We start from the raw sequence: 244,427 nt of genomic DNA on the forward strand, positions 1-244,427 counted from the left end.
GAGAATTGTTTACGATGCCTACCGATGATAAAATCCAATTCGAAACCTATCCCCCGGGAAAGAGTCAAGGATTCGATTATCAATTTATAGCGTGTTTTGTTGCCGAAACCGTGCAACGAATTGGAATCGATACAAATAAAATCACATCCCTAACGAACCAAGCACCAACGTAAACAATGCCCAAACAATTCTGGCCAAATCTAACTGAGACTAATGTTTTTCACTACCCGTTTCCTTCCTAAACCAACCCCTTCTGCAGGAGCTGCTTTGAGTGGGAATCTCCGATACGGTCGTTTATAGCGCTGGTTTTATGGGTTTGTGGATGCATCTGGTTCGATATCTCCACCATACCGGCGGTCGCCCTGCTGTATTTGCTGAAGTAAGTAAACCATTATACAGGTGTGGGTTGTTTCATGTTTGTTGTAGCTTGCAAATAGGAGGATGCAGGTGCGCGGAAATCCCAAGCGAAGGTCATCTTGCGCTGTATATGCAGCAGCGGCCCACGCAAGCACCCAAGCATGAAACATTAATTATACATTGCGATGGTGCATCTAACCCCGCTCTTTCTCCTCGCGCTACTTAGGAACTGGTTAATTCGATGGCTTACAGGAAGCTCGTCCCAATCGACGGCGGACGAGTATGACGTGGCGAGCGATGATGAAGATGAAGAGGACAAGGAAAAGGTAGGACAACATCGGTATCATTATTTATAATTAATGTGGTGCACAGCCGATTGCTTTATTATTTTACCTAACTTCTGTTACAGGAGGAGAAGAAAACAATCAAGGAACGGCTGCAGGCCATACAGGAGGTGTCGCAGAGCGTACAGAATACGATCGGATTCCTGGCATCGCTGGGAGAGAGTGTTAAAAAGTACCTAACTATTTAAAGTTTAGTCATGTTTGGACCCACAATGTCATCGTACATCATCTTTCTCTTTCAGCACATTCAACTTTTCCGTGCCAGAGCTCAGTTGGTTGACAGCTCTGTTGCTACTGGCTGCCTGCCTCGTACTGCACTACGTCCCCATCAGAGTGCTGCTACTACTGTGGGGCCTGGTTAAGTTCAGCCGAAGAATCATTCGACCACACAGTGTTCCCAACAACGAGGTGCTAGACCTTCTATCGCGCGTTCCCGACGACGAGGAAATTGTAAGTTGCCAAACTACCTGGCTACCTTCAGTACGGCTTGAAACGAATGCAATGTCTTTACCTTTGCAGATCATGTGGCGTGAATTACCCCTACATTCGACGCCCGAACTGGCCCGGCGGGATCCGCGAAAGAAGCATAAAGTGTCGTAATGTTACCAAACTACCCTGAAGCGCTACTTTAGGGATAATCTCAAAAAGGCCCTGCACGTCAGCAGGGTCAAACCAAATGCAAAGGATGTATAAAATGCAACAACAGAGAACGAATCTCGTCGCAATCTCGTTTCGCTCATTACTTGTTACCGCTAACGGAACCAGTGGCATCTTCACCTAGCCGAGACGCATTCTAGGCTAGCCCCAATTACTTCCATTTCCATTGCTAGCGTTAATGAAACACTTATCAAACAAACTTATCAAACATATGCTTACTAACCGGAACCCCCGATGATCGTAGACACTAGAAGAGCATTCATTGCATTTATCTCACTCTCTCTCTCAACTTTATCTCCTTCTCTCTCTCTCTCTCTCTTCCTCTTTCTCTTGCTCTCTCATAGCTAGGAAGTTTTAAAATCCCACTCTTAATAGTTAACTTGCAGGCTTTTATACTTTCTTCCAGTGAAGACGACTAGAATACCAAACCTTAGCTATAAAGATACTCACATACAACCAACAAAGAAAACGATGCAATCGACGACATTAAAAATAGTTAAAAATGAGGAAGAAGGAGCGGAGGAGAGTACATATACAAGAATACAAACTCCAAAACTAAAACGAGAAATCACAAACAATAGGCTGTATGGTTTGTACAGGATTTAATAGGAAACAGTTAGGCATCTCTTGTCTTAATCAAAACTAGGAACTGCGAGCCGGTCGAACATAAATCCTTAAAGTGACATTGTCTCCGATAACATTGCTCCTTGACATTGCTTCCAACAACAAAAAATATCAATCCTACACAGTTCAGCTTCAAGCAAACTTGCATTGTGGTTCTTGGTTTAGCGTAGACTTCAAAACGTTCGAATTTTGCTCTCTCGACATCACATTTCACTGTTCATCGGCCAGATCGATGGGAAGCATTTTCGTCGATAAATTCCGTCCAACGTAGAATGAGGCAAGGAAAATTAACTAAACAGCGCGCAGATTAACATCTACCTTAACAGATCAACAACGAGCACTGGTTCATTTATTAAGTTCAGTTGCGTGTGGGGATCGGATTGAAACAAGTGGAAACAAATGAGCTAGACTTAAGGAAAGAAGGTGCAAGAGAATGTAACACAGGTGAAGCTAGCTAGGCAATGAGCTTTGATGAGTTTCGTTCTAGATGTAGACACGGAGTCATTATAGTTATGTAATATTTATGATTCAGAGAAGAAATATGGCGATGGAACGATATGGAAGAATGGTTCATCCGTTACTGGAAGACACGTTGCTTATTAGAGTAGGTAGTTCAGCAACAACTCCAACAGCTACTACCGTGTCGTATGGCAGATATTGGCATCTGTATCTGTAGATTAGGCAAAGCAGCTTAAAAAATATAGCAGGGTGTTATATATTTTTCTCACAATTTAAGCCATCACAACTCATTCGATCAGCTTGCACCAAGCGCAACACATTCAAGGAGTACACACTTTTAACAACACTTATTGCACACTCTCATCAATTAATGATCTTAGTGCAATTATACCATACGATCAAATCGGTTTTTATGCATGTTTTTCGCTTTCTGCGTGTGTCGTCTTAAGTAAAATGCACTGGTGATAAACACAATAATAAGCACAAGAAAAAAGGTTAAAAGTCTACTTCCAAGGGCTAGGTCACACCGGCGCGATGCCTTTTCCTCATAGTTTAGCGACATTTTGTTATGCAGAGTAAGCATCACTGCAACGCGAACGAATTATTCTTGTTATCGATTAACGAAGCAACACCAAGCCCCGACCGTACGTTTAGCATCCAACACACGCTTGATGGAGGTATGATTGTGATTGAATCTTGCGAGAGGAACCCATATGAGGACGTGATCACTACTTACGACAAATGAATTCTTGCTGAAGAGCACCCTCTCTTTGCTGTTAATTAGCTAGAGTCAAATTATTTAGGCCAAACGTTTACGTAACTTTATTAGCGTAATACAAACACCACTAACAATCAAATTGCGTCAAAAGCAGAAAGGTAAAGGAATGGTAAGGAAAGAGGATAAGTAGCTCTGTTTGACAACACATGTCTTGGTCTTTGTTTTCCTTCACATTGCATGTTCAAGAGAAGTTGATGAACGTTCTTATATTTACTGTTGTTTGTTAGCATAGGCGTGAGAAAACGATGGAAATCGTATCGTTTTTAGTTATCGTTCTATCGTGTTACCAACCGAAAGCTTAGTTTAAGCCCGAATATCGTTATCAACAGCTCCAAAATCCTCCTGTACTTCTCTTCCCACTCATGTGATCTCAAGCTTACTTACCGATGCCACCAAATGCATGGCGGAGCAAAGGTTTAAAATACAATTAACTTAAGCAAACAAATTAGCAAAAGAACCCAGCGTAGTTAGGCGATATAAACAAATTCATACGCGTTAAAAAAAAACCACACTCGGGAAGGAGCTCGGGTGGTTTCAAGTGCAAACAAATTGACCAAACCGGATAATAGTACGAAAAAACAAGAATACTTACACTATCTTCTAATCATCACTACAAAGTCTTCTCTTGTTTCAGCTGGTGGTAACTTAGAGAGGATAAAGATAATATCGCACTCAAACAGTAACGCCACAATTGTACTTTCATTCGTAAAATCATTGTGATATCGAGTTAACTATGTTTCATAATTCACTCATGCCTGTACTGTACTGCTCCGAGGGTATGTTAGAGTAGAAAAAGAGCATATTTCTTTTCATATTCTAATATTGTTCAAATGCGTTACAAAAGTCCCTGGGAAAGCATGTTTAGGGGTAAGATTGGTTGAATTCTATATTTTAAGCACATAACTTTGAATTGCTCGTAGCGTTGAATTTAAACTAACCTTTTTATTTTACTGTGATTGAGCTTACTGCAAAGAAAAAAAACAGTTTATCAAGCTTTCCCTATACTAATCTCCAGTAAAACGCTGAAATAGAATGTTATTAGCCGCCAAACACATAAAAAACCATCCAACGCCATGGAATGCACGTTGACTAAGTACGATGTATCAAAGGACTTACATTTAGATATCAACATAAATCTAATGCTCGTTCTTCTCGATCCCAATCCCAATCATTTCTCTGCAGAAAAGACATCAAAACTAAAACTTAGAGCTAAGCTAAAAATTTACACAGAAAACCATTTACCACTCTGTTTTCTCACATCTCACCATCGCGCAAAAGCTTTAACACACGAAACTCATTCTCACCGCACATCAGAGTACATTTGTTCATCAAATTGCATAAATAAAAGTAACATTAGTATTACTCTCGCCTCACAACTATTCATCCTAAACGAAGCCGCATTGTATAAAACAAGACCCAGAACAACCCAGTCACGTCAGACATCCACATTCTACCATTAGAAACAAGCAGAACAAGATGATCATAAGGTACATCACAAAAAAAAAGATTGTTATACTGAGTTGTTGTAACGAGGAGCATCAAACAACGATTTCGCTTGGGAATACACAAAAAAAAAATCGAACAACACAATACAGTTAACCCAATCCCACAGACAACTGGAGCAATAGAGTATGGCAACAGCCGTGCCAGGAAACGAGTTTGATTTGTCCTCCCCAACCCCATGATGTTTGGCGTTGTGTTATGCGTTCGTCCGTTGAATATACAACTTACATTTATACACCGATACGATTATAATAAGCAGAGAGTTTTTTCAATTTTTTAACACTTTTTTGAGGTAATAAAACAAGAACGAACTAACGAAAAACCCCCTTACGAATGACACCGAGCGGGCAATACATGTCCAAAGCAAAACAAAACGGGAATGTTTTATTTTTGTTGAAAGAACATTTAAAAAATGTCTTAATGTAGGATTAACAGATTGGCAGACGAATGCGCTCCACCGTGAGCGGTTTAGTAGCGCCCGGATAAGAAGTAAGTAAACAAGTTAACAGAATTAACAGTTTAACAAAATGGCTTGATTGAGCTAATCAGAGAGCGTCTTTCTGTTTTACTTTTCTCCCTTTTTCCATCATAATGACGTAATGATTGGCAGTTTCCGATTTTCTCCTTATTAGACCCAACCCACCTGTCGGCTTCCACACATCGAAAGCGTCATTCCGTCTGCATGTGTTATCTAAGCACTCTCGAACCGCTTACCGCTTTGTTGAACACGCCAAAAATTAATTTGTATTTACGACAGACATATCTCCCGTTCCGGGAAAGGCAATCTTGACAATTAGCGTCTCACTTACGCGCAACAAAGGAAGAAAACACGGCACAGAATCCGATAAAGGCCTAGCGATGGGCCGTTGGGATTTCGTTCGTATCACAATTTGTCATTTGTTGCACACAAAAGGCGAAGGCACTAATGTTACTGTGAGGATTAAATTGCACACCAATTGGCACATCATCGCATCCGACATCCTCCGTTTGGGGCGTGTGGATCTCTTCGGCGCCAGATCAATTACCGAACACTGGCACCGCAACGGAAATGGCAATGGGATCCGATGACATAACGTCCCTGGCCCTAATTGATCGGCATGCGACTGGTGAGTTGCGATGGAGCAGTGGAGGAGGACCTTTCCTTTTCATTGAACCTTCAGTGAATATTAGCTGCAGTCGGTATACTTTCCGGTCTCTATCTCTATTTCTCTGCACGTGATTGATTAATTATCTACCTTCTGTCTTTCGGTCTCAAAATTCGGTTTCCGTTTTGATGAGTTGATGAATTCCTCGCCAGTTCCCCGATGCATGGCCTGAGATATAGTTGTAATTAAACACGGATAGAGCAGTTACACCAACGTGGAAGACCAAACCTTTACAAGTCCCTCATGTCGGAGTGATCGATTTTCAAATTCAATCAACACCAATCAATCAGTAAATAGCATTCATACAGTCTTTCTTCCCTTTTCCTGTGCTTATTTTTACATCCGACTAATCGATCCTTCAATGGAACATGAGAAGCAAAACACTCGACACCATCCAACGCCACAGCCCTTTCGCGTAACTCGAAACCGACCTGCCTCGTTTGGGAACAGATTGCAGGCGATGCAGATGAAATAGGCAACGCGAAATAAAATAAATAGCCAATGTTCCGCATTTCTGGATGCACCTGGCCTGGAATAGTCAAACGAAACGATCCGGCCTGGCTGCATGTTGGTCTGATGGATGATCTAATAATAAATTGTTTTCGCTTTCAATTGTGTGCCGGCAGCGCGGACGCATCTGTAAACATAACGATAACGAACCAATATGATTAAACATCCATTTGTTTGTGTGCCACGGGCTATTATAAGCACCGCCGGCCCAACCCGTTTTGTCTGAAGCAACACACACTCGAAGGCACGCATTTTAATCCAATCAAAAATCAATCGAAACGGGCCAAACGATTTGATATGCAAAAGAAATGTAATAAAGCACTCTCATTTCAGAGAAAAAACAGGGTTACTCCTTTACTGCAGGGGTATTTGTTTCTGTTTGTTTGTTTTTGCAGGGGTAGAGTTGATATTTTATGTTGTGAATTTTTTGACGCTAACTATTTGGACTAAAAATCAGTGAGAAGATGTGTTATTACATGAAATCAGGATACTGAGTAACCCTGCAGTATTGAGCAAAAACGCAAACACGCAGCAGCATTTATCATTATCTGCCAACACGTGTTACGTGGGCAGTATGTAAACAAATTACCAGCATCATACCAACACACCTGCCCTCCCAACGCCACACACCATTGATAATAATGATAATAATGATGTTGAAATTGTTCCCAATTCTTCCAATCGGATCGATTGAGCCCGTTAGTAGAGCACACATTTCACCATCATCAGTTTTGGGTCACTTTTGGGGTTGAACTTTATTCGCACGCTTGTTCGCACTGTTCGGGGTTTGTTTTGTATTTTCTTTTATTTAAATTCCCAATCGACTCGCTCCCAACAGCTGTTTTTAACGTGCCTGCACACACGTGCACACGAACAGTGGATCAAATTGTTTCAAGTCGATCTGAAGCTATTTTGGAAACTGCTGCTTTTCCGTTGCGAAATTTCCCAACCCAAGCATCTTAAATCGATTAAATGGACGTTTTTAATTTGGAAGTTGCGAGAAGCTTCATGTAGATGATACCGAATGTTCCGTAACATTCACATGCAGGATTGCAATGAGAAGATTTTCTCATGCGTTGTAACGTCTTTGCCTAACCATGCAACGGGAACGAACTATTCACCTGCTATGGGTACGTTTGTCGTCTATGTTTCCTCATCGCCGCGGCAAATTTTGAATATGTGTTGGATTCGGTTCTGTAAATGCGAAAAACGGTAAGCTTTACACATAACTGCATCGGTCCACTTTGCTTCAAAGTCCAACCTGAGCGTGATGCAATGATGCGCATTAAATTTAACCACTGCGCTTAGAGTGCAGTGCTGGAGCGAGATGGATCGATCAAACATGCAACAGCAGCAGCCTGCAATGTGTGCCTCCGAAAACCGGTACACGAATGGCGGTTAAATCCGGAATAGTGACCCGCAAACTCTCTGCGGGTACTCTCAGCCGGTCCTAGCGGGATTTCACGTAGGGCACCCGCGGGAATGGTATCAGTAACGTATAGACCCCGAGGTACCGCCGGCAGTCCTTCTTGGGTCAATGTGCGTAACAAGTTTGGCAACTGAGTGTCTTCAATAGCCATTTTATTAATGTTGTCAAATTAGCTTATAAACGTGAGCTACGTTTTCCGCGTCCCACAAGCTATTTGGAGCCATTATGTGGGACTCAACGGTTGTACTCTTTTTTTAATCAAGAAAATAAAAGGCGACTCTTCGACCTCGTGGTGTGCCTTCAGCAACACTTTCACGTGCATAACTCTATTATTCAATTATCGCACGCTGCAAGCTACCATTCTCAAACAAAACAAACCAATACGCAATATTACGATGATGATTTATGTTTGTCCACATCGTCATTTTCCCTGCATATGCCCAGCAATCTCTCACTTTCTCTCACTCATCTTAGGAACAGCACGGAGAAATTCATCAGCCAGAAACGAAAACCGGGGGAGCGATGGTAGAAAAACCTTCACCCCGTCGTCAGCTCTGCATATCGCTGACCCTCCGGTTGGGCTTTGTTTTTGCTACGGGTCCGAAACGATTTGGGAAGAAATTCAATCATGAAAAATGACACCCATATCTGTCGCGCTCTTGTATTTGCCAGGAGAAATTCCGTTCCCTTTCTTTCATCGTTTTTCTCTCCTAAAAAAGGCTTACCGCCCCACAGATCCCGCACTTTCTTTGCGTTCCCGCCCAACGCGGACTACTTCCACGGCACATTTACGTAACACCGGAGAGGTCGCCGGTTCAGCGCCACGGTCGCATGTCACGCGGGTTCACCGATGGGAACACCATCGTTCGCATCGTTTCCGGTCCGGCCCGAGGCGGTAACAGCATTCAAGTGTTGACGAAAGTAAGTTTGAAATAAATAAATCGAATATTGACATAAGGTACACGCAGAAAAATGATTTACTAACCAGTAAGAGGCACACCAGGAAGCAACGGAACCGGTGGTGAGGTGAAAAGGTCACACGGGAAGTAAATGCCAATCCGAATTGCGTTCCACACTTTCGAAAATAATTACTTGCAGTTCGGTATGTTTATCGAGACAACGATGAGTAACGCGCAAATAAATTGTGATGCTGTGAACTCGATCCTTCCTTTTCAAAGGTGATCTTCAACGAACACACTCCATAGTCTACATGAATTCCTTTTTCATCCAGAGGAAGAATTTCGGAAGTTGCAGCCAACAGAGAGAAGCAACCCATTTTTGTTTTGCAAGCTTCAACCCTACTGGAGCTATTTCCAATTTGTCGATCACTCGAGATCGAGATCGTGCGCAAAATTGGTAACTTGGGTGTCGTTCGCAGTGACGTTCCCTCAAAAGAAGAGTGAAAGTGTTTCGAAAGATACACTCCGGAACCGTCACCTTCTTCTCGACCCATTACCCACTTTGCGCACTGTCCAAATATTGCGCCACCAGTCTCTCTGGACATTATTGCGTTATTATTTGGACACGAACGACACGGACGACGGACATTAATTCAATAATAAAGAGAAAACAAAAAATACGCATGTAAAACAACACGCAAAGAGATGTTCGGTGTGGAAATAAATGTGTTATTAAAGCAACCGCGATGCTCTCGCTAACTGATATTTTCATAATACTATTTTCATCCCTTTCGAATGCTTTTCCCGCGAAATGGCTTGGGGAAATTTTACTCGCACTCTCTCTCTCTCTCTCTCTCTCTCTCCTTCGCATCTTCTCGCTGGAAAAGTATTTCTTTCTTTCTATCATAATTAAAGCCCAGAGCACGCGATGCAATGGAAAATGCATTTTTTGTTTGCTCAACCTTCAATTTTGCTTTGTTGTCGATGGGCAAAATAATAGCGATCGCGCTACGTAACGATGCGACAAGAAAAATCAATTAATTGGCGCTTTTGATACCACACACGACAAGGGTTATTAATCCATTGTGTGTGTGGTGTTGCTTGCTTCTCAAACACCTTTTAATTCCATCCCTGCACGCCAGCCAGAATATCTGCATAATGATGTTTAATCACATGATAAACAAGGGCAGCAAATATCTGCACCACTCGGGCATTTGTTTCTTTGCCATTTGCCATTTGTTTAGCGCTTCGAAACGCGATAAGGATAAACACTGTGGGATTACCCACCGCGCGGTTTATGTGAGACCCATTACTCCACCTTTCCGATGCCATGTTAGAGCGTGCCAAATTCATTGATCTCGCAATGGCAGCCGCGCGGGAGCTCTGCCGAAGAAAAGTGTACCCATTTTCCAGGCTAGTAAAATTAACGAATGGAAATTTATTTTACTCGCTCGCTCACGTACCGCGGCATCAAGCGCCCGTTCATTGACTTCTGTGTAACAGAGGTACGGGCACGGTTGGAACCCGGGCGATGTGTACCGGGGGGAAAAGCACAAGTCTGGCCATAAAATCTGTCAACATAAGCCGTGGCTCGGGCCGTGGTTCAGGCAGCGAATGAGGAAATATGGCTAATGAATTGACCATTGGCTTCGTTACCAGCGGAACGAAACAATCCCTTTCGCGTGGGATCCAATTTTATGACAACCGATTTTATTTTCCGTCTTATCATAATTGAGCTCGTAAAATTATTTCCAAACTCGCGTAATAATTTCCATCCACGGACGGAAAGCGCCACACTTGACTTGTGACTTCTCTTCCCAACGTTGCTATTTTTTTCTTTTTACTTATCACACGACCCATGTCAGCGCGGTGTGAAACGATCCGGATTCGTTGCTGACAATTGACCGTTGTATGTCTTTGCGGCGTTTCGTTTCATTTTCTTTTAATGTCTTTATGAACTGGCGCAAGTTGCATCCCAGCAAAAAGATAGAATTTTAATGCGACTCAAATGAAAACATTCCAGTGCATCACACCCTGGTTGGAGACACTTTTGATTACGTTTGTTGTCGCCTTTTTGTAATGCATCTTGAAATTAAGCGTAAAACCATGCCTCCGATAGATTAACGTTTTCGCATTTATTATTTCAAGAGCCGGCTTTGTGAGAACCACGGCAATAAGATCGCTGAGAAAAACATTTCCCATTATACATGTGTTCGTACAAAATATCCATTCCTTTAATAGAAACTATAGTATCAGCATTGGATCGACTCTTCTCGATTGACCTCTTTACGCGTCGGCTGTTTTAACGCGTTCGTGTCCAAGAAGAAACTCTTTGCTTCCGTGCCGACAGCTGAGCAAAGCGACGGAAAAGAGGTAAATGTATATAATCTACAATCGACTACCAATGCACCGGACCCGCGCAAAGACATTGCGCAGGTGGTGATGTAATGTAGCAGAGCCCGAGCTCACCTACAGGAAGTGGCGCAGCGGTGCAGGTCGCAGGGCAACTAAGGCAACTTTACGACACCGAGCGCGATCGGATGGCATGCGATTGGATCGGTTTCACGCACAGCCCCCAAGCCTCTCCAATGTCTTACACGGAAGGAACTCACCAGCTCACCTACAGCTACATGTACCAAAATAATATCACCAAACCTGTCAGGATATTTCGACTGTCGAATACTTTTACTTTCTTTCGCCCAGGCCTCGGGAATAACGAAAGCAAAAGAAACAGAAGGAACATATTTTGAAGCAAGTAGGGAAGCAGAAAAAAGACAATATTCCGGAACATTGGGGTATTCGGTTGAAGGAGAAAGCAATCGGTTTAACAAAAAAAAACCTTGGCTGCCATGCACAAGCACCGGAAAATGGTTGGGGTTGTGATCGTCGTTGTTACACGGTGACTGTTGACCGTGTCACCAACACCGCCTTGAACGACAGGCCGGTAACAATATCTATTTCCTTTCCAGTGCTTCATTCAACCGTCCGCCCACCGGAAGCAATTGTTTTCTAATCGACCGATCGGAGATAGAGGATGATGGGGTGGGTGGGAAACAGAGGGCGGATGGCAACCTCGAGATGGTTCAATAAAACGTGGCCTGTGTGTTTCCCTACATGCAGAAGAGATGTTTATAAGTCAGCGCCTCGAACTCGCTCGGTTCTTTCACATTGATCATTGCTTGTTGATATTCGTCGTAGTACAAAAAATCTGATGTTCTACCTATTAAAATATTACGATCGAACTAGATCTACGAATTTCAACCTTAAACGTCGCTTTCCTTCTCGTGTACTTTACACTTCAATCGATCCATCGCTGGAAAGGGTATTGTTTAGTCGTTTTCCAATAGACAACAATTGACCCCTTTGGCGCTCCTTGCATCGTCACCCGGTTCGTTGTCTGCAGCAGAACCATCAGAACCTTGAGCGTAAGTAAAGAAGATAAATAGCTCATGACAATCCTCGTCTCCACCGGGACAAGCGAGACAGGCAAGAAGAATGGAAGGAAGATCGCACGTTTTGGATCGTACTCTCCCTTTTTTCCGTCCGATTGACCGAACGCGCACCGAAACTAAATCACAACGCGAGCCAGCGAACCAGCGAACAAAAGACTTCAATGTCAAGCGCATCGCTGCAATCAAACGACGAACCCCCTCCCAACGTACCTCCAGGGGAGCCACCATCGACACTGTTAGAGCACGCGCGTTCATCTTTAAACTGTGCCACCTCCCAGGCGAAACTTATAGCGGGGTCCTCTTGCCGGCTAAGCGCAAGGGCAAATGCATTACCGCTTGGGAAACCTTCGATATTCATCACAGGGGGGCCACATTCTCCAAACGAAAAAACGATAATTTGAACTTGACCCTTAACCTCCGGGCACGAGATGCCACCGTAATCCATCAGGCTTAGGATTAATTGTGGGGTTTATAGACGACTATAGGCCACCATCAGCAAACGATTTGCTGATTGAAGAGTAATAGCCGTCGCTCATCGGTAATAAATTAAGAGCACTATGAAGTATTTCCCTCCTTGAGTGCCCCCGTCGCTGCTGAAAGTGAATTTTCACTCAAACTAATAGCAGGTTAATAGCAAACGATTTGCAAACAGTTGACTATGGTTGGTCGAAATCCGGTTGGAGGAAAGTTTGAGTCGGAACGATAACATCAACAACAACAACAACAGCGAAAATGGCACAACATTGTACACAGCTGAGGAACAATCAAACAGGCATCGGGTGCGATTTCTATGGGCATTTTATAATAGAACTGTTAATTGAGTGATAAAATTGCCCCTAAGCTTTCCACAATCAGTCTGCAACATCATGCCCACCCGATCGTGCCGTTGTCATCGTTGCAGTGGTACTGTTTGATTGAGTTACGTTTGTGGAGTTGTCCGTACGAGCTCACACATCGTGAGCCTGTTAAAGCTGGAATCCGATGGTTGATCAATCGAAATTCGCTGAAATTGGAATCAGAGCATTCACAATATTTACACACCACGTTGCTATGGACGATCAATGTGTACTCGGAAAGGCTTTTCGACAGGATCATACAGAAGAGGAAATCATATATTTTTACGTTTTAACATTGCAAGGGGTCAACGTACAAAACACCTAAAGATGTCTGACGAAAGTTATCTATTTGTAATGGTAATTACTTAGTTTTCATCGCCAAAGCGCCAAACAGAACTTCTCATCGCCTGCAGACGCATACGCATTTCGAAACGAAACCGTTCTACGGCAAGAAGTCCCTGCTAACCTTCGAGTTCCAGCGGTGATGCTGCAAATGGAAGTACACCAGCATCAGAATGGTGATAATTGGTGAGCTTACTGACAGCTGCCCGGCAGGTATTAGGGTCGTCATTAGACGTGTGTGCGCGTCACGCTCAAAATGACCATATTACATCACGCCGCTTTAATATCCGCGTGCAGACAGACGACAACCAACCCGACGTCGTATCGCCATCAACCTGTGCGACACAATCCGGTTTAACACTCCGAACCGCTCTACTCTCCCGCGTCCCGCGCTCCCCCAATCGATTAGACCTCCGACGTCTTGATGGCGTCGCTGGCGTCTTAGAAACCGGGTCTCCCCAGCGTATTGTCCACATTCCTCACGATGCGATAAGCGTGTTTTGCGAGCACAACTTTATCCTCGGGATACACACATTCTCCACTCCCTCTCACCCTGTTTAGCACAAGGATCATACGCTACACACGCGGCTTACGCAACGTGCGTGTGTGCGGTTTTTGTGCCACAAACTTCCTGGAATGCGTGCGCAAACACTCCCTTACGAAGCAAGCGCAGCAGTCGCGTAATCTCGATACCGAACGGCGTCAAACCACTCAGTTTCGCCACATTGCGCATCCATCCATGTACAACCGCCCGTCGATACTCTGTCTTCTCTCTAGCATGGCAGAATATCCTTCCCTTGGTGGAATTTCGCTTCGCCGGTGCATCTGTGGTCAGTCAAATCGCTGATACAGTGCACCCTTCACATCCCAACGTAAAGAAAGCCTTAATCATCTCCCATTTTCGTATCACAGTGGTGTGATGATTTCGTAATGCTTGCAGTCCACAACCTACCAGCACACCACCGCCAATGGGTGTGGCGTGCCCCAATAGCCTACAACAACGAAGAGGAAAAAGGGCGGCCCATTGCGCCCTGCAGGATTGCGGGCCCACGAACTTTCTCTCTCCACCAACGCTGTCCAAGCGCTGCAACGCCCTCGAGAACAGGTTTTTCGGAAGTGAAGTGAAACGCCCGTTACCCAAAAGCAGAAGTGTGAGCCACCTTTAGCCAAGACAACAACCTCTTTTTCGTACTTTCATCACTTCCTCCATAAGGATGCTGCGCAGTAGGCTGCACTCGGTCATTAGTGTATTTTATCACGCTGTACCACAGACGGCGAAAGGGAAGGTTTTACTGCAAAACCGTATCCATGGGTTGCCATGATGCTGGAAGGCCTCATTCACCGTACGTCACTTTCTGCAGAGCAGCGCAAAGAAAGAGGAGATCAGCGAGCAATTTTGCATGAAGGCAGGAAAGAACTGAAACACAAACAAAAACACGCCACCGGAGATGGCAAGATAACAAATTGCAATTGTAAAAACAAAGAAAGTTGAGGTGACCAAAACAGACCAAAAGTAGTAGCGCTAGAAGAAGCTAAACATGCACAGGCAAATGCATGACTCCTAAACGATCATCTCCTCCCTCACATGCCATCATAGCGTTACCCTCACACGACGACCGAGTTTAAGGCATGTGCTTTTACCGGTTGCGTTTGCGACCAACCGCTCCAAGCGCTCGGACGATCCCGATCTAGTAGCGCAGTGCATGCAGGAGTACTCCGCAACTCAACGATAATAGTATAGATCGCAAACGATTGCAGATCATCGGTTCGGCTTCACTGCGTCGGACGCAAGCACGCAACAGCAGCAGTGGGCGCTGTCCACTAGGTAGAAGGGCCGTCCTGCAGTACCATCGCAAAGCACCTGCATCAGGCAGCATAGAAATACGGTTCCACCGTAGAAGCATAAATCATATGTAATTTTTCACCGCGGGAAATCTCTCTCCCGTGGGGTGATGCAGAGGCCCTTTGGTTGCCCCAGTGCAGGTTAATTTGCGGCTTTTGCGCGGCTTTCGTTACAGTTCGTTCCGGTTTTCTTTTGTCTTTCCGTTTTCGCTGCGCGTTCTTTCTCCGTCGAACACGCGCGCGCGCGTGATGTGTGCGAGCGCAGGCGGTCGATTACAAAGATTATGAGTGCGGTTCCCAATTTCCTGCCGGTTCCGTCGCTAGCTGCATGCTTGGTGCTTTCGAATTTTTACCCGCGTGGGATGCTGAATGCTCTTTAGTTGTGCGGTAAGTGTTTGCCTAGTTTGCAGCGTAAAGCGAGATGCAATATCGCATCCGCAAATGGGTGGATTTCATTTCGAATGGTTTAAATGTCTGTGGAAAAAGCTGTGTGAAACAACAGCTCCGGTTATGGGTGACGCTGGCAAGTAGTATAATTAAGAGACTCCACCTTCAGTAATGTTTGTCATAATGATAGGACACTGATAATGAGTCAAACGATGTTATATAATACTTGAAATAGTATTCTAGTTATTGTTATGTTTATGTTGTTATTTACTTAAGTGTGTTGCATTTGTAGCTAATTTTATTTAGTAATTTACACCCTTGCCCTCTTCAGACGGTTACCGCAACGACCACGAGTACGAGGTGATGCCCAGCTGACATAAAACAAGCTAAAACATTGCGCCACCACACATCGTTCCGTTTCCGACAGTTAGACCATTTCGCCTGTCTGTCCGGCTGTGTTTTGTTATGTTACTTCGCCGTTACACTTTCTGGCCAATTTTTTTAACACCTTGTGTAATGTCTGAGCATTTGTGTCCGAACAATATCGTTAGATGTTTGCTGGCATGCTGACGTCACGAGACTACAGACATGGGGTGTACTTTTATTACAAAAAACAAACCCCTCGAGGGTGCATAATAGAACATATTGATTATGTTTCATGTTGGAGACTGTATGGAAAAGGTTTCTTATGTAAAATAGCAATCAAAAAAATGTGCTTCCACTTTGCATAAACGCATATGCTTGTTATCGCACGGCACCGACGGAAGATACTAAGCTCAAGCACGCGATCATATTTTCGATCTGACAGTTGCATTAAAGACTTCACATCAGCTTCACAAAAACCTCTTCCTTATGTTCTGCTTGTTGACATGAGAAGTGTGCTCGCGTTTCGAAGCGTTCTATTGTGTAGTAGCTGCCGACACACAGAGCAGCCACCGATGACATAACTGTGCCCGAATCACAAAGATCCACCCCCGAAACACACAACGAAATGCAAAATCAAACACACACCCAACCAAACCACAAATATATTGAACCTTGTTTCGCGTGGCTTAGTACCGTCATCTCGTCGTCACACGGTAGCGCACAGGGTTGGCCGAGTAATGGCGTGAAACGGAGGTGGAGTTGAAATTGAGCTGCTTTTTACACCTCCCCGCTGTGGGCAGGGGTGCCCAAGGGATGCGCTGCTAGCTCTATTGCTTCATGTAGGCAGAAGGCAACGGTATCACAGCAAGACCTCCCACAAAACGCCTCCCCAAGGTATGCGGTTGATCGAAAGATCGGAAAACACACGCTGCCAAAAGATAGACCATCAACAATGATGCCCCCGAATTACCCTTCCCGAACCGTTGGCCCACCACTCTGCGCAATCGAATTATGTGGTTTCGGTGATGGAAAACAGGTGAAAAACCGATAGACGGCGTGGAACCTCTGGTGCGGTGCGGTTGCGAAATGTGAGTACGCGCGGTATGAATGGGATGGGATATTTGCATGTTCGCTTTTTGGAATTATCTCAACCGGCCGTCTATCGTCGGTGTCGGTGCAGAGATGCATCGTTTCAAAATGTCGCAATACATTACCGATCATCTGTCGATCGATCAGATTGGCTTTAGATTGTCGATCTCAATCTGCTCGGTTATCTATTGCGGTTTGCCGACAATCCAGCTTACTGCAGGAGGGAGAACAAGAAAACAAACCCACGATCTGCATTGATAAACTAGTTTCGTTACAAAGAGTGGTAGGTCGTACAATTTATGTGACGTCTGCCGCACAGAGGCCTTGCCAATGAAGGAGAGAAATATGTTGCAATTTCGCACATGGCTGTCAATTCTTCAGACCTCAATATTGTCGGCAATAATGATAATAATTAAACAGCTACATTTGGAAGAAAAATAACTCGCGAGCAATAATGTACGCGTATAATTTATGTTTGCTTTGAGGCACACGGACAATTTCGACGCCCAAAATAGGGAACAGTGGGTCAGGTTTTTTCTGTCACCTCGATCTTATATACGCGAACCATTACGCCACACATGTTGATCTTGCTTTTCTCCCAACAACTTTTTTCGATTACTTGGAGGTATTCAATGGCGGTACTAAAGTTTACGGAAAAACAATTTTAAGTACAATGCGATGTACTGCGTTCGTGACGAGCAAACGAACGCTAGTACACATACGGCTATGATGATGTGTCTTAAAATCTCTCTTTTACATCATTCCTCAACTACACCCAGGCATCATCATCATCCTGAGATGACGACACCCACCCGGTTTGAATAAAGTCTCATAATCGAACTTTAAAAGCTAATCCCAGTTACATCGCCGCGGGAGAAAGTTTCAATATATGTACGGAGCCGGCGTATTGCTGTTCCGTGTGGCCACCAACAAATTGAATGCTGCAAGCTGAAGAAAATGGCTGTCGAGCAGTTGAACACGATGAGATAAATCTTTACCGACGTTTTAAAGCGCCTGTTTAATGACATTTCAATTAACTTCTGGTGACCTCCCAGAGGTCCCATCATTACTCAAAACAAAATCAATCCTATCTACATAAGTGTGATGCACACGATAAGACGATGTGTAATACGGCATTCTTGAACATGCAACCTTTAATATTCTGCGTAACGTTCCATTCAGCTAATCCAACAGCTCTAATGCCTTGCGCATATAGAACCAAACTCCTGGCTGTCCGTTGGTACAGCCCCTTTTCACAAACATTCCAGCGCCAGCGTACCTTAAATCGAATGGAAAAATGTCGTCGGCCTTGAGAGACGTTCGGTTTGCCGATCTTACACCGACTTCCCTTCTCACAGCACGGTTTGTTTAAGCCTTTCGTGCAGATCCAGCATGTGTCATGCGTTATATCATTTCAGTTTACGATTTGAACGATACACGCTACCGATCCTGACGCATGCCTGACACCTCGCCTTGCGGGTATCTCCCGGAGGGTCCAAATTATGAAGACTTGTTGCTTTCTCTTGGAGATTAGCTCTATTAATAATGAAGTATCACAGGAGTGTCGATCACTCAAACACCCAAAACATTGTGACTTCTTTTTAAAACGTCCTAATTTAAGACTACATTTACGGTTAACATGGAATGCTCTCATAAATCAAAGAAAGGGTCATACTAGGACCTCACAAATTCCACCATCCAAGAGATGCCTTAATAACCTCTTTACGATGCTCGTAAATATCCACCAAAGACTTCCAATAAGATGCGGATCAGCCTGTAAGACGTTTGATCCCTAGCCCGCAACACGCAACATATGCGCGCCAACCAATGCTCCGGGAGTCCCCCAAACAGCTCCAAACCAAATCCATACGTGTTTCACGCGCTTCCCCACTCGAGGTGCACCGTAACCGAAGCACTGCGAGCGACTCCGGTCCGGGTGGGTCTACCTGGAGCTGCAGGCAGACTCGGCGAAGGTCTGCGCGAATGCCTTTCTATCTACCGGCGTCGATCGGAGTCAGTCTGCGCTTGGACACGCTGGAAGCAACACACGCAACGCCATCGACACCACTGCGAGGCGTACGATTTCGCTATTGATCGTTGTTGCTCTCGATCAAGCGCAACGATCTTGGCGAGCGTTTTACTTTCAAACGGTTGCCTTTATTTGGAGGCAAGCTACGTTTTAGAATTTCTGCCTCACCTTTGAGCACCGCCAGAAACTACTGTGACATTTTTACTAATTTTGTGAGAAGCTATCTCAAGTGATAACCAGTGCTAACCAGTGACTGAACTGGAGAGATATCTGAAGTGGAGAGATTGCAACAAAAGCGAAAGTTGCAGACTCCTCGTCATATTCGTGAACGTACGGCTCGTGGTCTGAAGAAAAATCGGCTAGTGAAGTGCGAACAGTTGGTTCTCTTTCTGTTTTTGTTTGTAGCGTCGATCATTACTCCAAATGAAAGTGCAAGTGTTTGACAGCTGCGGTGTATGCTGGTAGAAGAGTAGTGTGAAGTGCTTTTTTGCCATAACGACACTCTCAGAAGTTTGCAACTACGACGCCTCACAGAACAAATTCACACCAAATTAGCGCTAGTAGAGTAGAGTGTTGGATTAGTGGAACAGTGCGCTCAGTGCAAAGTAAAACAACCTGAAAACATTCACCTCTCCGAAAACAAGTGGGAAACTCTTTCAAATTGAAACCCAAAAGAGGTAAGTATCGCTTAGACATGGATCATGGTTTTATTGTCTATGCTTTTCCTCCCCAACAATCTAACTGGAACCCTTTTTTTGTGCCACCAAAAATGTGAACGGAACCGGATGGAAAACTCTGGTTCCGAAAGTACCAGCGAAAGTGCAAGAAAGCATGGCATTCGCTTGACATTTTTTATGATGGAAAATGAAACAAGCAGCAAACACCGAAAACGGCCAAAATTTACAGACGTTACTGCTACGTGCTTCCCCCATTCTCAGGGACTGTCGGAGGTCTTCTCCATTTCACTCTGCACAAGCCATTGTTGCGACATTGGTGTGACATTTTAATTATTTCTTAACTGCAGCCAATGGTTATACACCTGCCTGTTTCTGATGCCTAAAAATGCCTCAAGCCGGGCGAAAGGGGCTTCGACTTTTCACTAAAACGCACGGGACACGCTGGAATTAGGAGAACCGTTTCCCTCATCATGCTAAACGCTACGATGACAAACACGGCATCGCTATTGGGAAACGGCCAACAGTATACACGCAGTGAAATGCGAAAATGTGGCGTTTTTTTTGCGTGAAATCATTTCCATTTTCTCCTCCGTGCGTTTCCAACGGAAAGCGGCGAAGGAGCCCGTGGAAAATTCCTGTGGTCAGTGCAGCGTAAAATCCCGCCAGAGTTCGGTGGATGCGTTTTTTTGTTTTTTGCTTCTCTACAACCACTCTCACACTTTATGCTTTAGCGGTGGCGCCATCGTTAAAACGCTTATGGACGCATTTAATGATTGATTAGCTTTCTAAAGGGTGGCTGGGCAAAAGATGGACACAACCGAAACATACATAGCTTCGCCTGCCTTCTTCACGCAGATCGCGCGAAGAAAAACTGCAATATGCGAATTAACTTCCATCGATGATGGGGGCTGCAAGACGAACTTCATTAAGGCACGTGTGGATGCGAAAAACAGTTTTCGCGAGTTAGCTATAGCTAGCGAGTATATTGCTTTTGGAATTGAACACATAAAGCACGCTTCATGTATCATTCTTACGATCGACGATTTAACGTGAGTAACGGCACCATTAAGATGCGCATATGCTTAAAACATGTGCTTAGATTTATGTGTTTCGTAATTAATTTTCTGATGAAAGGAGATCTTGAATATGTTTTCCGGGTTATCATCTTATCATCAGCATCCCCCCAATTTCCTCAGTCTCAGAACTGAAGGTTGGTGAACAAAAAGAGAGCATTAAAATTTGACGATGATCAACTTGAGATGCTGAATGTCTGCAAAAGGTACCACACCGATGTTTAATTCTTGAAAAGCATCATACTTCAACCTTGGGAAGTTTTCCTTAAATGCACTCTTCATTACTTAAAGTAATCACCGTGAAGACGATAAACAGCTTCGTTTTTTTTTCTTCGCTCCATCTTCTCCATCAGCACCAAGGTGAGAGTGAGTTGTACTTAAGCATCTTGCAGCACTGTTAGGCGTTGCTAAAAATGCCATACCTTTTTGCCATCCACCTTTTTGTCAAGTGCGCAACGCATCTGAGCAAGGGCTGTAATGTGCTTCACACATTCTTTTTTTCGCTACTGTGCGTCTCTGCCACCTTAATAGAGTGAAACTCAGCGCAAACAAAAGCGTCGAGTTTGGTTCGTATGGTGGCAGCATCCTTCCAAAATCCTTTCGCCGTCTTCTCGCGCATGAGCTACCACAATCATCTTCGCATACTCGGTGCGCAAGTAAAATGGCAGAGAACGCAGCTCAACGTCGGCTCCAGCAACCCCTAGCAGCAACGGTAGTAGCAACAGCATCAATCACGCTCGAGAGCACTCCAGGGCAATCTGTAGCAAGCAAACAAGCGACATCGCGCGTTGATGAAACCTTAACAAACGGCTGACATGGCGCAACAATGGCGCGATTCAAACAGCTAAGAAAGAACCATTCGGAATGTGGCGAACATAAAAAAAACCTAGGCGCGTTTTGCGGTCTCGTGCACCGACTGAAACATTAAGGCTGCCTCGTTGTCGTTTGCCGATGCACAATTGCCTGTCAGGAGGTTCCGTTTTTTTGTGTGTGTGCAGATGTTGTTGCATGGTTTTACAGTAATTGCTTCATCTTTTAATCTCCTCCCTGCGGTTATGTTGTGTTGATCGATGTCACCGATGGTCCGAGGGCAAACGTGTGCCGTGAACGATCATGTCCGCAGATGGTAATCTGCAGCATCATAAAGATGTCCAACTGTACCATTGTCCACATGGTGGTGGTAAAGACTACAAGGAATTGGCAGACGTGGACCAGATTTGTGCGCGCAGATAGACAAAGGAGTAATGAAGTATCTTTCCCTTTTCTTTATCGCTCTGAAATAGTTCGGAATGGATCACGAAATTAATGAACCATTAAAGTTTTTACACCATGCTGTCACGTACCAGAAGAAACAAAAAAAACACCAAACCACATCGACTGTGTTGCGTTCGAATGTGATCTCAATGGGCCGAACGTGGGATTTCACATGATCACCATACCCATTACATCACGATCCCGCGCGCACACCAGCCGCAGCAGCACGATTGAGCACCGAACGAGAATGCGACACTTTCTCCCACCGGAACCGGATTTCTCTTTCTACTACTCCAATGCTCCCCACTGCCACACTGGCTCCTTTCATGCTGTTCAAAATCGTGCATATTCCCAAAAGCGATACGCATCGCATCAAACCGTGGCTCTTGCGCAATACGCACGACTCGAATCAACGGTTCGATCATGTTGTCCGTCGTCAGTCTTTCAAGGACGCACCCAATTCCGGGGAAGTTTAGGATGTTGAATAACCCCCGGGTGCTCCCGTTGTCTGCAATTGTCATCTGCAATGGAATGCGACTATGCGACACAAGTTGGACACAATGCCGGCAACCTGACAGCCTCCAGGCAATTGGAAGCAGCTGGAAATTTGGAACACATGACACAACACACGTCAAACCTCTATTATGCAAATCTCGGGCTCCATTTATGGGACTCAAATTGCACGGAGTTATTGTTTGTTTCGCCTTCGTTCGATGACTATCATTGATATTGGAAGTGGTTTTGACAACATAACAGGCAACATAAGTCCCCTTCCGAACCTGAATCATAACTATTCAAAGCTGGTAGTTGGATATGTTGGCTACCAACAAAACAAACGCTCTTCGTTTTCCTTCCATCACGAAAATTCTACGGTGAAAATTGCGTTCAATTACATTATTAACGGGCAAGCATTTGCCAGATCGCAACATCTCATGTCCATAACCTTCACAGTAACATTGAAAATCATTCTTCCATTGTTTTTCCATGCTTCTGTGTACAGTTGTTTCGCTTGATTGAATGGCAGAGCACACGTTGTGAGGGTGGTCACATTTTCCTGTGATCGCGGAAACAGAATTACTTCCCTATCAATGGCTTCAAATTATCGAAATTTAATTATTACGCCAGCAAATGAATTGCCAAGCCGCTAAGCCATTTATCAAACGGTCACAAGAAAAAACAGAATAATTCCTCATCTTTATTCGTAAATCTAATAGCGTGTAGACGACCGGAACCGTTTAATTTACAAAACCATAAATTGCCACCTGTGTTCGCTGAATTTGCTGTTTTGTAATTTCAAACAATACACCACCAAATAATGCTGTACAAAAGTCATCACTCGCCCCAAAAAAGAGGAAGATCGTCGCCCACCGTGAAGCGTAAAATTTTAAACATTACACCAAACACTTTCATTCACAGCTGGCTGTGAAGTATGCAGTGTGCATCTGTGTGTGAAACATTACGCTACCTTTTCGCATCATACCCCATCAATCATCAGCCTCGTATGATATTAAATTTGTTTTCTTCTTAATGTTTAAAACATTTTTGACACTTCCCAAACGATGGTACAGCCGGATCGGAGGGAACCCGCTGTAATTTAACCGATCATGCCAATCTTGTTCGCGAATGTGCAATTTTCCATCGTCCATCTCTCCATCCATCCGGTGGCTACCATCCTGGGGCGGTTGAGTCTTTTTTTATCGTTTTATTAAAATCGAAATCGAATTTAAACCTCTTTCTCTCGCCGGTTCCCAAACGTTCGTCAACAGAACCGAAAGAGATACATTCCGCAACACAAATTCGAGTGGTAAACATATTTCATAATCGAAGGTGAAAGTGCTGCTTGCTGCGAGATATTTACATCCAAACCCGAGAACCAATCCCCAAGGGGCAGTAAGCGATCGGGGGTCCTACTACCATTGCTGTGTAGCAGTCCCACACTCTAAAACCGCAGCAAGAAAAGTTTTATTCGCTGGTCGCTCGTGTGCTGGTCAGCTTTCGCTTCTGCTTCGATTTTCATCGAAGCAAAAAAGGATCTTGTGGTTAAAGCCAGAAAAGCCTAATAAATAATCCATGTGATGCCAATCGTTGGCAAACCTGGTTGCCGTGGGTCGGTCCATTGTGAACCATTTCGATTGTTTCTCCTTCTTACAGGACAACAAGAGCGAGTCCCATTTGTCAAGTTCAAGCTCGATCGTGACCACCGTATAAACGTCTGATCACGCTCGATGCTGCCATGATAGAAGTTAACCTTTAAGTGCCAAAAATTCAGGGGTTCACAAATGTAAATAAAGAAACGTCCAATTTAGTAATAATTGAGACATAAGATAAATGCATCATTCATAAATAGTGTTTCCAAACACTGCATGATTCATGGAATCAGATCCAATGCTAATAGAAAACAGTTGATGTTGAATGATGCATATTTTACGTCATGCCTCAATGAATTTCTCAATTGTTGTTTGGCCGCAATACACCCTACTCTCGCAAGCGAATGTTTACTTGAATGGGTGTACACAATACAGTGCAGTTAGTAACACAAACGAGAATAAATACTCCTACACTAGTCACCAACGCAAAGCAAAGCAGCTGACTTCACCGGCGAAACCCTCCTGAGTACGGTTTCACTTTCATCCCAAGTACAGCATTCCAGCATCCGGTGCGGGGTTTCCCTTCCCACAGCTGCCAAGGCTGTCTGGCGTTCACAAGTTAGTTTTTGTGACGGTGTCAGATTAATGTGATCAATATGGGTGCATGATTTTGAATTATTTCGTGCCTGCCTCGTCGCGTCGATGACTCATGCAGGCGGCGGTAGCAGTCCACGATCGAGTGCATTCGGCATGGGAAATCGATCACAGTGAGTCATTCGAGGAGCATTGATTTACGTGATCCGGTCAAGGTCATGTGGTTTCCACTCCTTCATCATGTTAGATTTCTCTCAATGATATGTAATCTGTTAATCTTTTGCTTACGAGTTCTGTAAGCGCTTTTATCAACAATTTAGTCTTTTTTTATTTACCCAGTAGCAAAAAGAGGTGATTAACGTATGAGAAACTATCAAAAATCATCATCTTAATTTGACTGTAACTCAACACACACGGTGGTGGTAATAAGGGTTTGAAATTTATTCATATCATGCTGGATCTACCATTCCAATTTCCCACCCGTGAAAGGTCTTTGATCGATTGCATCGATCATGGTTTAAGCAGCTCTAAATTAACCCCCAATCGGCTCAGGCAGCATCTACTCTCGGTTTTGCTCTAAATGGTATCTGCTACACCAGTGAACCAACTCACTAAAGCTCCCACTGCTACAGTGAAGTTTAAATATTTACACCCCCAATCCTTACACCCGCATCTCATCGGAATGATGAATCTCATCGGACGATTTAATTATTCCAGCTTCTTTCCTTCCATCGCCCACTATGGAACTGGGAAAACGAGCAGGAAGTAAAGTTTCACACCCCCCAAAGCTGACCATAATCGATTGAATAAATTTCAGCATCCTCCAAATCTTCATCGCCCTCTTTAACAGGGTGTGTGAATTATGCCGGTCTTTGGGCGAGTGATCATTTACCAACCTGTGCACACACCGCCGCCATCGCCACCGTCACCATTCCAAATTAAGTCAGACAAATGTGAGCTCCACCGGAGTTCGTTTTCTAAAGCGCATTTCAATCTTCTCCGATGCAAAACGTTCGACAGGGCGCTTGCGCGGGGGATGAAAGCTGACGATGAAGTGACGTGTATTATCGTCGATCGCGCTCTCGAGCGCATGTGACGCCGAAGGAAAGTTCACTTTCTATCGATACTTTCCAGGTGTGCGCATATGTGTGTGTGTGTGTGTGTGTGTGTTTCGGTGGAAACAATGATTAGCATTGGTGTGAGGTTTAGCACAGGAAAAGTATATTTTTTTACACAGCCAAGCGAGTAGCAATATAGTAGATCCGACCGGGTGTAAGATGCGAATGATCTTTTATGATCATTAAAATTGAGCAACCGATTTTAAACCGCATCAAAAGAACCGATAACGTCTGTAACGGTAGCAGCTCAGAGGTAAAAAGAATACACAAACGGGAAGAACGTAACGATCATCTCCAAAATAATCGGCTTCCAGCGTGCAGGGTTCCATAAAAGAGCGATACAGTGAGCATTTAAAAACGCATCCAAACAAACAGCGCCCATCAGACGTCGGATTAACACGATCAACAACCCGGCGAGATCTTGCGTGTACAACCGAAAGCGAAAGCTCGCTCCCATTCGGATGACATAAACGATGGTGGCATTCTGAAGGAAACCCTGATGATGATGATTTCCACTTAACAGCTGGAACTCCGAGCTTCAATTTATCTTGACCATGCACACCCGGCTAGGCTAACGTCGAGTGAACGAGGAAGCCATTAACGTGACCAGCTGACGACGACCAACCGGTGGGAGATTTCTTAACGACTTCTAATCATCAGCTACAGCGCTGATGGAAATCCCTTTTCTTCCTGCTTGTAAGTGGTTTGTTTTGCCGTGCAGTAGTTTCCTCAATCAGAACGTAGAAGATCAGCCTGTCGAGGTGGAACACAAACGATTTGGAAACGTTGTAATCATTTGTTCTCGCATTCAATGCACGGGTACCATGAAAAGTTACACAACGGAGATCTTTATGTGAACATCTAGCAAGAAAAAGCAAGATTGGTTGGGATACTGGGGTCGATAAAATAAAGTACCCGGGATCTAAAGCGGGAACGATGTGCCCAAGAGTTTGCTTGCGGTTAAGAAATTAGCCTTCCAGAGCCCTTACGAGAGCTGTTGTAATGTTCCGATCCGTACAACGTCAGCAACAGATTCCAAGAAAAAAAAACTCCCAAAAGAACGCGATAATGTGTAAGCTCTTTCGGCAGCGAAGAAGGCAGCTTATTTCCCACGGATTATTATGACACTTGTGGCGTCTTGCAGCTTAAACCCATCTCCGGGTCTATGGCACGATGACGCCCCGTTGAGGCGGACTTTGCTCCCTTGCGCCTTTTTACACCAATTGTTTAGGTCTTTTTCCCTCCCCAAAGCTGCCCCCAAAGGGAGATAGAGACCAGGGTAAACACAATGCAATTGCCTCGGCTTTTACTTTCGTTTGCAAAGTCATCTAGTTTCCCACTACGACGGCAACCAAAACCACCTAGGATTACAATTTCATTCATCCGCAAAACGCACACAACGGCTCTGCTTGTTTGCATGTGAGTAAACAATAGCATGCGGGGACAGGGACCGGAAAATTGGGTGCAAATAGGTGCATTCCAGCAGGCCCATTTTTTGCTATTTTTCTTGTGCAAGTGCAAATGGCAAGTGCTGTATTTCTCCTGGGTTTCCACACTTTCGCTTACGTGGAAGTCAAAGACATTGGGCACTCGTTGGCTTTTAGCAATAACCTTCAGTAATCCTGCCGTCTATACCGCATCCTTGATTGTTCGCAGTGAAGGGATACGACCTTCAAGGATCAATTAACATGTTATTCTGGTTCTGATACAATAAAGAATTAATGAACGTTTTCAGTAGAAGTCAAACTTATAGGCCAAGATACTGCGAAAGAAACGTTCACACTCACTAGCGAACAGTACGAATACCTTTCCGACGGGGCGATTCGATTATTACTACCAACCGACCTGCTACCAATCACTTTCACCTTCCATGGGGCACGATCGGGAGCGGGCACGATGACGACATGTTTCCCGACTGTGAAGGGTACTTTGGGGCTGATTGTTGTTGAATGGAACCGGATTTCTGCCAGCTTTGCCTCCCAGCAGCCCGAAAGCTCCCAAGTGCGCCGGTGAACTGGAGGCGACATTAAAATCAGATGCCTTCTTGTTCCGCTCTATCGCTTTGCTTACGTCCGACATTTTGTCACTAGTGCCCTGGCCAGCTAGGGGGAAATTCATCACACATGCCACACAGGGAGGCCGGATCTGCGCTTGCAAAAGCAAATAAATAGTTAAGCAATCTGGAAGTCGTTTTGCCATGCTACCATGCTATACACGGAGGCTGCTTCTGGTCGATAAACAAACAAACTCGGTTGGCTTGGATGCAGATCAATTTCTCATCTCCCAGCAGGATGTTACGCCGAACCGCAATTCCATACGCAAATGTAGTCCAATGAGATACTTATGAGTACCGGTCTTAGTTCCGGTTGCTTGCCCATAAGCGGTGGCTGCTGGACGTAACTGGTGATACGATAAGTCAATCGATAAGCAAAGTACTTTGCGACAGATTGCTTAAAAGCTGTATCCTGTAGCAAAGATTCAAGACGACAGCCAACTGAAGAGATTATTTTTTGCGTATACAGCTCATTTTCCTAAACATACTTCTTCCCAACCCCAACCATCATTGCATCGTATTTATCTCCTCCGATACTAATATTATGGAGATTTAGTGAAAACAAGCTGCAAAAGTGAAACGCCCGCCTATAGGCTCTTTACCGTTTGAGAACGGCAAATCGAACCAAAACTTGCCATAGACTTTTCCCCCATACAATCACCAACCAATGCTCAAACTAATGCAACGTACACTTGCAACGCTTTCGAGCATAACCAACACCCCCGGGACAGGTGGCGCATTTTACGATCTACTTACCGCTGGGATATTTTTTCCACACTCCCGTTACTCTGCACACGCTTTCTTGCCGCACTGGTATCCCGCATTTAGCCAAATCTGAAATCATAGGAAAAATGCACGTTTAAACACATACACATCCGCTGCCCGTGTTCCATCAACTTACCGTGAAAAGAAAAGCGAAAACACCCACACACGGCCACGGTCACTGTGATTACTGGCTCCTCACCACTTCATCCAATATTGAAAGACAATACGAATATGACACGCTTCGTCGAACGCGTAACAACATCTTCACGAAAGCGGCACTATGACGAGAGTTTATCATGCACAACAACAGCAGCGCGCTGCTTACGAGAAGCACGCCATACTTGGATCAACATTAATTAGCATTGTAGCAATTAGTATAGCACTGATATAACGCGCGTTTTTCTCCGTTGTCTTTCTCTCGTTTCATCCCGAACGTAGATCCCAGCACAGAAGCTGCACAACTGCGACGATGAGAGAAAAACGACGAACCTTAGGCCTGACCTTGGGTACGTGGGAGACAATCACGCTGATGGTGGCGCTAGTCGCCATCGCGTTATGTCCCCTCGTATCGGCTGGTGAGAGATGGTCTCGCCAGTTGACAGAATTCACCGGTGGTCCAGCGACCGGTAACGACTGGATTCCACTATCTCGACCCGGTTCAGAGCGTCAGGCGGGTGCTCGCGTGCTGAACTATTTCGCCGCCCCACAGCCGACATTCCTCGGTCCGGACAATGCGGCACAGGCACAGCAGCATCATTTCACCTTCCTAAACCACCAGTTTCCGCAATCGAACCGCTTCTTGCTGCAGCAACCTCCGCCCCCGCAGCATCAGTCGGCCCAAGAGCTCCTGGAGCAACCGTTTCACTTGACCAGCTTCCAACGAACATCGCCATTTGTGGGACAAACGATACAACATCCGCCACCTCCACCGCCACTCCCTCAACAATCGATCTCCTCAACGAACCCCTTCGAGCAGCAGTTCCTCTCCAAGTCGCCCGTATCGGAGGCGCTAATTCAGGAAGACAAGCAACAGCCTCTACAACAGCAGCAGCAACAACCATCGATCCTCGATCAACCGTTCTCGTACCAACACATACGCCAGCCAGAACTGGACGCACAGCCGGCCGGTCCACAATCCGGTCCGAGTGGTGGCGCCGTTTCGCAAGAAGAAGTGCAGCTACTCTACGTGCCTGTAGAGACACTGTACAACCAGAAGCAATCGCAACCACCGACCGAGAACAATCGCTTCAATGCGCTTCCGCAACCGGTGAGCCCATCGTTGATAAACGATTTCTACACTGCCGGTACGACCACCACGACGCCGAAGCCTCCGCGAACGAGTGCGGCTACCTTTGCACCACGCTACACCAGTGCTCCCGAAACGCCTGCTCCAGCATTGTCCCGCTCGTCCACATCCACCTTCGGTGGTACCTCATCAAAGCCGAAACCGAATCAACCGCCACTGGCGCTGTTCCTCTACAACGATGGCCGACAGAGCAAGCTTTCCACCGGTGACGCACTCGGAGGGCTGAAGAACATCAACGAGATCGCGGTGCTGGACGCGTTTGGTAAGAACTCACCGAAAGTCTTCATCGGACCGTCCGGTTTGGCACCGTCCAAGAGCTACTCCCGATTCGATTTGCCGTATCTGTCCAGTGTGGATCTTTCGTCAAACCGCGCCAACCGCAAGATCGAAGACCTGCCATTCTTCGTGGCCCCATTGAGCTACAAAACTCCCAGTGGATACTCCAAGATTGCTCTTCCCCCGCCACATGTCGGCTCGATAATCGTACGACAAAGCAGCTCCAGCAGTGGAAATTCCTTGGAGCACAACACCTTCTACACGAGACCAACGGTGCCCAGCAATGTCCAGTATTATACGCCTTCGACCCTGAACTTCGGCGATGATGCCAGTCCAACGAAAGCCTCCGTCACGTTGGGTGCCACAGGAAAGCCAATCTACGACGCAGATCATTATACCTCGCCTACGGGTAAGCCCGTCTCGTCTTCGTCTTCGAATGATCGTGGAGGTGGACAGTACAGCTCTTTCAACGGCCCGAGCGCAAGTCGCCATCCTAGCGTAAACGAGGAGTACTTCAACCTCGCCAAAACAAAGAAGCCTACGACGAGCGCAACTCCAGCTCCGACCACTGCCAACTATCCGTTCCGATCATACGGCAGTACTCGTCAGTTCGATTTCAAGCCCATGCCAGATCAAAAGATCCCGCCATCGTTCTACCCACAAGAGGAGGAAGATTCTACAACGACTCTGTTGGCGACAACTACGACGACCGAGCGTCCCACCACAGCTCAGTTGCAGTTTGAGGCGGAGCGCATGAGAACGCATTTCCGAGAGGAGAACTTCCGAAGTCGCCGTCCGCATCATCATCAACCGACCACTCCGGCACCACTGGCAGAAAGCAAGCCACAGGAACAACAGCAGCAGTTTGTGCACAAATTCAAGCTAGTTGACTCGGTTCGACCGAATAATGTCAAATCCTCAGTAGTCGATCACGGTTTCCTAGACTTCTTCAATCCTCCCTCGCAGCAGCACACGGATGAGATGATCAAGACTACGATCACCACAAGCCTTCCGGGTAGCGGTGGTGTCGATCGGCAGGTCATCCGAAACAACTACTTCACAGCGTCAGCCGCCATCAACGAGGACAGTGGAGCGAACAGACACAGCAAATATGTCAGCACGTACTACAACCCATCTTCTACCGCTGCCGGAACTACAGCTGGAACGACCACTCCGTCGACGTTCACAACTCAGGACGCATTCTTCCGCGATTTCGACCACCGCAGCAAATTTTACGAGCGTGAACCGAAGTACGAAACCAGCTTCCCGACCACCGTTGGTACCACCGGAACAAGCTACATCAACAAGTACAAGTACGAGACGGATTCGTTCAACGATGCGCCACGCTACTCGGTGGAAGTTATTACTACCAGCGAACCAACTACTGTCACGGCTGAGCCAACGCAGGGCACCACTGATCAGCAGCACTACAGCATTCCCTCGGAGCTGCCACCGATCAGCGCCAATCTCCCCGGACTCGTGAATGCACTCATGGACGATCAGTGGTCTCCGAAGACTCCGGACTCTGCGTTAACGACTGGAAACACGCGTGGACCTCATTTCCGCAAACAATTGCATCGTGTAACGACGGCTACTTCCGCCAGTGACTCTTACGCCGCAGAACCAGCGACCACAACTACCAGAAGGCCTCTTCAGCGCCAACGTCGCCCACATCCTTCCCGAACCACTCCGGCACCAACTTTCACCGGCGAAACAAATGATAACTCGGGTCCTAGCACGCGAACCCCAATCTCCCGATCACGCTCGCGCTACGTACCGAACAACGAGGAACGCCCGGCATCGCGCGGCCGTAGCCGCAGCCGTACGACAACTCCGCGTGGCCCACGAAAGGAGGAAGAGAACCTTGACTACCAGCGCGATGTGCTCAAACAAAACTACCCTGTCATTCGTCCACAGGGACAAGGTGCCCCCGCGCCAACTACGACACCTCCTTCGACAACGATCGCTACGACGCCTTCGACCACTCTTAGCTACCAGGAAACGTACGAAGATCCGTCAGAGCGCCTTATCTCCACGACCCTGGCCAATGAGGTCTCGCAAGATTCGGTAGACCCTCAGCAACAGGTGACACGGAAATACTCTACGTATTATAGTGATCCGACCTACGAGCAGGAAACGACCGCAACGACGGTTCTGCCACCACAAACATCGAGCTACTTCGTACCCCCGTACAGCACTCGCTCTCAAATCGTGGGCGATGAAGAAGAATATGTTCGACCTCAGGAAGTGATTCCTCTGAACCGTGATCCGGAACCGATCCATTCGGTAATTCCACTGCGATCGCAAACCCCCGCTACAGAGGCCACCCCACAAACGGCTCCACCAGCCATCCAATATCAGCCAGTGACAGATAGCGAGGAAAAACTCACCACCGCGTATGGTCAACCTATGGAGGAGGCGATGGAAATCAAAAAGGTGGAGATTACTCCTCGACCCCGTCGACCGGGGCTTGTCTCACGCCAACGAGACTCCCAACTGAACTACGCATCACGTACCACCACGGAACGAACGACAACTGTCCGCACTACAACCCCCGAACCGGCCACATCTGGAGCGGGTTCACGCACGGCATCCGGACGCAGACCGGCCTTCGTGCGACGACCATCAAGACTCTACGCCACTACGACCGTCAGCCCTACCACAACCGCAGGATACAGCAACGAACAACAACAACAGTCCACGCAAGGATCAAACACCGTACGCAAACATCCGCACCACGCGCAACCGCAGCTAATCATGCGCCATAACTAATTGTTTCACTTTTTCCCCATTGCAGGTGCGCACGAAGAATCGTCAAGATATCCTGCGAGGACGTACACGCCGACCGACGACAACGACCGAACCGGCGGCAGCAGCAACAACCGCCTCTCCGGAGGCTCCGGTGACGCGAGCTTTTGGAAGGGGCAGCAATTTGCGTCGCGTATCACCAACGTTACGCTCCCGACAGGAGGTAAATATAACCGTACCGTATTGAGTGGAACAATTCCAACATATGGATCTGTTGTGCCCTGTAGCAAACGGCCGCAGCTACCACGCAGCAACCGAGCACGGCAGCATCATCCAGCAGCGGGCCACGATTCCGCATTCGGGAACGCACTCGCTTCAATCTGCAGCCACAGGAATCGCAGTGGTCCACGAAGCTGAATCAAAACTCGTTCCAGCCGGTGCTGAAAACCGAATCGCGTGCCAACGATCTTGAGGAAAACGTTTCAACCGAACCAGAGCCGGAAATCGTAACTGCCGCCCGGGAAAGCGAAATGTACTTGGTAAATGTATCGTCTAATTACGGTCAAAAGGATAGCAGCAACCCGGGAGCAAATGCCGAGGATAGCACAGAAAACAGGTAACTAAAGATGGTCGATCATGGGGAACACATTCACTAATCTCCCATCCTCTAATGCGATAACTTCTTAGTGTTCCCTCATTTGCGGACTTGCTGAACGATGTTATGAAGGATTTCATCGACGATAACAGCCAGAAGAAACCGGAACGCGACAGTGACGAGAAGGATCAGGTCAGCAGCGAGGAACCGCGACGGCCCGTTGCCAACTTCCGTAACAATTTCCTTCGTAAGCGTAGCCGATCGAAGGTGGTTGATTCGTTTGAAACGGCCGAATCGCAGCACATTAATCAAGCGGCACAGGTCTACAATGGACCATCGCACTTAGGTGAATCGCTCAAAAGCATCGACCATGTTGGACTTTCGGGCAAGAATGTACCGCAGGTTAACGCAAAATATGCCGCCCAGCAGCAGGAGTTTGATGAACGGGAAAATACGGCCCAAGAACAAGCTACCGTAGCACCCGAGGAGGAACCCAAGGAAACCGAAACGGAAGAAGCTTCGGTGGAGATCGTAACAAGGTTCGCGGATGTCGGTATAAGCACGGCAGCGACTCCAGCTACAACAACAACCACAGTCAAGCCAGCGGAGGATGCGCCCACTCTGGCTAGTTTGGAGCAAACCTCCACAAACCTTCCACAACAACAAGATCGCGCCGAAGTGACTACCGAAACACCGGCTACAGGTGAACCCGTCTACGATGACGAAACGGCGTCCTATCTACTCTCGGATGATGAAGAAACGAAAAAGAAGGTATCGGACGGCATTTTCGCAGATGTCAAGAAAACGATTTCCGATCTGTACGAAATGGCGGAGCACGATTCCGAAACGGAAGAGATGGTTGATGGTGGCGAGCCGGCAGGCGATGATGAGATTGAGCAGGAAGATTTCCAAGCAACGGAAGATACACTAGCGCTTGGCGGTACCAATGATGAGCCGGTTGCGTCCACTACCGATATTAGTCCGAGCGAAACACAATTCATTCAGGTTACCGCGGAACCGCCGTCGTTCGTCAACGCGATGGGATCACTCGTTATACCGACGTCTGTTTCGAACGGTATCACACACGAAACGGAAATCTGTTACCGGGGTCGTTGTATAAAAACAGAAGACGACAAACGGAAGCGAAAGTTCAAACTAAACTAAACACGGACGCGGACGCCGATCTGTCAGTGGACAGTTCTAATAACAGTGTGTGTTTGTGCGTGTGTCGATAGTCTGTACTAAGTGTAGAGTCTTATTTATTTTAGAACTTAGCTCAATAAAGAATGATCGAATCGAATTCTCCGACAGCCGATGTCGGAATCTGTTTCAAAATTTTCGCTTCTCAATGATTTTTTGTGCTTGTGCTAGAAAATATCTTAAAGGCTTGATTCACTTGGGGTATATTTTAATTCACTTTATTTGTACGGTATAACCACGTCTACTCATCATTCTCGTCCTCATCGTCATCCTGTTCCATCACATCATCATCTTCCTCATCATCCTCCTCTTCATCGTCGTCCTCATCCTCGCTCATAGCATCTTCCGATTTCTTTTTACCCTTGGAAGCCGAAACTTTCACTGGCTTTTTCGTCTTTTTCGTCACCGCAATGTCCCTTTTGGTGATCACCTCGAAACCATCCTGCTTCGTGTAACAGCTGTTAATAATCACCTTAAACGTTGCCATCGGTTTGCTAAGCAGCTTCAGTATTCTGGCCTGTTCCGGCGTGAGCAGCTTACCCTTCTCACACACTGTGTATTCTTTGTACAGCGTCACAATTCCACGGTCTAGCTTCGTAGGCATTCCTAGCGATCGCAGGTGAGGTTCTATCGCATGCGAAAAGTCCTCCAGTGGACCCGGCTTCAGCTTAACCGTTTTTGTTGCCCGAAACCCGCCACGAGCGAACTCTTCGGCCTGGTACGAGTCGAACCATTCCAGTACCGTTTTCTTGCTCTCCGATGTGAACAGCAACCCGCACTGTCCGATCATCTGTCCGCGCAGCTGCTCCATACCCTTCTCCAGCTTTGTGGGCTCATCGTTCTCATCGTCGTTGATCAACTTCAAGCCCAACTGCATCACACGATTCTTGCCGAAGAAGAACCGTGAGTTCTTCCACTCTGTTCGTACATCCTTCAGCTTACTGTTGCGCATATTTTGCACCGAAAACAGAAATATGTTATCGTACTTCTCCCGGCATTGTTGTATATCTTCGATGATCTGCTGTTTGTTGGACAGACCTTTACGGTCGGTCTTCGTGAGAGACACTACGGGGAAAGAACGGCTAAAGCATTAACAAGGGTTTTGGTGTGGGTCACCTTAAGGATACGAACCTTTCTTATCTCGCTTTGATTTTGGCATTGCAACTAGAAAATAATAACTTTACACAACAATATGCTCAAAAACGTGGTATTCAGGGCTTTGATGTTTACAGTGCGTTTGAAAACATGTGAGCTTTGACAGATCAAGCGCCTGGAACAAGGTTCATAGACATTTCCGAAACGAAATATCCGACAAACAGACCAACTAAATCTGCTTCTTTTAACGACATTTTTAATATCAGTTGAGCACTAAAAATCATATCAGTAGCAAAACTATTAACACATCAACAAAATGATTTCTCTGGTACCCAAAAACATGTTTGTTCTGAATAGTTCACACAGCGGTCTATACACCTTGTGCAGCACACTTGGAATTTCAACCCTTTTCCCAGTCAACTTTTTCACCATCCACTGATTTTTTACCGTTGAGACTATTTCAACTGAACACGGTTTTTAATCGTTTTCGTATTCTAAATGGAAAATAGTGAATATGAGCTACAAAAAAATTGAATAAAGTTCAACCAAGTACATTCGTAGGCATTGCACAGTTCTGGAAAAATAACCCATTTTTGATCGCTTTCATCGATATTATTTAGACTGTTTACACATATTGAGAGACATTTCGTTCTGTCCTTAAGTTGTAAGCATTACCATTTAAGAAAATGGCACTGTTTCAAGATAATGTGCATCTATGCGTTCCATTTCGTTGTTGCATTTTGCAACCCGTTTTGAAAGCCGAATTTGAAACGGGAAGCGTTTGTTGAAGCGTTTCCTCAGCTGTCAACTTTTCCATTGCGCTGCTAATTCTTCTGCGAGCCGTGTAAAAAAGTCGTGTGTGCCATCATAATTTTGTACGTTTAACTATTGCCTCTTCTTACCAAAAGTAAGTAAAACTGTGAAAGTTCATTCCCATCTTCCCTGGGCAGCTGAAGTTACGGTCCGGGCACGACGATTGCGGGGGGTTTTCGAGGCCCAAAGTCTGACCATAAAATCCGGGGTGGAAAATTTTTTCTCCCGGTGTGACGCATACAACACACACCCCGTATCCGTTTCGGTGTGTATGTCAGGTCAGCCATTTTGAGAGAGAGAGTCTTTGGGCGACGACAGCGAATACCAGTCGTTACGGTCATAGGAAGTGCGTTCGAACGCCGGTTGCTGCAATTTCCCTCTGGTTCCCGGTACTCTGGGGTAGGTTTTTTTTCTAGCCACCGGCAAAGGTAATTTCTGTGCACATTCAGCCATCAGTTTTGTAACGGAGGAGATCTCAAAGCGATTGGTCCCAAACGTTTTACTTGAACGAAGTAATCAGAGCACACGCTCCGGAACGGAAGTTGCCCATTCGACCCTCGCGTGAGTTTGACACGGGGATGAATGATTTAAAAGTAATTTCGCCGCTCGCCCCCAACATTTTCCGCTGCTTTCTTCGTCGCTTCATGCATTTGTCACATCCCTCCGGGTTTCTGGTCCTGTTGGTATGGTGTGTCGCCCATAAGTCAAGGAATTCGCGTGATCTTCGTGACAATGTGTGCGTGTAAGGAGGCGCATTTTTTTTCTCTACGCCATGGTGGGTCATCACCTTTCGTCGTGCGTTTCGTGCGTGTAGAAATGAAGTGTATGTATGTGTGTAAAGTTGTGTGTGAGACTGTTGAGGAGACGTCATTCGACCGAACGGGCGGTGTGAAGTATAGGATGAAGAAGCAGTACAGCATACGCGAGAGGTGTGCAACCAATACGCCGGGGGAGAAGTGAGCATAGAATTCAACCCCGAATCGTCACCAACACTAGCACGCAGTTCGAGCAGCGTACTGCGGTTGGAAAGCTATACGCAATTTATGGTTCTTTTTGTGAGCTAACATAAAATAGAATTTGATTTGATAATCGATAGATGATCAAGATGAGAGTGTGTGAGTGTGTGCGACCAAGAGAGAAAGAAGGGCGAGCGAGCGTGAATGAAAAAGAACAGAAAATAGAAAGATGATGTGATGGTTGTGTAGGTAGAGCTACTATCTGGACCGGGTAGGGGTAGTGGGATGGTGGTCGTCATCTTCTCCTGATGGACGGTCCCCATTTTCCGCCTTGCTGTCATGGGCTGGCCACATCCGGCAAGCAAAATAAAATGTACGCATGTTTCTCGGAATGTCGGCTGTCCCGCTTCACCCCATAGTGTGTTTCGCGCGGCGGATATGCGCTCGACGCGATGAGGATTTTCTAGAATTTTCTCGCCTACTGAAATCCGTCTCTTTTGTCGGAACGTGAAAGAGAGAAAAGCAACCATAACTTGCAATGTGACGGGGAGCACCGCCATCACCGTCAGCTAATAAAATGGTTACACCTGTGCCATGAGAACGAGGAGATGGTGGCAAGAGAAAGTTGCGGGAAGTGGCCGACACAGCAATGAAAAGAGAGCACAAGCAACTCTTTGGGTGAAACCTTTCGCGTTGCAGTTTCCGGCCACGGGCCACACCTGTATCCCCCTGATGGTGGTGGCGATGTTGGAGAACATCATCTAGTCGCGCGCCGGAAATGCTCCATCGGTGTTAGGAGTGTGACGCCGCACGTTGACACCCGCTCAGAGTTGGCACGCGCGGACACACCGTTAACGATGCCAGAATGGAATGGAATTTTTCTTCAATGGAATCCTGGTGTCTCGCTCTGTCGTACATACCCCGAACTCGCGCCTATCTCTTGTAGATGGCGACATGCAGAGCAACCTGAGATGCAGTAGATGCTTTTCCTTCGCTTGATTCTCGTTTTTTGCTGTCGTCAGATGCCTTTTTTAATAGCTCTATTTCCTTTGTTCCGCTACTAAGTGTTTCCCATTCGGTCGCATGCGCACTTCGGATGCGGATCATACCTTCTCGCTCAGAAGAAGAAGGGGTGTAAAGGGTAGTATAATGGCTGATTAGTTAGCGGCGGCGACATGCGTCCAAAAGGGGTTAGAGTGGAGTGCGTTGTAGCCCGAACGATGTGTGAGTGAGATGCAGCAAACGCAAAAGGGAAAGAAAGCGCGAGAGGGAGACTGAGAATGCTGATCAAAGTATGCGCGCACGTCGGCATAGCTGTGTTCGTTAACGTGCATATGTATATGAGTAATGGGTAGAACGTTTTCAAGGCTAATTCGATTCCGAAGGTGGACAAGACGCACGCGAAAAAAGGGAAACAGCAGGCGCATGCTACTACTGCGCCGCTATAATCACGATGGTTTTGTATCGCTTCCAATTGAGGACAGCGATTTGAACGCTCTAAATGTCGGAAAGGGATGCACACCTGGCTCGTTTGTTGGAGAGCGTGGAACGTGGAAGGGTCGTAGAAAGGTACACCCGGCGGGTGGTGGTTGGCTAATTGGCCCCGGCCTGTTTGGAAGGACACTGCGAACACGGCGCTGGAACGGCACAACACAGGGAGGAGAGAGGAGAATTTGGATGGTGGAATAGTGCAGGTGGCACTGTCGGAGTCTCTATTACGACACGATTGCCGGAATGGGTTTCCAGCCGGTTGCGCGAAGTTGGTTACGGTGCACACACGAATGGCCTTGAGCAGTTGCGACAACACGCTCCAGAACAATGTGTGGTCTCGCGTGAGGACGCTCGAGGAGATGATGGTAGACATCGAGAACACAAGGCGCGAGATATCAGCGAACCAACTAAGACCACCACTACCCCCCACTCGCTTCGTCGTCCTATAGCCTAACAGAAGCGAATGTTTCGACGACACTCTGTAGCGAAGTATTCTCAATCCGGTTTGAAGCTGTAGAAGCGGCTGCTCTACGTCGCCAGATGGACGTGTGAGCCGTATCTTCTTCATTGCATGTTTTCCTTCTTCTCGACAGCCCCAAGAAGGGTGTGGTTTGTGGAGAAAGTATAAGCGCCCATTCCCTCCCAGGAGGGGTGCGACATGGTGCGCAAAAACGCATGCCTTGATAATGGAAGCGAAAGCAACCGTCCCGGAGAGAGGCGTAGGCGACGACGCGCCAAGCATGACGCCGCCGATCGAAGGTCTAGCCCCCTGCAGCATTTCGTTCGTATGGAAATGAATTTGACAGCATCGGACATCTGCACATCTCGACTTCGTCGGATGGATCGGTGGATCGCAGAGACCGTCTTCAATTCCAAACGTGGGACTATAATTCCACATCACATCATCATTTTTATGATGGCGACAATGATTTACGGAGCACAACGTTACGGAAACAACGACGGAATGGAAGGAAGGAAAACACGCGGACGTACGCGCGTATCCAATTGCGCGAGCGCGCTTCAACGCAAAGACGCCATCGTTGACGTTTTTCGGTCATATATTAATAAACCTTCACGCCAAACTTATGCCGGGTGTGTATGTGTGGATTGGTTCAATCGCGTCTCTAAAACAAACACCCGAGATACATACGAGCGAGGTCATCTCTATCGATAGCTTTGAGTCTGAATGGCTAAACGTGCTTTACTTCAGTTGGGGACGCGAGCTACTTCCTCTTAGGCGGAGAAGACGTATGTACTCAAGATAAGAACCCGTGCGCACGAAGTTGTGTTGCGAGTCGGATTGGCTCCTACCTGGTCTCTATTGCTCTCCACTGTACACTGATAAGATATACGAATGCCTCTTCACCAGCGAAGGTACCTACATACACAAGCCAGCAAATTGGAATTCTACTCTGGAAGACGAAAAACAATCCTTAGCCGGACACGGGCAAAGTGGAAGAAGTAGCTAGCATCTTTCGGTGCTGGATCGCTAATGTCGTGCCCTCTTGCTCCATCCCCCTTCACGGTATCAATTAGGGCTACAATTGCGTATCTATATTTCTTGTCCACTATTAACGGTCGATGTGGCATCCGTAAGTTAGACCGAAAAGGGTCTTCCGATCTCTACCGTGCCGTTCTCACCACCTTGATAGCTCTCTAAAGAAACAGTCCCCAATTCCTCTACGTGGCGATTGCATAATTCTTGCTGACGACAAAAACATTATCACAGATAAGTAATGAACGAGCGGAGAACTAGCGTTATTTGCGGGAAACGATTGTGTCAAATTGCGCCTCGGTGAATATGCTTGCATTTAGTGGGGCACCGTTGAACCGATCCGATGCGAGTTGAGAATGATGGATACTTTTTTCTGTCCATCCACTGTGACACATTTCTCCTACCATCCTGCTATGTGCTGGCTTAAACAGTAAAGGACACAACACACTCCATTATAACCCTCCTGGCACTTCATTAGGGATGAAATTTTAAATTGCTTTCGTTTCCAGCCTGCGAAATGTACGAGCCTCTTTGCCACTTCTTGTCTTTTGCCAGAAAAACTCTAACTAAAGGATGCTTATCATGCTTTCGGTACAAGACGACGAACGTAGAAGGAATTGTGGTGCCGTACCACAAACCGCCTTTGCTCTACATATTTCTTGCGCACTCATTACCTTCGGAGAGGACGAAATAAAAAAGGACTCGCAACATCCGTAGTGTAGAGTGCCAAAGAAAAAAGCACCCACTTCCCACCCTCAGGTGCATCTCAGTAACTCTTTGCCATGCGGGAATTTGTTACGTTTTTGGGCTGTTGTGGATGTTGATGCTGTTCTTTCAGGTATTGTTTTCACAAAGCACGAAGGCCGCACAGGGAAGAAAAGGATGAACCCCTTTCCGTGTGCCTCACAGTGTGGCCAATGTTATTCGCAAAAGTTATTGCAAACTGAATGGCCATTGAATTTTAATGAAGCTTTCGTTCACCTATAAATAGAGGAAGAACGCCTCTCGGGGGATGTGTTTTTTTTCTCTTTTTATTGCTGATGTGCTGTAAGAAAAAGACCTCGCCTCGGTGTGTCATGGGGGGCATGATGGGGTGGGAGGAAACGACCGACTAGTAGAGTCGGTCACAGCGAAAAAGCAACATATTGTATAACTTTTGCACAAACTACTGATGATGATGCGATGGGGCGAAACTTGGTGGAGCGTCGTGAATAACGTGAGAGCGGAAGATGTCTTTTGTCATTTATTTGTGTCATCTTAAATGCGCAAGGCTCTCCATGCAGCGAAATAATGAAGATGACACTGAAGAGGAAAACCTGGTACTTAGACATGAGGACACGTGCTCACAAGCTCGTGAACAGTCACTACAACTCTAGCAGTTATGTCCGCTCTTGGGAAAAGAACTAACCATGGAGAACAGGATTGAGGAGCTCCCCATCATTTGCACCAAATGCAAACCATGTTGACTTAGGTCTTAACCTTCGCCCACATCCTTCCAACATCCTACAAAGACCCATATTGTGTGGCATGTTTCTTCGCACCTAAGGGGACATGAAAATTCTTTATAGCACAGCGGTCCGATGGCTTTCTAAGGACTGTCTAACGAAATCGTTGGAAAAAAAATGTACAATACGCACCTTGAAAGTAGTGAGTTCCGTAAAGGTGGCACATGGAGGGTAATAGCTGCGCCGTCGCAGTTCAACCTTAAGCGCGTTATCCTGGTACTCTTGCCTCCCAGTGCTATCTGGTTTTCCTATTGGTTCATACCGTTATTGCATAGAGAGAGCCAGGAGCGCAAATGATTATGCTTTGGTCACATTCTCCACTGTTGTGTGTACCCTTATTAAAAAGGATGTATGAGTTTCCATCCGTCCGTCCGCGAATCGATCGGTGATGGAAGAAAAACAGATTGCTTTGATCATTAAAGTAGCGATGGGCCGTTTGCACGACGTAGCACAAGGAGCTCTCATGAAGGTATAACAAACCAACTTCAATCTAAGCGTGCGTTGTTCAGGTAGTTTCCAAGGAGATGTGCTGGAAGGAAGAATCTTGCATTCATCAAGGATTTTTTTTTTGTACATCCTTATTTGGTGTATGTCCACACTCCAGATGGGGGTATACGCATTCGAAATATGGAAATCCGTTTCCGTCCAGCCGGAAGCTCCTTCGCCTATGTTCTGTCCGGCTTCATTTCAGAAGGTGTTAGGGGTGTGAGGAGTTTCTGTATCTTCTTCACATGGCTGGCGTGCTACATTCTCATGAGGCCAAAGTTTTCCTTTATGCGCACGCGCATCCAATAAAAAGCAGCATTCTCACTATCGTCACCTCCACAATACCACGATATGATGATGCGTTCAACATTGGTATCTCTTTTTCTCTCGCACTTGATGTTTGGGGAGCAATTCGAGGGATACTGATTGTTCCTCCAACGATGTGAGCAAGAAGCTGAATGTGGAAATAAAGGGGACAAAAAGAGAGTGCCCAGCGGTGTGCCCACAGGTTCAAGATGGATCGGTAAACGAAATCGCGAAAAGCCCCAAAGAGCTCCAATGTTCCAACCCCAATTGAGTGAGGGTTGGAGAGAGAGAGAGTGTGAGCAATCCTCACGCGCTTGCCAGAGCGCCACGCCAGTGTCGGTATTTTTGAACGAAACCAAGCGGGGGACGACGTTCGGGACCAACCATCTCGGCAACCCAGTGCCAGAGTCTCAGTCCCGGAGTTCGTGCGAGCTTTTCACGACGCGTTCGGTTTTTCTGCGTGCTGCTGCCTTCTGCTCACTGTGTGCGGTCTGTGTCTATAGTGCGTAGTTAGAGAGTTGGCTGGTTTTCGCGTCGTCCGGTGGTGGAATAGCGGCTCACCGAAAACGTAGGTTTTCCGTACCTGGGAAGAGGTTATTTCCACAACCCGTGGGATGGGACGGGAGGCCAGGGAAATGGCAAGAATGGCGTGAAAAGAGACTGCGTGAAAATGTTACCACCACGGCTACCACGTCTCGTCTGTAAGGAATTCGCTCGATGCCATTACCGCCTTCTTTTCCCTATCATCATTTTCTTTCCCCCTCCCTCCCTGAGTGTGTGGCAAATAAATGGAGAGGGGATCTTTAGGGAACAAACAAAACCTGGCGATCTTTCCGCAGTTTCCTTCCAACGCGATCATGACCGTCGCGTACCTCCTTCGGCGTAGATAAATTTAATAGGGCGAAATTTATCTGCTGGTTCATACTTTTTTATAGACGGAAAATGGTATCCCGGTCGGAAAATCAAACGGAGGTGCATGCACAAAGATGGCGACGCGTGTGTTGTGAGAAGGAATAAAATTCCGACACCTACCACGACGCACTTCCTCCTTAGCAACAGATATCTCGGGCTCGAAGGGAAACAGAAGAAAGTACTCTTGCGTATATGCGCCCGTGCGTGCGTGACTGTTGTTTGGTGAAATTTTTCCTCGATTCCACTATGTCATTATGTGGGACCTTCGATGACGGGCAGACTTTCCTGGGGGGAGAGGTGGTCGGTATTGGTCATTCAAGATACTGTGCGCTCTAAGGATTTGTGAGTGGGTATGTGTTTATGTGTGGCGCGTGTGCAAAAGGGTCGTCCCATCTGTTCCAAGACACTAACGAACGATTTCGCCTGTGACTACTGAGCTATAAAAAATATTTCAACGAATAATTCGAAGACTACATGCATATACGATAGAAAATAGATCTAGTTGCCCAAATGCTCAACCCCGTGGGAATAGATCTGAAATATTCCAATTCTTCGTTTGATGTTGTCTTCAGTGTGTATGTGTATGTGTAAATACCCATGTTGTCTAAAGAGAGTGCAGTTGTAGAAAGAGCTTCCTTTAGTTATGCTGCGAGTCAATTATGCTAAATAATTAAAAAGGACTCTTTAAACGTGATTCCAAACAGTATCCTGTTCAGCCATGAGCATAGAATGAATTTTGTGAGCTTACGCCTGATATCGATTTTTCGTCTCATTTTCCCAACATCATCATCATCATTATCGTTGTCGTCGTCGTCGTCTCCTCTCTGTTGGCTCGGCTGGTCTAGATAAGATCTGGAGCTGTAGAGCACCACATCGAGTGGAGTTACTCCAGCTGAGTTAAAGGAGATGATTACAGAAGAAAACATGGAATGTGCATTTGGGAGACGAAAATCTATTAGAGAGAGACACTAAGAGACAAAGGACGAGAGCAAACCACCAGAATCAATCAGAAGAATCCGTTGGTCACGATCGAGTTCGATTGAAGGAGGTGGGTGGTAGGGGATGGAGTCGGGATAGGGTAATAAGGTAATCTATTTCTACCTTGCTGTGTTTTCATTGCCCTGCTTCTGAAGCCGAAAAGGAAATTCGAGATCTTGTAAAATGTATGGCAAAAGGGGACAAAGTATTGTTGGCGCTTTGTCTTGGAGGCGAAAAATGTGCCTACTACGATGGAAACCCCAATCAATGATGGCGAATAGATCAAGCGGACGTGTGTGGCGCACACTTGACGTCGGCTCCTTAGCAACACGTACACACGAACCAACTGTGGCCAGATTTCTCAGTCACAGTTATCAGAGAATAGAGGAAAAGCAACCATCTCACGAATTCCACCCAATTCCGACAGGGGTGACTAACGCCGGTAAAACTTTTCTTTTTATTATTTGTGCGATAAAAGAAACTCCATACACACTAATACCCAGATGGAGGAGTTGTGTGGGGCCACCGCAAGCCGGTGAGCATGGGTGCGGAGTACACCAGCTTCATGATCATCATTGGCATCAGTTTTCTTTTCTATTGCTCCAATTGGATTTCCACCTCCTCCATCCAAGATTTCCACCTAGTAGCGCCGTTGTGTGCATCTTCTGATTCCTCCGATGTTAGTGTGTTGGTACGGCGATTGTGGATGAAAGCAGAAGCATCGAAAAAACGAATTGCGGAATGTGAACGAAATGCACAGACATACACATGGATAAAGCTGGCCGCCACAGCAAGATAGCACGTTAACGGGACAGTTCCATACGGGAATAAAAGAAGAGATGTTGAAGCAAACGATCTCCTCCAACGGCACGCAAAGGAACGGCAACACGGAGACCCTCTAGTGTGTTATGTTGCAGTCAAACGCAGCGTATTGTGTTCGGAATTGAATGCAGCAGCAGTCATCATCACCGGAGAGCAATTGGTTGAAATCGTTTCTACGTTCTTGGAGAGCACCTCCAGTATCCGCAACTTGTCATGCAATATTCTGGTGGTATTCTTCATCACATATTGCTCGTGCTGAAATGAAACATCCGTCGTTCTGATAATTACATTCCACATTCCCGGCTGCTATTCATCCACCGGATTGTTCTCTCCCACTGGCGAGACTCTGTCTCTCGAATAATGATATTCGGTGCAGTCGGATTTCCGATGCAGATTGTTTTTTTTTCCCGCGCAGCTGGCTGACTGCCCTTTAGGGCTTTTTCAGGGCCATCTCACCGCACACACACACAGTAAAACGGCACCGAGTGTTGTGCACAGGGCGGATGTGGAGTAAGAGGGTGTATTTATGAAATTATTTTTTATTGATTTTCCCATTCGGTTCCACGCACGCGACGACAGTGACGATTGAGGCGCACTAACTCCCGCATGGGGAGTTCCGCTTCCGCCTTTATGCTTGCCTATTTGTTGTTGTTGCCAGGGGTTGCATTTCTAAACGAGCAACTCGATGATATCGAGATATCTCATTAAAAGTTTTAAGAGCTTCTTGTATGCCACCATGGTCGGGCCCCGGAGAATAATCTACCTCCTCCATGAGACTACCTCCTTCGTCGCGCGATAAACTGGCCATCAGCGACTGGTGTGATGTGGCATTGAATGGTTGATGCCTTTTTGGTGCGCATAAAACTCGCGCTTAACATGGTGCTCGATTCTGGCCGGTTTCCTTTGGCAGAAAGGGTGGAGAATTGATGAAGGTGGTCGCGTAATTGACTATAGAGAGCCGTGTACGCTCGGTAAGGTGATGGAGCAGCATGGTTGTTAATAGCAACACATCACCAGACCACGCACATATATGCAAACGCATGACGATGACTCACGCACATGGGGTCCGGGTGTCGCGACGTCGTTTCAAGCAGTGTCACATAGAGGGAGCCGCACAAAAAAGAAAAGGGCCCCCAGCAGTACAACCAACCGTTCCTTTGGTGCAGATTGAGAAAGAGAGCGTGAGCGAGAAGGAGCAAAAAGAAAAGAGAATATTAGTGGGTAGTCTTTCGGTTCCGCCGCGTGTCATTCGATTAGTTAGATTAGAAACGTTGCAACGGCCGGAAGACGGCGTTGTACGGTCATAAAAAGGTACTGGAAAGAGGAGGCCCCCAGAGAACGAAAAAAGCAGCTGGGAAGTTCATCGTCGATTCCGGGCAACGCACACTCCATACCCGGTCGAGAGGTGAATAACACTGTTTTGCTGGCTGGATCAACTAAACCGCCCGCCTCCTCGGACTCCCGGCTCCTATCCCAATATCTGCCGGCGCTGCTGCTCTCGTGTGGTGTACTGTGTAAAGTAGGAAGAGGAAAATGTTATTTTAGATATTTTCATTTTCCTCGTATAATAAGCCATGACGCAATCTTGCGCCCCCGGATCCGATTCGATGATCCAGTCACCCAGTAGCAGCATGTGCGGTGTTTATGGACCTTCTTTGAAATATTTAACTGATACGTATAGAGACTTCGGCATGGAAAGGGATTATGTGTGAGGTTTTCAGTGAGCAAAGGAAGGTTGTGAAGTTGTAGTGGTCACTGCAGTTTTTTGTTGAATTATTATTTGTTTTTTGTGCAATCAAAGCATACATTGGTACAGCATAGCGAAATTGTCAGACGCTTTCTGTGTGTCCTGCATGGTGTATGTGCGTAGACTCTCATTCTCTTCTCTGTCCTGTGTGAGTTGTGTGGACGTTCCCCACCCTATACGTCCTCCACGGTTTGTGTCACATCTTCCCCGTGTCGTATTACGTCATCACAGCGAGCGCCGCCAGAAGAATCACGTTTCTTGCTAATGCGCTGGGTACTAGCAAGGCGCGCGCGTTACCATGATAGTGTGTGATATTAGTGTCGGTATGCGTATTGGTGTGCGTAGCAAAAGGGACCTTGGGTTTGGCTAAATGAGTGAAATGGTTTGGCACTTTATATGTACGCGTAAAGACTAATAAGCCAAGAATGTATAATGTTTATGTGTGGGATTTAGTCATCGAGGTGGGGAAATAATTTGTTCTGCACGAGTCACTGTCATCACCGTTGAAAATGGGGTGTTGCTTCTGCAAATACCGTTCGATGAAGCATCATCGCTGAGTAATGGATAAAGCCAAACCCTGCTCATACTTTCCCTACATTACAACAGCTCGTAAATAATCTACAGAAGCTGTGTTTGCTTGCAGTCGATGAATTTAAAAATACTCTTTGCAGTGCAGCTCTTCAATCTTGTGCGGTCTCTATCGAACGAGATTCCGACAAATGTGTGCAATGTAATGTGCCTTATGTGGTGTTCCTTTTTTTCACCTTCTGGAAGCGTCTATAATTTCTACGGTTCGCAAATCCTTTTTCACACGCCCGACATACTCTGGTGCAACAACAGAGTAGAAGCGGTAAAATATCGATCAGCAGAACACACACATACTGCTGCTGCTGCATCCCGACACACCTCTCCCTTTTGTTGGACTCTGGTGGGGAAACCTCCGACGTTGGTGAGAGCGCAGGCGAGATTTTGTCGTTCTTTTTCCTTGTGTGTTCGCTACCCAATCGATACCCGGCCCGGATCGACTATTTCCAGTCTTGGCAGGAGGCAGTCTTGGTGTGGTCAGTGTCCTGATTCCACTGCGGCACAAATATTCATCTTGCAGCAACCGTGTACTTATTATAACCTGAAGGCGAGCGAATGTGTGTGCATTATGCGTATTGGTAGTGTGGTGTGGTAGTCATCATAGTAGCAGTCTCTCTGCACCTAGCCGAAAGCAACAAAGTTACCGGGTTTGACAGCCTTCGATCGAAGTAGGAATTGCAAGAAGATTCCTTTACCAGCAGGCTGATAGTGAAAATTATGTTTCAGTTCATTACCTGATGGAAGTCGAGTATTGTGAACATATTCTACTGTTGTGGTTATTAATGAACTGAAAGGAGCATTTTTATCTGCAAATTTACGTGCGTGGTTAGGTTTTGCTATGGAAGAGAAGGACATCTTATTTTCTACAACTAATATAAACTCTTCACGTATTTCACTTCCTACGTTCCATGTAATGGCTAACAAATGTTCGTTTGCATCTTTTTCTCCACAGGAAGTTTCTCTCGTTTTAAGCTAGTGAAAAGAAGCTAATTCAGAACACTCAACATGTCTACCGTTGACAAGGAAGAGCTAGTTCAGAAGGCAAAATTAGCCGAACAATCTGAACGGTAAGTGTGTGTTGGATTGTTTCCCCATGGAAATATTTGTGCGTTCAATGCTGTAGCTCTTTACATTTGCTTTTCTTCAGGTACGATGATATGGCACAGGCAATGAAATCAGTTACAGAAACCGGTGTGGAACTGTCAAATGAGGAAAGGAACCTACTGTCCGTTGCTTACAAGAACGTTGTCGGTGCCCGAAGGTATGTGCAAAGGAAATGATAACGCGCTGATTTAAAGTGATTCATAACATCCGTTTGTTGTACTCCTAAATGACCCATCATGCACACAGATCATCATGGCGAGTGATATCGTCGATTGAACAGAAAACTGAATCCTCTGCCCGCAAACAGCAACTGGCACGAGAGTACCGGGAACGAGTTGAGAAGGAACTGAGGGAAATCTGCTACGAAGTCCTGGTAAGTGGACGGTCTGTTGGCGAGGTGGAATAAATCGGCAAATTTAAACTCATCTCAACTTTGATGGTGTTTCCATCTCTACACAGGGCCTGCTGGACAAATTCTTAATTCCCAAAGCCAGTAATCCAGAGAGCAAGGTGTTTTACCTCAAAATGAAGGGAGACTACTACAGATACCTAGCTGAAGTAGCCACCGGCGAAACCCGCCACAGTAAGTCCATTCTGTTTATCCAATCGTTTAACGTGACGCAAAGAATAGAATTTGTGCTCACTGTTTACAGTACGTTGTGTACCAACAAACACATTCTGTCCCGATTTCCTTTAGTACTGAAGCTTCCTCTATTACCACGTTCCTTTCCAGAAGAAATATCCTCCCTTTGCTCCAATCTTCCCGATCTCGTATCGTTATCACACACAGTGGAAAAATACTAATTATATTCGCACATCTTTATCTCTTCTATATTCATTTTCCATTCGCTCACATTCCGACGTCGCCGTGTTTACGTAATGCCCCGACCGACCTGGTGCGGTGTTTGGTGTATGTACGTAATATGCACGGTGTTGTGTACTTGCATATGAACACCCCGCTCAAACAATCTCACAGCCGTAGTTGACGATTCCCAAGCCGCGTACCAGGATGCCTTTGAAATTAGTAAAGGCAAAATGCAGCCAACACATCCTATCCGATTGGGTCTCGCGCTCAATTTCTCAGTCTTCTATTACGAGATCCTAAACTCTCCCGACAAAGCCTGCCAGCTGGCTAAACAGGTCAATTATTATGCTTTCAATTCAAATGCTGTAAATTTAACTGTTTTGTTTCTTTTCGCTCCCGTCCCGGCGACTTACGCAGGACCAATAAGCACTTTCAGCTCAATCAAAATAAGTAGAATACACACTCGCAGAACGCGCTTTTGACATATGTTTGGTGGTGGTTGTAATTGGTGGAAAGAGGGCATTTGTAATGTGATGTTTGTTCCGATCTGGCGTTGATGATGGTGATGATGAATGGGTTTTTTCGTTGTTTGAAATCTGTCCTTATTGCCAAAAACACACTCTATGGTGAGAGAGCACACGTTCAGGTTTGCATATTTTTTCATGTTTACTTAACAAAATTTATGTTTGAAGCACTCGGGCACCCTGATGGTCTTTGGCAAGCTGCTATAAAGGTGCGCGGAATGTTTAATTGCTCTGCGTTTTTGTCTCTTCCATCTGTCATTTTGCCTTTTGCCATACCTCCACAGTCTCATAGTTAAAGCATCTGTTGTCTCACTGAATAATTGATACGTTAATGTTCCACTCGGTTCTGGTGGGATCCCATTATCCCTAAGCTCAACCTCCTACATTATTAACCCCGAGAAACTATTGCTAATATCCTTGCAAAGAAGAGAGTACCGTTCACCACAGGCAGCAGAGATATGCCGGGCACATTGAAACGTTCTGACTCCTCCAGTCTCTCTCTCTCTTCTTCCCTTTCTCTTTAGCTGTGGTTGAGGATTCGCAGAAATCGTATCAGGAAGCGTTCGACATTGCAAAGTCGAAAATGCAACCCACGCACCCGATTCGGTTAGGTCTAGCGCTGAATTTTTCCGTCTTTTACTATGAAATCATAAACTCTCCAGCACGGGCTTGCCATCTGGCGAAGCAGGTTAATGATTCGTATTTTTTTTCCTTTTTCTATTAATTTTGTCGTGTGTTTTTCTTTTCTTTGTCAAACTCAGTTTTGATTTGTGGTTAGGAGCGCATATGTATGTTCTATTTATTTTTAACAAATATTTGAAGCTTTTTAGTTTGCCGTTGGGGGGAAGTCGCTATTATTTTATTGATTCAATTCATTTAAATGTTTTATTTTTTCTACAAAACAATCCTTCATCCGTCGTAATGTGAACGACTTTTCTGTGCTGCTCTAATGAATGTCTTTACTATTACGATCTTTCGTTATTTGTCGAAGCTGTAACACTTCCGGAAGGAAGCAATTAATTGAATTTATTGAAATTTGTTCTGTTTTTACTAAGTTCTCATCCCATAAAGTGTGTTACTAATCCAGAAATAATCAATTGTCTGATGTTGCCCGATCTAATAACACGCTTGTATACCTTTTATGTGTGCCGCCCTGCTGATCATTTCATCATTTGTGGAATACCCTGATTTCTTTGTGAAGATCCTAGAGACGAAAGCATATCATAAACAACGCATACTTAACAGATGACTTTGTTGCCCGTGTGTTTCTATAGTATCCGCAGTTTATGTACTAACTCGATGTAATCCATCATACGCAAACCCACCGAGACCCGGAATTCGATTGCGGGTCATATTCATGCACCCGGCATGTATTCGCGCAGCTGTGATTGTTGTGTATTTTATTTTATTTTGATCGATTGAAACAGGGCTCAGGGAAGCTTGTTCGTTTATTTTTTGTAGCCTTGTCGCAAAGAAGATTATTTGTTCTTTCTTTGAAGATAAGCGAACATACAATGAAAATTCGTATATAAAGGAGAATTGAATTTAACGCAAACTTATTTATATTTCACGATACCGCCGCTCCTCATAATCAACGGTGTTTCCCTTATTTGGCGATAAAATGGATTGGTTAACTGATGTGTGCTGGAATGTCGTGTAATGATATCAATCCCCCGGAAACAGGCATTCGATGACGCGATTGCTGAGCTGGATACGTTGAACGAGGACTCCTATAAAGACTCGACACTCATCATGCAGCTGCTGCGAGACAACCTGACGCTGTGGACGTCCGATACCCAGGGTGACGGCGATGAACCACAGGAGGGTGGCGATAATTAACCAAACTAAAATTAAAGCGATACAAAAACACATACGCAAACACTACCAACAAACCAACATAGACACACAGACACGAACATACACACATACACAACTACACTGCTACACAACACAAACACACACTTAAACCATAATAGAAATTCCTTTTGACTATTGATTAATACGAGAACAAAAGCGGAACAGCAGATGAAACTAACTGCAATTGCGTTGGTAGTAGAAGAAGCGAGCGCAGAAAAGAGAGCAGCTTCCGCGAAATAGCAAAAAAAACGTGCAAACACAAGCATCGGAAGAAGGACGTAACTAAACAAAAGGGCAGCAACAACCGACCACAGCGAATAGTGTCTCACAGCATCAGCAGGCAGCCAAATGGTAGAGGTGTTGAGAGTGCGTAGTACAGGACATCATGGCAGGATAGAGGGAGAGACACATTCCGCTTTATCGCAGGCACACGCAATCTTGGTCTGTTTGTAGTGGCGAAAAAGATGCATTAGTTCAATTTCTTTTTGAACGGACAAAGTCGAAACCACTTCAGGCCGGAGAAAACTGATGACCATGGTAGCGAAGCCCGGAAAGCGGAAGTAGGCACGCAAGAAGGAAAACTCGCTGATCGTCGTCATCTGTTCAGTCGTCACAAAGAGCCAGAGAAAGATAGAGAGTGTGTGTGTGTGTGTGTTTATGTCAACGAGGAAAATTCAAGGAATTTACCTAATTTTGTTGCTTTTCAAAGAGCACGAAATAAAGGATTGGTGTCACAATAACAACAAACAAACAAACCAATTTGAAGAAAGAGAGAGAAAAGAATGTACAAGAGCCTCGCCTCGCCTACGCATGTTTAACAAAATAGAAACGTGAAAGAAATAATTGTTGATTGTTCTCTTTGCACTACAATTGTAGGTAGTGCAAAGGAAACATAGAATGAAGCAAACAGACACACACACGCACATATCTTACACGGTTCATAGTTCATGTAAACGGTTCATGTTTATGGAAAAATGGAGAAATTGACATGTTACTGAGGCAGAACGGGCGTCGTGGTAAGATCAAACGATCGCGAAAAGAAAGCAAATTGTAGAGAGAGGAAGCAAAGCGGAAGAGCACAAGCGGAAAAGTCTGATCTGAGCTGATATGAACGATATAAGTGGCAAGCAAACAAACAAAACTCAACAACTACATGTTTATAATGTATGTTCTATTGCTATAGTCCCTTCTCCCGATCCTGAGAAAATCGTCCCATTCGGTGGATATATGTGTGTGTGTGTGTGTGGAGATGTTTCCCGATCCCTTTGGAACTTTTGTCGATTAATGAATGTGTGTGTGTAATTTGTAGGGAGCTGGGGGAAGCGTATTGACAACACAGTAAATGGGGGCATTTCTGGGGGATGTTCATGAAGTCGTTATCTGGATGGAAACACCTGCTCAATATAGTGTTGTGCACGTGGTTTTAACACACCGTGTATGATGAGTATTGAATGTTCGTAGTTGTAACAAGGACATGCGATTAATGTGGATCAGATTTTGGATGCGCGGACATGCGATTCCTCGAATTGCATGAAGCAATGCAATATATGCAAACAGCAGTCTGGATGCCTGCCCTTTCATTACTTGTGTCGTTGTTGCCCTATTTTAACGCGATGGATAACCCCACTCCCGACCGATATCTGATCTGTACCAAGCTCTTCTATAAATGTCTACTTTCAAAGCAAACACATATAATGCCCAAACCTTCACAAATCCCAATATTCGTTTTCCAAAGTACTGACCACTTTCAGTATTTATTGCACACACTCGTTGTCGGTCGTGTTCCTCCTTTTTGGATCTTCTATCTTTGGCCACAGTAGAAGGAACAGTTGGTTGTGTGTCGTCCCTATGTGTGTGTGTATATTTTAATTTACCGGCGAGCGTGTTCCCAGTTATTGGGCCAGGTGTAGGTTGTCCTGTACTAGCCGTTAGCGCAACACAAAGACAATCAACAAGCGGCCAAACGGAGCTCGCCGGTACAATTTGTCTGGGGAAAAGGCTCTGCCTTTCCGTTATCGATGCACACTACTAAAAGAAACGATAGGATGTGGCCGGGTGAAAAGATGATGATCATTATGTGGCGTGCTAAAGTTTCGTGTTTTCGTATATGCGCAGAACAAAGTATCTGGTTCCATACTTTTTTCAACAAAGAAAGAAGGAGCACCCAAACAGATATGTTAAAATGCAATGGGATATGAAGGAGATAGCTAAGTCTTTTTAAACTGTAAGAATGTGGCCAAGGTACATGTTGTTTCTCGTATAAAGGTTGCAAGGCATGATTTTTGATGGGAGGTAGATGTTTTTTTTTTCATTTTTGTTTGTTGTGCGAGCTGAACGTTTGTGGCAGCAGCTCAGTGAGCTACCTGGGATTAGCATGGAGGGAGAACCTAGTTTAATATAAAATATGAAGCAAAACTGTCGTCTTACATCATTATACAGCAACATCAAACCCGAAGCATAGCGCAGGAAAAGCCTCCTCCCTCACACCCCCACCATCACGTCCCAAATTGGGGCCGGAATAATGGATTGTGAACTTTGCCATCTTCGAATCGTTCGCGAAGACCACCATCGCACCTGTGCGGTATTCGAACCAGGAGGACTATTACTGCGATAGTAGGATTTGTATGTGTTGTAACTCGAGGAATTAGACAGAGAGAAAGAAGCAAAAGCAAACAGGAATCATGTTCAAGAACAGCAGAACAACAAATGGAAATTATTACTCTTGTAAAACCAACATCAAACAAGTCGTCGTCGTCGCCGTCGTTTAATCAAATAAAAGAGCAGTAAAACAAACATGTCACAAAAATCGAGAAGTTTTACAAATCTAAACCAAAAGGAAAAGGGAGAACTTGGGGAGCTGCTGCTTCCCTCGATGTAGGAGAGGATACACACGAACAGAGAGAGGGTAGAAAACACCCTTACCATCCCAACTACACACACGACATACAAAATGAATGTGCACACACTCTCTCACGAACATGTACACGCATACACTGAAAGAAAGCGGAAAAGCCTAGTGTGCGAGTGTTGCCAGCCAGCTGCATTAAGAAAAGTCAAAGCCAACCCAATTTTCCCTGCAGAAGAAAATTCGTTCGCTCGGTGCCACACTACTACAATACACTATTAATGCTACTACTACTACTACTACTACAGGCAAACATCAGCAAAACTATTTGTTGATTCCGTGATACAAGGATATTTTGTTTTTGCTCTATTCGTGAAACAATAAAAGGAATACGTTGTCAAAACAAAAACCCTAATGGACACAATGGAGCTTTCCTCTGTACATGTGTTTGTGTCCGATAACAAATGTAGCAACATGGGGCTATGAAATTATGTTGTAAACTTCGCACGATCAAGTTTTGGTCGCTACTAGCGTGATGCGAAAACTGCAGCACTGTGTGTTGCTATAAAACCAGAGACATTTAGCCCTTGATAGTGAATGAAACTACGGCACCAGTTTGCAAGGAAAAGGGTACTCACATATACAGAGAATAACTGGTGAAAGGGTTGTGAAAAGCAAAGCCCGGAAAAAACCAACAATACAAACTACAGCATGAGCAGTAAACGTGAAAGCTTACACAGTCACGAGGGAGACCTATCTCGCCTACCCAAGAGGTAACTTCCCTACACAAAGCCATAGACACTTTCATGTAGCAACGTGATAAAACATGGAATAGAAAACAACTTTAAGCTGAAACAGCCAACTGGAACCAATGTCCCGCGGAACAAAATACATTCCGATACTGTGTCTCCCTTCTGCTTGGCTTCTCATCTTCATCTTCGTGTACCGTCGAAAGCCTCTGCATTCTAAATTTTAGGATGCATCGAATGTGGTTCCAAGTTAGACCGAAAAAACGTATTTCTCATTCTTCATATTGCTCCGAAATCTGTACTCTGCACATTGGACAACTTTTGGAAATTGGGATCATTTATTGTATGGATATCCAACTTCTACAGCTAGTGGTTCTTCGCGTTTTTGATAGTCAATGCGGAAGGAAGTCCTTCCTAGTAGATAGGAATACTACTACCAATACTACAGTAGAAGCTACTGCTTCGTCCTTATCCCATTCGAAAACCCTTCATTCCTTTTTTTCGTCCACTGCTACATATTCTCTACTCAAACAAAAACCTGATTAAAATAGCCAATGTCTGCAGTCGGGGTATAGTGCCGAACCCAGAAGTAGCAAGCCAGAGCGCTCTTTGATAGTGACGAATCTTTAACACAATACTATTAAAACAAACATGGTGATCGATAGAGTTTCCAAGTTTTTGAGAATTGTTCACGGTGTTATCTTTGGGTTTTCTTGTTCCTTTGCTGTGTCTCAGCGATAGCGCGAAGAAGTACTCCAAACACGTACGTAAGTGACATAAGCAGAATAGTACACTTTTTCAGATGCATTCTATATTGTTAAACCAGCTTACAGAGCAATGAAAAATGGATTTAAAAACTAATAGAACTGTAGAAACAACAGAGCACATCCAAACACAGACTTAAAACATTGACAAACAAAAAAAAAACTCAAAAACACACAGAACACAGTAAAGGCAGCAGCAACAGCTACAAACCCGTTCTTGTTGTAATCCTATGGCTCACAGAGCAGCAAATTAAGGCTATTAAATTTACAGGAAATTGGAAAAGTACGAATTAACCTTTCAGCAGGTTTGTGCAAACCATTGATGTAGAGATAAAGAACTTTTCGAACTTAGGTGTAAGATGACCGGAAGTTTTGAGAATGCTTACAAAATGGCTGAACAGGTACGGTTAAACCGAACAGGGGAGACAAAACAATTCTAAAGCAGGTAAAAACCCAAACTCTCACACACGTGCTAGTATTCCACAGTTAAGGCAGCGTCAGGCAATTATGCAATTCAAATTCCGCTTAACAAAACTAAACCACACACAAACATTAGGAGCTTGGTAAGCAGAAATCCGATCCTAATCATTGGGGAGCGCTGGACCTTGTAAGGCAAAAACCAATGGAGAAAGATCATAAACAAAAAGCGAGGACGACGAGGTAAGGAAGTAAGCAAAGTAATTCAAACTTTGTATGGTGCTTACTGGACAAACAGAACATAAAACAGCAAACAAATAAGATAACAAAACCAGCAGCAGCCGCAGCAGCAAACAAGCGTGCGCGCGCCTCAGTGCATGAATATACTCATCTTCGTTTTTCGGTATTATCGCTGTTTCACATTCTCTATATTGGTTGTATCATATGTGGAAGATAAGAAAATGGAGAAAACAATAAAAAAATATATAAAATAAGCATAACACGAGGGAGAGACATTTAAGGACTATCCCTTGCTTTGAGAAGTAGTAGTAGCTGTTATAGAACATTTTTATTCGAGCCTCGCAGCAGAATATTATCGCAATTAATATTTTTTGTAGACATCACCGTAGAGGTCTATTTCCTTTGGAAAACTTGGTTTATTGATTTCCAAATGACTGATAAACCAACTCAATGTATTAGCCAAAATCGCATCTCTGTATTCGCTAACTTTGAAAAGTATATTATCGTGAGTATATTCCTCAAATTCCTTGGGATGTGTGGTTGTACAGTTATGTTGACTTCATTATTAATATTGAGCTGAATCATGAAAATTAACACACATTCTTCACCCGTCTATTTCATTCGCTTTGTGTTAATGTTTCGTCATGCTTGTAAAAGCATTACTCGAGGAGAGCGAAATGAATCACAAGTTCAATAACCGCCACTTTTGAACTTGTTTTTTCTTCTCTGGACAAACCGCACGTGTCATGATGCACGTTGCATGGAAGAAGAATATCTCATGCAATTTTATAACCGGTTTTCACAGATTGTTCCATTCATCAGGTGATGATGAAATTTCGTCAGATCGTTGAGAATTTGTGTGAGAGTTCAGTTATTTTTTTCCTTTACATCCTGAAACCCACGTTCCAACAGATTAAAATTTTAAAATAATTATCACATGATGATGAAACACAGCCTCCATGTGAAGAAATTTCGTATGTATAATATTGAACAACGATCAATAGATGAAAAAGGGAAACACGAATAATATCAAAACGAATATGAAGCAGCTTAAATAACACAAAAAAAGTTTAAAAAGATAAAATAAAATCAACCATTTGTATTTTTGTTTTCCTCGAATGCCGGCATCTGATAGCTGTCAATTGGCGCGTACAGGCTGTCCCATAAAGTGCGATTGACAGATGACAGCTAAAAGCAAACGAAAACGACTAGAGAACTACAATTCCTCTCAAATAATTATCTGAAGTGCGTTTGTGTATCTATTTTAGCATATTTGGAACAAAGTTGACATATATCTTTGGTTTTATCAAACATTTTTTCCAGAATGGCGCGAAAATGATTCCTGGAAAGAAGGCCCCAACGAAAACTGTGCTGCGCTGAGCTGTCAAATCGTGTTTGATGGTAGTGGTGAGTAGCAGTGCTTCGAGCCAACCTGCCGCACGGCAATTGCATAAACATTGAATTTGCCTATAAAGTCACCTTGAAATGTCACCGATCACCTTTGGGAAGCTAGGCTACTAAAAAAAGGAGCTGCCGTTTGTGTTCGCTTCTTGCAGTTGCGTTTTTCACACAACAGACCCAGGCGGACAACTCGCAACCGAGAACTCACAAATCGGTTCACCGATCCGGCCCAGTGTGTGGTATATTTCGCAGTTCAACGGTGAGTGTAGAGCGGTGGAATTCGAGCCCTGTAGCCGTGCGGGTAGGACGAATTTGATGCGCCTCTTGGGTTGATTAGTTTTCCTACAAAAAAAAGTGACTCCCGCGCTACGTTGAGATTGGTGCAAATTATTACAATGTAGAAACGAAAGCAAGCAACCTGCAGAAGGATTGCAGCATGAGGTGCACACCGGTGCATTGTGATATAACTTTGCGAAACTGTGCAATATCCTTGTGTTGGTGATCCTTTTTGTCCGCGCTTAATAACCAAGTGGTTGTGATAATCCCAATTCAATCCATGATGAAAGTCTCAACCATTTTACTGCTTGCTGGGTTGTGCAATCTAAGCAAGTTTCTTCTTCGTGCTACTGTTGCCATAGAAATGATTAAATACCATGTGTGCGCGTTGGTGTATGTGTGCGTGGGTGTGATTACTAAATATGAAAGTTGTTCCTCTTTTTTCTTCCTTCTTCTTCGGGCACGGTCGGTGTGTGCGCCGTGTGTAGCAGTAGAAGAGGTGTGTTTTGTAGTGCACGTTTGAAAAAAAGATCTATACCCGTGAAGCAGAATGTCGAGCCAACCGGTACAACGGTTTATTCAATTCGGAGCCCACAAAGGCAAGGGCATCGCCGTCTTCACTAGCGGTGGTGACTCTCAGGGCATGAATGCAGCCGTCCGTGCCGTGGTGCGCATGGGAATTTATGTTGGATGCAAGGTAAGTCAAAGGAATCATTATGAACCGGTTTATCATGCCATCATCATTGACCAATGCTTACACTTTTCATCGAAGGAAAACGTACGCGACAGGTCAATTCAGATCGCTCGAGCGCAAGATAGCGCCATAGCCTCATCACAAGCAGCTAAATATATCTTGCCGTCGTAGTCGGTCGTTTTAAACCACACGCATGATCGTCATCAGGCACAGAAGCGCAGAAGGCACCGTGCGGTGGTCAAGTTTGAAAGTTCAGTGCTATCAATTGAACTAGCAGTTCGTCCATATAGGAATGTGTCCTGCCGGCAAGGATATGTGTTCGCGACATCCGTCCTAAAATATCGCAAACATCAGTCGCATCATGAATGAGCGAAAGCCAATCGTTTGACCGTGACCGTGCCAAAACATGACGGCTAATCTCGCAGTGACAACATTTGCTGCTTGTTGATGTTGTAAGAGCAATGTTATCAGCATGCCGAGAACTGGCAAGTCTTCCGCTTGATGCCCGGCTGTCGCTTTCATTTAATGGCAGGGCGCTGGTTGTTATCGATAAGCTGTGAAGCAGTGAAAGAGTGTTTTATGACATTTTATGAGTCTAGTTTTCACTTTCATTTCAACAAAATGTTTACTTTTCGTCTCGCGGACATCGCGATGATGCGGGGACATCTTGGAATTTCTGTCCGGAGTTGTTTTTCCAGACAATTCCCATCTCGACCTATACTGACCAACAAACCAACAGTTCAATTGACCCACATTGGCATCGAAGAGAACTCAAATGACCTTCAGACGGTCATAATATTTTTATGCTCCGATACTCAATGGATCAGCAGCAGAATACACCCACTGACTGAGAAGTTGTATTTGTTGGCAATGCTACAGGAAGCAAGGTCATTCCAAAGGTGAAACCGTTCAATTTGGAACAATTGTGGGGTGACCAAGAGCTGGCCGGATTACTTATTGCCTAACGGAGTTTTGTATAGCCAGTTGGGATGGATTTTCTTGTTTTGTGATGAAGAGTGCTATTTATAAGCACAAATCTCAAAAGAGAGATTTCAATACGATGAATACGGATGGAGACGCCAGGTTGCTCGTATCACATTAAAGCACTTGCCAGAAAGTTGATTTGTTTTTGCGTTTCATTCACGTTCCAGAGCCATTACTAAAATTGTTTTTTTTTTCAACGCACACATCAGAACAGAAGCGATCAAAATGTAGAAAAATTTAACTTAATGTTGTCAAATTGGAATGTGTAATGATGAAATTAATATTGTTTCCTGCCAGTTTTCTCTATTTAGTAGTTGATTGGTGTTCCTATGATCAACATAATTAAAGGAAATGATTCCATTTCCACTTTATTCTGAGACATACTTCCACTGTATATGCCGTAACTCTTAACTAATGTTGACCCTCCACCTTCAACAGGTTTACTTCATCCGCGAAGGTTACCAGGGCATGGTGGACGGTGAGGAAAATATCGTCGAGGCCAACTGGTCGTCGGTGTCGAGCATTATCCACCGGGGTGGCACCGTAATCGGTTCGGCCCGCTGCAAGGACTTCCGCGAACGTGCCGGTCGTCTACAGGCCGCCTACAATCTCATTTCCCGCGGCATCACCAACCTGGTCGTGATCGGTGGCGATGGTTCGCTCACCGGTGCCAACCTGTTCCGGCAGGAGTGGGGCAGCCTGCTGGACGAGCTGCTGGCCAGCAATCGGATCACGCAGGACCAGCGCATCAAGTATAAGAGCCTGCACATCGCCGGTATGGTCGGATCGATCGACAATGATTTCTGCGGTACCGACATGACGATCGGTACGGATTCGGCACTGCATCGCATTATCGAAGCGATTGATGCGATCGTCAGCACGGCTTACTCCCATCAACGTACCTTCATCATGGAGGTTATGGGACGTCACTGTGGGTAAGTGTGGGCCAATGATATTGCACAGTTGCACTTTTTCAAAGGTGTATTACCTCCAGGCGAAAGTAATCACGCTGATCTGCTAATTGTTTATTCTTTTAAAAATTTCCTCCCCGTTTTTTGTCGACGATTCGGTTACTCGTTATCTGTCGAACGTTTGAAATATATCGTTTTGCCCTAAAGTTATCTGGCTGTCGTCGCCGGCGTTATATCCGAGGCCGACTACGTCTTCATTCCCGAGTCTCCGCCGCCACGCGACTGGGAGACCAAAATCTGCGATAAACTCGAACAGGCAAGCGCTTCCACACCCTTCCAGTCTCGCAGCCAACACTGCAGTTGGTTGTGCAGCTCCTTCCTGGACACCCTTCATTCTTGCATTCTTGTAGTACTCACATTCTATTGCTACCCAAAGCTGAAATCGGAACCACTTCATTGTTGGCGAGTTCTTGAAACTCACGGTGCAACTGCCACGGGAATGAATCATTCTCCAGCGGTTTATCTCAATACAATTCCTTCATTCTTCTCTTACGGAATGAAGTAGAACGATCCTCGCACGCTATAATTGAAACTAATGATCACTTGTCACTAAATGCACCCATTCGAGTTTGTTTCCCTGTTATCTTGTCCAGAATGGATCCGTCTCTTGTTATCGGTGTTGCTGTCTCTTCCGTTGTGCTCATTGAAATGTCTTCCATATTAACTGCGAGATATTCCCCCGAATGGCGTGTGTCCTGAACTGTTTCCCTCCAATATGTGCATGCAGAGTATGATCCTTAACATTCTTCCAGTTGACTTGTAGGTGATGATTAAGACAACCGAAGAAGACTGTCAATCTTTATTGTTCTTTGTCCTTTTTCTTCTTGATTTGTTTTTATGTTTTCGATAACGATTCGTTTTCCACCAGGAACCACAAACACATATCTGCTAATGATACACCATCTTACATTTAATTGGTCTTTCGATTACGTTTTAAATCCATCAATGTTGCGTAGGGCAATAAATCAACTCCCGTACACTGCAAAGAAAGCGAAAGTTCACCATCAGCGATAAGATAAGCGCGCCATTCACCAAAATTGCTCCACTCCATATCGTATGCATTATTCATGTTCTTCACAGCTATCTGGCGGTAGTGGCCGGTCTGTGCGTCGAGGCCGACTACATTTTCATTCCCGAAGATCCACCGAAACCCGATTGGCCGGAACGTCTCTGCAAACAATTGACACAGGCAAGCAAACTGGGGACAGCAAACGGAAGCGTACATCATTTCCCCATTCACAATTATGCTCCAAATTCTAAATTATCGCTTAAAGAAAACAAAACAACTGCTTCGATGTTTTACGCGCTGTTCAGGATTGCCACAGCTAGTTCCAAAGATCATTCATTGCACGAACCTCACACGATCATGACCGCGTGGTGATCATACAGATTGGCGGAACTCATCGAAACTCTGAACTGGTTGTTCGGTTGTGCAAATGCATGAACATTTTTCATTACCCACACTCTACGCGCTGTTCAACATTGTACATTGCTGTGTTTTCTTTGTAATTTTGTCGTTTTCATATCACTTAACCAACTTTCTATTGAAGCATTCTAGAATTCAGTCACATTAAGAACGTTCATTCAATAGTGTTCACGTATCAAGATTATATCTTCAATACCCATCCATCCGTACACTAGAACTGATTGGTCGATTGGACAAAACGATATGAAAATATCTGTTGACTAAAATATAATATAAGCACACCCAAACTATCCCGTACAACGCATCGGATTTACAAATGTAAGAAGAAAAAGGGTATCGAAGTCATGTTTAAAAACAGATTGGCGTGTGTTGTTCCTTACGTTGTTTTTGTTAACTTAACAGCGAGCGTGTTCAAATTCTTGATGGAGTCGATCGGAACGAGCTAAACAGGCGACAGGCGAAATCGTGGAATCGAATCTGATCTGAACTAATTTTCCCCAGGTTTAGACACATATGTAGATCGCCTGTTCGAAATTTTCCCCAAAAAAAGTGATTGAAGGGTCACATATCTAACTAAATGTAGTACACATTTCTTTCCCTTTAATTCCGATCGTTACCAAAACCATACATGTAACGTATTTCTCTTCATCTTGATCACTACTACCGTCATTATTATTGTGTGCATTGTAGTTACCTGGCCATAATGGCTGCTTTAGCTAGCGAGGCGGACTTTGTGTTCATACCGGAAGATCCCGTTGTCCATAATTGGCCAGAAAAGCTATGTAAGAAGATCCTGCAGGTACGCAAAAAACAACCACTACTACTACTATTATCGTCTCTTCTCCCCCAGAGACTCTCTCCTCGCCTCCGAAACCTTCCTCAGGGGATTGAACAAAATCCGCTCATCGATGAGAACTAATACCTGATATCTGATGTGTAAACTTACCTCCAAACGGAAACCCTTTTTCCCTTTCCAAACCCAATCCCAGTCCCTGGTCTACTAACGTTTGAAAGGATTTAAAATGCGGTTTTATATGCGAAAGCTATCTTTCTCATTCACGAATAGACGGTACTGCTGGAATGGGACGGGACGAAGTACACGAAGCTAGAATCGTTATTATTTATTTTATAGTTATTTTTTGCTTTTAAAATTTCATGAGACTCTCCTAGCGAATGTAGCACGTAATAAGAGAGAAGCTATACAATTTAAATCCTGTATTTGTCCTAAATCATTCTTCTGTAAGTCCGTTATCACTGCAGAACAACTACAAAAGCGTAGACGCATCATCAAGTTCACGTTATTATTTTCTCATTGAAGGTTCGCATGCTCGTTAGCAATGTGTTTTCTTACTGTGGTGTATTAAGCCAGCTTATGTTTCGCTTTGTAATGATGATAGACTTCTTATTTGTAAGAGCTTTAATTTGGTTGTGTTTTGGTTCAATTGATGTTTAGAAGATGCAGTAAGCATTACTCCAAATTATTCGTGATCTTGAAGAAGTCTATTGTCCGTCTCAAGCAATGATGCATAATTTTTTCTATAGAATCCTTAAGGAATTATAAAATCTGCCTTCTATCTTAAAATCTTTCTTTGGTTGCACCATTGTTCTGCCAATGCTTAGTTTAGTACTGTGCCAGCTATTTGTGTGTTGCTATGATGTGCTTTATTCCTTACTTTTACTAGCATAATTGACGATCTTCGATCAGTGATTGGATCCAAAAATGATTTGGTTATTCAGATAGCGAAGAATTTACTGCAAAATCCAACCTTATCCGATCCTCCCATCACATCCGTCACTGAAAGATTCTTTTCTTTTTGTGTGAATTTTTGCCTTCATTTGGGCATGTATTTCCCGTTTCTACCTTTCTTGCTAACCCCTTCATCCACATTCCTATATCAGAGTCACATCATACCTACATTTCATCACTTCTTCCACACTCACCGTTTATTAATTTAGCGACGATACCACAATCGAGATCGTTTAATGATATATTGTAATTCTATACAACACACACACTCATCATACCACGACAACAGGAGCGTTCTGCTGGGCAGCGTTTGAACATCATCATCGTGTCGGAGGGCGCAATCGATCGGGACGGCAATCCGATTACGGCGGAGAAGGTGAAGCAGGTGGTCGTTGATCGACTGCAGCAAGACACGCGCATTACCGTGCTGGGTCATGTGCAGCGTGGTGGCAATCCGAGTGCGTTCGATCGTGTGCTGGTAAGTAACTCATTTCATGTCCTTTCGGCAACATAAACACTAAACTACTTCCGTTCGCTTTGTAGGGTTGCCGGATGGGTGCGGAAGCGGTACTGGCACTGATGGAAGCGGACGACAAGACGGAACCGTGCGTTGTATCGCTGGACGGTAACCAGGCCGTGCGTGTCCCACTGATGGAATGCGTCGAGCGTACGAAGGCGGTGGCGAAAGCAATGGAGGATAAGAACTGGGAGCTGGCAGTGCAACTGCGTGGTCGTTCGTTCGCACGCAACCTCGAGACATACAAGATGCTGACGCGCCTGAAGCCACCGAAGAGTGCTTTCGATGAGCAGGGCCGTGGTGTGGGTGGCTATACGATGGCGGTAATGCATATCGGTGCACCGGCCTGTGGCATGAATGCGGCGGTACGCTCGTTTGTCCGCAACTGCATCTACCGTGGCGATACGGTGATGGGCATTCACGATGGCATTGAGGGTCTGGTGGCGGGTCACATCAAGAAGATGGAATGGTCCGATGTGACTGGATGGGTGGGACAGGGTGGTGCCTTCCTCGGCACGAAGCGCACTCTGCCGGAGGGCCAGTTTAAGGAGATTGCCGCACGGCTCAAGGAGTTTGGCATCCAGGCACTGCTAATCGTGGGCGGGTTCGAGGCGTACCATGCTGCCGGCCAAATTACGGATCAGCGCTCAAAGTACAAGGAGTTCTGCATCCCGATCGTCGTCATTCCGTCCACCATCTCGAACAACATGCCCGGCACAGAGTTTTCGCTCGGTGCCGACACCGGGCTGAACGAGATCACGGAGATCTGCGATCGCATCCGCCAGTCGGCGCAAGGTACGAAGCGGCGCGTGTTTGTCATCGAGACGATGGGTGGATACTGCGGATATTTGGCCACGTTGGCAGGATTGGCCGGTGGTGCCGATGCGGCCTACATCTACGAGGAGAAATTTACGATCAAGGATCTGCAGCAAGACGTGTATCATATGGCATCGAAGATGAGCGACGGTGTCCAGCGTGGTCTCATTCTGCGCAATGAAAAAGCGTCCGAAAACTACAACACCGAGTTCATCCATCGGTTGTACTCAGAGGAAGGCAAGGGTTTGTTCTCCACGCGCATGAACGTTCTCGGCCACATGCAGCAGGGTGGTTCGCCGACTCCCTTCGATCGTAATATGGGCACCAAGATGGCGGCCAAGTGCGTTGAGTGGCTGGTGGAGCAGCTCAAAGCCAATACGCAGCCGGACGGTTCGATTAACGCCACGTCCGCTGAAACGGCCTGTCTGCTTGGGCTCGTGCGTCGTCAGTACAAATTTACCCCACTGAAGGAGCTGATCGGTGAAACAAACTTTTTGTAAGTATAAACCTAGTCTCCTTAAGCCAAGTGGAAGGTGGTCTCTATTAATTTCAAACTGCACCATTCCGTTTCAGGCAGCGCATCCCGAAGCACCAATGGTGGCTGAAGTTGCGTCCGCTTCTAAGAATTCTGGCGAAACACGACTCCACCTATGAGGAGGAAGGCATGTACATCACGGTCGAGGAAGAAATGTCGACCGATTCACCGTGCGCCTAAGTGAAAACCCAGGAACTTCTCCGGAAATTCCCCAAAGATCCTTTTTCCTCCCACACCCTCCCCCAAAAGAAGGAAAACATTACCTCTGCAGGTTCTGCTCGAGCCATTTGGAACATCCGACGAGTAGTCGAACAATCTTTCGTTGTGCTTTCGGAAGCTTTAAAATTAGTTGTTACAATCGAGTTCGTAACAAATGAGCGAAACATGGGGCCATATTGCGGGAATATGTCCCGGTCCTTCTTTTTTGTGAACCGGTTTGTTTAAGTACTATTTATCATTTATCTTGTTATTCGTTTTTGTTTCGTGCTTCCATCTTTCATGTGTTGTTTTCGTTCCTGTGCTAGTGAAAAGTATTATTACAAAATGGTTTTCAACACCGCAGTATAGAAGATTGTAAAAGTCACTGTTTGAAAGACTATCTGATACCAAAAAACCGGCCAGTGAAAATATCCGGCAATAGTGCATTATTGTTCTGTGGATATGTGCAGTGCAGATCATCTCTCCCCTTTCGCTCAACTCAAAGTAAATCGAGCGGTGAAGTGTGATGAGGTGATGGTAGTCTAGACAGAAGCTAGATAAACTCGTAACCAATAGTTCTGATCACAAACAACAAACGCCCAATGATCCCCCACATAAACCCGCCACACAAACACAGTTAAAAAGGCAAAAACCTAATGTTAATGTACTGCTAGCAACAGCGGTTTATTATGAGACGTACGTGTATAATTGAGATATAATAAAAAGATTTATTGTTGTGAGATCTGATAGGCTGTAGGAGCTAGGGTGGTAAAGGAGGTGATAGTACGTACACAATGTTCTTGCCCAATTTGATAAATGAGGGCCACAAGGTAACAAAAACACAACACAACTAGCACAATGAGAACGGGGAGATGCTTTAACATTCCTCTCTAATTCTTTCGAGAGTTGTCGATCGGTGTCGGCGTAGCAGCTGCTGACTGGAGACAACTTTCGGCGTTAGTGGTGCGATCGTAATGTTCGATTGTTCACCGAACGGTATCCGTGCCCGACTACCCTGGACACTGGGGCCAGGGCGAGCACAATACCAGTGTTCAACCTCAGCCGTCACTATTAGCGATACGGCATCGTAATGCTGATCCTCGATTCGGAACGCATCTCTGTTGGAGGTTTCGATGTACCAATGGAAAGCCTGCAGCAAAGGACGCGATTGTCCTTTGCCGATCGTTCGTAGCTCCTCTGCCAGCACCGCATTGTACTGCGAAACGAAGGGAATCGGATAACGTTAGCACTTGCGTTCCTAACTTTCAAAAGGGTTTAAGTTCCTAATTTTGTTTACCCATTTGTAGTGTTTGTACGCCGCCACACCCATACTGTTCCGTTCAGCACGCTTCGTCTGAAGATGTCGCTGCAACTCGTACAAACTAACCGTGCAAATGCTATCCAGCGTAACCGACGGGGCCTTCCCGGCAACCGGGCTGTACGCCAGGAAAACAATATCGACTCGTGGTATTTGAGAGGCCATCGAGAAGTTTTCGTAGCAGGGACACCGATACACAACACCACTTTCGATCGTAAAACCAGAAATGACTCGGGCTAACAACACCAGCCGGAGATCGAAAGTGGGAAAGAGAGCTGTGTATCTCCCAGGCAAGCTGCTCTTATCTTATCGTTAGAGTCAGAGGTGTCAAACTACGATCATCGTTCAAAATCGAATACCAACTTCAATTGAAGAAATTCAAAACATCCGAGTTAAGACATGATGACAGCATTGTAAGCTTGTTTTCTGAGCGCCGTAAAGCTATAAATTGATGCAAGTAAGTATTTTCCGCGAAAGAACATAACATCGACCCACCTGTTCTCCATGGCCCTTCTCAATGTTTGGCAATTTAATAAATAAAATAAAATAATAAAATATTTCCAATCTATCACTGTGTTTGACACACCTGACAAAAAAGAAAGTTGAATGTGTGATACTGCGAGAGCAGAACAGCTGTGTGCACGCTGGAGGGGAATTGATGTTATCTCCTGTTTTGGATGCTCTCTTGGTGGTGCAAATCTGAAAACGGCTTGTTTTTATGGGATTTCGTATGACGCTCAATAATAAAATGCGCGAACGGATCAGCTGTGTGCACGCTGGAGGGGAAATGATGTTATCTCCTATTTTGGATGCTCTCTTGGTGGAGCAAATCTGAGAACGGCTTGTTTGTAAGGGATTTCGTATGACGCTCAATAATAAAATGCGCAAACGGATCAGCTGTGTGCACGCTGGAGGGGAATTGATGTTATCTCCTGTTTTGTATGCTCTCTTGGTGGTGCAAATCTGAAAACGGCTTGTTTGTATGGGATTTCGAATGACGCTCCATGATACAAGCGCGAACGGATCAGCTGTGTGCACGCTGGAGGGGAAATGATGTTATCTCCTATTTTGGATGCTCTCTTGGTGGAGCAAATCTGAGAACGGCTTGTTTGTAAGGGATTTCGTATGACGCTCAATAATAAAATGCGCGAACGGATCAGCTGTGTGCACGCTGGAGGGGAATTGATGTTATCTCCTGTTTTGGATGCTCTCTTGGTGGTGCAAATCTGAAAACGGCTTGTTTGTATGGGATTTCGAATGACGCTCCATGATACAAGCGCGAACGGATCAGCTGTGTGCACGCTGGAGGGGAAATTAAGTTATCTCCTGTTTTGGATGCTCTCTTGGTGGTGCAAATCTGAAAACGCAAGATTCCTGTGATTTACCATGTGATTTTATTTCTTCGTTTCTCAATTTCTCTAGAACAACGCAAAGCAACAACGATTTCCTTCCGTTTCGTATATTCTCTTTATGTTCTTTCCACAGCGAGTGTTTTGTTGTATATATCATTTAAATCGACTTACACAATAGAAAGGGGGTTTAGCTGATAGGATGTTTAAATCGTTACACCACTTGTGTTTTTCTTTACAAAATATATATATGTATATAATGTTACCTCATGTTACGCACGCCTGTGTGTATGTTTATCATAAATAGGCGGTGTATATATGTTTTGCTTACGAGGTTGTGTTTAGCAGTTTTCCCAACCCGCGACAGGACCCAATTCGCTTCATGTTGCATATATTTTAAATCAATCCATTCATCTTCTCTCGGTGTGTTATCTCTCAGGTGGTTTGTCTGTTTGTTTTTCTGTAGAGTGGTTGTTAAACTGGCATCTGATTTGCGATACATGTACTATACGCTCTGCTAGGAAGATACAAAGTAATGTTTGCTGCACTCGGAATCAATCTATCTGTCGGCTCGCTTTTGTCTGTTCCAGCATTATTGATTCTTTTCGTCCTTAAACTACCATGTATATGACTGTACGTATGTTATCATCATGCTACGCGCGTGTGTGAGTTTGTATGTAAAAATCAATTAGTACATCCTCTTCTTAGTCTATCTTGTTCTTATCCCCTATATATATATATCATTTTGTTCCATTCATTTCCACAGTTTGACACGTTTTTGTTATACGTTTATCGCTTGTTTTCTAGCATTTCGCATTCCTAGATTGCTCTAGACTGGGGTTGCGTTACACTATTTGCTTATCGCTTAACTAATGAAACAGGTTTGATATTACGTTTAGCATTAATATGGCGTGTGTAGCAATAATCCCGATATACCCAAGAAGCAGACGACCAACTAGATTAAACCCAACAGCACAGCACAGCACCGGGCACTTGAAAGCGCACAGCTCTAAAGGAAAGGGAAATCCAATTCAAACATCTCAGTATCCTTCGCTTTTCCTGTCAAAAAACGAGGGTAAACAAACAAGTAACCATGAATTGCACAACGTGCGTGGAAGACAAATAAGACGAAGAATTGGAAGAAGCTCCCGTAATTGCCGGCACTCTAAACGGAAAAGCGCGCGTAAAATATAACAGCTGATCGTTTGTATTTTCTTTGTTGTTTTGTTGCCTGGTCATTCAATGGTTTGATATGCAATACGAGACGTGTCCACCCGGTGGATTGGCCTGAAATTGTTGGTGGTGGTGATGGATGTGTTTTCCTCACGCTTGACGGCGTGTGAAAAGGGAACTACAAAACTACAAGCAAACTGTCGTAAGTTTGGTCTTCATCAACCGGTAGTACAAAAATTAAAATCGCTCATCACAGCGTGAGTGAGCGGCACGCAAAAAACAGTATGCCCATATAAAAATAGATGTATATAATTGATACATACAATTTGTGTATAAAGTTTAGGTAATACGTAGACGTTGTTATATGCGTATATAGTACTGGTTATCGCTTCATTTACGGGAACAGTCATCCAGAACCTCAATAATGCTCTATGGCTATTCGTGTGATCAAATGATTCAAGAAAATATACGTCTTGGTCTGCAATTTCTGTGGTGATTTGTGAGCTCTTCACAGCTTTTCTGTCCTACACGTGAATACTCTTTTGTCAGGTTCGTTTAGGTTCATAAGTTAAAAACGGACGCTCATTAACCGGTACTCTATTATCTCCCTCTCTCGTACTACACCGAAAAGAGTTCCGCTTTCAATTCTACCTTAACCAATCCTAGAAACGATATGCTTCACTTTATCTTCATTTTTCATTCGGCATGGACCACTCACGCTGCGGACTTCCTCAACATCCAAACCAGGCCCTGAACAGCGACGCTAGATTCAATTCACTGTATCGTTTGAGTACGATATTGGTTCTTTCTTCTACGTATGTTTGCTTGAATGTTTCTTATGCAATGAGCTTACGACACGCACTGTCCCATCCTCTCGGAACATGGAACGCACGTACGTACTACTAACGGTATATCTTCTATCACACCTCGTTCTCTTTTGGAACCGATCTTTGTTTGGCTGTGGTAGTATTATTCTGTTATTGTTATACTTCTTTAAATCTATTCGACAACGGGTTGATCAAATCAAGGTGTCCGATCCGATAAAGAACGTTAAATTATTGTAAATTAGCAAATAAAATCCACTTCATGGCTTGCTTGGCACAACGCTACGCTAATCGAACTAAAACTCCATCACGGTTCACCATCACCAAACATCATCTTGTCGTGCTGGTGGTGCGGGTATTAGTAGTAATATTAACTGCTATTCATCGCCTTCTTGGATAATGGATGTATTAGCAGTTGCTGCTCGCAGCCCCTTCTACCGATAGGCAATGTTTCGAAGCTGCAGGTGGTGCGGATTGGTTAGGATTCACTGAAGTTCCTTCCAATTCGGCCACATACCGGGCACGCTTTGCTTCGGTATCATCCGAACCCGTTGCATCATCAGATTTTCGCTTCACGTTGTTATTAATGTTCCGCTGTTGATCTTCATCGCGATCAACTTCAGCATTTATCCCATTCACTATTATCGGCGGTTGGGAAGCGTCCTCTTCGTTGTCCTCGCAGCTATCGGTTTCGTTGCCACTAGTTCCACCGGCAGTGCCGGCACCGCCACTACTACTAGAAGAACTGCTGCTACTGCTGCTGCTGCTACTACTACTGTGGGTACCGTTGCCTCCACCAGGCAGTACTTTTGCAGGATCTTTGACATTGAGGCGCGTTGCAAGCCGCTTTAAGCTGGACAGCGAATTCTCACAATCTGACGTATCGATCTCGGTGAGATTTGTACCGGATCGTTCAATCTCGGTGTATGTTCCAAACGGCAGCTTCCCCAGACACTCCAGCTTTAGAACGTGCATCTTGGAGCGCAAATGTTTCGCCAGATGGCCGTGAATACGGAAGCCTACCTCACAGTCACGGCAATAGAACGGACGGGGATTGCTGTCCGTCGCTACACCAAACGTCGTCGTCATCGAGACTTTGTTACGGTGCGTTGCCGAGCGTTCGTGCTTTAGGTAGAGCCCTTGTGATCGAAAACTGGTACCACACGGTTCACACCGATACTTTCGCTCCATGTAATGTATGTTCATGTGAATGCTGAGCTGCGACTGTTTGTGGAACTTTTTGTTGCACACCTCACAAACTGGCCGTCCTCCGTCTTCCTGGTGCATTGACGTGAAGGCACTCGGGGGTGTACCGACAAACTCAGCCGCGTTCCCACGTACACCGGTCGTTTTGAAGCCTTCCTCACCAACCACGACTACTTTTCGAGCAGGAGCCACAATGTTGCCAGCAGTACCGACCTCTGAGCCAGCTTGTGGTGCCGCTACAGCGGATGCAACCGGAGCCAGAAGATTTCCGCCCGAAGAGGACTGCTGTTGTTGAGAGGTCGACGAAACTACAGCGGGTACCTGGGCCGCAGACCCTTCCGATCCTCCCACAAGTATCTCTGGCTCAGTTGATACGGCAGCAGGTCCGAGTGTTCCCAATGCACTCTCGCTTTCCGTACGCTTGCGAACGTTCGTTACCGCTTGTGCCAGCTTAAGGTACTCAGAGGCCAACGATTTGGCGCTTTCCGGCACGGAAGAAACGACTGCTTTCGCCGCGTGGGAAGAATTCGTACTGTTGCATCGAGGACGGGAAGTTACCACAGCTTCCGATTCGACAACCGGTTGTGCGCGAGACACATCGAGCTTCAGTGATCCTGCGGCAATTTCGGCCAGCGTGTCCATTGGTGACGCGTTTTCCGATACCAGCGGACAATCGTTGCTCACTATTCGCACAGAACCCATCTTAGAGGGCGCGCTGATCGGAACAATTTCGTTAACTGATTTGTCTTTCTCCAGTTCCACTCCTACAGAAGGACTTTTCGACTCGCGTTTTACGACGGGTTCCACTGCTTGAGGTGAAGACCGGTGTCGTTCGTTCTTTCCGCTAAAGATTCGATAAACACGTTCGGTAGATGTTGTTGCTATTGCAGTGGCTGTTGCACAGGTAGTGTTGCAGGATGCATTAGTTGGTATTGTCGTGGGGCAAGTGGGTGGCATGGTAGCTCCCAAGCTCGGTGGTGGAATAACTGCTGGCGGAGGTATTGCCTTAGCGGCTATGATTGGAACTGCCACGCGTGAAGCAACACTGTACGGTTCTTCTTCGCGACGCTGCGATACAACTTCGCGAACAACAGGATTACAAAGCGGATCCGGAATCTGACTCTCTCTCATCGCAATGCTGCTGCTGGTGTTGGGTTTCATCTGACTTTGCTTGATTCGCGTGTCCTGTAGAGCGCGCTCCTTCAGGTATTCGTGGAAGTATGCATTTTCATCAACACCAGCACCACCGGGTGTAGCGCCGCCGGTCGGTTCGAACGGACCGGTCACTAGCGGAATTTTGTCCGTGTTTGAGACAAGTGTCGTTAGCAAGTTAGCCGCACCGGTTATCGGAGCCAGCACATCCGATACACGTACAATTACCTGCTGGTGCTGTTGATGTAGATGATGTAAGTTGCTCTCGTGATGTGATTGCAGTAGCTGTTCACGATCGTACCGAACATGCGCCGGTGGATGATGCCAACTGTTTGGAGTTGACTGCGATTGTAACGGCGTCACCATGGCGAGTGGTTGCTGAGGTGCACGGTCATACGGACCGTGTTGTACCGAAACGTTTGGTTGCACCGACTGTGGGCGCGTTTTCTTAGTCAGATCAATTGGTCGCGCTGTGTCGTCCTCATCATCCGCATCTCCGGCTTGTGCCGCCGCTTCATCGCTGGCCGATGGAAACGGCCGGTCACCGTCACGACGTCGTTTGCCTACATTCGGATCGGAATAGTATTGCTCGTGTTTCAGCAGGTTAAACTCCAACTTTGGTCCACCACCGTAGGTTATGATGCGCCTCGGTGGATCTGTCTTCGTTGTACTCGATGGTGATTGGGGATGAAGTTTTGGAGAACTAGTAGTGTTGTAACCATGCCTCTGTTGTTGTTCCGGTGTGAGATAAGAATTTATATGTTGCGTTATGTATTCAGCGGCAGCTTCCGGCTCTCCGCCACTACCCGGTGCCCCATGTTGCTGCCCTGTGCTGCTGCATGCCGACGTTGGACGCGTCATCGAAAGGGATAATAATCCTTCGGCAGCCTCGTGCTCCGGTAAACGACTTTTAAGTTCTTCTGAGAAAACGAAAACAACACCGTTAGAAATGATAACGTTCAGGGAGGGCAAGTTTTTGGAGACCTTTTAAAGATACATACCACTGTCATCAGTGTCATCACCATCGGTGTCAGTAGCTGTATCCGAGTCGCCCGGGATTGTTGAAGTTCGCTCGCTTGAAATCGACTGTTGGTCTCCTTCGATGTCGATATCAACGCCATCATCGTCCACATGCACCGGTACCGGATTCAGTCCCAATTCCTTACACTTCTTAAAGTGGCTCTTCGACTTCATGTGTTTCGTCAAGTTTCCTTTCGTTTTAAAGCTAGCAAATAAAAGAGATATGTTAGACTGAATCAAACGAAATACCAGATTGGCTGTGGATTATTGCTTCTACTTACTGGAAGCTGCAGTACTGGCACGAGTACGGTCGAACGTCAGTATGCGTGCGGATATGCTTCTTTAGCATCGAAGGTTTCTTGCACCGTATACCACATTCGTTGCATACGTACTTTCCACGACCTCGTCCTCGCACGTACGTGTACTCTTCGGTGCTCTCGAAACCTCCGGAGAGCGCTCTCTCTGCTGAAGCACTGCGTGACGGATGCCGGGACAGTGATCCTCCCATTCCGGCAGTATCACCACCGATGAGGAATTCCGACTGTTTCGACTTTTCACTGTACGGCGACAGAGAGCGGCGCTGATGATCGAAAGTACCGATGCTAGACACCGTCGTAGGAGGCATAGAGTTGGTCGGTTGTTGCGATGCTAGCGATGCCAGCACATAGGCCGGTGGACAGGGTACGTTTGATTTCACCTCAACCGGACTAACACGAACTTTGAACTCGCAAGACGACGATGACGGAGACGCGGAGGAGGTGGATTCTTCCCTATATCTTCCACTACCGGTACTACTACTACTGTTGACGACAGTCAGAGGGATTGTCTTAGAGCCGGCAATGGCGTACCGTCGATCACGATGTTGGTTTGAGTCATACAGTGACAGTACAGTAACTTGCTTTAGCCCAAGTGGATGTGGATCATTCTCCGGATGCACCTGCCAATTGCTGTACATGGAGAGTTGCTTCGACGTCTGGCAATAGAATGGCTGAGTCTTATTGACAGTACAGTAAAACGGTTTCGTACTCGATTTCAATCCGATGTTCGTGTACGCGTGCCCGTTAAAGTAAAGCTCACGACAACTCTTTGATGGACGCGGTGTTTCGGGAGAGATCAGTGGCATCGTGTTGTTTGTAGGTGTAATACCGTGATGGCGTTTCGGCGTGAACGTCCCTGGCTTTAGTGGCAGCGTATTGGGTCGCAGAAATCGATTCGGTTTTGAAGGTGGAGCTGCTAAATTATCTTGCGCCGAGGACAAATTTGTATCTTGAGAAGCCGACACGGCCGGTGGTGGAGGCGGGGGTGGTGGTTTAATCAAAATATCCGACTTGGCAATCACTGTTTCGAAGTGGAAATGGCGCACTTCGTCCGGTTTCGAAACAAGCGTCATTTCTCGCTTTCGGGGACTTATATTATCTGCCATACGAGTGAAGTTGAAGCTTTTCTTGGGGGCTGGAGGCGAAGGACTGCTGAAATCGAGTGACTGCTGTTTCGCCGGTGACCAAATTTCCGACCGGTTGAGCCCATTCTTGGGAGTTACCGTTTTCTTGGACGGTTCCACGACCACGGGTGGCATTTGTTCACCAGGTGCTACAGTATAAGGGCCTCGAGACCCAACTGTAGCCAGCAAAGAAGAACTAGCTATTTGGTGTGGTTTATAGTGTGGCATCGAGCTAGCGTCAATGTTCAGACCAGTGGCATTGACGCTTGGCCCGGTAGTTCCAGGTACAACGATGGTAAGAAGTGATTGCGTATTCGTACCAGTTTGGCTAGTTCGTGTTGGAGGTATCACATCCATCTGTGGACTGGCGGAGGAAAGTGTATTCGGTCCGGGAATACCTTGAACGAACGGAATCAGCTTACCACCGTGCACTATCTGGGATGCTTGGCCTGGAGCTGGAGCAGCTGGCAACGTTAGCGGATTGTACGCCGTAATGGAATTGATTGGAGGAAAATGGAAGTGTGTTGGGGGAGCTACTACCGGTTTCGGTGCAACGGTTACGATCGTGTTTGATCTTGGACGAACGTTTGGAGGCGATTCTGCGGGTTTTGCAATCTCCATTAACGTTCCACCGGAATGTAGTGTACGACGGAAATGAAGCTCTCGTTGATGAGACTCGTCGTCCTCAACATCCACGCTGCTGTTGTACTGCATGTACGTTCCACCCGAGCCATAACGATGTACATTCATCGGTCCCGTTGCGATGTCAGTTGCCTTCAATTCCCCCTCCCGCGAGCGTTCAACTACTTCCACTTCACCACCAAACAACTGTAGATTGTTACTGGCACAAGAGCCGGAAGCAATCGCCTCGGATGTGGGCGGTTCAGTCATACCCACCCGTGCCCTCTTTGAAGATCCTTCATTCGAATCAGGATTAGAGTTGCTCTTACGCGGCGACTTTCCACTTTCCACTAACCGTGTGTTACCAAGCAATGGTCCTGGAGAGGGCAACGGATTTTGAACCGTGTCGATAACACCGGATGTTTTCGATCCTGATGCGTTAACGACAGTTTGCGATGAAGATGATGACGAAGACGGTGAATCAGCAGCGGTCGGAAGAGAAATATTTTCCGGTTTCACCTTCGGTCGCGTAAGCTGTGATTTGGCAAGCTTCGATAATGAGGATGGATTGCGTCCTGCCGGTGGATTCAGCGAAGAACGGGCTAGATTTTTCAAACTGCTTACGGACCTCGAACGAATGTAGGATGCCGCTGCAGCCGACGGTGAGCCAACGGGGCTGATCGGTGCACTAGAGGAAGCCGATGGACTGTTTAGTGAACTACCGCTGCCCTGACAGTAACAGATCATGTGATACTTAAGCGAATCCACGTCGCGGAACGATACGTTGCACATTTTGCACGTGTACAGATTTTCACCATTCTCACCATCGGGATTCTGTACTACACCGAAACCACGTGAGTTCAACAGTAGATCCTTGATGATGGAGCGTTCCGGATTTTGTGGATGGTTAGCAACGGTTAATGGAGGAGTTGGTGTAGGTGTCGGTCGGTGTGGTCGATCAGCTGAGGTGATCTGATTAGATGGTATTGTGGATACTTGAATGTGCAGTGGCACATGGGGTGGTTGGGATGCAACTGTGCCTACAGCGGCTATTGAAGTCGTGGTAGTACTGCAAGCGGTGGTTAACGGCAGCAGTGCTGCAGAGGTTGAAGAACTGCTCGCAACAACCCCGACTGGTGATGGCTCACGTGTGCGTTTTCGGTATGGAGGCAAGGGATGTTGTTGTTGGATCCCTTCTTGCGATTCTTCCGTTGGTGTAGGTGCCGGGACTGCTACTAGCAAAGACGAAGTAATAGCGGGAGTAGGTGTTGGAATCGAAGCTCTAGCGATGACCTGCACAGATTCAGCTGTGTTTGCTTTGGTAAGATTCAACGGTAGAAAATGAATTGCTCCGTCTCCCATTGAGGAACTATTACTACCGCTTGGCACAACAACGCTTTCTGGCCCATTCGATAGACGGTGAGATTGCTGTAGATGACTTCCCATCACTGGAGGAATGCCACCCAGGGCAATCATTGACCCGGGTGCCGGAACCAATTGCTGTTGCTGTAAGGCAACCAGCGACTTGGGCGTTACTACCGGTTTACTGGTTAAATTTATCACATTTGACTGTGCCTGCTGCTGATGCACGTAATTTATGTATTGATGCTGTTGATGTTGCTGCTGCTGAATATGTAATAAGTGCGGCTGCTGTTGTTGATGAAGCTGTTGTTGCTGTTGCTGGAATTGCAATTGCTGCATCTCTTCGGTTTGCCGCTTGTGGAGCAGAGCATTTGCTAAGCGAGAAGGCGCACTGTCCGGACTAACAGTCGTATGCTGTACACCACCAGCACCACCGACACTGGTATTGAAGTTCGCTGAAACGGAGGCACTCGTTGTTGCAGCTGTGCTTGAACCACTCACTGAAATGCCGCGACTGATTCCTGTTATTTTGTGGTACTTTTTCTGTAGCGGCGCCTCCACCACCTCGACGATGGCTTCATTTTGAGAGATCAGCTTCGAGATGTGCTGCTCAAGTGATTCCACATTTTGACCGTTCTGGAAACGAAAAATGCTCTCTGTTATTTACACCATACTTTACACCTAAATATACTAATGACACTCACCAAATAGTGAGGTACCGTAGGAGTTACGCTGTTAGACGATCCTCCAATAGCCGATGATCCCGCGGGCTGCTGAGCTCCAGCAGTGCTTCCTCCGATCAATCCTGCATGAGGTTTGTTTTCAAAACGGGTATACAATGCAGCATTATGGAATTTGGGTTTATAGGGTTTCTCCATCAGCAACTGCTGGGGTGAGTTTACGCGATCATCCATCGGTGATCCTCGATAGTTCATCTGAAACGTACAATCCACATTATTCCAGATTCCTGTGTGAGGATTGTGAATTAGTGAACTTACTATTTCCGATCCACTGTTACTAAGCTCCTTATCGTCTATATCGGAACCTCCAAGAGAACCGCCGTCCTCGTCCAGCAGGGACAACCCGGAGGTATCTTCTCCTTGGCTTTTGGATGCGTGCGCACGGGAGCTGCAAAACCAAAAGAAGTATAGATTCATATATAGAAATAAATAACAAAAGTTCTATGTTGTCTGGTAAATAAAATAAAATAAATAAAAATTCTATGATGATGATGATTAAACAGTATACGAAACAGAAAAGTATACATGCCGAAGCAAATAATTTTGTCACGAGTTTTTGGATCCCTTGCACCGTCGGTACATATTTCCGACACGAAGTTAAACTCAGCTCAGTTCTCACAGCTGCTGGTACTGCGCTAAACAACACACAACGCTCCACTGATAAGGAAGGAAATGCGTCACGAGAAACGCAATCAAACCGCAAGCCTATGTTAGATCACTCGATGCGAATGGTCTGAGAAGTACACAAGTGTAAGTACCAGCAGTGTACGCCGCCTTTTAACGCTAGGTGCCCGCGCACTACTCCGTACGCTAGATTAACATTTATGCTCGAAAATAAAACCCAACTTTCTAGAAAGGACTTTTGAAATCTTTTCTAGCCCAACGCTACATACCGACGATGTTTGTAGAGATTGCTCTTGGTCTTGAAGGCGATCTCGCACAGGTCGCACTTGAACGGTCGTTCGTTCGTGTGGCGTCGGATGTGTTTCTCCAGCACCGACGGTTTGCTGCAGTTCATCTGACAGTACGGACAGACGTACCGGCCCGTAGGTGTCACGGTGACGGCTGACGGTCCACTGCTGTTCGCAGGCACTGTCGCCGATACGTGGTTGGTACTGATAATGGTCGTGTTGCTGTTGTTGGTGATGGTATTGGTGCTCAGATTGGCATTGGGCACCCCCGTTGGTGGGGACGGAGAACCCGAAGAACCACCGGAAGACGAAGATAGGCCGGGGTGTTGCGATCGAACCGCTGTTGGGACACCACCGTTAGCGTACAGCAGCGCAGAAGGATGCGGATGGTGCTGGGACGCGGCATAGCTCACAACGTACTGGACCGCGGCAGGTTTGTCGACGGCACGATTCGTCAGCGCAGCTATCGATGCGACACCAAAATCACAGTTATCGTCTATTTGGGACGTCGTCGACCCGGACGATGGTACGCGTGCCACCGGCGGAAACAACACGGCACCGTTAGCACTAATGTTACTACCACTCTGGATGCTAAGGTTACTGCTAACACTATTACTATTACTACTGCTGTTTCTGATGTTGTCGTTTGCACTGTTTGCACTGGTAGGAGGATGTCGGAGTTGTTGTTGCTGCGCCGAGGGTGGCCCCTGAGAATGATGGCCAAAGAGCAGCTGATGGTGCGGATGCACGAGCAGCGATTGGGGAGGGAACGAAGCAATGGCAGCCACTCCAGGATGCAGCGATGGATGGAGCTGCTGCTGATATTGCTGCTGTTGTTGCTGGTGATAATCGAAGGTGGCAGTGATACCGATAAGAGCCGCCCCCCTATCAGCCGTCGGTGGTGGCGGTGGACCGAATTTGTCCGAAGGTACACTGGACGAGCCGGGGCGCCCCGGGTGGTGCACAGAGAGCACACGATCACTGCCCTCCGTCGTTACGCCGCTTCGGCTACTGCCCGTCGTCACGGCAGTCACAATTTGCGACGATTCATCACCGACGCAGTCCGCAGCGATTCGCTCCGCTGCTAATGTTACGCTCGCCTCGACGGTACCCAACTCGTACGATCGTACCGACGTCGGCCCGGCTGGGGGAAACGAGTTTGCTGAGCATGTGGACCCCACCAACGGTTGATCTGCTGACGCAACGACATCTACTATTTCGGGCCCCGGACGCCCGTTCGCTGTGATCGTTGCTGTTGTCGTCGGCGTCGATGTGGTCGTGGACGATGTGATTGTAGCCGCCGTCACCGCTTGTTGTTGCTGCTGCTGCTCTTCCTCTTCCGCGAGCGTGGCGCTGGCGATACGCTTGAACTTCTTGTGCAGGTACTTTAGGTTCGTGCTGGAAGCGTTGGTCGTGGAAGTCGGTACTGCCGTTACCCCTACTCCGGCTCCCGTCAGCTGACCCTGCCGTTCTCCGCCACCATCACCATTGGTGCTCAGAGTTGCGTTGGGCAAATACTGCTGCTGTTGGGGCTGCTGTTGCCGCTGACTCACTGACGTCGCTTTGCCTTCGTTGCGGTGGTTTGCTATTTCCATAGCGGGTTTAACGCCACCATTCCCTCCACCTCCTCCACGTCCACCACCACCTGGATCATCTAGAATGATAACATGATAGAGAGAAAACAAAGATCAGTATAATCAGAGCAAGTGCAACTGTTGCAATAGAATCGAAGCAAAAGGAAGATCGCCTCGCCATGCGATCACGAAAGGGCGTCTCTTCAAAGTTGTAGTGCTACTGCGACTACATACAAACAAAAAAGCAGTCGCACGTGTCTCTTTGCGACTTTTAACTATAAGGTGGCATGCAGGTCAGAAACGAGATGCTAATGCTAACCTTTGTCCATACGGTCGCCATACGTACTCGCGTACGGTACCGTTCCAATCCCGAATTCATTGATTAGTGTTTGAGCTTTTACAACGCCCAGTGTGCAGAAGGTTCACTAGTGACCTTTTGTGATTCCGACCTTGCGAACGGAATATGCTGAATAAATGAATTGGAGGCACAGCTAATTTCAACCTATTTAGAAGCATCAGTTTTGTAAACAAAGCAATAATGGATGTGCAGCAGCTTACGGCTCACGGTGTCGCGGTGTAACGCAGTAACGATGGCTTTAAAAGGAGCAAACCACCATCAATCTACGCCAATTGACACCCACCCACCATCCACCAGCAGTGACGCAGCGCATTGCAGGCAGAACTCGGCTTGATTCGTGCACAAGATGCATCCCGATGCGGCACTAGAGCGGAAGGGATTTCTTTCGCACCATGATTTGAATCCATAATGCTTGCCGCAAACAACGCATTTTCAACAGCGGCACAGGGGCCAACACACAGTTCCCCAGTTGTGTTGTTGGTCTCGAAGGGCTGCCACACGAGACGAGGTGGTGATGCATGGTGTGTGAGTGCACTAGAAACTGGTTTAAACGAAACGGGTGGGCTGCCGGGTGTTGCCTCCTGCAGCTGCAGAGGAGCGCCACAAAATATTTGCATGTGTGAGGGTGAGGTCCGGGCATTAGCCCGTTAGACTGGGCGGCTCTTGGTATGTGGCGGCACGAGCAAACTCGTTCTTCTCGTCCAATGTACGTTCTTGCAACCTCTTGAGCCTTAGATCCTACCGAAAAAGTTGGCGAATGTGCAAACGCCTCAAGAAAATCCTTTGCACACTCCGCTTAAACCAGTTCGAATTGGTAATCTCCTGGGCAACCTGCACAAGACTAAACAATGTTGCCCTCACAGTGGCCAGTCGAGAGAGCGAATGAGATAAGAAAACAAATGCGGGACAAAAGTAAAAGTCCACTGTCGATCGTTGTCGTCTTCGGTTTCGTTATCAGCAGTTATCGGATCGGTCCACCGTACATTTCCGCGATCGCGAACGTTCGAACCAAATATCGGGGTGGCTTATGCTTTCGACCTGTTTATTGTTTTACTCTTTTTAAGTCGTGGGATTTCCCTTACGACAACACATTGTGTTTCGAAAAGCTGTGGACTACACGATGTACACGGCAAACGCGACTTCGAGGGGTGTGGAAGATAAGTGACATAGAAAATCCATTTAATCACCGCCGTACCGCGGAATGTTTGACGCGGTACGATTGCATTTCGTGCGTTGATAACACACCAAAACCGTCATTGCCCCCGGTGGCTATCACCCCGGTGTGTTTACATCCCGATCACTCCACCTCCATTCTACCGCATACCGCGATTTTATCTTGGCAAGTCAGGCAAGTGGTCGTGATTCACCATCGCGAAAATCATTGGTTGGATGGAACTCCGTGTGACCGGAACGTTTCCGTTCAATAAACAAAACAAAAAATGCTGGGCGATGTGTCTCGCAATACACCCAACAACACATGCACACTCACACACTTCGGATTCTGTTCTCCGACATCAGCTGCGCAAAATGCAAATCAAGGGAATTACCTCATCCCAAGCTTCTCCACACCATATTGCGCTGACGTCATTCGCACTTGGAACTCGTATTGTGCTCCGATGCTCAGAACATCCGGATGCAAAGGAGGTGTGTATGTGTGTGTGTGCGCAGAGGTGTTCAGAGGTTCAGAGGGGGTCGAGATGACAAGGGACGGTGTGAGCCATCATTGCGTCCGTCTCACTGAGCCGATCAGGTTTAGGTATAACACTTATGCAAGCAATGCAAGACCAGACTTAGACGAACGATCGGCACGGGATCGCAATACGGTACAGGTAATTATTGCTTAACAATTGTTTAGTAGCGACTGCAGCGATGCTGTGATGCGATTAGTTTGAACCAAAACGATCTTTGTCAATGTCACGTTGCATTATACGTTTCATAACTACTTACAATATATCTACGCTTACATAACGCATGCGAGGGTGTACAAACACAATTCCATTTTATTAAAGTGCATCCCAGATAGCTAGAGGAATCGGATGGCTTCCGATGTTTTCTAAGGGTTGATGATGTCAAAAGACAGGGGCGAGTGTTTCGTGCAAGAACGACGGACGGCGTAAAATTCTATTTGCTTCGTTAAACTTCCATTCCTCGTACATGTCGCGGATCGGGCAACGGATCAATTACCGAACCCGCGGCTTCGCTCGATCACCAATTCCACCGACAGGCGACACCAGAAAACATCTGCCTCGGTGTCGCACACACACGCTTGGTGTATGTGTGTAACACATCGCGTGTGCCCGCGCGTCTGATCTGTGTCATGCGTGCAATGGAAAGAGACGCGAAACGGAGAGATTAGGGGATGACCGTCATTTACGGACTCGCGATCGAAACAGTAATTCCAGTCCACCCTCACTCCCACCCCACCTCGTCGGACGTCAGCGTTCCATTATCGACCGATCGAATCGGAGAGCTCACACAGAAGCGTAGTTTCTCGAATAAACAACCCCAAACGCACACATATTAAAACCAACAAAAAAAACACCCTTATACACGTACGTTGGTCAATAGTCAGCACGCGCGATTTCAACCCCGACCTCTCTCGCCACTCTCAACCACTGTCTCTTCTATACATCACGCGAAGGTTGAAGCCGGGCGGGTTGGTCAGGGAAGGTGAACACGCGCTGGGTGGGGAGGGGTGGGTGGATGGTGGTGGTTGTTCTGGTTGACGCAAGCGTTGTGTGTCTCCCACGTCACGTCATCGACGCAAAACAAGCGCGAAATTCACCGCGACAACACACACCGTGCGCCATCCGCTACGGGAACCACTCATCATACACACAAATGCATGCGCCGAGGGTGGAGGGTGGTTTCGTAAAATCGCCAAACGAAACGAACGAACTCAACGCCGTACACAACCCCAAGGCACCCTACAGCTACCCCATGGGTGGCAGGATCGGGTGTTGGGATGCAGGGGAACCAAGGCGAAACGAATTGCCAACAGTGTGCGCCATTCATCGAAAGGCACAAAAGTGGCAAAAAACCGGTGCACACGACGATCATCCGATCGAGCACGGGGTAAAGAGAGAAGACAAAAAAACTTCATCCAACCGTACCGTACCGTAGCGCCAAAGGTTTACCTGTCGTATGAAGTCGGCGACTGGTGGGGCTTGCGTGGGGTGAGAGCCCAACCCTCAAACCCCATCCGATATGTCAGAGCACTGTTATCGCTCGCAAAGCTCGCGGACGGCCGGGTGCTATTTCGAACGCGAAGTCTTCCAACGAAACTGACCAACACTCGAAGGCGCGCGCCGTTGGTTGGGAGAATGACAGGAGTGCGACGTTGCTCCGCGACCCATGCAAAAATTCATACATCACCTAACCACACACAGAGACACTTCAACCCAACCCCCCCCCCAACAAGCTTCCACCGCTCGCAGTGGCCCGTCACTGGGGGGTGAGTTCGTCAAAATATTACCCGCCATTAAAAACAGGGGGAACCCGATAATGGACAGGCGTCTGATTCTTCCCCTCACACGACCGAGTGCGCGGTGGCAGGCGTTAGAGAGCGCAAGAATTACTCGGGCTCCCGCGCATTCGTCCTCTATCTAATACGTGGCCGTGTGTGCGCCCCAGTTGTACTGGTTATGCTGCTTTGTGTGTGTGTGGACCCGCCGATGCCGATCATACGAAAATGAAACCATCCGCAAAATGATGGAAGGGGAGGCCCAAGACGATGTGTTTAAAATTCTTTTGGATGACATTAAGTGGATAATTTTGGGGAGAGAATTCAAAAAGGAAACTCTGACCACAAGACTCCGCGATCACTGAAGGACGCATAAAATTCCCTTCCTAGAGCTAATGCTTGATTCATCACCTTCAGGAGGTTGTGTTTTGCGCTAGTTCCTTGTTGAACTTCGCAGAAATCTACTCTCTATTCGATGGAAACGCGAACCGCGCGCGAACAAGGAACGATCCCTCCCCTCTTGTCTGATCCAACGATCACCCCCCCCCCCCCCTCCTCCCCCCACTCCCCCTCTTTCATACCCTACACTAACCACTGCAGCTTATTTCGCATTTTTACCGCGAGTAGGCGCACATTTGCCATTCGTGTTAATATTTTTTTGTTTTATTGGCCATTTTTTGCATCGCAGGCTACTACAATCCCCGCGTCAGCGCGTTTCCTTTCAATTTACAGACCCATTCGCTCTCTGCAACCATGTACACCCCCCCCTCCACCAGAATGCAACAGAATGTTGTCCACTTGTTGCCAATAACACTCTCCTCAATCCCGCACGACTCTCCGAACTCTCGTTCATGCGTCACCCCAAAAACGGCATAGCAGCGGGGGTCTCCTCAACTTCAGGCGAGCCAATTCGAACACGCAAGCAAACGGCAAACCACCGCCAGACGCGCGGATTCCCCGACCGAGAGCATGATTGCTTGCCCCGCGTGTGTGTGTGTGATCGTTTCGGATCTCTGCTCCTTCTTTACGATCGATTCTTCTGCGGTCGGACGCTCGATCTTGGGGGTAGCAGCAGTAAAGAAACAAACAGCAAAAAAAAAAAGGTACGTGGGTGGCTCCTCTTTGCACCATTCGGCGACCACCAGAAGAAGTGAACGCGTGCTGACTCGCGCGCTGGCTGTCATTCGAGTTCTGGGAAGGGAGGCCGCGCACCGCTCAGACTGAATGACGGGGGTGGTGGGAGTTGGTCGCCCGTTGAGAAGGTTGAGAAGGTGGCCGAATGCCAAACGCACGAGAAGGGTGAATCAGGGTAGCGCAGGGTATTGCTCGGGGTTTTGGGATCGGTTGGACGGCTATTTCCATCCGCAGTAGCGCACACTCGCCCAAACTCGCCAAATGACCATCTGTCCAATGACCGATGCAACCGAACAACTTCTTCTGGCTCCGTGTGTGAGTGTGTGCAAGGGACTGCAACGGCAAACGGAAACAAAGTGACACCTTCCTTAGGACGCAGCTGGACGAGATGTCCGAAACGTCACACTGTGTGCACTGTGCGAAGATGAGTTAATTTGCTGCAACTCATAATGCAGAAGGAAAGCGGCAACTAATCGCATACCGGAGAAGGGGTAGAACATCTCAATCGGAATTGAGAGCAAAGTCCAAGGACAGCGAAACAACAAAATTGACCGCCCATCGTCAGCGAAGGCGTTGTACAGACTGAATGTGAATTGTTTACAGACACTCGAGCGGGTGACGACTACGACAAAACAGAACATTTTTCTCGCCGAGCGAGAATCGCCGTATGAATAATAGTTTAAGATGTAAACAAATTAATCTTGGCTTTTGTTTACGTGGCGAGCAAAGGTGGAATGTTTTCATCGGTTGGCAATGGGACATACGTCCGACTTGGCATCCATTGGGATATTGCTCCTCACCGAATAATGCATACTACCTCCATAGATTTGCGAAGCAAGTGATCACGTACCCCCTCCTGTGCGCTCGTATCTTTCACGATCGGTTGTAAAACCGAAGCAAACTGATCATCATTTAGGATGAGTCCGTGCAAGCCAAAATATTTGCTAGCGTGTTGGCGGCGAAACACGCCCACAATCTTCCCATTTCCCTCGTCCGGTTGTGTTTGTTTTTTTTTTTTGTCCGCTCGAAACGCTCGATCGGTTGCCAAAAATTCAACTCATTCTGATCAACGGGAAAATCCAAACTCTTGTGCCAAAAACTGTCAAAACCGTTGCGCTTAAACGCTTTCAACAAGACGTGGAATATGTGCCGGAGCATAGCTTGAGCCAAGATACCTCCCCTAGAGAGCACGGTGTTGTTGCTCGTTGTATAAATCAACAAACAGCAAACTAGTCGCATTACAGTAAGGTAATTTTTAATGCGACTCCAAGAAGATCGTGAACATATTTAAAGTTTAACCGAACCCTTAACTTTAGGTGCGAATTGGTAAATAGGTTGGAAGAATGTTCCGAATTTCAGTTGACATTTAACAAGAAATTACTGACGACGAATTTCTTCTTTACGTCATTCATGCAACACCGATCGATCGATCATCCCCTTCCCAAACGAACAGCTGCTTCCGTTTGGCAAGGGGGTGGATAATTTGGCCGTCGAAAAATGCGCGAACCCTTCGCCAAATACAGCTGACAGTTGGAAAGGGGTTGTCACTATCGCACCTCGTGAGACGCACTCGTCCTTATCTTGGACGTCGCCGCTCGAGAGATAAAGCGCACGTCAATGTTGTCTGAGTCAATAGGTATTGAATAACTGAAGACATTCTAGTGGCAGGCAACTGGAACGCAATGTGTGTGTGTCTAACCTCATATCAGGAAAAAAGGTGTTCCTACTGTGGATCGAGAAACCGTTTTTAGGTCGATGAGTAATAACACCATCCAAGACGTTAGAACATTCGACTTGCTCGGTGTGTGGACTTTGCTAAAACCAAGTTCCACTGTCCAGAGGTTCTGGTGGTGCTTTCAATTGAAATTTATTCCACCATTGTATCAAGGTCGCGTGTGACCCAAAAGGGCAACACATACACACATAGTGGACACCGCTTCCAAGTCACGCAACAAATACACGCCTGGTGCCGGTGCTTGTAAATCGAAATCATACAATCGATACACACCTTGGAGCGAAGAGAAGCAAGTTGGTCAGCAAATGTTACGCTTCTGGTCGCCTCCACGGTGTATTGATTAACGAAGCGTTCGCGGTTCGCGTTAGCATTGACTCGGTTAAAAATACCTCCGGCCATTGGCGTCGGGGAGAGGAGGTGTGTGTGTGCGTTCTTCGCGAAGTGGGGAAGGACGTGCAAAAGTTCGACAACACTCTGCCCACGCGGAACGGATTCGACGGAGTTCAAGGAAAGTCCTGCCAGCTGTGTTGCTGATCAGTGGCGGCGTTATGTTATGGAGCGTGTTCCTTTCCGATCGCCGACAGCGATGACCAGGAGATGGATGATGAAAAGCGTAAAATACACGTTTCTCCTCTTACTTTCCTTGACCCACCCGGCTAGAATACCACCACATTTTCCACTTTTCGGGTGTCTTTGCGCAGTGTGACATGACAATTTAAACAACGCTCATAAACATCCAACCCCCCCCCCCTCCCCCCTCCCCCCACGCTTTAGGGTGAGATGATCGTGACAGGCCAATTCATTCACTCGGCGTCTCGGCGTCGAAGCTGGCCCCGTGTCCGTGCGCCTATGTCAATAGAACATTTTCCCCATGTGAAGGTTGCTTCATTGTCGCACACGTCGAGAGGCGCTTAGGGGGTGCCAGGGTACATGATCGTAAAAATCGAAAACCGCGATCGTGTTGTTATTTTTGCGAGCCTTCAAGCCGCGTTCCTGTCAAGCGCACACACCAACTCGCGCTCAAACGCGTGCTGTTATGTCACGTTATAACTGTCCCCGACCCCTGGTGCATGAAATTATTTTTGATTTTCCTAGAAATCTCACTCGGCGACAGTGCGGCGACCCCACCCTGGCAGAAGATTGTCCCCATATTCGTTGCAGGAAAAACAAACACCAAATGAAACAGCAGCAGAGATCTTACTAGCACGTAACGCTTCGCAGATTAAGGATCATTTGCTTTGCAGTTTAATGATCAATTATACCGCGCGTTTGATATCCATCGGTTTCCGCTGGAAATTCTACCCTCGATACGCCACATTACGGCACACATATGCTGCAACGACCTTAAACGGAGGTGTTAAATGGGCGGGCAAAAAAAGCGCAAATATCTCACACCGCTTGCACCAGTAGTCAGCAACACCGTCGGACACGTTCGAAACCGTATCCGTCGGGAGTGGCAAAAATTCGCCCGATTCGCATCTCTTTGCAAATGTCGTAGTCCACACCGTCCACCGGTACTATGGGTGAGGAAAGGGAAAGATGAACCCTCCGCTTTGTTGACGCATTGGGACAGGGACGGACGGACGGTGTCTAGCAGTGCGAAATAGGAAGCGCGACGAAAACCGCTGATAACAGGCACTTTTGACCACCACCCAGCGGAGTGCCGGTGAACAACGAAGGAAGCAAAGAGGTGAACCCGACGTCAAAGTCCACGCAAATCAACTGGACCAACGGACTGCGCTGTGATCGGCGCGGTGGGAAAGAGAAAACAGTACGCCATTTCGCCTTCCATGCAATCCGACTAGACAGCATAAGGGGGTAGTAGTTCGATAGGCTCCCCTTTTTGCAGTGATCTTGCAAATCTCCACTAGTAAAAGTTCAGCTAAATGGAACGTGTTTGTAAGCTGTCCTCGGAACAGGTTTCTTACCTATGTATTCACTCAAAATTTGACTACTTTTCTTCAGCGTCTAAGTCTTCAACACTCCACTGGTATGTTGGCTTACGGACAATACTCAATAACAATAGATTCACACCATTCAAAAACTGAACCAATTCACTACTATCTTATCAATCCATTTTTCGAACTCCCAGCCAGGCAGTACGGTCACAAATTAAGCCACGGATGAGCCCCCTCGTCACACAACCGATAACAACATGTTCCGAAACGCGATCTTGACCGATACAGCACCGAACAACGGCTCCGACACAAAAAAAAAACATCAATCAACCAGAGCCGCAGAGCACGCGAGAATCCACCGAACTAGCTACGCTGCCAAAGTAGCAGAGAGTCGTTGCAAAACGGCGTGGGGGTTGGCCTAAAGGGGTTGATGAAACCACCACCACAACAAACGAGCTGGGGCCAGCCGCTTGCTCATCCGCTCGGACTCGAAAAGACTGAAAAACCGTTGGTACTGCCGCGGACTGCTCCTTCGCGATTCGACTATCAAGCCGATACGGACAGAGACAGAAACGCATAGAAGGGGAGCGAAAAGACAGTGTGTGAGACAGAGAAGGAGAGAGATAACGGACACACTCAAACACAACATCAACAATAACAATCAGCATGTCAACGCGCCCTGTGACAGCTGATCGCACAAATATATGTATACACGCGGCGCGAGTGGACTCGCGGCGCCCGATAACAACGCGGAGCACAAACGCATTTCTCACGCGGGAACTTCGAACCCCCCTCGCGGGGATCCTCTTACATCTTGCACAGTTTCTTATGGTCCCCTTGTGTGAGACGATCGGTGTTCTTTTCCTCTGTTGAACGTACTTAAGTCCAATTGATAACAGCATTGAACGAAAAAAAGAAATACTAGAGGTAGAACGTTCCATTTGTAGATTGAATTCCACGATGAATTAAAATTGTAACTCCCACTTGACATTAGCGTCGTCGGTGAAATTGACTATCTTACTTGCCAGTAGTTGTATAAAAATATAGTTTGGCAGTTGGTATACTGGTACTGAACATCTACGCACGGTGCAAAGTATAATGCTGTTTAAATCATGCTTCAATTATGCAAATACGCTAGACCTTCCTTCAAACCCTGCAAATATCCGGAACGACACTATCAGCTCACTTTACATAGACGCCGGAATTTCTATCACACCTTCCCCCTCCCTTCCGCCCCTTTAGCATAAGCTGCTCTAACACAGGATCCCCACAGTTTGCCACAATCGCATGCATTCTCTGGCTGTAAAATAAATAGATCAATGTGTCTGCACACTGCTAGAAAGCCGAGCGCCTCCCTCCACGCACCGTTACACGACCAAAACCCCGGAGTGTCCTCGACGGATTTTTGCACGATGTCTACGCAAGAATACGTGGAAGAAATGTCCGCCCTGACACTAGCGCTAGATGGAGGACTGACTGACGGAACCGTCGGGTCTGCTCTTTATTTATTTTTTTTTCTCACACACACCCCCTACGTGCTCCTCGCTGTTTGTGCCAAGGCATGACTTGGGTACGATGGAGTACAGTGGCGTTATCGCTAATTTAATTTACGCGCCTACTGAGGGCAAACGTCGTCTATTTCTCGCTCTCTCTCTCTCTCTCTCTCTCTCTCTCTCTCTCTCTCTCTCTCTCTCTCTCTCTCTCTCTCTCTCAGCAGTCGCAAACAGGGTACGTCGGACCGTCACGGCCTCGTCGATTAAACGTGCCTGATTCAACAGGCAAACTTTGATAAGGGCATATACACCGCACATGATCGAGCAGAACGCGCAACAGAAGAGATTATTTAACCGGCATTCTGTGGCTACTGACCAGACAGTTCTGAAAGCCTTTCTACAAGTATATGAATGACGTTGGATGTGGATTACAGTGGTAAACATGTAATATTTGCTTCGGACTTTGGGATGAAACCCGTGGTCTGATCATCGTTCATTCAGCAGCTCTCAAAACTATCTAACTCTGCCTCGCGATCGTGATCTCATCATCAGCAGGGACGGAATGAAGACGAATCCCCGCCGTGCTTTACTACTACTGTTTACTTTATTATGCATGCTCACACCAAATATCTTGCGCTACATAGTCCAGCCCCTGGACACAACACTGTGCCAGAGCCCATCCCCTCATCCGCCTTCGTAATGTTGATCAAACTTAGAAAAAAAGACCTGCATCATAGACACGTCGTTTCGTCATCCCCCTTCCCAGAGGACCCCCAAAACAAACACGCGCGGACACACCAACAATAAATATAGCGCCTTCGAAACGGGCTAAATAATGCTTTGTGACTAGCTGACGTCGCCACGATCGATTCCGATGCGATGGGTATTTAAAAAAATAAACTGTCAACTCTCTGTGGTGTCACCACTGCTCGGGTGAACCTCTTTTTAACAAAAAAAAAATACACAACGTCCTCGCAGACGGAGTGCGCATGTTTTGCTGCCTCTGCTCCATCGAAGTCTTCTAAGTGCGAAACAAAGCGATAAGTGTTTCCTGCTTGAAAAGTGAGCCGGCTGTGTACATTAGAATAGACCGACATTAGCAGCAAAAGAAAAGATGACGAATAGGCCAATCTTGCTTTCTTCACAGAAGGAATTGCTCAGTAAAGGGGGTTGTTTTTGTAGAACCTTGTTACTGTTGCTTAGGGAAGCAGAAAATGGCTGTCTATCACAATCGAGCAGCATCACAAACAAGCCGGACGACTCTATCACGCTGCTGCGATTGTGAACGAAAGGTCATAATTTTGACCAGAGTGATTTAGGTTCAACGGCCCGATTAGCATAAACTGCATAAAACCACAACAGAGCGGTTATATACTCGGGGAACCAAGGTCAGTGACAAACAAACTGTAATTTACGTCTTTTGATTTACCTTTTATTTTTACATCCTTTTTCTCTGTTTGCTTGATGTCCGGACTGTTCTTTCTGCCGGCAGATTCTGTAAAGACAAGAAAACATAACAAAGTTATTAAGTAACCAACTTTAGTAGATGCACTGCTACTTTGCTGTGTGCTTTACTCCACACAGGACGTCTTTAGCCATCAAGGTTTCATTCATAACTCTCTTCGCTTGATTATAGACTGACTGAAATATTCGAACTGACCTAGTACATCGGATAAAACACAAAAAAAAAAACAATACTTATCGTACTTATCACATCACCAAGGGAGGTTGGCCACAAAAAACCCGGTTGACCCCTCCCGGCATTCTAATCAATCACGCGGGTTGGTGCAAATTCCATCAATTTTAAACCAAAATAAAGTTAAATCAGGTAGGGTGTCGAGACATGAAATAATTCCACCACATCGATCATGATTATTTCTTCATAAAACAAAAACTTTGCCACCAGGACCATTATTACATCCCAACCAGTATGTTTTGGGCGGATTTCGGGAAAACCCCTCGCCGATAAAAAAGAAACTTTTATCCCTTGGTATAGCAGCGGCAACACGTCATTTAGATTCCGCCACTGCGCCTCCACTCCATGCAACAGATGAGAGATGAATACGCTGGGGCTCTGGTAGCAACCTTCTCGCTGCGGCGGGTGAGATTAGATGAGATGCGAACCGGTGAGCACGCGCGTGACAAAAAACTCTCCGGTTCGTGGGGCCGGGAATTGCGCGGTACTAGAACGTGTTTGGGATAGCCCTCTGACAGACGTACACATACATACATACATACATACATACTCCCAGCCCCAACATGTTCAATCTGCTTCCCTTCTTGCTTTTCCGATGCTTATCCTCCCTCCCTCCCGTCTCACATGCCAACTCACATTGATGTTGGTGGGCGATCATCATCGTGATCAGAAGCACTCCTCATAGCACACATTCAAAATCGAGTGATTAATGGGTGAGTACAGGGGAGGTATTGCGGTGCGAAGCCCCTCAAAACTTCAACCCCTTAACACCTCCCTCTTCACTAGCCCAGCCGGTTCAATCGAGATCACCCTTCGTCGTCGCTCTGCCCATCATCCCACCCCCAACGCGCTCGGTTCTGTTGATTCTGTGTGTTGTTTTATATCATTTTTGCGCTCATTTCAAGCCCCCGTGTTCTGTCTCCCTCTCTCGCTTCTTGTTTCGCTCTTGCCACATCGAAACGTCCCGAAGGAATCCCGATGCCGACAAACCACCCCATCCCCATCTCCCTTTCCCTTCCACACCCAACTAAGGGCGATGATGATGATGATGATGATGGCGACTGTTTGGCGGCGACCGTTCCGACTACGACGGTTGGCGACTGCGAGACGACGACGGCCCAAAGAGAATGTGTGTGATCATTTCAGGCCGACCCGGCATCCGTTTCGCCCCGTTGGTTGCTCGACCCACCGTACACCAGCTCACCCGGCTTCATACCCACAACCTGACCCAACAACGATCACTTGGCGGGTGTATGTTGCGTTGTTGTTGTTTTTTTTGCAGCTCAATTTCTTTCCCTACCGCTTGTCGCCTGTCTCACGAACTGTTTGGACGGGCCGAACGGGTGTGTTGGTTGTTGCACAGCCTGGACCAAAACCCCGGCTGACCAGCATCCCATGCTACAGGTTTCGCTCTCGCTCTGTCTCAGTTAAAGTTCTTCTTGCCGGAATCCCGTTTCATTGCCGTTCTCGGCAATTGGCGGCTTCTTCCTAGTGGTGGCCGCTTTTTATCATGATCCACACGGTGATTCTGTCCTTTTGATCTGGTCTCCGTCCCAAGCGAAGGTTATTATTATTATTATTATTATTATCATTATTGCTATTATTATGGTTTACCTTCTCTAAACGGTTTCATGAATCGGAAGCGGTACGCGCGCTGCAACTGAGCAGGGCTTTTAATTTAATTCACTCTTTCTTGCACACAACCAACAGCTGCACCAGCGAGCAGTTGGTACGTACGAAAGCCATTTTACTTCCAATTAAATATTTCAAAAGAATATTTACATTCCGGGTTATCATATGTGCAAACTTTGCAACGAACATTTACTGAAAAACCTGTGCCGTATTTCACACGAACGTTTCTCCTCAGTTGTACGGATTCATCATGAAGTCACTCGGGGGATTAAAGTTCAGAGAATCATTACGCCTTCGACGGCCCTATCCAATCTTCAAACTGCATGTGCAACAGGTAACAGAGTTTCGCACAACTTCAACGTGCTCGTTTGTTTCTGTTCCTTCAGATACACACCTTTTGCGTTCCTAATCAGAGAAAAGTGATCTTACGCCAAGGAGTCCTTCGAAAAGAAGACCTTCAAAGTGATCGTGCTCTTTCACACATACTTTACCAGGTCTCCTTGCCTGGTGGAGATGCACCATTTTTCTTTACCTGTACCCGAAGCAAAAATAAAACGAGCAAGAGCACTGTAATTCTGAGCTGTTACGAGCACATTGACATTGACTTTCAGGATTTCTTACTCAAATCCCTCTACTTATCGCACTCGGCAATTCGATATGGCCGTGAAAGGGATTTTCTGGGTTATTCGTCTAATACATGAAGAAAAATTTTAAACTTGTTAACCGTGACAAAATCCTTTTTAAAACGTATGGATCCTTTCGAAAATTTCACTGCGAAATGAATTCGTAAAGATTTGTACCAAACATTAAAACCCTTCCCTTGCGCCAAACCGAAACAAAATCCTTACGTTTGAGTTGACAAAGCCCAAGCTACGAAAAATAACAATTTTGGATGTTTTTGCTACACCGAGCCATAATTACACAACATCATACATAATCCTGTCTCATTCAGTTTGGTGCTACCTGCATGGACAACTTTTCTTTTCTGTGTTCGCTTCAAAATTTCACGCAGGAATAAGTCGCTCGTGAACTTATTCGTGGGAATAAAGGAATCGAAAAAGATGCAAAAACACATCCCGGCAAGTGACCAGTTTGCAAAAATTGGGTACCATGCAAGGCGCACCACAGCACCAACAGTACTCGCTGGACTGAGATGTATTGTGACGGGAAAAAGGCTCAAGGATAATCAATTCATGACAAAGAAGGGCACTATCGCGCTCATAATTCACAATGTAATACGGTAAGATTCATCTTCTCACGTGCAGGTTTTTAAAAAGCAATCATATATCCCACTCCACCACATCGTCCGAACGCCTGGGTCATCACATATGCGTAATATGTTGCTGCTTGTATCAGGCAATCCTCAACATTCACCCGAACATGAGGAAGCGTGCTGAACGCGTTTGAGGTTGTTGTTTTTAGCCGCGTTTTCTTGCGCCTTTGTTGGTATTTTCTTTTACCCACAAGTAAGGCATTCCCCCAACAGACGCAACAGCCGGACAAAAACATAACCGGTAGGAGATTTGGTCGGAGAGTGTCTCCCATTTCCAGCTCCACTCTCACAACTCACCATTACGCATCCCTTTCTTACATTTCGAACAACAAAGTCCCCCACAACAGTATCAATTAGATCACACGACACACCATGAGACAAATACGGGGGGTTGCTGGGTTAGTGGAATTCCACCCCTGGGGAGCATCCTGGCCCTTCCTGCGTCTGTTGTTGTCTTGCTCTTGCATCAACAGACAAGGGATGAGACAAGCGATAAGAAATGTGTTAAGGTGAGTGAGGAGTAGATTTCCTTCTCACTGCCGGGTCATGCGAGCTGTGCAAATGAGGGAAACATCGGTGGAAAGAAGGAGAGTTGTTTGTAGAGGGAAGCGAGGGAAGAGCCGGTCCGAATCTCAAGCAGCACACCCTCCCAAACCGCGTGCCCAATGCCGATCATCAGCGAGCATAAGCAACAAGCGGTAACAGCATTGGTGAAACTGCCTCGCCGCAGTGATACAGACGGACGAACTGATAGAAAAGCGTGAAAATAAACCAGTCGGGGGTGATCGAGCAGTAAAACCACGCCAACAGAGCAACAGAAGAGACAGAGAGAGAGCGAGAGAGTGAAAGAGAGAAACACGCACTCAAAAAAGTCAGCCCTGGGGTCTCCTCCGGATGGACCGTCTGGTTTCCGAGCACGGGCCCGGCACGGCACGGCAGGTTGGCGCCAAAGCAACACAGCGAACGCGCGTATCGATGGCCGTGTATCGCTTGCTTGGCTTTGGGTGAGATACACGCAACGCTAGGTAGAGAGATGGAGGAGAGCCCACAGCCCGAATGTGACCAGTTCCACACTCACCAGCGCACAGCACAGCACACAACACCACACAACATCCATCAGCAACCTTCTTCAAAGGTACAAAAGCCGCACCGAACATGTTGATCCCGTGAGTCAAAGGGTTCGACGACGCACAAGTTAAATGGCCCTCGGTAGAACTCCAACAAACTCCCGCTGGTTGCGGGAGGACGACGCGAGGACCAAGACCAAAAGGTACTCGGGACACCTTTTTTTACGTTGATTTTCCTTTACACCGAAATTTCGTCCCATAATCGGACGTGGACGTGGACCGCATCTTTTCCCCGGGGCCCACAGCAGACCCAAACCGGGAACCGAGAAGAGTTCTTGTTTGTGAATGCACTCGTCGGGTGCTTCGATTTACTGTTCTTTTTATCCCATTTTCGCACCATTCTTGAGGTCGCTGGTTCTACTTCGACCGACGTGTGGTGTTTCCTTTCCCATGAACCTGTTTCGTACCATCCAACCCATATCGCATATATGTGAACGGTTTGTGTCCACATCTACCCAATGTCCTTTTTCGTTTGCGTTTTTTATCGAATGGTTCATGCCTTTATTTTTGTCGTCATACTTCTTTTTCATCGAACGCTTCAACCAGCAAAAAAACAACAAATTTTAAACTCTTTTTGGATAAGTTTACGCATCGAGCACTGCGTTTGTGCGAAGGTACGAAAGATTGTGATGGAAGGTAGAAAAAAAAGGGAGAAAAGAGAATGGAAAGGGTGGACGATCATTTCGGACCGATTGTCGAATGGGACGCGATCAGCGCTTGGGAAAGAAAAATACATTAGAACAAGTGCATATTAAGTTTTGTGCTTTTTTTATTAAGCGTTTCCTTCGCTGCGAGGCAACAGGGTCGGTACCATAAAAGTAAAACATAAATAATGGCTCACATAACCACAGACGAACGCACTGCAAACGTTAAAACGATCCAAAATCCAACAGAACGTGAGAACAAATTCGGGATTTTTGGTTGGTAATTTTCGGGCTTTTGTGAAACATTCGAACATGCTTGACAGTCTGAATGAGGTTTGGTGGTTTAAACGAGTTTTCACCTGCTGGTTGTGGTGATGTGGACAAGGAAAATACCGTTAGTCATTAGTGAAAGGATATCAAATTGAAAAGAACAGGTTGTTAACTAAAGTAAATTCGCAATTTGACATCAACATCAACTTCATTGTCGAATACGGGAGCTTCTGTGTATGTTTGTTACTTCTTCGGGTAGATCAATTCTCGAAGGAAGCGATACAAAAAAAAAACAACGAAACAAGAGAATAACTCTCAGCTACTATTTGGAGATACGCAAGATACATCCTCCGACGGGAATTGTGATAGGAACTGGAAAGATATTTTAATCGTTCCAGGCTTCCGTATGGTGCGTCTTCATAGCCGTGGCGAGACGTATGCAGCTATTGGAGATACAGGAGGACTGGGAAGCGACTGTTGATTACGTGGGCTACCCCTCAATAAACTTCCAGAGACTCGGCACCATCAACACCAGCAGCTGGCCGTAACAAATGAAGATAGAAATAAAACTTTAAAAAAATACACTCTTCTGCGGTGGGCAATCGCATGAATCAGACCGAACGAGGAAACCACGGGTAGGAAGAGAAAAGAGTGCGCACCCCACCAAAGAGACGTTCAAAACAAACGGAAACAAATACACCCGGTGAAAAGTGTCTCCCGAATGCGTCATGAGACCTTCAAAGATCGGCTCCTCCCGTGGTCATCGCCATTGCGCGCTGCTTATCTTCGACCAGTGTGGAGGCCATTTTTTGCCTTCACCCGGCGGGGACAACCCTGGGCCGTGAATATAAACCGGCATTCAAGTCCGGCGTCTCGTTGGCGGTGACGGCGTAACGCAAACGCGAACGAGCGATGACGAGGAAGTGAGGAAAGCCACGCGCGGGCGCGATCGTACGCGATCGAGTTGTTGTTCGAAAGCAACAGCAGCAACAAAGAAAAAGGAAAAAAGCTAAAGCCAACAACAGACAACTTCAACAAGAACCCACCGAACTGGTTTCCCCATGCCGTGGCTCGACGACGGCTAGGATCTTCGGCCACACCAACCACAGAGAACCAAACAACACACCTTCCCAGCAGAATCGTCGAGATAAGGAGAGGGCTACAAGAGCAGAAACGCGGCCCGAACGGAAATGGTGGTGGTCGGCCGATTATTTGGTATCTCGCTTCGTATTGTATCCACCCTCCCCCTCCATCAGAGCGAGACCCGCGAGTCGCTGCTGGGTTTATGGAGTAGAAAACATCCAACGGTTTTTTTTATGTGAGACAGGTGTGGCGAGACGCGAACGCACAACCAAAACAAGCGAAGCGAGTAGTGCCAAAAAAAAGGGTTCCATTAGTGGACTTGACGTATGCGGTCTGGAGAGGGTAAAACATGGAAGACGTACAGCCAATGAAGCGTTGATCCTTTTAATAAAGTTCCCTTTGGGTTTTGGGCAATTTTAAACCGTACGTCCTTGAGCAAAATACTTCCCGTACCTAGGAAATGGTACCTTTAAACTTCTATTCCCCTTCAATGACCTTGAAACACTTTGAAGGGTGTATCTTTCGAGGTGTATGTTATTAAACCAATAAAGTGTAAATGGGGTTTGTGATTACTTTTAAGGCAAGTCCATCATGAGAAACGAAAAAAAAAACAGAATGTCTTTGGGATACGATTTCTACGTTTACTTCATTCATTTATCAATCAAAAGTCCCACTTCCCGGGAGACCGTGTGCTAAAATTTGTCAACCACAATATTATCAACGCTTTCGTCCAAGAGGACTTTGCAATAATCCATATGTCTCCAGTGCGGAATGACAACATCAATGGCATATTGGGGAATACACAGACACGAACACGGTAGAGCAAATGGCAAATCATCGTCTAACGCACATCGACCGTATCATCATCGCTGGTCATCTCATGTAAGCAGCGAGTATAGCTTGAGGGTAGTAGCAGCGCATGTCTCATTATTTGGCCCCATCCCTTCGTAAACTGCACACTGACTCACCAATACTGTGCGGCACCCCAGACGCGCCAGAGTTGGTGGAGTACGCTTTTTCACTGTCACTGTCACCGTCACCATCCCATGAGCTATAAGGGATGATGATGATAAACTTTATCGCTTCGACCACAACCGGGCTCCGTGTGCCCCACAGCAGAGGCTCTCCGTTGTTTGACAACCCTCTGGGAAGGCGATTCCTATTCGGTTTATCGCCAGCTCACTCTCCACCGAAACATTCCAGAGATCTTAGAATACTTCCGCCCTCACATCAACTGACCAAACGCACATACAGAGAGTCGAAATTTGTTTCAACAAAATATTATTTGTTCTTGTAAAAAAAGGAAATTTAAAACCAATCGTATCATATTCTTCACGATTCTCTGAAAGTGAAGGCAGATTTTCTTTCAATTTCGTTAATATATTTAGTCCAATTATTTAGAAATGAAGGTGCCCTTACAGACAATTGGAACACCCTGCAACGTGCAAGCCTTCGTATCGCTCATCGCAGTATCATCATCATCATCATCAACATGAGACCATTCCGTGAGTTGTGGAGCTCATGAAGGAACGGAACGGAAGCAACAAAAAAACAACCATCCGTGCGTACGTATGTATATGCATAATGTATATTGGTTCGTGGACGGCTTCCGCAATTGCTTACACAGCTTTTGATACGATCCCGGGCGAACTCACCCCGAGACAGGCGTTGGGGAGCCTCGCCCCAAAGGGTAGAAAAGAATGTACGGAGAATCATCAGCAACATCGAACGCGTTCTTCTCTCCGGCAGAATATCAACAGGTTTAACTCTCGACGTTATTCCAACCAAAAAAATGCTCTCTATCTCGTTCGCTTGTCCTCTAGCTAAGGGAGGTTGTGTGTTTTTTTATGCCACCGAAGGCTTTTTTGGAGCAGATTACGAACCCTATCTGTTGCTTGAGATGTGTATGATATTTCCGTAATGAAATACCAGGAAATAAACTAATAACTCTAAAAATGCCACCCCCGGGCGAAAAGCACTTCTTCGAAACGAGTAATACTTCCAACATCCTCGTTAAAAAACGACATTTGAAGTATGAAGTGAGTGCGTCTTTTTGGCAAGTGGTTTGAAAAAAGGGTAAAAAGTTCAACTGACGGTGAGCCACCAAGTGAGGAAATGTGATTGAAATCACGGTTTGATGCTAATTCTAGCACTCTTTCGGTAGACATAGTACCGATTTTAGCGGTAATATACACTACTGAAGTTGCTCGTTCGATAAACAGGTTGATGAAGTACCAAAAAAAACACGCAAACACAAACACAGCGGGAATGGAGATGTCTCTCGATTTGTTACACCAGAAGGAAGCCATTATCACAAATTAATTTCAATTTAATGCGTTCGACAAAACGAACCTTACTCTGCTCCACTAGGAAAAGGGAGTTTGGAAAGGGGTTAAAGTTGAGCATACAGTGTGGAAAATGGACAGACGCACACACGTGCACACACATCGATATTATAAAAAACGAACATTGGACATAGCCGTTCGTTCCCGATTTCCAAAACGCCACAAAACCAACTTTACCAACTGGCGCTTTTTGACCGGTTCTGGGGGATACGGTTGCAAAGGCCCATACGCGTGGCGGCGGTAGGCGGAAGATTCTTTGGCGACATGGTGGCGGGCAACCGAAAACGAAGCCGTGCTGAAACCAAAGCAGACACAACAAACACACACGCTCCGATGCCGAGCAAGCAGCGAATGCCTTGCCTGATGGCGGTGCCGGGAAGCGGCTCCATGATTTCCGAACACACAAATTGTTTCCTAAAGTGGCAACGGACCGGAGTATCGGTGGATGCTGTAAAGCATCGGCATCCCCATCATGGAAGACGGTTGAGAAATTATGAAACACGTGTACACTAGCTAGTGGAACACCGATGGGGGAAGTCTTAAAGACGAACATACAAAGCATCTATTGCCGCCTGTTTCGTGGAGCGAAGGACGTAGCGAGGACGAGGTATGCATGGGAGAAGAAAGATACTGAGAGTATGAGATGTGGAAAACCTGGACCCACAGCACACCGCAACTCAACAAAAACAACGACGGAAAAGGTCATCCCCCGATTCATGCCCGCAAAGAACGCCGATCTCTTGCATGCGGCATGAAGAAAGAAGAACGATCTCGTGTGGTGATCTCTGGTGGTGGTGCGACGACAAGCCACTTACAGCACACGTAAGAGGGAAAGGAGACCATCCGCAAGGGTAGTTCTGAGAGCGGAAAAACAGACCGGATAAACGGTGTACGATCTCACGCAAATGATCGCGGGCGCGAGATCGTGCGAAGAAACGCCGTGCAAGTATCACGCCGCCATCCAGTCGCCAAGCACACAATATAGAGAAAGAGGGAGCAAGAGAACATGCCCCGTTTCATACGACGGGATGGAATGAATGTCGTCGCGCGTCACGAGGAAACTCCCCGTTGGGTGCGTGGAATAAGAAAAAGGAAACCCCCGAACGTACGAACGAACTGAACCACACACATATACACACTCGCACGCAGTCACGCATCAACACTCGACCGGTTTTATGTTAAACGACTGGTGTAAGAGAACGACCCGTGAAGGGACCAGAAGGGGCGGGAGGAAGGAGGGAGTCCGCCGATTTCACGCAACACGCCAGAGCAACGGCAACGGCAACGGTGGCAAACCCAACCCAACGCAACATGTTTCAAATTCTCCTTCAAGCAATGCTTTATACCGATGTGAAAATGCGCACACACCTACCGCAGCATCTATTTGCTCGCGAATGGTCGAATAAAGAGGAAAGACACAGGCAGAGCCAAGTGCCAAAAACGTGATCTTGAGGATGCCGCGCACAGGCAAAGGAGTGATAATGGTGATAATAATAATGATAATAAGGGCGAATAGAACAGTCCGAGCATGAAAAGATAGCAATAGAAAATGGGTAAATCATTTGTAAATGTACCCCCTTTGGCCATTAGCCGGCATTGGGTGTGTGTGTGTGTCGAATGAAGGAAGCTAGAAGAATCTGCAGAATAGCAATGAAATTATTTCCGAATTCATTTCAACATGCGAATCCCCAATAAACTCAGGCGAGGGCATGGAGCGCCATCTGAATCGTCTGAGTCATAGCGCACTGAAGTCATCTTCCCCAAAGTGATCCCGGTCTGCGACCAAGGCGGAGGGAACAAAACATCGGAACCGGTTGCTACAGCAGGCGGGCGGCTTCTTGCCTGCTTCCGGTCTGTTGAATCGTTTCACCTGTTACTACCACCTGCCACCGCAAACGCCATCGAGCCATTGCCAGGGTGCTTGTGCCTGGCCGGAACAACCGGAGCAACATTCAAGAAGACCGTAAACTACGTGCTCCACCGCCGCCGGTTTCTGCCCGCAGTTTTACTCTGCCTGACACACGGTATTGAAGGATAAATAAATAAATATGATTCATCATCACACGCGGCACGGTCTTTTACCTTTTCGTTCGAGTTGCGTTTCGTTTTGTTTTCGTTGTTTTTTCAAGTGATTCATTTAGGTGAGGCTATGCGAGCGGGTGGTTACGTGCGGCTTATTGCACTTTTTGTTGCATATTTTCACGCGATCACTCAGCAGTGTGTTTGTCCAATGCATTCACACATGAGTTGAATTTTGTGACGAGTGTTATTTGTTCGAAGCAGGCAAAATTGAGCAAATAAAATAAATATAATGATAAACGATAAATCTATCATTGGGTTGTTATGTTACTTGACAACTAAAGAGGAGTCCAGCAGTTCGTGTTTCGTGAACATCCTCTTTGGGGTTTTCGTAAAACTACGAATAGAAGGAATAATTGCAATCGAGCTCAAGTAACAATGAGATAACTGTGCTTCGATAAATGCAACATTTTAATTCAGTTTCACACATATTGCGAAAGTTGCAAAATGTATGCTGAATTGCTTCCGAAATGGGTCAAGACGAGTAACAAAGTGTGAAGTATACAAGGGTGTCTTGATGTTGAGTAGTGCCCATGTTGTTGGAGTGTTTGACATGTTGTATCTGACTGGTGTTTGGCCCTAAAACATCACCAACGTTAATGCACATCTTGCAGTAACATCCAAGATTTCATTCCTCTTCGAAAAAAAAACAGTGAAATAAAAGGTGAATATGTAAGCCAAGTTCTACACAGCCTCTTCTCTTTCAGTCGCGCTCTCTATCCGAAATTTCTTTCCATCCCCGTCATGAAATGAGTTTCGAAGAAAACTCTTGCGACATAAGCGAGATTTCCTTTTCTCGTCCTCAACGGAAAATGGTTTAGGCAAGCGGCGAAGGATAAACAAACAAAGAAACATCATCCTCCTCATCGTATTCTGGGTCGGGAATCGCTCGAAGGTAGGCAAAACGGTTGTTGCTTCCGTCCTGCTGTGCGTCCTTCTTTGAACGGCCACCGGATTCCACAAAAGCCGCCAAAGCGCCGAAAGTTTCTTGGGTTTGGGGCCACCTTTGCGCAATCGCTGATGCCATCGAAAGGAAGGAAAACCAAAAAAAAGGAAACGTGGGGACAAGAACCCGACAAACACACAGAGCATCGTTTAGCGATGGAAAATCCCACCATCGTCTTCAGAGAAAAGCCTCCGATGATGTTTTCTTTCGATGACGGTTTCGTGTGTTCCGGGCGCATATCCGATGGTGCGGTGCCACAGTAACGAGAGGGATTTCCCTCGTCTACGTTCAAGCTCATGCAGCACTGTCCCTGGTGGGCGTTAAAAAAAATCCTACCCAATACTGCGTTGGGAGTTGTGTTTCATTTTTAAAAGAAAGAAGTCCTCCCGCAAATCCCCTCAAACACACACACACACACGCTTTGGGGGTGAACGGAGTCAGCGCTCACGCAAGAAAACAGAATGCGACCAAAACGAGTCCCAAGAGGAGATGGAGCTGTATTTCAACGGTTTTGTGCTGTGAAATCCTCTCATTTTGTGTTTATTAACACGCACAGCTTTCGAAATTGAAACATACTACGTTGAATGTTCATAAAACAACAATAGGATATTTGTTTCACGTTGTTTCGTTTTATGTAGGGCTTGAGATACATTTTCATTTAACACACATAAGTTTATATGAAGTTTCGATATCAAACAGTATATTTTTAAAATAGTTTTGTGCAACTTTTAGTAATTGTCAAAAAGTATCATGTGGTGTACCAAAAACTAACTAAAGTATCAATAGCAAGCAAGAAGCACCAAATTTTAGGACTTTTCTCTGCCATCAGCATTAGAATGCCACACCCATTTTATGATTCTGCCACATTTTCATTGCAAAGCATTTTTTTTATATTCTCAAGAAACAACGTGCACTTTCCTCGTTGGTATATTATTGAACACTTTTGTAATGGTGTTCACTAATTTTGTAATGATCAAAAAATATGTACCAATGTTCAAAATTTCCCAAATTTCAGACCCGGAACTTCTGTCCCGAGAGAGGAAAAAAAACATTTTTCGGAAGCACTACCTTGAAACCTCTCGGCACACACGCATACCCTGCGGTGAAGGCGGCCAGATAGGATGCACAGGCAAAACGAGGGAATCCACTTCGTTGGCAACATTCTCCGTTACACCACCCTGTTGCTCATCGTATCCCCCCATACATCCTTCTCCATGTTTCCTCCTGCCACCCCTAGCGTTTGTCTGAGTGTATGTGTTGTAGATAGCTCCCCGTAATCGCAAAATGTTGACGTCTTCGTTCGCTCGGTTCGCCGCATGGTCGGCCATCGTTGAGACTCCCTGGTGTCATGATTTATTTTTGTCCGAGGCTCGAGCACGTCCGCGAGAATAGGCATACCGACGGAACGTGGGAGAAGAGGGGGAAAGGGGGTGGGGGTGAGTGGGTGAAGGAAAAGCGGGAAGAAGGCAAACGAACGCATCGAAAACTCGTCGCGAAGACAACGACAACGTGTGCGTTTTGTTCGCTGTAAGTAGACACGAAGCAGGCTGTGAGCCTGTGATGCCAACGAGTACAAGTTGAAGCGAGAGAGAAAACGAAAAAGAACGAGCCTAAGGACGCACTCATACACCCACGTGTACACACAGCAGCAAACCATTGTTGCAACGTAACTGACCCGGCACGCCAGGCGCGGAAAACGGCAAAGACTGGTGTCCTTTTTTCCCATCGTGCGACACTTTCTTTGGCTTCGCTTCGGCAAACATACACACAGACATACACATACAAACACACCGAAACACAGCAGGAAAACATGCCAGCATACTTATCAGAGGGCAAATGCAGGGTGCACACCCCTTGCGGGAAGGGTGTCTCATCCTACTCACCCTTGTAAAATCGACCATAAACAACGGAGCAAGTGAACGCGGTACAATATTCCGATTCACTTGCTCATTCGCATCCCTTCTCATAGCGCCGTCAACAACGGCTTCCCCCGTACCAGACATCTAGTACTCGGGTGAATACATGTTTGTGTGTGTGTGTGCGCGTATGCTGTGTGATGTTATGACGCTTCACTCTTTCCCTCGGCATTACGTAAGGGGGATTCCCATACTATGAAAATAACGGCATACCCGGCAAAACGCGGCAAGGGCTCGACGACGACGACGCCGTCTCAGATCTCCCTCTTGTTGCTTCCTTTTTTATTGTTGCGGATGTTTGCTAATGAGGGTGATGAGGGTATGCGAGGTTATGGAGTAGAAGGGCAGAAAGGGGCGGGGGATCACCACAAGGTTCGCTTTCCGTTTAGGTTGGATTCTCGCCAGGGTAAGCAATCGTTTGGACGTGCACACACACACACAAAAGCACTGTGTGGAAAATACAATATTCAACACCATAATAACAGAAAAACAGCGCCAAAAATGTACCGCACGATGAGAAGCGCTTTTTCCAAGGGAATTCATCTACATCTCATCGAATGTAGCTGGTGGATGCAAAGGATTACACTTTGTTCTAATGGCAAAATGGGAAAGTTAGTGAGATTGAACAGGGACTTGCAAGCATGCTCTCTCGCTTTCGCTCTCCCTATCTCTCTCTCTCTCTCTCTCTCTCTTTCTATAGTCCCTAAAAATTATTCTAAATTTGTTGACAATTTCTGCACAACTTTTCGGGCCCCTTCAAAACCTTCTGCTGGATGGACGTGCTGAGTTGCCCAATGGCAATTGGCAACAAGAACCCAAAATGTCTGGGTCGGTCTGTTCTCTCTTGAGCCACAGTCCCAAGAAAACCCATCCCGCACGCTTGTCACGGCCCACATCCCAAAGCCCATTTTCATACCTCCCCCCGTGGTGCGTCACCGCCTAGGGTTTATGTCCTCCTTCGCTGAACCGAAAGAGTCATCGTTCATGGCACTCACATATGCGGAGACTACTCATCGTCACGCATCCTTATTTAGACTCGATCTCTCGTGAAACAGGTCGGCACGTACGAGAGGGCCGTACGGACAAATTTCCTACTCGGGGTGTACCATTTTTCGACATATGATATTTGGCGCCAACGCCAGCGAGACACAATGTAACCAAAACGGAGATGGATGGTGGGTAAGCCCCTTCGAACGCCGATTCCACTTGAAACAGCAGGGATTCCCCCGGTTATCCTTGGTTCCGCTTCGGTTCTGTTTTTCTTCTACCCCGGCGCCTAATGCATTTCCACCCACTCGGCGTGGGACGAAGAGTGTCCTTTAGTACGATCGGGAACCAAGGACTCGTGGAATTCGCCTTTTTTACCTAACGCCAAACTCCTCGCCAGTGCACTGAGGACGCAACAGACCTTCCTACGGAGAAGCGGGTGATGATGGGTGGCCTCACCGTGCATAGCTGCTGCTGATCGATAGGACATTATTTCCTGTGCACCCCAAAAAACCTGGGCAACTCGTTGGGGGTTAAAATGTTTTAACAAAAAAATACTTTTCATAGGAGCTAGGGCAAGCGCAACAAACCAACCAGTTCTTATGTTTTGTTTCTCTTCTTCTGATCAATGCAATGCTCGTGCAGCTCGAGACTCGTGCACCTGCAAGCGCATACAGATAAATACACATTCACACAGATTCAGATGCATAGACCGTCGTTTTAGCAAACATTCCGCAGTACGAGAATCACGATGAGGTCGATGGTTTGCGGACGGTGCTTGGTTGCATACCGAGTCCCCGTGTGTGTGCTTGTACACATTTCCGCCACTCGTCCTTTTCTACCCTCACCCATCACCTCAAGCTTCGTTTTGGGCAAATTTTCTTTAAATAGACATCTAATACAAGCGCTGCTTATGGTCGAAGAGTATGGGTTCGATTTTCCTTCCACTTTAGGTCCGGGCGGCTGGGGGTGGAGGTGTGTTTGGTGGTACAACCGATGCCCTTCACTCCCACTCACATCGCACATTGCAAAGCCATTTCAAGTCGACGCAACACCAACCAACTCCCCTCTTCAAACTACATGTTTCCAAGACGACAACATTGCTGTGGGCCAAAATGCTCCATCTTCTGCGTGGCGAGATATTCAAGTGGAAAGGAGACGACTCCGCGCGCGCGGAATTATATTTCCGCCCAACTGTGTCTGAGCGTATCCCGCTTTTACTCATCAGTGGGAACCATCAAGGGGTCGCGGTTGGTCCGCGAAAATAGATTTGTAAATGTACGAATTTGCTTCCAAACCTTCCTCGCCCAGTCGTCACACCCTCACACTACGTTCGGAGGATTTCCCCGTTCAACTATAGGTGCGGAGTCCATCGGTATTCTGCGCTGTCTCTGTTGGCGTGCATACCAACGGCTACTGCGATCAGTTGAATCGACGACAAATTGGCCAACACAGATTGTATTTTAAACCGCGAACTGCGAAACTATTCAAGTATGTATCGAAGGAGGCGATGGTCACCTGATTGGAATGTGAGTTTCTCGCAGCGTCACAATTGAATTTGAAACAGTCAACATCACACAGTAAGATTGAATGTCTGATTGCTGTACGCGGATCATAGTAAGGCATGCCTTGTAGTCAACGATGTTTGTTTGATTCGACAACTCTTATCAGTAAACTTTTCGCTATAAGCGTAAAGTTACTTGACATGGTGTGTGTTCTATGCTGGTTGGTGATGCTGCTGCGAATGGTGGAATTTTCCATCCACCTATAGCGCGATGGAGAGAGTGAAACGAAACGTACAAGTGTGTCAGGTCGAAAGTGGCGCTTGGCCAAGGATTCTCCCCGTTCGTTTTGTACCTGTATCTTCTTGGGCATATTTTTGTCCACTTTCACAGGGCTGTCCATTTCGTAAGGCTGGATTAAAGTTGAAAATGTCCCCGTTTACCTGTTAATGATGTACCTTTTGATAATGTACCTGATGCTACACAAAATGTGAACTCCGTTAGGGGCAAATGAAATATGTTCCAATAAACAGGTGCAATGATGTTTAGCAATATGTACCCTATTTTCCCATCATAAAGGTCACCCATGCTGTTCAAACAAGCAGCTGTTTCTAATCACATCACCACCAGGCACCGTCAATGGATGAAATGGCCAAGAATACGGGGAATTCCCCAATAGATACTTACTTGCTTTGCCCGATCCTTTCTTGCGTCCCATGCTGATGATGGTGGCAGCGTCCGCTTGCACCGCTGTGTCCTCTCCACTGTTGCACTTGTTCGTTCCTTACACATGCACTTCTTGCCTTGGCCACAGAACAGGACCAAAACCCGACCGGGCTGACAAACACTCTTTACACACAGCTCCGTTTGCACTTGCTGCCCATCCGAAATGAACCCAACGCGAACGCGCGTTTTCTTCTCACTTGGCACGGCGTCGCAACTGCACACCTTCTTGTAGGAACTTGAGATTAGGCGCTATGTATATCTCGTATTTTCCGTACTTTTTCTCCCAAAATCAACCAAAGCACATAAGAAATCACTTCTGCTTCTTCAGCACATTCTTAACTATTTGGCACGGTCGCACTGAAGGCGAATCACTTCCGGCTGTAGTTATCAAAAACTACAAAGCTTGCAGCAAAAAAAGCAAAAAAGCTTGCATATTTCAAACACTGGAGACTGCTTATACTCACTCACATTGTACACCCCCCCACAACTATCTCGCTCGATCTCTCTATCTCTCTCACGCACACGGCCTACCACGCGATATGTCGGATACACGGATGTTTTGTTTTTTTGTTTCTACCGATCAAGAAGAACGTCGATTTCATTAGGTGATTCTTTTCCTATTGTTTGTAACGGCAACTATTCACCCTTTTGCAATTGCCGGAATCGCCCGTTTTCCACGCGGAATAGTTTCCCAAAAACAACAGCGCAGCACACAGAGATACCCGGATGAAGGAAAACTGATACCTAGCTCCAGCTCTGAAAGTTTGTGGAGCTAGAGACACACACGGAACGGGTCGTCCGCAAACGGCTCCGTCCCACAAGTAAGTGCGCCATCTTTTTTGTGAGAGAGCTGCTCAAGCGTCTTTCCCAGTTTCACTGCGCTTCACACCGACAGAACACACACAAACCGAACGGATCTCTTTCTCTCTCTCTGAGTACTTCCCATCCCTGTCGTACATTGCACTGCTTTTGTTGCCTTCTCGCTCGGCATGAACATCCCAGTTAGCAATTTTTACCCTGCAACTCCCCGTTTCACACCGGCAGACCACACATACTCAACGGCTCACGAAAAGCCATCATTCCATCTCTTTCATTGCACACATTGTACATTGCACTGCTTCTTGTGCTTTCCTGCTTTTCTGAGACTTGAACTATTGAGCTATATCAAAAGTGCATAAATTAGGAAAGTGGTGCAAAATGTTGCTACTGTCAGGACGTTTACAGAGCAATGCGCTTCACCCGGATGCAACGCCAATTTTTGCTTTCAATCACGAATGTAACGCTCAAATTGGTTCAACTCAACCATGTTCCCAGAACTCTACGCACATGGCATAAACACAGCCTCGTTCTATCCGCACGAATCTCAATTCGCTGCGTCGAATTCGTTGTGTTGTCATGTTTTCGCTCGAAGCGCTGTCATTTTAGCAACAAGAAGAAGAGCAAGAGCAACAAAATCTCCGATTTTCGTCTGACGTGGTCCGTGTACATCGGCTATCGGTAATTTCATTTCAATTTCTGCGTTGGCTGCGATTTTCTGTACGTAGGAACGTCCTGTTTGCAGTTTCCGCATCGTCAATCACCACCGGCTGTATCATGAATCCCTTGGGTAAGTGGAAAGACAGATCAGTAGAACCGACCGGCTTGCATAGAGGCTGGTCTACCGGGCGTGTACGTGTGCGTGTGTGTTTACGATAAATCTCTAATCTACTATGGTTGTTATTTTGGTAGGATTGCTAACGCTGGTTGCCTTGCTAGGGGTCGGGTTTGCCGCTTCACCAACCACACAACGCACTGTGTCCAGTCATCTTACAGCATTGGACCAAGAACGTTTTGCGAAGGTTTTCAGCGAGGGACTGAAATCGAATGATCTCCAATCGTTGTACTACTCGTCCGCGAATGTGGCTCTTCCGGCCGGTGATGTTACCAGCACCTGCAAACGCTTATTCACGCTACACAGTGAATCGAAATTGAATGTATGTAACATCCACTATTCGGAATGTCTTCCAATTCACAATCCTCTCTAACAATGTTCTTTTTGCCGCAGGATTTCGAGAAAAACTTTTATCTTATTGGTGCTCGCAAGAACTTTGGATGTAAGGAAGCACTTCCGGCAAAGGTCGAGTCTGCCGTGAAGGCGGCTCTAACGAAGGATGCTTCGACCGCTCAAGAGGTCTACTACAACTTCCACTCGGCCAAGCAGGCTGGCCTCACCGTCGATGAGAAAGTACGCACCACACTCGGTAAAAACTTGCAAACGGTGTTGAAGAAGGACGATTCACTAAACTCCCTCGGACATGCGTTCACTGTGGCTGCCGAGTTGGGTTCAGCTGGCTCATTTGCGTACGACCGCATCGAGGAAGCCTTTGTGCAGGCCGATGAAGTCGATGGAAGAATGCTGCAGTTTGAAGGAGGTCTAAGCATTACGGCACTTATTGTTAACGGTGGATTCAAGCTGGCTAGCAGCCTCTCCAAACCAGCCCCAATTACAGCGGAACAAGCGGTGAAATTCGCTACCTACTTCCTGTCGCGTGCCTCTGTCCAAACGCCGAAAGGTGTTAACGTGCTGCTGGAGGCATTGAAGCTGCTTGCGTCGCAGAAAACTATCGCCCCGGTCTGTATTCGTCTGGCTGACAATGGCCAACTGCTTCCAGAGGCACCGATGCTCAGTGTGCGTGTGTGTGACTTGCTCGGAAAACCCCTGTCACCTGCTCTGGCCGCGCTGTCCACCACGATCGTGTCCCGGACTAGCAGCGATGCGCTCGTTTCCAAAGTGAATCTCGTCCCCAGTAAGGACGATTCGACGCTATTCACGTACAGCCTAAAATCGGCATCTCCTACGCGCGGTTTGTACCGAGTGGACATTGAAGCCGCTCCTTCTTACCGACAGCAATTGCAGGTGAGCGTTCTGGGCAAGGTTCGCGTAAGCTCTCTAGAGGTCGGAGTAGGTGATACCGATAGCGCGGCCTCGAGCGTAAAACGTCACTCGGTAGCACACCCTTCGAAACTGGCCACCGTTCTGAATGCTGACTCGCAGCAGAAGGTCGTCCTGAAGACAGCACTTGTCGATGATGTTACTGGCAAACCGATCACCGTTCACCAGGCATTCGTGTTACTGCGCCAACAAGAAACTCGCCAGGAAATTATCTTCGTGGCCGAAATGGATTCGAGCAAGGCGTACAAGTTCGAGATGGATGTTGGTGCGCGGGCTTCCGACTTTGGCCACAAGAGCGGACTCTACGAAGTGCGTTTAATCGTAGGCGATGCGCTTCTCTCCAATTCTTTCCAATGGCATTTGGCCGATCTCGAGCTCAAGTTTGCCGTGGTTGAAGGACAGCAGGTGAGCGCATCAGTCGATGCTGCCAGCTCGCGAAAACCTCTCCCTGAAATCGTTCACCAATTCCGCGCACCGGAAAAACGTCCGCCACGTTTTGTATCCGACCTGTTCACCGCTCTTTGTATCGCTCCCCTCGTAATCCTGTTCGGTCTGTGGGCCAAACTGGGTGTTAACGTGAAAAACTTCCCACTATCGCTCGGTGCGCTCGGATTCCATCTCGGTTTGGGTGCCATCCTGGCACTGTTTGGTGTTTTCTGGCTTCGGCTGAACATGTTTGAGACGATTCGTTACCTGATCCCACTGGCACTCTTCACGTTCTTTTGTGGCAATCGAATGTTGCGTAAGATCGCGCGTGGTGGTAGCGACAAGTAATGCCGAGTCTCAGAAGCTCTCCTCGAGAAGCCTAACAGTCCTTTAAACGAACAAAGGCTTAACACTAAGCAAACTAGCATGACGGAAGAATCAATTGCAGAGGAGAGAACGCATTTACGATAGGAGAATTAACCAAATCATTCCCTTTTCCCTGCCGAAGATCACAACTTAGGGAAACCAGAACCAGGAAGAACTCGAGTTTTAAGTCACAACGAACTCCATCTCGATGCAGGGCTTGAATGAATGGCGTGCAGAGTTGTCAATCTGTTGCACCAGTCTTTCTTTACTTTGTAAGAATTACCGTGAAGAGCCAAGAGCAATAGGAGGAAAAACAAACAAACTAGGGTTTAAATAACAAAGGCGCATAGAACTGAGCAAGATACAAATGAGCATCATATTGAGGGTCTCTTTACAGAGAACGCCTGTTTGTAGTGTGAGAAATTAAAACTGGAAAAACCGGACATCAGCGTGTTAAATCATAAAACATCCGATCAATTAATTCAATATTGAAAAAAGGATTTCTCATCTGAAGAAAACAATGGATATGGAAATTTGACAATGTATATAATCTACAATGGAAGTAATGCTTACTTTTAGTTCCGTTGCTGCTTAAAACGACTCACTTTCCTCTTTTGCTGTTGCTGCTTTTGCACCGGTTGAACATCAGCTTCAGTTGCCACGTCAGCGTTGGTATGCTCAACGACCTCCCCCAACAAATCCGGCAATGGTGATGTCACGGGTGTATTCTTCCGAGGCGCTTGTTTCGTTGGACGTTCCGAAAGGGGGCGGTTTTGATTATAGTTTTTAAGGATTGGTTTCAGGTTCGAAAATTGCAACTGTTTGAGGGATTCTTCTTCCGCGAGAAATTTCCGGTATATATCGGCCGGTGAGACAATCTCCTCTTTTGAATCCGAACTGTAACACTCCGGTGAATGTACGATTGGAAGGAACAGTGTCGGTTTCGAATGATGTAGTAATTCCTCCTCGCCCGTTTGCTCTTGATGTATGTTGGTAATGAGTTTGATGTGTTCCTGTTCATCAAATTTAACCTTCTTACTTTTATCACTTCCGTGTTGCTCGGACGGTTCCTCTTCGGGTTCTTTCGACGGAAGCAAAAAGTCTAATGCTTCCTCCAATTCATCGTGCAGCTGATACAGATCTATCTTTTGCACTATGTCCATCGAGTTTTGATACAGCCGTTGCCGAACGTCCTTCAGCTTCGCCTGGAATACTTTGATTTTTTCCTTTTTCGGGCGGTTTTTTGTTTCGTTTAGAAGCTGCGAAAACTCGGCCGAGACATCAGCTTCCTCATTTTCATCTTCTTCATCGTCCGTTGTTTCGATTTGTTCTTCTGGTTCTTCCTCTTCGACGGTTCTTGGTTCATTTGTTGTTCTTTGCTGTTGAATCGCCGTCCAAGAAGAACCACTCTTTGTATCGATAACAGACTCTGGTACAGTTTGTTTGTGTGCAGTCCGTAGTCGTTCATGTATCCGGAGTTCACCTCGCATCAGGCGTCCCAGCTGATCATCATCATCATCCCCGGTCGGAAGTTCCAGCTGATCCATTTCTTGTTCCAACTCCTCGAGCAGCTCCATTTCCTCCAGCTTGGTAAACAGCTCATTGTCGCTTATGTCTAGCGCCGCATTCTTATTTGCTGCTCGTTCTTTTGCTTCCTTTTGCTTATTTTGGCGCACACGGTACCGATGCTCTTCGCGCCATCGTTTTTCCGCTTCCTCATCGTAAGCTTCAACGATTTCTTGTACATTGCCACCGGCAAATGCTTCGCCTGCCAGTGGAACTTCAAGCTTGTCGTTGTACAACGAACGCTCACGTTCGTACTTTTGTAGAAGTTCCTCTGCCAACTTAATACGTCGGTCGGCGATCAATTGCGCTTGTTCTGAGGAACAGTCGGAAAAATAACCACATCCATGACTTACCATAACCTCACCCGTATGGTAAAGCTGTCCAGGAAGGAAGGCTTTCGTTCCTATCGGGATCATGATGTCCGCTTTAGGAGCTTTTTGGTACATTCGTAGATTCTCCTTCAGCTCCATATGTTCTTGCCGGTAGGCTGTCCATCGCGCCGTTTCCGCCTCGTTTGTACGTAACGCCTGTAGATCATACACATCATGCAAGGGACATTTAAGGTAGAAGCTTGTAGTATATGATTCAGATTATACTTACATCGGAATATGTTTTATTATACAAATGATTCGCTTGGATTACCGGTTCCATTCCGGCGGAAGATGGCGTGTTACCGCGTCGTGAAAACAACAACACATACACGCAGGCCCGCTCCTTTTGACATTGGAGAACAACTGTCATCGTCGCTGGTATGTTTTCAAATTGGCCGTTACCACTGTATCCCTCCAAAAAATTGCAAAATTGCCTCCATTTGAAATTTCAATAACGAACCCTTATAAAGTGATGCAGTGTATTACGATGGTTATGATTTATTTGCATTTGCAGCCAGTTCTACACATTTTCACGCTAAAGCAACTATCTCGCACTATTTCGTTTTGCTTTGTCAACACACTCACGGCAATAGCAATGTTTGCTACATTGATAACCTATCAGATAAAATAAATCCATCTTGTACCGGATTCGCAATTAAACGAACCGATGGCATTATATTTTAATACTAAAGAAAGGGTAACCAAAACTTTGATACAATCAAATAAATCCACGAACCAAATGGTCGGGTACACGGGGGATGAGCAAACCTGTAGCTTGGGCCCGCGAGACACTGATGTGCTCTCTTTAGCATGATAATGCAACTAAATACCGATTGTTCTACTCATTTTGTTTGCAACTCTATCCGTGTGTCTTTTATCGCTTCCTTCCGATCCCGTAAGCGTACGCACATTTCTCTAATGCTGTGCCCAATTCAACACTTCCCCCTTTTATCATTACAGCATTAATTAGACACTATTCAGAATTTAAAACTAAACAAACTTGCTAGGAAATGCTAAAAACGAACAAACCAAATAAATAGAAAAAAATTATCACATACTTTTGTTTGCTTTGACATCCTTACCTCCTTACACCACAGCCAGGACTGAACCACCAGAATGATAGTTTCATGTTTGCTGAATCAAGAAGCTCTTACATTGCGTTCTTTTTTGCTTAGCTTCCTAGGGTCGGTCCTTCTGTAGTTCGTTACCGGTGCAACCGGAGACGATGAGTACAATCATGGTACGATCTTTGCTAAACTAAATTCCTGCTTTTATATTTTTAGCACACACACACCCGGTAGGACACTGCCGTTCAGTTCTGTCACTGCCTTCAATCACAGCTAGCTCTCAGTAGCTTGTTCGTTTGCTAGGAGCACCATTCTTTAACTTGCTACCTCTTTTCTTGTCTCTTTTCTGATGCCTTGCATACTAATTCCCTACTTTTCCCACATCTTTTTACATACTAAACATTCACTGGCAGGTGTCACATCTTCATTTCGTCAAGCTCATTTGCTAAAGCCTCTGCTTTGTATGTGGTCTTCTTTTAAACTATGCTTACACAATTCCTTTGGACCATTGCTGTTTGTCAAACATAAACAATCCAACCTAAAGCGAAATGGAAGCAACGCGATCAGAATGGAGAACAGCATCCTCACCATTCCAAAGCACTTGTTCAAGCTTACAATATATAGTATGAATAATATTATTATTATTATTGTACCGAACATTGGTTTCTTAGCTTAGCTTGTTCTTTTCTCTTCCTAACATCTTCTTTTTTGCTGTTAAGAAATGTGAAGTTGTTTTTTGTTGCCTATCTTTACCAGTACAATTTGAGCCGATTAAATGATTTGGTTTTAAGATTTGTTCGTGCTCTGGTGGTGCTGGCATCTCTTAAAATGGAGATGATCGTCCCATCATCTTCGGTTTGTTTCAGTTCTCGGGAATGGTTGGCAAGGCCTGCTGAATTAGAGTTGCCGTGGGAGTGATTTTACCAGATGTAGCTAACGTGGCTGGGTACGACGCAGAGCCGGTTGATGGCAAGGAGAGTCCGGGTATGTCAAAAGCATTGAAATCAATCTCAGCTACCGGCTCACGCCAGTAGTTGAAGCTGGTATATTCGTTATCTTCCTCCTCGATGTGTTTGATCGGCGGGTACAGCTGATCGACGATGTAAGCCATGTTTGCATAACTGCATAAAACAGGGATGATACAAGAAAAAAACATTTTTATTAACAACTCGCCTGATGTATCATCGACATGAATGCCAAGAGTGATTGTCGGTCAGCATTGTTAATCTCTATGATCTCATTGTAAATTATGTCACATACAAAACAACCAACACACATTGCAAAGCACGGAAAAGCACCAACAAAATTTACAGTTTTTATATATATATTACAGGAAGGGGAACGATGTTTTGACAGCGAAAGTTTACATCACAGATGATAATAGTAATATGAAGTGATCGTGAAGCACCTTTTCGTGTCCTCTATACTCCACGATATCATGAATGGATGACGCTAAGGAGCATAGTTGAGTATATTATAACACAGCAATAAAGCATACGGTATGACTTGTATGGAGTAACCATCTTACAGATATGTGTTAGAATACCAGTACATTCTTCTCCATCCTCGTCAGCCATGCTTACCCCGGTTTCGATGTCGGGAATGGGCACGTATCGATTCCACCGGCATGAGGTAAAACAATCTCGGCAAGGGATACACTTTTGTTGGTTTTTTTGTACACTAAAACATCTTGCTTTTAGATGCAACGGCCCAATAGGTCACGGATGCTATAACATGAGGCTAGAAGACTACTGCTTATTGCGTGAGTTTTGCCACTAGATCTAGTTCTAGTACCCACAATATGTGGTCGTTTAGCTTGAGCCGACTTTGCATTAGAATAAATTTTCTATCAATTCGTCTGCTCTACATGCCGTTTAAAATCATCTTGACTAGTTTTGATAGGCACGAAAGATTCGTCCTCGCGAGCTTATTCCGATCCAGTAGAGAACAGGAGAGGACGGAATTGTTTATCTTTTCAACCCGCAGTGTGTGTTGATGGCACATGACTAGGGTTTATGTTATAGGAATAGAGAGCACTGGAGAGACCTGCTCTTGCTGCTGGTGGGGTTGGGTTTCGCTAGAGAACTACACTGCATGCTTAACAAAGCCATTCTCGCTCGAAGCAGAATAATCAGCGAAGCCTGATCTTCGCGAGCGCCTAATTCTCAGCACCGATTGTTGATGCTGCTGCTGACTTTGCGGCTGTTGCTCATCGCCGCTCGTTTCGATGGGAAACTGCAACGGCTCATCGTCGTCTTCTTCATCGTAGTCGTCGTCATCCTCGTCGTAGTCTGAAAACTCAGACTCCGGAGACTCGCTTTCAATCGGTGGGAAGTAATCATTTACTACCAACGACTGGCCAGCATACCTAGATGAATTTAGTGTTTCAATATCCAAATGTTCGCGGATCGCGCGATCGATGCAAGAAATAAAAAAAATATATCGGAAGCAAAGCCAATCGCGCGTGTGTTGGGTTGGCGAGGCAACACGTATGTTTTGTCGTTCGTCGTTGGTTTTGTGGGGTTGAACATCAAATGAGGTACAATAAATGGAAAATAAAAAAAAGAACAAAAATACTAACATAAGTACCCTCGTGCAGAAAAAAACGATTTACTTCAACCACCCAGCACAAACGTGTCCACTGATTAAATCCATTTTGTGCTTGCAAATTAATTTCCAAACAAATGTACAGATGAATTGCGCTATATGAATCGACGAGATGATAGTGAAGCAGTGTACAGTGTGGGTGAAGATCGTGCTACCTACGTGTGTGTGTACGTTAATTTTGGCTAGTATCCTGTTATTTAAAATTCAGAAAACCCCACATCCAATTCACACTAAATGTTCACAAAACACATACCAATCCGTAAGCAAATTAGCAATACAAACACGCGCGAGTGTTCGATTTTAAAAGCATTTCTCTGAGTATTTTTGTTCTTTAACCAAGCTTCGGTCGATTATGGCTTGGCTGTATGTGATCCATCCATTCCCATCACTATCGGTATAGACGTATGTACAATTTTACATAACTATTCATGTGTGGTCTAAAATAACTATGATGGTCTTGTGTAGTGTTCAGAATGAGCGAATATGTTCGAAAAGACATGGAAAATGAAAGGCATTTGCAACTTACGTCGATTGGAATGTTTGCGTTAGTTCGTGCTTTAATTCTCCCTTTGGGTTGATGGTGAAGATTCTCGACGTCGGAATACCAACAGCCCGGTACGCCCAAACGTCCTGCAAACATTGTACAATATTAGATAAAAAGAGGTAAGGCAATACACCTCTTTCCTATTACTTACATTGATTCTGTTACCGTATCCGGCGTAGAATGGATTCCGTTCTGGGAACAAATCTCGAATGTCATTCAGGCAGGCAATCTTGAATTGCTCAGGCTTTTTCTCAATCACCTCACGATGAAAAGCGGACATCAGCGAGGTCGGATTGAGCAGCAAAGGACCATCCGGCAATTTTACATCACCTTGACGAATGGACTGCAGATAGCCACGCGTTGTCTTGGCCTGTCCGATGGCACGTGCAGATAGGTACAACATTTTGTACCCATTTTCCTCAATCTTTGAGAAAAGTTGCGCCACACCAATCTGATCCCAAGATTTGCCTACCATCGGCAGAATATGACCAAGGACATCCGATCTGAAATAATGTGATGTTGATGTTGATGTTATGTCTTATTTTTCATATTTTTTACGCAAAAATACTTACTTTGTTATAGTTCCATCGATGTCGGAAATGACTACCTTGTCATTGTGCTTCCACTTGAACAAATAGCACTTGCAACGCGTTGTCCCCTGATAGGCAGTAGTTACACTAAATTCAATCTCGTTCATACCATCCAGAAGGTTCAACTCCTTAATGCGCTCCGAGGATAAACGCAGCGTCTTGCGGTACTTTTCTCCGCAACCGAGCAGATACAGTGTCTTCTCGCTGCTGTTGTCGATAAGGATGCCACCTACCGATTTGTCCAACGCCAGCTCAGAATCTTCCGACGACAGGGAACCATTGTATCCATCTTCAGTTTTCGATACATTTTTGTAGGTCGGTACAGTTGCATCCATACCTCCATCGTGGTTTTCATCTTCGGGAGAATTCGAACGTGATGTTTGCGTGCCCACAGCGGCAGAAGTTTTACCATCCGGACCATCGCCAGACTCTTCCGTAGCTGCCGTTGGTGTGGTTGGTGTCTGCGGTGTGCCAGCCGGGGCCGGTTTTGCTTCGCCGGAACGTCGCCAGTACCACCAACGTCCTGCAACAATCGGTTGCTGCGGCTGCTGCTGCTGCGTTTGCTGCAGTGGTTCCTCTTTTTTGTCGTCTCCCATTCCCGATTCCTTCTGTTTTGCGCTAGCCAGCATCTCGTTTGGCAGTCCACACTGGAACGCTAGAATGGTCATGACCTGTGGGCAGGCCACTTCCCAACTATAGTACTTGCCATTGATACGCACGACTAGGTCGGGCGACTTGAACACACTAGGATCGGCAAGTACGTTTGCGTATTGTAAGCGGTGGCGCTCGAACTGTTCATCGGTAGGACCCGACGAACCTTCTGCGCCGGTTAATCCTCCACAGAGAGACAGAGCAAAGGAATCGATCGATTGATCGACCATACTCTTCGTGTCAACCGATGCAACATGCTCGCGTTCATCAAAGTCGGAATCTTTTCCGCCGGGACCATCTTCCATCGAGGTAGGACTTTGCGGAATAGACGTACCGTTACCGCTCTCGCGATCTTCATCATCGCCACTACCGCCACTGCCACGCTGATCCTGTTGCTGATGCTGTTTCAGCTTCGGAAACGAAGGGAAATACAGTTGGGCGATCTCCGGTTCGTTCAGCTTATCCAGCTCCGACAGATAAATCCCGTCCGGAACACTCTGGCGTTTCTTCTTGTTGTTGTACTTCATCAAGCTCATCAGTCCAGTCAGCATTGAGTTGTGCTGCGCCTGCTTGCCGGCTTCAGCATCACCTCCTTTTGGCTCTACCTGTGTCGGGAGCTCTCCCCAGTTCCACGAGTTACCGTACATCAGACGTTCTTCCTCCGTTACAGGTTTTTCGCGCTGTGACATTTCAAACTCGGTATCGCTTTGAATAGGCGTGCAAGGACGCGACTGCTGCGGGCTAACGCCAGTTCCAATATCAGTATCGCTGAAGAAATGGATGTCTAGATCCGCATGATGACTAGACGTCATACCAGGGCCATCAAGTGTTGGACTATCCTTTCCCTCCTTTTTGACAGGACCACTGACATCTGGGACCTCCTGATCGACACCCTCTGTAGCCTCCCCCTCTTTCGATAGGGAGCTACCACTGGCCGACGAAACCGTGACCTGGGACGCCGTCAGACTGTCTGTTTCCGTTCCTTCGTTCGGATCGGAATGGTTCGAACCTGCGCCCGAGCTACTGCTGGCTGAATTTTTTCGTTGTGTATTTTTCTTCTTCATCAGCGACTTCTTCCTTCGCTTCTTTTTCGACTTTGAGTCTGTTGCTCCATCTCCACATGCAGCTGCCATCACCACTGGGACAACTTCAGTCGCCTGACCAGACGGTCCGGCCACAGTGGTTGGTTGAGCATCGATTGGTTTAAAATGTTTATCCTCTACCGACTGATCAGCCGCACCGGGGGCTGATGGAAGGGGTGTGCTGTTTTTCCAGTCGCCCACATTTGTCACCTGTTCACTGGTCACAGCTTCAAGTGAAGCATCGTCCAAACCTTCCATGTGGAAGATCTGCTCCTGTTCGGCAGCCTCGGCAGCAGCGTTCAGTTCTTGCCGCAGCTTCTGCGTGGTGTACTCCTTCTTTGTTAGCGACAGGTCCGGCCTGTTGGTAAGATTGTCCGTGTGACGCCGGTGGCAGTATTCGGATCTTTGGTTTTCAAACTTTGAACGTTCCAGTTCGGGATTTTCGTTCGATAGATCAACCGAGTTGCGACGTAATCGAGGCATTAATTCATTCTCCACAACGCCATCATTCTCGCGCGTCGCAGCCTGACTTGCTACCATCATCATGACCGCTCCCTCCCCTATCTCAATCGTAGGCCCTGCAGCAACTCCTTCACCAGCGACTCCTGTTGTTTCATTGGCTTCTAAAGCTTTGAAAATGGGCCCACCGGACCCATCGTTCCTCTGCACGCTCTCCTCATAGTTGCTCAAATACGAGTGACTCGGAATGGGAGAAGTGGCCATGTGGGCTGGAACTTCACTGTCGTCTTCCGCGCATTCTTCCACGAAGAATGCCTCACCTGACTCACCGAGCTTCATCTGCAGATCAACTGGCTCGCCATTTACCTCGATGTCGACCACCTTCTCACGGCTGCGCAGCACTCCGAGTTTCCCGAAGCGCACGTGGAACGGTGAGCTCATGAAGGAACCATCCGGTTGCTCTACCACTACCACATCGATGGCACCGGTCAGTGTGGCTCCATTGATTTCACTGTAGAACTCCTTAAAATTACTGAAGAGGTTTACTAAGCTATTCATGTTGAGGCTTTGCTTCAGACGAGGAACTTTAGCGTCAATCAACCCAACCAGTTACAGCGCAACTGCTCACGCGTACTATCGTTTTTGCTCCGTTACTGTAAAGGAATATTTTCCCGTTCTATTTCCACGGTCAACGTCGCTTTGTGGTAGACTATCTGCAAGAGTAAAAGAAACGAGAAAATCATGAAACAAACACACCGACTCGAATAAGACGAAACATAGATTAGATAAAACGCTGTTGAGTGGGTGAGTCCAAACTTCTACTCATTCCATGTCTTTCTACCAGGATGAGTTGTTATGAACGATAACACACAACCGGTATCTGGTAACTTCCCAACCGTACTTTAACCTTTGCCCGCTGAAATCTGGCGCATTAAAAGGTGATAATCGCATCGGTATTCGAAATTCGTCGCGTCGTTTAATCAATACTCAAAAAACAGTTGTCAAAAAATTGAGTTTCGCTGCAAGGAAGATGAACCTTTGCTATAATGCTATTGTCTTGGCAGGTTTTGAATTGTCTGAATGTACATAAAACACGAATATCGTCAACCACCTAACTATTAACGATTGGCGACTATTCGTCTGTACCAGGGAACAAAACCACATCAGACCGATGGATGATTCAATCAAGCTTTCTTCGCTTACATTCGTCTGTTGGACGACGTTCGCTTGGCTGGCATATTATGTTCTCGCTTTCGTGGCAAGTGTGATGTTCCTCCACTCTAGAACCACACTTCATGCTTCAATCGTCCACTTACAATCGGGTATATTCGTTGCCATTCCAAGTGATGGTATTGGTACAATGAATGCTACTACTGGGTGAACGATCATCTCGCGTCGCTTGTGTAGTGTCGCGAGCAAAATAACGTTCATTTGTTTGCACAGAGCCAGGGGGTTGATGACGATGGCGCGAATGATGCGAGCAAAAATTCAAATTGATTGTTAACGTCTTCTTCTAGATGAGTGTTAAGCACACAGCGGTAATATGGCAGTGATCTGTGACCAGATCTTGACAAACGTCTGAAGATTACTTCATTAGCGAGGGATAGCATTTGGGGCGATAAGATTCTATGGCATTGCAATAATTAGCGTCAATCTGTAGATCCGACAAGTTAAGAACCCTTCATTACATCCGCTCGATACAAACTATCATTTCGATCCTTTATTGTACACCACAACTGGTAGATCACTTTTCTTTGTCTCCTTCTCTAACCCATGCTTAACAATATCGGCTGAGGTCGACACGCTTGTCAGTACGCGCCCTGAAGCTACAACTGGTGTTTTGCCTCTGTGTTAATTACATCATGGAAAGTGAAACCACCAAGACCTTCGACAATGGGGTAAAGGCATTTTACCTCCCCAAAGTGCGTTTGGTCATTTTCATGGCAACAAAGAATTGGCAGCATGTGTCGTAAGCAGGCAGCGGAGAAAACAAAGTGCAGGCAATCATAAACTTGCATAGCCAAGTTGTATCGACGTTGCAAGCTTAGACCACCATTTGGTGGACAGCCATGGAATGGACAGTAGTTTTTTATCTATGCGGAACAATTTTCTGACGCTGTTGGCAGTTCGTCTACTTGTGGTGGATACCATTTTTTGTCAATTAATATTTTTAGCAGCACCACAGCAAACGTTCTTGTACTCAAATGCGCTACATTGGAGCGGGTCGTTTGACTTTCCTTCATATAAATAATCTCACTCTCCGTGTGACGGGTGGTATGTTTCGAGATTTGGGTCAACGGCTTCGGCAGCAACTCACGCGATCAGCTGACAGCGAAACACACCGGTTTTTTCGCTCTGTGCGTTCAAGAGCTCTGGCAGCAAATTGTTTCGTACCGGCAGTTTCTTCTATCGGAGAACGCACAAAATTTTACCTTTACTTTCGCGATTTGCTTGTCGCCGTCCACGATGCTGCTGATGACTGTGTTTCCAGAAGCGCAGGGAGCAAACAACCTTTGGACTTGCCTGGCGCGTCATCGAGCGTCGGTTTCGCACGATGCTCGATGCAGCTGATTGCGTTTCTGTTTCTGTTTCCGCCATGCCTGGCATTACGTCAAAAGGTACAAGTAAGGTTTCTTCATTAATGCATCTCCCTTGTGTTCCAGAGATGCCATTAATGGCTAGCAAACCAATCGCCAAGTGGAGATATTCACTATCAAGTGTAGAACTCGGAACCGGTTCTGGTGTAATGAGTTCCTGATAAAGGGGAAATCCATCAGCTGGTTGATCAACTGGGTTGGAGAATAACTTCCAAGAAAATTCGTCTAATTCAAAGCGATAAAAAATAAAGCAATTTAAGCACCTCACGTGGCTCTAATTTATGATTTGTGCAGGACATGCCAAGCCATGTGAGAAGCGGTTGAGCAATAAGTCCTATTTTTGGCCAACGTCCCACACAGTTCAGCTGTGAACTAACACCCTTCCGAAGTATTGAACTTTTTTTTTAATCAAGAAAACTTTGCATCTTTCCCTTCAGCCCCCTGGGCATAAGCGGCTCGGTTTAAGACGTCTGACTGCGGTGTTTACTGCGAAAAATTGGACGATATCGTGGAGGTAGAAAAATAACTACTACTGAGGGCAAAACTGAAACAACAAAACCGGTGGCCTGTGCCAAGGACAAAAATAGTTTCCGTCTTGTTTGCGTTTTATGTACCGCTTCTTCCTGACCGCGATCCTGGCCCTGTTTCTTTCCGTTGGTTTGATGTCAGTGTCATCATTAGGAAAACCGTTCACTATTCGACCAACATGTGTGGCGGGTGCCGTTTGCGGTTGAGCAAAACGAAAAGTGACCGATACAGGGGATACACATTCAGTTGTAATACAACTTGCATTGGAGAATTGTTAATTATCTTTAACAAACGATTTTTTAAGGAAGCATATTAGTTTAACACGATAAGCGTAAATTTGGACATTTTATCATAATATTATCTCACCTGACACCAGTTTAAACTCACTTCGTCTAATACTACACCACAATGAGGAACAGAATGGCACAGAAAAGTAAAGCGTGTTTGTACATTTCACAACGAACGGAGTAATACATTTCACTTAAACCGATCGAATGATGATCACTCTGCAACCCCTAGATTCTTCTGACCACTGCAGAACGAACATGCGTTCTCTTGGAAACTTTCTTCTTTGTTCCAACAGCCCGGCGAAGCCTTACGCATCCAAACCCAACGTCCACGCGCAAAAAACCTGTTTCTGTGTAAGGGTTTTGTTTTGATTTTAGGCTTTGCTTCCCACCAACACACACTCACGCGATCGCCACGATCGTTGCTCAATCTATGTTTAACGACACAACAAATAATCCCCAACAAGATCGTCTTTCACTTTTCTTATAACCACACACAACAGATAAAACGTTCGGTTTTGAAAGCAACTTGGTCCATCAAGCCACAACGGAGGTCACATTTTGAACAACAAATTACCAAGTTTTTCAATTTTGCTACTTCATCAAACCCCAAATCAACTTTACTTCTCTGTCAAGGGGTATTTGGGAGGGATAAACCACTGACAGATGATAACCGACACTTCCGTCCCGGTTTACGATTGTTCTGCGAATGAATGGTTGCTCGGGCACCACAGAACCGCGTACTAGCTTTGCCAAAGGGGCTGTGGTGTTCATGTCGTGGTGTCTCATAGAAGCATCATCCCCACCCGTACTCAGTGACCGAGGGTGAGTTTTATGTATGTGCGTGTTTCTCTATGTGAGATTGCATTGCGAGGCATGTGGTTGTATAGGCCGGCTTTATAAAGTATACACCACGAAACTCACGTACACATTCGGATCGCGTTAGACTGTCGGATCGGCGAAGGGCCACCACACTTACTGCACGCACACCATATCCCTCCGGCATTCCCGTACGGCTAATATGGCGACAGCGATAATTTTGCACGTAATTACGCGGGTCCGCGCTATGGTAAGGAGAGGATTGCGATCAACTACCAACAGCATAACAGATCATCATCATCAGTGTCGTCAGCAGGGTAGAGACGAGTACAAGTAGACATTACTGTCACTGGAGAAGATGATTTGTTTCAATCTAAAGCCGCCACTGACGCATTCGTTAAGTGTTTGGCTCTCTGGTGGAAAAATAAATATGCTTTTCGCATTATAGAATGGACGGCATCTTAGTTTTATGGGACTACTGCCGACTCGTCTGGAGTTACTGAAGCGTGGTCAATTGTTTTAGACTTCACTTCTTCTGTACAAAAAACGATCTAACCAATTATTGTTTGGTTTTCGAGTTCTGTCCGATGGTTCTATCTTTCTTGTCTGTACCAAGAGCTTGAGTGGCAGCATCTTGGCATTCTCTACTCTGGTAGGGCATTCGTCCGGTATGAAAGCGGAAATGATGCTTAAATGTCAACAACAGCACAACGTACTCTAAATGTAACTTTAACTCTCTTTAGAACCAATTTGTTTGCCTTGATATGGCTTCATTCAAATGAAGTTCTTTCCGTCCCGACCCCTCATCAGTACCGCGTGCGCGTGCAATTCCGCATGACACCACAAAGAGGACGTCGTCGACGACGACGACGACTGTTCCGCAAATTTATCCGCATGTGCAACACGTGATTTTGTCCGCAAATTTTCAACACCACCACAGAGATGGGGGCAGCAAGTGATCGACCGATGAATGTGAAACAATTGACCACCGTAAATGTTTCCACTACCCACTTAGGGACTTTCTGTGTGCGAATGCCAACACATGAAATTGTAAACACGATTGGCCGTTAAAATCCGAACCACAATGTCCCGCACTGAGAAGAAATCTCACTCAGAAGCAATCGCAGACATTTGATAAAAATACTATTTTTCACACATGCATACCGTGGGGTTTTGCTTTCTACCTCCTTCACCGGACATTAACCGTTTGTGTATCTTTTTTCTACTAGAAATTCCCTCCGATCGTCAAGGTCAACCCGGCGACCGCAAGTGGACCCTCTCTTTAATCCGTGCTAATGGATTACAAGTTAGCAAAGCACACGTGCTTCGCATCCATCCTAATAGCGGGATTGGGATGGGAAAAGGAACGGATTTGGAGTGAAAAGCGGATTCTACCTTCGATCTCCTTACACCTGTTGTCACGACCTTCCATATTGGACACAAGCCAGGAAGATGGCAAACACTCGATGTCACAGCTATCGTTGTACACCGAAATAACATTTTTCTTCCACCACCGATCTTTCCCATATCGTACGCATTTTATAAAACTCCGTCCACTCCACTGATATTCCTCGCCGTCCTATCCAATTGCCCCACACGTCAGTACGCAATCAAATGCGCAATTGACCGCAAGTGTTGGGTGCGTTTTTGAAGGTTAGCCTGAAGTTACCACACACACACATGGGGTAGGGAGGTAGGCATGCAAAGTTCGTCAAAGTTGGCCGGCATGTTTGCAAAATCGTTTCCACGTTGCCCACCATCATGGCCAGCACACCACGAATGTGAATGTGTATGGGCGCGTAATCTAAATTGATGTACTTTTTCTCTTCTATCCATTCCTAGCCGGCTTCTAAACATCGGTACGCTGTGTGCGTGTCGTGTCCCAAAACATAAAGCACACCTCAATCTTCCTTGTGGCTTCCGTTTCGTTAGCTTCTGCCGGGGTGTGATTTGCAAGAATTTTGATACGCAATTTCTCGTCCACAAACTTCTTTGAGCTTTCTTCCTCTTTTCGACTGCCTCACGTCTAATTCAATAGAGACCGCGGCTAGTTTTGTTTCGTTCGGGAAATCATATTCAGATTTATTCAGTTCGCCAACAGGCTTTGTGTGTGGCTGTATCGATTACGGATCCGCACAAAAAAGCTACGCTTCCGGTACGAGCAAATTCCCATTTAAATGCCTCAACTTCTCTATACTAGCAGTATGTGCGAGGTTAAGTATGTTCGTTCGGAACACCGCCAAAGAATTAGCCACTCACTTCCACCCCGTAATAAATTCAATCAACTAGAACACGCGTTCTAGTCCTCCACCAACCGGGAGGCTAGTTTACACACAAAATGTGGCTCACGATCGCCGACATTGAAGCACAGACATAACGGTGTCGTCGTTGTTGTTTATCTGCAACTAACTACAGAACTAGAACAACAACTACTCTACCAAAAGCGGTTGTTTTGCAGTAAGCAGGAACAATTGCGGTTCGTCCACCCTCACTCACGACAAGAGGTCCCGGTACCTCCGTGCGGTACACGTGACAATGTAACTGATCTACCCTTCTCAGTTGGATATGGGGAGAAAAACATGCCCGTGTGCCACCTCGTGGTATGCCACTTGAGTGGGACTGTGATATGCGCAATAGCTACTTGCTGCATGGGGAAGAAACCATCCCATGGAGTGCGTTGGCGTATCACGCGATGTTTACTGCGACCGGGTGTTGACTGTTATTCAACGCGCTGTGATCTTGGAGATGTGATCGCAAAAAGCAGAGGTTTGACGATAACATCTTGTTATTAATTATTTTGCATACCTCAATATGGCTTTATGTCTCAATACCGCTCTTGCAGATGAATTTGCAACCCTGCAATAACCCTGAAGAAACCCTCTATACCGTATTCGAGTGGAATAAGCTCAGACGGATTTTTGGCCTCGTTTATGTTGAAGGAACAATGGAGAAGCAGCTACAATGACAAGCTCTACGATCTGTGCGATGAGCTTGCCAGCTTCCGGTAGGTAATAAGTATAAAGTCCTTTCAGAGTGTCCATGTGAACAGAAGAGGTAGGGTCAAAGTGCTTTCGTTGATACTTTGCGGGTAGTCATAGTCCTGCATTTTGGATCGGTCCTGTCGTGTGAAGACCGGCACCACTATCAATGTACCACGGGGATAACCACGATTATATGATCAATTTAAAGATCAACATTGTCAGTTCGTTCCAACGTAAGGGAATGTTACAGAAACAATTTCCACAAGCATTACATGGTTTGATAGTCAATTACGTAAAAGATTCTTCAGTAAATAATAAACCTGCATGTTATTACACTCGTCGATCATACCGTATGTGCCAGGCCCTCCGCTCACCAAGATTTGTATGCCTAGGCATCTGTATTTACATACAGCTTCTGCTTGGATATGCAACTACTTTTACCTCAACCTCACCAACTGTATCATCTCTCGATTCTAATATGCGAGATCGTAAACAACTGCCCATTGCAAACTGTAAACAACAAAGAATGCGCGCTAAACCTGATTCGAAACGTGACGAGGATCATGAATGAGTTTCCACTTTCCAGCCAGCTTCAAAACATCGTTTCTAATACGACGCCTCCCTCTCCTAGCGATCGTGTATAGCTGACTTCCGCCTAGCTATTTTTCTCTCAACATTTTTCAACACACTCACCCCTCCCTCCAACGTGGCGTCTCCTCGGGGTCATTGCGGGTGGCGAATGGTATAGACCCTCCCCGCTCTCGCACTCCACAACAACAATGTTGGCGCCAAAAGCCGAGAGGGCTGGTATTGCTGCGAGAACAAATATCTAAATATCAGCTAAACAACACACAATACCAACCACTGCTTTAGGGATTTCGTCGGAAGGCGGTGGGGGAAGGGAATTTTTTGCGTTAAATGCTTTCCTTGGGGGCACGACCACTTTACGCGTAAACAAGCTAGAATGACGACGCTTCAACTGAAGGCGATTAATGGAGGCGAGCAACGAACGAACGAAGGTCAAACCGCCCCTGTTTTCGCGTTGAGGAAAGGTGATCATTGCGGTGGAAGTGCTCTGCTAAACTCTTTCGTGTTGTATTCGAAGGGGGTAACATGACTTGGTGGGGTTGGCTACAATGAAAAGCAGTATTGATTATTGATAACTCTTATCTACTCTATATTGTAGTTAAACCTACCAAAATCATATCATCGTCACAGCGCTATGAATGTTTGCAGCTCTAAAAGGTTCTCTTTGGTAAACAAAAAACAAACCACATATTGTAGAATTGAGTTCAACGAGTGTTATACTTCTCAATATGATCCTCATTTTCCCGAATGTCTTTCCCAACGATTCCCAAAAAGGTCACGACAAGCTAACGCGTGCGTTTATTACGTGTGCATACAAATAATCACAAGACGTGCCTTTCCGAAACTAGCCAATAGTGAAGCGCCGAGCGATCTTAAGACTTCACAGGAGGTGATTCGCTTTGCGCTTGTCTCTAATGTCATGGGGTGCTTAAAGTTGCGGCGTAGTTGCCGCCGGTTTTATGCCACAAACAAATCATCCACCTCAACCCTACCACCCCGTCTGCTAGAGCAGGAAGACAGTTGCATGTGTGCGTCCAATTTGCGAAATGTAGGGAAGTAAACTGTTGTGTTGTTGTCGGTGCGTCAGCGAAAGTGGTTTTGTCTATGTAGGGAAGAGTGGCATGCGGCTCGCTCGCGCGATCCGCTGCAGCTAGTCGGAGCTTGGTGTGTTTTCTAGCTATACGTATCACACCACGAGATGGCATAATGTAAAGTTTCAAAGAAGGAAGAGAGTACGTAATGGCCCTAATCTAATCTCAGGTCGGTTGATCCCTTTTGCTGACCTTCATAGAAGGATCGTTCGGAATCGGACTAACATGGATGGATGGTTATTTGCAATATTGCAAGCGTAGTAATCAACCAATATGACAGATGACGTCAAGCGGGAGTAACGTGAGGGATTTAGGACAGCACATTCATCACTTCCTGCTTAAGATCATGCGCCACACGTGGCTACGAATTAAGAACATAACATGGACAATTTAGTTTTGGATTCAAACAGCAACGAACTGTAATTTAAGTAAAGGAAGAGATTCTCTAACCGTCTGTTAGCAAGGGAGATTCATTGAAACCGGTTCTTGCTCCAGTGCACGAGTTCGAAAGATCGTGCACGAAAAATATTACTCCACCGTGATGTGGCCCTGTAGGGCCGTTCATTGACATTCTAGAAAGCTACCCAAGCCATCCTTCCGCTGGGGCATTGCCTAGAGTGTACGGGTGTAGAGGTCGCTCGTGTTATGGTATTCTTGTTTACTGATAAGCACCAAAAACAATTTCTTCTAATCACCCACAGCGAGTGCGTCACGTGCTGTATGGGCTTTCAGCCGCAAAGCACGCGCCCAATTCGTGAGGATCGGAATGTTTAACAGCTGCACAATCATTGGAACCCATTGTGGAAGGAAAAAATTAGAGTACCATAGAAAGAACTTTTTGGAGACAGCTGAAGAACTGAAGAAACCCACAGAACTCATTTTATTCTTTCGTTCATTTAATTGCCCTGATCACGTTTTTCCCTGTGAGTCATCATCGTCAACCAGACGGGTATAATATGCTTGGGGCTGTGTTATTAGCGTCTGCTACCTGTCCACTCTTCGTTGCATACGATGCATGCATGCATGCAGACAGGCTAAGACATGATATTTCCTGCATTTCCACACGCAAGCATTACGCATTGGTAGGAGAAAAATCTTTGTTATATCGCAATTGTTGTTTGCATCATGGAGTGCAGCACAGGGTTTTGTTTCGTTTGATGCACTTCTTATTCTTCTTCGTGTGTAGTCGCCCTTGCAACGAAACAGGAAGTGGAATAAACTAAAAAATTATGTTCAAATATACATTCAAGTGGTTTACTTTTCAAGGCCCGGCTAGAGTCGAGCGTGAATTAATTGTGATATCCGCATATTGGTGGCAGATTCGTTCGCAGCTAATAAAATCTCTCTTCCTACCAGCGTGTTGAGTTCAGCCAAAAATCACCCTTATTGTTTTTTTCCCTCCCAACATTTCTGCGTATCATTTATATCTTTATCGTTGGTTAAGTGGTGAACAATCCTGAACCAGCAAAAGCACGTTTATCGCCCATTTTGGACGATTGCCGGTTAAATCAGCAATTCAAATGCTTTCCACCCGCGGTCCAATTCACGGCCATGCACCACTGCTGCAGACCAACCCGAAGTAGTTCGCTGAACTCCGTTTTGAAATCACCGGCATAGAGAGTCGTGATGCGCAAGGACCGTTTCTGCTAAGGAAGTGAACTTTACGGGACAGATCGATGACCTTCGGAGGAAAGTGAGGAAGTAAAACATTTTTATCGATTCGCGTGTTCAGAAGATGCAACCGAGGTGGATTTTTCTTCGACACACCCAAAAATCTCTAGCTTTCAAGGTGGCAGGTTGATGAAGGACAAAGTTCTCCAGGAATCATTCGATACTCGTACGATGTGGTGTGATGGAGCCTTCAGCCGGTCTCGCGATGCATGAGCTTTTTTTTGTCAACGACAACTCTTTACGCATGGGAACAGGCCACTCGTACGATGTTGTGGCGTGATGCGTTTGTCTGGCGTCGCTCGTTCAAGGGGAAATCGACCGCGGGCAGTGGCACCAATACCATATCAACGATGCTCCCCACTACCGCACAACTGAGCGAACAAGACAAAAAGACGCGCAGAGTGGCTAAAACAGCTGCTGCATGCTTAATCGCGGTTCGTTCTTTGTTTACAACTCATTTTCTCGTATCAGCTAGCTACCGGAAAAGATCGATAATCGGATTGATCGGTTACATGAATATGTCGAAATTCTTCCCATTTTCTTCCATCTCAGTAACTCAGCTTGCGAAAAAAGCTTGAGCCGGGGATGTTCACGCGTTGAAAGCAATTTGTTCGCTTTTAAATCGATGTCTTAACGAGCCAGACTATTGATTTCCCCCATTAGTTAGGCTTCTAGAAAAATCTAAATTGTTTTGTGTAAAGTATAAGCTTGATGTAATTACTTACCAGCAAAATGTTCCTGGGATGAGAGAAAATCCAACCAGAAGGTAAAGAAACGTATGCTTCTAGAACGATGCCAACTTCACTCAATAATCGTCGTGCTCTTTCGGATCTTTTGCAACTAACTGGACCTGCACAACACAAATACTGTTCGTTCCGTCGCGTAATGTTTCCTATCGATTTCACAACTATCCCGAATCGCGATGCTCAGAACAATTTTGCACGCCGAAAACCTTGGGATTCACGTTTGACTCGGTTCGGAAAAGATGAAAAATGCATGCACTGCATTAAGCCATCTGATTTTCGTAAGAAATGGGGAAAATACACACTCACATACACGACTTAAGGCGCGTGTACACTGGTTCAAAGACGGCTGTCATGTGTCGATTGTCAAACTGACGGCTCCGCAGCACCGGAATTCCCTGTCATCAGCACGGGAATTTGAATGGACGTAAATTTTACTGATTACATTTGCTACATTTACAGAAGTTTTAGCGAAAAAGCTGTGTTTACGAACGTGATATAACAATAATCATTTGGAATTGAAAGATGATAAAATGTGTTTGCCACTTTTGAAGCGATTAGCACAATTCCAAAGAAATGCATATCGTTCAAAGATGTATATCGGCAGGTAATTCCTGATCCTCAGGGATATGTTCCTTAATCATATCCGCACCATCGTTAATTGGATCCATCGGTGTAGGTGCGTTACTGTTCCCAGGATTTCCGAAGCGGATTGTTTCTTCTCTGTATAAAAACCAGTAAATATGTGTAAATTTTATGATCATACCCAGCGATTGTGCCATTTTTCCTTTACTTACCCCACTTGAGGAGCAGCGACAATAAATGATAGTAGGACTGATAAAACAGCAACGACCGCTACACACTTTTGGTTAAACATGTTGATGGAGCAGCAAGTTGTTGTTTTCAATGATTTCGTAGAAATATTGGACTGCGTTGATTTGGCTTGTTGCTTATATATTAGGAATTGTATGCAAAAAAAAAACCATCACAAAGAACAATGATGCAGGAAAAAACGATAACCTCAAACATAATGGGAAAATTGATTGTTAACTATTAACCCAATCGTACAAAGTGTGCGATTGTATGTTCGGACACGCTGTCTGCACAGGCGTGAATGAATTGAACATTATTTCCATCGGAACCTGCAAACGGAACACAAAAGCCGTTTGGTTAATGGATAACGAAATTCAAACAGTAATTTATTAGTATGTCTATTAGCGCTTGTATTTCTGTTGTGTGGAGTTGTTTACATGTATGTATGCATTAAGATTAGGTGCAATTCTACGCGATTGCTTAAAGAATTCGCCGGAATAACAAGTTAATGTCTTCACCGCGGAAGCCAGCTTCACCACCAATAGATCGAAGCTTTCCTTTTTGTTTAGGGTTCTTCCATCCACCGGCTGGATCCTTCACCAGGAAGCTGCGTAGCTTTTCCCGAATTGCTTCAAAGTGCGGCCCGACGTTCATTATTTCATGTACTAGATCTTCTACGCACAGCATGCCCAACGAACCGAACAAGTCTTCGACCTGTTTGTTTGACGTCAGCGGTACGGGCTTCTTCGATTCAGCACCGGTTTGATCACAGCGCAGGCGGACATACTTGAAGAGTAGCTCCTTAACTACGCTGATGTTTGGATAACCCCAGATGACAAACGGCTCCACAATCTTCAGCTGGGCGGCTATCTCGGGCGTCAAACGATGAAATGTGGCAGAACGATGGAACTGCAGCCCAAGCCGCACTAACGTCTTCATCACATCCTTATTGGGCACTACCTTAATGCCACGATGGCGAAACACTAGGACCAACTGATTATTTTTGTACTTCACCTCGGTCCTCGGCAGAACGCCTTTCTTCAGAAAGTTGCGTTTGATACGCTTGGCATCGCGTTCAGCAGCGCGAGCGTGGGCTACGACAGTGGTTACCTTCCGGAAGGAGGTCTGTTTCTTCTTGGGTAGCGGTACTTGCTCCGAACGCTTGGCCAACTGCTTCAGGCGCCCTTTCCGGTGAGTCAACACGCTGACCTCTTCCGATGGGAGTTTGTTCGGGACAGCGTACTTTTCCATGGTTTCTGCACGGGTTACAGGTAAAAACAATAGAGCGCTTTGGTTTCCACGTGGTTACACTCCTCGTACAACAACAACAGAGATCAATCAAAACAAATCTTCCGACAATGGAGGAATTTTCCGACAAGTGGCGACGAGTTTTGAAGCCAACCTCGTAAACGGTCACCAGTTGTCGAGAACAAATTTGACAGCGTAACAAAATCAAAACACAGTGATAAGAAAAGAAAAGATTGAATTTTGTATAATCTCGGTCAAAAAATAGAGTTCCGGCAATCCTGGACGGTAGTCCTCATCATACTTTAATTTATCTGATAACTAGCCCAGCAATGTTCCAAATTCTGAGGATCTAAAGTGCCAAAAAGACAAGTAAAAGGTGGGGCTTCAGGCAGGATCGTGCACATCCACGACGTAATTGGTGTTGATTCTTATTTGTTGTGTAAATAGTATAAAGTGAGAATAGTAAAAAAAACACTAGAAAATGGTAAATCTTGTACCAATATCTTCTATATGCGTTATTAAATGTGTCCGTTTCCCCGTTCGCTTGCAGAGTTACCAGGATGAGGAAGAACAGGTGGGATCGTTTCCGAAGGACTTCGGGTACGGGGACTTTGAGCACGAGAATGACGGAAATCGGGTGTCAGATGATAAGCCTCGCATTCTACTGATGGGGCTACGCCGTTCCGGCAAAAGCTCCATCCAGAAGGTGGTCTTCCACAAGATGTCCCCCAACGAGACACTCTTCCTCGAGTCGACGAACAAAATTGTGAAGGATGACATCAACAACAACAGCTTCGTGCAGTTTCAGATTTGGGACTTTCCGGGGCAAATTGATTTCTTCGATCCGACCTTCGATTCGGACATGATATTCGGTGGCTGTGGGGCACTGGTGTTCGTAATCGATGCTCAGGACGATTACGTAGAGGCCTTGACAAAGCTGAACCAGACCGTCACGAAGGCGCACAAGGTCAACCCGCGTATCAAGTTCGAGGTGTTCATTCACAAGGTGGACGGTGTGAGTGACGATTTTAAGATGGAATCCCAAAGGGATATACACTCGAGGGCAACGGACGACTTAATAGATGCAGGACTCGAAGGTGTTCATTTAAATTTTCATCTAACGTCAATCTATGATCATTCAATTTTTGAAGCGTTTTCGAAAGTAGTGCAAAAGTTGATACCCCAGCTAGCTGCACTTGAGAATCTGTTGAATCTGTTTATCCACAATTCCGGCATTGAAAAGGCGTTCCTGTTTGATGTGGTATCGAAAATCTACATCGCAACCGATGCGACTCCGGTAGACATGCAAAGTTACGAGCTATGTTGCGACATGATCGATGTGGTGATTGATCTTTCATGCATCTATGGGTAAGATGAAGAATAAGATTCCACTTACAGCACCATACGCAGTCAAACTGAGCTTTCTTTTTTCAATCACAGCTCTCGGGACAATCCAGATGTGCCTGCGTTCGACAACCAGAGCTCGAGCATTATAAAAATGAACAACAGTACGGTGCTGTACCTGAGGGAGGTGAACAAATTCTTAGCCTTGGTGTGCATTATCCGGGAGGAAAGTTTCTCCAGGCAGGGTGTGATCGATTACAACTTCCTCTGCTTCCGTGAAGCTATAACGCAAGTGTTTGAGCTTCGCTTTAAGCACCAGAAGCTGGAAGCTATCGAGCAAGACTCGGACAATTTGGAGGATCTACGAGATTTTGAACGGGGGGATGTTATATCGTCCATGAAGCGGTTCCAGGATTAATTCCGCCATCAACACTTTCGACATTTGACTTTGTTACAATCAAACTTGCGCGTTAAAGAAAAAAATGTTCAGGGAAATGTGCAAAATGAGCGTTTAGATGGACGTAGATGTCCAATAGATTGTGGGCGGAAGATTTTGTTTCGAAAATTTTAGTTTAAAAGCTTAGCTTTTGTTTTGAAAATGTTTATATCGAAATGAGCAAAAAGGTGAAACATATACCGTGTAATGAACGTGAAATGAAGCCTATCCCGTCATTCATCGAATAATAACCTATTGCAATGAAATGAGTTTACAGGCATACATATAGGACACACATTTTAGTAATCATTTCTCAGAAAGAAGTTCCACGTACCACAGCCTAGAAGGCAAGCTCATGTAATCTTACTAGTGTATTTATCATATTGATTTTTTCCTTATTTGTTTCTTTTTTCAGCAATCATACGGTTTCTTACAGTCAATGTAAATCTTAACGTGCCGTTCAGCTCTGGCACCGAAATAATGTTCATACTTATTTTTCCAATATTCACTTAATCTAATGCGGGCCAATGAGAAAACATGATTAATTATAGGAATGGAAGCAAACAAACAAACTAACAAACAAAGGTAAATGAATGAAGTACTACGTCTGGGAACGATCAAGTATAACGTTATGCAAAAGTTACCGATTTTGAGCGTTGTTTGGTAGGTTTCCTTCTTCGGTGAAACAAAAAGGACTTAGAATGCTCTGTGGAAAGCGCATTAACATACTAAACGCCATGCCATTTTTAGATGCCTTTCCGTTCACGACACGTCGACTGATTACCATTACCATTATCCTGTCGTGATGGCAGACGATTGACGATGGCTGCATTGCTATCTAGCGTTCTTTTCGTCTGTCCTCAGTCTGAGAGATCCGACGTGACTAGAATGGAAAGTTCATGGAAATCGACATGGCGCTTGCCACGTTAAACGGTATAATTGATTGCGCGCATTTGCCGAATGATTGTCCCAAAGATCCATACATACCCTTCATATTCTGACGGGTTAAAACGGATAACCCGAATGGAAAAATCGACATGCTATCTCGTTCTGCCTAACAATCAAACCTGCCAAAGCGAGAAAGCCGGTGGGTTTTTCGGGTCCGGGTAATCCGTTGAAGTTTCAAAATTAGGAGGATAGTTGGAAGTGGCTACGCTACAGTCTGTTTTTAATGTTGGATCAAATCTCTCGCACTGCGCGTTTTCGTTTCATTCAAATTTGAATTTGCCTTGGATAAGGATGACCTTTTCCATTTTTACTTTGATGGATTTGAACACCATGGAAAATGGTTCTTTTATAAAAAGAACCATTAACACGTTCGTGTATGCCTGGGGATGGTTAGTCAACCTCGTAGCACGAGATCAACATTTGATAAGACAAATCAGCAATTACTGCGTGTTGTTTATATTGAGTGGCGCTCTTATCGGTAATCGTAGTCTGGGAAACTGATTTGTGGAGGCATTGGGCTACGCACAAATTCAGAAAAACAACAAAAACTTGTTGATAAAAGCAACACATGGCTGACAGCGACAGAAATAAAACAAAACGTTACAATTTGGACAGTCAAACATTTGCGCATCGTCCACTTGCCACCATTCGTTAGCTGTATGTAGAGTAGTTTTTGTTTTGTTTTCCGCGGTTTTGTATAACTGTATGAAATGCTCACTCATCATCCCTGAGAACGGGCGATTCAACGCTTCAAAAGCTAAACAACGTGTCCAAAATGTTGTTTTGTTAACTTCCATTTTTTCCAAAAAACTGAAGGAAAAAACACGTACACCAGACGCAGGATCGCCAGCGCCTGGTCAACAACAATGGCCACATAGCAGATAAAGACATTGTTGCTTGTTGGGTTAAGTTGCAATGTGTGTCTGTTTTACTGTCCGCTGCTACACTAATACGCAATATCAGCTGTTGCTCTACTATACTTGAGGCACTTGTGTATGTGTATTAAGGATGGTTCCAGCCTAATAAACATCTCCTATTTCCGGATATTCTGCACTCCCATTTCCCGTTATAAGTGAACTCCAGAAGTTTGCAATATTTGAAACGACAGTGGGCACACGTTATTTTTCTCCGCTTATTCACACACACTTATCTGGATGAAGAAGACGTCCCATCCAACGTAAGATTGCGCTTGGCGCATATGCACAAAAGCCGTGCAATAAACCAAAAGTCTAAATAGCAAAACAGATAGAAAATTGTAGCTGTAGAAAAGCAAACGAAAGGCAGTTTGATTCTCAGTCAGCAAATCCCTCTAGTTAGGTGTTCGTCGGTGTAATTGCTTGATGGTGTTTGAGCCAATTTTCATTGAATGCTCCACTGGCTAAGGTGCTGCAGACCTAAGTGTACAGGGCAAGAATCTCCTCTATGGCGTTCTTGGAACCAAACACGAGCGCAACGATACCAAAAACGAAGACGACTACGTTCTTCCACACGATCCAGTTACCGGGTCCGAACCCTTCCTCCCAGTACGTGACCATCTCGATGACAATTGGGATCAGTAAGCCCAGGATCGAGAAGCAGAATGCACCGATGAGACCAATAAACGGACTGATGGTCGGGACAGCGACGGCTAGCAGGACGGCAGCAGTGACGAGGATAGTGCGCATAACGTACTCAACCAGCCTCGGTCGCTTGGTGAAGCGATCCTTGATGGCAACCCAGCCAATATCAAGGCACACGTAGAACTGCAGTCCAAACGTGCAGTACACTGCCAAGGCAATCAGGATTTTTACTGCTTGGGCGGGACTGAAAGAAATATGAACGTAATTCACTTGTTAATCACCATCCATTCGCATACAGCAGGCATTGAAACTCACATTTCATCGATTGGCAAATTGAGCGTAATGCTTCCTTCCGCCGCATCACCATACTTAACGTAACCGAGGAAACCGAGCAGGATGTAGATCAGCGTAACACCAGCCATACCCTGGTTTAGCACGCCGCAAATACCGATAAAGTTCTGAGGCGTTTTCATCTGATTTTCCAGCGGCATCACCACACCGATAGCCTCCATAGCAAAGATGACAATGGCAAAGAATGCGGGCCATTGCATAATGGGTAGGAATAGGGGACGCGATTCGACCGATGGCATATCGGTGACGAGATAGTAGAACGTAATGCCCAATCCAACGCCCATAAACACGTTAGCGACCATGGAGACCGGTGCGAGGTACTTTAGATTCGGTACCCACGACAGTAGGATCAGCGGGACAAGCAGCAACGCAATCATGACGCGCAGATTCAACGGACTGCCGTAGTAATACTCGATCACCTGCTGGAAGTTGGTTGCAATGATGACGGTATAGACGGCGCAGGTGCCGAAATACGTTATGAACAATCCGTATCGGATACAATAAGACGTAGGCATGCCAAACCGACGGCCCCATTCCGGTCCATTCTCGAACGCAACCTCGGCAATCTCGGAGAAGCTCATCGCTGTTCGATGGGTGCGACGGTACAGTGTGTGCCCACACTTCACCAGTACGTAGGCGCAGTGCGTGCAGATGAAAGCAGTGAACACGGTAGCCAAGATACCTCCCACAAGACCAGCATAGCTGAACGCGACCGGCATCGCCAGGATACCCGTACCGAGCGAAGCCTTCAACAAATGAGTTAATGTTTCGCCATCACTGTATGAATGAAGAAATCAAAGTCCGACGTTCAGAAAGAGCGCAAAGCCAAATGACCAACAGAATATCTGCATTACTCACGTTGTTGGGTGTTCCAGTTTCCGTTCTTTAAACGGATCGAACTGCATTGTACCATTTGCCTCGACATCAGATTTGGCGGGTGTAAACTTGTACCTTTAGAGAGGAAAATGACAAACCGTAATTTATTTGAAATAAACACTGCTAAGCTAGATACTGATCGTTTAGTATGTGATCGAGCAATCCTCCGGAGTTTGCGTGATTGGAAACCCTGCGAGACACATCTTGTTGCATCGTTGCATCAGCCGAGTTACCCAAATGAAAATGAGGCAGTTTTCCGCCATTTACCCTCAGAATTCAACGATATTCACCTTATATCCATGTCCATTTTCTCCTCATTATTATTATTATTGTTATTTGATGACGCCATCTTAATGCGGTTAGCTGCAGAACCCTGGCGTGGGGGATAGAATTATGTTCCAATTGCAACGAATCTGTCTCTGCTCTGCACGTGGCACGCACAATTTTGTTTTTAAAACCTTGGACACGGATGTCAAAATCGTACTACTGGCTTTAAACTACATACAAAACACTAAACAGATGTGACCTTTGCCACAAACAAATGGACACTTTTTAAATAAACCAAACTCTCCACTAGACATACAGGTACCCCAACCGTCTTGGGGGAGCCGTGGAGGTCTTGGTCTTGGTTTTGGTGGAATAACTCAAAGCCCTCCTTCTCGGTGGACGACCGTTAGCGTACTGACCACAGCAAAGGCTTTTGGTCCTGATCGTGGGCTCTGTTGGTCGTCCGCGGCAAGACGTTTCGTTGCTTCAGCGAAAATTAAACCATTCTCCCTTCTACAATTCCCCGCTGCTGCTCACCTTCCAGTGGCCAGTGCTGGACCTTAGGGGGTTGCATTGTGGGCATGTTGTCTCCATAGACTGGTACATGGCAAGATAACATTTTTTGCCTCTGCCCTGTTGCTTCTTTTTGTAAGTTTTCACTGCACAGAGCAGAGCATCATAACGAAGGTAGAAGAAGAATGTCGGGAGGATAATTTTTGGCTACGGCTCGCAGGAACAGCCCATCTCGAAACCACAGGGAATGACAGAGACGACATGACATGTGCCAGTGATGTTTTTCGAACATTTCTGTGTTAACTATCAGTGTACGCACAGGTTTACCTCTTCGGAGCTGTTATTAACTACCAAGTACGTTGCCTCCCCTTGGTCCACCGTTTTGTCCTTCGGCTGCATTTTTCCTTGATGCACAGTTGAAAACTTTAAACCCACCCCGAACGGATGGCCTGAAATACGAACAATGCAAACCCTCCCTTGCCAGGAAATTGCAGCAAAACATGACGGGCCACACATTGGGGACTTCAACTTAGCATGGTCCGCAGAGAAGAAAGAAGAAAAAAATCGCCCTCTACTGCAAGCGACACATCGCATCGATTGCTGCATGCCTCCACAATACTACCCTTCCCTACATTGGTGGTTACATTTTCCTCGGTCGCGTATACGTTACTTGCTTTCCTACTTTCGCGACGCGATGAAAACGCCTCTGTCCTCAGGCGAATTACTCTACCCTGCAGGAGCAAGGTGTGCGGTAGGGCAAAGCGTAGGGAGGAGCGAAGCTGAGGTAGGTTTTTCTTTTTGCGTATGCAAAACAGCGCCAGCAGCAAAAGCAGTGTGCCCGTGCATCGTTTACCCTGCTCGTATTATTGGCATGTATTTGTGATGAGTTTGTTTTGCAAGGTTCTTGATGCATCAATGCATCGCTGCTATGCTCGGTGTACGTAATGCATGCTATTATAATTGATCGTTCGAATAGCGCGAACGCGTGAAAATCAAATTGAGAGCTTATGAAAAAAACAAAACCCAAAATAGAAATAATTAATGCTGAGTTTAGGAATGAATGACTCAGGCACTTGTACGAGTGGCTAAGGTTATATAGCTACGGGAAGGTTCGTTTTCTGTGTCGCATTAAACTCGATTGTTTTGAGTGACATTTTACTACCAAACAGGATCTGTAAGCAGATTCCTGTTATTCTATAAGGTCTGGCACAATGGATAGAAGTTTCAAAAAGGTTAGTTCACATCGCTGCAAGTCACTACACCGAAATATCACTTTGCACGCGGTATTCGCAGTTCCCTTTTTCGATTTTCATCCCTTTTTCTCGCCTATTCGTGCTCTTCAGTCTCCCGCAAGTATTAACGGTTGGCAAAAGTTGATTTTAGGCCGGGAATTAATTTATTCCACCAGAATACCTCAGCTAAAGTTTCCCCGGCTGCGATCCACCAATAACAGCGTAGAAGATGATGAGTTATTCCTTCTGCACACCCTCTTTTCATATCATCGCACACCAAAAGTGCATGTGCGTGTCCACCCAACGCGTTCCACCACTCCCGCGCTCTCCACTCTCCAGTCGATATCCGGTTCGAAATATCGATTTGTTCATTATCGAATTTTTCCTTCACATGGAAGGAGCGGTACGGGTACGAAAATTACCCACAAGAAAATGCAGCAAAACGTTGAGAAATCCAAGAAGACAACCGAGGGTCTCACAGGGAAGTTGAAATCACGATGTGGCGAATGAAGTTTTTCTTGTGCCGGACGGTGGTGGTGGTTTCACCAATTGCAATGGCATCGAATTGGCAGCGCAAAGAGGTACACAGAAGGTACCTCGGTTAACCGCAATAAGGATCCCGGGTCAGAGCGCATTGGTATGTCCGTTTCGAGGAGATTTATTTTTCTGTTCTTTTTCGGGTCCGTCTTCTTTTCTTTACGCCAAAATGCCAGACGATAACATAAAAAAACTCCATTTCGTGGACACAAAAATGCATGTAAAATCACTAAATGCTCTCGAGAGTTAGTGCAGGATTCAGAGGATTATGAAGAAACGGGCGAAACTTCCCGCAGCGCATTGGAAAACGCAAAACTGTCCGTTCGGTTCCTGTACAGTCTGCTATCAAGGGTGCATCGAAAAGTGTCCAGACAAGTAGCACCATAAAAACATCGATCAGGATTCCGGCAATTAATTCTCATTAGACCATTTATGGCATTCAACACAGGGTACCGTTGACCTCCAGTAGCAAATTGCTTACGGTGTCGGTGTTGTAATGAACGATCGTTCTTTGGGCGTGTGGCACGACGACACATGAATCGAACCGATTTTGCAACAAAGTTAAAATTTTAGCTGCACAACCTTAATCGCCCATCGCCCTCACTAAACTGGGAAGGAGGGCTCAAATTATTTATTTAAAAATAAAAGCCCATCTCCATTGTGATAAAGAAGCGCGTCGTAAATTTAGTTGATTTATACTACCCTGCAGTGAAAGTGGTTTACGCAATCCTGTGTATTCCCCTGCAGGAACTCAATGTATCGTACAAAAATCGCTTGATAAATTATCATCGCATGATTGCAAAATATTTAAAGAACCCTTTTCCATTCCGCTCTGGACACCATTTCGCGAGGAGTTGAGGATCGCTTTAAAGGCTCTATTCGTTTCAACCAAAAATGGCACACAGCATGCATACGGACACCTGTTGCGCCTGTTGGTTATGTAGTGAACATCTTCGGTATTTTACACATTTTGTGCTACACGTTGCACGAGCACGTATCGCATTCTCAGTCAGCGTTTGTGTTAGCAATTATGGCACCCTTGACCAAATTCCCCACTTGAAGTTCGCGAGATATCACTCATCAAACAGTGTTTGCTGGAGGTCCTCACGATGGACGTGCATTGATACTATTGTATCATATCCCTTCACCCGGTTGTCCAACTTACACAGTGGCTCCGTTTTTTCCATCCTGAGGCAGGAATGTTTCCATTTCCTGCGGAGGTGGTCCCGTGTATTCCTGCGTCAAGAAGCAGTAAAAGAAGGGGAGATTAGATTAGTGCTCTAAGCTCGCTTTAAGAAGAGAATCTCTCGATGCACGGACACTTACGTTCACCATTTTGACGTCACTGTTTCCACTGCGGTTGGTTGTAAATCCCAGGGTTTGGTATAGCTTTTGTGTTGTTTGTGAAGTGTTAGATTAGTGCTGCAAATAGGAAAGAAATGAAAAAAAACAACATTAATAAAACTCGTAAGGGGTTAGCTACTAGTTTTTTTTTAAATTGAATGCTACACTCCATTTCCATCGTGCTTTACTGGTGCACTAACCATCAATTGATGTCAAATAAATGTTAACACTATTTCTATGGTTCCCTTTTGTTGTCAGGGCTTAATCGATCGTCTTTAATAACTAGAACGCCTTTACTAACTGAAAGCTTGGCTAACGACACAGCCCTTGGGATCAGATTGTCGTCTATCTATCGCGTACTTTCACAGTCGGGGAGGGCAATAGTAATGGTGTAATTGGAAAGTAAGCAATAATTGGATGTCTCCGCGTTCGATAGGATGTTGAACGCGCCACATCAATTGGACAAAATTATGCCAACTGTCGGCAACCGCTAAAGCGGGTATAGAATGATTACTGATCAATTTAAGTACGATCGCGCGCAAGTAGAGGAAGAGAAATTGAGGACAAAGAAGCGAGGATAGATATCTAATTCCCAAAACCAACAGAAGAAAACTTCGTGGAGGCTCGTCTTGTGCTTGATATGGCCTTGTCCCACCCAAAACAACCCATCAAACTTCACGCGGGCTCCAATTGTTGGTCGCTGATAGCGTGATGAATATTTATACCCCTTGTTACGGCGGCACGCAGCGAAACAATCACGGCCAAATCGATTTGCCCTAACAAAATTTGGAAACCGTTTCGGCGAAGCATTTCATTTCGATAGCGTGCGACATTCTAACGATGACGTCTATAACGAACAAAATGCACTTTAGCTTGGTGTAATACAATGAAATGTACTTGCGTAAAACACCAATATTCTGGGTTCTACGCAAATGTATGACAACGAATCATTTGCTACTATTTATAAACTAGGGACACACCTTCACAATTTTTCATTTCAGGTGCAAACAGATGTAGACAGACGTGTTCTGGTCTATTTCATGATTGCTCTGTAGGATTAGTTTTTACTCTAGCAACAGCTTGCGAACTTCTCCTGCCTTAGTACAATGACTCGAGCAACTGTGATTAGGTTAGGTAGCGGTTCAAGTGCGGTCTTGGTGGAGATGGTTGGTTGACACATCCCGGCGCATATCGAACACAGCACAGATAAGCATTCAGTGACGACGTTTGCAACGAAATTCGTCAATCATGTTCGACTGGGTTTTCTTTTTTTTCCGTTCGGACCTTGAAATGGTTTTCCATACCCATGGCCACCATTGACGTCAGCACCAGCTCGAATCGCCCGAAACTAGGATGGACACGGACAGTTTGGCTGAAGGAGGAATGCTTTTCTTGTAATTGTTGATTGTCAAAATGGTTCTATTTTTAATGCTCCTTAACCAGTGGATGGAAAGGGAAGAAGTTCTATCCACAGAAGGTGAATGAAAGCGAAAACGAACACAAAACCCGGATGGAGATTTTTAACGCTTGGTGTTTATAAGAGAATACCTTTTGGGAACCAAGGCACCGGCATAATAGTTTTTGACCTAGAGGCCTAAATCGAATGTTAAAGGTTCAATCGGTTATCGGTTGGAGGTCAGAGCTTTGATGTGATCGCGTGCAGCTGATAAGCTATCCAGGCGGTCACAAACATTGGAACGGCAATCGATAATGGTCGTCTCACTGCTTGCGGAATCGGCAATATAACGCGAACTCTACAAAAACACTCTGATTGTTTGTAGTGGCAATATGTGGGGATGAAAATATGTTGCTGTCTCTGCGCCCAGTTACATTTCTTATCGCACAACGAGGGCGCACTGAAACTCGAATCAACATAGATGAAGGCACAGGCATCGCGGATAGGTACAACCTCAGACCGACTTGCTGAGGGACCAAGCATTGTCCAAGAATCCAATTACTATAGCGTCCCGATACCGATTTTCCAAGCTTGCGGTTGTCAATCAGGTTCACCAACGAATACCTGATAGCATCGTATCTTATCTTTTGCTGGTCTGAATATGCAATTGCGCCGTCCGGACACAAAGATGACAAGCTTCACTAACGATACGATACTTAGCGTGATGTCTTCGTACATTGTTATCTTGTTTTTGGACGTACGTGAAAAGATTGCATTGATTTGCAGTGTTTTTTTTTTTAAATCATTACACTATCTATACTTCCGGATAGCCGTATTCGAGTGGGACAGATTTTTTGTAACCAATCACTTGGCTCTCAGCTGACTGATCAACCCGAGTCACACTCCCAGGCTTATCGGTTCTCCTAGCAACGTGGCAGGTATAGACACACTTCACACAGTTCAACAGTTCATTTGCGCAATGTAATTTTGAAAACATTGCTTCACCACCGAAAACTGACCAACATACTTCCGGGTGCCGTTACTGGCAGAGCAAGCCGATCACGTTGCAACTCTACTTTAATCAACCTTCCTCGGCATTGACAAGCGCCACCTGCTATTTATTTTCTTTTTGTTCTGCGGACTTTGGAAAGCGGCACAATATGCGTCCATGGTCTACACCGAACTGTTGATTATTTTGTTAATCTTCTGTGTTTTGCAAACACGAGTGTGGGAGCTTGTTGATTTTTACGTTCTACGTCCACTGTACTGTATCGACACAAGTTGTGAAAGCTTTTGACACCAGAGCTTGTTCACTTTTTATTTTTAAGCGGTCATTTAGACATTCTGTTTTGCTATAAATGTCAAACAAGTTGCTTGTTTTGCACATTAAACGAGACAAAAAAAATGCAATTGGAATGTTCGACGTCAGACATCCGTTCATAGATCGGGGCTTCATTTAATGGGGGAATATTTACGAGAGGCTCCGTCACTTAATTATATGCCCGATGGTAGTAGATGAACGACGATCATTATGAATTTTTCCATGGATTTCTAAAAAAAAAGGAAACATAAACTAACGATACAGCCAATGTGACATGCTTCTCTTCCACATCGATCTAACAGTGTTCAGACTTGTTGAATGTCTGCCTACCTAGCAAAAACGCACATTAGATAACTCATTCTCTGGAAGGTCATCCGATTTGTGGACAACGTTTATATGTTCATTGTTAAGTCCTAAATTGTCGTTATTATTTCTCGATTTAAGCCACGTGGTCAACTTAAATCCAACAGAGTAATAGTTTTCTGATGCAATATTAGGCATACCCAACAAAACCTTGTTCTTTAATGTGTTTGTAAAATTCACTGGAACGCTGCAACACGTGCAAGAAACACGATTCCGACACCGCACCAGACCAATACCCAATTGCCAAGCCTACTGTGGTGCTGTGGTCCTCCAGTAAACAAGCATAGCTCGCACAAATTTTCTACCGATGTTGAAACCTAAAACAATCGTGGAATGGTCATATCACTCGATTAGCACATGGGAGAGCCTTATAACGGCCAAAACCCTAACGTATTTTTTCCGACGTAGCAAAAATTATTAACCGAGCCCGAAAAACTTGAAACTCCGAGGGTTCACCCCAGCCAAATGTGTGCTGACAGAATGAAACTTTCAGACGCGTGGAGAGTTAGTCCACGATGTAGGGAAGAGCCACGCATAAGAACACCAGAACCGTTGATTTCTGAGAAACTGGTTATAACAGGCAAACCCGCTCTCGAAGTTTGTTTCCCGCAGGCATCGACCGACGATGTTCTACCCTTCTGTAGAAGAGCCTCTTGGTAAACACAGATGGCGACCAGATGAGGCAACAAGTTTCGCAACCCGGACTGGGCCGTGAGGATGGAGCAAATAGGCCGAGAATCAGTGGGTCTGCACAATCGGCCAGAAGACAATTTCTGTGCCAAGGCCGACCGGAACATCACGGGTTGAAAGGGAAGCATGCGAAAAAGGCTCTTATGCCAGGCGTTAAAATTGTCGAGCATGCTGTAAATGGTGTTAGCATTTTACATACAGTACGTTTCGCACCTTCATCCTACGTCTTAACGGTTTCTTTTACATAATTCCGACAATTGAGATATCGCTCGGAAGGATTTTCTGTGGAACCTAATAATTCTCTCTGATCCAAATGTCTTCAATCGTCATTTGTATCATTCTCCGATCAACTATGTTGTTTTTTGGAGTTTGGATAGTGTGCAGAATCATCACAGCCATCGTTATCAGATATCCGCAGTAATAATTGTTGTAACGCGCAATGTACTCAAAATTCTGGCTAATTTGTTACTTAATAACGGCCAGCAAGCGACAACCTCTCGTGAACAATCAGATAAAGACCCTAAGTCTTATTAGGGACCGTCTACTATACCATACGGCGGCCGTACGGGAGGGATGTTACGGCTACCTTCTAGGGGTTGATTGGTTCAAAGTTTCATTTGCTAGTTACCAAATCCGGAGCCCGATGGTTTGTCCATCAGCGGATTGTATTAAAGGCATTAGGGTAACGTGGCTGTATGTAACCTGATGCGTCAGAACAATTGAGCACATATTTCCTGTGCAGAAGCAAAACGTAATGAGACGGAACGTGCACCGTCGTGCAAACAAAACTGCACAACCGGATTTAGAAGCGAGAACCGTCGGAGCGAGCACAAGCATAGTGGGGCAGACGGGAAAGTGATGAAGAATATTCGATTTCAAAGCCACGTGCTTCGTTGCTAATGCGTTGTCGTGGAGCACTAATGCCTTTCCTCTGCTACGTCAACTCTTCAACAAGCTGCACACCACTCCACTAGACCGATGAAAGTTCTACTAAAGTGCTGCTCATTGCCACCATCACAAGAACACTTAACTTTCACCAATAAATCGCAAGAGATTCCTCTATTGCTTCCACACAACACAGGCACTCAGAACAAACACACCTCGCCTAAAGTACAATAAACTTAAATCTTAATTATTAATGCTGCTCTCAGCTTTCTATTAAAAGCTGCTGTTGCAATCAGTGCGCCGCCTACCGGGATTTGGAGGTGAAATTGGTGCTGCTTTTCACTTGCTACTGTGACCCACTTCTAACGAGACTGCTTCGATCGGCAGCAGACAAACGATAACTGAAAGCCTTAACTGATGCCGCTGCCGTGCTAGACTGTCGCGCTTCGAATACTGTTACTACTTATTACTACTACCAATACTGCACTACTCGTCATCCCTAATGGTTTACGTGTGGTTTTGCTCTTCCTATCGCTGTAACGAGCGCTTCGTTTGCCGACACGCCACACATTTCAAAGCTCTTGTAAAGCCTCTCTCGCTCTCGCTATTTCATTGATCGATACCACCAACACACACCAACAGTCCTTTGGCTACTGTGCTTCGAATGGTTTGGGTACTCTAAAGGGTAGTTTTTGGCGCACTCGAAGGGCTGCTTACCGCGTGGTGTCTTCGATGCTAGCCGAATGATGCAATACGATTAGTTTGAACTAATTTCAGGGCATCTATTACTATGTACGATTTTGGCAGACTGTTTTCTGTAGTGCTGTAATGCTTTACATTGAACCACCCCGGAGCAGTAGTATTTATATGACGATGCTACCAAAATATGCTCGCGTATACGTTATCTTGGGCAAACGCCACAACACCACCTCGCTGCGGTGCGGTCTAACCTTCGTTGCTATCAAAAGACCTAGACGTTATCGTATGTCTTATCGCCGTACACGCAATCAGCGATGACTTGAGACATTAGCTGCACATTTTATTTCACACTTTATCCGATCCGTTCTCCGTTCCGTTGTGCAACGTCATTGAAATTACGTAGGATAGCCGGGAATGGTGTGTCGTCATCTAATTCCAAAATAAAATGCAGCCCACGCTGATTGGCTACATGCTATTGATTGGCAGCCAAAGAGCAAGGGCAACAGCGTGAGCTAAAAATCAACATTTCAAGGCGTCCTGCATGCGTGTGCGATTTGTTTGCTTTTGAGTAATCCCCACTATTGAAAGGGGGTGGCTACTTCATCTCCTAGCCGCCGACTCCCCACTTGAAGATTGTGGGCCACAGACAAGCCGCTAAACAAATAAGCCGATTCTTCCACTTTGCAATGCAAAATATTAACTATCGATTCTGTGCATTCAAGGCACACTAATAATGTACCGGAGGGGACACATGCTTCGTTGGAATATGCAGTCGCCTCGTGAACTCCAAACGACGTCGACGAAAAAAAAACTGAGAAAGAAGTGTACACAGTTGGCTGTTACTGTCCACTGCACTATCCCACTGTGTAATGCAACGATGTTGGATGTCATTTTCGATCGACGGCTAGTTGCTATGGCGACAGGATAGCCGATGGTGCGATTTCTGGCGCGAAATGGTGCTATCGCCGTCCGCGTGACCAGATCGATATGGGATGCAGATGGGTTGTTTGGGCACGAAGTCACGGCGCTCGTTAAATACAGTTTAACTCACCGAACCGGACGGAATGGCTAACTTGGCGCGAAATCACTGAGGCACACAATGAATAAAATGGGAGAAAGGTCACGCCTAGGAAATAGAGCGCACCCTTTCCTTTGTAGTGAACGGAAGGCCTTTACCATCGCGAGCAGATGCTTTGCTTAACAATCGTATTAATACAATACAATGAGTTGTTTTTTTTATCGTTTTGTGAGATAAAAATCATTCCTTCCTCGTTTAAAAAACACTGAGGCAAGGGAAATTGGGTGTGATGGGTAGCAAAGTGTTTGTTTCCATTTGTCACGAGACAAACATAAAACTCTGTGCAAACAATACAAAGCAGTTGTCACCAAGACATTATTATTCTTTGCTGGTACACGTTTTACACAAACGTATTTCTGTTGCCTATTGATCAACCCCCAACGGTGGGGCCCGTCCTCTTCTGTGAGATGGCCGATAATTGATTCCACAAATTTGAACGCCTCGTGTAGCCAGAGCCGTCAACAATCTGTCCTATTGTAAAACGAGCCCGGATCGTTGGAAACTGTAACCTCCCAATGGGCATCCCCAAAGGGATAAACGCCTGTACCGCCTGCTTCATGTGAACATTCCAGAGTTTCACTTGCTTACCTCACTGCGATCTTGTTGAGTCGAAGATAAACAGACACAGGCGTTTATGTAGACGAAGGCACAGAATGATCGATTGCTGTGGATCGATCGTGTTTCTATCGTCTAACGGTCCGATTTCACCCCAACCGAATACTGGTTTTTAAGGTGACCGAGTTAGTGTTTTATACACTCGCAAAAAATCGCACACAAACCTTGAACCCCAGCAATAGCAGAAATCACGAATCTCTTTCACGGCGGCCGAAAGAAGTGGAGTTCCTTCCTTTCACTTGAACTGACGCAATGCGAAACTCCCAGTCCGGTGCCGCGCCGAACGATGAATGTGAACTTCATACAGTGGGAACAGAACTTTCTACCCCAGAATGAGAGAACCCTGAAATTTGCATTTTTTCTTCTTTTAGGAATTGGATACTGTAATCATAGCAAGCATAGAATGTTGGGCATAGGTATTGCTGCCTACTCTCCATGTCTAGACATCCACCCCTAGACCGAAATGCGTGCTCTTCGTATGCTCAATTCCAAGGAAAATCGCGAGCAAAAGAGTATTAGAAACTCTATGTTGTTCTCTGCCCTTCTCTTGCTCTCTTTCCCTGCATATTTACTACCAGCATTGTAACAGAGCTAGCTCTCTTGCTATTCAGGGTCCTCTACTTTTCAGTGAGGGTTTTCCTCTCTTTTCAACCGACTTATGAAGTTGAGCATGCTGCAATTTCTTCGCCAACACTGAATCATCATTGCATCAGGCTAATTTTCCACCGTTTGTAGCCAACACCTTACCACCTTTCAGCTGCATCCGCTCCAAACGTCGGTCATTCAACGAAAGGGAAACCTCCCTTTGAAATTTGCCAAGAATTCACAATGATTTGTCAGCTGAAACGAGTGCATGGTAACGATGATCCGATGATTTAAAGACCGTTTTTCATTTTAAGCCCGAATAAAGAATGAATTTTTAAACGCACTCATTATTCCCATCCCCAATAGTTGCTTTAACAAGAGATGCGTTTTGCGATGCGATTGCAGCGCACGAGGTCGAGCCAAAAATAAATCACTCGCGTATAGCAGCGTATAAGCAACCAGCAACACGAGCAAATCAAAACTCGGTCACTTTCGGATATTCAACGCGCGGTATCTTTTTGGCAATAGGAAAACAGTACGAAACACACTACTGTCGCAGAAGGAATCTGATCCGATCTAGCATAACCATTAGCCGACGCACGTGCGTTTACGACTGGTACGAGGAATGTTCCGACAGGTTCATCACCAGACATAAATGCGACGAGGCAAGCAAGGAAATGAGGACGATGAATGGACTTGCGTACTGACAAGAGTGGAAAGATCATTCTAAATGTAGATTCATCGTACAGATCGCAGCTGTGTGTACCCTTGGAACAAGCTGCACCCAGTTCACCCCGAAAACGGTGCGTGATCATTTCACGTCTCTACGCTTCGGTAAGCGAAAACTGTAAATTTACTACCTATGGCCCGATGATTCATAGGAAGCAAGCCATGCCAGCTTTCCGGTGATACCCCAAAATGCTTTCAGTTTCGCATTTCTTCTATGCTTTGTTTAGCCGCTCTGTTTTTTGCTGGTGATTGCAGAAGTTGCGCCTACAGTAAGAAAACATCATTCAAAAGGCACTCGCAAGCTTCTTCAGCGCCACGCGAATCTAATGATAGCGATGTGTTCAACCGAAACGTACTCTGCAAAGGCGTTCCAATCCCGAAAGAGTAGCGGTTTTCACCATCTTGAATCATGCCAGCTTCCCGACATAGAAGCAGTCGGCATGTGGGTATAATTGCTCTGCCGAGATTTGGTGGAAAATTGGTTTCATTCCATTTCGTTACTGATTCGTTCCTCGTTGCGATAACGGTTGCCAAACTGTTGGGAATATCCACACATTGTGGTGCCCCGTTCTCCATTGCCATTGACCATCATCTTTAACAGCAAAATAGATGGGAATGATAAATATGATCGACAATAATCTTCAAATGTTACTTCTCGTATCATAGTGAATTAAGATCTTGAACAAAATATGTGGCAATCACACGACGTAACGGCTCACATCAAGAACAACCTTCGAAGAGCACCACTTGGATAGTGCTCACGTAGTTCCGACGGAACGGCTTCCACTGGACTGCCTTGGTTTCCCTTTTATGCTTCCGGTACCTTTCATGTTCGATTGCGTCATACCGTGTGTCCAGTACATACGTCCGTAAGGCGGCTACTAGCATAGGACATAAACGCGTCTGGGAGAGTTTACCACCCACGCGACTTCCCTGGTTGAGTGGTAATCCGCGGAGGGCGAAACAACGAGCATAGGCTCCATTCGGACTGTATACACTCTACTTAGTATCGACCCGTTTGGTGGATTGGATTGGGTATGCTTTTCAATTCACTCCCAACACAACGCGTCCGAAACGAAACGATACTAGCAGGCGGCAAGTTCATTTCCACGATCCGACTTTTCGCGTGACTGTGGCGGCTTGAAATGAAAATGGAAGCCTTAAAAATTATATCTCATGAACCCGTAGCAAACGTGTTTGGTTTTGGAAGCTGTAGAACCGATTGATCGTGCTAATAATCACACACCATGGTAGGCGACACGCATTAGATAAAATTTACACCTGGATACAGGCGAGGTAGAAGATCTTCCGATAGAACTTGAAACAAACGGCATCCAGTAGACTTAGAAACTATTTTTATCATCGGTGCGTGTATCGTCAGCCTTTTTGGTACAGAAAAAAAACGTAGCACACTATTACGACTAGTTGTATTTTAAGTACAGGAAGCAAGTTCCGGCTTAATTCCAGAAATTACCTCTTTGCAAGGTAATCGATGATAACGAAGCATGCATGATAACAAATGCGTAAAGTTTCATTCAAAAGTAGTCAAGAACTGAAGAGTGGAAGCACGCAACGCAAGTTTTACGCATTTTCTTTCCTTTTTTCTACTGTCTCAATTTTTCAACACCATTTCTCTCCTTAGAATTTTCTCACTCACACTCTCATTAAAATCCCGCTCTCGCTCTCTTTATCTCTCGCGTGCCGTTTATCCTTTTCTAACTTGTCTCCTCGTTCCATCGGCCGTATGGTTTGCCTGTCTTTTCTACAAAACCGGTACCGGCAGACAACCACGTGGCGAGTACACACACACGTACACTAGAATACAAGAACAGGAACAAACGTAGGTAATCGGTACTTTAAGATTTCTGCTTTTGCATGTCTCGAAACACCCTTATCGTGTCGATTCGCTATTAATTATGCACACTTATGACGAGGTTATTCCGGCTTTAGGATCTTTAGAATAGAATACTGCTCTTACCTGTATCGAATGTTGGTAGAGGTAAGCACTGCGCCTTCTGTTAGATAGAACCACACGCACGGAAACTCCGAATACATCAATTTGCTCGATCTTCTTGCACCGTTGTGCACTGTCCAATTGCCAAAGATATTCACTAGCTTTTCACTGCGGCACTGTATCGCTGGGCCAGTATGTTTATACGAGGAAACCGTAAAGATCTAGTACGGTGTTTTCTCACGCGTTGAACAAGTTGGTCGGCAAGATGCCGAAAAAAAAAGTACAGGTACTACCCGACATACGCTTTGAGCGAGAGAGAGAAACACGATTTCGAAAAGAAACCGATGTTCGACAATGACAGTTCTTTGCTGTTTTGTTTTTCTGTGTCGTGATGGCTCCAATGCCAGATAAGTGGGTAACCTTCTATTAAAAAATGTTTAACTTTTTGGAAATTTTCAATATCGTGGACGTGAACGTCGTGTATACAGTAAATACGCGGTTCGAAGACTGTACATTTTGTTGCATGGGTATCGAACATCGATTTCGAAAAATGGCGGACGGAGAAAACGCTGATGTCAAATAGTTGAATGCTACCTCACCCAGCTGTTTACCCTTAAATACAAGTTGCCCGTTGCACGGTAAAGTTGAATTTGTCGGTGATACGTACTGAAGGAACAAGTTTATAGAATCTGTGAAATGATACAAGGATTTGTACACAGTAGGGGCAGATATTAGAGATGAACAAATGCAACAGTGTTGGAATAAGGCGTCCAGAGAAACCAGAAACAGTGGTAAGTTGTGATTGTTTTCTGACTGAATGCAGCCGCCAATTTACTTCATGTTCTATCTTCCTGGTACAGTTGTTGGCTACCACCAAATTTTTCTGAAGCGACTCGAAGCACACGCGACGTTTTTGGAAAATAACTATCCTGATGATAAAGATCGACGTAAGATGCAAAAAATTTTGCGGGATTTTTGGAATTTTTGCGGGATAATCTACCGGAACTGTTGGAGCGTATGCGACATATATGTGGCGTAGATACTGAAAACACTCTTTCGGACACTTCCGTTGCAACGAATAGTGACGAACCAGTCAGAGGTAGGACAATGCGGGAAATTTACGAAGAGATAACAATTCAGGAAATGCCCGCCGAAACGGCTCTGTAGAAACGCGGTGCGGACAGAAAGGTGCAATGCCGATGCAAGTTTGGATAATTTACAGCCGAATTTAAAAATGTTGGGCATGTTCGTAGCCACAACATTAAATCAGTTGCCGGTAGAGGAACAAATCATCGCCAGGGGGAAAATTTTTGACATTTTACAAAACGGAGAACTTTTGAATTAGTTTGTTTAGATTTATGTTTGATAAATTAGGTTTCTGTGCCATTTTTTACTTTCCCCGTCTAGTCTCTGTGCTATAGAGACCACTGGCCCTCTCTTTTTTTGATAAAAAGGCTTTAAATTACCATTGTAAGCTTTGGGCAAACGCATTTACGCCTTACCGAACGTGTTTGCATTTAACACGTCGAGTACTGAATAACGAGCTGCCGTTCACGGAGGATGCTTACTGTTTATTAATAATGATGCACAATATTTAGAAGGACACTGGTGATGCTACTTGATATATTCTTCGAGAATGGTTTCAGGAGCTTGCGGGGGCAGCATATCATAATATTTCGCGCATAGCAAAAACGAAACGACCAGTGTTACCAACATGCACAGCCAAAATAGGAACGAATGTCGAAAGCCTGATGGCATTGTTTCGCCGTCCACTCGATTAGCTTTCTTTCCTGATTTAGGCTTAGATTTCGGATCATCTCCGCTGCTGGCGTCACCCTGGGGAATGTGCTTTCGTTTACGTTTGGATTTTTCAGACTTTTGCTCATCAGTCGGTTTTTCCTCTTCGGTAGTAATTTTCATTTCCTCTTTCAGCTGCTCCTCCTGCAAGTGCTGTTTTGTCCCGCGCAGTTTTCGCTCCTTGACACGATCTTCCACGACGCGACGTTCGATCAGTTTCATGAATTCCACGGCACGCGTCGCTGCCGTTAGGCAGTCGTTGGTGTCGCTGCATGTTCCGATGAACTTTTTAAAGACGGGGTTAAGTGGATTTTCCTTCAAGTCGAGATACTTGAGATTCTTCAGGCGACCGAGCGTAAGCGGTAGCTTTGTAATTTGGTTCTTGTACAAATCTAAACGCCGTAAGTTGGTGAGCAGACCGAAATCATCACAGATCGACGTAATACGATTCTTCGACAGATCTATCTGAGTCAGTTGTGTGAGGTCGGTAAAATTACTCTGCAATACAGAGTGGCACATTTAGGTAGGTTAGGTTGCCAACATAGTTCGCTTTACTTGCCTCGATGATAGAGATACGATTGCTGGATAGATCCAAAACTGTAGCCCGTCGGAGTGGTTTCTAGAATCGACGGGAAGAATAAGCCGGTGCGGCGAATTAGTACAACGATTCGATAAAGATTTAGAAGCAGGTTTGCTTACTCTAGCGATACTTACGATTTCTTGAACCGGTACTTTGGAAATGTTCATCAAGCTTAGATCCAGCACGTTATCCACCAGTCGATCACGCACGTTAATCTTTTCTTCGTTTTCATGTTGTTGCATGGCCATTACTGTGCTGCAGGAAAGGATATTGCTCGGATGGTTAAACACTGCTTAGTTCCGGTGTGGTATGGTGATATCACAAACAACGTCCACACGCCCAAACTACAGAAACCGCAATCGAACGTGTGTAAAATAATTTACCACACGGAATGTATTGAAATGCGTGTTCTTTGTAGCCTGCAATCGCAATCGTTTTTAGGCAACAAACACTTGATAATATTTTTATTCAATTCAAGTTGACATGAGAAGCTGCGTTGGCATTTCTTCTGGATGCAAGATAAGGTGCGTATATAATACCTCATTGAATGATTCAGCCCAGCTTTTCCGTTGGCGCGAATTTGCGCAATTTATTTGTTTCTTATTTTGTACATGTCGATGGTACAAAAGTGTTCTAGTGAATACCACTCATTACACTTATAACTACAGCAAACAATTTTATTGTGGTGAAAATGGAGTGATGTATTTTTTTAAATTGATCATAAATATGATGCCTCACGCCCGGTTTGGCAAATTGTTACAATTGGGATGATATTGTTCACAACAAGTAGAACATGTATAAATAATTTTAACTAAAGCTTCGTCGTTATATATTCGGTGAGCCCATTTCCATTGCTTGTCGCACACGCCTTTTTGAGAAATTTCAAATCGTTACTTATCTTTAGAAAGTATGTAGGAATTTTTCCACGACCCTTGACGAAAATCTCACCACGATAGTCGCACTGATAGCCGTAGCTTTGGAGCACTTCCGCGCTTTCCTTCGTTACTTGAATACGACCTGGACGTCCGGTAGAATCCATCCGCGATGCCATGTTGACCGCATTTCCCCAGATATCATACAGAGGTTTACTAGAGCCTACGACCCCAGCCATCACCTTGCCATGGGATATGCCAACCCGCAGCAATCCCGGACTGGTTTGTTTGAAATTTTCATTACTAAAGTCTCGCAACACCCGCATCAACTCGAGAGCAAACTCGGCCATGACGATCGTGACGTTGTTGCTTTGCCGACTGGAATTGTTAGAATTGCTTCTAGTACTCGTACTAGCCTTGTGGGTCACCTCTAGTGAGGTGCGAGGATTGAGGCTACGCCTGCCGTTGGTCATTAGAGAGGTACGTGTCATGCCTGACACAGAACGATAGCCACTTAGAGACGAGGACGAATCACACCTGCCCGGATCGAGTCCACAGGCCGCCATATACGTCCATCCGGCGACCTTTATTTTCTCCACCTTCAGGTACCCATCGAAGTACTGCAGGTGTTCGTCAAAATCGCAAATTATCTCGTTCAATACCTTCAGCACACTTTTCTCATTCTCTACGGATATGTCGGTGTTCACCTCCATGTTCGTGATGGTCGCAAACATAACCGCCACATTTTCGTACTCCTCGTTGTAGAACTCATTTTTCAACTGTCGATTGATGTAGATTTCGGCCACATGCGTCGGCAAGATGTTTTCCACCAGGATCTTGTTCGTTTGCTTCGTTACTTCGGCTTCCTCCTTCTGTTTCAAGAGCTGTTGTTTCCAACTAATGAGATACACAGTTAGGCATAACAATTTTTGCAAAACTATCTAGCACACTTTTTTCGAAAACACTCACTTGTAATCCGTCCTTGCAATGTACTCCGATTGCCGATCGATCCAGTGAAATATTATGACAATGAACAGAATTAGCATCAGGTGGGAGACTTTTGGATCGAGACCAGGATTCATGCTGGCGCTGCTGTCAAAGTAGTAATACAGCTCATCAAAGATCGCCCAACAGTAGCAGAAGAATATCAGCAGACCCACGCCAGCCTTCAGTAGAAAGTGTATCCTGAGAAATAGAAAAGCCATCCCGATCGCCAACGTAAGGCACTGCGTGACGGACTAGAAATGGAGATTAGATTGAGCTGGAATTTCATCATAAGTTCTGTCAGCATTTTATGGCAATTCACACCACTTACCCATGGATTTGTGCAGAAATTTTTACCCAACGACTCGAACGGTGCTCGGGTTTCTTGGAACAGGTTCGTTAGATTGTCTGCATCGATCGGGGGCTGCTCGGTTGTTGTCGTTTGGTCCAGCAGATCGTAACTACACTCTATCAAATACATCAACGAACACACCACCAGTAATGCGATCGTAATCAGATAGATCACCGTGCGTATAACGTAGTTACTCATGATATTGTTGGAGAAATCGTAAAATATTCGCATTACCCTCGACTGGGGCTTTCGAACACGCAGCAAATCGTCGATCGAGTACGGCGTGTAGACGTCCCAGACCTTCTTGAACCAGGTGACGGGAATGAATGCAAGCAGAAGTGCTCCAGATAACCCATTTAGCACCCAAAAGTACATGCCCGACGCTTCGTTTAAGATCTGTATTAGCAGTATGCACACGAACACGATGAAACTCATCAGCACGCTGTACTTGAGCATAAGATCCGGCTCCCGAAGGTACGACAGCTCCCAGCGTTTGTTTTCGAAGCACATAAAAAATGGGGACATATTGTCGAGACGGTTGGTGTCTTCTTCGCTGCAACGTGGCCCATTCTCCGTAGATCTGGGCGTTACGGTGTGCGAAGGTTCTTGGATGTAGGTTTTGTAAGACGAGAACAACTTGTTGAACCTGTGGAAGACAGCAATCAAACGGATTAGAAAGGACACACCAAATGTCATCTCAGCGGTTCTTTGAACTGACTGAAATCTTCCAATCGGCATTCGCTCCAATTCGTAGGCCATTTCGACATTGGTCAGCTTCATGATCTCGCGGAACTGTTCCATTGAGTTTTGCATAAAATTTCTCGTCACCAAATTGCGTTCTTTTTTAATGGTTTTTCTCTTCACGCCACTCGACATGCGACTGCTGGGGCCAGGCTCTTGAACGGTAAAAAACTACCATAGTAATGAGTGAGCGATCTTCGGGCCTGCTTCGCTTCTACGCACCGAACCATCATCATAACCCGGCTGGGGAACGATCAGAAACGTCTGTATATTGTGCTTCACGAGGATAGGATCCTCCTTTGCCTGTGGTGTCCCTTCTTCGAAGATGTACTCACCATCGAGCAGCTCCAAAGTTTGCATTGTAACGTGGACTTTGCTGTGAAGGAAATATTGGAAACATTACACTCAAGCTAAGATGTGCCTCATCATCTCTGTTACCCTGCCTCCCCGGTTGATTCCATCTTGTTGGCAATAATAACATCCTTCGACCAGATATCATACTGCCACTTACACGCCCCAATTACACCGGATATGATGCTTCCGCTGTGGATACCGATGCGCATATCGATGTTCAGATCCCGCGACATACGCACATCCCGTATGTCCTTGATCATGCGCAGGCCCAAGTTGACGCAACTTTTGGCGTGATATTTGTTACGTACCGGTACACCCGACACGCAGTAGTAACAATCGCCAAGGAATTTAATCCGCAGCACGTTAAACTCCTTCGAAGCTTCGTCGAACTTTACAAACAGCTCATGCAATACGTCCACCAGGGTGCGTACGGGCAGTTGTGTTGTCATGTGCGTGTAGTTGACCACATCGGCGTACAGAATGGTAACGTTGGTATGCTTCTGTACATACAGTTTGCTACGAATAAAGCAATTGTGAGGATGGCGTATGAATTCGATCTTTGTATCGATACTTACTTTATAGAACGCCATTGTGTGCCCGTTCGGAAGAAGCTGCAGTTGAGAAATGGAAGAAGGATAAAGACATCGTTAAGAAACAAACTACGAACCCCCTAGGGTAATTTTACTTTTGCGTATTGATCGTTTGGTTGGCGTTGTGTTGATCATTGCGCATCTTTTCTATCATCGCACGAATGTCCTTCTCCATTAGCTCGGCCGTATGTTCCGGAAGAATACTAAGCAGTAGCTCTTTCTGTAAAGAAGCGAAAGCGCATGAGTTCACTATTGCGAGTGGCGTATTGGGTCGCATATCTAGTCGCACCTCTTGGTTGCGGGCAAACTTCAATAGTAAGTTACCCTCGACAAGCTCACGGCGATCGAGAAACGTCCGTCTAATGGCCACTTCGTTGATGAGCCGAAAGTACAACCCAAACAGATTCAGACAGATGAAGTAGATCAGCTCAGTGATCACCTTGAGTGCCGTATCGTTCTCCAGTCGATAGGTGATCAACGTCATCACGATCAGATAGCACAGAGACGTTGCACTGCCCAGTATGATGCCGTGGATGTTTTCGCTGAGTGGAAGGAATATGTAGATCGCCAGAATAGTATGGCTGGCATAGGAAGGTCGAAGCGGTGGATTGATGAAGGTGACAACCGCGTGGTACAGAGGAATGGTCAGATCGGTAATTATCATCGTAATAACGGCGATGCTGGAGGAAACGTACGGCACCCAAGGGTAAGCCTTCACGAGACCTTCTTTGAAGGCGGCAAACAGTGAAATCCATACAATTAGAATCCCGAACAGGTAGCATATCAGATCAGGATGAATAGCTGCCGTTGGATGCTACAATGATTGAACAGGGAGTGATAGTTAGTTGAAAATGTTTAATCCATCCCCCTGCGTTGACGGATGAATCGGACCGTACACCAATATAAACAGCATGATTCAGTAAAACAGCCGATGCAGGGCGCGTCTAGCGGTAGCGCACTGTTCTTTATCGCGATACGATTCGGACACAACATCATCAACATCGTCACCCGCGTGCGGCCGACACCGATATCGTGCGCTTCCGAAGTAAGCAACACAACAATGCATCGTGGTGCGTTATCACCATCAATTAAAATTATTGTCATCTTCGCATAAACGCTCTCTAGATAGGAGAGGCGGGTCTGGTTTTGTTGGGTCTTATTTTCGACATCGAACGCCGCTCCGTTGGGGACAGGATCCTTGGCCAGTGCAAAGTCAGAAGCGCCCTATTTTGGCGAACGGATAATTGATGGGAGATGAATTGATTCCGCCTGACAGCAGTCCGTTCATCAGTAACTTGACTAGCGCATCTGACGAAACCTGAATGGATGAATGACGGGGCGCCACAAAAACTCGCCATTGGAATTGAAAGACATTGTGTACTCACCGGCTTACCGGTCACGATGACGATCACATGCGAGATACTGACGAACGTTTGAAGCACCACAAATATCGACAGATAGCTTCGTTGAACCCGTTCCATATATTTAAGGTAGAAGGTTTCCAATCCCAGATTGACACATTCGCGCTGTAATTGTGCGTGATAAGGTGAAGCCGATTGAAAGTCTACCGAGTGACAGAGTCCTATATGCTTACCCTCAGAAATCCTAGTTCCCACTTCTTGAGCGCAATATAATCGCCCTCGGTATCGTGGGACTGATCGGCGTTGCTATCCGGGCGACAGATGTCACATTCTTCCGGTGCATAAACGCCCGCTTCGGGATTCACCTCACCCATCATCGTCGTGTCCGTCCACTCAATCTACGGTCCTTAAACACTTTTGCTTGTTGATCTTCCCTATTACATCTCTTCAACTCAGTTAGCACTACGGCCACACACACTTCCGCGGGCACTAAACCGATATTGTACCTTGTTTGTTTGTACTGATATTTCCCGTTCTTCAAATATTTAATCCTGCGTACGGAACCCTTTTCCGACCCAGGTGAATCGTAGCGTGGCGTGCAAAATCAACCGTAACGTCGCGGTCGGTTCGCGTACTCGCAGCATAAGAAAGTGCAAGCGTTCGGCGCTTTCGAGCGACAATCGGGAACTAATCAATAACCGGACGATGATAAGGTGCTCCAGCCTAACAGATCCACCTGTTCGGGTCTGCGGTTACGACACGAGCAGTAAGGGCAACGGAAAGGGAAATTGAAAATTACCACTTAAAAAGTAATGTACAAAACGACGCTCTCCGATAACGCTCACACCTTCAGTGTGACGCATCTGTATCGAACTATAGAAGGGTTTCTAACACAAAGATACACTCATTGGCTCTAGTTTTGTTGTACGTTTATTAACTTTCCTTCCCAAATCGTTATCTTCTCGGCACGCTTAAGATGATGTGTAGAGTAGGATATGTAGAGGATAGTAAAATTATCTCTAGAAAACCAGGAAGCGGAAATGCGGAGATGGGTCAGTTAATCTAGGCTCGTACTAAAAGGAAAGGAAAACACGCGTACACACATGGAGTAGAAAAGTCCCTACTTAAGTCACTGGATTTGTTCTGTAGTAGCACCAGTTGAATCGTTCATTTTCTTTGTGGAAGCGCCAACGGCACTGTTGGCTATTCTGTATGCTAGTTTTGGGGTGTTAGTCGTAAACGATTGATGGATTGATACCTTTTAAATATTATTCGCTTAAACAACTATCGCATTAAATCGTAATGAAGACGGGTTGTTGCACGGGGCAATTAGTGGTTTAGTAGTTCGTTGCTGGTTTGTGGCACATTTGTCATTTAATAAGCACGCAAACATACGGCATGCGTGTCTTAGAATTGACTACCTTACTTATTCGAGGACAGAATCGGCTTCGGCTGCTGCTTACGGTTCCAGATGCGTGCGCTTAAAGCATCCCGGTGGCAGTGATTTCGCTATTAGCTCGATGTTAACGACCTCGAGTCGCAGATCGGCCAGCTCCTTCTGATAGCTGCGGATATTCTGGTTCTGGATGTTTTTAGCTTCTGTCAGACTGCTGAGTCGTTTGGTCAGCTGCGCATCTTCCAGCTCCTTTTCGGCCGCAGTAAGGCGACGTTCTGTTAAGGAAAGAGTAATGACATTAAGTGACATCTATTTACACTTGCAATTGTACTGTATTTCTCACCCAAATCGTCTAAACTTTTGACGTCGATCTCCCGCAGATTGGCCAACTCCGCCATGATGAGGCTGACTTCTCGCATCGCTTTGTCGACTTGCGATTTCGCTTCGTTGGAATTCAACTGCGCTTGGCCAACTTTTTCCTTAGCTTCGTTCGTAAGATTCAGATCCTTGCGAATCTGTGCTTCGCGTTCCTCTAATCGGTTGTCCGTCTTGGCCAAGCGACCATTCAGCTGATCTGCTTCATGATGAAGATCACGCGCGGTGTTCTTCGTCGCATTGGCACGCTTTTTGATGTTTTCAGCCAACTGAACAAGAAGGTTAAACACAGACACAGTTACGCATAATGTTCCAAAGTATTGCTGTCACTAGTTCTCTCCTACCTTGGAAGCTTCCTCTGCATACTTATCCTGAGCCGTTTGTGCATTTTTACGTGCATCTTCCGCATTGCGACTTGCAGCATAAAGAGCCTTTACATACAAAAAAACGAAGACGGTTAATAAGAGCTGATAATGATTACCTTCTACAAAATAACCCACTACTCACCTCTTCTGCACGCTGCAGAAGGTCACGCGAGTTGGTGATCTGTCGTTCAATATTCGGTACCAAATTAAGCGCATCTTCCGCACGCTTGGAGGACTCCTCGACTTGGTTCTTGAATCCGGCCAATGTTTGGTAGGTATAGTTTGCCTTCTGTAACGTACCATCACCCTCAGCCACGGCTTTAATCGCCAGTTCTTTGGCGAATTGCAAATGCTTCAGTGCTCCGATAGCATCTTCCTTCTGTAAATGAGCCCTGAAAGATAAGGAAAAGGTAAATATATGCTGTCAACCGCACATCATTCAAGCGCCTACCTTTCAAGCAGCGTCTCTGCCAGATCAATGTTTGTGACCACGCTATCGAGCAACTGAGCATGATCGCGTATCTTGTTAGCAAGATCGTCCGCAATTCGATCAGCCTCCCGATTGTACTGGTTGGCTTCCTTCTTGATCTTGTCGATGTCGATGTTGGGTGGTGCAGTACGATTGACGGCAGCGAACAGCGTCAGTGCTTCGTCGTTTACTTCGCGCGCACGTGTCAGTGCCTGCTCTGTAAGCTTGGAGACAGTGTTGAGCTTCTCGCGGGCCTGTCCAATTTCGCTCGATATACTCGTATCGAGCTCCTTGGTGATGTTTGCCTGCTGGTTGAACGCGTCGTTTGCTTTTTTCAACGCTTCTGAAGCCTTTTTATGCGCTTCTTGGGCCTGCCTCATGTTGGCATCAGCTTCCGCCTTGAACCGATCAGCGTACTGTCGAGCCTCACGCGATATACCACTGATTTGATTCGTCTGGTTACCCAGATGGCCCGAAATGTCCTTCGCACGAGCCAGCGCCGTATTGCCCTCCGTTTGCAGCAGCTCCACGGCACTGTCCAACTGACGACGTGCGTCTTGAATCTTGCCATTTGCCAACGTTGCATTGTAGCCTCCTTTGCCGATCTTGTGGTTCGTTACCTCCTGTGATTGGTCGGCATTGTCCAGCAGCTTTTGCACTTCCTGCAGGCGACCCTCGAGCTCACGGAGAATTTCATTCAACGTTTTTTCGCCACCGCCTGAACCACTCTTCGCATCCTCCACGAGAATGTCTATCTTCTCCTGCACGGCGTGTAACTTTCCAGCAAACTCACTGTCATCAATGACAATCGGTTTCGATTGGATGTCCTGAAGGATCTGGTTCAACTCTGCCAGTTTGGCGCGATGATCGTTGGCGGCATCCTGTACCAGATTGTAACAGGCCGGACAATCCAAACATCCCTGGTGTCGATCGTATTTGTTCTCCTTGCAGCGATCACACCGACGTCCTTCGACGTTATCGTTACACGGGCATTGACCGTACTGGTTGCACTGAGAACCCTTTGAACCGCTGGGATCGCAATCGCACGCATGGCATCCATCCTCCGAGAAGCCGTAATGTGCTGGAGCACACTTATCGCACTTTTTGCCAACTACACCCGGCTTGCAGAAACACTCGCCGGAGTATCTGTCACAGGACGAATTGTAGCTGCCGATCGGATCGCAATTACAGCTTTCGCATCCGTTTCCAGACCCAATATTCCAGTAGCCAACCTTGCACTCATTGCACGTACGTCCGATTACGTTAGGCTTACAGTGGCAGTTTCCGTTGATGGCGTCACAGATCGAGATACCCTTCTCCGTTTGTTCCGTACCTCGTGGATAGCAGCTACACTCTTCACAGCTTCCGTGCGGTTCAGCGAGTGGATCTCCGAAGTGGCCTAAAAGAAGGCAGCAAACAGAGAGCAAATGTGAGTAAACACCAACGGGGTTGAAACTATTCAAGAAACTTCGCTATACCATCGGCGCATCTACGTTGCTCTTGCGAAAGAACACCGACAAACGCCAACACTAACAGTAGAAATATACTCTTCCAACAGTCAGGCATTTCTAATGTCTCCGTTAGTGCTTTAGGGTAGAATCGTTGCAATCATGCATTACGCACCACCAGCCCTGTTTTTATCTTATCAAAACGTATCGATCATTGATTAAAACGTCGCAATGCCACGGGTGGGAAGATAACTCTCTTAAGCGAAACATTTGAACGTTCCCTTACCTGGCAAACACTGGTCACAGTGTGGTCCGGCCGTGTTGTGAATACACTTGAGACATTCGCCTGTAGTGCGGTTACAGTTTCCGACAGCATTCGGGTCCACATTTCCATTGCAGTCACATGGTTGGCACATTCGTACCGCTCCAAATACACCGCTTGGATCGCCGTAGTATCCATCAGAGCACAGCTCACAACGAGGTCCTGGAAAAGGAAAGGTATGTCGTAACGATTGCAAACTACATATCAAGCTTAGTTTACATACCAAAATAGCCAACAGGACACTCGAGACAGATTACCGTATCGCCTGCCATCTGCATGCAAGCACCATTGTTCGGACAGGGGCACCTTCTACAATCGAACGGCGTTCCACCAAGCGCGTTTCCGAAGAATCCTTTCGCGCACTGATCACACGTATCGCCCGCCGTGTTATGCTGGCAGATACAGCGTCCCGTTTCGGAGTCGCAAATTTCCGCATGCTTGTTACAATCGCACGGTACGCAGGGCATGAACGGGCCACCGCGTGCCGGATTGTGCCGATAGCCAGGGGCACACGATTCACAGAACTGTCCCAAATAGCCCTCCGGACAGGTACACTGTTCGATCCACGTTGCCTGTCGACCAGCAGCACCGCGGTGTGCCGTCTGCAGCTCCACGTCGTCTAGTATGGCCTCACCATGGTCACCATAGATGGCACGGATCTTGATCGCGGTTAGGTTGCTCAGGATCGACATGAATCCGCGGCCCGAGTTCGATGGATGCCAGGTATATTCCGGGTTTTCGTGCAGTCGGAACGCAAACTCGTGCGATTCTTCACTCGGCATACGTTGGTTCTGTGCGAAGATCGGCAACGATATGCTACTATTGCCGCCCTGAAGCACCACATCGTACGGGCTAACTTCAACACGCGGTTGTCCCACGAGCTGCAGCCGGAACTTGAACAGTCGGTTGTACGAGGCGCGCTGATCACCCAGGAAGCGATCCGGCGCTAGGAAGTACACCGTCCGATATCCATTAGCTCCCACACCGATCGATTGACTGTGCGAGTTGTATTTCACGTCCACCGTAGAACCCGTGTCCGAGATGGCGGTCCATTTCTCTTTGTGTTTGTTGAAGTTGGAAGTAGTCGATACGATCGAGTACCCGCTCGCACTCGTACACTCGAGCGTGTGTCCGTAGCAGAAGCACGGCGTGCAACCGAACTTATTTTCCGCGTCCAGATTGAAGTATCCCAGTCGACACTCGCGGCAGTGACGTCCCTCGACGTTTTCCTTGCACGAGCACACACCCGTCACCGGATCGCAGGACGGAGTGTTGTCTTGCGAGCCACGCTCGTCACAGTTACACGGCTGGCAACCGTGTGGCCCAAAGTTGAAGTAATTACTGTCGCACCGATCGCACTTGTCACCCGTAACGCCCGGTTTGCACTGACACCGACCTTCGGCATTGCACTGTAACGATCGCGAACCGACCGGATCGCATCCACAGTTAATACAGTAGCCGTCGTCGCGCATGAAAAAGTTCTCCTTGCAACGCTCGCAGTTCGGGCCATCGCGATTCGCTCCACAGTCGATGCAGTGACCACCGTGCCCGGTTAGATTGTACAAATGTCGATCGAAGAAGCATTTCGTAGAGTATCCGTTGCAGTTACACGCTGGATGGGTATGAGAGCAAACAAAATGTGGGTTAGAAGTTATTCGCTGTTGGCCGCGACGAAAACATGGTCTCTTACAGTCTACGAGATATCGCACGCGAGACGAGGGAGAACCTTTCTGCTCACGGTACGTGTAGAAGGCAAATGGCTCCGTTCCACTGGCCAGAAGCAGTAACAAAAGTAGCAAAACCAACCGATACACATTAGAGCGTTTCATAGCACTTTGGAATATTCGCGTATTCAAGGAAGTTGAACCACAACCAAATCGTTGGTTGTTCCAAGCGCGAATGTGTTCGAAACATTCGAAACGAAAATGTACGACACTGAAGCCCGGATAGTTGCCCTAGATGGACTCAGCAATGTAGAAGATTCGAAGATGGGTAGCGGACCAGTTCCCGAAGGAACTGACTTCCAAGCGCTGTCAGTTGCGTGTTATGTTCAGCACATAAAAGGAAACCTGTCCTTTACGCATCATTCGTACGGTACGCTCGAACCTTCTCCAATCTAATATGGTAGAAATCGTATCATGAAACATCGGAAACAGTGGCCCTTCACTTTCGGGTCCTGTTGCTGTCGGATCAGTATTAGCGTTTGCTAACGGTTGTTACCGATCGAGACGTTCACACACAGCAGCGTAGTACTTACGTTTGCACTCGTGCACATTTTTGGATGTCGCTCGTCCCCACGGTGCATCGTTGTAGAACGGCAAACAGCGGTCACAGTCGGGTCCGTCCGTGAAGTGCATGCACTTGCACACGCGCGTCCGCTGACCGTCCAGTCCGGTGCTGGTGGTACATTCGCTTGCGTGCCCATTACACTTACAGCGCGCACCGACCGCAATGTCGGTAATGGCGTAGAAGTACGACTTCAGTACCTGTGAATCGCCGAACACCTCGTCTCCGAATGTGTTCAATCGGTCCAGCGTAATCCGGATATCGGTGGCCGTCACCCACTGTTGCAGCTCCAGATGGTGCTCGAAGTTGATGGCGGAGGGTCGGCCCTCGAGTGACGAGAACGCGATGTTACCGTCCCGCAGTGGCGAAATGTCACTGTACTCGCTGGTACAGAGGGCACGCGACTCGTCCTCGCCGTTCATGACGGAAATGGAATCCGGCAGCCCGTACGTATCGCGACAGGTCGCACTGTAGTACTGGTACGGGATCCATGGTCCGTTCGGTGTGACACGCTTGTAGATCGCGAACGATTCTGGCCGCGGCGAATGGAACACGATGCGGATGTACGTGATGTCGAATGATTTGCCCAGCCGCATCGTCAGGTTCACCTGGTTCGGGTACTGGACGCCTTCGAACATAGTTTCCGATTGCCACCAGGTTGGATTGTTGGGATCATGCAAATCCGTGAGAAAATGGGGCGAATGTTGCCCCGCATGGCACACGTCGCAGCTCTTCCGGTTGGAGTAACCCGTCTGCACGCAAAAATCCGTATCGACATCGTCTCCGCACGTGTTGGTCGCTTCCACATGTAGCTGGTAGGCCGCATTTTCGAACTCAGGAATACAACGCTGTATAAAGGAGCCGACAGAGAGAGAGAGAGAGAGAGGGAATGAACAGCGTAAGTGATAATGCGTTAAGGTAATAGAAGAAATTCGGAGATGAGGTAAGGACCACATTCTTGCGTTGTTATTTACGTGCTGGCATAGTTCTAGCTACATCTTGTACACATCCCAGACGCCGTCACGTCCACACAGCCCATTGGTCGAGATGTGACCACGACCAGCATCTTGTACAACAAGTAAACTCTTTCTCACTAAGAACACGCACCCGAGCAAGGGGGTTTTAGAGGTTCGAGATTGCGGGTCTTATCACACACTGCCAGCAAAAGAATGGTTTAAAATAGCTGATAAAGACGCTTCCGGAGCGATTCTATGCGTTCTTCTGGTCAGTACGCCACACATACGTCCATTCCCTGCTCTACCGGGGGGAAACCGAGGGAACAAACATTATCAACAAAATGCTCCACCGTTCTCCATCAATCCCGGACTCCATGTGGTGTCGTGTGTATGTCGTGGCTTCCGTTTCCTTTGCATTCGGTTGCCGCGCACTCATTAGGCGGATGGCGCTAATTGAGCTGTGGTCGAAACAATTGTTGCTAATTGAAAAATGTGCATTATTTAAGAAACTGCTTTACTTGGAGCATATTTGCCGCAAAAATTCCCTCAATCAGGCAGAGTTCTCTGGATGCAGAGCTGTCATGATTCTGCTGGAAAGGTGCTAAGCAGACGATCACGTTCATTTTTTGAACATGGTCGCATAGCTATTATTGGATTGAAAGAGCTAAAATAGCGATAAGCCGAACGAGTTGCTTTTGTAAAGCTAACGAATTATCAAACTCGGACAGTTTGAAATTCCACACACTTTGATGATGAACTTTAACCTAGTTTTTTTTTAGCGCGACCGAAGATGTAGTTCAACGCGAGCACTATCAAAGTGCCAACCCTATGTCTGCTTCCGGAGTAGATTCTTGCGTCATGACATCTTGAGCTACTGGCTCAAGTTCCTGCACATCGAAAAGGGTTGTCTTACCTGCGGTCTGCCGTAAGGATCGACACATTCCAGCGGTGGCAGGTAGTGTGTGTTTTCATTAGCACTTGTCGTCGTTAATACTAGCAGCAGTGCCGTTACTGTCACTAGAGCCGACCAGGCGCGCGATTTACTCACACCTAGCGTCATCTTTGGCACTTTGGTAATCTTGTACAGCGGGTTAGCTCGCCTCTGCCACCACCACCCGTGGGCCACTAGGTACTTCTCCACTAGGTCACTAGCACTGTCCCTACACTACTGTAGAAGAAGGATGAAAATGCACTATAAGTATTTGTTTCACGGTTGTGTCGTTCGTTCGGTGGCTAATACACCCAATGCACACGCGGTTTTTCCGATTCCGGTTCCGAACTTCCGACGAGCAATTGCGAAACCCTTCTCCTGAGCTCTCACTCAGTGGACCGCGAGCAACCTCGACAGGCAACGATGGCTCATGCTGGTCCGTTCAGCCCGAACTCCAGCACGTCTTATCGGCAAATGGTAATTCAGGGCAGCATCCCGTACAGCACTCGCTGCCAGATGTTGCCCAACGTAGAGCGCACTAGAGAGACGTCCGGGAACGATCAGACCCCCAGAGAAACGAGAGACTCGAATCGACTTTCTAAAGAAGACATGGGAGAGATTACAAAAACACATAGTAGTAGTGGCACCAAATTTTGCCGTCATGTACCACCGGATCGAGAGATGATCTTCAATGGCGTAGACATCCAAGATCTGCTGTTCTAAGGCAATGTTGCTTCAGGCAAAAAATCGGAATATAATCTTTCGACATTTTTTACTCCTTTTCTCCCGGCCACACCCTACCACACACTAGCAAGATAAACACAACCCCTGCCTACTGTAGAGGCAAATGTTGATTTTTGTTGCGAGGGTATCCGGCAGGCACCATAGCTGAAACCGATCACCGAGCACGATCATCGATTGCCGTTGAACAACCGCATGAAGCTATGAAGCGATGAATTGTAAACAGTACAACAGTACAGCATCGCTTTAGGTAGTAAAATTTGTATAGTTTTACATCTGCTGGGAGTATGGGAAAATAAAGAATGACTTCATCAGTACTGCGGCATCACGGCTCCGATCGGTACTGTATACGGACAGTTGTTTCGGCCTGTTGCTTTGTACCGAGGGAGGTGTTAGCTGCAACTCCGAAGACTGCAAGAGATCTTGCCGCGCTACCGACTCTTGTTGGATGTTTTTCTTTATCTTTCCACTAAATATTTGTTTTGCAGATGGCGTCATCAGAGTTGATAAAATGATGATCGCAAGCAAAGATCGACAATTTCGTGTGGGAATTTGTGGAAGATACTGGCCGTGTGGGGAGTCGCTCGTCCCAAGTATTCACCTTCTCCGATTGCACACGTGCCCGTCTTGCATTTACCCTCCCTCGAACAATCCTCCCACCCCGCCAAAGGCCAACAATATTGCGGACCATCAGCTCTTCTGGAAACACGGCTCACACACATCCACGAAAAAGGGCACCAGCAGTTTGTTAGGTGTGTTTGTTACGTGAATGAAGCACCCGAAAGCGCGTTTTCCACTTATGCTAACCAATGCTGCACACCCTAAAACCAGACTCTCCTCCACCAACTTTTCTCACTCTCTGTTCTTGTGCGACTGTAAAATATGCTGCTGGCCGAATGCAATGCGCCTCGGTGATCTCTCTTCGCGTTTGTGAACTTCCCGCTATATGCTCAACGAGGAAACGCATCGATCGCACACTACCTTCAGCCAGCCGTCAGCACAACTACAACGGTTTGATAACACACGCATGCCTACACTTCGGAAGGAAATTGCGTCCAGATTTAGAATGATGTGTAACTTTTTCCTCATTCAAGCTTCGCTGCTTCTAGCTACGGAGATCCACAGTTTACATCACCAGCTGTAGAATAAACAGCCGTCACAAACCACACACTTGAGAGCTTATCTGTTGCTCATTGATAACCGCCACAGAAACGGCACGAAGCACTTATACCGGAACAGCACATCTATCCGACCGCCTGCACAGGTTCCGTTTTTGTTTTCTTCAGTTGGTGTAATTTCACTTTCGATTAACTTTGTAATGGCCACTGCTCTGGTATGTTCGCGCAGCCGTGGAGAACCGTTGATTTTTTGCTGATCTTTCAACATTAGCTTCTTTCATTCGATTATTTTAATCTGTCTAGCAATAAATTACATGTTTGCTCACGGTTTGGTCAAACTTTTTAAAGTTGATTTTTAAAAAAGTTGATTTTGCCGAATATACGCAAGTTTGCTGGGAAAATACGGCAACCTTATAGTCGTACGACACATGGCACAACATAGTAGGCACTGGCACTGTCATTGAAATTTGAAACGAGGCTTCAGTTCAATCAGAACATTTCTGTTTTTCACATAGTCAACTATTCTGTTGAGCGGCAAAAATGTCGGAACCAGTGGGACGTCCAGTGAAATTTCCCTACACGTACACCGCGAAGGTGGTACAGTTCCCGTACCAGCACTATTTTAAAAATCAATGGATCTGGCGATTCTACTTTGTCGCGTTCGGACTATCGCTGCCACTGTTCTACAAGCTCCATACGTTGGCGAACATGCCAGCCAACAAGGAAAAATGGGCCGAATCGAAACGGAAGCAAATGGAGCCAGAGCACCATTAGAAGGCGACTACGGAATGCATTTCTTCCCGTTCATTGAGCGTGCGCTTGAAGAATTTTAACGAAAACAAAATCGAAAATGCATACACTGCATAAAGCTGGCGACGGAAACGAAAAAAAAAACTGCAGGAAAGAAAAACATGCACTCTCCAACACTAACACATACGCGCGTATGTAAAACAATATGCTGCTTTCAACACATGCTGTTTATGCTGCCACCTACGATCGAATGAAGAATGCGGAGAGTTGAAACGAGTAGCATTTAACAATTTCACAGAACAAAACACAACAAACGGCACCGGATAAAACATAGAATCTAAGCCGCTTCACCTTTAAATTACAAACACGATCCCGTCGATGTCAGCAACGACATCTGGAGATGATGCTCAGCACGGCGAGATCTCGACGACAATGTTTTATGCGCTGGGATGGATTGCCAATGGTTAGGCCGTTCAAAAACACACACCTCAAGATGCTGCTTAGACCCGTACGAACCCACACACACACTCATACAGCCGAAATTCGAGACAGAGAAGGAAGAACCTCCATGCGCATAGGTTGAGTACATACAATGGTGATCGCGATCGTGATTTTATATGAGGAATTAATTTAATTTCCAATATTTACGCTTTCGTACGGAGTTGTGAGTGCAATTCTAGTAAAAAATACTGTAATATTCCTTGGAGCTAACTATAGAAATAAATTAATTTCTTATTGTGCGATAATACGAACGTTTTATTTACACGGAACGAATGATTGTGTCGGCCGCTTGTGTATAGCCAGCTAATGTCATTGCGGGCTCCCAAGTAACAATTTTGTTTGTCTGTTTGACAGATGGTTGTTGTACTTGCGAAGCACATGTAGTGTGCGCTGTGTGTTGATAAGATAAAGTTTGTAAATTAATGCGACAAATGGAAACTATCTAATTAAAGTGGTAAGTGAAACGAACCGCCCAATGTTTCAGCATCGTTCATTAATATGCTTCCAACAACAATTTGCAGGACTCTCGGTAGTGCTTGTGTGCTCGGTAGTGCTAGTGGTTTGTGATCAACATTGGCGATGGTGGTCATCATGTGTGTTTGTGTTAGTGAAGTTTAGTGCAGTGATTTTTAATGCGTGATATCAATAGTGGCAACAAGAGTAACAATAAAACGAATCCAACATGTAATTTTGTTCTTTCAAACAATTTACATTAAAACACACACAAAAGTTATGTTTACGTCGCTTTATCTTAAACGGGTTAAAAACGTCCAACATTCAGTATATTATGTGTTAAAGTTCTGAAAATTGCCTAACAACATCTAAATCTTTCAAATGCTTAATGCAATAATAATAAATACACATTAAAAAGTAGTGCACTCGGAGATCACACAAATGCTTGTTTGCTTCACATTACAACGTACGGATTGGGGTAAGTAAATGTTCAAAATACAACAATTGCACTTTAGCTTGATGTAGACGGTTTCTTGTTTGACGACGAATGACGCGGTCTGCTTTCGAGGGTCAATTCCGTTGTCGGTTTAATAGCAGGATCGTTCGGATCCTCCAGATCGGAATCGATGATGCACTCATCGCTTGATGTTTTACTGATCGTAATGACCGGGATCTTTTCAATCCAATCGGCTGTTTTGTCCGCCATCTTCCCTGCTGCCAGTTTGTTTTGGGTGCGCCGTCGTTCGGCCTGCGCTGCCATTCGGAACCGTTCCGCCGTTGATGGGCGAGTTCTTTCGAACTTTTTTCTACCACCTTCACCATCATTAGTACCATGGCCCGGTTCTGGCTCTCCATCTTGGCGATTCATATGTTCTACCGCACGGCGATCGAAACGAAATACATCCGTATCGGTAGCATCGTTAGGGTCCTTGGGCTTGGGTTTAACCTGTATAGAGGGCCGATTCTTTTCATCAATCGTTCCAATGACGGGCGGTGAGATCGGTAATGGAGATTCGGCAGTCAAATTGTGCTGTCCTGCAGTAGCAGACTCTCCTTCCGTACCGAGCGAGCTTTCCTTCTGTAGTGCTTTCTTCATCATGCGCTGTAGCAGTTCCTTTCGCTTAGAGCTGGAATTTTCCGAATCGGTTGCATTATCCGTCGTCGATTGAAGGCGGAGTTGTGTAGAATCGAGCACTTTATGCCAGGAGCTGGATAGTCCATTGATACCAGTCATTCCAGTACCCGGTGTTTGTTGCTGGGTGCTAGAAGCAATTTTAAACATTTTTCTTCGCTCTTCGGTTCGTTCTTTGCGCAACTGTAGCTTGAGATCTTGGTTAGCTTCACGCAACGAACCGGTAAGGGAGATTAGATAGTAGATAATCAGAATGAGTAGAACAAGCAGTGGAATGACGGCGGCCGGTGACACGATGTACTTGGTGATCATCTCCGGTATGATTTGCTCGGTAGCGTTCGTGAGAAGATGATAAATGCGGTTCGAGTTTGAGAACGGTCCACAGTGCCATGATGGTTCGAGGAATACGATCGCGTAGCTTACGGGAAGCACACAGAGGAAGAGCATGGTCAGTAGCAGTGCGAAGTAGAAGTTGTTCGATCGAGAAGCTCGGAATACGACTTCATGTGGAACATTGCAGGTAAGAACTGTCCAAGAACGCAGATACAGTATGATCACCAGCTTAGCGATGTTTAGTACGGCTAGACCGGGCGAAAAGAACATGCCCATCCATACCATCCCTTGATTATTTACGAGATGCAAAATATTTTCTGCTATCTTGAAATCTCCATACTGAAAAGATGTAATCGAAAGAATCAATGAAATTCCCAAACGATACAAGTCATATTTAAAGACACCACGAACCTTGGGAAACTTCTTCTCCAGATCCCAGCACCAGCAACTGTTCATGAAACGCACGAAGAGCGCTCTCAGAAAATCTAAAACGAGGGTCGATACAATCGTCACCAGCTGAAAAAGCAATGAATCTTGTAACAATGAAGCTTCCTAAAAATCTGCCATAGATCTGAAATACTCACCAAATCCATAACGGTGAGTTTTGCCAACTCTTGTCCAAACATCGTTTCCCAGCACAGTGAACGGATGTCTGCGTTTCGATACTTGCTGTCTTGGTTCTGCAAGTTGGCCGGTAGACATACCCAACGATAGCATGGACTTGGTGTTTCAGTAGTAGACAAAGATTCTCCTTCACTGCTGCTATCTGTTTGAAACGTTTCCTTTTCAATGACTGATGTTTCTGAGGGGGTTGCACGGCTATTTTCGTTCACTTCGTAAAACTGCGACGTAACGTCGCTGTCATATTGTGTAGTGGGTGTTATATCCATTTCTGTAGTAGAAAACTTTTCACCATTCTCGTCTGTGGTTGACTTTGTTGGCAGCTGCTCTGCTGTGGATTGGGGGAGGTCTGCTGGAGTGTTTGAATAATCTTCTATGGACACTGTGCTATGAAAGAGTTCCGTTGTAAGTTCCGGTACCACTTCGAAATGTTCGGTGGTTGAGGGAGTTTGGAAGCCGTTCGCTTCTTCCGATGTTAAAAATTGATTTAATCTGTACTCTTCTTCTTCATCGTCGCTTTCCGTTTGCTCCAGCCCATCATCCCCTTCCGAGTCGTAGTAATAAGAGGCCAAAAAATCATTATATCTCCCAGTGACGTAACTGTGGAGTTCAGTGTACGTCATAGTTTGGAAGTCTTCCGTGCTGACTGTAGGAAGAGCAGTGCTTTGAACTGTTGTAAGATTATCCGTAAAGTTGTTATCGGTTTCACTGATGATGGTTGTGTCGTTGCGACTGATGACATCGTAAACAGCTTCACGTTTATTGATGGGCACTCCCTCTAGTTTGTCATTGGGCAGCAGACGAGCACGATACTCCAAATAATAATCCATATCCTCCTCGTCGTAATCGTACCCATCATAAGGCGAACGATTTCCTTTCCATGTGGTCTGATAGAAGCTCGTCGTCGGTAACTCACTCGATGCTATTGCCGTCGTTGGGCTAGATTGCTCTGGAAGGGTTGTAGTGGACATGCTTGTCAGTAGTAATGTAGTCAAGAGTGTAGCCGTGCTAGTAACATCCGTGCAATTAAAAGGAACCCGAAAGCAGTTACTTCCATTAGCCAACATTGTGCCCGGTCCAACACCGCTACGGTTGAAATCTGCCAACATATCCAACAGGAGCGATCGCTCAGAATGTAGCTCACCGAGAGGCGTTACATTCCATCTGGCACCCGCTTCAGGTAGAAAGCACGATGAAGCCGAGGAGGTAAAGTTGGTGGGTTTCATTCTTCGCAATTCCCCCGTCATGTGTGCAATTTTATCAAACAGAGCGAATATAAGCGAGTATAGATTCAACATGTTTAGCACCATGATCCTGGCGAGCTGTATGCGGAGCTGCTTCCTTGGATGGTAATACTCCATCATGCCGAGGGCCTCAAATATCATCGGGAAGAAGAACGAAATGAGCGACATGACGACGGTGATTTCGTTACGTCTCCACCACGAATCCGATTCCTTAATGTCCATCGAGCGTTTCACAACCAGAATGACTTCGTATGCAGAGATGACTAGCAGTCCTAGTATGAGAAAGTTGACCAGTATCCGCAGCAAGATAATCTTCCAGCTGGAAAGGTAAATAGCATAAATTAGAGCTATTAGTTTGCGCCTGGAACGGAGAGGACAGATTGCTTTGTTGTACTTTCGCGTATCCTTTTTCTTTTCGGCTTCCTCTAAGAGTGCCTCTTTAAAGCCAAGTATAATGGAAGCCATCCGATTCTGGGCCGTTTCCATGTGACCAATCATGTAGTCCCAACCGGTGAAAAGTTTCCAAGAAAACACGTACTCATCGTCTTTGGAGGATAGCTTTGACATTCTCGAGTTTTCAGCCATTCTGGTAGGAAGATTCAATAATTAATCACCGAAACATTGTTATCATTATTATGCTTATTATTGTTGTTGTTATTAATATAATTATCATAATTATTATGTTGTTATTAATATAATTATCATAATTAATCACTAAACGCAAATGATATGACGTAAATGGAATATAATGTATACTTTTTTAACGTCGCCACGAAGCTGTAAATGTACACGACCAATCCGGTAAAGAAGTAAGCCAAAGGAAGATTATATCCCCAAGCGATCGCTCCAGAGAAGGTGGAATAGTAGCTGAAAATGAAAGATACCGTTTAAAAGGAAGGTTCCTTGCCGTCGTTGGTATTGAAGTCTCTTTTTCGTGCATGAAAATAGCTTCCAAACGCTTGGGCGTAGGACAGCCATTTTCACTCTTCACCTCGCTCACCCGTAAAACAATGGTGAATACTTTAGATGACCTTCAAATTCCCAGATCGTACTGAAGTTTCTCGTGAGTGATAATTCTTGCTTGGACATGGTCTTCCGGATGTCACATTTGGCCTTTACCGGATCGACGTAAATCTCCTCCGGTACCATGATGAACACAACCAGCAACACAGAGATGACAACGTTAACCCAGAACAGCCAACGAAGAAAGGTGAAATAGGAGGCAACGACCGAACCAAAGTGTGATTCAATTTCCTTGATGCGTGATTCCCACGGTATCAGGTAGGTGGCCAGATTTGCGAGTTCTCGAAGTAGCTGCTGCCATTTCTGTCAGAATATGATACAGGACATGTGATAGACGTAAGGGCATGATGTGGTTGTGAAAATATACCTACCGTGGTGAGAAAGATGTTAAACTGTGCTAGCAAACTGCGTGCCGTGCGAGAGGTAAAATGTTCCTGTAAGGCTCCCTCATGTCGGGTAATGTAGCTCTTCGCCTGCTGTACAAGTCGTAGCTTTCGCTTCATACTAATTGGCTGCAGTTTGACCGTCTGCAGTACCTCCTTATGCAGCCGAATCGTATCGAAAAGTTTATCCTGCCGTCCGGCCGACTCACCGCGTCCAACCGAGTGGTCATCCCCGGGCAGCGTGATTCCCGTTTCGCCCGAGCTGGTAGTATACACGCTGGAACGACGTCTTCCATCGGCCGTCGGTTCAGATGCCAGTCCCATCATCTGGCTAGCCGGACTTGAAGTTCGTCGATGATGTCCTCCTTTGTAACCTCCGCGCTTTTTCTTAACACTTGCTTTTCGTTGAATGATCGCATTAATACTGGCGGAATAGTCCTCATCGTCGTCCGACTCGCAGCGAATGCCCGAACCTGACTCACTTTGGTCGTTTGGAGGAAAAAAATCAACATGGGCCAAATACAAGATGCACGATTAAGATATGTCAGTTAACACCGGTGACGTTATCAACCAACCCGCCAAAGAACGTGCCTCCCGCGACGTCCGGTGATTTCATAACGCTTCCGGTCTCGTTCGTAGAGGACGCTTTCACTGAGCGCTTGGGGCGCTGTTGTTCCACGGACACCTTTGCCGGCGGGTCGTTTCCGACAGTTGAAGACCGTACCGTGCCACCAGCCCCATCATGAGATGGCGGTACACTAATAACTTCCGGATGTAGCTCCGTGCTCAAATCACTGGCATCTGCGTCCTCGGGCAAATCGTCGGGTGAGTGTCCCACGGGTGGAAAGGCCCACGTGACAGAGAGTTGTGGCGATACGGATGATGGTGGTGAGAGCTACGAGAGTGTAGGAAATGAAATCATTGTTGCTAGAGAGTGATTCAAACTGATGCGAGAAGGTTTTTTTCTGAGAACTTTTGTTTGCTGAATGTCTACCAAACACACGGCGGTTACGGTACGGGTACGGTGATTAAACAACAAGCACTCCAAAAATAACCACAATTAAGTCCAGATAACGTAGCGGTGCAGCAAATATAAATAGAATAATAAAGGCAACAGGGCGCACTGCAACTGACACAACCACTTCGCTTGACGTTTCCCGTATAAAATAATCGGCTCCATGTGCACTTCGATCGATCGAACAAGTGTTGCGTCCCGATAATCGACGACGATAAAGACGACGTCGACGTCATTCCACACCCATGTTTCAGAGTTGATTTTAAAGAACCACATTCACTCAGCCGTCGGTGCAGAACGGGATGAACGATAACTTTCCATTCGCACGTGGATTCGACCGTCGGAGAATGAAACACACAAGGATAACGAAGCATCTGTGGCGATGGTGAGAAGGGACGCCGGTAGTGGAAGGGACAAAACCCGCCCCGAGAAGTATGCAACGGCGTGGTTCGTTCGTAACAGCATGTTACATCGAATGATAATTGATTATGGCTGGCACCATTAATAATCGCTCTCATTACGTTACAGCAGACTTCGTGGAGCAGTTTCGGCTTGCCGGCCTTTCGTCGTTCGATGTTCCCACTGGTCTGGCACTTGCTCCGAGTCTCGAACCGTTCATGCGTGCTGAACCAACGAAACGAATTAAAGACGGTACGGCAGTGTGATAAGGTAGATGGATCGAGAATGGTTGGAATTTTGTACGGGACTCCACCGCTCAGCCGTGACGCACCGTGGACGTGTCTACAATGCGGAATAGATCCTTGAATTCTACGTCCGATTTCCCAGCTCGTCGGAAATTTCGTGTCGTAGGGAAAGGTTTCATCAATTAGTTTCTCTTCCCCTTGCGCTGGTAACATCCAACCTACCTCCGGCAGTGCGTTGAATAGATGAGCGGGGAAAGTGAGAAAACTCCACGACCCACCCGAAATGTGTGTGTTCCGAAGTGTCATCGTTTGTGCGTTTGTGCGGATTCGCGTGCCTTTACCGGTCCGACCGTGTGCCGGTAAAGGGTGCCGGTGCGAGCTACGCCACAACAGCTTGCTCATTTGTCTGTTCACTGTCGGGATGCCCAAAAATGTTTCTGCCGCACAAAGAGCAGCGGGACCGATGACGCCCCGACAGCCGAGTGTCATTAGCGTGTCTTAGAACGCTGGTGTGGCCGTGGGTGTGAAGAATATTTCCATTCATGCGCTACGGAAACACGGAACAGGAATTTTCCAGGTTTTCCTTGTCGTATCTTTTTCTGTTTTGTTTTATGAATGTGTGTGTTTGTGTGCGTTATCTGCAAGAGGAGGGTGTGTAAAGGCGTGTAATGGTTACAAGGCCATAAAAGCGACTGAATACTATAGGGTGGTAAATTTGGCTGGGAGTGGGTGGTTCGTTTGTCTTTTTTTGGTTGGTTTTTTGGGGCCATGTAGCAATTTGCCTTTTAGCAATGAAAAGGCATGTTTTTTATGTTGGCAGGAGCTTTTCTGTGGAAACCGTTGTCAGCAAATGGGTTGAAATTTACGACAAATTATTTCAGTATGGTTTAATTTGCATTTAAAAATCTTAATTTATGAGTGTCTGCAATCTGTTTGAAGGCATGGCTGTAAAATTATTTCGTTAATTATATTGCTGCAGACAACCGCATCAATATTTGTATTATATGATGGAAATATGTTGGTTAAAATATATTTTTTTTGTCAATGCACACATTCCAGGGATAAATTTTAGACAATAATAACTAAGAATCAGTTTGTAATGACACTAATTGTTGGACACAGTTTATCGCACTTTACTGTAAGCTTTTGAATAGGAAAAAATTAAGCACTCAACGGAACTCACTTAGAAACAATGCCCGAACTTAAGATCGAAAACAGAACAGAATCACTGAAGCACTCACAGGAAAATAAACTCGCGTGATTCTTTTAGACCCTACGGTGGTCGGTGTTCTACCGTGGAACCGTTCCGAAGGAAGGATTAATCGCAACTGGATCGCGCGAGATGTCCGTTCGGCATAGAAAAGGGCCGTCCGTCGAAACGGGTATGGGTTCGGCAAATACAACAAGAAACCAGCGCACTCTTAAACCACCCGATCCCAACCCAGAACATACCAAGCGTGACGTAGGTATATTATTTCTATTTATTTAGGTATTTATTATTTCTGCCTTCTGTGCGCGCCTCTTTCTTAAGCACCCTCGAGGTCTTGTCTCCTTTTTTGTTTTCGTTTCTGTTCGCGAGCACCCAGGCAAAAGAAGTAAAAGGCATCCGTCCGTTTAAGGATGTACCACCTGCTGCTTGCTTTGTGTGTGGCGTTTCGTGGAAATTACCGCGTGCTGATAGTAATCGAATGATGGTGGCATCTCTTTTTCTGTTCCCCTTCCGGGCGGGAACCGTTTTTACCGTTTTCGCTTACATGCGCTCTTTTGATGTGGCGAAAGGGAGGTGTTTTTATTGCTTACTACGCTAAATTAATTTACCTCGACCCTGGTACATGGGGGCAACAAGGGGGGATTTGTGTCCGTTTAAGAAAAAGAGCTCTCGGTTCAAGGAACGGTAAGGTGTTGCAGTGCGAACGGCCATTCAAAGGGGCATTTCGGATGAGAGAAAGTATGAAGAAGAGTTTTTTTACTACGGCACGAACAATAGCTTGAGCTAGCTGGCTTTTCCAAGCTTAGTTAGACTGGTTGTAAAGCTTCATGCCATTCATAGCAAGAAGCAAAAGGCTGATTTTAGATTACACTCAAATGGTTCACGATCACGCTAGTAAAAGATGCGAAGCAACAATTATCAGCAAACGAATCACCGTTTCCCGTTCAACTTTGCCAATCACAATCAAAAGCGAATGTCCGTTTACATTATTTCAACAAAAGCGGCCCCGCCCAACACCTCTGAGGTGGCCATTGTGCGTGCATTAGGGCGCTATTGTGTTTGCTTAATTTTTGCGTTGCTGATTATAGGTGCGATGTTCGCATTTGCACGCTTTTCGGGAAAGTACGCAGCCAATTTGTATGGCTGCCATCTGCGGTTACGGTACCTCATCACCGAGCTGTAATAGCGAACTGCCGGACGATTCCCGACGACGCACGCTGTCCAGCTTCAATATTCCCGAGGGTTTCTTGCGGATACGTTTCGGTGCACTGGTATCACCCATCGCTTAGGTCACGTTACGGAGCACGCACTCAAATCTCAACACACAAAATTCCTATTCTGATCTCAGGCACGGGCGATAAACCACGTTAACTGTCACACGTTCGAATCCGGAATGAAGCCACGCTCGGCAACGACTGATAGCTGTGCTGATTCCCGGTACACAGGTGTTGCTCCCAAAATGCTAAGCATGGCGAGTTACACATACGAATGCAAAAATAAAAAAGTACTCCCCGCTGCCGTCTAACTCTACCTACCCTTGAACACCACAGAGGTTCGTACAATAAATATTTACAATTCATGTCTCTGAATCAGACACGGGTGGCACCTGTGAGCGAGCGTGGCCGCGTGTACCCGTCGTTTCACCAAACATCGCCATCGTCATCATCCAAACCACACCTCGCGGTGCCCAGTTAGCTCACGGCGCCTCGTTGCCTACTTTGTTCGGTTTGCTAGGGGAGCTACGGTTGGTTGTCACCGCCACCGGTTGCTTCGATGTGATGTGACGACCCTGTACGCCCTGCGTGTAATTGCACGTAGGCAGCCTAGGACGAGCTGACGAACTGACGAGCTGTCAAATGAAATGGCTTCAAACTCGAAATCCAAAGCGACTACAAATTGGACCCTCCCTGGAGACCGGCTGCAAGCACGGCCCCGTCCGTACGGGTCGGGTCGTTCAAAAGGTGTGCGAATGCCCACCCGCGGTGTAAAGAGAGTGCTTTCAGCTGCTCCTGAAATTATACCTTCCGCATGCGACAGCCGAGGGTGTGCATGCAGCCAGTTTCATACCATGGGTAACTGGGCGTCTCCATCTGGTAGAAAGGGGAGTGCGAAAACATGTTTTTATTCAAGCGTAGGAGTGGATTTGCAACTTGCTCCACTTGCAAGATACGTTAAAAGCTCCACCACGGCGAGCTACCCTACCCAAACCCGGTGGTGAGCGAGCAGTTAATTTCGTTCAAGCACGAGGCCATCCCAGCCAATCAAGTCGTTTTGCAGGACATTGATAGATTACCCTCTTGTGAGGCCATGGTACACTGTACCTAGTCGATACCGAACTGCGGACCCTCGGGGGGTAACCGTTCGCTCCGGTCGGTGTGAATTCATCGTTCAACAACTGGCCACTCGTGCGTTCCGTGGCAACCGTTCAGCACATTTTTGCGTCACATTTTATCATCAAGCAAGTATAAAGCTGTATGCGGTCCGTGCCGGTGGCAAAATTTATGATGTGTGACTGCATGCAAAAGTTGCTCCGGGGAGAATTTTCGCACCCAAGCACAGATTGGATTACAATGAATTGATTGAGGTGTGCAGACGAACAGACGTTCGAGCGGAGAAGCGACACGAAGGAAGATAAACGGGTTTTTACGTCCTTGATCGAATGTGTTGCAAAATCAATTGGCAGCAAGGAAGGGAAAATGGAACAATAGATAGGATTTAACTTTTTCCTTATGGCTTACCGTTCGCAGGGCTACAAAGCAGTGGGAAAACCTTGGTAATCCTTAAGAATGATAGAACCGGTAGGAGACAACAACTCAAACGCAAAACCGTCTTTTCCCCACTCGGTGCACGTTGAAAGGGCTGCTGATTGTTGTTGTTGGCTGTTACATCGCATTACTTACCTATAAATAAAAACGAAAGCCAACCAGGCTTGTCGTAGGTAAAGCGGCTGGGAACACTTTTTCCTTACCACCTAAAAGTCATCATTCATTGCGACTCCTTCCATTAGGGTGAAAGAAATAGCTTTTCGATGCTGCCCTATGCTAGATACCGGTGAAGTTGCTTGGAAGTTTTATAAAAATGGTTAGCAAGAGCGAGCAAGGAGCAGCAGAAAGATGAAACAAAACAATAAAAAAAAGAAAAAGCCTACAAAAAGGCAGATCATTTCCTGTAGTCTAACCCCGATGGAAAGATGTTGGCCATCAATCATGTCACGAGAGACACATTGGACTCTTGATGGCCTCTTCAAACAGCGAAAGCCAGGTCGCGTAGCATGGTAATATCGCTGGAAGGAAAGAACGCTGGGAAAGACTATAGCGACTATCCATCCATCCCACATCCAGAAGAACGTACCTTTACGACGTCTGCTTATCATAATGGTCGACCGAAGCCATTAGTGAGGCTCATTAAAATATAGAAAAATCCTACGATAATACGGGTATGAAGTGATATATATTCACCGGCGAATGGAATTTTTCAGAAAGCGGTACGCCACTATGGGAAGACAGGGATGAGTTCAAATGAGTGCAGGTGGTTTTTCTTTTCTTCACAGGGAAAATGTTTAATATTATAATTTTTATTCTCTACTATCTGTACCATAAACTCTCTCCACCAACGTTGAAGCTTATAAGCGAACGCGTTGGGGACTGTGGGAAAATGATGGAAAATTAAACTACTTATAAGCTAGACGGTGTGGAGGAGCAAAAAAAACCGCACACAGAAGCACACACGTTCTTCAAGAGTTATGAATAAAGGAATAATGGATCACCTTCAAAGCTTCTTCCATGCGTGAACACTATGTCGTCCCACCGCGAGATGGAAGCATCAAGATACGAATGCGTTTTGCAAATCTCTGCCATTAATAGTAACAATTTTGTTCGGCCAGTTCAGTCTTCAGGAGTACGACGTTTAATACGCTAATTTATAGATAACAGAGAGATAAAGTGTGTGTGAGAGAGAGAGAGTAAAGTCGTTCGTTACGAAGGGAAATCATTCCTTAAAGCATGGGATGGGATGAATAGTTTGCTGAAGTTGATACGCTCATCAGTTACGCCTCCAATCCTAGCGCCAGTGAGGCCATGATGATGAAGTTTCCATGTAACTAGCGAGTTCGTTAGTTTTACTTTTGGGGTTTGTCACGCAACAACAGAGGATAGTCTGATCTAACGCTAAGCTGCCACTTCATTATCGGTCTGAGCACAATGAGCCACAGTTCCTCTATTTGTCGATCGTCTTATGATCTAGAATTTGCGCTAGGGGATACATCTAAGGGTGGAATGTAACGGAGCTCGCTGTTGCGGTTTGCTGAATGCTGTCTCCTAATCATAGTAAGGATTACCGTTTGGTGTGGCGATGGTTGTTGTCTGTCTGCTTACGGTCTAGTGGAGAAGCGCCTTTATCGTTCCCTAAGAGTAAGCTACCATTTCTACCCTACCCATCGCGTATTATCATCTAGAGGCATGCTACACGAATATGGGAATGTGTTTTTTTCTTTCTTTCCTTTCTGCGCGCGTCCAGTGTTTTGGTGGGAGAAAATGCAGAGCAGCGTTCATGCACCACGGCAGAACGGTTCCGTTTCTCCCAAATACCGTTTTTCGTGCTGGCTAAAATCTCGCTTTCATGGCGTGGCGTGTGAGAATGGGAGTGTGTGTTCACGTGTATGTATAGCTCGGTACGAGTAGGGTCGTGAGGTTCCTCGCGCGGGTTTAGCGTACCCAGTCTAAGGCCGGAAGGAACAGTCCCTAGTCGTCCACATCGCTGGCATCGCTCGCCGACGGTGAGGCCGCAGTGGTGGTCAAACGGACAGGTGGTTGTTCGCTGCCACCGCCACCACCGACACCCCACCATCGTTGACCACCGCCCGCCGCCAGCGGTGGCCAGCGGCGCCGGGGCTAGAAGGTCGTCACTTTGCCAAGCTTCAAACCGAGCAGCTTCTTGCGCTTCTTGACGCTCAGCTTGCTCCAAAGGTTGCTAGTGCCCTCGACCAGCAGATACTCGTCGCACAAATCTACACCAGCACCGGCCGAATGTTCCTTCGCCAGCAGATCCACCATATCGACATCCGACTTCTGGTTGCGCTCGGAACGTGAATCGCCCGAGACGAAGCCCGACTCGGGTCGCGATAGAGACTGTGCCTGGTTGGTCCACTGTAGCGTGTGGAACCAGCGGGCCACCTTTGCCGTCGATGAAAGCTGCGAACGAAAGGAAGGAAAAGAGTAGAAAATGAACTCATTAAAGCAAAGAAACCGAACGGATCGCAACAGATTTATGGGTCGTTCGTATAAATTGCGCCAGTTTCCGATGTTAGAGAAGTGGACACGAACTGTAATTGAAGAAAGAAGCCCCAAGCCGTTTTTGTGCACGCTTTTCTCCTCCTTCCTGGTGCTAATGAATGGTTTTCAATTTTCCCTGCCAATCGATTCCGATCCCGATTGCCGCCATCTCGGCACGGATGTTTACAAACCAACACGCCCGATACGCCCGACCCGAAAGATAACAGACCCGGCGAAATGTTGCTCTCGAAAAGCCAAATCAACATCGTAGACCGTTTTCTTGTGGGGCAGGTTTGTTTTTTTTGTTAAATTAACTTTGAACCTTTATTTGCTAATCATCGTTACCATCACCATTATGTGTCATCATGCGAGTTCAATTTGAAATTGTTGCTAATATTTACAGTACTTCTTGCAGTGTTGTTCTTTTTTTGCTGTCAGCGTCCGTACGCTTCCGACTTCCGATGTCGCTGTGCCACACGGAAGATTCTAGCATGGATGGGCCCTCCTCCGAATCGGAGCTGCCTTCTAGTGGGGGGTCGAAAGTGTCGACATAATTACACGCTATTAGATTACAAAACCGACTAGAGAGAGAGAGAGAGAGAGCAAGTATTTTAACGAGAATTTGTGGTCCGCAGAGCTGAGGAAGGTTTGCTGCCGTTGCTAGTGCTAGCCTCAGCACTCTACTTGGTGGTGTGACGAGCCCACTGGGTGCGTTGAACCTGGCTCATGATCTGGCTGCGGTTGGGCACCTTCTCGCTGGTGCTGCGTGTGATGAAGCTGGGCGTTGCCGGTAGCTTCCTCGTGACGGTGGTACCGCTCTCGTCCGTTACCTTAAGCGTGACCAGGCTCGGAATGGATGTCTTGCTGCGTGATGTGTCCTTCAGTATAGAAACGTTCCGGGTGCTACCCTCCTGACTTGCCGTGCCGCTAGTGCCCGAACTGCCGCTAGCCCCGGTCGGAAGCTCCGAAAAGGAGGCCGACTTCCGGCTTGGTCCAACCGCCGGAATGTCTAACTGTTGCTGCTGCAACTGACCGGTGGTGGAACCCATCTGCTCGTTTGTATTAATCGGTACCACCACCTTCACCTTGCCGTCTGGATCGATTGTGGTGAGTGTGCCGACCTGGGACAGTGGCTTGATGAATGGGCTCGACCCTTCGTCATCCATTCGGAGTGATTCCATGCCCTTCTCCAGGCTGCGGGCCAACCGAAGCTCATCGAACAGGGTGGACGTGGAGGACGCATACGAGGGGCGGTTCGAGCGCTGACCAGTGTCAGCTAGAAATCCGCCACCAGCTCCCCCGCCGATGAACCTTCCCGATCCGGAAGAAGTTGCCGTTGGTGAGTTCTTGCTCGAACTATCTGCGGACGGTGGTTTACTCGACGAGCCTCCCAAACCAGTCCCGTAAGCGGCCGCATTTGGGTTGGTAAACATAAAGTTTGGCATGCCTGTTGCGGCTACTGCGCCCGGGGATACACCGGTCGTGGCGATGCTGGTCGGAATGGCACCGGGATAGAACGCACCAGGGAAGGCACCGCCCGACAGCTGTGTCAGTAGCGTTTGGTTCAGCTTGTACAGTTCCTGCTGGGCGGTTAGTGGGTTGGTGGGTGCGGTAGGACCGGTTCCAGCGACCAAGCCAGCAAGCGACTGCAGTTTGTGCAGTTGCTGCAGGGCAGGCGTGAAGTTCAGGCCTGCTGCACCGAGGTTGAGCAGTTCAGTTAATTGTTGTTGCTGTTGTTGTTGTTGCTGCTGCTGCTGTTGCTGTTGCTGTTGTTGCTGCTGCAAGAAGGAAAACTGGAGAGGAAACAGGCAACTATGAGTGCTAGAAGACGATAGTGAATGGGTAAAGGGAGTTGTGACGTCTTGCGTGTCCCTAAAGGGCACAGAGGAAGCGTTTAAAACTTACCTTGGATAGTTTCCCATTTCTGCCGGATTGCGAGGCGTACGGTGGTCACTTTTGAGCATCGTGTTAGCTTGCAGGCTATATTATCAGCAGCGATCAATCAGTTATAACACACACAAACACATCAACAACAACACTCAGTAGATCGAAACACAAGCAAGCACGAGTGCTGTTAGTCGCTCGCGTTTGAAGATTGCATAACTTTAGGCGCTTTTGGACGGTTTTCCCCGTTTTCTCAGGTGATCGAAAATCAACAAACGCCAGTTGTCGAGAGAAAATATATTACCCGAAACAGAACGGAAAGGGGATTAGTACGGCAAGATCGATTATTTTTCTATGCTTCTTAGCGTTTTGCGCTTTTTTTCTGGTGTAACGAGATGAATGTTTTTCGTGACCCAATCATTCGCCGCTGACCGGAAAACGGGGGATTGGAGAGGGCGTAAAACTACACAAACAAGACAAACAAGCCGGCGGCCATCGCGACGGTATTCCAACGTGAAAAGTGTTGGGCGGCAAATTAGAAGACAACAACACCAACAGAGCACACACACAACCACTCAGGAATAGGGCGGCATAAAGGCGAACGAGCACGAGATAAACTTTACTTCCCTGTTCGGAAGGAACTTTGGCGGTCTTGGAGAAGAAGAAGAAGAGAAAGGAAACGTACCTGAGGTGCGATACCGATGGCAGTAGCCGACAGTCCCGGTCGGTCCGGTTCGTGATAGCCACCGAGGGATGCAATGTGCTCTAATAGCTCACGATTCTGCTGCAGCAGCTGCTGGATACGTGCCTGGAGTAGAAGACAACCCGAAAGAAACGGTTGGTTACGGAACGGTTGAATTTGCTGAGCACAAATTATCGTAATTTACTTCACACCGCGCCGCCGTCCACTTACCTGAGCCTCCATGCGGGCGTTTGTTTCCGAGATTAGCTGTTCACGGACGAGCATCAACTGGGCGAGCACTTGGCGCGTCTGTTGCTGCTGCTGATCGAGCTGGTCCCGCAGGTTCGTCATTTCGCGCGATGCCGACAGCGGGGAGGATTTGGCCAACGATGATGATCCTACCTCGGGCGGTTCCTTTTCCTGCCGATGAAGCGTAACAGAAACGTTAACGGGGTAGATTAGAGCGCGCGCGGTGCATTAGGGAGAAACTCGCTAGAATCTCACTCCCCGTGGACGTGATACACCGGCGGAACGTGTCGAATGTGGAAGCCATGTTTGGAGCCATCGTTACTGCAGTGTATATGGAAAGGTTAAACGATGAAGCAAGTGCCGGCAAGCACAGTTCCGGCAGTGATTTCGCATTAACTGCTAACAGGTTGACTGTACGATGGCGGCATACGCCTTACCGTACTGGAGTGGCGTATTGCGAGAAACCAATAATCTAATCAACGATTCGATTTAAATTTAACGTTGTCAATGGTGTTCAATGGCACGCTTGACAAAGGCCTGGAAAAGGTTTCGTTGCCTAGCAGAGACACTTTGAAGGCATCGACTACAGGGTTTTCCTCCCATTGCAATGTAAACCGTATGATGATATCGTTCACAATTGGAAAATAGAGAAGGATGCGTTCTTCGAAATTGGCTCATTGAAATTGTTGTTGACATTCGGATTTACTGATCAACATTTAACAGTTTATGATGTTTCTCCCCAATGCTTCATGCAGTATAATTGCTTCAAATCAAACATGAACCATTGCAAAAATCTGAAATCATATAATTTATGGTAAAAAACAAGACAGTTTAATCGTAATGTCATGCTCAAAGCGTTACAAGTTGTTGATGTTGTACACCCTCATTACTGTCGTACGTCAAATTTGGCAAGATAAAAGACACGACTGCGAAGAGATATCATGTGAAAGTGGAGAACCCTGCATGGTGTGGCCCATTTTCGGAAGGAAGCTGGATAGGTAAACCGGAAGATCAGAACGTTCGCTTGGGTGGTGGATGGAGGTTTTAACATTCGTTTAAATTTCCACCGTAGCACATCATCGATCCCCCTGAAGTGTCCTTTTGTTCCAAAAAGTTCTCTCAAAAACATCACCCTCTTCAAGTTCACCAACCCCTCCCCACTTCCGACTTTCCGTTCACAACAATCTGTTGTGAAAAAGGTTTTATTTATGGTGGTTCGTAACCAACATCCCCACGCACCACTCAGCCCGTTCCACTTTCTTGACGCTTGTTTTAAGATTAAATACAAGGTGCCATCACTTTACTCCTCGTTTGGGGACAAACTCGCTCACTCTCTCTCTCGTTCGCTTTTCCCTAGCAACTCCATCTGCTTTGGCAAAGCGTCCAGAATCTCTAAATATTGCCGCGTATCCTCGCGCTCGGGATGGGAGCTATACGCTCCCATAAGCAATTAAAATTCTCCCTACGCCCCGTCGGTTACCGGGTTCTTCGCCCATTCCACTCCCAATCTGCCGACCGACCACACGAAGCTGTGTGCGCAAAGTTACCCATGGTCCCATTTCTATGGAGAACCGTAAAAGGCGTCCTTTCTAAGCTAAATTTTATTATGGGACACCCTGGAGAAGAGCAACCGAAAAAAATAACACAAAGAAAAGAAACACCAGCACTCCAAACTTTTGTCGTGCCAAACTGTCAACGAGCGGGGACCGTCCCCAGTGGTGGAAGGCACCAAAGCGAGGTGCGGTGCGCATTAGCACTGGGAAATCTAATTATCTTCCGACGAGCGGGCAAATGTAAATACATAAGCATATCGTGCATGAGTGTATCCGCTTTTGAGGGCTAGACCAATGTGGGACACGGCGTCGGGTAGGGGTTTTTGACGTTTACGGAAGGAATTTCCTACCAGTTTTCCTCCACAGACTGGTTCGAACGGAACGGACACGTGCGTATGTGTACGGATGCGAGCTAGTGTCAAGTGAGGTGCAAAATGATATTTTGAGAAAATGTCCCATTCCTCGGTACGGTGGAAACGTAAAAGGTAGCCATTCTGGATCATGAAAGTTCTTCGAGCGCGTCCCAGGAAAAAAAAGTACAAACTAATGCAAAACACCGGAATAGGTTGAAACGCGGGGAACCGTGCATCGTTTCTTTTTGTTTTAAACTTTCACCAGATGATGGTCCGCAAACAGAACGTCAGCCATGCAAACATCGTGCATCATCGATGCGTGAAATTGTATTACGAACAATTTTCAACCATCTTTTTTCCCTTACGTTTTGGTTGTGTTAGTTTTGCTACTGGAGAGGAAGGAAGGATAGGTTTTGTTAATCTGGCTAATATCGAACCCGCCGCTGGTTGTGGACTAAAAACAAATAGCATTTCGGGGGCGGAAGTGATGATCTCCCACCCCATCAGCTTCCGTTTCGGGGACCACCCGTACTGAAGTGCTGGATCTCAACTGGATCCTTCAGCACACAGCGGCGAGGGATCGATTCATCAATCAACTTTTCATGAAACGATTAATGATGTTTGCATTCCATTTCAATCAGCTCAATTTTAAATGGTCTGCAGACTTTGGGCGTGGATTGATTATGCTTTTAATACATAACAAAAACACTTCCTGGAAGAGGGTTTTAATTTTTAAATAATTCGCAATACTCTCTAGTGCTCATTCTGAATTAGTTTTAATTATAGCAAATTATTAATCGTATTTAAAATCGAATTTTCGAAAGAAAATGTGTTGCTTCTTAATAAGTAGAGATAAATGAAGTGAAAGAATGGAGGATTTAATCTCTTCAAAATTCGTTCAATAGCGAGGATTTGCCTGAGATAATTTTTTTTAAATTACAGAAAGATGATTGAATCATAAATATATGCATTTGAACATTTGCACATTGCTTTTCCCAGTGTATTTAAATTCAATCATCGTGGTGGCTCTCCCCTCTGTCGCTAAGCATTACCTTCAACAAGAAGGTGGTCTTCCTGGGTTTCCTTGCAAAGCAATTAGAAAATCTCTTCTGAAGGTAAAAGTATCTATCGGCACTTTACGATGGACTGCACATTCCGCATCATAGATCATACACTCGCACACACACAACTTACCTGTGCTGTGGACGATCGCTGCAGACTGGTACTGCTGGTGGCGGCTGGTGATGACGGTACCGGGGCCAACATCGCCAGATCCAAATGGTCCGGTCGAGTCAAACGGGGCGAATCGTGGTGTGTCGCTATCGCCGGATCTGAAATTAATCGATAATTTATTAGAACGCACCTCCATTCCAACCCGGTTGCCCTAGCGATAATGGTATTTATCGTGCACCGGTAGCGGGTGCGGATTATGGAAATCCTCTCGCCCCAACGACGGGACGAAGTACAAAACCGACAAGACGAATTGATTGCATTCCTCAGTGATTGAGGGATGATGATGGCGGTAGACGATGGCTTCCGACAATTGCACTTTGCAATGCATTCCTTTTCCTGCCTTGAAGGTACGGCAATCAATGCAAGAATTCGCTTTACCGATTAGATTTGGAAGTCGCTTTGAACTTTGTGCTTCGAGCGCAATCAGCTTCAGGGTAGATAGGAGCTATTTGAGGTATCTCCCAGTGACCCAGTGACGTCGAGACGCGGGCTACCGGTTGCAGAAATTGGGTAACTTCCAATTGGATCGGTTAACCCCGTAGTGTGGATATTCAAGTGCAATTCTTTTCTGTACGGAGGAACCGCACAGTTTTAATACAGTTCCCCGTTCTGACTGCGTTTGCTGCTTGGCCCTTGTGGTGGGGTGGACGAATTTCGAGCGTTAGAAGGCAGGGCAGGGCGACAACAAGAAACGAATGGTTATATTTAGATCATCATCACCGAACCACCAATCACCGCGTACTGGTCTGGTCCGTCCTAGCTTGCTATATCGGGGCCCTAAGCCCTGCTGGGAGATAGATTACACTGTCGAACGAGTTTGGACAGCTGGTTCAGTCGTTGACCATGTCCACCAATTTGGTGTCCCATCGGGAAGGAAAAGCAGCAGGCAAGCTCGTTCTTCTTACCGCAAACGTCACTGTCTGTCATGGTCAAAGTATTGGAGACGCGGATTACCACAACCGCGGGAGAGACGGTTGTAGAAGCTTCCTAATCCATGTCCTTCCTCCCCTCTGTCCCCTTCCCATCGCTTACTCATGTGCCGAGCAGCAGGTGTCCACCTTTTTGGAAGGGCGACATCGCCCCAAAGGGATAGACACGACGTAGAACGGCGTGCAACAATTTTGCTGACAGCCGATTGATCAAAGATGGCAAAGAATAGCTGCTGTGTACCGCTTTGGTGCCCGGTTGGCAAAAAAGAAATCACCGGCACTGCAAGTTGGTGGTGGCCTCAGTGCAGGAAGCACACGGCGAATGAAAATCTTTCTTCGACAGCACAACATGCAACTGTTGGGGATTGGAAATAAATTTGTGTGATTTTTTTTTGTCTGTGTCCGTCTGGCAGGAAGTATAGCTGCTAATGCCAATTGCCATTTAATAACAAAATCAACACACACACACACACACACACATCCGGCATTATATTTTCCCAACCGCCCGCCTGGGAAAACACATGCATGTCCAATCATTTCGCAAGTAGTAATATGGAAAGCTGTAATATTAAAGACCACCATCATCGATGCGCGTGTTGTTCGCTTTGTCTCGTCTATTCGCACATTAATCCTATCGCGCCACCGCGGGTACGGACTGGGTTTCCCCGTCCGTCGCTGCCCTTTTAAGCACGCTGATGGAAAATGGCAGCTTTTTTGTTGTTTGTTGCTTCTGCTCCATGCTGTCTGTCGTTTGCCGGTAACATCAATTTAATTTCCCCCTCCGGAGAAGCACAAAAAAACGCAGGAAAACTCACGCGTGCTAAAGTCGCAAATGAAAATGTAATCATCAAAAAAAAAAAAAAGAAACTCCCCCCTACGTTACCAGATCAGATTCAGATGGGTCCATGTGTGTAGGAAGAACAAAATGCTTCCCAAAAGCCTTTCATGCACACTCTTCTCGGCCACCGAACGCGGGTTGGTAGCTGATGGCCTGGTAGTAGCGTAAAAATTGTGAAAAGATACACTAATTAAAAACAACGCACCAGAAAGCCGGCGGGGGCCACAAGAAGAATGCCGAAATGACGGATGTCGGTGCGATCGGTTGGCGGGAAAGAAGAAAAACGATTCAATTTGCTCTCAAATGACATGTTGTTTATACATTCGGCTTCAAAGTTGCACGCCTCGGGCCAGTCTTTGCTCGCGCATCAATCGCATCGATTGATGTTGGCCGACCAGGGAGGGGGGAGGGAAAACACCACCACCAGGGATGGACACAGACCGGGGGGTATAATTGATGGGAAATCAAAGTCACGTTTTACTAAAAATGTTTCCAACAGTTCCAAAAGACGACAGGTGTAGGCAGAAATAGAGATCCACCCACTCGAAGACTCTGCCACCCACCGGGTGGTTTGGAGAATATTATCGATAAGCAAACAGAAGGAAAAATGTATTCATGCGCCACATAGAACGCCAATTGTGTCCGCTGGTTTCCATCGATCACGAGCATGCGATCTCGTGAACGGAAGCCGAACCTGTGACGATCCTCTACAGTCAATCACCATGGCCACGTGGCCCTGATTCGCCATGTTGACAGATCCCTTCCCCCCGTTTCCTGGTAGCTCGTCCGACCACATGTGGCCAGCATGTTTCATTTACATGTCCCCGATTGGATCCGACAGCCGGGGTGGTAGGTGGGTCGTGTAGTGGGTGTGGTGTAGCACGCAGTTCGGTCGTCCTCTCTGACGTCATTGAGCACCTTGAGCAGGACGGACGGCTTGGGATTACCGGAGAGAATGAGAGAGACCGCGAGAGAGGAATGTGGGAGTGGAAGGGTGGTGAAACTGATGCTTCCACGAGGACGCACTTTGCGCGAAACCTTTGGGATTGAAGCGAGTAATACGTGCAATGTGACGTTCATTTGACAGATAAAATTCGCCCACCGAGCATCGCACACGATCTTTGGGGACTTTTTAATTGAACGATTAGATGGATAGGAGTGTACGGGATAGAAGACATCGTCGACACGTATGCTGTGAACGCACACGATCGACGGATGGTCACACATTAAGGGCACAACAAGCCAAAAAAAAAGGCCCAAGTATTAGACTCGGTGATTGAGTGGTTTTTGGCCGATGAAGATTTTCTCTTGCCCGGCTTGTCGTTCCCCGTAGGTGTGCAGAAGGAATAAGAGGGAGACCACCGCTCGTATAAGCTGCTGTCCACTGTTTAATCAATCAACCATTAACGCCTCATCGACTTTGGCGCGTCCGGTTTGGCGGTTCCACAACAAGAATGGGAGGAAGAAAACCTTTCTCTACCGCCGTCTACGTCTTTATGCCATTAAATCATACGGTTCAGTTGATGCGTGGTACGGAACGTTTGATTTTTCACACAATTTTGAGTCTCTCTCTCTCTCTGTCCGACTCGAACTTCTTCGTCCAACGGCCGTTTCCGCTTAAACGTGTGCCACATACCCGTACCAGCGCCCTGGAAACGAAAGCAAATAAGAGTGTAAAAGAGCGGGCCGAGGATTGAACCACCGCGGAGCGCGCGCGCGCGCGTGATCGTCGTGTGCGAAGAGGTGATTTATTTGGGCAGCGTAACCGATCGAACCAGCAATTAATCACCAACGTAAACAATAATAATTCGGTTTTGTGAATTTTATTTTGATATTGTAAATCAGATCATTGGCCAATCTCATCGATCGTAACCATCGGGGTGTGAGAATTGGCTCGCAGTTCCGGCCAGTCGCACATCTGTTTGGAAAGTGATCGGGCCCCCGGAAAAGGAGGCAACCACCGTGGTGTGGGGGGAGAGGGGAAGAGGATTGTAAGAAAATAAACACAATCTGTTCCACTTTCGCGCGCTGGTGGCGAGGATGGGAATTACCCCGGACGGGTATTGCGAATGGGCGAGGTTTTTCTTTTATTTCGGTAGATTTTCCACAACCCGGAGGACCGAAAACAGAGCGGATGAGTGATAGTATGTGGCGTTTCGGTGAAGTTAGCTTAATGGTAACTTATTACTGCTGACGGTATTTTCTTTTTCTTCGTTGGTTTGTCCATCACATCGCTGCTACTACCGTACTCCTGGTAGTGGTGTACGTGACGGTTTATTTATTCAACAAACAACGAGGTAGTAGGAAACGAGACTCTCGTTTCAATCACACCCCGAAAGAAGCCATTTCCGCCCTTCATACACCGATCCGGCTCAGGCCCGATTCACGACTCGGTTGGACATGTAAGATCTTCCGTGTTTTCCGCACGGTAGCAGTAGCAAAACGTCCTGAAGGGGCTTTCAACGTGAAGCCAGAGCCACAAACGTTCTGGTTCAGCGAAGCAAGGATTCTTCTTTATTTGCGCAAAAGGAAAGCGGCTTCCGCCGGCACAAGGAGATATGCCGGTGCGATAATTCGCTCACGCTCACATGCCACGTCCACGTGCCGCTTGACGATGCGAGAATATTTTAAAAGCAAATGAAACCCACTCCTTGGCCGGATTGCCTTGTCCTTGGTGGTTTACCATTACGCCCGACACCAGGACTCTTCAGCACAAAGGCCTGTGGCAACATAATTATGTGAGCTTGTGTGAGTTCTTTACCTTCGCCGCAGCTTGTCTGAAGGTATAGATTTCAAACCTCCCATCATCAATTGGAACACGTAGCGCAAATGCTGCCAGTGCTCCTTCAACGATGCAGTAGCAGGCGCCTTGCCATAGACTTACATCGTTACGACTGTTCCATGTCTTCGCAAAATGGGAACTTCTCGCGCTGGGTCGGCATACCGACCACATTCTTCTCATATCCGGGCATTAGAGCGCGTTTCGCTGTGCGTGCGTGCTTCGTTGGCGAAGGTGCGCTCGTCTGCTCTGCCAGCCAAACTAAGCGCAAACTGGCTAACGAACGCAAAAAAGTAAATAAATAAAGCAAGACACAACAGCGGGCTGCAAGGGAAAAACAACCAGTAGCAATCAGAAAAGAACTGAGCGTCCGGTGGTTCTTGCGCCACCACGAAACCGCCCACAATATAGCGTACTGGAGATGGGTCGCCGAGGATGTTGAATGCGCTTTACTGGCCGGGCACGAAAAAAAAACGCGCGAGAAACCAAACAAATTTGATACGAACAGAAGGTGACGCGAACACGTAGCAACTAGGTGGCAAAAAACGAAGAAGGAAAGCCAACGCGCGGGATAAAGTTTAATTTGAAGCGATGACTTGTCGAGATTTATTTTCCCAATGTTCGATACTGACGGAACGTGCACAAAAGATGGTGGGGCAAAAAAAAAATCGAGGGGACATGAAAATGAAATGGGAATGAAAGTTCTTCCTTCTGCAGGCCGTCCAAGAGACCGGACGCGTTAAATGAACCGAACAGTAAGCTCGCGAAATTGGACAGTGCGATACGAGGGGAGCTGGCCCTTCTTCCCGAAGCGAAACAGCCGAAGAAACAACAGCAAGCCACGGTCCAAAGACCAAGGACACCGATGCTGCTCCCCGGGCACTCTGCCGGTAAGTGTGAAATCCCTCACTTTTCTTATCCGAACTTAATGCTAGCGATACAGAACAAAGTGTTCCCGGTGTAGCCATCAAGGCTTCCGAAAGAATCTCGCCAAAACGAATGATTGCCATTTTCTTTCGCGCACCGAAAAGCGGACGCCTATATACACGAACTCTCGAAGCCCGCGGAGACTAAATTATGTCGCGTAATATTGTGAAAGAATTCTAATCAATTCACTGCAGACACGGCAGCAGTCCACGGCTTTCGTTACTTTTTTTGTTTTGATGAAATCATTTGAAGTGTCAGTCCCCGTCGGTTTATTCTTTGATGATAGCTCGCGCAGTATGTTCCGGGTGAGTGGGAACCGAACGGAGCGTTAAACCCGCTCCCACCGTCCCATCATCGTTTGTATTACATTTCGAATCCGTTTGGAAAACAGAGCAATGGAAGGATGTGGTGCGCTCCTGTGCTTTTGCTGCACCGGCCTGTGCTCAATCTGAGAAGTGCGGAATGAAGTAATATCAAGAATCTCCCAATTCCGTGCCGCGGGTAGACCGTGTCCAGAACGCGCGATGAAAGTTCTCCTCGACTATGATCAACCATCCTCCATCGTTGGGTGTACGTATGTGTGTGTGTGGGTGCAAGAGGGTGTGCAAATTTAATTAAAGCTCCAAGTCGGCACCGCCACCGGCTAAGGATAACGATTTGGGGATCGGTTTGTTCCGGAACCCAAACCTAGCCATGGTATTCGGCTCTCTCAGCTACACCGCTGCTTTCGATTAGTATAATCGTGCCGCTGCGGCAAAACGGAAATGGTAACCATTATGAAGCGCTCCGGGCGCCCAAACAAAATTGAAATGAATCTGTATCATTCTGCGCGGGAAGGAAACGAATCACGGAACGAATATCGTATCATCGTTCTGTACGGCGCGCGAGAAATTTTTCAATGAAAAGAGCAGAGTCTGTTTTCAATGGCGGTCCGGATATTGGTGCAATCTGTTTTCGACTTCCAAATCGGTAGTTAAATATTGATGCTGGTTCTCGAAGAAAAAAGACTGCTTCTCGGAACCTCCGAACGCCATTTCACAATTTCAAAGCAACCGACGCCTCTGATCGTGACTTACCTTTTTTGATATCGCCATCTTCGCTTATACGATCGGAGCACCGATCCTGTTCGGAAACATCGCACGGCGACAGTTCCGAGTGATCGTCGCCGAGGTTGTCTCCACTGTCCTGTATGGTCAGCTTGTGGCACACTTCGAATGCTTGGCCAACGGTTCTAACAATCCGCATGGCTTGTGACTGTGGAGAAAAGAAAACAAGCGCCCAAAGGCACAACGTTAGACTGTGCTCTGGAATTAAGACCGGAGTATGTGCAATTTAAGCAATGCGGAACACGACTAGCAGTAAACAATGTACCAAGTTACCTCTAGGTCCGAATCAAGACTCCCGCTGCGCGGTAGGGTCATATCCGTGTCCAAGTATTCGTTCACACTGGGATCGATGTTTGGTTCCGTGGTGGATTTTATCGTCGACGTCCGTACGGAACTGCGTGCCGTACTGCGAGGCAAGGTTTGATACTTGACACGTTCGCTGACGTCCACTGGTTCATCCTGGAAGCAAATCTTCCGTCCGGTCGTGCGCTTCTCGCTTTCTCCAATCATATTTTCCTCGGGAATCGTTCCGGTGCGACCTTCAGCCTTGGCGCCGTACTCGAGCGCACCGCCACGCGGTAAGGTGCTACTCATCCCCCGTGGGAGATTGACGATCGTACTGAACTGCTTCTGGATGCCCTTTGGTTTGGGAGAGTCCGACTGCTGTTGTTGCTGCTGCTGTTGTTCAGTGCTCGTGAGGGGCGCACCGGTACTGGACAACTTTTCTAACTTTAATGTCGCTCGTATGATGTTTGGTTCGTTGTTGGACGAGGGAGTCGTTGGAGCTGACCGTTGTTGAGGAGTTGGTTGCTGTTGCTGCTGCTGCTGCTGCTGCTGTCGCTCGTCCCGTGACACTTTACGCAATGCAGATGGGGCTGGTTGGAGTGGTTGGGCCGGAGATAGCTGCTGTTGTTGCTGCTGCTGCTGCTGCTGTTGCTGGAGATGATGGTGATGATGTCCATCCTTGGGGTAGGATGCAGATTTGGCGGGTCCTCGTGTTCCCGAGTGTTGCTGCTGTTGCTTATCCGTCCGGCTTTGATGATCGTTCAGGGACTTTGTCTTGGAAGGTCGCTGGTTCTCTTTGAAGTAGAGGATGTCGTTTTCTTCGTTGAACAGGATGTGCTTTTGGACGGGTGGTGAAGCGGCTGCATTGGAAGAAGTGCTGGAGGTGCCTGCGGTACCGCCAGCTCCGGTGGATTTGCGTAAGTTCGATTGATTAGTGGTGGTGGCGGTGGTGCTGGAGCTACCGCCCTGGCCAGGGCTCGGTGGCCTATCGAGATCATCTTGGTCCTCCTGGTCGTCGTACTCGAACGCATTTCGTTGGTGAGATCGGGAGTGTGGCCGTGAAGAGGAAGGATGTTGGTGATCGTAGCCCGGTGAGTAGTCGTAGTACTGGGAGGAATATTTCTCGTTGTATGACTTCGGTCGTCCTTTACTGTCGGAGTAGTATTCACCGTAACGGTCCGAGGTGAGACCGCCCTGTTCCTCACGGCCTACGTACGTCATATTGTCTTCCATCGATCTGCTGTATTCACTCGTTTCGTCCAGCGACCGTTGCTGGAAGTCTTGGCCTGGACTGTCGGGATAATCGTACCGATATTTCATTGCCCTCGACGAATGCTGGTAATGTTGGGTGCTGGAAGTGATGGGTTGCTGCTGATGATGATTCGGCGGAACTCCACGTGCTCCCGAACCCCCAGGTCCAGGGCCCGGCTTTCGGATCGTTCCCGTCCCCGACGGTTCTTTGATTCCTCGAGAGTCTCCACCATACCCTGTCGACGGTTGGTTTTTGGACGATTTATCCTTCTTCTGGCTGCTCTTAGAAGATCCATCTTTGCTCTTACCCTTCGGCCACAGGAAGAAATCAAGCGAACTCTTGTCTTTTGCCGATTTGGGACTTCGCGGAGGTGTGGAGAACTGTGCTTCAACTCCGCCCTGCATATCACCGCCACCATCATAACCACCGTCTCCACCACCGGTATCGTGATACTGTTCCGCCATCTGTCCGCCACCGGCGGATGACGTACCTCCACTGCCGGAGAGTGTGCTCTTGCTCGTCTTCCAAACGTCGCCGAGAGTGCTCAGGGTCGAGCGAGCCTTGCCCATCACATCGTTCTGTAACTGCCGAAATGTGGACTCGTTTTTGCGTTTCATCCCGGGTGATGTGAGTCCCTCACCGCCAGCACCTCCATTGCCACCCGAACGGTCCGGTCCATCCAGGTGGTAGTCTTCGGACTTTTGTCTTATCATTTTTCCTCCTACTCCAGTCGTCGTCGTCTTCGTCGTCGTCGTCACCGTCTTCGAAACCGCCTGCACCACGACCCCCAGGGCTACGATGCTCAGTTCCACCAGCACCACTGTCACTCAATCGGCACGGTAACGGTAACTGATTGAGTGTGCGCGAACGATCACCCGATGGTGTAATGTGTAATTTTGCACAATTTTGTGGTCGTTTTGAAGACGGAACCAACGCTTAAGGCGCCGTTCGGGACGAATTTTTATGTATCATTTGTACTACACTCAACCAGCCATAGGGAACACACTTCTTCACTCGCCGTATTTCGTTTTATGCATAAATGATCTGTTTTGCTTTTTAACGACACTACTCGAACATGATGTGGAGCCCAACGTGTGGCTTCTAGGGGGAAAGTATACCGACAAAACGCACGGTCAGAAGAGATGCATAGCATTTACGCGTTAATGCCATAGTTGATTGCAATTGAACCACCTGTTGGAGTTAGAGTCTTAAAAAGCGAACACAAAGCTCCAAACGCACTCTCGCTGGACAGCATCGCTTGTTTTACATCACAAGAAAATATCACTTACAACGTCGAATTCGAACTCACTGTTACAATCTCTAGCTCAACGGGATAAATCTTTCGAACAAAACCAGCACGGACCCTCGACGACATCACTGTCTGTCGCATGGCCGCGCAATGGCGACTAGGCGACAGATTACTTTTGCGATGACAAAATGGCGCACCGAAACTATCCCCTTTAACGCCTAACTCTTTTTTGCTGAAGTGCATCGCGAGTTGTATCTAGGCAGTAGGGGGAGGAGGATACATCACAAGGGAAAGGTCTACCGAATCGGATCGGATCGCACGGGAGGGGGAAAAGCGGTGTTTGCCACCGTAGTCATAACAATAACTAATGCGGAGCACGTTGGCAATGGAAATGGTAGAAAAAATGAATAATCATCTATTTCTCCCTGCGGTTTGTTCTTCCACTGCCACAAAGTTCTGAAGATCGCAAGGGAGGCGTAGAGACTGATGGCAAAGAGTTGAGAACTGTGTGTCTGACCACATTCCTGCCCCGAAGGACTGTAGGGATGCATTTTGAACGATCGGGCAGGAGCTTTTCCTCTTTCTACCTCAGCTGCAGCTTCTACCATCCGTCGCGGATCATTCCCATCGCCTCGTTGGCGAACTATTGTTGATAGATTGCTATTTTGAAAATTTGTTAAAGCAACCGACATTCGTGTCCATCGTGTCGGTTACGGTGGTAGCACCGGGGATGGCCAGAAGTGCAGGACGGTTCACGTGGAAATCTTTCCCGTGTCGTCTTGCCACCCACCCAGCATCAGCTTTGTGGAAAATCCTTCTCGCACCAAACGAACCATCGTCCACGTTTTACGCCGGATTATTTTTAAGGTTAGGGTTTCAGCACACCCAAAGGCTTCCCCTGTTGGCCGTATGGGGTTGCGAAAGGGAGAAGAAACGCAGTGGTGGCTTGTGTTGGCTGAAAGATGGTGCGCCAACAAACGATGAAGGAATAGCGTTGACGCACCGTGAGTGACACGATGATGAATCGTCCGCGATCGACGGTAATTGGGACGATTCTGTCGCGTGCGTGCATAAACGTTTGAGGTGGACTTAGTGCAGAAGACACCATCGAAATCTTGGGAACGATGTACATGCGTCACTTATGAATGCTAAAATTTTAGAGTAGCAGCTGAGACCGGTACGTCTGAAGTTGTAGCTCCAACTCGAGCAGCAGCTGGAGGACTTCACTTAGTAATAGTTGAGGTTATAAAATAATGTAATTATTAGAACCAAATCGCGTACAATAAATGTGCCCATACCTGGTCAGATTCTATACCTGACTAAAATCTGTATCAAACATATATAAAAGGAACATCCAGAATTGGCCAGTAAAAATGTTACGCACGAAAATTCCATTAGGGATTATCGCCATCCATCCCTCACCACTGCGCAAACCAACGGTAGAGACTTTTCCGGATTAAATTCACGTCGTTATAGTAATGGCGCTTTAGCACCTTGTCGTGATGTTTGTGATACACACATCCACATTCGGCCAACTCACAGCCCAGAGTAGAGCAATTCCATCAGCTCGACCCCTTACGTCAAATTCGCCTTTAATTCGCAAATCAAACGCCGATCGGCAAAATGCCGTCCCCCTGCGAGGACGTGGTGTGATCTTAAGCAAAAGGAGAACCTGACAGGATGGGGACATTTCTATGTGTATTTTTAGCGAACTGGGTATATTCTTGCGTTCTCTCTCCGTGTGTGTGTGTTCGTTTTTTTCTTCTCATTGGCCGGCCTCTCCGGCTATTATTACACCGCTTCCTAAATATTAAACAAACAAGCACGTCTGTGAACACACACACACATACACACACTCACACATCTGCATTCATAGATTACTCCAACCCATTCCCCATAGACACGGCAACGGCCGCCGGAACGCGGCGGACAGGTCGAAGAATCCGCCAACATCTAGTCGGACGTGAATTAATAAGTGTTGATCGAGGAAGGGCACCGGCACAGATCCGCACAGACATTTTCCGCAAAGACAGCAAAGAAGAGCTAACATTCGAATCTTCCAACCTGCGTCCCCCCGGTCCCACACCGTGCATCCCTCCACCACCCTTGCTCTTGGGTACCCAGAGGGAAGGGTGGAATATGTGTTATTCTTAGCCCAGCGGGAACGCCACCGCATTCAGCGCTGTCGGCCGTCTATTGTAGTAATTATTTTAGGTGCAATCAAAAGTGAACTATTAAATAGAAGATTTATTACCGCCTGACGTGTTGTGATTCGGCTGCGCAAAGGGAGACGGCACGCGGATAGCACAAAAACCCGTCGCGACCTTGAAGCAGGATGCGATGAAGACGCTAGGACGAAGTTTCACGGTAGCGATCGTCAGCAACAAAAAAAAACCCCCCTCATACACACAGATTCGCTTTCGAGCGGCCATTTTAATGGGCATGCAGATCGTGTGTGCGTGCACCTGTCGCAGGTGGGAAGGGATAGTTAAAACGGTGGCATAACAGTGTGGCAACGAAATTCGAATCCCTTGGGAGTGTACACAACTCATTTCCAAGCGCTCTTTGTTGTGTGCCTTTTTTCCACCTCATTTGCGCTATCGCTAGGTAGCTGTGTCTCGCATACCGACCAACCGGAGCGATTATATGACAAACGGGCTAGTTCATGGGCGAATCGTTCTGGTCGAGGATCGTTTTGACAGGGTCCCGTGTATCGTAAAACTAAACCGAGTGCGTCAGCCGTTTTCCGACCCGGCTTTGCGCGTTTCAGTTTAGTTGCAAATTTACGATCCCTAATTTCTTGCATCTTCTAAGGGCTAGCGAAAATGTGGAATGTAATCGAGGATTTCTTTTTTTTTTAATCCCGAACCCATTATTATTCATCTCGGCAAAGCGCCGAGCATGATTTGATTCGTCGTCCCCGTTCCACCTCGCCCCTGTGGATTGAGTGTTTAAAAATAATAATAAAATCATTCTTGATGTGGATGTTTCGTGATGGAGGCTAGTTGCCGATGATGGGCCGGTGTTCGAGTCGATGTAACTACACCTTGCGGCTGAAGCAGACACACGAACGTCAGACAAACCGTGTCTCCGAAGAGCTGGCCCCGTGCTGCCGCGCATCCCGATCAAGCGACCAGCGTCATCTATTAGCAAGGGTTTGATTTCACCCGGTGTGGACTAATGATTTCTACACACTGCGTCCTTCAGACCGCATTCTGTACGGCACCCAACCCGGTCTCCCGTTGGAACTATTTGGCAACAGGTTACCTCGTTTGCCTCTCGCACACGTTTAGTCTAGCATGCCAGGAAATTCCGACTTCCAAATCCACGAAAACGAGACGAGGCCATATATCGCAACTCTCAATCCAAACCCAGAACGCTAAGGATAACTGTGACGCCATAGGTGTCAATCAACGCGCGCACACCCCGTGCAATGCTGCAAAATTACGCTGGTTGCGGTTCATTCGGTACCAGAAATGCGTTCAAAACATTTTGCTGCCCGTGCCCGCGTATGACGAGTGTGTGGTGGCGAACCAAGGCACACACTCGGGTCAGGTGCGCTTAAGGGTCCGAATTTTTTGCCAACTTGCAAGAATCGAAAATTGTGGCAAACATAGCCTGCGCAACGGCGCAACGGTCGTTTGAGTTTGTTGTTGCGAGTTTTTGCCGATGCAACGATGCTCTACCCCCCCCCCCCATTATTCAACTCCTCAATGTGCATCCACCCTCCAGGTGTGTCCAAGCGCGCTCCCCGACGCATTCCGTTCCGTCCGCAAGAACGCAGGCAGGGAACCAGAAAAATAATGTCATTTGATGACGTTTGTTTTAGCATTGAGCATCGAGAGCGATCGTTCCTGCCAAAGCCCGCGCGTTCTCCGCCGTCGAGGACTCACCATCGACAACTTGGCACTTACACTCATACACACACACGTACACTTTACGGTCCGTGAACGAGATGGGAATGATGCGTGCCACGGATACGCAAATGATTATTATTATTGTGCAAAAACTCAATGCTCCGGGGGCCCACTGGTCGGGTCCCGGGGTGATGGTGGCCCCTTGTGGGCGATTAATAATGCTCCCGTTGTTGAAAGGGTGGTTGGTGCTGCAATGTTTCGGTGTACTGCACGGCCACTTGCGGCCCACTGTGTGGATCGCCCCGTGACGCTGACGCACGGTCACACAATGATTAATCCCCTCGAGTAGGTCACGCGGTTTAGCAAAAATTTACTACTTTTCTACCTCCATGCCCCCTCCAAAAACTGACAGCAAAACGGCTGGGCGAATGTTGAAATTCCCTCCAGCGGGAGATGCGGCAAGCCAAACTCGGCGTTCACAAAATCAGTGACTCATTAGTCATCAGGTGGGATCAGGGCCCATCGCAATCATGGCCGAATGCGCTGGAATGTCGATTGGAATGACTAGTATGCGGCGGTGCGGTTGCCTTAAACTGTTCGCGAATATGCAAACGACTGCCGGTGGGGCAGCGAAAGGCAGGGCGGTAAGAGGCAGCGGATGGAATTTAAAACATAAATCGAATTTTATGCTTTGCCTCCACTTTGCCTACCCATTTGTAGCGCTCGTTCGCAAACGATTCAAGCGGCCTGTGAAGATAGTTGAGAGTTGTGCCCGCCGCCGGCCCGATCTAACATGCCGATCTTTGATTGCATCCCGACATTTATGATGTGCGGAAATTTCTCTGCAATCGTTCACCAGAGATGCATTGCACTCTTTTGCCATTCAAACAGGGCCCTCCCCCGGGACCCGGATTGAACGGAAGCCAGAACGAATCTACCGTCGTGTTTATTGACATCGTAAACTCTCGGTCCAACAGTGTAATCGTTAGCGTCCTAGGCCTAGTGCCGTGAACGGTGCAGCGAAACTATAGAACAGACCACTCGGCAGACAGTGGTCCTCCTGGTCCTGGCGTCCCATTGCCAGCTTTACAAAAGTTAAATAAACCGTGTGCCTGGACCCGACCGTCCCGGTTGAGCAAACACTAGCCATTCGGCCGGAGAACGGGAAGCAACAAAAAAATGCATATAAATTATAAAGTCCTCAAATCCGTTTCCTCTTCTGGAGTGTCCACATTCTCGGCTTTGTTTTGGGGGAAAAACCGGGTTCCGGAACTTTTTCCGGACCAATGTGTTTTTCCCCCAGGACCGGAGGAGTGATTTAGGAGATCCGTCACGTCATCCACGTGCGTGCGCGGTAGTGGAGTGGCACCCACACTGGGCGGGGGAACGGAACGAAGGGTTAGGTACAGCGAGAGACATTTTAATAGTTTGGCAATGTTGGGGACATGATTTATGAATAACCAGACAAGAGAACGAGAGAGAGCAAATAAACGGGCTCGACCGAGATGGAACGTGTTTTCACTTACAGGAAAAACCAGACTCGGGATGCGATGGTAGAAAGGGAAAGATTGCAAAAAAGGGGTTTTGCGCAAACATAAATTCGAGATTGGGAAGTTTAGCATCCGTTTTGCCGACGGCGAGGACGACTTTCTGGTTGGTCTTTCTGTATGTGTGTGTTTTTTTTTTGGTTTTTGTTTTTCCGGTGGGTTATCGTTGCCATTTGCACTCGCTGTCACGTTTCGCGCGGCATATCAATCATTCAATGGAACAAGCGTACGAAAAGGATAACCGAGCGACCGAGAGAGAGAAAGAGACCTGAGCCTCCTTTTTGGGGAGGCCAGAGAGTAATTGCCAATTAAGCAGTCGTAAAACTTATCCAATTTTACGACAGCAGCAAGTAAGTAGTAAGTAAGGCTTATAAGTTCACCACTCTCGTCGACGGCGCAAAGCGCTTGCACGAAAAAACAAACAACACAAACCGAACGGAATGGAGCCGAGCGGAACAAAATTAAATCATAGAAACAACTCGCCATTTCGCAGACACAACTAGTGAAAGAAAAGCCGCCCTGCAGTGGTGGGGTTCGCATCCGACGCTAAAAGAGTCATTAAAGTTCCGGAGTAGTTGTTTATGGCTTCACAATTGGCTAGTAAAATTGCATGATGCTGCCAGCGACCGGTTACGAAAGTGTGCTACTGTTGTTACATATCTGCAACGGTTGATATCTGGCAAGCTGCTAACGTCAGCCGTTATCATGTACCTTTTCTTCTTTATATGAAACTTTCACGCTGCGAAAAAAAATGTTGGGTGCATATATGAGTTTGGCTCATTTTTACAAGCATATTCCATCCTCAAAAAACACATATATTCGATTATTTGATCAATACTCCTCTACTACATAAGAAAAGTGTAATTATTGCACACAGTTCACCGACCATAATAACATAAAATAGTTCGCTAACGCTAACACTTCTTTGGAAGATTTTCTCTCCCACCTAATACATCAAAATCGAAAATGCTAATTCGGTATACCGAAATGTGCGCGGGGGCGATCGAAAAGCGTTCGATCGAAAATAAACCATTCGTCAAATGGTTGATTAATGGTGACCTTCGCACTTTATCCCTCAAACTCCCAAAACAAGGCATCAAACCGCAGAACCCGACCCACCGGGTCGCCCAAATTGCCAATTTTCCGCCGATGCGATGATTGGGCTGCGGGCGGGCTCGGGATGGGTGTCGGAAGCTATGGGTTACACTGGACACCATTTGGCTGGATCATCGAAATTCCTAGCCAATTTTCCTCAACCAAAAAAAAACACACGGAAACAACCAAAAAGGTACAGTAGCACAGTACAGTAGCGAAAAAGGAAACGCTACGAAACGAGCCCCCCGAAACTTCGATCCGTCACACGCAACCATCATCGTGAGGGATGAGAAGCGCGATATGTATTTTCCAACGGTATTCGTCAATTCATCCCGAGCAGAAAAGGTCGGAAAAGTGCGAACGAAGGTGATTTTATCGATGGTGCGTCGTTGCGCTTACAGTGAGGCGCGTTTGTGCGTACAATAATCCATCTCGCTATACGCCGTCTGTCAGATACCACACAAAGACCGGGAAACCGACCGATTAGCATCAAACTGTGAGCAGCGCCCCCTTGGGAGCGCGTTGTGAAGTGTTATGCCAATTAATCACCGTACGCCTTCGTCTGCTTCCTGTTCGTCCGTTTGGTGTTTCCATGGGCGGAAAAAGGAAAAGCCCTCCAAGCGATCGCGATCGGGAAAACGGAACAAAACATGCAGTTTGGCAGGCCTCCCCTCTCCAGACCCCCAAAACCTGCAACAACATCGGCAATCCAATAAAACTTTATCGCAACACACCTTCAGCGAATCAGACGCCGAAGGCCGAAAGCAAATTAACGCGCTCGGTATGAAACGGCCAAATAGCGAACTTTTCGATTTTGTTATTACACATCTCGAACACTTTTTTTTAGAAATCTTTTTTTCCGCTCACCAAAACCAGAGAAGGGGGATGCGTCAGGAAATTTTGTTTCGTTGTTTTGTTTCACACTCATTTTGTTTCAACTTTGACGCATTTTCCCACGGTGGAGCAGGATCACGGTGTGCTCCTTCCTCTTACGCCATTCGTCAGCGCGTACAACGGGGCAGCTGGTCAACCGAAAATAGCTAATAAATAAACCTACCGAAAACAATCCCCCATTCGCTGCTAATGCGAAGATTCGGCACACAATAACACCCATCACGGAACGAAAACGACAGAGAAGAATGGCGGGAGATGGCAATATCTTCTTGTACAATCCCAACAAAATAAAATAGGAAAAAGTTTTTCCTCGCAAAATTAGACAGCAACCAAAAAAAGTTTCACCCAAATAGAGCCATTTACGGTGATTGTAATTACCCCATCTTTGCTCCTCTGGTTTCGTTCCACAACGTTCCACAAGTATTATTGAATCAAATGAAAAGAGTTTGCGAGCAAAACAAAAAATTCCACCAAGTGTTGAAAGCGTTTCGAACGATTCTTCTTTTAAATTGTTTACATTGATCCGGCAAACTAGATTGGGGAAGCTGGACCTCCTCTATATCATGCCAGAAAAATGAAACGATTCTTATCGAATCAACCTTTACCGATCACACGCCAACATCATCTTTGGTGAGGTAGCAAACGATAGGAAAACCGAAAAACGCTTCACGATGGAGACGCCTGGTCATCCACTGTATGGAAATGGCTGCGGCATTATCTACAACCTCGCGGACGGGTTTATGATGCGCCGCTTAAAACATCTATTCGTCCATCTATCCATCCATCCGTCCACGGCCGTACGTGTCCACACATCTCGCACACCCTGTTTCCTCCGGCCGGCATCCCACTAAACAACGGTAATAAAATCGGGGCGACATCTGAACGCAGTCGTTGTTGAATTATTTATGATCATATCAAAACCCATCTCGGCAACGGCAAACGGTGGCATTAGGCCACTTTCATTTCCCCGTCCCGGTTCGCCATTGTCCCGCCTTAAGGATGATGGAGCATCCCGAGACGGTAACGAATGGCGATCCTCCATTAACACTGATGGGCCAATGAGCATACACAATGGGATGTTTTATAATGTGCTTTCCAACGCTATACATTCGAGATGTCCGGCTCGAGCAGTCAATCGCTCGTAGCGTACGTGTGTATATGTGTGTGTATGTGTGTTCGGGAGCAGTGGGAAAAGGACACTTTTGACGGTCAAACCGAGTGGTGTTTAGATGCGTTCGGAAAGGTGTGAGAAAAAATATAATATATATCTTCAAGGATCTAAGACGCGCCGGCTGCTTTACGACAAGCCGGCCAAACAATAATGGGCGCACAATTTATTGCTACTTAAAAGAAAGCGACAACGAGTTTAACCAGTAAAGGAACAGAAAAGTCAAGACAACAGTGGTCAAGATCAAACAATCGATCTTGCTTACGAGTGTTTGATGCTACGCGAGGTTCCTTTCTGGTGTAGCGCGTAAGGTTTCGGAATGGTCTGTATACATATCTTTTTTTTTCATATTTCCCGCCGCATCACAAGACTCGTCCACTACTAAATCTCGCTTTGACTCAAACAGTACTAACAGAAGCATCGATGCGGATAGTCGATAATCATTTGTTTGTTTATTTGCCAACGTTTGCCGTGCAATATACAGTAGCGCGAAGTTCACCGAACAGAAAAATCCAGTACATCTCGCATTTCGTGGTCGGTCAGTGCACATGAAAGGCAGAAACTTCCGAAACGCCGAACGACACATCAACAAACGAGGTTTTTTTTTTCTCTTGCTCTTGCTTTTGCCTTCTTTTAGGTCGACCTGTCCAACTCCAAGCGGGTTTGCAATCGCACAGCGTCAAACAATTGCCGATGACGCGTGGAAATGCGACTGGTGGAGATAAAAAGAACGGAAAAGAAACAACAATCTCTGGTAGAAGATTGTGCCTGGCAAACAAGGGGAAGATGCCGTTGGTAGTGTCTGCTTGTGTGTGGTTGTTAGCAAAAGGAGGAGAAAAAACTCCCCTCGGAAGAATACCTCGATCGTGATCGTGAGTGTCACCCAAGGCGAGGGACACAAGACCGACGGCATAACGTTTCGTGCGAAAATAAATCATTCTTCTCAAGAGTGGTCAATACACTCGTGGGAAGATGCAAGACGATGTGTGAAATGGGAAGGAGTTTCTCTTGGTTCGTTGTATCGTACCTCGAGGGGTGGGGTTTTGCGTTAGCACTCTCTAAATGAGGGGACAGGATACTGAAAACGATCCCCGAAACGCTGACATTGGAGCAGATTGTGAAGGTGGCAGTCGCAAACACAACACAAACACACACACACACACACACGTGCGCGTGCTTTCGCACACACACTCACATCGAAATGAAGAAAAATGTCCAATCAACAGAACGTCCCACCGAACCGCATGGGTAGGATGTGTCCTGGGAGGCAAGCCGAGCCGAGTCCTCGGATCGGTGTATTCGGTTTCTTCATCTCAAGTGAACTGTGTTTCGTTTTTGCCCCTCAAAACTAGGGGGTAGTGTAGTAGAGGGTGGAAGTGCGCCTTTCTAAATCCGTACAAATTCGGAGCGGGTTCGGCGGCACTCCAAAGGCACTTGAACAATAATTTTCACCCTCTCAAAACAGACGAACGACCGCGAGCAACAGCAAATCATCTTTGGCCGTACCAGGCAGTCTTGACCATATTTCGAAGGTGGCCAATTCTGGCCAAAACCCATACACGGGCAAAGATATTCCCACTCCCACACACCGGTCTGAGGCGTGGAACGTGCACACCTGCACCTAATAAAAGGTGCCAACTAGCAGCAAAACGCCCTTACCGCTCGTCTTCGCACTCCGTTTCGGCGGGTTTCGACGTCGAAAAGGATGCAATTCTTTGGAAGAGAAAAAAAACGACTCAAGCTCACTTTTAAACAACTTTTGTTACGGCGCGACGCACATACACAACATATTTTTCTGCGAAGCATCGTTTAGCACCTTGCCACAATATGGTTACCGGTCATAAATTACACCCTCAAATCGCTTTATCGCTGCACTTGAGAGCAGCGGTTAAATGGACCCCAAAATAAAAAGACACTTTAAGGGTGGCATAACACAACAAAGCACCACCGATGTGTAATGATGTCTTGGCCAAGAGCTGTATCTTTCTTCTGACCAAAGCTTACTTCGGGCTAGCAGAACTCTTCTCTATGTAAGGGAAAGAGACGGCAACATAAAGGAACGTGTGCTTTTATTGCTTTATGCTCCCCCCAATGCTCCATGTGACTTCTAATGTAGAGTGTTGCATTGTTATTTCCCCAAAGGAACAGTAGTAAAGCGACGGAACTAGAATCGGTTCCTAGGAGTAAGGATTTCTCCATTTTTTCTCCGCTCCATTCTTTCTGGGTGCACTTGATCGCACATCCTTCAGATTCGTTTTATTCGATTCTGTGATTTTTACGCCCACACTTGAGTCTCAACTATATCCCGTTGAAAACTTGACGTTCCTCTTGTGTTCTTGTGTGTGCATTGTATGCGCGGGGAAACCATGTGCCATCGGCAAAGATGAACACGGGCCACGGGTACCACGGGTAGTGTGAAAATGTACGAGCTACCTCTAAAGCAATCCACTTGATGACTTTGAAATTTATTCATTTATTTTCCTTGCCGTACGATTTTTCTGTTCGGATTTTATCGTTTTTTGTGTGTGCATGTGTCTCTGGTACTTCTCTGTTCTCTTGAGGTTGAATGAGTACCAGAGAGCGTGTGCGGGTCTGTTGTTTTGCCTTTTTTTTAATAGAATCACTAGAATACGACAGATCAAAACGAAGGGACATAATCTGTTTTCGCATCGTACGTGATGGTAAGCTTCCCCAGCATCTTCAGTTGTCCGTGCTTTAATTTTCTCGCGAGCCATCTCCCATTTTTCCGCCTCAAGGCGCGAAGGTTTTCAAGACTTTTATTTACTCGTACTCCGAAACCTAGCAGTCGTCGTCGTCGCACCTGCACAAGGAAACTTATAAGCCACCCTCTTTTGTCAGCCGGCTATATGGTTATGGCCACTTTATTCTACCGTAACCATCCGATGCCGATAGTCTTTCCACCAACCATCACCATTCTTCATCGCGCATCTTTTTCGCATCATCTCATCGCGGAACACTGCGATTTCACCGCGCGTTTTTTGTTTTCTGCCGTTCGCCCAATCGTGTCGCGTTTTGCTCTCTTCCCCTGCGCTTGGCTTGTCGTATTTTTCGGCGACTATTTTTAAAAGCGCGACGGGTTTTTGATTTTTATCACTAAAGAATTCCACAAAAAAACAACCGGCCACTGGGCATACACTGTGAAGCACAACGAAAATCACCACAATACGCATACAGACACATACACACACACCGAGGCATAAAAATGCCGACGTGCCTAGTCGAGGGTAGACAGGATCAATCGAGTATGCGAGTGCGAATGGCCTCACCGACCTTGTGAAGGCGTCTCAACCGACCCCCCAACTACTTTGCATCCCAAAAGGGACATTCTGTACGATCCAGCGATCGCATCATAACAATACACATGGGAACGATTGTGAAAAGTTACATCCTTGTTATCCTTTCTGAGCAACTGCTTTAAATCCAACCTTCATTGGTACGGTATCGGTTCAATTCACTGCTGCGGCACTGATTACAAAACATCCGCACCCCACGTTTTACACATGGCCCACAGCGTAACACTCACAAACACGGACAACAGCAACCAGCCAAAAAAAAACACACGAATGCACACGATCTTCCACGCTATCCGCGGCAGAACAGACACAGGGAGGTTTCTTTTTCTTCGGCGGAAACCAATGACGATTTTTCCGGCCGTTACACACCGGTTACATAACCGATTATGATAATCCAAGTGGACGCAAGGAGGTATAACTCATAGCTCCGCAGTGGAGTCACGGAGTGGAGCTCTAGCAACTGCTTAGTGTAATTGGAACAACTCTTCCAATTGGAGTTGTAGAATAAAATCTATATTTCACCCTTTTTTCCTTCGTACTGATCAGATCTGTCACGGTGGGTCTTAACGAACCACGAGGATATTCATTTCCATGCACTAATGTTCGTTTTGTTGCATCATTTCAACACGTTGCTAGCATTTTGCGCTAACATCCACTAAGCGGCACCACTAATCGATCAATCAATTGAAACGTCATTTCCAAAGCGTCACACACAGTCGGTGTCAAATGACTGCTGTCAACCAGCTGACAGCTGGACAACACACAGTCACCCCAACGGGGCAAAACACAAACAGCCGGGATCCCGGCACCCACGGGAGACACGGCAACCAAACTCCAACTCAAGTTCATCAAGATCGAGAGGCTGGATTAATCGTTTTACCACATTCGGATCCGCAGCTTTGACCAGGCGCGCGATACACTTCCGAAACCGGGCCGGGCAGATTACCGCAACCTCAAACCGACGCTCTGACGCTTTAATGCAGAACCGCGTCCGGCGGGATACACCATACGCACTGAACTGCCGCCGATCGCCGGTCGATCGTGGTTCTCGCCCAGAAAGCGAACACATCTCAATGACGACAGCGGTCCGGTGGGGCACCGAACGACGACGTTACTTCGCCATTGCTAGGTGTAGTAGCAAGTTTGTTAGACTTTTTTTTCTTTCTTCTGCTCATCGTACCCAGACCCTGCCTCCATTTCCTTTCGGCTTCGCATCCCATCCATCCCGAAGCGAGGTCTCATAGTGTATACTTCACCGGGTTTTGGACGACTCGATGGGCAAAATACTAAAAATCAAGACCAACCGTAATGGGTGGAAGAACGGCGAAACGGCAACTGTTCGAACGCACACTCAGAGCTTCAATCACGTCGCTGCCGCCGCCGGTTGGTTATAATTTTAAAATATCTCGTTCCATCTCGCTCGCCGCACACGGACACGTTCGGCGCGGATCAGCACTGCCGTTGCCGTCTGCACAGAATGCGCTTAGGGCAGACGTCAATCCGGAGCGAGAAATCCTAACAGAAGCGTGCAGAGGTAAAAAAAACGCCGTAGCGGTGGTCAGTTTTCCCGGTCGATGGTTAGCAGTTTTGGTGGGTTGGCGGTCAAACGTCGATCGAAGTGTTGATGGGCGAAGAACGGCTCTTCTCGCTCTGTTCTACGCGATTATACACCTTGCACCCTTGCACAGTTCGGAGTCTGTTGTCGAGAAGAACAATTTCCACCCCTGCTTTCGATGGCACAGTATTTCTAGATCTCTTTTTCTGGTCGTTCCAATCGAATTTTTCTACCCATGTTACTCGCGGTGGCTGCCTTTACGCGACCATATGATGGTCATGTGTGACGTAGTCACTGCTGTGCGACATCCTTTGACCACCGATCATGCGTGCAGCAGCGTAGCACGCCGTTGTCCGTGCGAGTGAGATGGAACCAGTAAACATTGGTGCCGTTGGAAAACTCGGCAAGCGGGAACGATCGATCTTTCGTCTCATACGGACCGGAGCAATATGGAGAGCTTTGCTAAATTTCTCCAACCAGTTGCGTCACGGCTTGGCTTTCGCGCTTCTTGAAGCAAGGTGTTCTGATCAGTGAGCATCGGGAAAACGCGATTCCCACTTTAGCAGTCTCTCATCTCCTCTCGCGCGCTCTCTGCTCTCAGGTTGGAAAAATCTTCTCTCAATGAAATCCCAGTTGAAGGACGACTTGTAAGTAAATGTTTACATTTCGATATGGACTTAGTAATTGGGATCACCTGCTGACCGTTGGTATTGAAGGTGGACGTTGTTTCTGCTTGGTACATGCAGACACAGTTATACGCACTACAATCCGCTGTTAAATGGAGCTTCTTGACATTGTTTGACAGGAGGAGGCCTAAAACGAACTGTGGTGAGCGGAAAAATTGAAGCTTATATTTTTATTATGTACATATCAGATTTTTGGCACCTGTGCACAACGTTACTTTATCATCATCATATCATCATATAAAGCGTAAATGACGCAAAATTCGAAATATCATCTTAACGGGTAGTTGTGATTATGTTGCTGTTGCCTACATTATGCTCATCATCCCGACGATATCAATCACGAATGAAAAGTGACGTTGATGATGTGGTCCGTGGTGCGAATGGCAGCTGGGCAATGCAATATGTACCCACATTGGAAGATGTCTTTCTGCTATGGAGCATTGGTAAAAATAAATCCAATTCTCTCTCTGCACCGTCGTGTGCCACTCCGCTGAGGAGGGAAAACCTAACGAAGGTAACCAGGGAAATTCGTCGATGATTCTCCCCGCTTCTCGCCCAAGTTAAGCGAAAATATATCTTTCTCTTGCTAATGATCTTGATACGCTCCTTCTTCTTTGGTATGGTCAGTTCTTTCGAATTTCCGTCCGAAACGGACAGAGGGGGTACATGAGTCTGTGAGACCCTCCGCCTAGAATTTGTTGTCATACGACGGATCAGACCGCGTATATTCGTTTCGTTTACTTAGCGAAACACGAAGATGCGGTCCGTTGAGTTGTAGCACGTCGGTGGTGAGGTTCCCCCACAATGACATTACATTCACACGGAGTAAGTTCTTCGTATTCTGCCACAAACGTAACGCGTGGGACCTATCGTAGCTCATCTCGCCGAATGGATATCCACTTAAATTTATTAGCTTACATTAAGTTTCTAACATCAATAGCAAAATAAAGAATCCATTCCTCCGTCCTCATCACGCCCACTTCCGCACTGTTCGCGCTAGCCATCCGCAACACATCGTTGCTCACCTAGATCTGATAGCGAATTAGACGAACGACGAACCTGGCCTTTCGGATCGTCAATGAAACAAAGAGTGCCACTTTGTAGATAGAAAACATAAAAGGGAATCCAAGAATTGGTACAATTCATTTAATGATACTATTATTAAAGTAAACAATAATTCTACTTTTCTTTACAGACACTCTGTATACGCTCTACGGGATACACGGTAAAATCAAACGCCAATAAGTCAATTAAGAGGTATGTAAAACTTTTTTCAAACAAGGTGCTAATCAAAATGGCCAATATGAACGATTCGTTATCACTGCATACATTAGACAAGCAAAAGCGATGGCGTCTCTGAGTCATCCCAGTTGTCTAGTGTTGTGCGGATTGCATCCAAACAGGCGAAAACGTGGTTAGCTCTCTTTTAAACTGAGTACAGCCGCATTTTGTCGTTCGATGGTTTGGTGGATTTAAATCACGTTCATCACGACCATCAAGTGGCTCACCATCATCGTAAAACATCATCATCACATCATCATGCTTGCACGCTTGGGGAGTATAAGCGCAGCATTGTATGGTCGTCCCATCGTTCCTAACATCGCCATTCGATCGTTGACAGTTTTTTTTTATTTTGACCATTTTGTTTACTATGCGCTGCTCCGCTTCCCCATCTCCTTTGATGAGTGAACGAATAATAGCTAACAATACGTTACAATTCAAACAGAAAATGGAAGGCCCCTTCAAACGGGGTAGAGAAGTTACCGCTTCATCACAATTCTGTCTATGGGGGATGCGTTCTTGGGGGAATAGGCTGATATGTATGGCAGTGTGTTTTTGGGTATATTTGCGTCGCGACACACGCATGAAATTAACATCAAGCCGTGATCATAGCGGTGTCGGTTACTTTTGAATATTTACTTTTTCGTACACCACTCTGCAACATGACAATCAGACCTGTCCCGGGACCAAAGCAACGATGTGGATTAAATTATACTCGAAGTCTTCATTTTCAACCTGAACTCCCCATTTTTTCGCATAGGTGTTGGAATATGCGACCAATTCTTTCTGATTAAATCACGATCAAGGAAATAGTAGCACAAACTCAATCCGCATTTCCATCTCGTTACGGCACCGTCAGTAAACACAAAGAAGGTAAAACTTCAGCGGGAGTTAGTGCCGCATCGTTTCCGAAACCCGGTTCCACTGAGTCATGGTATAATTTTGAACATTTCACCGACAATTTTGTCACTGTGGCGCATTTCGTATTGCCGCCCGTCTCGACTTGCAGTGCCGAATGGCGTGAGGCTGGTATCATTTGCTCTCGATTAATCTCCTTCTCACTTGCTGTGCGTTTCTTTCTTTCGGCTCTCGTGCTATTACTTTCGCCTGATCATCGTGTTGAATGTCTTCCGACAAGTTTCATCCTGCCTTTCAAAAAAAAATGGAAACTGACATCTCATATCATCCAGCTGTTTGAAAGTCCCGTCGGTGGAAAGGGTACAACCTAAGACAGTACCCACCCTTGCATCGATTCCAATCAACCTGCCACCCGAATCTACTTGTTTCTGGTCGATTGGAAGATTTCCGTGCGCATCGACGACAGTTTCGACGACTAATTTCCGAACAGCCAGCACCATCATGGCAGAGCACTGAAGCTTGATGTCCCTGCGATTAGCTCTGTCAGTTGGAAGCGTTGCCGTTCGTCTCTCTACACGCTTCGCGCTCGGCCGCTCGTTCCACCAAGAGTCTAATTCTAGCTGCTTGATTTGTTCGCCACCGGTTTGTATGCTAATCTTACTTCTGTTCCATAGTCGATTCACGACTGGTTGCCTCACAAACATCACAGAAACCGGGAAAGGAATGCAGACGCTCACCAGAACGTGCGTGACATAGCGCGTGATTATCATTTAAATGGCGCTGACAATTTCTGCTCCAGCGCTACACAAATCGACACCGACAACGGCAATATCAAGCCGGTGCTGGAAAAGGCGCGGGTGAATGTCGATGTGATACTGTGGAGTGTAAGAGATTCCATAACCGGAAGATGTTTGATTGAGTGCCTGGGACGCCACACTCTTCATTTTCGGCTACGTCGGTTTCCATCCCGTGAATGGTGGGTCGTGCAGGGAAAAGTTAATTAACTTACCCTGGGCAACAGCTTGCCTCGTGCGCGTGTGTGTGTTATCGTCTGTTTTGTTCCATTCAGGGAGGAATACAAATAAACGTACGAAGCTTAAATTTTAAACACGAAAAGCCTTGTTCCACCGGGCGTGATACGGTGGCATCTATTGAGTTACCATATCTTTCTTCCTCTTTTGATGTGCGAACTCAGTCAGATTTCACACAATCACTGAAGATTTTCTTGATGATAAGCCAAAACTTGACGAATGGAAGAAATGATTTATCCTCATTAGGGCTGTTTTAATTGTACACACCGACGAGAGACTCACACAACCTCTTTCGCCGTGGCACATGCTGTCATTAAACAATGAAACCGTCAAATTCTCTTGAAAAGCTTCCCGTGGGGCAACGGAGGTAAAGAAATTAACACTTTCTCGCGACGAATCAAAAGCCGACCAAAAATTAAATAAAACAACCAACCATCTCCTGAACCCACCCAAACAACCGTCTTAGTACACTGCCACCATGGGGGGAACCGCATTGGAGGTTGCATAAAATAAACACTCCAACGATCATGTAGGCTGGCTGATGATGACGGTGGAGAAGAAGTTAATGATAAAAGTCACACGTGTGTGTGTGTGTGTGTATGCATTTGGGGTGTGTGTGTTTCTATTTTCTCTTCCCCTTTCCGTGATGGAGCTATCAGATCTCGGATTACCCTTAAAAACCACGAATATAAGGGGTGATATCTTTCGGTACCTTTTCCAGGTGTTTTCACCGGCAGAGTTTATCGGCTTGTGTTTGAGAAGGGAGCTGCTAGACTTCCCTTTTTCGGTCGTACATTGACATTTGTTTTGAACTTTCCTCTTCGGCATGAAGGTGGGGCTATAACACGAGGGTTATCTAAAGCCACCAATATTAGAGTTTGTGTGTGGTTGCAAGGGTGACCAATTTAACAAGATCCTGTGGGTTTGCATGTCAAACTGACTAACATCCACTGCGATGGACAATAAAACGATCTATAAATTTTAGAATAGTATCAGAACGATTAACTCTTACAGTGCTTAGACAATAGAACTGTAAAGTCAATCTGTGCAGCTTCAATTAAAACATGTACGTACTGTTCGAATCATTAAAAAAGATCACTCATTAGAAGGCCGTACTTAGCCATCCAGCTAGGCGAGTTGAATGAAGCGATGGAGCTTATGGAGAAACCAATTATACCTCGTTGATATCATCTGTTGCCGGTACAACGTCCAACGCTTGTAGCAGACCAACTACCATCGCACCGTCAAACCGGTTTGAAGCGGAACAAGATGGCCGGAGGGCGGAAGTTGAAGCAATCCAACGCATTCCACACTCAGGTGGACGACTAATGTCAGTGTCAAGTGAGTCATCTCTCCGTTGCTATTGTCGTGGAGTACCGTGTCACCAACAATCGCTTGCAAATGAAGTTTGCACCCTATTGAAGAGCGATCGGCGGGTGACGCTGTAAAATTTAGCTGGAACCACACGCATGACACACACGGTCGCGTGTGAGAGATGACTCCGGATTTGACAAAACCATATCCGTTCGTAATACCCACTAACCGTCCCACCATCCGGGTGGATACTTTGCGTCATTGTCGGAGATTTTCGACATTTTTGACAAACATTGGGTCACCGACAATGATGAGGTTAGCGTTGTTTTTTTCTGTCCGGTTGGGAATGGGAACTTTGTAGTTACCCACTGTGTAAACATTTCTCTTGGGCAACCGTTCGGTGGAAGAGAAACGGGAACGTTTGAATAAATATTTTAGCTCATTCCCCATGGAGCGGCAGATTTGGTGCATCAACCACCAACCCTGCCCCATTGTGGCGCTCTGTACATGGTTGATGGCTATTTAGCGCGATTTATTTACTGTGACCGGGCGGTGGAATTAATTAAAGTAAAGCCGATTGACGGTCAGCTGGCTACTGAGTTTGTTAACAGCGTACAGTGGATGTCATAAATCTAACCCCAGAGAAAGCATTATTTGTTGGGGGATGCTTTCATGGCCAGTTTCGAAATTTCTGCCTTGAAGTTACTCCACGGAAGAAATACTTCTCACGTGCACCACGCACATTTGACAGATAAGAGAGATAAGACATTCTTTCTATGGTGGGGTGAAATTCCTTCTGAAGCTACGTCAAGTAGTCATGCGCGGTTGAAAGTAGGTGAAAAGCGGTCAATGACCGCGTCGTGTTTATGTTAATGGTGTACTATACCCATCGTAAACGTGATCCCTAAGTGTTTATGGAACACACGTGTCGTTAAATAGTGTCTACAGCTGGAAATGCTTGGAAATATAGGGAAATTGGGGAATATATGATTGTTCACCTTGTATACAATATTTTAAAGTTTAAAATACATTTACCTACTGGGTTCCAATATGTATTTTAAGTATTTTAGTTAGATTGAATAACAAATAGTGTCGTGTTCCACATCTACGCATAGAATTGTGACTTACCTTTTTGTTGGTCTTGAAAACGCAGCACTTGAAGACATCGCTGCTGCCATCGCGGGCAATGTAGCTGAAGATCTTCAAGTCGTTACTATCGTGTGAGACGTAAAATATCCGATAGATGGGATGGCTGAGCAGTTCTATCTCCAGCGGGTCATTCCATTGGTGTTGCTTTTTCTGCAATCAGAAAGAAAGCAACCATGGTCATTGCTCACAGATTGCACGTAATACATCAAAAGCGAACAACTTGACAGAACTCCACCGATACGTTGATGAACGATGATGGAAAGGCGGTTCTGTTCCTGGGTTTTCGGTGTGGGAGAACTGAAACCGATTGCCTTACCTTTCGTCTTTTCCGCTTCAAACACACGCGCACACCTTCCACCGAAATGCTGACGGTGACCTTCTTTTTCTTGCTGTTTTGAACCTTACACTCGTACTGGAAAAAGCCACAGAAGGGAGAAAAAACGGAAGCGTTAGATTGAATTCTACGTCCAATAAATGGATCTTTTGATGCGGTGCACGTTTCCCGAAACAATTTCACCCTCCAGCACGTACCCGTATCCTTCGCATGGCTTGTACAATTTCCGTTCGATTGCTGGGCCTCGGTACGACCTGCCAGCCGATCAGCTGTAACGAAAGGGAAGAAAAATTATAAAATTAATCATAGTTGCACACCGACCGGCTCGGGAAGCGATTCAGGAGTAACAGTACAGACGTAAAAGAATCTAAACAAATTGCAATCGAATGTATCGAGCACGGGGGAAACCATAGGCACACTTTTGCAGAACCAATCAACATCGGTAGGCACACGGGTGCAGCTGCAAGAGAAGTACAATTTCTCGGACATTCCAGCTCGACCCGCCATTGAATCGATGCACTTCACTATGCTGGGTGCATAAATGAGGCCACGAGAAGCAGGAGGAGGTTATTACCCTCGCCTTGGTCGAACGGTGTGTGACCAATCAGCCGTACTTTCGTCCTTAATTTCTACCCCAACATGAGCGTACTTCTGCGCACCGGCAACAGGGATACAGAAAGCCTGCACTGCGATGGGAAAATGTCAGACACCAGCTGGATAAAACGGTGCATTCCGAACTCTGGCCAGTGAGTAAATACCGGTTCGATGAATCAGCTGCTGCACAGGGGGAGAAACCGTGAGAAATAGGGAACTCGGTGACTAAGAATCACTATGGATCCATGTATCATTCGTAGGAAGATTCCATAGATCAATTGAGTAGTGTTCTACTGCTTCATGGGAACCATAGAATCTGTCACGCTATAAACAAACTGCTGCTAAGTTACCTTATTTAGGCGACCGACCGTTGTAAACATTTGTTTACATTGGCGCTGTCCATCAACTATCAAACAGTAAAGGAAATTAGTGCACAAAGTAAACCTTTACGTTATTGTTAGCTATTAGTGTCGAACAGTTAGGACACATTGCAGCTGGTTAACGCTGTCTTTCAGCTTCACTCATAACACTCATTGCAATAGTTTGAACTCTCATACGCACTGGGTCGTTCGATGTGACATTTTATAAACATTATTGCAGCTATAAGTTTGAAGAATTTCCTATCAATGGAACCTCAAGGAACAGACATAGTTTCTACAACGTGAAACTAACCAAAAAAAACCCTTTTCTAGTCAAACTTTGATGAAAAGAAAGCACCGTTGCTGGAACAACCCTCTTCCCAGATTGATAGCATTGGTTTCCAATTTGATTTCGTTTGGGTCAGAAAATGTAGTTCCTCCATTCCCCACTGTGTATATGACGTTGAGGTTAGGGTCCCGCATTTACCGGTCGTCACTGAACCATAACAAACAAAGAACGTTGAAGGGGGTTGGGAAAAAAAAAGAAATGCACCCACGCCTAACGTCCGGCAGCTGTTGGCGTGATGTCTGAGCGCTGAGTTAGGGGAGAGGAAGCGACACGCAGCAACTATTATTGTCCGCCTGTTGTACAGCGCCGTGTTGGTGGGGTTCTTCTTGATGGACGTCGGACGCTGACCCGATCTCGGCCCATCAGGGATCATCGCAGAATCGAATCTGATCAATCCATCGAATCGGATCAGACGCGAGATGTTGACTGTCGATTCCTTACCCGTATCAAGGCAGCGATCAATCGTTCGCACACGCAGAAGGCCGTTGTTTAACTGGGGCTAGAGCGAGATTGGTGGGCAAGCTCATAAAACACAAACGACGCTAACTGCCCTACAGTTTCGGTGTATTCCGAGAAACAATTCCCGAACGCCAAAACGGTTCCATTAATAATCACTTCTTGCTCTTTTTACCCAGCATGGCGCTAGCAGCGGTCGTGGCTGCCAACTTCTAATAGTGCCATGTTTGCTAGCCAGCACGAGATCCACCCGCCAGTCTTTCACCAGGAACTAGTCAAAGAGAATGGGTGACGGTGAGAAGGTGTGGAGTGAAATGTTCGCTTTTTTCTACTTCATCTTTTTTAAATCCGTACCAAGCTCGTTTTCCGTGTTTATTTCTTCGCTAGCGTTTTCATAACATGTTTAAAATTAGACTTCATACGCAATGGTGCCGTGTTCCCTTTTTTCCCTCACACGTTTTTTCTCTGTCGCTCCGTTGCACGATGCCATGTTCCATGCGTTTTGTTCCTTCGCACGCGGTGCGTTCGCTTGAAACGCATGTGCCCTGGACAGGCAAAACCACGCAGACACAGCTGTTGGAGGCCTTTGCTGTACTTCGGGGGGAGCTGGGTTCGGTTACCTTTGCCGTACCAACCGCGGTGTACGAAATGCTGATAGCGCACTTACTTTTATTTTTATTAAAACGTAAAAACCCGGCGGGGAAGTGAAATTATCAAAAGATGGAACCGACGCTTTGCGTCCGTTGGATAAGAGATAGAAAAGTCAGAGAAATATTTGTGGAATGCACTCGAGAATGTTCTCGGTAAAAAGGTGTCCTTGTTTTTGAGGTTCGTCCATGTGGCCTCATATACAACTTGGAAACAAATTCGCGTACTTTCGCTCTAAAAAAGAAAGATATAAAAAAGCAAATATATACAAAACATTACTCGGCACACGTGCAAAGGCCACAAATCAAGTGTTGGGTTTACTCATAAGTTGCCATCTTTCGACAATGTTGCGTATCTTTGCCATTTGTGTTTCCTACAGAAAATGAGCAAACTCGTACGCACAACGAACAGATGTTCGTTCCCAATTGTTTACCATTCTCGGTGGTCCAAAACTTTCTTGTGAACCCAATCCGTAGGACGATGGACAAAGCACAGCGGAGAACAAAAAACCAAACCACATGCAAGTGAAATTGAAATTGAATAAAAAACCGCGGCCCACGATAAATCGTAACGAAAAGAGCCGTGGGTTCGCCATTCTGTGGAGGAAGTTTTCTGATTGAAAACGTGTAAACATGGCTGCGACGAACGGACACAACCAATGCGGTTACTTGGGTTTTCCAGGAGCGTCCCATGCGGTGGAAAGGGCACACCAACGTGAACAAAAGTTCACTCGGTCAGCTCGCAACGTGCGTTAGTTATGAAAGAAGAAAAATCGTTTTCGTTGCATTCGAGATGGGACAGTAGTGTGTGACCGATGCACTACTCTGCCGAGTCTACTATCGTTTCACCGCCATTACCGGGGACCCCCCCTGTTTGCGTGACTTCCTGTCGCGTTCTGAGTTGCTTAGTAGCATCGAGGATGCAACTCGAGGCGACAGAGCGAATAAAAACACTGCCCCACACGCACAGCTACAAACACATGTACAGCAACCGATATGGAACTGGAGTGCTAACTAAAGTGGAGCATAAACCATAGAGAAAACACAGCCAGCTGCAGCAGCATGCAAAACACGAGCAACAACAAAAGACACGCCAGAAAAGGGCAGGAGCGGGAATGGGGGAAAAAAACAATCGGGAGAAACAAGGTCAAACAGAACTAAAAATTCAAGTACAAAAATTGAAATGCAAACGATGGACGGATAGGTTGGCCGCTGATACGGTGGAACAGATTGTGGAAGAAAAGAATCATTAAACTCACCTTAGGGCCTGGGAGCATTCGTTGGTAACAATGCATTGTACTTGAGCGTTTAGAGACCGAGAGTGGGACCCCGAAGGGCAAGGAAAACCACACGCAAAAGCAACCACAATAAGGGCTCGGCAAGAGCTAAACGGAAGCAAGTTAATGACGCTAGGAAGAAAGTGGCAGAAAGAAGTGTGCCAGCAAAGTGCATAATGGGGGGAAGGCAGTGAGTGGATGGGAAAGGGGAAAAAACCGTATATGCACGTGAAACCTCTGTGTCACCATGCAAAGTGCACCGGTAAATGACAAAGTGCAGCGGACGGACGGGCGGGACGGCCGGGCGAGGACCGTGGCGGGGTTTGCACGGTGCAGAGTGCGTGTTGCTGGACCGACCCTTCAGTGATTGCTGTCAGATGCAAAGTGCATTCCAGCTGTTGCAATGATGCACGGTACACGGGTACGCCTATATCGGTTTTCATGCTTCATGCAACTGGAGATGCTTGATGTAAGGGCACAACGGGAACGCAACGGAAGTTGGTCACGTATTTATTTGCACTGCCTCGTGTCGGACACATCTTATTTCGTTACGCTGCTGGTGAGGGACGGCCCCATCCGGTGGGTGGTGCCTCCACTTCCGACGAAAAGGAAACGGGCGTGACAAGCAATCGGAATCGAACTGCATGTGCAGTAGCTCATCAAACAGACATCCAGCATCGAGCTTTGATATTCAAGTCATATTCTGTGAGAAAGGTGATCATTATCCGAGCATGGCTGAGGTACCGACCCCTTCATTCTAATGCACGGGTGCCATGCTGGTAGATACTCAACCCCCTTGAAAGTGGAAGAGGAATCTCGTCATTCATCACATCGTCATAAATCGACAACTACGGCTCAAAATATTGAAATTTGATTCATTTGAAGGCACCGCGCTCATAGGGCACTAGGTGTTGAATAGACTTTCCTACCCTGTAATTACGATGGATTGATGTGTTGGTGCTTGCCGCGAACGAATAAATCTCACCGAAAAGCGACGGCGAGCTTAGCATTTTGACTCATACGCGACAACAACTCATCAAGCTTTTACTTCGCCTGGGATTGAAGGCAACGAGCACCGAGCAAACCGGAGATGCGCCCACTAGTTTGTCTTCAATGGTTCAGGTTGGGAAACTGTTGAATGAGGTGTTGGCCACGCCCGAACGGAACTATCCGGTAATAAATTGATCCCACAACATCCGATTACTAAACACACACTGAATGGGACAAAAGGGTTTTCTATTTGTGAAATTTACATTTCACATAGCACTTGTGCATTGGAAATACCTAAATTTATCTCCTTGGACACTTTAGTGTCATTTCGGGTTTTTTTTTTGCTATCGATTCATTACAGTAACCTACCATGTCCAGGTTCTGCATCATGACAATGTCGTCATGTCGTGACGGCTATTACTAATTCAACAGAAAGGAACAGAAGCACAAAAAGGCGGATAATCACCTTTGTACGCTTTGAAAATTCTAAAACCCAACGTTAAACACCGTGGTACACCCAACGTACCACAATGAAAACATCATCATGTCGCGTTAGTCGCGGGAGGAAACAGGATAAGACAATATAAACGTCAGACCGAAAAGCAAACATTGTTTATGCTGATGTGTGCGCAATTTGCATGCGTTACCGTTGGCTGTCGCTGTATGGATGGATGAAAGAGTCCGGACTCAGCAACAAATCGTGCAATCGGCGAGAAAAGTAGTAGCATAGTATACACGTTAACCCTTGGAGATGTGTAACGTTTGCAGCTCTTAATTTCCAATGGCGGTTTATGATAGCAGTTCTCACATTAAAGCATGCACGTGAAACAAACTGAGAGCATAATTATTTTTTTCCGCATATCTTTATGCGTGTTACTCTGCGCATTGAAGGGTTACCTTCATTGCAAGGAATTGCGAACCCCCCTAACGGTGACTTGTTCGCTCGGTTGTCAGCATTTTTTCGCTCCACTGCGTATGTCGAATGTCCAGTTGAGAAGAATCAGGTCACCCGTAACGTTATGCGATACGCCGCGAAGACGCAAGACAAGACCGGTGCAAGACGGACTGTTGTTAAGCTGTTCTAGGAACTGGTGAGCGCGCGCAATCTTTGTTGCAGGACGATCGCCATTAGCGAATGTTTGCGATCGTCTGTCTCCGCCGTGTAGCAGCAAGCGAAACAGTAAATAGAACAACACGCACCGCACGCAGCTCCGTGCATCTTCCGCTAGTTCGAAGGGATGGCGTAGTTTTTCTTCCCTGCAGTTCGTATCATCGCGGTACCAACACGAACATGGTGCTAAATGGTGTGCTTAAATGTTGCTCCAACGGATGCTCCACTTCAGCGCCCCCTGTTGGCAGCGCTCCAAAGTCGCAAAACTTCGGGATGACGTATGTACGTTAGCGTTAATTATTTATGTGCGAAAATGCGGATCTGCTCTCGGCTCCGATCGGTTATGGGGTTTCATTCTCTTCCCATGCTGCATCTGGTAAGCTTTATCCAGCGGACGGCGAAGAACTAGTGTTTGCTGGCACCCTCGGTAGGTGCACCCTACCTGCAGCTAATATAATCAGAACCAATCCGGATTGCAACGGCTAAGGCATCTTTGCAACCGCAACGGATCGGAAAAGTTCAGAAGAAGAAACATCTTTCAGACGCGCTTCGCTCAACCGAGCAAAGGTAAACGAACTCAGCAACGCGTCTTTCCGCTCCCGCGTGCTGATGACATATCGCCAAAACGATGACGTACGGCGAGTTGCGGTAGACGCGCGATGTGCTACGTCGTCGGCTCATTGCGTACACACGTGCAGCAGTAAAGCACGGAATGCAGTTTCGTTCGCGTTTTTGGAAGACAGCAGCAACCGTGCGAATGGACGATACTTCACGATTAATTAACGCGCAACGCGATGATGGTACTTGGTACGCAAATCAGTTCACCAGCATTCATTAGACGCTTATTAGAAATGGGATTTATCGCTCGGGTTGAGAAGAGCATGAGGCGGAATCTCATTAAATTTTATTGGTTCTTACTTACACACTCATCGGACGTTTTACTCCTGATGGATTCTGAGTTTAACTCTCGATTAAAGCATATCCTAGGAGGCCATTTTTCTTCAGATAAATTATACTTTTCGGCACAAAGTTCAATATAACTTAAAACTCAAGTAGTCAACATGGCGAATTCTTTCAGACAAGATAAATGGTTGCATTAAATTGATTTCGTGAAATACGAAATTGCGAAATTCAACACTCACAACAAGCGTGAATGATTAAGTGATGAATTTACTTCCATTGCAATGCACACCCAATTTTCCCACATCCCAAAAGGTGAACGCATTTTACCCTTTTATGCTGCAAAGGAAGGAAAAAAATAACCTCTAGCCGGTTCCATACCGGGGAGCTCTAACTGGTAATAGAAAGCATTTCAAAATGATCGACCCTGTTCGCTATTTCCCTGTTGCTGTTTAAACGCGCGCATTCTAACGAATAAACCCACTTCCGAATATATGTGCTGTGTGGGGGGCCTTCGATGTAGAATGGAATCGCAAACAAAAGGCTGCCAACATTACCTTTGTTATTCACCACGGTGAACCACTTGTATGCAACAGCAGCGGCACGATTGTACCGTATCGCGAAGTACGCGACCAAAGCGCGGCAACTAAATGTTACTCCAGTGCGCGCACCGGTGGTGCACCATTTTTGCATTCTCACCTGCAAACTGGGACTCTCGCAAGCGAATGTAATGTACGCTCGAACGAACAAGCCCCGATTCTGGCCGCCTGCTTTTTTGCCGTTGCTTTTGACAGCCCACAGCGGCAGGCGGGAGTTTGCGCAAGGGTGGGACAACCAGCCGAAGGAAATGCATATTGGAAATCGAATAAAAATGGGCAAGTCTTTCTATTCTTTCCCCTTTTCGAGCTCTGTGTACGACAGCTGCATACGGAATGGAACGCGCGTACCATTGTTTGCTTCGCGCGGTGGTGCGGATTGGGAGTGTAAGTGTTGTTGGCTTCCGGAGTTTGTCCCGAGGCTCTGCCTCTAAGCCCTCCGGTGCGGGAAGACAATTAGTCGCATGCCCAGGTGCACTATGGGGGTGCACCTCCGGGCTGGCTGCATGCAGAGTGCAGCTGCATTTTGCAATCAATTTCCTATTTTTATTGCTTGATCGGTTCGCGCTTCTGGTGGCTGGGCGATGGTGAGATAGCCTCCGAATCCCAAAATGGGTAAATCGTCTACCACATACATAGGGCTTTCGCGTGCATTTCCTCCACCGGTGCTCCACGGTCTTCGCTTATGCTGCAGTCGGTTTATTATTCATGGCCAATCGATGGGCAATCATGCTATCGATATTGGTTCATCGGTTAGATTCGTCGGCTCGATAGGTCGTACGGTCAGCCATAGAGCGACATAGATGACCGGTTCAATGGACCCCCTGTGGAGGGAGTGGTTCTGGCAGTTGACCATACCCGGACACTGTGAAAGCCTTTGTGAGACATTATGGACGTTGTTATGGTTAACGATAAAGCATTACCGTGCAGAGCTGCTATGCTGGGAAGCATTTAAGCTGCGTGAATAATCGAATTGCAAGCCCAGCTAGACTTGTTGTATGTTCTATGGCTACCAGCAGCGTGCTGTACTGATAAGGAGGTTGCTGATAAGTAACAATGCGTTACGGGAACTTCCAACCAGTTAAACATAGCTTTATTTGTTGGAGAAACGGCTCTGGTGTCCAAAGTGGACAAGTATTTTGTGAAATAAATAGCCTATCAAATCCACTCCTCGAGCGGAAAATATATTGCTGAGCAACCGCTCGATCGTCTGCCCAAAGGGACATGTTTTCCCTGCTTTTTTTCTAATGTACTCCCAAGATAGCATTAACAAATTATCGTCCTACATGCATTGATGCTACCTACATCGTCGTGCCTGATTTTATGGACATAGCTCAATCAAACTTCCTTCCTAGTTGAAAGTTATTGTGTTGCCCGGCCATTTTATAGTGCCGAAAGATCTTCCACCAGATAATCACACAGTTACAGTAAATGCCTCCTGACCGTCTTACAAAAAAGTAACAATAAATACACATCCACGCTCCGCAGATTTGTACTTGTTCCTACAGGTCCTTTGGGGACTTTCACTAGCGTAGAATTTGCGCAGCCATTGACCCGAACCCCACCCGAAACCAGTCCGATGACCATCGCACCATCGATGCAGTGATTCAATCATAGATAAGAGTTGACCATCAAAAACAAGGCCGTGGCGCTCTGATTTGGCAAATTTGGCATCGGGGAACGACGTCGCCGTTGTGCCAATCTGTTTCCTCCACGCCTTTGGGGGTTTGGCGGTCACTGCGTTGCGAAGCGTTGGATGATTGCAAGCGAAAGCTGTCACAGCAGAGATGTTAAAAAAGGGAACCTGTCCAATTTTCGAAAGTCATTCGCCCGGTCCTGATTTATCCATTTTCGGCCTAGCTGTCGTTGCACGTTCCCAGTTGAACGTCCACGCGTTCGCACGTCATTCTTGGATCCTGAAACACCCGTCCGTTTCGGCAATGAACTTCGTACGTGTGTGCTCCGAAGCGACGAAGGATTAGATCGCTGGCATCGCACGGTTATGACACTGTCGATCTCTCCCGTACTGTCACTGCCGATTCGTCAAAGAAAGCGATTTGTGATCTGCTGAGCGGAGTGAAAGCAAACCAATCCCTAGCCGGTGAGCGGGTGATCTCAGGTGGCCGTCCCTAGCGTCGATGAACATGCATGGCCTTCTTTAGAAGTTGTGTGAGCTTTCCAGCGAACTGAATACGCTGCTGCCTACACACAAGGGCACATGATTTGGAAAAGAAAACTGGAATCCAACCGACGCGGCGACATACGACGACGGGCGGTACGTTTAGTGCGAAAATGGCAATACGCGAATATGCAACACCCAGGCAGTGTGACAGCTTCCAACGAACGGAACAAAGAAAACCTTCCATCTTGCCGGAGTGGCTGTTGGCACACCAGAGCCTACTGCCATAGTTCGGCTTTTGCGTAAAAGGAGAGATATCCACTCCCCAACTCCAAGGTCCACAGGGGCTCCCCTTTTGCCCCCTCCCCTCCCTTCAGTCGTGGAGATATTTGAGTTCTGAGAAATGCATGTACCACAGCCTCCTTCACCATTATAAAGCGGTAGACCATTACACCACTCCGCACAAGAGCGGGTGCAACCAAACGAAAGACACCAAACGCAGTCTGCGGTACAAAGCAGGCAAAGCTGCAATAACGGGCAGCAAATGGTAAATTATTTTCCACTCTGCCGTGCTTTCCACCGTGCTACTCGTTCCTGCCTTGAAGGGCCTAGCAAACATCGCCACGAAGTGCCTCAGGATCGCAGGGCTCAATTCCCCGATTCCCTTCGTACGTTCGCCAGCAAGATTCCATCGCGTGGGGTGTTTGTGGAGGTTTTTTTTATTCGTGTGTGCATATGTATTGGAGCTTGGGTAGGTTGGGGCTTTTGAGTGAAATGGCTGAAAAGTTGTGTGTTAGGACTTATGCTTTCGCAGCTCGTCGCTGTTGTGCCGTTGCGTCCCATCACTGCAGCTTCCCTCCCCGCTGTGGGGTGGGTGCACGCTCGTGTTGCTACAACGGATGCTAATGCTGTTGCCCGTTGCCACCAGGCGCTCTCGCCCCGTATGGAGGTGACTCATGAATTTTTAACTTGCAATGTTTGCGATAACCTCCGCGCCTCGGCTATGGCAAAACGTTCTGCGCCATGCTTTCTCAAGAGTTTGAAAGCATTCGCTGGGTTTCAATATGCGATGTGGTTTACGAAGTTGCCAAAAAATACCCACAAACCGGTGTGGGGAGGCGTTCACCATGCAGCAGCCATTATGATGTACATGGTTGACCTAGCGGCGGGTAGGTGACGCTAAATCAAACCCCAGTTCCACATTTCCCGGAAACAGAAGGAAAATAGCTTAACTTCCGTCGTAAAGTATTCGCGCGCGAAAAAGAGAAAATCATAACATATAGACATTCTTAGCACGCAAAGCAACGAAGTTGCGCAGAGAAAAGTTTTAAAATAATCTTCTCCCTTGCGGGTGCGTATTGGCGTACGCCCTGTACCACTGTAAACACTTTATTGTTTTACGAAATGGGATGTCTCCGGGATAGGCTTCAGGTGCTTTTTCGAGAAGGTTCAACCGAATCCGCTCTGTGCTGACCGAATATAAAGACGGTCTGTGTGACGAAACCCTTTAATGCAGATCCTCGGCAAAAAATCGATCGATTGATAAATCAAAGCAGTAATGGTTGCTTTTCCGATGAAAAATCCTTTTAGCCCGCGGGTCTGTCACAACATCCGACAAATAAAAGCTCGCAAGAAACTCGGTTCCGCTGTTATTGTCGCAGTCGTAGAACTGCTCGACGGCTAACGAAGATGCCTTGACATTGAAACAAACGGTAGTTACGTTTTGCCCGAACTTTTCTGTCGTTCCCCGGGTCGTTCCCAGTTTTGCCGGGAAACCGGGAAGGAAACGAGCGCGACACGCGAAGAACGAAACCCACGGTTTACACTGCAGCACACCAGAAGGCGGGTTCCTGATAGCTGGTAACGAGGCCGTGTAGGATGGGCATGTTGACGGCGTTAAAAAAACGGGATCTCATTCCCGCACCATATTTGTGCTGTTGTGCTGCACTTTGTCTTGTAATTCTGCAATGGTCTGAAACAGGGCAGCAAAACGGTAGCGTAGTAGCTGATGCAGAACCAACACCGTTGCTGGGTGTAGAACAAAGTGCTGCAGAGCAAAGCCCGGTGTGCGTTTGCCAATTGTTTTAGTGGAGTCGAAATTTAATCACAATTAATGCTGGAACAAATGATTTTTCTGTACATAACCTCTGCCGCTTTTATCACAGCGAGAGAGTGCTTCGAATTCTACGGGAAAGGATATTTTTAGCGCAGGCTTTTTTTGTTCGCAAGTGCTCATTTATGCGACAGCATGTTACCCAACATGATTCAAAGAGCCATTTTGAAGGATAGTGTAACATGTTGTAAACCATTCTTCCGAAGCATCTCCCCGGTAAGAATTCACTGAGTTAGGGGGACACAGTGCGGGTGAACCTGTTTTTTCCTCGTGGAACGGCCAAAAATGGCAGGTTTCCTCCAGCTGCCCGACGACGTTCGAGCGGAACTGTGCGAGGAAAATGTGTGTAATTGGGGTAGAAGCAAAGGAGCAGAAGGAAAAAGAGAAGCGAAACTCCGCCAAGCGAAGCGTGACAACGAGATATGTTTTGGTTCCTTCTCGTTCGGCGCTTGTTGGTCGCTCTCGTTCACACAAAACACTGCCATCCCCCAGCGCAGTCAGGAATGGGGCGAACATACCCGGCCACGGTAGCCAACTACACAGATGCTGAATCGAAGCGCAACGGTTCCGTTATCGAGCAGCAGTCGGCGTTGGGGCCGGGAAGCGATTCTGCCCGTTAGTAGCTTCTTCCCCAATGGCATACAGCTTGAACCTGACGTTATTACGTGACTAGCGTCGTATGGTCGTGACTACTGGGTCCACCGCTACTATATAGTGGGGAAATAAAACACAACAAGCCGTGCACGGAACAGCAGCGCATTCGGGGGGGGACAAACGGGTGGGAAAAAACGAGTTTGTGGAAGAAAATACGATACGACCCGAAATTGGCCACCGTTGGCCTGCGGATATTCGGAGTCATCAGAGAGAAAGAATCCATTCGGTTGAGATAGCACCTAATCACGTGGAGCGCACAACAACAACAGCCCGCGCGGTCCAGCCTCGTGCGCCCAGAGGCCTTATCATTATCGAAGCCCAACCGACCAGAGGAAAGTGCACATTTCATAATAATAGGTTATAAATTTCTCCCAATAAAACGACAATCCCCGTCCAATCAACGTCAAGCAGGTGGCTGGGCACGGAACGGGCGCGCACACGGGCGGTAGAAAGCAACAGACCAATATTACAGGACGTCCGAGAATGATAATGCTCGGCAAAAGGATGCTCTTTTCATAGCGCGTTCACTTTGTTTTGGCATGCTGGAGCAACCGCTGGTGTGGGATGTGGCGGGCAGCGAGACCGACGAGGCATATTGTTATTATCGTTATGAACCGCAATGGTGCCCATCCACGGTGGCCAACGGTAACGGTAAAATGGGAAAACTGGAAGCATAAAATTGTCACCAAACTGACAGCTGCAAAAGGGAATGGACACGGCACGATGGAGTATATTGGCGCATCTCAGATAAAGCACTTGGGAGAAGGTAACTGATGCAGTTCCGCCATCAAGACCGCATGGCTAAATTGGGTCCTTTTAATGGGCGCTCTAGAAGTAAGCATCCCAACATCATCGTACGACACAAAGCGTATCCCGAAGCGAACACCGAATCCAATTCGAACTGTTGTAAGGTTCCGTTGCACGCTGATCTGATCGATCGATAAAATCGATTCCGTTAGATGCCGTGTGACGGTTTCCGGAAAGTTATTAATCTCAAGGTATGATGAAGGCTCCTCATCCATGTTATCCGATCGATGAACGCGTACACGTGACTCTTTATATATGAGTAAACAAAGCACCTCGGTTACTTGCGACAACTTCACCGCATTCCTGTCCGACGTGCGATGGCGTATCGTTGAATAAGGGAATTCAGCGCCTTACCGGTGGCGTAGTACGTCTTTCCCGTTGTGGAACCAATGGTGACTGTTTGACAGATGACATTCTTCCCATCAGTTCCGAATGGTCCATTGTCAACTGTCAACTAATCAATTGCGAACTTCTGGTTACTGTTTTCTTTTTGTCATCCAGTGATCATTTGACACTACATCGGAGAAATGCACCTTAGTGCACACAAAGCACGATTGGAGGCACTCGATCTTGGGTGATCGTTATCGGTGCATTAGATTTAATGGATTTCTTTATCTCTTTTCCCGCTATATTCTCTCGCCACCAGCATTGTGGGACATGAGACTGCGATCGCCGTAAGTGGCTGAGTTAAACGCTGTTCATCCCTTGCTGCTTGGCCTCGTCGGAAATGCCTTCCAGCCTGTGTATCATCGTTTTAGCCGCACCACTACGATGCCTTTGAAATGTGCGACGACTTATCCACATGGCATGCGCCCACCCATATCGGGAATGATTAAGGGCCATGAGTTGACTTTTTCTGGCCCCGTTCGTGGGTCACGCTGGGTCGACGGTACTCAACGAAAAACCGTTCTATTTCGTTTTATTTTCGTGGTCAATTCGTTTTCTTTTTCTTCCTGTGTCGTCCGTTTGATCAATTGAAATGATCGTTTTTACCGTCGAATGGTGCGCATTTTAAGTGCCCATACGCTGTGCGGCAATGGACAGTGTGTGTCTGTCGCAAAAGAATTTAAACTAAACCCCCTGCACACTGGTAGAAGGGAATCGGAAGATCGGTCCTTAGCGCGATCGTAAGCGGCGCAAATTAATTGAAAATAAAATCGCCCTCACATCCACCACGGGATGGGTCGAGACGAGGCCGCCAGCCCTTTAATTTGCCTACTTGCGGGTTAGTCGCATCAGCCTACAGTTGCACTTCTCATCATTTCCGCTTGCATCACACGGAAATATGGACGCAAATGCAACTGTGTTGAAATGTCACACGAAATATGAAGCAGAATGGAGGCACATGCGCAGGCTTGATTGCGTACGCTAGTGCTGGAATTGTTTCCGCTTAAACACTACATTCCATCGCATGGATCGAGGTCACATCTCTATCGTAAGCAATCAAATGCCTTTTTTCAGCAAACCATCGTATACCATCGTCCCCTGAAACGAAGACACATTGTTTCGACCAACTGTGAATCAGAATCAGAAACCTTTTATTTCGTTATTCTCCCGAAAAATGCCCTCATGCTTCACCGTGTCATGCACGTGTAAAATATGTTCACGGTAACTTCCTCACCAACATATATCGAACGATATTCCTCTAGAGCCGGACATAAATTAATAAACAGCCGCGAGGGAGAAAACCATTGTACCGTAGGAAATTTTAAAACACAACCGGACGAAATAATTCGTTTTCGGTTTTGTCCTCAGTTTTTCGATGCATGACTTGCCGCTTCTCCCGAGCAAGGGAAGGTTGATATACACGCTGCGCTTTATTTATCTGCCTATAGTTTTAATTTCCTTTTTTCGTCCCAAAAACCCCACGCTACAGAGAGAAATTTACGAAATGACTGTGGCGAGAGTGAATGAGAGCAAAATGAAAATGTTAAATGTATTACAGATATAAAAGAAAAACGACATCGAAGTGCTGGAGCTTTCATTTTATGGCAGCACACCCTTTCCACGATTACGAACTGTGCTGTTGTCCCGTGCAATGCTGATGCGCCATGGTCAATTAGCAGTCGGCTAAAGTTTGAGTGCGCTCTGGAATTGTGATACCCTGAAATAATTCGTTAGTGTTTAATTGGCTCATCTTTCCAGCGCCAGCGACTCGCCCCTGTCGGCCTCTGCCTTGACGGTGGTTTTTTTTGTTTAAATTGCTTCTCTTATGTTGAGCGTTTGTTTTGAGCCAATCAATCCACCAGTACCGCACACAACCGCCATGGTGTGGTGGTGATGCTGGAATATGCTTCCCAGAATTGAATGAACATACCAGCAATTATAAATGCAAAATGCATAAATGGTTCGTCTGGTGGGGCGTCAATCGCAGTGAGGGCAATCTGAAATCAAGTCCTCAAGTCCGAAAGTAGCGACCCCATTCTCTATCGGTCGTTTTGCATTGGAACACCTCCGCCGGGTCCAGCACCACCACCACCGCCAGAAACCAGAACATTCCGAACATGAGATGCAATGGTTATTCCGGATTCCGGGCGCTAGATTGAGGACAGGCCAGGGTCATCTGGCTGCTCGAAGAAATTGGACCGAGAACGGGTGGCGTTGTCAAGGGCGCCAAGGGCGTTGTGCAAATAAATCCATTGTAGGTGTACCAGAAGAGGTGGCATTTACTCAAAGGACTACAACTAAAGCTTCTAAGTTCGTGATACAGTCCGTCTACTATGGTACACACCAGTCTGTCAACTTCCCGTCCGAAACCAGTTCTAGCAGTTTGATCGTGCGAATGCAGCGCTCTGCATTTTAAAATGCACACTACGCCCCAACCTCTAAGGAATTTTGAATTCCGGGACCTACGGCAGTACGTACGTCCGGGTGTGTTTCGAGCGAAAAAGTTCGACCGTTATAGACACCCACCCCGGGAAGGTCAGCACCGTCACCGACGGTGCCTACGGATATTAAGATCGAGTTAATGATGTCGAAAAGGGGATAGATTAGAGTGGTGGGTTGGGTCAGGTCATGCCATCATCGAATGATCAATAGTTTCCAGTTAAGTCTATCAGCCCTTCGGAACTCACGCGTTATAAACGCAATTAAGCAATATAAAGAGCCAAGATGGAGTCGCATTCCAAGCGATAGTTCGAAAAACCAATCGATCGACGGGGGGAAGCCTTTACACAAATGCTAATGAGAGAAAGCGCCCGAGAGCGTAGCCGAATGTGTGGTGGGGATTTGGACATTTCTTGAGGTGAAGTTGTGTGTAAGAACGAGAAGCTCGCCTATATCTCGTCGTGATGCAAGAACAACACCACCCGATACATGAACTCTTGAACTAGCGATAAAAATAACTGGAAGCTGAACTCTATATCACTCATATGACGGTTGCTTCTTACTGATGGTGACCCCACGCCCTTCGAGAGCATCACTGGAGGATTTTTCCTGTTTGAGAAATGGACATGATCGTGCGACCGACCTGCAGGAAGGTTGGTATGGTTCGCCATACAACCTCATACGTTTCATAAACTCAAGTTTATGGAGAGTCGTGCATAGGCACTTTCTTCCGACTCTGAGGCTACTATCGAAATGCTCCGAGAAAGAGGGCAGCAAAGTCATGCAGTCTGAATCGCCCTCGTATAGGCCGTGTTTGCCGTAAGGTATTATGTTATGTTGTGCACGAGTTCCTCACTACTTTGCATACACGAAGCGCACCAAGTAACATTTGGCGAGGCGAGAATGTGAATTAATTCTCGCTTTAATCAGTCTTACTAATCAGTTCCTCATACCAGGGTGACCGAACGGACGCGGAATAGAAGTTAAAGAATCGATTATTTTAGAGGTGCGGTAAACCGGAGTGTTTATTCACGCACACTCGCTACGCGTTGCATTGTTGACGCTTTTGCTGGCGCACTCACCTTTGCCTGAAATGTCAGTCCATTGCCGTAGAATGCCTGCTCTGGATACAGCGGGACCCGGATGTCTTGATCATCCTTTACCAGATCGTAAGGTTGAGAAGGCATGTTGATCTTTCTTTCGCCGTTGTAGATAAATATGGATGAATTCGGCTGCCTTTGCACCTCTCGTTCTGGAACAACTTTGGGTGGCTCGAATGCCCGAGAACCCAAGCTCGCTGTGGTTGGGGATACTATTATTAGCGTTTCACTTGCCACTCACACATTCATACACCATCATAGCCACCACCCTTAATGCATGTAACACAACGACACTAGCTATGCTTCGCTTGCCGCCGAGCTTTCACCTACACCCCTGATACACGCACACTTGAACGGCTTAGAACGATGCGCTCGGTTCACCACACTGGAGCCCACGCACACGGTAGCCTACCCGGGGCCTACCCTAGAATCATCCCAAAAATCACTGAAAGCTCTCGCTGACGCCGATCTACCAGGAGGTTCTGACTGTACAGTCCGACATACTCTAATGCCGTAATCGTTGGGCCCGATGGGTGCTGGAACGAATGAGACGAGAAAAGACATCATTAATACGACTGGAGAGAGAGGGCAGACCACTGAGGGGGGGTCTTGGAGTGCCGTAAAACGTTGTGAAGGGCAGTGCAATGATGGAGCGCCCGAATCGGAGAAGTGTGAACGAACTCAGGCTACTCGCAGCTGACGAGATGCAGCGTTACAGCGTCAAGGCACAGGGCCAGGGCCAAACCTATCCTAATCAACAATGCGTGTGATGCCCGCGCACCGCTCCGTGAAGGGTTGAGCTGAGCGTCGTGGCCCTTAGTCGGAGATGCGAAGCAGCAGTCAGTTTCGTTTCCTGTTTTCCTTTTTCGTAACCCTCGGTGCTCGATTTTTCCTAATCCGGTTTTTCCCGCCCGTAGAACGGCCGGGCTAACGGGGCTCTGACGAGGCGCGTACTTCTTTCGTCAGCGATGGTTTCTCATGGTTACCGTATTCCGATTATGGCACAATTTATATGGCTACCATATTCTGTCCACTCTCCCCGCAGCCGCACGCAGCAAACGGAGTGCCGTGGGGAATTTGAGAAGGATTCAGGGCAGAAGTTCCAGCGCCTGCCACAAAATCCGCCATTGAAATTTTTGACATAAAGAAATGTATCGCATCAGGAGGGGGAAAAAATGGAAAGTGCCCGAAACGATGATAACGAGATTACAGAACTTTTCACTTAGGAAGTCGGTGCCAAGGGAAACCATGATGTCCCCTTTTTACTGACACGATTGCCGATATCGGGCACGTCGGGACGTCGGGACGCAACTTCCAAATCCCACGTCACGATTATATCATAATGTATGTGCGCACCTTGTAATGAACCCGCACATCGGAAAAGGGCTGTGCGTGGGGATGGTTTAGGGCACTGACTTCTTTCTCTCTGCACCCAGCTGATTGAAGATCGGAACCCCGAGAAGGCACGTTAACGAACGGCAAACGTACAAAGAATGAAGCAATCATCCGTCGAATAAATTCTGTACGCCCGACACAAACGCAACAGCTTTCGCTCTGTGTACCTTGGGCCCTTCTCACCCCCAACGACACCGCGAGTGTATGCGTGTACCACCAAGAGGCACTGTAGAGCCTTCCTCTTTTATGGAGGCGGTTAAAAGAGCTTATTCGCATTATTTTTGTTCACTCCCAGTTTCATGCTTTGAAGGAGGAAGGCGCGAAGACTGGCTGGCTGGCAGACGCGCACCGCACAAGCTTCGAAAGGATTAAGAACAATTTGTTCCGCGAAACGGCGCAAAGAAACCCTTTTTTCTACGTCAGGGGTTGGTGGCTTCTTTTCAGTGCAACTGCACTCGCGCTCGTGTGTGTGTGTGTATTGCATGCGATCGACAGAACGGAAGAAGTGGGTGAAGAAACAGGACGCTTCGCTCGCGGGTTGATCCGAGCTGGGTTCCGTACCGACGGTTTACCAACGGTGCCTCCGAAGCATTCACGCAGCAGCGTGTTAGGTTCGGGTCTTGTGAGAGTCCAATCGCAGATAACGAACAGAAGAACGAAAAAAAAACTGGATAAACCGGTTCTAAGCCACCCAGCGTCGTCGTCTGTCTGTGTATCCACGCCGGAGCACGTTGAAATGGTGGTGGGACACAGCGAAAAAGCGGGAAGCAGTGCACACACGCACGCACACGCTACGTATTCTACCCCCCCCCCTCCCCTCCCCCATCTCCCCTTCCGCCCTCTTCCTGTTGGGGCGGGTGTACCATCATCCCTTGCGTTCCAGTGCGCCAATGAAGAAGGATGCGCTACCAAGCAGCTGAGTAGAGGGAGAGCTCGGAAGAATTATTCCGACCGATCGTGGTCCCCGTTTTTATTTTTTTCTGGGGTCCTTCTTATGTTTGGTGGTTTGGTTTCTCCACAGCCCGTTTCCTTTCGTTCGCTTCTTCGTCATGCTGTATTCACGGACCTACCCCCCGTCACCGTCGCCTTCATAAATAGTTTCGATATTTTCTTTGCGTTTTGCTCCTTCTTCACTATTTTTCTCACTTCGTGTTCGTGTTTGTATGTTACTTTTTACATACGCTGTCCATTTCTTTGCATCGTTTTGATGCCGACCGTCCGCCGCACCATGATTGTGTATTATTTCTACTCCGTATTTTACGCTTCTCCTTCAATCACCCTCCTGAACGAGACCGAAATATTCTGGTGGTGGTACACACGAATATAAGATTCGAAAATATCTGCTTTTGCTTCTCCGTGGCTCTGGCCCTGTCTGTGCGTCACAGCGAGGGAGAGGCATCGAACAGGTACGTCTACCTTGGAATTAAAAACAGAAGAAAAAATAGTTAATCATCCATGAACCGCAACCCATGTCCTCTCACATTCTCGCGCAAGACCAGTCCTGTGCAGGCACAATCATCTGGATGGCGCGTTGAAAATGACCAGTGGGTTGAGGCGTTGCACAAGGAATGCTGAAACACGCCGCACCATTCACTGGTTCCCGTGGAGTTTCTTCCGCTGGAGGGGTTTTGCTTTGTTTATTTCTTCGTTCTGGCCAAGAGCTTGGCCACACCGCAGCGGCAGTTCCGGCACGGTCCCAAATCCCTGGCAAAAGAACTCGCGAAGTCAATCGGGCACGTACACTACATAAAATAGTTATGTTGCTGCGGTGCGGATATCATTCTTCGCTCCTTCCCAAAGCCTATTACTGCCTAGCAATGGAAGGGAAACGAAGCAACTAAACCCATACACACGTACCACGCGAGTGATTATTTGAAGTTTGGGCATTTTTCTCCCAAATACCCTTTATTTACACCACCCCCCTTCTTCTCCGTTGGGAAAAGGGTGAAGCGTCAAGCAGTGGTCAAAGTTCTTAGCGGCCAGCTGCATGTATGGTCTGGCGAGAGCTTTAAGGGAAAGCTACTCGCGAGTGTCTGTCTGTGGAGGTGTGTGCTTTTGGGCCGTACATTGTCTGAAGGCACTGCTGGACGTGTTGGATCTTGGAAACTCCCTGTCCGCGCACATCCCAGGAGCCATGCGGGATGCATGCCCATCGGCTGACCGACCTTAACACACACACACACACAAAAAACACGCACACAAACACAGTGCGTTTAAGATTCGGTCGATCGACCAATCCCAATACGCAACCGGAAGGCAGGTGATTGCCTTCAATTTTCTTTTCGATCTTCTCCTTTGCTTAGTGCTGTTCATTATTGTGTTTTCCTTTGTTCATGCTCACTTTCCACGATTCTGGCCGAGCTCCCCAGCTCGGTCCACTGTTTCTCGGTTGCATGTTTTTAAACGCACAGGCCATTCCCGAAAAATTGCCCAGAATTTGTGCCGCTCTGGGGTGCGTTCTGTCGTGCCAGAAAAGAACATGTCCCAATCGCGGGGAGTCAACAACCTTTTAG

At 46.5% G+C, this 244,427-nt stretch overlaps 19 protein-coding genes across 38 annotated transcripts in view; 7 read left to right on the top strand and 12 right to left on the bottom strand.

Annotated features, from left to right (window-relative positions):
- LOC128304058 (multiple C2 and transmembrane domain-containing protein) overlaps positions 1-1,301 on the top strand; it is a 14,649-nt gene extending 13,348 nt beyond the window's left edge. The window contains exons 11-15 of the mRNA XM_053041183.1: positions 260-379; positions 584-683; positions 767-873; positions 944-1,151; positions 1,221-1,301. Of these exons, the coding sequence (XP_052897143.1) occupies positions 260-379; positions 584-683; positions 767-873; positions 944-1,151; positions 1,221-1,301 (616 nt within the window). The remainder of the gene's footprint in view (positions 1-259; positions 380-583; positions 684-766; positions 874-943; positions 1,152-1,220) is intronic.
- A 27,837-nt stretch (positions 1,302-29,138) lies between these two features.
- Positions 29,139-34,844, top strand: LOC128304329 (mucin-12). The gene is made up of 4 exons (XM_053041508.1): positions 29,139-32,969; positions 33,049-33,222; positions 33,287-33,615; positions 33,687-34,844. Exons 1-4 carry the CDS (start codon positions 29,139-29,141, stop codon positions 34,756-34,758), a joined length of 5,406 nt encoding a protein of 1,801 aa, XP_052897468.1. The 3' UTR covers positions 34,759-34,844.
- Positions 34,845-34,997: 153 nt separating this feature from the next.
- Positions 34,998-36,041, bottom strand: LOC128304012 (mRNA turnover protein 4 homolog). 2 transcript variants are annotated; one of them, XM_053041125.1, is made up of 3 exons: positions 35,926-36,041; positions 35,201-35,859; positions 34,998-35,155 (listed from the first exon to the last, which is right to left on the bottom strand). In XM_053041125.1, exons 1-3 carry the CDS (start codon positions 35,951-35,953, stop codon positions 35,036-35,038), a joined length of 807 nt encoding a protein of 268 aa, XP_052897085.1. In that variant the 5' UTR covers positions 35,954-36,041; the 3' UTR covers positions 34,998-35,035. The 2 variants fall into 2 exon arrangements, with proteins under 2 accessions (XP_052897085.1, XP_052897084.1); XM_053041124.1 differs by having other exon boundaries at positions 34,998-35,859.
- A 656-nt stretch (positions 36,042-36,697) lies between these two features.
- On the top strand, positions 36,698-52,391 carry LOC128304014 (14-3-3 protein zeta). 9 transcript variants are annotated; one of them, XM_053041132.1, is made up of 7 exons: positions 36,698-36,796; positions 48,938-49,052; positions 49,133-49,246; positions 49,336-49,462; positions 49,549-49,672; positions 50,066-50,229; positions 52,102-52,391. In XM_053041132.1, the coding sequence occupies exons 2-7, from the start codon at positions 48,991-48,993 to the stop codon at positions 52,255-52,257; spliced, it is 747 nt and encodes a 248-aa protein (XP_052897092.1). In that variant the 5' UTR covers positions 36,698-36,796; positions 48,938-48,990; the 3' UTR covers positions 52,258-52,391. The 9 variants fall into 9 exon arrangements, with proteins under 9 accessions (XP_052897092.1, XP_052897089.1, XP_052897095.1 ...); XM_053041129.1 differs by lacking the exon at positions 36,698-36,796 and adding an exon at positions 36,981-37,101; XM_053041135.1 differs by lacking the exon at positions 36,698-36,796 and adding an exon at positions 37,112-37,130.
- Positions 52,392-58,802: 6,411 nt separating this feature from the next.
- Positions 58,803-67,598, top strand: LOC128300758 (ATP-dependent 6-phosphofructokinase). Of its 3 annotated transcripts, none has more exons than XM_053036944.1 (7): positions 58,803-58,950; positions 59,456-59,664; positions 61,084-61,580; positions 62,697-62,805; positions 65,079-65,267; positions 65,333-66,618; positions 66,696-67,598. In XM_053036944.1, the coding sequence occupies exons 2-7, from the start codon at positions 59,518-59,520 to the stop codon at positions 66,835-66,837; spliced, it is 2,370 nt and encodes a 789-aa protein (XP_052892904.1). In that variant the 5' UTR covers positions 58,803-58,950; positions 59,456-59,517; the 3' UTR covers positions 66,838-67,598. The 3 variants fall into 3 exon arrangements, with proteins under 3 accessions (XP_052892904.1, XP_052892903.1, XP_052892905.1); XM_053036943.1 differs by lacking the exon at positions 62,697-62,805 and adding an exon at positions 63,733-63,841; XM_053036945.1 differs by lacking the exon at positions 62,697-62,805 and adding an exon at positions 63,733-63,841 and having other exon boundaries at positions 59,459-59,664.
- LOC128300759 (uncharacterized) lies at positions 67,594-68,419 on the bottom strand. Its single transcript, XM_053036946.1, has 2 exons — positions 68,153-68,419; positions 67,594-68,071 (listed from the first exon to the last, which is right to left on the bottom strand). Exons 1-2 carry the CDS (start codon positions 68,336-68,338, stop codon positions 67,733-67,735), a joined length of 525 nt encoding a protein of 174 aa, XP_052892906.1. The 5' UTR covers positions 68,339-68,419; the 3' UTR covers positions 67,594-67,732.
- A 2,561-nt stretch (positions 68,420-70,980) lies between these two features.
- LOC128302160 (mucin-5AC) lies at positions 70,981-110,116 on the bottom strand. Its single transcript, XM_053038911.1, has 8 exons — positions 109,815-110,116; positions 93,057-93,122; positions 79,955-81,626; positions 79,320-79,449; positions 79,026-79,256; positions 75,179-78,957; positions 74,879-75,102; positions 70,981-74,797 (listed from the first exon to the last, which is right to left on the bottom strand). Exons 1-8 carry the CDS (start codon positions 109,843-109,845, stop codon positions 71,928-71,930), a joined length of 9,003 nt encoding a protein of 3,000 aa, XP_052894871.1. The 5' UTR covers positions 109,846-110,116; the 3' UTR covers positions 70,981-71,927.
- A 1,158-nt stretch (positions 110,117-111,274) lies between these two features.
- LOC128302161 (dolichyl-diphosphooligosaccharide--protein glycosyltransferase subunit 2) lies at positions 111,275-114,014 on the top strand. The gene is made up of 3 exons (XM_053038912.1): positions 111,275-111,459; positions 111,582-111,826; positions 111,898-114,014. Exons 1-3 carry the CDS (start codon positions 111,447-111,449, stop codon positions 113,557-113,559), a joined length of 1,920 nt encoding a protein of 639 aa, XP_052894872.1. The 5' UTR covers positions 111,275-111,446; the 3' UTR covers positions 113,560-114,014.
- Positions 113,957-115,820, bottom strand: LOC128302163 (unconventional prefoldin RPB5 interactor-like protein). The gene is made up of 2 exons (XM_053038913.1): positions 115,744-115,820; positions 113,957-115,670 (listed from the first exon to the last, which is right to left on the bottom strand). The coding sequence occupies exons 1-2, from the start codon at positions 115,792-115,794 to the stop codon at positions 114,153-114,155; spliced, it is 1,569 nt and encodes a 522-aa protein (XP_052894873.1). The 5' UTR covers positions 115,795-115,820; the 3' UTR covers positions 113,957-114,152.
- A 164-nt stretch (positions 115,821-115,984) lies between these two features.
- On the bottom strand, positions 115,985-134,040 carry LOC128300203 (phosphatidate phosphatase LPIN3). 2 transcript variants are annotated; one of them, XR_008287331.1, is made up of 6 exons: positions 133,802-134,040; positions 120,305-123,227; positions 119,884-120,235; positions 119,715-119,818; positions 118,165-118,949; positions 117,561-117,702 (listed from the first exon to the last, which is right to left on the bottom strand). XR_008287331.1 is itself a non-coding variant. In XM_053036186.1 (5 exons), exons 2-5 carry the CDS (start codon positions 123,070-123,072, stop codon positions 117,444-117,446), a joined length of 3,483 nt encoding a protein of 1,160 aa, XP_052892146.1. In that variant the 5' UTR covers positions 123,073-123,227; positions 133,802-134,038; the 3' UTR covers positions 115,985-117,443. The 2 variants fall into 2 exon arrangements, 1 of the variants encoding a protein (XP_052892146.1); XM_053036186.1 differs by lacking the exon at positions 118,165-118,949 and having other exon boundaries at positions 115,985-117,702; positions 133,802-134,038.
- A 990-nt stretch (positions 134,041-135,030) lies between these two features.
- LOC128303837 (uncharacterized) lies at positions 135,031-135,943 on the bottom strand. The gene has a single exon (XM_053040914.1). It carries the CDS (start codon positions 135,881-135,883, stop codon positions 135,113-135,115), a length of 771 nt encoding a protein of 256 aa, XP_052896874.1. The 5' UTR covers positions 135,884-135,943; the 3' UTR covers positions 135,031-135,112.
- A 73-nt stretch (positions 135,944-136,016) lies between these two features.
- LOC128300341 (ras-related GTP-binding protein C) lies at positions 136,017-138,020 on the top strand. 2 transcript variants are annotated; one of them, XM_053036365.1, is made up of 4 exons: positions 136,017-136,075; positions 136,203-136,364; positions 136,431-137,248; positions 137,321-138,020. In XM_053036365.1, the coding sequence occupies exons 2-4, from the start codon at positions 136,362-136,364 to the stop codon at positions 137,640-137,642; spliced, it is 1,143 nt and encodes a 380-aa protein (XP_052892325.1). In that variant the 5' UTR covers positions 136,017-136,075; positions 136,203-136,361; the 3' UTR covers positions 137,643-138,020. The 2 variants fall into 2 exon arrangements, with proteins under 2 accessions (XP_052892325.1, XP_052892324.1); XM_053036364.1 differs by having other exon boundaries at positions 136,024-136,364.
- On the bottom strand, positions 138,014-155,840 carry LOC128300340 (proton-coupled amino acid transporter-like protein pathetic). Of its 3 annotated transcripts, none has more exons than XM_053036362.1 (6): positions 155,627-155,840; positions 145,270-145,365; positions 145,109-145,179; positions 141,377-141,469; positions 140,483-141,295; positions 138,014-140,411 (listed from the first exon to the last, which is right to left on the bottom strand). In XM_053036362.1, the coding sequence occupies exons 2-6, from the start codon at positions 145,276-145,278 to the stop codon at positions 140,003-140,005; spliced, it is 1,395 nt and encodes a 464-aa protein (XP_052892322.1). In that variant the 5' UTR covers positions 145,279-145,365; positions 155,627-155,840; the 3' UTR covers positions 138,014-140,002. The 3 variants fall into 3 exon arrangements, with proteins under 3 accessions (XP_052892322.1, XP_052892323.1, XP_052892321.1); XM_053036363.1 differs by lacking the exon at positions 155,627-155,840 and adding an exon at positions 152,308-152,477; XM_053036361.1 differs by lacking the exon at positions 155,627-155,840 and adding an exon at positions 150,251-150,384.
- Positions 155,841-157,136: 1,296 nt separating this feature from the next.
- LOC128301324 (leucine-rich repeat-containing protein 59-like) lies at positions 157,137-158,440 on the bottom strand. The gene is made up of 3 exons (XM_053037739.1): positions 158,114-158,440; positions 157,959-158,018; positions 157,137-157,897 (listed from the first exon to the last, which is right to left on the bottom strand). The coding sequence occupies exons 1-3, from the start codon at positions 158,225-158,227 to the stop codon at positions 157,217-157,219; spliced, it is 855 nt and encodes a 284-aa protein (XP_052893699.1). The 5' UTR covers positions 158,228-158,440; the 3' UTR covers positions 157,137-157,216.
- Positions 158,441-158,673: 233 nt separating this feature from the next.
- On the bottom strand, positions 158,674-163,610 carry LOC128301323 (adenylyl cyclase X E). The gene is made up of 11 exons (XM_053037737.1): positions 163,467-163,610; positions 163,258-163,398; positions 162,162-162,686; positions 161,968-162,092; positions 161,858-161,893; positions 161,367-161,798; positions 161,151-161,304; positions 160,906-161,099; positions 160,167-160,833; positions 159,821-160,089; positions 158,674-159,748 (listed from the first exon to the last, which is right to left on the bottom strand). The coding sequence occupies exons 1-11, from the start codon at positions 163,608-163,610 to the stop codon at positions 158,791-158,793; spliced, it is 3,645 nt and encodes a 1,214-aa protein (XP_052893697.1). The 3' UTR covers positions 158,674-158,790.
- A 542-nt stretch (positions 163,611-164,152) lies between these two features.
- Positions 164,153-174,833, bottom strand: LOC128302397 (laminin subunit gamma-1). Of its 2 annotated transcripts, XM_053039214.1 has the most exons (10): positions 174,742-174,833; positions 171,764-172,379; positions 169,866-170,742; positions 167,832-169,220; positions 167,573-167,770; positions 165,821-167,237; positions 165,512-165,761; positions 165,349-165,435; positions 164,973-165,273; positions 164,153-164,904 (listed from the first exon to the last, which is right to left on the bottom strand). In XM_053039214.1, the coding sequence occupies exons 2-10, from the start codon at positions 171,908-171,910 to the stop codon at positions 164,693-164,695; spliced, it is 4,878 nt and encodes a 1,625-aa protein (XP_052895174.1). In that variant the 5' UTR covers positions 171,911-172,379; positions 174,742-174,833; the 3' UTR covers positions 164,153-164,692. The 2 variants fall into 2 exon arrangements, with proteins under 2 accessions (XP_052895174.1, XP_052895175.1); XM_053039215.1 differs by lacking the exon at positions 174,742-174,833 and having other exon boundaries at positions 171,764-172,560.
- LOC128302398 (uncharacterized) lies at positions 174,181-174,414 on the top strand. The gene has a single exon (XM_053039217.1). The coding sequence runs from the start codon at positions 174,181-174,183 to the stop codon at positions 174,412-174,414; it is 234 nt and encodes a 77-aa protein (XP_052895177.1).
- A 942-nt stretch (positions 174,834-175,775) lies between the features above and the next one.
- On the bottom strand, positions 175,776-180,748 carry LOC128302509 (transmembrane channel-like protein). The gene is made up of 8 exons (XM_053039347.1): positions 180,656-180,748; positions 180,069-180,561; positions 179,675-180,000; positions 179,431-179,541; positions 179,069-179,260; positions 177,394-178,993; positions 177,221-177,325; positions 175,776-177,148 (listed from the first exon to the last, which is right to left on the bottom strand). The coding sequence occupies exons 1-8, from the start codon at positions 180,694-180,696 to the stop codon at positions 175,856-175,858; spliced, it is 4,161 nt and encodes a 1,386-aa protein (XP_052895307.1). The 5' UTR covers positions 180,697-180,748; the 3' UTR covers positions 175,776-175,855.
- Positions 180,749-186,567: 5,819 nt separating this feature from the next.
- LOC128300567 (capon-like protein) lies at positions 186,568-240,781 on the bottom strand. 4 transcript variants are annotated; one of them, XM_053036680.1, is made up of 9 exons: positions 240,502-240,781; positions 223,819-223,890; positions 223,604-223,699; positions 223,267-223,437; positions 200,723-200,900; positions 194,135-194,271; positions 191,017-191,205; positions 190,789-190,911; positions 186,568-188,138 (listed from the first exon to the last, which is right to left on the bottom strand). In XM_053036680.1, the coding sequence occupies exons 1-9, from the start codon at positions 240,604-240,606 to the stop codon at positions 187,839-187,841; spliced, it is 1,371 nt and encodes a 456-aa protein (XP_052892640.1). In that variant the 5' UTR covers positions 240,607-240,781; the 3' UTR covers positions 186,568-187,838. The 4 variants fall into 4 exon arrangements, with proteins under 4 accessions (XP_052892640.1, XP_052892638.1, XP_052892637.1 ...); XM_053036678.1 differs by lacking the exon at positions 186,568-188,138 and adding an exon at positions 188,508-190,012; XM_053036677.1 differs by lacking the exons at positions 186,568-188,138; positions 223,267-223,437; positions 223,604-223,699; positions 223,819-223,890; positions 240,502-240,781 and adding exons at positions 188,508-190,012; positions 201,026-203,002.
- Positions 240,782-244,427: the final 3,646 nt, after the last annotated feature.

The sequence above is a fragment of the Anopheles moucheti genome, chromosome 3 (assembly GCF_943734755.1).
Source record: "Anopheles moucheti chromosome 3, idAnoMoucSN_F20_07, whole genome shotgun sequence".
Classification (NCBI taxonomy): domain Eukaryota; kingdom Metazoa; phylum Arthropoda; class Insecta; order Diptera; family Culicidae; genus Anopheles; species Anopheles moucheti.

Excerpts from the sequence above, each read along its gene's own strand:
- LOC128304329 (XM_053041508.1), top strand. The coding sequence starts at position 29,139 with ATGAGAGAAAAACGACGAACCTTAGGCCTGACCTTGGGTACGTGGGAG. Across the intron at positions 32,970-33,048 it reads CCACGCAAGGATCAAACACC|GTGCGCACGAAGAATCGTCA; the intron begins GTACGCAAACAT and ends TCCCCATTGCAG. Across the intron at positions 33,616-33,686 it reads GAGGATAGCACAGAAAACAG|TGTTCCCTCATTTGCGGACT; the intron begins GTAACTAAAGAT and ends ATAACTTCTTAG.
- LOC128304012 (XM_053041124.1), bottom strand. The coding sequence starts at position 35,953 with ATGCCAAAATCAAAGCGAGATAAGAAAG. Across the intron at positions 35,860-35,925 it reads ATCAAAGCGAGATAAGAAAG|TGTCTCTCACGAAGACCGAC; the intron begins GTTCGTATCCTT and ends CTTTCCCCGTAG.
- LOC128304014 (XM_053041132.1), top strand. The coding sequence starts at position 48,991 with ATGTCTACCGTTGACAAGGAAGAGCTAGTTCAGAAGGCAAAATTAGCC. Across the intron at positions 49,247-49,335 it reads AACGTTGTCGGTGCCCGAAG|ATCATCATGGCGAGTGATAT; the intron begins GTATGTGCAAAG and ends TCATGCACACAG. Across the intron at positions 49,673-50,065 it reads CACCGGCGAAACCCGCCACA|CCGTAGTTGACGATTCCCAA; the intron begins GTAAGTCCATTC and ends ACAATCTCACAG.
- LOC128300758 (XM_053036944.1), top strand. The coding sequence starts at position 59,518 with ATGTCGAGCCAACCGGTACAACGGTTTATTCAATTCGGAGCCCACAAA. Across the intron at positions 62,806-65,078 it reads TCTGCAAACAATTGACACAG|GAGCGTTCTGCTGGGCAGCG; the intron begins GCAAGCAAACTG and ends CCACGACAACAG. Across the intron at positions 65,268-65,332 it reads GTGCGTTCGATCGTGTGCTG|GGTTGCCGGATGGGTGCGGA; the intron begins GTAAGTAACTCA and ends TTCGCTTTGTAG.
- LOC128300759 (XM_053036946.1), bottom strand. The coding sequence starts at position 68,338 with ATGGCCTCTCAAATACCACGAGTCGATATTGTTTTCCTGGCGTACAGC. Across the intron at positions 68,072-68,152 it reads CGTACAAACACTACAAATGG|TACAATGCGGTGCTGGCAGA; the intron begins GTAAACAAAATT and ends TTCGTTTCGCAG.
- LOC128302160 (XM_053038911.1), bottom strand. The coding sequence starts at position 109,845 with ATGGGACGCAAGAAAGGATCGGGCAAAGCAA. Across the intron at positions 79,450-79,954 it reads AATCTCTACAAACATCGTCG|CTCCCGTGCGCACGCATCCA; the intron begins GTATGTAGCGTT and ends TTGGTTTTGCAG. Across the intron at positions 75,103-75,178 it reads TGCCAGTACTGCAGCTTCCA|CTTTAAAACGAAAGGAAACT; the intron begins GTAAGTAGAAGC and ends TTTATTTGCTAG.
- LOC128302161 (XM_053038912.1), top strand. Across the intron at positions 111,827-111,897 it reads ACAGTGAATCGAAATTGAAT|GATTTCGAGAAAAACTTTTA; the intron begins GTATGTAACATC and ends TTTTTGCCGCAG.
- LOC128302163 (XM_053038913.1), bottom strand. The coding sequence starts at position 115,794 with ATGGAACCGGTAATCCAAGCGAATCATTTGTATAATAAAACATATTCC. Across the intron at positions 115,671-115,743 it reads ATAATAAAACATATTCCGAT|GCGTTACGTACAAACGAGGC; the intron begins GTAAGTATAATC and ends TATGATCTACAG.
- LOC128300203 (XM_053036186.1), bottom strand. The coding sequence starts at position 123,072 with ATGAATAGCTTAGTAAACCTCTTCAGTAATTTTAAGGAGTTCTACAGT. Across the intron at positions 119,819-119,883 it reads GATACGGTAACAGAATCAAT|GACGTTTGGGCGTACCGGGC; the intron begins GTAAGTAATAGG and ends CAATGTTTGCAG. Across the intron at positions 117,703-119,714 it reads ACGCAAACATTCCAATCGAC|TTATGCAAACATGGCTTACA; the intron begins GTAAGTTGCAAA and ends TGTTTTATGCAG.
- LOC128303837 (XM_053040914.1), bottom strand. The coding sequence starts at position 135,883 with ATGGAAAAGTACGCTGTCCCGAACAAACTCCCATCGGAAGAGGTCAGC.
- LOC128300341 (XM_053036365.1), top strand. Across the intron at positions 137,249-137,320 it reads GATCTTTCATGCATCTATGG|CTCTCGGGACAATCCAGATG; the intron begins GTAAGATGAAGA and ends TTTCAATCACAG.
- LOC128300340 (XM_053036362.1), bottom strand. Across the intron at positions 141,470-145,108 it reads GGAAAAAACGGAGCCACTGT|GTACAAGTTTACACCCGCCA; the intron begins GTAAGTTGGACA and ends TCCTCTCTAAAG. Across the intron at positions 141,296-141,376 it reads AAACTGGAACACCCAACAAC|TGATGGCGAAACATTAACTC; the intron begins GTGAGTAATGCA and ends TCATTCATACAG.
- LOC128301324 (XM_053037739.1), bottom strand. The coding sequence starts at position 158,227 with ATGGCCATGCAACAACATGAAAACGAAGAAAAGATTAACGTGCGTGAT. Across the intron at positions 158,019-158,113 it reads AAGTACCGGTTCAAGAAATC|AAACCACTCCGACGGGCTAC; the intron begins GTAAGTATCGCT and ends CGTCGATTCTAG. Across the intron at positions 157,898-157,958 it reads ATCGTATCTCTATCATCGAG|AGTAATTTTACCGACCTCAC; the intron begins GCAAGTAAAGCG and ends TCTGTATTGCAG.
- LOC128301323 (XM_053037737.1), bottom strand. The coding sequence starts at position 163,610 with ATGATGGGTGAGGTGAATCCCGAAGCGGGCGTTTATGCACCGGAAGAA. Across the intron at positions 162,687-163,257 it reads TCATCGTGACCGGTAAGCCG|CATCCAACGGCAGCTATTCA; the intron begins GTGAGTACACAA and ends CAATCATTGTAG. Across the intron at positions 161,100-161,150 it reads CGGGTTATGATGATGGTTCG|TTTTTTACCGTTCAAGAGCC; the intron begins GTGCGTAGAAGC and ends TTACTATGGTAG.
- LOC128302397 (XM_053039214.1), bottom strand. The coding sequence starts at position 171,910 with ATGACGCTAGGTGTGAGTAAATCGCGCGCCTGGTCGGCTCTAGTGACA. Across the intron at positions 167,238-167,572 it reads CTGTGACCAGTGTTTGCCAG|GCCACTTCGGAGATCCACTC; the intron begins GTAAGGGAACGT and ends GCCTTCTTTTAG. Across the intron at positions 165,274-165,348 it reads ATGCAGAGGAAGCTTCCAAG|TTGGCTGAAAACATCAAAAA; the intron begins GTAGGAGAGAAC and ends CTTCTTGTTCAG.
- LOC128302398 (XM_053039217.1), top strand. The coding sequence starts at position 174,181 with ATGTCGGAACCAGTGGGACGTCCAGTGAAATTTCCCTACACGTACACC.
- LOC128302509 (XM_053039347.1), bottom strand. The coding sequence starts at position 180,696 with ATGAAATCACCGGACGTCGCGGGAGGCACGTTCTTTGGCGG. Across the intron at positions 179,542-179,674 it reads TATTCACCATTGTTTTACGG|CTACTATTCCACCTTCTCTG; the intron begins GTGAGCGAGGTG and ends TTTCATTTTCAG. Across the intron at positions 179,261-179,430 it reads TTCGTGGCGACGTTAAAAAA|AATGGCTGAAAACTCGAGAA; the intron begins GTATACATTATA and ends TCTTCCTACCAG.
- LOC128300567 (XM_053036677.1), bottom strand. The coding sequence starts at position 203,002 with ATGATAAGACAAAAGTCCGAAGACTACCACCTGGATGGACCGGACCGT. Across the intron at positions 200,901-201,025 it reads GTCTTGATTCGGACCTAGAG|TCACAAGCCATGCGGATTGT; the intron begins GTAACTTGGTAC and ends TTTTCTCCACAG. Across the intron at positions 190,912-191,016 it reads ACGCCCGCATGGAGGCTCAG|GCACGTATCCAGCAGCTGCT; the intron begins GTAAGTGGACGG and ends CTTCTACTCCAG.